Source organism: Pelodiscus sinensis, chromosome 1 (genome assembly GCF_052426305.1).
Source record: "Pelodiscus sinensis isolate ZL-2025 chromosome 1, ASM5242630v1, whole genome shotgun sequence".
NCBI classification, from domain to species: Eukaryota; Metazoa; Chordata; order Testudines; family Trionychidae; genus Pelodiscus; species Pelodiscus sinensis.
Genome location: NC_143052.1, coordinates 346085924 through 346339207, shown reverse-complemented (window position 1 = coordinate 346339207; position 253284 = coordinate 346085924). Strand labels below are relative to the sequence as shown.

Here is a 253284-nt window from a genome sequence, read left to right as displayed (position 1 = left end):
GATGAAAATGCCCTTGTTCTGCACTGTTCTCCAAATTTCAAAGTCAGGCAATGAGTGCACAATCACTTCCAGTTCTAACCCACACAATATTTTCTCTCTCAGCTGGCCTCCTACTTTCCCATATATGCTTTGCTCTCCCTCCTACTCCTTTTTGGCAGACTGTACTTTCCTGCTCACTCCCAACTATTGATTCCAATACTTCTCAGTTTCAACCTCCAGGTGCCAACCTTGCACACAGAATGGGCAAGACTGTACTCCCACCCTGCTCTGCCATACTTGATACTGAGTACTACCAAACGGTCAGCCCCCCATCACAGGTAGAACCTAATTCTTTCCCCCCCTTCTCTGCAACCCAATTTTCCCCTTATCAGGTGCCACTCCCTCCCTTCTCTGTGCTGACCCATCACACAAACCCTCTTGAGTGGACTCCCACTTACCAGTCACAAATCATTCCTTTGATTCCCCTTCCTTTCTGCTGCATTGTCTTAGGGGCCCTACAACTCCTCTGTGCCGTCTCCAGTGAACCTCCAGCTGTCCCTTATCTAATCTGCAACAGACTCTCAATGAGCCCTTCTTCTCACTCTGCTCTGTTTGCTCTTCAGCCCAGCTGGAGAAGAAGCATCCGATGGTTGCAGGCAAACTGAGCCCCAGTCCTAGACAGAGCAGCCCTATTCCTACCGGCTACTCAGGGACACGAGGCTGGCTGGTAAGTTACCTTACCTCTAAGCAACATCATTAACCCCAGAACCCTACCCAAGTGTGATAATGGCACTTCTCAGCTCAAGCCCCTGCTCCAGTCACGCAAACCCTGAATCATCCCCACACTGCTCCACAGAGTTTGCATTAACATGGCTGCCGCTTTTTTCCAGCTTGGAGATAAGCCGGAGAAAAGCGCCAGTCTAGATGTGATTCTCCGGAAAATAAAGCCTTTTCCGGAGGATCTCTTATTCCTACTTTCAAGTGTATGCCACTTAATAGCTAAACTGGACTCATACTGATTTAAGTTGGATTAATCTTCTCCCTCTCTCTCTGTCTCTCTCGCTCTCTAACACACACACACATGCACACACAAACACCCCTTTTATCATGCATCTCTCTTTTCTTTCCACCACACCATCAAGAATTCCTCATTTTTCTGTCCCTCCTTTCTCCCGGTTTGGATTCATTGTTCTTATACTGAGTCTCCAGCATATCAATATAGTTCTCCTGGATGTTGTTTGTATCTCTTCTCTACAAATACTTCCTGCCTAGGGCTATTTTCTGCCTCAGGTAACCTTTAGCAGCTGAGCAGGCTGTTAGCACAATGCTGCCTCAGTTTCCTCTTTGTTCAGCCAATCACTGTTTAGTTCCATGTCTTGCAGTTCTCCCTTATGACTCCCACCCTTGAGCTGGATTGTTAATACTCTCTCTACCTAGTAAAAAGCCTGGTCAGTCAGGAGACTGGTTACATTACAGAAGGCTCAAGAACCTCCAATCTCCAGCTTCTTGACGTTGAATCCCTGTAGTTCTTTAAAAGTGACGAGGAGTCCTGTGGCACCTTATAGACTAACTGAAGTGTAGGAGCATAAGCTTTCGTGGGCAAAGACCCACTTCGTCAGATGCATCTGATGAAGTGGGTCTTTGCCCATGAAAGCTTATGCTCCTACACTTCAGTTAGTCTATAAGGTGCCACAGGACTCCTCGTCGCTTTTGCAGATTCAGACTAACACGGCTACCCCTCTGATACTTGTAGTTCTTTACGTTTCTCTAACCCCTCTGGTGGGGATGGTAGTGCCAGCTACATGGGCAGCTTCTTTTCATCCTGTTGCTGAAGACTTCTGCTCTTCAGCAACAGGGTACCTCAACTTTTCCAACATTTCCACACCAGTTTTGGATCTAGTAGTCCTTTCATTACGTAGTAAATTGTTAGGAATAAGTAGCTCTTATTGAAGCTGACTATATAAGGTAATTAATATAATGTATTTTATGTGTCAATGTTTGTCTGATAAAATGTTTTATAATAATTTATGAACAACCTTTTAATTTGTTTCTACTGCATCATGGAAAAAATCATAAGTAAACTTTTACATTATTTTAATGGTAAACAGTTTCAAATGACATTGCACATTGCGGGGAATATTTAGCCCAGATATACCACAACTGCACATTTAATATGCTTTCGTTGGGATAGGTTCCCAGGTAATTGTGCATAAAAAAGGAGGAATAATTTCACTTCATCACCTAGATTGGTCTTCCATAAAGAGAAAATTGTTTCCACTTGTAGCTTTTCACTTCATTTATAGCCCTACATACAGAACAACTGTAAACCAAATTACAGAATATTAAGCCAAATACTTTTGGTACCTTTCAACAACCAGAAATTTTGTATTTTCAGAAATACCTGATAGCATCAGTACAATGAAAATCACCCCAAGGCAGAAGAACCTATGCAAGACAAACAATTTAAGTTCCACGTAACCCTCTACAGAGGAGTTGATGTGATGTATAGATTCACCATGAAGCTACTACGTTGGAGCTAAATTTTCCCCATCAGATTACATTTTGTTAGAAGGAGAAATGAGCTTTAGAAAAACAAACTTTTTTACTGCACATTTTACTTCCTTGTTTCGCAAAGTGTAAACGAGTGGATTTAACAAGGGGGTTAAAGTAGCAAAAACAACATTACCCATTATATGGATATCAATCGGCAGGTCTGCTCTGTAGGAAACATATGCCATGGCGATGGATGAATAGTAAGTGCCAACCACAATCAAATGGGAAGTGCAAGTAGAAAAAGCCTTACTGCGACCTATGTTAGAGTTGATCTTTAATATGGAGATAATGATGCAAATATATGACAGGGCGACGAGTATAAAAGGCACAGCTGAAACAGTCATGGCAAAGTAAAACCCCATGAGAGACTGAAAAGTGGCGATGAAATCTGAACATGCTGCCTGCACAACTGCCAAGTGATCACAAAAGCAATTATAAATTGTGGTTTTTTCACCAAATGTTAACAGAGAGACCTGGAAGGTAATAGGTATTGATATTGACAATGGAGTTACCCAGGCACATGCTGCCAGTAGAATGTTTGCTTTCTTTGTCATTTTAACAGGATAATGGAAAGGAGTGCATATCGCTACATAACGATCATAAGACATGACTACAAGAAATAGCGATTCAATCACTGTTAGACCATGAAAACAGTACATCTGCAGAAAGCAGAAGTGAAAAGAAATAGTTTTGGCATTGACCAGAAACATTGCCAACATTTTGGGAATGGTAGTAGTTGTAAATAGTATATCTAGCACAGAGAGATTAGTTAGGAAAAAGTACATGGGTTTGTGAAGTGTTTGATCAATCACAACTACAGCTATAATAATGGTATTACCAATTAGTATTATCAGATAACATAACAAAAATACAAAGAAAAGAGGGATTTGGAAATCTTGAAGTGCAGGAAATCCAGTGAGATAAAAGTCTTTAGCAGAAGAACTGCCATTGCAGTTGTTCATGGACTGATTGTTGAATACATCTAGAATGAAAAACACAAAGTGAGGAAACAACACGATTTATTTCATTAGTGTCAAAGATTGTAGGATTGTGAATGTAGTGTGTTTTTCTGAAGATCTTTGTTGCTAAAATAACATATTGGGCTTATTATTGTATATAATTGCTTCTCTCACAAATTTCTGTTCACTCTAAGAGCCTTTTACTCCAAACAATGTATTTAACCAGGTTGGGCAGGAATGTTGTACCTATCTTTAGTTTCTCAGAAGCTGGGAATGAATGATGGCATGGATCATTTGATTATTACCTGTTCTGTTCATTCCGTCTAGTACACCTGGCATTGGCCTCTGTTGACAGGATACTGGGATAGATTAGACTTTGGAATGAGCCAGTATGGCTCTTCTTATGTTCTTATTTATATATGAAGCCTCTGGAGAGAAAATGAGATGGTTTAAGTACTATGTTGATGACAATTAGCAATACATCTGTTTCCCAATGATGCAGTTACTCAGCATTCAGTCTGGATATATAATGAATAATGTTCTTAAATCTATCCATGTAGCTTAAAAAGGAGAAAAAAGGGAATGTTTCATAAGAATGGCTAAAACAAAAGGAAGAACTATGTAGCACTTTAAAGACTAACAAGATGGTTTAATAGGTGATGGGCTTTCGTGGGCCAGACCCACTTTCTCAGATCATATTCTGAAAGAGAATTGGCATGACCACACATTCCAAAGGAATACAAGGAAAAAAGTGAACACATTATTAAACTGACAAATCAGATTTAGAACAGAAGGTGGGGAGAGGGACAGAGAGGTTGGGAGGGAGGGAATAGCTGTTTATAAGTCAATGAATGGCTAATCAGGGGTGATAAGTGGGGAAGCTGTCTTTATAATGTGTAAGGTCATTAGCATCTTTGTTAAGTTCCATTCGTAAAGTGTCAAATTTAAGCATGGATGAAAGTTCTGAAGTTTCTCTCTGTAATCTGGTGTTAACGACCTTACTACATGCATCTTACTTCAAAGAGACTTTAGGACTATGTCCAGGTAGGTTAAAATGCAAACTGACAGGTTTTTCCCTGTGAAGCTATCTGATAAATAAAGATCATAAAGATGTCATTGATATAGTGTAAGGAGAGGAGGAGTAAAAGGGGACAGGATCTGAGGAAACATTGTTCTAAGTCAGCCATAATGCATGAGAACAATTGTCCTTCAAGCCCAGTATCCTATCTTCTGACAGTGGCCAGTGCCAGGTGCTTCAAAGAAAAAAACAGAATACACAACTAAGAAGTGCTCCATCCCCTGTCATCTACTCCCAGCTTCTGGAAATCAGAAGGTAGGAAGAAACAGAGCATCTTGAATAACAGTTCTTAAAAGCCCCACTCCAAGCACTCTGGCCGGCTTTGAGGGATGGCTCTGGATGGCCCTTTTAATGTCATTTTGAAATTATAAAAATCTGATTACAGTATACGTTTATTTTCTTAAAATTTTGGTGCTTTGAGAGTTATTGATAACTACAGTGTATAAACTGAATTAATAAATGCTGAGTTAGTCATAGAATAATAGTAAATAGAGAAGGATTTAAGGCATCGCCTCAACCAATCCACACTCATACACACATAAAAATATATATCTGCCACTGTCTTCTCCAGCTAATTTTGAAGAGATGGACTTCCACACTTTCTCCCGGGAGAGTATTCCACAGTCTCATAAATTGTATTTCTAGAAAGATTTTCATTTATTAACCCTATATATTCCTACTACCGCCGATATGATACAAAAGAGATCTGCAGAGCTTCCACAGAACACAGATGTCTACCAAATCATGGCAAAGCAGGGTGTGGGAAGTTTACATAGTTTATGCACATGTTTATGCACATGCACATGCACATGCATATGTGACAATAGTCAGCAACATTACTTTCATTACCAGATATTCATTTCTCCAGTTCCTGGCTGTAGCCTGCACCAGAAATAGAAATACCAGAATTCTGTGCAAAGAAAACCTTGTTTTTGTTATATTTGCAGCCTGCTTTTCACACTGTAAAGCATCAAATAAACACCTACATTTTATAAATGTGATACACTTAGGTACTACTACTAATTTCTGCTATCTGTGCTGTAGTTGTAGCTCTATCAGTCTGACACTAATAGAGAGATGATATTTTTCATTGGCAATGGAGAATCTCTCTTATGAGAGAAGACTAGAAGAGCTTGGTTTGTTTAGTTTAGCAAAACAAAGGTTGAGAGAGGACATATTTAAGCTAATACCATTAGCTCACAGACATCTAACTTTCCCCACCTCTAATATCATTAATTCACAGACACTTACCTTCCTTCCTTCCCCCCCGCCTCCTGTATCCCCCTTCTGTTCTGAAATGTGATTTGTCCTTTTCATATGTGTTCATTTTTTTAAATTGTATCCTTTGGTATATATGGTTGTGACTATTTTCTTCCACTATTTGATCTGAGGAAGTGGGTCTGGCCCACGAAAGCTCATCATCTAATAAACCATCTTGTTAGTCTTTAAAGTGCTACATAGTCCTGCATTTTGCTTCAGCTACACCAGACTAACACGGCTACATTTCTATTACTATATTTAAGCTAAAGGAATTTATTGGTACAAAAAATTGGTCATGTATAAATTAGAAAAATATTTCTAACCATCAGAGGTGTGAGGTTTCAGAACAGCCTCTTGCTTGGATAAAAGTGGAGGGAGGGGAGAAACAAAATACACTAGTTTAGGTTGGAACTTGACAAGTTTATGGATAGGATGATGTTGCTTACAATAGAAATAGACTAAATTTCATGATCCAAGAAGTCCCTTCCAGATCTATGTTAATCTATATTAAGCTTTAAAATCTTTTCCTCTGTCCTTAGTACAGAAAATAACTACAGGTTGAACCTCTAATCCAGCACCCTCTGGTTTGGGAACATCTGTGCTCTGGCAATACTTTAGTTAGCTGGATGTCCACTTATCATGGTTGTGGCCAAATTTCCTGTGATCTCATAAAGTTTGTTTACAGACACTAGTCCTGGATCTCAGTGTTCTATGCTGTTAGTTAGCTCTAATTTACCCCTAAATGTCATTTAAGATCCCAATAAGAGGTGGAAGTTTTGGTAATGTTGCTAGACAACGTTCACTTCCTGTGGTACGGTAAATTATCTGCTTTGGTACTGGCCAGGTCCCGAGGGTGCTAGACTAGAGAGGTTTAATCTGTATTGGAAGTTTCTATAATCTCAACTATTATATATTTATACCTCTTCCTTTTTCTCTTCCATTTGCTATTATTTTTTTCAGCTGTGAAAAGTTTTGAGGATACAATTTGAATGAGAAATGCTGAAATATAAAAATAAAATTGTACTATACTGAATGAAAATGTTCTCCATTTTATAATCTTAAAATTAGCATTGACTTGAAACTCAAATACATTCTATATCAAATAAAAGAATCTCATGGTGCCTGTACACAAATTGTATTATTTTTTTTGTTCTCTAGTTAGGATAAGATAAGCAAAATATTAAATCAAAAGGAATCTTTAGTCTGAAATTTATGGATATTAATGTGATGATATAAACTGTACCTGAAATGTCAGAATTCCAGAGTTTATAAGACCATTGTTTCCACTAGTGTTGCACTTAGTGGTAGACGGAAGGCTACGGCTATAAAGCCTCTGGTAAATGCATTGATTGAGGTTCTGTGTTTGATCTGAACAAACTGTGTAGTCATTTTATCTACCTTCATGTCCCCAAAGAGTAAATTACCATGGGTTTCTTGTCTACAATTAAGAGACTCATACACATAATTATTTTTCATGATAAACAATCCCAGCAGAATGTTAAATCTCAATTGCACTACAGAGTTTGTAATTTGTGTGAATTACATTGAACATTTGCCCAGACAAGAAAATTGCATCATGAGAAACTTTCATGAGGATGTGCCTTGTAGCCATTATTTTATATTAGATTCCATCCTGCTCCCACTGTCATTGGCTTCAATGGGAGACTGTTGGATCCAATTGGGGAATCCCAAACCCTTTGCATTACATGGCACTATTAAAGGCTACATCCATTAAAACTGCCAAATTATCTAGAAAGTCAACTAATCATGAAAAAAATGCTCAAGTCTTAAGTTTCTGAGGGATGGTCAGGGGAGCCCACATCCTCGCCAGGCTCCTGGGCATAGTGACGGGGTGCAGCTGCGTGAAACTGGAAGGAGGGAGCCTCATGTGGAAGAGGTGGGGCTGAAGACTGCCAGTCCTCTGCACCACCTGGACTATGACAACCCCCTATTCCTCAGCACTGCCTGGAGCACACCACACGGTGATCTAGTAATGATTTAAAGGGTGCAGGGCTCCAGCTGTCACCATTGCCTCAGTAGCAGGGGTAGTGGTGGGAGCCCTGGATCCTTTGAATTTTCTGTATCTCTGGAACCAAAGCATTCTTCAGCAGTGGGGATTGCATTCTCCATTTCTTACCTAAGAGCAAATAGCACAGAATCCCTTGGTATTAGCAATGAAACATCAGTTTCCTTGGTTCTAGAGTAGACATAAAAGCAAAGTGAATGTTTTGCCAGCCAGGAATCAAAGAGAGGCCTGATTTGCAATGTTTCTGATTCCTTACTCTAGGCAATGTCAAACCATATGAAGACCTACTCTACCACACGGAAACGAGGCCTGATCAGAGTACAAATCTCAAGATCTCACTTACAAGGCCGTTGTCATTAATACTTGATGCTAAGTGTACCTATCATTTGAGGGGAGAGGGGGGCCCGGGCTCACCCTCACTTCCGGGCCCCAGCCCAGGGCCCTGAAGGGCATGGACCAGTTTTGGTCCAGGTCCGCCTGACAGGGGTGTCTGGCCGAAACCTATCAAATTTGCGGGGTTTTGATATGGCCATTCCCTGGGCTACTTCCTCTCCGTTGCATCTCCCCTCCCCCGCTACTAGCTTATCCGGCCCGCCACGGGCCAGCCACTTGTCACTCCGGATGACATTCTGGACCCTGTTGCTCTCCGGATTTTCGCGATGTCTTGACTTCTGCGGCTGCTGGTGCTTGCCCTTGCCTGTCCTCCGGGGATGAAGGCTCCAATACCCGCCATTTGTCTTCCTCCACACCCCCTCCTCCTCACCCAGCCCGGGGCTGCATTTAAAACTCCCGCCGTGCCTGGCGCCGGAGGGTGATGTCATCCTGATATCACCAGCTAGCTCCGCCCCTCCCGCAGCGTCCATGCCGCAGCTGCCGCGCCTGAGGCTGTCAGCTGGTCCACGGCGCGGGTACACCCGGCACAATGCCAGTGCACTCTTCCCCGTCACCCGAATAGGGCTTTTGCCGCGGGGGTTTTAGTGCAGGGTTGTGGGGCCCTGTCACAGGGCAGTGCGTGGTATGTGTGTGTTATACACCCAAATCTTCAACTGCTAGAACCGGGGTCCCTTCGCAGCGGGCAGCCTGGAGAAGGCTGACAGGTGCCCCATGGATCTATCCCCTGGAGGCAACACAATCCAAACACCCACCTCTCACTGCGTCTGCCCCTATGACCAGCTGGAGTTCTTTTAATTATGCCTGGTTCTGTTACAGCAACAGGAGGAGTCAGGTCAAAGCTTAAACAGTTAGGCTACATCTACACTGGCCCCTTCTTTGGAAGGGGCATGCTAATTTTGAAAGTGGGAATAGGGAAATCCGCGGGGGATTTAAATATCCCCCGCGGGATTTAAATAATCATGGCTGCCGGTTTTTTTCGGGCTTGTGGAAAAGCCGGAAAAAAGCGTCTAGACTGGTGCGATCCTCCGGAATAAAGCCCTATTCCGGAGGATCTCTTATTCCTACTTCAAAGTAGGGCTTTATTCCGGAGGATCGTGCCAGTCTAGATGCTTTTTTCCGGCTTTTCCCCAAGCCAGAAAAAAGCGGCGGCCATGTTTATTTAAATCCCGCGGGGGATATTTAAATCCCCCGTGGATTTCCCTATTCCCACTTTCAAAATTAGCATGCCCCTTCCAAAGAAGGGGCCAGTGTAAACGTAGCCTTACAGGTTTATTAAAGAGGCTTATAAAGCATGTGGTTACAATGGCTATTGTTCTACTTCTTAACTGCTAGCAAATACTGATCTTAAAATGGTCACAAAGGAAAAAGGAAAAAAAAAAGGAAAAATAAAAATAAAAAACCCCCAAAGAAAACAGAAAAAAATAATGGTACCAAATGACAGCTTAATCTTTAAAGAGCTCTCATTCTAGGTGTGTGGGTTACACATGCACTAAGACAAAGGACACATACAGGTGCCATTTTTACCCCCTTCTGCATCCCTCGATTCCAGTGTGTCAGGCCAGGATCGGTCCCTCAATTCCTGGGAAAGACGAATACGAGGCTGGGTGTCCCCGTAGACCTCGGGAAGCAATCACCTCCCGAGGTAGATGGTAGATTGACGCTCAGAGTGAGTGTGCTGCTGAACCCACCTTTATACCCGTAGGGGCCCGTATCCTCTTTCTTATCTAAGATGCCAAATTGTGCTGGTTCGTCTTTGTGATGCCAGTTCTTACAAGGGAGTTGTAAACTTAATTTACACTTGTAAGAGAGATAACTAAATTGGAAGTACTGGGCATTCTTTTCTCAGCGGGAGATTTCCCTTTCAGGGACAGCCATGTGATTGTATCAATATAGGTGCTAGCCAAGACAGTTCTCGTCAGCTTATTGGCTTGATCACCCTCTCGTATCTGTGTTTACAGTTATCCAGGGTCACAGCAGCCAGCATATCCGGGCCTCTGTCAAGGCATCATAGACTATGCTGATTTTATTGCTCTGTGCACCCTGTGCGCTTTGAGACACCTGAGAGGGGCAAGCAAGATGGATGTGATGGGGGGGGGGGGGTTCCTGTCTGGCTACAACCCCCCCATCTCTCCTGCTAAAGGGCAATCATCCCCTCAAACACTCTGTTGTTTTCCTAAGCTGCAGCAGCAGATAAAGCATCTCAGTGTATCCCTGATTGCACAGATATACAGTAAGGCTATGTCTAGACTGCAGGGGGGGAGGGGGAAGATATGCAAATTGTGGTTCACAATTTGCGTATCTTTTTCCGCTTCTTTTTTCGGAAGAGGCTTTTCCAAAATTTGCCTTGTCTATGCGGGGCCAAATTTCGGAAAAACCTCCTCTTTCAGAACATCCCTTATTCCTCTCACCGAGAGGAGTACAGGGATGCTGAAAGAACACACCCACTTTTTTGGAAACTGTTCCGAAAAAGTGGACACGTTCCCTGGACATGGCAGAGTTTTTCCGGGACACCTCTGGTATCCTGGAAAAACTCTGCAGTCTAAACATAGCGTAAGTGATATTTTTTCTCTAAGCATCTGTCAGCAGGAATTCTACTGTAGGTATGCACAGCCTACATATGTAAAATTGGAAACATTTAGTTTGCAGAGTCAGTTAGGCTGTGAATGCCCACTTCATGCCCCCCCACCTATCATGCACAAATGCTGAATGGTATCCAATCACCCCTCAGTTCCTTCTTGACATCTGTGGCAGTGAAAGGGAGCCTCAGGGTGTGTCTAAACTACACCCCTCTGCCGACAGAGGGATGTAGATTAGGCACATCACTATTGCAAACGAAGCAGGGATTTAATATCCCTTGCTTCATTTGAATAGAAATGGCCACCGATTTTTGCCGCCACAGCACTTTGCTGGCAAAAAGCAGCAGTCTAGACGGGGATCAGTGGACAAGAAAACCCTTTTATGACCTATTCTGTAAACCTCGTTGCACGAGGCATAAGGGATCGGTCGGAAAAGGCTTTCCTTGTTGACCGATCCCCATCTAGACTGCTGCTTTTTGCCCGCAAAGTGCCACGTCGGCAAAAAGCAGCAGTCATTTCTGTTCAAATGAAGCACGGGATATTTAAATCCCCGCTTCATTTGCAATAGCGATGTGCCTAATCTACATCCCTCTGTTGGCAGAGGGGTGTAGTTTAGACACACCCTCCGGGTCCACAGTTCTTCTGCATAGTATCTGAGAAAGTGTTAAGAGATTTATTTTTACTTTGTTAGTGTTACTATTTTTTTCTAATTTTTATAGATTTTGTTTGTGCTCAGTGCTACAAAGAAAACAACAGCTAACTTTTGAGAGGCAAAATCATTTCAGCTTGAAGACAGATGAAGCACTTTATTATTTGAAGGACTCGACAGCAACAATTTATCTCTTGGCATCTGTACTCCATTAAAAAAAGAGGGAAGCAGTCTAATCCTCCGTAATTCTTGATGCAGAGGTCATCTGTGCCTTCATACCAATACCACTCAAGGTCTCATATATAAAAGAGACATCATCTCCAAAAAGAAAAGAGAGGATCTTTCTCATCTACTGACACCTCATACTTGACATCTGGCCAAAGGCTGTAGGTTTGATGCTGCATCCGAGGGTCAAGGATAAGCTTGTGAAGACCTATTCCTGTACTTCTCTCCTTTTAACAAATGCCTTTCTTTTTTGGGGGAGATGTGACTTTATCCAGTCAGAGTCTGTTAGAAGTTATCTGGAAGAATATTCAGTTCAATTCCAGTCTACACCATTTCTATATTCTCCCTCTCTGTTCATAAGTGTAGTAATATATCTTAAAGGTAGAAATGTAGCTGTGTTAGTCTGGTGTAGCTGAAACAAAAAACAGGACTACATAGTCCTGTTTTTTATATCTTAGAGGGATACCTTTCTCAAACATTCATAAGTCAGCTACATGGAACTCTGTTCATACATTTACCAGCCACTACTCGGTTGTGGCAAATTCTAGATTAGGTGCCCTGTACGGCTGTGTTGTCTTCCAGTCATTATTTAGAGAGACATCCTACAACCTACCTCATTGAAAAATATTGCTAGTCAATCAACATTCAGTAGGATCTGTGTAGACAAAGGTTCTAGGAAGACAGAGAGATTTCTCAGCTTCTGATAACTTGAATTCCTCAAGAAACTTTGTCTGTGAGTATTCTATGACCTCCACTCCTTTTTAACTGACACAGTGTCCTACTCTTGGATATCTGCATTAGTGAAGGAACTGAGTCATGGTTGGGGCTATTCTATCCTTTATGCCCTTGGGAGGATGGGTGCGAAGCTTACAAGGTGCATGCACTGCTCCAACAAACAATATACACTGAATGTTTTTAAACTATTGATTGGAGATTCAGTAAAAATAAAATGAGAAAACTTTGTGTCCACAATGCAAACAAAACTGATCCTTAAAACTGGTGTTTATTATTTCTGTTCTGATGAGAAGATAGAATGGATGGAGCACAAAAAGGATGTTGTTTCAATATTTCCAGCCAGGAAGAATCCAGAAATTTTCAGTAATTGTAGAGCTGCCTGATTGAACCAGACCATTGGTCTCAGATGAGTAAGATATCCTTGATAAAGTCACACTACTCATCGAAACCTATTCTTGTTTAATTGAATGCATACAAATGTTTAGTTTATCTATCAGAGTATTAATTAATTATGACTTTACAGACATTTGTATGATGATGCTGAACACCCAACGTAAGCCATGAGCAAGTCATATGGAGATAGAGAGGTAGCATAGGAAGGAGCCAAGAGAAGCAGCCACCAGCACTGATTCTGAGCATACCTATGTTGTTAGGAATAGGCCCACTGAGCTGGAAACTAGAGTAGTGGACAGGCCCAGTTTCCCCTAACAGATATGAGGAAAGTGGTCCAGGACCTGTAATTGGAACAGAAGACTGCCTGAAGCAGCATAAAGACTGTATATTTGGTGGGATTTTGTTCTCCTGAAAGAAAGAAAGAAGTGCCACAGTGCAAACAACTGATGGAAGGGAGTACCGGAGAGGGCAAGAACTAATATCCTGACCCTGACCTAGCCACGGGAAGGAGTTCCTGTACCAAGCATGGTTCTTTCACATGCAAAAATTATAGAATTTCACAATATGATAAAATAAGAGAATTCATGGCACTTTTCTATTGCATTGACATCAAACTGCATCATTCTCTACATCCTGCCTTTCAACTTCTTCACATTCTTTTTCTCTAGGGGTGTGTCTAGACTACATGGCTCCGTCGATGGAGCCATATAAATGAGTTTACTAGACATAGCAAAATGAAGCAGCGATTTAAATAATCGCTGCTTCATTTACATCAAAATGGCTGCTGCGCTGTGCCGATCAGTTGATTGTCGGCACAGCATGGTAGTCTAGATGGGGATCAGCTGACCCCAGAACCCTTTCTCATCAGATCCTTTATGCCTCATGAAACAAGGCTTACAGGATCTGATGTCAAAGGATTCCAGGGTTGGCTGATCCCCATCTAGACTACCGCACTGTGCTGACAATCAGCTGATCGGCACAGCGTGGCAGCCATTTTGATGTAAATGAAGCGGTGATTATTTAAATCGCTGCTTCATTTTGCTATGTCTAGTAAACTCATCTACATGGCTCCATCGATGGAGCCATGTAGTCTAGACACACCCTAAGGATGCATCTACACAGCACCTGAAACTCGAAATAAGTTACACAAATGAATTCCAGGATCACTGAGAGATCATAAACACAATGCACCATGAAACAATTGTATAAGTCAGTGTTCACAATATGGACACTTTTGAACATCAGTGCTCACAGTACAGTTTTATGGCACTTGTACACACTTTACCTGAGGAGATTTCTCAATCCATGTTCGGTGGAGCCCCCAGTTCAGATTTTTGCTACATTCAGATCTTTATATACACGAAAACTATAAAAACATCTTTTGTCCTTTTCAGAATAGAGAGGAAAAATTGCATGTTCAAAAATACTTGACATCAATAAGATGAAAATCACACCAATGCAGAGGAACCCAGATAAAAAAATCTTAATTAACACATTTTTAGGGGACTGATATAATGTATAGGTTCTGTGTGAAACTTCTGTGTTGAAATTAACTTTCCCCATGACATTACGGCTTTATAAAAGGAGGAAAGAGCTTCAGAAAAAGAAACTTGTTTACTGCACATTTTACTTCCTTGTTTCGCAAAGTGTAAATGAGTGGATTTAACAAAGGGGTTAAAATAGCAAAAACAACATTGCTCATAATGTGGACATCAATTGGCAAGTCTGTTCTGTAGGAAATATATGCCAGAGCAATGGATGAGTAGTAAGTGCAAACCACAATCAAATGGGAAGTGCAAGTAGAAAAAGCCTTACTGCGACCTACATTAGAGTTGATCTTTAATATGGAGATAATGATGTGAACATATGAAAGGGTGACAAGCACAAGTGGCAGGAATGAAACAGTCATGGCAATGGAGAAACCCAAGAAAGTCTGAAAAGCGACACTGACATCAGAACATGCTGCTTGCACAACTGCCAAATGATCACAAAAACAATTGTAAACTGTGTTTTTTTCACCAAATGTTAACAGAGTGGTCTGGAAGATGACAGGTATTGGTATTAACAATCCAGTTACCCAGGCACATGCTGCCAGTAGCAAGTTTACTTTTTTTGTCATTTTAACCGGGTAGTGCAAAGGATTACAAATTGCTTCATAACGATCATAAGACATGACTACAAGAAGCAGTGATTCAGTCACTGCTAAACCATGAAAACCGTACATCTGCAGGAAGCAGACGTGAAAAGAAATAGTTTTGGCATTGACCAGAAACATTGCCAACATTTTGGGAATCGTAGTAGTTGTAAGCAATATATCTAACACAGAGAGATTAGTTATGAAAAAGTACATGGGTTTGTGAAGTGTTTGATCGATCACAACTACAGCTATAATAATGGTATTACCAATTAGTATTATCAGATAGCATAACAAAAATACAAGGAAAAGAGGAATCTGGAAATCTTGAAGCGCAGGAAATCCAGTGAGATAAAAGTCTTTGGCAGAAGTATTGCTGTTGCAGTTGTTCATGGTCTGGTGGTTGAAAATATCTAGAGTGAAAAACATAGTAAAGAAGCAATCCTAATTATTTCAAGAAAGTCTGCAAGTTCATGAATAATTGTGTTTTGCAGAAGGTCTTTGTCAATAAACTAACATATTGCATGCAATTTTAGTTAATTTTCAGTGTCTTCCACTACAAATAATGTATTTATCCAGAATGGACAAGGATGGTGTCCCTAGACTTTGGTAGCAATTGGGAAAGGGTGATGGGATGGATAGCTTCATTCTTACCTGTTTTGTTCATTCCCTCTGAAACATCAGGCATTGACATCTTTTGACAGTATAGTGGGCTAGATGGGACTTTGGACTGACCCACTATGGCTGCTTCTATATTGTTATTTATATATGAAGCCCCTGGGAAGAAAATGAGATTAAGTACTATGTTGACAACAATTAGCAATACATCTGTTTCTAGGTGATGTAGCTACTCAGCTTTAAGCCTAGACATATAGGCATAGTCCACACTAGACAAGGCAGGTCAGTTTAAGGTATGCCATCCAAAGCCGAGTTATCAGAGTGTCTACTCTGCAGAAGGCTGATGAGAGCACACACTCCTGTTGGCTTCCCTTACTTCTCACAGAATGAGGAGTACAAAACGCCAGCAGGAGCTGCCCCCCATTTTCAATATGGGGGTCTACACTAGATCCACTAAATCGAACACTAGAGTCAATCTTCTCTCTAGTGTAGACAAGCCCATAGTGATTGAGACCTTTGAATCTATCTGTTTAGTTTAACAAAGAAAACATAAAAGTAGCCATACTGGGATAGACCAATGGTCCATCAAACCCAGTATCCTATCTGCCGACAGTGGCCCAAGAGGAATATACAGAATAGGCAACCAAGGCATGTTCCATTGCCTGGCATCAACTCCCAGCTTCTGGAGATGAGAAGCTAGGAAAAACCAGAGCCTCTTGAGTAATAGCCATTGATAGCCTTATCCTTCATGGACTTATCTGCCTTATTCACAGAGCTGACAATTTTATAGATGTATCTCTTATCCCCTTTAGTCATCTATTTTCTATGGTCTCATCTCCACTTGCCAGAGGATCAGTGCTCTGGTGACTGATCCTCTAGGGTTCAATTTAGCGGGTCTAGTAAAGACCCACTAAATCAAATGCTGAGGGGCACCCCCTTCAGCCTCCTACTGCAGGGCCGCCCCAGAAAACCAGTGCAATTCATGTAGCTGGAGTTGCATACCTTGCATTGATTTTATCCATTAGCATAGACATGGCCTAATTAGAAAAATCCCTGATTTTTAATTTTTCCATTGATAGAAGTTGTTCCATACCATTACGCATTTTGTTGCCCTTCTCTGTACTGATTCTAATACTTAGATATCACTTTTGAGATGGGATCATGAGAAATGCCCACTGTATTCCAAGTATGGGCATACCATAGATTTATACAGTGGCATTATAATATTTTCTCTGTTATTGTCTATCACTTTCTTAATGAGTCTTAATAGTCTGCTCTGGTGGGTTTTTTTAACTGCTGCTGCACATTCATCAGATGTTTTCAGCAAACTATCCACAATGATCTCAACATTCTTTTGTGGAGTATTAACAGCTAATTTAGACCCCATCATTTTGTATGTATCATTGACATTACATATTCCAGTGTCCAATATTTTGCTTTGCTTGACCAACCTTGAATTTTAACTGCCTTTTTATTGCTCAGTCACCTAGATTAGTGGAATTCCTTTGTAACTCTGCACAGTCTGCTTTGCACTTAACTATCATGAACAGTTTTCTCCCATTTGCAAATTTTGCCACCAGACTGTTTACCCTTTCATCATTTATGATTTTGTTGAGCAGTACTGGTTCCAGTCCCGATCCCTGGTGGAAAACATTATTTTTCTCTCTGCAATCTGAAAGCTGACTATTTATTCCCACCCCTTCTTTCCTCTGTTTTAATTATTTTCCTGTCCAGGAGAGGAACGCCCCTCTAATCTTATTACTGCTTATTTTGCTTCAGAGCCTTTGGTGAGGGATTGTGTCTTGTGTATGTTGAGCCTCTCAAACAACTCTAATAAATTAGTGAGGCATTATGTCCCTTTACAAAAGCCTCTGGACTTCTCCATTTTTTGAAGAACAGTTTTTGAATTGAGACTAAAATTGAACATATCATTCAAAGCAAGGACATCCAATAAATGTATGTAATGGCATTAGAATATATTCTATATTATCCTCTATTACTTCCCTAATAAGGCTAACATAGTGTTTGCTTTTTTGAGTGGTCCTTTGCTTTGAGGAAATATTTCTCTAAGTCAGCTGTGAACAACAAGAGGAAGATTTTTCTCCTGAGTCATTACAAGTTAAATGGAACTTAGAAATGTGCATGAGTAATTTCTGGTGTATTACCTTGCATTTCTGAATTCAAAGTATTCAGTTTCGACAGTTAAAGCCATTTATTATTTGGATCTTGGCAATTTTAAAGATTCCCTATTCCTAAGTGGCAAATCAACCATTGAGATCAGCTACACATTCAACCTGAAAATCTTTAGATTAAATTAAGGCTTTTATTCCCCGACAGAAAGGGAAGGTTTTAGTTTGTATGAAATATTTTATGTGGGATTGGGATTGCTTTTTAATGTCATTTTGATTTTTTTTCTGTTCCCCCTATTGTTTTTTTCAGTTCTGTAAAGATTTGAGGACACAATTTGAATGAGAAATGCTGTACTATAAAAATAAAATTGTTGTACTGTGCTAAATAAAACACCCACCATTAGTATGCTTAGTACTGACTTGAAACTCAGACATCATAAATCAATTTCAAAATCACATCCTTTGGTTCCTGTCAACAAATTGTATTAAAAATGTTTCTCTATGTGGAATGCCAAGTGGAAAAAACGTACATCAAAACAAAGAATTAGTCTAAAATGTAGAGATAATAATGTGATAATATAAACTCTACCTGACTTGTGAATTCCAGAGATTATAAGAGCATTGGTTTCACTCGTGTTGCACTTAGTGATAGATGGACAGCTCCTACAATAAAGCCTCCAGCAAATACAGTGATTGGGGCTCTGTGTTTCTTTTGAACAAATTCTGTAGTCCTTTTATCTGCCTTCATGTCCCCAAAGATTAAATTAACATGGGTTTCTTATCCACAATTAAGAGACCGATTCAGATATATAATCATTTTCATGATAAACAATCCCAGCAGAGTTTGGAATCTCAGTTGCACTGTAGAGCTCATAATTTGTGTGAATTTCATTGCACATTTGAACAGTCAAGAAAATGAAAGCAAGGTGTTTCAAATGCCAAGTATGCAGCACGAGAAACCTTCATGAGATGTGCCATTGTAGCCATTATTTTATATTTGATTCAGTCCTTTTCCCACTGACATTAGCTTCAATGGGAAACTGTTGAGTAATCCAATTGAGTAATCCCAATTTTTTTTCACTGCATGAAACAATTTAAGGCCACATTAATTAAAACTGCCAAAACATCCAGAAAGTCAATTAATCATCAAAAAATGCTTACTCTTACGTTTCTGAGGACCAATGTCAAGATTGATGTGCAAGTATTTCTGCTCTTTAAGTTGGATTAAAGCTATTCTTGACATCACAGTTGAGTGATCCTTCGTTCTGCATATTCTCTACCCCCATTATTGTTTGTGTAATATCCTCATGACTAGTATGGTCTTGAAAATGTGATCCTCCTGATGTAGGCTTCTTGTTTCTGAAGTCATCTATGATCTGTGAGATAACATGGGAAGACATGTCATCAACTGGCACCAATATGGACCATTACCAGCCAATACTTGCCCATCATACTTTGACGCTCATGAAATGATGTAGTCACACCTTGAGCTGCGGTCTCATGGCCTTGGCAGGATTTTGTTTCCATTCTTTTTAGTACAGAACCATCAACATGGATCATTTGTCTTTTTTGGGTGGCTGAACATCTATGGCAGGGCTGGATTGGGGGGCGGAGGCTTGCCAGGCAGCTGCCTGGGGCACCAACCTATGAGGGGCACCTGATTGAAGTGGTAAGGGGCGCTGCACACCTGGGGCCGGGCCGCGCATGCGCCCGCTGCCCAGGGCGCAACTATGGTTAGGTCTGGCACTAATCTGTGGTAACATCTATGGTAAATCTACGGTATATCTTGGAGGGGTACTTAACTCTAACATTCAGAAGGCATCTACTTGGAGTTCTGTTAATAAATTTACCAGCCACTACTCCATTGTGGCAAATTCTAGATAAGGTGCCTAGTACGACAGCATTGTCTTCTGGTCATTATTTAGAGAGATGTCTTGCAACCCATCTAGTTAAAAAATACTGGTAGGCAATTAACATTCAATAGGATCTGTTTGGACAAATGTTCAAAGAAGACAGAGAGATTACTCAGCTTCTGATAATTCCAAATCCTCAAGAAACCTTTGTCCATGTGGAGTCTATGACCTGCCCTTCTTTTTAACTGACACAGTGTCCTACTCTTGGAATCTACATCAGTGACGGAACTGAATGATGGTTGGGGCTGTTCTGTCCTTTATGACCTTAGATAGAAGGATTAGTATGAAACTTACAAGGTGAATGCACAGCTCCAAAAGACACTATGCACTGAATGTTTTTTTTAAAGTTATTGATGGGAGATTCCGTTAAAAAAAAAAATTAGAAAGACCAACATTTTGTGCCCACAATGCAAACTCAACTGTTCATAAAACCTTGAAATGAGCATTGGAAAAGTACAATGGTAACAGAAAGTATATTTATTTCTGTTCTGAAGAGAATATAAAATACAAGAAAAGGATCTTACTTCAATATTTCCAACCCAGAAGAATCCAGAAATTACCATTAATTATGGAGATGTCTGATTGCAATAGTCTGAGATGGATATGCTATGCTACAAAAATTCCAGCTAAGAATCTCCAACTAACCCTGTTCTTGCTGAATTGAATGCATGAACTTCTGAGATTTATCCCTCACAACATTTATCTTAATATGACTTTACATAAACTTGTGTGATTGAATGACCACTCAACACAAGCCCTGAACATGTAATATGGGACGGCAGGACACATTAATCTTACGTACTGCCTCTGAGGGAGTAGCCAAGGATTGATAATTTCTAGCTACAGATGAAACCCAATTGAAAGCCAGGAAGTAAAAGCCAGAAATGAGGTGCAGGGATGAAATCTGTCACCACTCCCCAGACAGAAAGTGAGTTGGTCGAGGTCTAGAAGGATATCCAGAGGAGAGAAAGACATTTTGTATTGTGACAAGGTGCTGAATGGCGTGAAGTATCCATGGAGGAGCAGAGGAATCCCTGGAAGTAAATCCAGAGTTAATCATGGAGATAGAGTTGGGCTACGTCTACACTGACGTGTTCTCATGCAAAAACTTTTTTGCGGAAGAGTTCTTGTGAAAAAACTCTTCCAGAAGAGAGCATCTGCACTGGCATGTGCTTTTGCACAAGATATGTGCTTTTGCGCAAGAGCATCCTTGCCAGTGTAGATGCTCTCTTGCGCAAGAAAGCTCTGACGGCCATTTTAACCATCGGGCTTTCTTGCGCAAGAAATTCATGTTGCCTGTCTACACTGGCCTCTTGTGCAAGAACAGTTGCGCAAAAGGGCTTATTCCTGAGTGGGAGCATCAGAGTTCTGGCGCAAGAAGCCCTGATTTCATACATTAGAACATCAGTTTACTTGCGCAAGAACACGCGGCCATTGACTGTAGATCATGCCGATGTAGACACAGCCTTGGAGTAGGAAAGAGCCCAGAGAAACAGCCTCCAGTACTAACTCTGAGCATACCTATATTCACAGCCATTACAGCCCCAAGGTGAATCTGGGCAGCTTCCCCAGACCCTGCTCTTTTGGGGGCCCCAGATGTCCTATGGATAGGAGGGACCCACGAGATTACTGAAGGTTGGTGAGGAGTGACTGAATGGGTTGCCCTCCTCTCCTTCCCCATACACTCACCATGTATGCAGTGGGAGCCAGAGCAGACTGGCAGCTTGCTTTGGCCAGCTTCTGTCTTCTCTGTGATAGCAGAAAGCAAAGTGCCTCAGCCTCAGTGTGCTCCAGTTCCCGTAACCACAGAGAAACAGGGTGCAGCAGGCCAGGAGAAGGCAGCATAGCAGGATAGAGAAAACTATCAGGCCACTTCAGGTCCTACTGTCCAAGTGGTAAGTGTGGGGAGGACCTATACTGCTGCCATGCTAGGCACCTGAAACCTTAGGGTGTGTCTAGACTACAGGGATTTTTTTAAAAAAGTAGCCTTTTTTCCAAAAATCTTTACCTTTGTCTAAACTGCCGCCACGTTCTGTCGACAGTACATCGACAGAACGCGGTGGTTTTGTTGACGGCTGTAAACCTTGTTTTATGAGGAATAACACTATTTTTGACAGAGATCTGTCGAAAAAAGGGAAGTGTGGACGTGGGGAAAATTTTTTGTCGAAAATAAAGGCCTCCAGGAAGAAGCCCCGGTGGACACTCCTGCCAGACCTTTCATCTCTATTGTTCTGCCTGTAGCCATCTTTTAAAGCCACAGGCACCCAGAAGTAGCATTGTGGCAGCAAGCCAACTCCAAACAGGACCCTGACTGCTCAGCTCTTCATGGTAGGGCCACTCAGAGCCATGTCCCAGAGACTCCCCTGGCCCCTCCAGGGACACATCCCCACAAGAAACGCCGGGCACCCTCCTGGTCTGGCCCCAAGATCAAAGTCCTCTTGGGGCTCTGGTCTGAGGAGGAGTCTCTTCAGGCACTGCAGTCCAAGAGGAGGAATGCGGACATTTATGCCAGAATGGCTGATGGCCTTGCCAAAAAAGGTCACCACCCCCACACACTCGAGCAGGTCACGGCAAAGGTCAAGGATCTGCGGCAGGGGTATGTTAGAGCCCATGAGTGCAGCTCCTGCTCTGGGAAGCACCACAGTATTGTGCCTATTATGAGGACTTGGACTGGATTCTGTGGGCAATGGAACTCCTGTCTCCCAAGAGAGTTGTGGAATCTGGGGTGAAGACCCCTGTGCAGCAGCGGCCACAGCTCCTGGGTGAGATCCCAGAGGACCAACAGCTCCAAGAAGAGGAGGGAGAGGAGGGCACCAGCAGGAGCACAGTGACCCTGACCCTGGAGCCAGACACCCAGACGCAGGAGGCCTCCCAGACAACTTCAGACACCAGGAAGGGAACATCAGATGAGTGCTGTGAGGGTCCAACACACACAGGGCAGGGGAGGTGGAAGCAAAGTGTATGGTGCAGTGCTGTGACATGTCATGCTGATCACAGCCTGGGGGGGCACACACATGACCAACCTCAGGGAGGGCCGTCCTACCCCTGTACCCGCACGGCTGTGAGGCACCACCTGCTCTTGCAGACACTGATGCCAGGTGCAGGCATGGGTTGGGGACCCTGGCATTGCCACACAGCTTCAGGCCTCTCAGCAACCTGTGGGAACCCCAACTGTGGCCTGACAATTGTCTGTGCTGCTTGGCCATGGGGGTGTGTATCTGTGTGGGGGGGGGGGGGGCAGGATGGTGGTCTGCATACTGTCTGGGCTTCAGGGAGGCCATCGCTGCTGCCCAGGCCACACCACGCCTTGCTGAGACCACATGAGCATCCCCTGACCCTAGTGGACAGGCACTGATTGATGAGAAGGAGGGCATGCCCTCTCAGGGAAAGTGTGAGCATGCATGACTGATGACTTCTCCCTCTTGTCCTCCACAACCGGACCAGCTATCCAGGAGGGGAGCGCCACACTTGACACACCATCCAGACAGCCGCAGGGAACCCGGCACTGGCGCACATATTTGGACCTGGTTTGCCAGCACATCTCAGTCCTGCAAGGGATGCACGAGACTTTTAATCAGAGGATCCAGGCAGAGGCACAGTGGTGCAGTCGCTTGCTGGATGAGTTTGTCCAGCAGCGCACTGCTATTTGCATTGCTATCTGGGAGGCCATGGCCTTCCCTGGTCCTGTGCCTGTTCCTGCTCCTCCAAGCTCAGCCTGCCCCATCCTCACCTCCTGCCCCGTCCTCACTCCCTGTCATCCCAGACCCAGGTACAGTCCACCTCCTGCCCAGCCCCCTACTGCCCCAGCCCGCACATGCAGCCGTCTCCAAGCAGGCCTCCACAATCAAGGTAGCAGGGGCTCATTATCCAGGTGGCACCCTCAGACCTGAGCCTCTCTCCCCCCTTCCAGGTTGACATCCCCTTTCCCACCTGTGAGAGTCAGTAAGGGAAGCACTTTACTTTGTTTAAAAAACTATGGAGTGACTTACCTCCATCAAGATGGCCCCAACCGTAGACCTCACCATGCCAAACTGGTGTCCCATGGAGTGGTAGCTGTCGGGGATAGCCAGCTTCCAGAGGGCAATAGCGACCCGCTTCTCCAGGGGGATGGTGGGCCGCAAGGGGGTGTCCTAGCATTGTAGGGCCGGGGCGAGCCAGTCACACAGCTCCTGGAAGGTGGACTTCTGCCTACGGAAGTTTCGGAGCCAAGCCTCATTGTCCCACTGCTCCAAAACAAGCCAGTCCCACCAGTCTGAACTGATGTCCAGCCTCCAACCTCGCCTCTTCAGGAATAAGTTCGGCGGCAAGGGCAGTGGGGCTGCAGCCCGAGTGAGGGGTCAAAGCTGGGCTCTGAATCCAGCTCTGCCACAAACATCATGATGGTCTCATGAAGATGCAGCAGAACTTCCAGCATCACAGCGTGGGGCCATCGCCTGCCCAGGGGCAGCTCAGGCTCCATGGCCAAAATCACAGTGAAAAGCAGAAAAAAAACCCTGAAAATAAACTGCTGTGGTGTCCGAGGAAGCAGGGCAACCAGAGCAAGCACTGCAGCAGCTTTGCTTTCCCTCCGGGAGGTAGGCAAGCCAGAAGCAGGAGCAGAGCAACAGCTGTGCAGGGGGATCCCTTTAAGCATGTCTCTCTGCAAAGGGCATGCAGCAGCACCTGAAAATAAAGGCTGCCCGCAAGCCCTGCCAGAAGCACTTCCAGGTGCCTTTTTTTTTTTTGAAAGAGCGTTTGGCAGTCTGGATGCTCTTTTTCAAAAAAGTGGATCGATTTTTCGATCCACGTCATGCAATCTAGACGCTCTTTTTCAACATAGGCTTTTTCGAAAAATACTTCCGAAAAATCCTCTTTCAAAAAAGGTGTGTAGTCTAGATGTACCCTTATAGTCAGTATTGCTCAGTGGAGGTGGCAAAGGGGCAAAGGAGGGTGGGGTGAAAGGCAGGGCTTGGGGAAGCTTTTGAGTGTGGCCAGGGTGGGGGCTACAGTGGGGAAATGCCCCGGACTCCGCACCTGGGGCACTGTGAGGGGTTCCTCCAGACCTCACACCCCCCTTGGCATGGGCCTGCCTATACTGCTAGGTATAAGTTCCCTGAGCTGGAACCTGGAATAACGGGTAGACCTGGATCCACCTACCAGAAACAGAAAAAGTGGTCCAGGACCTGTAGCTGAAATGGAACACTGCCTGAAGCAGAATATAGACAGTGTGTTTGGTGGAATTTTGTTATCCTGCAAGTGGAGACTACAAAATTATGCATCTGGATGGCCAACCCATGAATAGAGAATAATTCAAGTCAAAGAAAGAAAGAAAGAAAAATGGGCCACAGTGTGAACAACTGATGGAAGGGAGGACTGGATGGGGCAAGAACTAATTCCCTGACCTAGCCACAAGGATTAGAATTGCACAATACGATAAGAGAGTTGAGGGCACTTCCTATTGCATGGACATGAAATCACATCATTTTCTACATACTGCATTTCAAGTTCTTCGTATTTCTTTTCCCTAATTGAAGTGTACAGTATAATGTAATTTTGAAAGTGTACACTAGGAAAGTAACTGCTGGCATGTATGAATCTCTTAAATGGAGATAATAAAACATTGCTCAATTCAACCTAGTAGAATGTAAAGAGGGAAGATTAAAGAATAATGTTTAAGTTTTACCTATGTTGTGTAATTACTGGAAGTTTTAGTGCTAAAAATGCTTCCATTACTAAGCAAGATGTTAGCAAACAGGCAGGTCTTATGAGCAGCTGAAGATACAAGTTATTTACTATTACGCATATAATCAATTGATATTTTAATCTGATCAACTGCTTTCTAGTGATTTAAGAGCAAGCTTTTTACTTCTTTCCACTGCATCATGGATAAAAACCAGCATTAGACATTTAAAATACTTTAATAATATAGAGAGGTTAAAATTGCATTGCATGTTCTGGGGAAAGCCTAATTCAACTTTACCACAGTTACACCACTAATACACTTTAGCTGGCTCAGGTTCACAGGCAATTGTACAAAAGAAGGAAAGAAGAGTATTACTTCATCTCCCACAACTAAGCGTATAGTTTGCCTTTTAGAAAAAGAAAAACCTCTTTCTGCATGAAAATAGAAAAAAAATATTCCAGATTCAATGAGAGATAATAAAAACTTTGCACCATGACACCATTTTACAAAGTCAGTGCTCAGAGTGCACATGTTTTGTGGCACCAGCACACACTTTCATTGTAGCAGATATCTTGGTGCATGTGCAGTAGCATCCCTCAGTTCAGATTCTGGCTACATTTAAACCTCTGTATCACAGAGGTCTGTGTACAGGAAAAGTATAAACCAAATTGCAAAATTGTGAACAAAATACTTTTTGTCCCTTTCAGCCTATAGAAGAAAGTTAGTATGTTCAAAAATACTTGATATCAATAAGTTGAAAATCACACCAATGCAGAGGAACCATACTTCACCCATTTTTAGAAGGTATTATGATGTACAGGTTCTGTGTGAAATTCATGTATTGGTGCAAATGTTCCACATTAGATTACAGCTTTATAAAAGGAGAAAAGATCTTCAGAAGAAGAAACTTTTTTACTGCACATTTTACTTCCTTGTTTCGCAAAGTGTAAATGAGTGGATTTAACAAAGGGGTTAAAATAGCAAAAACAACATTGCTCATTATGTGGACATCAATCGGCAAGTCTGCTCTGTAGGAAATATATGCCACAGCAATGGATGAGTAGTAAGTGCAAACCACAATCAAATGGGAAGTGCAAGTAGAAAAAGCCTTACTGCGACCTACGTTAGAGTTAATCTTTAATATGGAGATAATGATGTGAACATATGAAAGGATGACAAGCACAAGTGGTATGAGTGAAATACTCATGGCAATGGAGAAACCCAAGAAAGTCTGAAAAGCAGCACTGAAATCAGAACAAGCTGCTTGCACAACTGCTAAGTGATCACAAAAACAATTGTAAACTATGGTTGTATCACCAAATGTTAACAGAGTGGTCTGGAAGATGACAGGTATTGGTATTAACAATGCAGTTAGCCAGGCACATGCCGCCAATAGCAGGTTTACTTTCTTTGTCATTTTAATTGGGTAGTGCAAAGGATTACAAATTGCTTCATAACGATCATAAGACATGACTACAAGAAGAAATGATTCAGTGACTGATAGACCATGAAAACCGTACATCTGCAGGAAGCAGACGTGAAAAGAAATAGTTTTGGCATTGACCAGAAACATTGCCAACATTTTGGGAATGGTAGTAGTTGTAAACAGTATATCTAACACAGAGAGATTAGTTAGGAAAAAGTACATGGGTTTGTGAAGTGTTTGATCGATCACAACTACTGCTATAATAATGGTATTACCAATTAGTATTAACAGGTAACATAACAAAAATACAAGAAAAAGAGGGATCTGGAAATCTTGAAGTGCAGGAAATCCAGTGAGATAAAAATCTTTACCAGAAGTATTGCTATTGCAGTTGTTCATGGTCTGATGGTTGAAAACATCTAGAGTGAAAAGCACAAAGTCAGGAAGCAATCATAATCATTTAAAGAAAGATTGTAGGGTCATGAATAAAGAGTGTTTTTTAGACACACTTTATTTTCAATCTTCGTTGAAAATTGGATGCAATATCAATTAACTTTCAGTGCCTTAAACCCCCAAATCATGTATGTAGCCAGAATGGGCAGAGTTGGTGTTATCGGGCTTTGTTTGAATGGGCTAGATCACTTGATTATTACCGGAAGGGCCAACAGAGTGTCAAGCCTCTAGAGAATGGGGCCTTCTGTGCTCCTGGAAGGGGTAGGGCTCAGCTGGAGGGAGTGGACTTGGACAGCCAGCCCTTAGCCCCACTTGGATCGCCCAACTTACTCTCTCTGCCAACCTTCACTGCCACCTGGCATGTGCTGCCTGGCACTCTGATGACTTAAAGGGCCCTGGCCACCATTGCTGTTCCACTAGCGGTGGCCGTTCCTGGGAGCTCTAGGACTTTTTTAAGTTGCCTCTTTTGCCTCCACTCCAATCAACAGGCTTGATTCTTACCTGTTCTGTTCATTCCCTCTGGAACACCTGGCATTGGCCTGTGTTGACAGGATCCCAGGAAGGCTAGATTTTACTTTGGACTGACCCACTATGGCTGCTCTTATGTTCTTATTTATATATGAAGCTCCTGGGGAGAAAATGATATGGTTATGTACTATGTTGGCGACAATTAGCAATACATCTGTTTCTAGGCCATGTCGTTACTCAGATTTAAGTCTGGACATACAGTGATTGATACCCTTGAATCTAACTATTTGGCTTAACAAGCAGAACAAAAGAACAGATCATAAGAATTTCAGAGGAGAGATCATGATGCCATACTGGGTCAGACCGATGGGCCATCTAGCCCAGTGTTCTGTCTTGTGCCAGTGGCCAATGCCAGAAGATTCAGAGTAATAAACAGAATAGGCCACCAAAGTGTACTGCATTCCCTGTCATCTACACCCTGTTTCTGGAAATCAGAAGCTAAGAATTCCCAAAGCATCTTGACTAATAGCCATTGATAAGCTTATCTTTCATGGAATTATCTAATTCTTTTTTGAATCACATTATACTTTTGGGCTTCACAGCATTTACTGGCAATGAGTTCCACCAGTGGACTTTGTGTTGTGTGAAGAAGTACAGGATTAACCTTCTAAATCCAGGACTCTCTGGTCTGGCAGCATCTGTGGCCTGGCAGAATCATGAATGTTGCTGGACCAGAAAGCCCCAGTGCCTGGGAATGCAAGCTGGTCGGGAGTCCAGCAGCAGGAGAGTCCCACCATTGGGACTAGTGAGTCCCATTCTGGAGAGCCCCAGCTGGGCACAGCTCAACAGGGTAGCTGTGGAGCCCTGACCCGGCGTGGCACTGCAGGGCAGCTGCAGAGCCATGACCCCGTGCGGTATCAGCAGGGCAGCCATGCAGCCCCTTCCATGGGAAGCCCCAGGTGGGTACAGAAGCAGTGGAAAAGCCACGGAATCCAGGCTGGGCATGGAAGCAGCCAGGCAGCCACGGAGATCTAACCCAGTGAGGCAGCCATGGAACACCGTCTCCAAGAAGCCCCCGCCAGGTGGGACAGAAGCAGGGCCATGGCATCTGGGGAGCTCCATCCCTGAAGAGCCCCATCCAGCTGGCAGAAGTGGGCCAGAGCCAAGCCCCAAGCCCTGTAGCAGCAGGGTTGGAGTGGAGCCAGCAGGAGGGAGGGGCAGTGTCTCTTCAGTTTCCAATTTAGGATTGGGGTGGCCTTTTAATGTATTGGGGTGGCCTTTTAATGTAATTTGGAATAACAAACATCTGATAAGGGTATAAGGGTTTTTACCTGCTTCATAATTATTAATAGTTACAGTGTATAAACGGAATGACTAAATGCTAATAGAATAATAGATTAATAGTAATTAGAAGTGGATCTAATGCATTACGTAAGCCAATCCATGATTGTTCCCTTTTCTCTCTCGATATACATATACACACACATACATATACAAAATTACATTCTTGTCTCTGTCTTATTCAGCTAATTTTCAGTTTTCAAAAGGTGGGCTTCCATGCTTTCTCCTGTGAGACCTTTCAACATTCTCCTAAATATTACTGTTAGCCAGAGTACAAGAAAATCTTCCTATTACTGCCAATGTGATGCAAAAGAGGTTTGGGGATCCTTTATAGAACACATATATGTGTTAAGTCATGGTAATGATGGGTGTGGGAAGTTTACAAATAGCTAATGCATAGAATATACGTGACTATAGTCAGTGACTTTACTTTCATGATCAGATATTTATTAATATGCTTACTGATTGCAGCTTGCACCAGAATTCTGTGCAAAAGCAGACTTCTTTTCATTAGATTTCCAGCCTGGTTTTCACACCGTAAAGATTCAGAGAAACTCTCATATGTTATGAAGGACATATTGTACATGTAGGTACAAAAAAGAATTTCTGCTATGTGTAGTGTAGCTGTGGCCATATCAGTCTTAGAATATTAGAGTGACAAGGAGAGTGAAGTAATATCTTTAATCAGTGATGAAGAACTTCTCTTATGAGAGAAAACTACAAGAGCTTGATTTGTTATGTCTAGTAAAGCAGAGGCTGAGGCTATGTCTAGACTGCGAGCTTCTTTCAGGAGAACCTTTTTTTTGGAAGAGATCTTCCAAAAAAACTTCTTCCAAAAGAGAGCATCCACACACACAAAAGTGCATAAAAAAAGCTATCTGCTTTTTCAAAAGATAGAGTCCACATTGAATGGACGCTATCTTGCATTTAAGCTGTGATTACTATGGACTGATTAGCCACCAGGGCACCTGTGCTTTTTCCTCTTTCTTTTGCTTTCGAAAGAACTCCCTCTTCCCCGTACACACATGTCTTTTTCCGAAAGAGCTTTTTCTGAAAAAGGCTTCTTCCTTGTAGAAAGAGAATTACCAACACTGGGGAAAGCCCTCTGTTCTTTCAATTTACTTTCGGAAGAATGCAATTGCAACAGCCGTTTTTCTGACAAAATTCTGTAGTGTAGACATTGAGAGAGGACATGATTGAGTTCTATAATATACATCAGGAAAATAAACAGTACAGAGGGAAAACAAATGGTACAAACAGGCCACGAATAAATGGCTGGAAATTGGAAAAAGATTTCTAGAGGTGTGAGGTTGTAGAATAGTCTCCTACTTGGAGAACAGTCAGGGGGAAAACAACCTATACTAGTTTACTCTGAAGCTTGACAAGTTCATAGATAAAACAACAGGATGAGATTGTCTCTGACTGCAGAAGATTCAGTCTGATAAACAGTGAAGTCCCTTCCAGTTTTATGTTAATCTGAATTTTTAATATGTTTTGATTCCTCCATCCTCAATACAAAAAATAAGCATTGGAAGTTCACTGTTATAATCTCAAGTATTTATCATAACAATTTGCCTCATAACTTTTCTCTTTTCCCTGTTACTATATTTTTTCAGTTCTATTAAGATTTGAAGATACAATTTGAATAAGAAACGCTGTAGTATTGTTGCACAGTACTCAATGAAAATGTTTTCCATTTAATATCCTTAGTATTGACTTGAAAGTCAGAAATAGCAAATCAAATCACATCCTTTGGTGTCTGTTAACAAATTACATTTTAAAAGGTTCTCTATATGAGATACATTGAGAAAAAATATATGAAAAGAAACATTAGTCTAAAATGTATAAACATTAATGTGATAATATGAACTGTACCTTATTTGTGACTTGCAGAGCTCATAAGAACACTGTTTGCACTGATCTTGCACTTAGTGAAAGATGGAAGGCTCCTACTATAAAGCATCTGGCAAATATATTGATTGAGGCTTTGTGTTTCTTTTGATCAAACTGTGTAGTCTTTTTATCCACCTTCATTTCCCCAAAGATTAAATTAGCATTGCTTTATTATTTACAGTTAAGAGACTCTTGCAGACATAATTATTTTCATAATACACAAGCCCAGCAGAGTGTTGAATCTCAATTGCACTGCAGAACTCATGATTTGTTTCAATTACATTGAAGATTTGCACAGTCAAGAAACCGAAAGCAAAGAGTTTCAAATACAGAATGTGCAGCTTTAGAAACAACCATGAGACGTGCCATTGTAGCCATTATTGTGTATTTGATTCAGGCCTGCTTCCATTGACATTGGCTTTAATGTGAGACATTTAAATCCAATTGAGTAAACCCAACCTTTTTTTCATAACATTAAGGCCACATTCATTAAAACTGCCAAAATATCCAGAGAATCGACAAATCATCAAAAATGCGAAGGGCCTTCAATTTCTGAGGGGTGGTCAGCAGGGACACAATATTTATTCTTTGTCCTGAGTTATGCAGAAGATCAGATTGATGGTCAGTGATTCTTTCTGGCTTTAGGATCTGTTCCAGCAGTGATAAGAACCCTGTGCTTCAAGGAACATGTGTGTGTACCAAAAAAAAAATTGTATCGCTCTACACTGTTCCATGGCTGTGAGGCCAGACATGGGAGTCCTGGTGTATATATATATGTAAGAGTCACAGATTCCAAAGCCAAAAGAGACCATTGTGATCATATAATCAGTCCTCCTGAATAACACAGCAGAGAACATCCCCCTCCAAAATTCTAAAGTAGATCTTTTAGAAAAATATCCATTTTTATTTGAAATATGTCAGGAATAGAGAATACACCACTGTCCCTACTAAATTGTTCCAATGGTTAAATACCGTCACTGTTAAAAATTTATGCCTCCTTGCCCATCTAAATGTGTCTTGCTTCAACTTCAAGCCATTATATCACATTACCCTTTTCTCTGCTAGACTGAAGAGCACCCTATTAATTATTTGTTCCTCATGTTGACACTAGACCTATGTCTACACAGCAGTGTTATTTTTGAATAACTGACATTTATAGAATCATCTAATTCTAGGGCTGGAAGAGACCTCAGTAGGTCATTGAGTCCAAACCCTCTGCCCAAAGCAGGACCAATCCCAACTAAACCATCCCAGTCAGGGCTTTGTCAAGCCAAGACTTAAAAACCTCTAGGGATGGAGATTCCGCCATCTCCCTAGGGAACCCATTCCAGTGGTTCACCACCCTCCTAGGGTAATAGTTTTTTTCTAATATCCAACCTAGACCTCGCCCACTGTAACTTGTTACCATTGCTCCTTGTTCTGCCATCTGTCACTACTGAGAACAGCCTCTCTCCATCCTCTTTGGAACCTCCCTTCAGGAAGTTGGAGGCTGCTATCAAATCCCCCCTCACTCTTCTCTTCTGCAGACTAAAGAAGTCTACACATCTACACTACAACCCTTTATCTCAAAATAATGGTGGGCTGGAGGATTTCTTAATCCGAGTCCTCTGGAGGAAGTGCTCTAACTCAGACTTCCTGCTCTGTAGGCAGCACCAAAAGCTAAAATAAGCTATTTCAGCTTAAGCTACACAACTGACGTAGCTCAAGTTGCTCCCTGCTGTGTACACGTGCCCTTACAGACTAATCAAATCATCTCTTCACCTTCTCTTTGTTAAGCTAAACACATAGGGCACGTCTGCAAAGCAGGCCTAAAGCTGAAATAAGCTACACAACTTGAGCTACGTCAATTGAGTAGCTTAAGTCGAAATAGCTTATTTTGGCTTTTGGCACTGTCTACAGAGCAGTAAGTCTGAGTTTGAGCACTCTTCGTCTGACTTCCCTTAGGCCTCCTACCTTCCTGGGCCTAGAGGCTGACTACCAGCCCCCTGCCGAGGAGGCTGAGGCCTGGCCTGGTGCGCCTACGTTTGCTGGCCGTGCGGGGTTCCAAGGGGGGCAGCCTGATTCCTTGTTCCAGACCCTACACAGGAACTGGGAGAAGCGGCTGCCGACCTCCTGACCAGAGGGCCAGCCCGGGACCCAGGCCAAACCTGACCCTGTGATCCGGCCCCAGCGCCTGACACCGCCTGCACTGGGAACCCAGCTGAGGCCCGCAGACCTACACCCTGTGGAGGACTGGACTGGACCGCCCCAGTGGGATGAGACCCTCCTGGACTCCCTGCCTATGCTGCCCAACACTCAGTTACCAGCTGAGGGAGAAAACGGAAGTGGCCCAGGGGCTAGCGAGGGCTGGTAAAGGCCCCAAGGCTGGCGCGTTTCTGGCTGGAGCCCCCGCTGAGCCATAGCAGCCTGCATTGCTGCTCCTAGGGCCCTGGGCCGGGGCGCAATGGAGTGGATGGGCCTGTGCCCCCCTGCCATCCTCCTGCTGGCACCCATTCCCTAGGGGACTTGTCTCCTCCTCGCCGTTGCCACAGGCGAATAGCCTGCACCCATCCTGAGCCAAGAGATCCACCCTGGGTGAAACTGTGTTTGTTGGTTGCCCCGCCCTGGGTGAGGGCCAGGGCCTTCCTAACTGACTGTGATAATGGCCGCCACGCCCTGAACTAAGGACCTGGCCTTCCCTATAACTGTGTTTGTTTGCTGCTTGCCCTGAACCATGGGCTGGGCCACTCCCCGGAACTGGGTTTGTTTGTTGCCCCGCCTAGAGTGAGGGCCTGGGCCTCCTAAATGGACTAAGCTACGGCCACCATGCCCTGAACCAAGGGCCTGGCCACTCTTCGTAGACACTAAGGCTATGTCTACACTCGCGGCTTCTTGGGCGAGTAATATGCAAATGAGGCTAAGCGTGGAATATCGCTGAGCCTCATTTGCATACCTAATGAGCCACCATTTTTTTCAGAAGGACGGCATTGCGCGAGAGGGTTTTTCTTGCACAAGAAGGGGCAGTGTAGATGCTCCTTCCTGCGCAAGAGCCTCTTCTTAAAAAAATGGTGGCTCATTAGATATGCAAATGAGGCTCCACGATATTCCACGCTTAGCCTCATTTGCATATTACTTGCACAAGAAGCAGTGAGTGTAGACATAGCGTAACTGTGTATGTTTGATGTCACACCATGAGCCAGGCTTGGCTGGAGCCCGAAATCGGGATTTAGGGGACTTGCTGTCCACCCTGAACCAGGGTTGGGCTTGTGTAAAGATGCAGACCATGTTTGGGCCGCCCACCTGAAAGAAGGCCGGGCATGGACGTGGGGCTTGCCTTAAAGGGGCAGTGTAGTGTGCCTGAGTGGCCACCCACTGACCTGGAGGAGGAGGAACCCCTCCGGGCAGGCAAGCCAACTACAGCCCATGAAAGCTCATGATACCATCTACATGTTTTGTTAGTCTCTAAGGTGCTGCAAGACTATTCAATGTTTTTTAAATTATTTTTGCATTATGTCAAAATAACAGCTTGTAGTGTAGATGTGGACTATGTTATTTTGGAATAACATCAGTTATTAACATGCCCATAGAGCTCCTGTGGTTTATCTCTGCAAGGCAGGCTTTTAATCTTTTAGCAATTCTGATTGAACTTTTCTGAAGCCTCTCCAAATTGTCAACATCCTTTCTGACTCCCAAATTGGGCATACTATTCCAACTGAGATTGCCTCAGTACCAAATACAGAGATAAAATAACCTCTGTGCTTCTAATCAATATTCCCATTTATGTATCCAAGGACCACATTAGCCAAAGCACTTGGTTAGTTTATGAGGCATTTGCCTACTACCAGCGGCAATTATTTAATTCTTCTTTCCAATCTTCTGTTGACCATGGGACAACACCCAGCACCTAAGATGATGCTTGAACAAGGCACTTCCTTCTACTTAGCTGCAAACCCTGTCTTTAGGTTACATTGTTATACTAGGGTGGTGGGGAGAAAGAAGAGCTCCCATATAACTGCCAGTAATGGCTAGCTATCATCTTTGGAAAATCATGGGAGACAGGAGAGATTCCAGAAGACTGGAAAGGGGCAAATATAGTGCCCCATTATAAAAAGAGAAACAAGAACAACCCAGTAAACTACAGACCAGTTAGTTTAACTTCTGTACCAGGGAAGATAATGGAGCAAGTAATTAAGGAAATCATCTGCAAACACTTGGAAGGTAGTAAAGTGATAGGGAACAGCCAGCATGGATTTGTAAAGAACATATCATGTCAAACCAATCTGATAGCTTTCTTTGATAGGATAATGAGTCTTGTGGATAAGGGAGAAGCAATGGATGTGGTATACCTAGACTTTAGTAAGGCATTTGGTACAATCTCACATGATATTCTTATCAATAAACTAGGCAAATACAACTTAGATGGGACTACTATAAGGTGGATGCATAACTGGCTGGATAACCATACTCAGAGAGTAGTTATTAGTGGTTCTCAATCCTTCTGGAAAGGTATAACAAGTGGGGTTCCACAGGGGTCTGTTTTGGGACTGGCTTTGTTCAATATCTTCATCAACAGATATTGGCATTGTAAGTATGCTTATTAAGTTTGCGGATAATACCAAGCTGGGAGGGGTTGCGACTGCTTTGGAGGATAGGGTCATAATTCAAAATGATCTGGACAAATTGAAGAAATGGTCTGAGGTAAACAGGAAGAAGTTTAATAAAGACAAATGCAAAGTGCTCCACTTAGGAAGGAACAATCAGTTTCACACAGACAGAATTGGAAGCGACTGTCTAGGAAGGAGTATGGCAGAAAGGGATCTAGGGGTTATAGTGGACCACAAGCTAAATATGGGTCAACAATGTGATGCTGTTGCAAAAGAAGCAGCCATGATTCTGGGATAAATTAACAGGTGTGTTGTGAGCAAGACACAAGAAGTCATTATTCCCCTCTACTCTGTGCTGGTTAGGCCTCAGTTGGAGTACTGTGGTCAGTTCTGGGCACCACATTTCAAGAAGGATGTGGAGGAATTGGAGAGGGTCCAAAGAAGAGCAACAAGAATGATTAAAGAACATGACCTATGAAGGAAGGCTGAAAGAATTAGGTTTGTTTAGTTTAGAAAAGAGAAGATTGAGGGGGGACATGATAGCAGTTTTCAGGTATCTAAAAGGGTGTCATAAGGAGGAGGGAGAGAATTTGTTCATCTTGGCTTCTGAGGACGGAACAATAAATAATGGGCTTAAACTGCAGCAAGGGAGGCTTAGGTTGGACATTAGGAAAAAGTTCCTAACTGTCACGGTAGTCCAACACTGGAATAAATTGCACAGGGAGGTTGTGGAATCTCCAACTCTGGAGATATTTAAGAGTAGGTCAGATAAATGTCAATCAGGGATGGTCTAGACAGTATTTGGTTCTGCCATGAGGGCAGGGGACTGGACTCGATGACCTCTCGAGGTCCCTTTCAGTCCTAGTATTCTAGAACAATTTACCCAGTACCTAGGATGTTATGGGAACCTCCTACTTCAAGTTCCCACAATACCTGAGAAGGAGAAAGGATTTGAACAAGGAATTGCTTCCCCATTAGGTGAATTCTTTCACTACTGAGCTATGGGTAGTTTGTGGTATTCCCTCTGTTTCTTCAGTTGAACCTGTACCACTGCCAGTAATAGTCATTAGAATGATTGGGGCAGGGTAGAGACACGAATTACCACAATAGATGAAAATTAAAAAGAGCTATCAAAAGAGTGATTAAATTGCCTGCTAGTAGAATGGAGACAATGTAACCGCCAATAAAGGCTGAGACTAAATGTATATCCTAAATCAGAAAAGACAGGAGGACTATAAAAATGCCACTATGTCTAAACAGCAGAGTAGTAGAGGCCATTAGAGACAAAAAGGCATCCTTTAATTCTTGGAAGTCACATTTTAATGAGATAAATCGGCAGGAGCACATTCTTTGGCATCATGGTGGATTATCAGCTGAATATGAGCTCCCAATATGACACTGTCCAGGACTAATGTGGTTCTTGGATGGATAAATGGGAATATTGATTAGGGACTCTGAGAGCAGCTTCGGTCCTGATGGATAATCAGTTGAACATGAGATCCCAGGGTAGTGCTGTACCCAAAGCAGCTGAAGAGATCCTTGCATGTGTAAAAACAATAATGTCACAGAGGAGTAGAGAATTTGGCCCTTCTTCTACCACCACTATAATACTGTGTTCAGTTCTAGCGTTCATACTTCCAGAAGGATGTTGATGAATTGGTGGGGGGGAGGTTCAGAAAAGAGCCACAGGAATGATTACGGGATTAGAAAACACACCTTAAAGGGAAAGAATTTAATGAATCCAACCAGTGTAATCATAGGTAGCAAGTTATATGGGCCACTGGCCCAGGCATCAGGAATATTTCTGGCCTGGGGGCCCTGCTCCACCAAAGTTTGGGGCTGCATTTCTCCTCAAGCTCTGCCTGCTACCCTGGACAATTGAAAACTTCCCTGTCACCACCAACAGCAGCACAGCGGGGCTAGAGCAGCCTCTGGAAGCTCACTGGCAGTGGCCAGCACATGTCCCTGCAGTTCCTCAGAGGGGGAAGTGTTTCCATGAGCTACTCCCCCACAACCAGGGGCAGCAGGACACACATACCAACAGTGGTGTGGAGTAAGAATGGGCCAGAAGCCACTCTCACCCCACTGCACTGACAATGGTGGCAGTAGAGGGTCCCGGGGCGTTTTAAATCACCCTGGGGAAGCAGGCAGAGCTGGGGGAGGCAGTGGGAGGGGAATGCCCCACTGGGACCCCCAATGTCCCAGAGCCACTGCCAATGGGGGATGCCCATGGTAAGAGCATCACACCCCATCCCCTCCCCACACACTGCATGACACACCTCACTTCCTCCCAGAGCCCACATTCTCTCCCCCAGCCTCCTTTTGCCACCAAACTCCCATACCCTCTCCAACCCTCAACTTCCCTTCCAGGGGCTGCACCCCTTACTCACTCCTACACCCCCTTTCCCTGCCCCAGCCCACAGTCTGCGCCCAAACGCCAACCCAGAGCCTGCAGCTGACATCCCAATCCTCTGCCCTAGCTTGGAGCCTGTACCCCAGGCTCCCTCCTGCATGGAAACTCCCTTCCAGAGCCCAACACCTCATCCATCCTGCACCAAACTACCACCCAGAGCCAGCGCCCTAATCTCTTGCTCCAGCCTAGAGCCTGCACCCAGCACCCAAACTCCCTTCCAGAGCCTGAAGTGGGTAAGGGGCAAGGGAAGTTGGGGGAAAGATGTCTGCTCAGGGCATTCTGGGTGCCACCAACATTTCTGGAAGCCTGCCACCCCTTAATGTAATGTATCAAAGAGACGGTTTGAGACTCTTATCAAGTCACCCATAAATATACCTATCAGGGAAACCAAATGTAGATAATGGTGGGTTCTTCAGTCTAATACAGAAAAGGTTGAACAAATTCCAATGGCTGGAAGTTGGAGCTAAAGAAAGTCAAACTCTGTCCTGGGAAGCATTTTCCATTTTTAACAGTGAAGCTAATGAGCCTATGGAACAGCTTAATATGGCTGGGGTTATTTTCAAACCCAGACTGACTATTTTGATGAAAAAATATATCTAATTCCTCCACAGCTTTTGGACTACATGCACTACTGGAATTAATTCATAGAATCACAGGTGCTGGCTTCTTCTGGTTCCTGGGGGTGCTTGTTGTATCGTGCAAGCAAGGTAGTAACAAACTTCAACAGGCCTTTATTAACCAAAGGTGAAACCTCTTTACAAAGCTGCTGCTGCTCCCCTCTGTAGCTCTCACTCAGGCCTGGCCCATCTCCTCCCCCCTCCTTCCTGTTTCCTGTGCGTCCAGATTCCCAACAGCCAGTGCTTCCAGTTCTAATAATTACAAGAAGCATCTAAAACATCACAGTGCTCAACCCCCAACCCCACTGCAGCCTCTCCCCTACTTTTGCCCCATCTCCCAAGCCCCACCCCCACGCCTGCCTGTGGAACACCCATGGAGTCCATGCCTGTGGTATGCAAGAGGGCAGGCTGGGTGGTCACAGTGGTCTCTCCTGTCCTTAAAATCTATGAAACACTCATTTTAAATGGAGCACATCTGTAAATTATTTGAAAAATCAGACCTCCATCTACAGATAAAAGGGTTTTTATTCCTTGACTTGTTCCCCAAACACAAGCCAATTTCCGGAGCAGGTCCCACCTCTCCTCCCTACTTCCCCCAGCTAATCTCCCTGCTTCATGCCCCAGAACCACCTTTCAAGGCAGGCAATGCACAGCCACTTCCTGCTCTAACCCCCACTATCTTCTCTCTCTCCAGAGGCCTCCTGCCTGCTCATCTTTGCTTTACTCTCCCTCCTACGCCTCTTTGGCAGACTGCTCAATACTGCTCTGCCCCTAACTCTTCCCCTCTCAGAAGCAACCCCCGCTTCAGTCTCTCTTTGAGAATTACACTGTTCTTGCTCCCCCTTATCTAGTCTGACAAACAGTAGCAGAATCAACAGCAATTGCACCAGTCCCAAGTCAATAGGTAGATTGTGGGAAGTGGGAGAGAGGCCCTTATCTTCATTTCCCCCACCACCACATGCCCACTCAACATGCCCTGCTCTCCCATCTACCCTTCCTGGAAATACCACAGCCATGCTTCAGCCACTTGCAAAACAATCCCTTAGTCTCTTCCTCCATCAACCTCTTCTTCCTGTGCCAGAGCAGATCCTGAAATTGGCTGCAGGAGGACAAGGAGTCTACACGAGAGGTGATGATGAATATACCCCATAACGTGGAACATTGGAGACCTGAGTCCATCCCCACCTGCTCCCTCACAACACTAGCAAGGTACCTGCCCTGAGAGATGTTGCCCTGATTTTCTCCTCCTCATTGGGCCCTGCTCCCCACTGTGGCACCACCAATTCTCCTCTCCTTCCCTGCCTGGGCGGGGGAGCAGAAGCAGAGCTTGTGCAGTAGCACGGAGCCCAACAGCCCCAGGCAGGGCAGACCCATCCCCACAGACTCCACACGGATGCACCAGCCTTGGGACAAATCACTCGCTGCTCCCTGCCCACACCAGCCCCTCCCACCCAGACTCCAACTGCCACCTTGCCCCGCCCCCCCCCATGCGCCAACTGCCACCGACCTCCAGCCTCCTTCCCAGCCAGTGCCCAGAGTCCCATCCCCTCCTATGCCTCGCCATGCCCCCTGCCCCTAGTTCCACTCACACTGCAGTGAGCCCTGGCCCATCTCTGTCCAATGTGGCTGTACTTGTTGGGGTCCATTCCCTGGAGGCCGCTGTGCAGGAGAAGCAAGTGACCATGTAGATCACATGAGCTGGTAAGTCCAAGTCAGAGGGGTTTCCCTCTAGTTCCTGCCTCCATGTGAGTCTGTGCAGTGGTTTTGTGCCCCTAAGTACCAGGCCAGGGTAGCAACTGGTGCTACAGAGCAGGGTCTGCCCTGGAGCATGTTGCCAGGAAGGGAGTCCTCACTTAAACCTGTAGGAGCCAGGCTTAGCTGTTAAGTTGGATTAATGGTTGGTCACACACACACACACACACACACACACACACACACACACACACACACACACACTTTCTGTGCCCCTTTCTCCACACCACCATGGGTGTGTCTAGACTACATGGCTCTGTCACCAGAGCCATGTAGATTAGTTTACTAGACATACCCAAATGAAGCCGCGATTTAAATAAAACAGCTTCATTTAAATTAAAATGGCTGCCGCATTGTGCCGATCAGCTGTTTGTCGGCTCAGCGCTGTAGTCTGGACGCTCTGCGGTCAACATCAAAGGCATTTGTTGACCTCCCCGGTATGCCTCGTGGGATGAGGTTTACTGGGGAGGTCAACAAATGCCTTTTATGTCGACCGCAGAGCATCCAGGCTACAGCGCTGAGCCAACAAACAGCTGATTGGCACAACACGTCAGCCATTTTAATTTAAATGAAGCCGCGATTATTTAAATCACAGCTTCATTTGGGTATGTCTAGTAAACTAATCTACATGGCTCTGGCGACAGAGCCATGTAGTCTAGACATACCCCAAGAGTCTCCCATTTTTCTATCCCTCTCATCTCCCAGTTTGAATTCCTTGTCCCCATACTGAGTCTGAAGCATGGCAATGGAATTACTTATATCTCTTTGCTCCCTGTTCTTCCTCTGCAGGGCTGCTTCCAATCACTGGGACCACTTGCAGCTGAGTTGGCAGGTGTCCTAATTCTGCCTCAGTTTCCCCTTTGTTCCACCAACCACCATTTAGTCCCTTTGTTTCTACCAATCACCATTTAGTCCCATGTCTTGCAATTCTTCAGTAGGGCTACAACCCTCGAGCTGGATTGATAATAGTCTTTTCCCACATAGTAAAAAGCCTGGTCAGTCAGGCGACTGATAACAGTACAGGACGCTCAACAGCCTCCAGTTTCTTGAGATCAAATCCCAGTAATTCTTTAAATTTTACTAATCTCTTTGCTGGGGATGGTAGGGCCAGCCACATGGGTGGCTTCTCTTCAGCCTGTTGCTTGAAGGATCCTGTTATCAGGGGTACCTCAGCCTTTCCAACAGCTGCCGCTCCCAATTGGAAGGACATTTTATCTTCCCAGCCATTGCAGGTCTATGAACCAGCAGTAGCAGTAGACAAAGTATCTCACTGCACCTATAACCACGATTGCACATATGTACAGTGAGTGATATTTCTTCTCTGAGCTTCTGTCAACAATAATTCTACTGAAGGTATGCACACCCTACACACGTGAGGCTGGAAACATTTAGCTCGCAGTGTCTGTGAGGACTGTGAATGCTCCCTGCATGCTCCCAACCTGGCATGCAGAAAGGTTAGACTGTCTCCACTCGCTGTTCAGTTCCTTCTCAACGCCCATTCTTCAAAGTATCTGAGACAGCATTAGAAGAGGGGTTTTTTAAAATTTGTTAGTGTTGCTATTTTTTAGTAGCTATTATAAATTTAAATCCCCCGCAGATTTCCCTATTCTGACTTGCCTGCTTTGCATGCCTATTCCATCTTATGTGGCTAGTCTAGACGTAGCCTTTCAGTTCCAGGAGCTGATAGGGCTTCTGGCTCCATGGACATGTGTACATATGGAGAAGATCGACCCTCCAGAGATTGATCTTCTAGCGTTCAATTTACTGGGTCTGCTGTAGAACCCCTCAAATCAAATGCTGAGAGCAGCCCCCTCCAATGTTCTGTATTCCTCATTCTGTGAGGAATAGGGGAAGCTGATAGAAGCATGTGCTCCTATCAACCTCCTGCAGTGTAGATGCTGCCACAGCTCTGCTTAATGTAACCCTTAATGGTATACCTTAAGCAGACCTGCCTGGTCCAGTGTAGACTTAGGCTAAGAAACCTAATGCTTTAAAAAACATGTGGATCTTTGCATTCTTTAACTCTTGGAAGCTTCAGGGGGTAGCCAAGTTAGTTTGCGTGTTTTGTTAGTCTATAAAGTGCTACCAGACCATTTGTTGTATAATTCTTTGGTAAGTCAGTGACCATTATTTTGAGATGACGATATTGTTATTATCAAGCCTGGTACCAAATCCATTGTTACCTATTTCTACTCTAGTGCAATCTACCTTTACTACTTCTGTGGACATAATAATTACTCCATGACTGGGTTCTCCTCTCTTGGCTATTTCTCCCATTTCTATTGACTTCAAGTCCACTCCAGAGTAATGATAGTGATTGTGAAAATCTCTGCATACTCAGCACGAATGGTGTTGGTGTCTTTTTTTCAGACACTGGAGTATTTCCTTGTTCTATTGTATCACCTCAGAAGTCTGCATTATCAATAGGGTTGTTCTTAGGTGCATCTTCATCCGTGAACAACAGTCAAAGCCCTTCTCCTAGATTTTTCACTTCATTCTTCCGGTCTGATTTCTGAAAGGAATTTAAAAAGGAGTCTACCTTGCCACAGATACCAAACATCTCAGAGGTCTGAAGCACTTTGATTTCCATCTTTGTAGGATCATATGCCTTTCTCCTACGGGAGTTGATCTTGGCTTACAAGTCAGGTAAATACAGGTCAAGAAACAGTCCTTCTACAGAGCCATTCATGGGATCAGCCAAGAGGTAGAGCATGAATCACACTCTGAGTAGGAATATCGTGGAGAAGAAAGATCGACCCACTCCCTTGACTTATCATCTTTATCAACACATAAAGTATAAACTATATATGCTCCTTCTACAGTCATAAGGATATGGCATACCCCGTGAGATTGTCTCTGTGCCTCAGTGGATGACAGCTGAAAATATCACATTCAGGACAAACTGATGAGAAACAGGGCAGACCCGTCCAAACTGGTGATATTTCTGCTATACCAAGACCAGTAAGACATGTAAAGTTCTGTCTCACCACACTGGTTAACAAGAAGTAAAAAATGAAGTCTCCTTAAGCATGTGTTTAGAATTTTACTGTCCCAAACAAAGCCCGATATTCATAACATACAGTGATGATGCATGGCTTAAAAACAATCATATTTAGTAAATCACAACTTATCCATTAACACCTTACATGACAGCATTTCTATAAGATCAGTTGCTGTTGTCTAACAGTGGCACTATCCGTGACATTCACGGTCATATTCTCAAGTTACAGTGGGGGAGGTCTAGGTTGGCTATTAGAAAAAACTATTTCACTGGGTGTATGGGGAAGGACTGGAATGGGTTACCTAGGGAGATGATGGAATCTCCATTCCTAAAGGTTTTTAAGTCTTGGCTTGACAATGCCCTGGCTGGGGTGATTTAGTTGGGATTGGTCCTGCTTTGGGCAGCTGGCTGGACTCGATGACCTCCTGTGGTCTCTTCCAGCCCTAGGATTCTATGATTGTATGATTCTATGATATTTCAATCATATAGCATCACAGAAGTCATTCAAGAAAGGTCTCAACTTACATACCATTTTTGTCTGGATTCACACAGTGAATTGGCCATGCCAACCAATGAGAGTATCCTCAGACGCAATAGAGATTTGTGGATGACCCCTCAGTTGATTTTGGCAACATCAAAAGAGCATGTGGGAAATACCAAACTGTGTGTAAGGGGTTGAGATATTTCTCTTTAAGCCTAACCCTTCGGTCTTTAGTTGTAGCAGTTGCTCATGGGAAATATATGCAGCTTGATCGTTCTTGGTCAACACCTGGGATAAGCACCCTCTGTTCCAAATATGGACTTTCTAGGGAAAATGGTATACTCTTTGTTAGCCTTCTGTTGCAGATAACAAACTATCAGGCTTTGTTGGGCTACATACAGCTTTCTCTAGTGGGACAGACTCTTATATGTGGTGAATAGCTTAGATGATATATTAAAGATGAGTTGAAGGCTGTGTTCTCAGAAGGCCAGTTGATGGCAAAGAATGCATTGCTGGCAATATTGAATGCTACTTATACTGCAGACAGGACATTGGCTGTAGCAGTATGTATGTATAGATACTGTAGCTGCAATAACCTAGAATTCCAAAAGAAGTCCACAGCATGGTCTGCAGTCACTCCTTGGATAGAAAGGGAGTCCACTAAGGTCAACAAATAAATCCAGAGAAGAGAAAGACTTGGGGGTGTGACAGACTGGGCTGGGTCTGGGCAGAGCTGAGGGCATCCGCTCAGGGGGAATTGCTCAAACTCGGGACTCCTTATAGCTCCAGACTGGAGACCTTCCTAAACAGGCCACAAACCAGTCACACCGAGCGCTTCAGCTGCCAATCTGGCCAGCCAGAAGCCTCACAAGCAAAACCCCTCTGACACTCCAGCTCTTCCTGTGCCCCAATCAGCCCCGGGCCTAGCACACAGGTGAGGGATTATAGAACCCAACCTCACCTACCCCAAACAGGTTCTTCTGGTCCCAAGAAACCAGCCACAGGTCGCAATCAATTTACACTCTGGATCTTACCCACAAGATCACGCTGAGCCAATCCTTTAGAATCTAAAATCTAAAGGTTTATTAATAAAATAAAGAAAAGCATGAGAGTAAGGTTGCTAGGGAGAATACATTACATGCATCAACTCACCAAGTTCTCAATGCAGGCTCTTAGCGGAGATGTTACCACTGCTATCTTAAAGTTTCTGGTGTACGTTCTATGTCAGGACGGATCCACGGTTCTTCCCAGCTCATTGTTCCCTTAAAGGCTGCATCTGGGATCAGGAGCTGAACTCAAGACAAGATGGAGGGTGCCACATGGCATATTCCAAGCTGTAGCAGGTCACATGGTCAGTGGCCTATCCTAGTGTCCCAAGCCAGCAATCATTATTCCAGCTGGTCTGCAGGCATCCAGATTCATTCCCCAGGTGTGTCTTTGGCATTTAGAGATCTATTGTCCCTGGAGCCTCGCTCATCAGCATAGCCATTGAACAAACATTCCTGGCACATTGCTCTGCCTCAGACAGAGAATTTTCCAGCATCAACACAGAGTACATATTTATAACTCCACATAGAGATATTATACAAGTACATGAATAGCATATACAGAATCAGTAGAACATAAGCTTTCATGTGACACCTCACATGGCCCCCTTTGCAGATCTAAAGGTAGCCATCCTGCAGCAAAAAAACTTCAAGACCAGACTTCAAAGAGAAACTGCTGAGCTACAGTTCATCTTCAAGTTTGACACAATCAACTCAGGATTAAACAAAGACTGTGAATGGCTTGCTAACTACAAAAAGCAGCTTCTCCTCTCTTGCAATTCACACCTCCAGATCAGCTACTAGAAGTGGGCCTCATCCTCCCTGATTGGATCCACCTCGTCATCTCTAGCTTGATTCTGGTCTGCATATTTATTCCTGCCTCTGGAAATTTCTACTACATGCATCTGACGAAGTGGGTCTTTGCCCACGAAAGCTTATGCTCCAACACTTCGGTTAGTCTATAAGGTGCCACAGGACTCCTCGACCCTTTTGCAGATTCAGACTAACACGGCTACCCCTCTGATACTATGTTTAGTAGGTCTGGTTACTCTGCAAGTGAAGACTGCAGAGTGATTGGTCTGGATGGCCAAGTCATGAAGAGGGACTAGCTCAAGTCACAGAAAGAAAGAAGGGCCACAGTGTGAGCAAATGATGGAACGGAGCACCAGATGGGACAAGAACTAACTCCCTGACTTCACCACAAGGAGGAGTTCCTGTGCTGAATAGGATTCCCTCCCATGCAGAAACAGTATGATAAAATAAGAGAGTTGATAGAATGTCCTGTTGCATACAGATGAAGTCACATTATTCCCAACATTCTGTATTTCAAGTTCTTCACATTCTTTCCCCCTAATTAAGTATGCAGTATAATGTAATTTGCAGATGATGCATTAGAAACTATCATCTGACATGTAAGAATCTCTTAAATGGAAATAATAAAACAATGTTCAATTCAAGCTAGTGTAATGCAGAGAGGAAAGGATAAAGAATCATGTTTTAATTTACTTTTATATGGTGGATTTACTGGACATTTTAGTGCTGGAAATGCTTCCATCACTAAGTAAATTGTTAGTCAACATGTAGCTCTTATCATCAGCAGAAGATGCAATTACTGTTATGCATATTATCAATTGATATTTCAATCTGAGCAAATGTTTTATAATTATTTAAGAGCAACCTTTTAGCCTTTTTCCATTTTGCCATGGATAAAAAACCCACCATTAGGTTTTAAAATATTTTAATGGTAAGCAGAGTTTACAATTACATTGCATGTTATGGGAAAAACCTAGCCTAGTTCCATCACAATTACACCTTTAATAGCTATAGTTGGTTCAGAGGTAATTGTAGAAAAGAAGGAAAAGAACAAGCTCATTTCATGTCCCAGGTTGGAGTGCAAGGGCTAGCATTTAGAAAAAGAAAAACCTCTTTTCACTTGTAAATAGAACAAATTTATACCAGAATCACTGAGGGTATGTCTACACTACAAAGTTAATTCGAACTAACGGACGTTAGTTCGAATTAACTTTGATAGGCGCTACACTAGCGCTCCGCTAGTTCGAAATTAATTCAAACTAGCGGAGCGCTTAGTTCGAACTAGGTAAACCTCATTCCACGAGGACTAAGCCTAGTTCGAACTTACTAGTTCAAATTAAGGGCTGTGTAGCCCCTTAATTCAAACTAGTGGGAGGCTAGTCCTCCCCAGCTTTCCCTGGTGGCCACTCTGGCCAACACCAGGGAAACTCTATTGCCCCGGACCTCCAAAGGGGCACGGGCTGGCTACGGTGCCCGTGCCAGGTGCATGCCTGCCAGCACCCAGCCAGCAGACCCTGCACCTGGCACGGCTCGAGCCAGCCACCCGATGCCCCCCAGCCCTCCCCCCTCTTCCCGGGACCAGGCTGGCGGCTCCCGGGAGCTTGCCCAGGACTGCAAGAGGCGGGCACCCGCCTGGTCCAGTGCAGACATCATGGATCTAGTCCACGACCTCCGCACTAGGCACAGGAAAGTGGCAGTCTAGGGCAAGAGAGCTGCCAGCCTGGCCACCCAGGAGCAGGTGTGCATGAAAATCAAGGTGGTCCACTGAGCCCCCCGACCCTGAGCCCTGAGCTTAGAATGGCCATACTGGGTGAGACCAAAGGTCCATCTAGCCCAGTAGCCTGTCTGCCGACAGCGGTCAACCCTAGGGATCCTGGAGGGGATGGACCGAAGACAGTGATCAAGCCATTTGTCTCGTGCCATCCCTCTCCAGCCTTCCACAAACTTCGGGCAGGGACACCACTCCTACCCCCTGACTAATACCACTCCATGGACCCAACCTCCATGAATTGATCGCACTTCTGTTTAAACTCTGTTCTAGTTCTTGCCTTCACAGCCTCCTGCAGCAAGGAGTTCCACAGGTTGACTATTTGCTTTGTGAAGAAGAACTTTCTGTTAGTAGTTTGAAGCCTGCTACCCATTCCTTTCCTTTGGTGTCCTCTAGTCCTTCTATTATGGGAACTAATGAAGAACTTTTCTGTATGCACCCTCTCTACCCTACTCATGCTTTTATAGACCTCTATCATATCCCCCCTCCATCTCCTCTTCTCTAAGCTGAAAAGTCCCAGTCTCTTTAACGTCTCTTCATATGGGACCTGTTCCAAACCCCTCATCATTGTAGTTGCCCTCCCCTCCCCCACCCTCTCTCTTCCCCTCTCCCACCTCCTTTTCCCAGTCTCCCCCAGTTTTGTTCAATAAAGAGACATTCTATTTTTGACCACACGTGTCCTTTATTTTGTACATCAGGAAGGGGGGCTAGGGAGGGGTAACTGGAAGGAGGTGAGGGAGGAATGGGGTACGAGCCCCCGATGGGGAGGACTGGGCTGGCTCTGCGGGCTTCTGGGGGTGGAAGCTCTCTTGCAGCCCCCCAATTGCCCTCTCTCCCTAGATGGCAGCCTGCGGCAAGTGCAGCCGGTCTGATGGACGAGTGGTGTGATGTGCCAAGTGTGGGCACTCAGAGCACTCCAAGCCAGGACTGCTTCGCAAGCAGGGCACCCCTGAGAACTGTCTGTCCGGGGTGGGGATCAGGTCCCTTTAAGCACAGCCCTCGGCTAGCCTGAGACAGCAGCTCCACACTCTAAGTCCTCCTCTGATGCCCTGCTGGCACTGCTTCCGGCCATCCTTAACCCTGGTTCAGGGTCCACTCTGTGTGGACATGCTAGTTTGAATTAGCAAAACGCTAATTCGAACTAGTTTTTTAGTCTGGATGCGTTAGTTCGAATTAGCTTAGTTCGAATTAACTAATTCGAACTAAGTTAGTTTGAAGTAGTGCTGTAGTGTAGACATACCCTGAGAGATAATAAGCCCAGTGCACCATGACAGTATTTTATGATGTCAGTGCTCACAATACACATTTGATGGCACTAGAACACACTTTGATTGTAGCCCCCAGTACAGATCTGACTATAGGTTGAACCTCCCTGGTCCAGCACCCTCAAAACAGGAGGGGTCCTAAACAAGGGAATTTGCTGGACCAGGGGAGGTCAGACATCCAGGATCTCTTGGGCTCCCCTCCTGGCTGCTGCCTCCAGAGATCCTGGAGTCCTGACCTCATTGAGCTCACCTGCCAGGCTCTGCTGCCCGCAGGGGCTCTGCTCCCTGCCCCCTGCCTTGTGCGGCAGCTGCTACTCCCGGAATTCCCAGGCCCTGTGTGCATGGCAGTGGCAGCAGCTGCTCCTGGGGTTCCCTGGCCCCACATGCGTGGCAGCAGTAGCCGCTCCCAGAGTTTCCCAGTCCAAAATGTCCTGGGCAATAGAGGTTCAACCTGTACATTCTGATCTCTATGTACAGGAAAACCAAACTGCAAATTTACAAACAAAATACTTTTTGTTCCTTTCAGCATAGAGAGGAAAGTTAGTATGATCAAAATACTTCATATTAAAAAGATACAAATCACACCAATGCAAAGGAACCTATGCAAGACAAAAGCATTTTAACCCTGCTAACCCATTTTTAGTGGCTGATATGGTATATAGGGTCTGTGTGAAACTTCTGTGTTGGAGCTAATTTTCCCCATCATATTACAATTTTGTAGAAAGAGGAAAATGATCTTTTTCTTCAGGAAATGATCTTCAGGAAAATGACCTTTTTTACTGCACATTTTACTTCCTTGTTTCGTAAAGTGTAAATGAGTGGATTTAACAAAGGAGTTAAAATAGCAAAAACAACATTGCTCATTATATGGATATCAATAGGCAAGTCTGCTCTATAGGATACATATGCCACAGCAATGGATGAGTAGTAAGTGCAAACCACAATCAAATGGGAAGTGCAAGTAGAAAAAGCCTTACTGCGACCTATGTTAGAGTTGATCTTTAATATGGAGATAATGATGTGAATATATGACAGGGTGACAAGCACAAGTGGTATGAGTGACACACTCATAGCAATGGAAAACCCCAAGAAAGTCTGAAAAGCAGCACTGAAGTCTGAACATGCTGCTTGCACAACTGCCAGATGATCACAAAAGCAATGGTAAACTGTGGTTGTTTCAGCAAATCTTAACTGAGCGGTCTGGAAGATGACAGGTATTGGTATTAACAATGCAGTTACCCAGGCACATGCTGCCAGTAGCAGGTTTACTTTCTTTGTCATTTTAACCGTGTAGTGCAGAGGATTACAAATTGCTTCATAACGATCGTAAGACATGACTACAAGAAGAAATGATTCAGTCACTGTTAGACCATGAAAACAATACATCTGCAGAAAGCAGATGTGAAAAGAAATAGTTTTGGCATTGACCAGAAACATTGCCAACATTTTGGGAATGGTAGTAGTTGTAAACAGTATATCTAACACAGAGAGATTAGTTAGGAAAAAGTACATGGGTTTGTGAAGTGTTTGATCGATCACAACTACTGCTATAATAATGGTATTACCAATTAATATTAACAGGTAAAATAGTAAAAATACAAGGAAAAGAGGGATCTGGAAATCTTGAAGTGCAGGAAATCCAGTGAGATAAAAGTCTTTACCAGAAGTATTGCTGTTGCAGTTGTTCATGGTCTAATGGTTGAAAACATCTAGAATGAAAAACACAGTCAGGAAACAATCTTAATGATCACAAGAAAGATTGTAGGGTCATGAGTGATGTGTGTTTTGCTGAAGAGGTTTGTATTGGATATGTTATCATAGACAAATCCCCCTCCTATAATTTCAGTTAACTTTGAATGCCTTCCATCCAAAGTGATGTATATGTGAAGCCACTGAGGAGAGAATGGGATGGTTGAAGTGCTATGTTGCTGAAAATGAGCAACACATCTGTATCATTAGATTGAAACAATGTAATTACTCAACTGTACATCTGGCTAAATGTGCTAGCTTAGGCTCCCTTTATTCAAATGTGGAGACTCAGATAATGATGGTGAATAGAGTTAAAGGAAGTGATGGAGATGTCTAAGAGACCTTGTCAAAGGTTTTCAGAACATCCAAGTGCAGAATATCTTCAGGGCCATTCTTTTGAGCAGGCATGATTTGTCTACATATTTCTTGATCCCCTTAAGGAATTCTTATTGATTGGTGAGGCATGATTTACCTCTGCAAAAGCCATGCTAACTCTTCTTCCCCAACAAATTGAGTTCGTCTAAGGGTGCATCTGCACAGCAGGGCTGCACTCGAAATAAGCTATGCAAATTGAGCTACATCAATTGCATAGCTTATTTTGAAATAGCTTATTTCGAAATTGGGAGCATCTATTCAGCACTTATTTCGAAATCGAGCACTCTTCCTCTGACTTCCCTTACTCCTCATACAATGAGGGTTACAGGAATCGGCATAAGAAGCCCTCCACCTTGACAATATTTTAACATTATTTTGAAATAACTGCCTGCTGTGTAGATGCAGACTAATGTTATTTTGAAATAATGAACATTATTTTGAAATAATGTTCCTGTGTAGATGTACCCTAGGGCTATGTCTACACCCGCGGCTTCTTGCGCAAGTATGGCCATTCTTGTGTAAGAATCTTCAGAGCGTCCACACTGCCCGCCCGCTCTTGCACAAGTAAATTTACAGTACGGTGTAGTAAGAGAGGGCTCCTTGCGCAAGAGCTATGCTCTTTTTTAACAGGTGTAAGTCCTCTTGCGCAAGAGGGCAGTGTGGACACTCGGCAGGGATTTCTTTCACAAGAAAGCCCTCTGGCTAAAATGGCCATCAGAGCTTTCTTGTGCAAGAGAGCGTCCACACTGCCATGGGTGCTCTTGTGCAAAAGCACAGCTTGCACGCGACAGTGTGGACATTTTCTTGCACAAGACTTCTTGCACAAGAACACTTGCGCAAGATGTTCTTGCGCAAGAAGCCACCAGTGTAGACATAGTCTAAGTGTCTGATAATTCTGTTCCTGACGATAGTTTCAACCAATTTGTCTCAAACTGAAGTTAAGCTTACTGTTTAAGTTATTACATTTCTTCCAAATCCTCCACTATTCACAACTTAATATTGGGCAGTTCATCGGATTTTCACTTAAAAAGAATGACCCTGGTGTGGGTATCTACCTCACTTTCTATGCAGTGAAGACTGATGAAAAGAATTCATTTAGCTTCTCTGCAGTCCTTTTCTTTCTTGAGTGCTTGGTTAGCACCTTGATTGGCCAGTGGTGCACTCATTATTTGGCAGGTTTCTTACTCCTGATGCTCTTAAAAATGTTTTTATGTTAATTTTTGTTTCTTTGGCTAGTTGCTATTCAGATTCTTTGTTGTTATTGTTGTTGTTGTTGTTCTGCATAATTATACTTTTACGCTTGATTTGCCAGACTTTGTGGTGCTTTCTATTTTCCTCAGTAGGCTATAACTTCTAATGTTCAAGGAATGACTTTTTGCATCTAACCACTTCTTTTACTTTGTGATTTAGCCATAGTGGCACTTTTTTTGGTCCTCTTATTATGTTTTTTAATGTGGGGTATGCATTTAAGTTGAGCCTCTATTACAGCGGCGAGGAACCTTTTTTCGGTTAGGAACCACTGACCCACAGAAGCACCAGTTGGGGACCACATAAAAGTGAAAAGCAAAAAGCAAAAAATAAAAAACAAAACAAAACTCACTGGCCTGGCACCCAACATGCAAAAAACCCTCAAAAACAGACAAACAAAACTCCTCGCAATCCCCCCGGCCCTCCTCCACAAATCACTGACCTGGCACCCAACAAGATTGGGGTGTTCCCTCTACAGCAGGATGAGCCACGTTCATGCTCCAGCCCAGCCGGGGCATCACGGCTCTGAGACTTGCCATGGGGCTGGTGTGGGAGCATTGGTTCAAACCCCAACCAAACCCCAAGCCTTGCTGCAAGCCAGATCCAAGTAAGCCAGCGACTAGATCTGTCCCGTTGGCCATAGGTTCTCTACCCCTGATTTTTAGTATGAAGAAACTAGATCTCTGCATCCTGTCCTGGAGTGACACGTACCAATAGTTACTACTGGAATATTTGAAATACCCCATTATTATTGAGTATTTTATTTTTATAGCCTCTCTAATCTACCACTGCATATCACAGTCACCATCATCAGCTTAGTTAGGTATAGTAGTATATTTCTAGTGCTCTATTCTTATTATTCAAGCATTCAATTTCCATTGAGATTTTGTAGTTGTCGTGGAGTAGGTCCTTTTGACCACGGCCTCGCGTGTATTGCCCATACTGCCATACTAAGGCCCCTCACAAGAAAAACAGAGGCCACTGAGACAGATCCAGAGACAGAACTTAAAGTCCCTTGGGTGCTCAGCACAATTCTCAGCAAACAGAACTTAACTTGGCAAGCACCCGGGCCAGGGGCCTTCAAGTGTTCAGCAAACGGAACTTAACTTGGCAAGCACCCGGGCCAGGGGCCTTCAAGTGTTCAGCAAACGGAACTTAACTTGGCAAGCACCCGGGCCAGGAAGATAAGAGTAGGGAAATGAGCTGTCACGTACACTAAATTAACGAGCACTAAAAACAGGACAAGATAGGAATAGGGAATGAGCTGTCATATACACCAGTTAACAAGCAGCAGGAAAAGGGAAAGAAAAAACATAGCTAGTTCTCATGTGTGTCAATCATGTCTGCATCAGGCACTGACCACAAGCTCCTAAGGCAGACGTCATGTCAAAAGGAAAGAACCCTAATACGGTACGGGCTATCAAAATTATAGTATAAACCCCCCTTGCCCTAAGCTCGGGGAGGTTCCATTTCAAGGTAGAAGGCACGTATTGTCCAGCCTAGCTGAGGAGCTGATCACCCTAGACATCCTCCCACCCACCAAATCAAGAAAAGGGGTGTACGAATCCTGAGCATGCTATACATTGTTTTTTGTCTGTGCATCGTAATCATTACTAGGTTTGTAAGTATTGCTTACTATATTGTATTAACCATTTCATATTTAGAAGTTGTCAAGTATAAGTAGACTAATGACTAACTCCACCAGCTGTTCAAAGATAACCGCAGTAGGATTGGCTGTAGGAGGGGTTTTTATTATTGCTGTATTGGTTTTATTTGTTATATTTTTTGTTTGCATTCTGCGTTGTTTAAGACGAATCAGAGACATCGATTTAATGTAATCAAACTGTAGGCAATAAGGTTGGGAACTGGTTAAGTGCATTTAAGTGCAGGCTTTCCTCCTTTGCAGCCTCAGTCTCTCGCCACATACGCCACCCTTAGGCAATCTTTCGAACCTCCTGGTTCGTCAATAGTATAGTTTGAGTCATTTAAGATTTTTACTCTGTTTGAATCTGTGCTTTCTTTTATATGTTGTGCCATTCTTACTCTTTCCACCAAGTATCTGTGATGCTCAATTCTGCTGTCTTTAGTACAGAAAGTAACTATTGGAAGTTTACTGTTATAATCACAAGCATTTGTCATATCTTTATCTTTTATTTTATCTTTTGCCTTTGCTATTAATTTTTTTAACTCTGTAAAGATATGAGGATATAATTTGAATGAGCAATTCTGTACTATAAAAATATTTTTTGTACTGTACTCGATGAAAACGTTCACCATTTAATAGTCTTAAAATTAGCATTGATGTGAAACTATCCTAAGAGATGGTGAATCAGATGGAAAAAATCACATCCTTTGGTGACTATTAACATAAATTAAATTAAAATGTTTTTTCTCTATGCAGGATAGTGTGAGACAAAATAAATAAAAATAATGCATTAATTTTAAATGTATGGATTTTTGCTATAATAAAATAAACTGTCACTCACTTGTGAATTCCAGAGATTACAAGGTCTTTTCTTTCACGGATGTTACTCTTAGCGATAGATAGACTTCTACAATAAAGTCCCTGGCAAATATGTTGATTGAGGGATTGCGTCTCTTTTGAACAAACTGTGTAGTCCCTTTCTCCGCCTTCCGTCCCCAAAGATGAAATTAACATTGTTTTCTTATCTACAATTAAGATAGTCACACACATGTAGTTATTATCATGATAAACAATCCCACCAGAGACTGGAACATCAAGTGCTCTGTGAGCTCATAATTTGTGTAAAGATTTGCACCGTAAAAAAAGGAAAGCAAGGTGCACAGCCTGATACAGCTTCATCAGGATGTGTCATTGCAGCCAATGTTTTATTTGTGATTCCATCCTGCTCCTGTTGAAAATTGGAGTTTTGCCATTGGCTTCAATGGAAGATTGTTGAATCCAAGTGTGCAAGTCCACCTTTTTTTTTCCACATCACATAAAGCAATTTAAGACCACATTCATTAAAACTGCCAAAACATCCATGGAGTCAACTAATCATCCAGAAATGCTAATGTCCTTAGTTTCCTGGCAGTAATGAGGATCTGAGGGACAGTCAGCATGGTCGGGATATTTATTTTGTATCCTGGGTTATGCAGGTGGTCAGACTAGATGATCAATGGTTCCTGCTGGCCTTAGAATCAATAAATCTGTTACAGAAGTGACACAAACCTTGGCCTTTGAGGAACACTAAAATATGATTCTGCTCTGTTTCATGCCTGCTAGGGAAATGACTATAGCCCTGTTTTCCTCAATTCTCCAGAAGGGTATCAGGTAGAGAAGAGGTGGATCTTCAAGAAAACCATGAGCCTATTCACCCTGGTCAGGGCTAAAAGAGTTCAGCTATCCCAAACTCTTAGCTCCTACATTAGCATCTCCTTTTGGCTTTTTCCTGTCACATGATTTACTGCAGCAAGGATAAGTTCTTAAGGGCATACCTAAAAAATACAGGGATCCTTATACAAGGTGATTCTCACTGTAATGCACTCGTATAAACATTCCACATCTGCCTTGTGTTATAAGGCGAGGAGTAAATGCAAGATTGGGTACAAGAAGGCCTTGAATCTGGCACAACTCAGCTGCTCTGGCAGTCGGCCTTGCCTTTGGGTAGATGTTTCTTTGCTTAAATCCATTGACACTTCACATATAAATGGAGTTAGTCCAGATTTACATGGGAATATCTAGGATTAGAATCTGTCTCCAGATGAGTACATGAACAACACCTCCGCAGAACTAATCTCTGAGGGGCCTCACTCCGTATGCCCTTCCAGCATGATCATGAACCACTCTTGGTGGGCTTTGTCATAGACTAGCCAAAGATGTTTGGTAGACAGTCTGGGAACCAGGCCAGAGTCATCATTGCAAATTGTTCTGGCATAACCCCAAACCACCCATAAGTGGAAGCTGTTAAGTGACAAGTAGAAGCGGCTAACTTCTTGCTGTCTTTTTGTAATACCCAGACAGACTTTTATGTGAAATATGCATTACCCATGTACAGTATAGAATCACGTTGTTACTGCCAGATCCAAATACAGAATTAACAGTTATTAAACACCATTCCCATATTTGTCAGACATGTACATAAAGATATAATAGAATTCCAAAGAAATAACACTTACATCCATACCAGTAAATCTGCTCTTGGACCTATATTAACTCTCCTATAGCACGACATGTGAGAATAGTCTAATCCAGTGTTTCCCAATTTTATTTGGCCATGGAATCCTTTTCAGCTTAAAAGAATTTCAAGGAACCCCTAGGGTTGCAAGGATAAAAATTTTTTGAGAGAAAAAAAAAGGACTAACCAGACTTAGTCGAGCAAAAAAAAACCCTTTCAAAATATACTCTGTCTCTTTAAGAGTGTGTGGGGGAGTGCCACATTCTCGTGGAACGGTTACTTTCACTTCACCAATTGGGAAACACTGGTCTAATCTGTCTACATTGTTATCTATGTCCTGCTCAGTGTCCTGTAGCATGTCTGTATAGGAGCCTGTGCTCTGACCTTCTGGCATATAAGTTCTTTCCAACATTAAAAGTTTTCCTCATTTGTTGCTTCATAGCTTCTTGATGAAGATCCTGCCACCATTTTTAGATCAGTGGCACAGAGAGATGAGCCTGAAATTTAGCTCTCATTATGCTCCATTATATATGAGATAAAAACTAAATTCATACCTTGCATTTATAACATTTGTCAGAAATATGACTGGATTCTGTCACAGTAATTTTTTTCTTTTGGATAAAATATTGGCTTTGCTAATGAAAAAAATGTATTATTTATTATGGTAGCATGTGGGAACCTCAGTCAAGGATCACTGCCTTAGATGCTGTGCACGCTAGTAACAATGGTAGTCACTGCCCCAGAGACCTTTCAGTCTAGGTTCAGAATGGAACAGGTTGAGAAAATGGACAAATGTGGTGGGGATAGGAGGAGGAGGCATCATGAAATAACCAGAGTTTGCCAGGAAAATGGACATTTCAGCTAGCCAAACCACATCTGGATGGCAGCAATGTGTAGCGAAGTTGGGTTTTAATAGCTTTTAGGAAAGATAAATGGTCAGCTTTACAGTCAGGACCAAGGGTAAAACCTCAGATTGAGAGTAGCAGAGGAGTTTTCGATCAAGTTCCAGGCCAAGGTCAATACCAAACATCAGAGTTACAGGATCCAGATGAGAAGGCAAGGTCCAAATCGAGCTGAGGTCAGACCTAAGTGTTAAGGGAAAAAGAAGGATCATGGCAGCTATGGGAGGTCCATGCTGCTACCTGGATACTTCCTGAACACCCATTGGTTTATATTGGGTGAGGAGCTAGTCAGGAGCCATGAGATTGATACTGTTAGACTCTTTGAGGTGGGACTTCCTGTAGTCTGTGTCCACAGTGGGTTGTGAGTAATACAGCCCAAGCTGGTTGCAGCTTCCCCTGGGTGGCAGTGTGCAGCTGTTTGCTGTCTGGTAGTTTCACAGACTCATGCACTAGACCATCTGGGCTTTCCACTAAGTCTCCCCTCTAGAAGTGCCCTCCACTGGCTCAAGTTTGTCTGTATAGGCCATCTGGATTTTGGATGCTGGCTCCCAAGATTGCTGTTCTAGGCCATAGCCCTCCCTGTCTACATGGTACCAGAGGGAGCCACATTTGATTTTTCAGGTGGGAGTGGCTGGGTCTGGTGAGCAAAGGGGTTGTTGGAGTAGTGTTATAGCGAGAATATGTAGATCCCTGGGTAGATTTTAAGGGATCTGGATAATTGAAATCTCATGGTCACTGGTTTGAATACCTGGCTGATGGTATATGACCTGAGGTATCAGTAATCTGGTTTACAGCATGTCTGGTCAATGCAGGGCTCTAGGGCTGGGTTTCCAGCTCTGTGCATTGTAATCTTCCCTGGCCTTGTACAGATGTGCTTGAGTTCTTGGATCTCATGGGTCTGGCTGACCTGGTCAGAGGTCACTGCATTGTTGGAAGTGACAGATGGAGATGGGGATGGAAGGCACAGTTTCTTTAGAATGGACTCTGCTGAGTGGGGACTTAATTAGCATCATTATAAGCAAGTTCTGCTTGTGGCAGGATGCTCCTGCATTTCTCCTGGTGGAAATTCATGAAAGAGCCCTGATACTGTTCCAACATTGGATTTGCTTGTTCAGACTGACAGTCAGTTTTTGGGTGATAGCTGGAATATATATAAGCACAGACACACACTCAGCATTACAGGTTTTTTGCACCAAAATTGTGATACAAATCATGGATCTCAGCCAGTTGTGACTTGCTCCAGCATTCCCTGGAGATGAATGATGTGACTCACCAGGAGTTGGGCCATTTCTTCTATGGAGGATGTGGCATGATGGGGATGAAGTGGGCCATTTTTGTCAATTGGTAGACTATGGTGAAGACATTAAATAGTATGCTTGTTAGACATGGGGAACTCAACTATAAGGTCCAGGGTAATGGCTGCCCAGGGTCTGGATGGGGTTTCAGAAAACACTGGGATGCTTATAGTTTTGAGCACAGTATGTTCAGGTGTGTATATGTCTCAGAGGAAGCAACATACACATGGATTATCATGTGCATTTGGGATCACTAGGAGGTTAGGCTAAAAATTACCTGTTCCTCTGCCTGCCTTCCCCTCCCCCGGACTGACTGTCTGCTCCAGTCTGGAGGTTTGGGCTCAAGATCACTTGTTCCCCAATCCCCACCAAGAATGCCAGGGCTTACAGATGACTAATTAACACTGGTTTTACTGACTGATACAAAGAGGCAGAGTGGATTTCCTCTGAGTATGACAGGGAGGGGCCACTACTAACCACTGCAATATAGCAATTTTTAAAAAATAAAAACAAAGTCTAACTAGCATACAAGGATCCATTAAGTAATTAAATTACTTACAACTTGAACATCCTTTAAGTCGAATAGTTCTTGTGCAATTCTTACTCAGGAAAGTATCTAAAGGTATGTCTACACTACAAAGTTCATTCGAACTAACGGCTGTTAGTTCGAATTAACTTTAATAGGCGCTACACATACAAACCGCTAGTTCGAACTTAATTCGAACTAGTGGAGCGCTTAATTCGAACTAGGTAAACCTCATTCTACGAGGACTAATGCCTAGTTTGAATTAAGTAGTTCGAATTAAGGGCTGTGTAGCCTCTTAATTCAAACTAGTAGGAGGCTAGCCCTCCCCAGCTTGCCCTGGTGGCCACTCTGGGCACCACCAGGGAAACTTGTCTGCCCCCTCCTGGCCCCGGAGCCCTTAAAGGGGCATGGTCTGGCTACGGTGCCCGTGCCAGGTGCAAGCCTGCCAGCACCCAGCCAGCAGACCCTGCACCTGGCATGGCACGAGCCAGCCACCTGCTGCCACCCAGCCCTCCGCCTCTTCCCGGGACCAGGCTGGCGGCTCCCAGGAGCCAGCCCGGGGTGGCAAGAGGCGGGCACCTGCCTTGTCTAGTGTGGACATCATGGACCTCATCGAGGTTTGGGGGGAAGCCTCCAACGTCCACGACCTCCGCACTAGGCACAGGAAAGTGGCCGTCTAGGGCAGGAGAGCTGCCAGCCTGGCCACCCAGGAGCAGGTGTGCATGAAAATCAAGGTGGTCCACTGAGCCCCCCGACCCTGAGCCCTGAGCTTAGAATGTAAAAACATAAGAATGGCCTTACTGGGTCAGACCAAAGGTCCATCTAGCCCAGTAGCCTGTCTGCCGACAGCGGCCAACACTAGGTACCCTGGAGGGGATGGACCAAAAATGTCTCGTGCCATCCAACTCCAGCCTTCCACGAACAGAGGCCAGGGACACCATTTCTACCCCCTGGCTAATACCACTCCATGGACCTAACCTCCATGAATTTATTTAACTTCTCTTTAAACTCTGTTCTAGTTCTAGCCTTCAGAGCCTCCTGCAGCAAGGAGTTCCACAGGTTGACTATTTGCTTTGTGAAGAAGAACTTTCTGTTAGTAGTTTGAAGCCTGCTACCCATTCATTTCATATGGTGTCCTCTAGTCCTTCTGTTATGGGAACTAATGAAGAACTTTTCTTTATGCACCCTCTCCACCCCACTCATGCTTTTATAGACCTCTATCATATCCCCCCTCAGTCTCCTCTTTTCTAAGCTGAAAAGTCCCAGTCTCTTTAGCCTCTCTTCATATGGGACCAGTTCCAAACCCCTGATCATTTTAGTTGCCCTTTTCTGAACCTTTTCCAAGGCCAAAATATATTTTCTGAGGTGAGGAGATCACATCTGTACACAGTACTGAAGGTATGGCGTACCATAGTTTGATACTTCCCTTCCTCCTTCTTCTCCTGGCTTCCCCCTTCCAGCTCCCTCCTCCAGGTTTCCTCCTCCCCTCTCCCACCCTCTCTCTTTCCTTCTCCCACCTCCTTTTCCCAGTCTCCCCAAGTTTTGTTCAATAAAGAGAGTTTCTATTTTTGAGCACACGTGTCCTTTATTTTGTACATCAGGAAGGGGGGCTAGGGAGGAGTAAGTGAAAGGAGATGAGGGAGGTATGGGGTACGAGCCCCCGATGGGGAGGACTGGGGCGGCTATGCGGGCTCCTCGGGGTGGAAGCTCTCCTGCAGCCCCCCGATTGACTCCCCCCTGGATGGCAGCCTGCGGCAAGTGCAGCCGGGTTGATGGCCGAGTGCTGTGATGTGCTGAGTGTGGGCATTCAGGGCACTCCAAGCCAGGACTGCTTTGCTGTCCCTCATCAAGTAAGACAAGCGAGCGGGGAACCCCTGAGAACTGTCTGTCCAGGGGTGGGGATCGGGTCCCTTTAAGCACTGCCCTCAGCTAGCCTGAGACAGCAGCTCCACGCTCTAAGTCCTAATCTGATGCCCTGCCGGCACTGCTTCCGGCCATCCTTAACCTCGGTTCAGGGTCCACTCAATGTGGACATGCTAGTTTGAATTAGCAAAACGGTAATTAGCAAAATGCTCATTCAAACTAGTTTTTAGGTCTAGATGCACTAATTTGAATTAGCTTAGTTCGAATTAACTAATTCGAATTAAGTTAGTTTGAATTAGTGCTGTAGTGTAGACATACCCTTATTGATTTTGGTGCTTTGGATTTGGCCCTCTACAAAGTTATGTGTTCATTGAACAAACCATTACTTAAAAAATATATGTTGTTCTTTTCATGAAAAAGTAGATTCTCTGAAACTTGAAATGTGTGTATTTCTTTAGGCAAGAGAGAGATTCCTGTATGCTTAAGAACACTGGTGCATTTCTGTCTGATTAAATATGTAAAATGGAGATTGCATATACATTTCTTTATTAGTCTTAAAATAATTTTTTGTTGAAAGGTACAGGTTTTTCAGTAGCTTTGTAGGTTTTGGAAAAATGTTGGTATCGTTAATGCCTTTTATCCATGGAACAAGTGCAGCATGGGCAGCAGGAATTCAAGGTTCTTTCTCAACGTCCCACCAATATTATCTCAGCCCAGTTCTGGAGCAAGTACTGAGGTGATGTGTTACCTCAGAAGGTACTCTGATGCATTCCTATACTACTGTTATATTCAGAGCTGAGCAAACTTCCTTGAACAAAGCTGTTTGCCTGAGATTACCTCAAATTGGTCATGAAGCTTGTTTGTTGTGGTACAAATGGGCACCGAATTCCTCCCTAGATGGAAAGTGCTCAACCCTCCCTTCTTCTCCAGACCCTGCCCCATTCCACTCCTTCCCCTAAGCCACACCCTTGCTCTGACCCCACACTGCCCCATTCTGTCTCTTATCCTGCACCCCAACCATGGTCTACCCTCATCCTGCCCCCATTCCACTCCTTCCCTGAAGCCCTAGACTCTGACCCACCTCCTCCTAATGAGGGGAAACTTGGCTGCCAGTCAGAGCTCAGCACCCACTAGTTTTTCTCATGGATGCTCCAGCAGCAGAGCACCCACGAAGTTGGCACCTATGATGGTGCAAGACTCACTCGTGTTCTATGGACACAATCTACTGCCCAAATATTGAACACTATCTTGTTTCAAGTAATTATGTTGGAAGACGGGGTGGAAAAACTGGACACTTGTATTTTGCTATGTCACAATAAGAATTTCAAAACACAGAATCATAGAACATTAGAACTGAAAGGGACCTCGAGAGGTCATCGAGTCCAGTCCCCTACCCTCATGGTACTGTCTAGACCATCCCAGATAGATGTCTATCTAACCTGCTCTTAAATATCTCCAGAGATGGAGATTCCACAACCTCCCTAGGCAACTTATTCCAGTGTTTAACCACCCTGACACTTAGGACCCTCTCTGGTCATCCAGTTCCAGACTCTGACAATCAGAGTCTAGGAACACCATTCCTACTCATGGTTAATAAGCGTTGATGGACCTATTCTCCATGAATTGATCTAGTTCTTTTTTGAAGCCTGTTAAAGCCCTGTCTTCACAACATCCTCTGCCAAGGAGTTCCACAGGTTGACTGTGATTTACATGAATAAATAGTTCCTTTAGTTTGTTTTAAACCTGCTACCAATTCATTTAATTTGTCAGAGGGGCAGCCGTGTTAGTCTGAATCTGCAAAAGTGGCAAGGAGTCCTGTGGCACCTTATAGACTAACCGAAGTGTAGGAGCATAAGCTTTCGTGGGCAAAGACCCACTTCGTCAGATGCATGTGTCTGACAAAGTGGGTCTTTGCCCATGAAAGCTTATGCTCCAACACTTCGGTTAGTCTATAAGGTGCCACAGGACTCCTTGCCACTTTTCCAAATTTCATTTGGTGACCCCTAGTTCTCATGTTATGGGAACATAAGTACATAACTTTTTCTTAAATAACTTAACTTTGCTCCAACACTTCGGTTAGTCTATAAGGTGTCACAGGACTCCTCACTGCTTTTGCAGATTCAGACTAACACGGCTACCCTTCTGATTCTTGACACCATGCAAGGCACTGCATTTAGCCGTATGGAGTGGAAATCTATAAACCTCATGAAGAAACTTGCACACGTACAAAGAGATATCATCTTTCTCTCCAAATGCAAACAGATGGACATCATACCAAATGGACTGAAGGTGAAAAATCCATTGTTATCTGCATACTGCACAGACTACAGTGAGAGATTATGCCATACACTATCCAAAAAACTGAGGAACCACCTGATCAGCATCCTGTACAGCAAACAGGAAAAGATAAAAAAAGAGCTCTCCAATCTGGAGTCTTTCATAAAAAACCAACCTTCCCCACAAATGGATTTACTAAAATAAGACAGGAGATCTACATTACACATTTCACTTCTCTACAGAGGAAAAAGGACTATAAGCTGTCTAAAATCCTACCTGCCACATGGGGCTACAACAGTGGTTCCCCAACTCACCCAGCAATATCGTCAATCTATCCAACTACACACTCATCCCGGCAGAAGAGTCTTTTCTATCTCGGGGACTCTCTTTCTGCCCCACCACCCCCACTAACATGATACAGTTCTGCGATGATCTGGAAGCCGACTTTCACCATCTCCGTCTCAAGGAATACTTCCAACACAACACTGAACAGTGAACTGACACACAGATACCTTCCCACCAACAGCACAAGAAGAAGAACTTCACATGGACTCCTCCTGAGGGCCAAAAATGACAGTCTGGACCTCTACACAGAATGCTTCCGCCGACGTGCACAGGCAGAAATTGTGGAAAAACAGCATTGCTTGCCTTGTAACCTCAGTCATGCAGAACGCAATGCCATCCACAGCCTCCGGAATAACTCTTCCATTATAATCAAAAAGGCTGATAAAGGAGGCGCTGTTGTCATCATGAATAGGCCTGACTACCTAAAGGAGGCTGCCAGACAACTCTCCAATACCAAATTCTACAGGCCACTTTCCTCAGATCCCACTAAGGAATACACTAAGAAACTGCACCATCTGCTCAGGACACTCCCTACACAAGCACAGGAACAAATCGACACACCCTTAGAGTCCCGACCAGGGTTGTTCTATCTACTACCCAAGATCCACAAACCTGGAAATCCTGGATGCCCCATCATCTCAGGCATTGGCACCCTCACTGAAGGACTGTCTGGATATGTGGACTCTCTACTCAGACCCTACGCCACCAGCACTCGCAGTTACCTCTGTGACACTACTGATTTCCTGAGAAAACTACAATGCATTGGTGATTTTCCAGAAAACACCATCCTAGCCACCATGGATGTAGAGGCTCTCTACATAAACATCCCACACATAGATGGAAAACAAGCTATCGAGAACAGTATCCCTGATGATGCCACATCACAAGTGGTGGCTGAGTTCTGCGACTTTATTCTCACACACAACTATTTCAGATTTGGTGACAAAATATACCTCTAGACCAGTGGCACTGCTATGGGCACCCGCATGGCCCCACAATACACCAACATTTTTATGGCTGACCTGGAACAACGCTTCCTCAGGTCTTGTCCACTTACGCCCCTTCTCTACCTATGCTACATCGATGACATCTTCATCATCTGGACCCATGGGAAGGAGACCCTGGAAGAATTCCACCACAAATTCAACAGCTTCCACCCCACCATCAACCTCAGCATGGACCAGTCTACACGGGAGGTCCATTTCCTGGACACCATGGTGCAAATAAATGATGGTCACATAAACACCACCCTATACCGAAAGCCTACTGACTGCTATGCTTACCTGCATGCCTCCAGCTTCCATCCCGGACACACCACACGATCCATTGTTTACAGCCAAGCACTGAGGTACAACCACATATGCTCCAACCCCGCAGACAGAGACCTACACCTACAAGATCTTCAACAAGCATTCTGTAAATTACGATACCCACATGAAGAAGTGAGGAGAGATTAACAGAGCCAGATGTGTACCCGGAAGCCTCCTGCCACGGGACAAGCCCAAGAAAGAAACCAACAGAACACCACTGGCCATCACCTACAGTCCTCAGCTAAAACCTCTCCAACGCATAATTAGTGATCTACAACCCATCCTGGACAATGATCCCTCACTTTCACAGGCCTTGGGAGGCAGGCCAGTCCTCACCCACAGACAACCCACCAACCTGAAGCATAGTCTCACCAGCAACTATACACCACACCATAATAACTCTAACTCAGGAACCAATCCATGCAACAAACCGCGGTGCCAACTCTGCCCACATATGTGCACCAGCAACACCAACACAGGACTTAACCAGATCAGCCACACCATCACTGGTTCATTCTCCTGCACATCCACTGACTTAATATATGCCATCATGTGCCAACAATGCTCCTCTGCTATATACATCGGCCAAACTGGACAGTCCCTACGTATAAGAATAAATGGACACAAATCAGATATTAGGAATGGCAATATACAAAAACCTGTAGGGGAACATTTCAATCTCCCTGGACACAAAATTGCAGATCTAAAGGTAGCCATCCTGCAGCAAAAAAAACCTTCAGGACCAGACTTCAAAGAGAAACTGCTGAGCTACAGTTCATCTTCAAGTTTGATACAATCAACTCAGGATTAGACAAAGACTGTGAATGGTTAGCTAACTACAAAAGCAGCTTCTCCACTCTTGGTATTCACACCTCCAGATCAGCTACTAGAAGTGGGCCTCATCCTCCCTGATTGGATCCACCTCGTCATCTCTAGCCTGATTCTGGCCTGCATATTTATACCTGCCTCTGGAAATTTCCACTACATGCATCTGACGAAGTGGGTCTTTGCCCACGAAAGCTTATGCTCCAACACTTTGGTTAGTCTATAAGGTGCCACAGGACTCCTCACCGCTTTAACTTTTCCTTATTCATTTTCTTCATACCTGTAATGATTTTATAGACTTCTATCAGCTGGTATCTTACCAACAACCACAGGACATGCTCCCCCGCCCCGCCTTCTGTTCTGAAATGTGATTTGTCCTTTTCATATGTGTTCATTTTTTTAAATTGTATCCTTTGGTATATATGGTTGTGACAATTTTCTTCCACTATTTGATCTGAGGAAGTGGGTCTGGCCCATGAAAGCTCATCACCTAATAAACCATCTTGTTAGTCTTTAAAGTGCTACATAGTCCTGTTTTTTGATACTGGTAGATTAGGAAGGCATGATTTCAATTTCCCTTTACAGAAACCACATTGACTTTTCTCCAACAATTTATATTCATCTACGTGCTTGAGATTTCTGTTCTTTACTATAGTTTCAACTTATATGCCCAGTACTGATGTTAGACTTACTGGTCTGTAATTGCTTGGATCACCTCTAGAGCTCTTTTTAAAAATTGGCATCACATTAGCTATCTTCCAATCATTTGGTACAGAAGAAAATTTAAAGGATAGGTTACAAACCACAGTTAATAGTTTCACAATTTCACATTTGAATTATTTCAGAAGAACTCTTGAGTGAATGCCATCTTTTCCTGGTGGCTTTATTATGGTTTAATTTATCAGTTTATTTCAAAACCTCCTTTAATGACAACTCAATCTGGGACAATTCCTCAGATTTGTCACCCAAAAAGAATGGCTCAGGTTTGGGAATCTCCCTAACATCCTCATCTGTGAAGACTGATGCAAAGAATTCATTTAGTTTCTGTGCAACGATGGAGAACTCCTTTAGCATCTCAATCATCCAGTGGCCCCACTGGTTGTTTAGCAAGCTTACTGCTTCTAATATACTTTTAAAAAGTTTTGCTATTATTTTTGAGTTTTGGCTAGCTGTTCTTCAAATTCATTTTTGGCCTTCCTAATATAGTTTTGACAGAACTTATGCTCCTTTCTATTTTCCTCACTAGGTTTTAACTTCCACTTTTTAAACAATGCTTTTTTTTTATCTCTCACTGCGTCTTTTACTTGGTTGTTAAGCAATGGTGGCACTTTTTCGGTTCTCTTAGGGTATGGCTAGACTATATGGGGTTTTTTTTCGGAAAAAGCTACGCAAAATACGCTCCACATTTTGCATAGCTTTTCCCAATTATTTTGTTGGAAGAGGCTTTTCCGACATCTGGCATATCTAGACTGGGCCAAATGTTGAAAAAAAACCCTCTTTCAGAAGCCCCCTTATTCCTTGTGAAACAAGGAATACAGGGGCTTCCAAAAGATCATGTTTGCTCTTCAGCAAAAAAAAGTGGAAGAACAAATGCATTCCCTGGGCATGGAACAGTTTCCCAGAAAAACTGTGCAGTCTAAACGTACCCCCACTGTGTTTTTTAATTTGGAGTACACATTGAAGCTGAGCTTCTATTATGGTGTCTTTGAAAAGTTTCCATGCAGCTTGCACGGATTTTACTTTTGGCACTGTACCATTTAATGTCTGTTTAACTAACCACCTCCTTTTTTGTAGTCTCCCTTTCTGAAATTAAATGTCACAGTGCTGGGCTGCTAAGGTGTTTTTCCCACCACAGGGATGTTATATTTTATTACATTAAGTTCACTATTTCCAAGAGGTGCAGCTATAGTCACCTCTTGGATGAGATCATGTTGGCCAGTGAGGACTAAATCAAGAATTTCCTCTCCTCTTGTAGGTTCAAAAACCAGCTGCTCCAAGAAGTAGTCATTTAAGGTTTCAAGAAATTTTATCTCTGCATCCCGCCATTAGGAGACGTGTACCCAATCAATATGAGGATAGTTTAAATCCCCCATTATTATTGAGTTTTTTTTTAATAGCCTCTCAAATCTCCCTTAGCACACTGTCACTATCCTGGTCAGGTGGTTGATAATATATCCCTACTGCCATATTCTTAGTATTAGAGCATGGAGTTACTATCCATAAAGATTCTATGGAACAGTTTGGTTCATTTAATATTTTTACTTTGTTTGATTCTACATTTTCTTTCACATATAGTGCCACTCCCCAACCAACACAACCAGTTCTTTCCCTCCAGTATGTTTTTTACTTTAGTATTAGTGTGTCCCATTGATTATCCTCATTGCACCAAGTTTCTATGGTGCTTATTTTATCAATATCCTCATTCAATAGAAGGCACTCAAGTTCACCCATCCTATTATTTAGACTTCTAGAACTTTAAAAACTTATCACTATTTAGCTGTCTGCTATTACCTGATATGATTGAATGGGACTCTTTTTCATTTGACCGTTTCTCATCTGATCTTACCCATATCTTATCTTCCATCCTCTCCTTTTACTAGGACATAGAGATTCTCTATTTATAGACCCTTGTCTGATGCCACTTAAAGATACACTGACAGCACCCAGAAACTATGGAATATAGTTTTCCTGGGCCTTGGATCTACCTGAATCACACAAATACAGGCATCTGAAACTTTGGAAAGTGCATTACCAAATTCAGAGAATAAAACACTTGCTGTTGGAAATCTCATTTCATGGCCACTGGATGTTGCTGTTGCACTCAGAAAATAGCAGCATGCTCTGAAATTCTTCCACAGAAACAAGTGAGAAAATGTCTTAGTGGGGTAGCAACGAGGCGTTTACTGTTGAATATAAACCATTGGGTCTGTTTTCATGTCTTGTCTTGTCAGCTAGAGTCCACACTTTAAAAACGGATTACTGCCAACTGTATATGATCCTGGGATTATCTGGGCTCAATTCATTCTCAACAAATCATTGTGAAAATATGCTAAAGAATGTCAATTACTTCCTCATACCAGCAAATTTCTCAACCTCTAGTGTTCTGGGACATATTACACACTATGGGCCTCAATCCTGCTTCCAGTTCAGGGATTTGGCATTTTGCCATTAACATCCATGGGAACAGCATTACGTCCTAAAGGACTAGACTGTTTTGAAGCAGATTGCTGTACTTGGAAGTTAAATTGCATGCCCTTGGTTGTGTATGTCTTTAAAGTGATAGCATTGGTGGTTTTCTTGTATAATTACCTTATGAACTTGGTAAAGTTGCTTGAAGGGGGCAAGTATTTGTTGGTTGATATTATGGATTCCATACTGCAGAGGGCAGAAGAATGCAAGAAGACTTTACCTCCTTCTCAAACCCTGCATTGGGATCACAATGTCTCCGCCTGCAATAGATTTTGAGATATAACCCACTGTGGCACAATCAGTAAATCTCCACTAGTGGGAGTAAGTGGAGGCTCTCTAGTATAGACAGGCCAGTCACTGCCATTGTGGCCACTGTATTGTCCAGAACTGTTCTCAAGAGCACAGCTAGAATTCTTCCACGGGTCCTGCTGCTGCAGCTCCACTCTGTACTTTCTCCTGGTGCCTAATTTGTACCACTGAAGTCAGTGAGAACAGCATCCTTGATTTCAGTGCCTGCAAGATCAAGCCCACAAAGCAGGACTGTGTCTTTCTTGATAACTGATAAAGAAACTGTTCATCATTACCTGCTGCCTCTGCTAATGTTCTATGATTGTTATCAATGAGAAACATCTCTTTCCAACTACTCCCATGATCTCTTCTTCCCTCCACCTCCAAACACATCAGAAAAGCTAACTTCCTCCCCTATCTCAAGTTCTTCTCCAGCTCCTCTCTGGGTCACCCCCAATTTGACGTCTGTTCCCTACACTCCGTTAAAACTGTTCTCTCCCACCTAACCCAATCTCAAGGCCTCTAGTCTATCTTCATGTTTCTAAATCTCTCAGCTGCTCATGACACTGTTCATCACTCCCTTCTCCTTGATACCTTGTGTTCCCTTGGCTTTTGTGACAGTTCTCCTCCGGTTCTTCTCTTATTACTGTGGTCACTTCTCAGGCCCATATGCAGGAATTTTTTTGGGGGTGTGCACTTTTTTTCTAAATAAATGTGGACCACAAGGGTATGAATGCACCTCCCATGGTCCTCCAAGTAAATGGGAAAATCAGCCCCAGACTTCTCCCAGCTAGTCAGAGCATGGCGGAAGGAGACTCAGGCAGTGCTCTGCTCTTGCCTTCCCCTGGCCGGCCAGAGCATGCTTATTTGGGGAACCAAGGGGGTGCTTTCACATCCTGCGCACCCCCTTCTGTGTACGGGCCTGCTTCTTCAGTGTCTTTTTTGGCATACCGGAGGAACTCACAGCAGGAAAAATAGTAGGTCTTTCTGCTTCTTTTCTGTGCCTATGGTGCAGAGGCAACAGGGTCAGGCCCAACATTGGGAGAGGTACGTTGGGAGAATAATGTAATGTCCTGGAACTAGAGCACTTAATGCTAATGATCAGTCAATGTCTACAGTCGAAACATTCACAGGCCATATCACTAACCTGTACAGCTATTTTAAAACAGAGTTTGCTAAAGCAATTTGTTGTTCAAGTTCTTTAGTCTGTTTAAATGGATGTGGCTTATTTCGTAGCAGAGCTTCTCTCATTTACGTGGGGGAAAAAAACTAACTTTAAACATTTCTTAATTGGAAAGTTTCATTTCAAAACATGTTGATTTTGATAGAGTAATTATTACACCTGGGGGTTCAACAGTAAAAAAACACTGCAAATTGGTCTCTCTGAGGTTGCCACTCTCCTGTGTGATACAAAATGTTTCTGCACAATAATTAATACCCAGGGATTGGGTGATTAGTGTTTGTACTAGTACTACTGGATTCTCCTATGGCATTATCACTATGATACACAGCAATACTCAATGAAGCCTGAGCCATGATTTAACTGGATGATCTATGAATTGTATTTGGCAAGATGTTGTGGGTTTAAAATGGCTGCAATGGTAGGGAATTGGGGGAGTCTCTGCCACAGTACAGTGGCTGACAGCATTCAGACTGGACAGGATGCTGGCAGGTAGATGATCTCAGGGGGAAATAGGGAAAGCCCATGGACAAGTAAAAATTAGTAAACACTTCAGTAAGATGCATTACGTGCTTCTCTGTCCAACGGGCCTCATGGGTTGGAGCCAGGCTGTGTCCTCTATGGCCAGCACAGATGGTGACACTAATATTCCTGCCATTTGCTTCTTCAGTAAAATAAACAGAATGAGTGAAGAATCACCTTTTATAAGTGCCTGATTAAACCACAAACACCTACGCCAGTGGTCCCCAACCTTTTGGGGCTGCTAGGCGCCCGGGGGCAGGGCCACTCATGGGCCGGGTGCCTGGGGGCGGGGCCACCCATATGCCGCGTGCCCGGTGCCGGTGCCACCCATGCGCCACATTCCTGGGGCCAGCGCTGCTCTTGTGCCATGCACCCAGGGGCGGGGTTGCCCATACGCCGTGCGCCCGGGGCCAGAACAGCCCATGCGCTGCATGCCCGGGGCCTGCGCCGCTCCTGTGCTGCGTGCCCAGGAGCCGGCAGCGCCCATGCATCATGCGCCTGGGACCGGCGCCGCTCCTGTGCCACGTGCCCAGGGGCGGGGATGCCCATACGCCACATGCCCGGGGGCGGGGCTGACCATGTGCTGTGCACCCGGGGCTGGCACCGCCTCTGTGCCGTGCGCCCAGCGGCGGAACCGGCCCCTATCACTCGGCGGGTGCACAGAAATGGCCCGGCGGCCGCCATGGCACCCACAAACACCACGTTGGGGACCACTGACCTACGCTCTTTCCATTGACCACAAAGGCCTTCTCCTTAGGCCGTCACTGCAAAAATGGCTGATGAAGAACTCCTGTTGTGTATTGTGGACCAGCAATGATTAAGAACTAAATTGAGGCTATCAATCTCCCTTTCCTTGTGACTCGGAGTACAATTTGCATAGAAATATATAGAGGTGCAGGATTAGAGAAACAGCGCAATTATGATAGGAGACCTGTATTCTGTTCCTTCCCTCTATCTAAACCAAAATTCCAGGAAGTTCTAGGTTCCAATCCTAGCTCTTGTTGTGTGAATTTCAGTCAATCTCATTCATATTTTACAAAACATTCAGTGCAAACACACATCTCAGGGTATGTTTACACTGCATGGCGTCTTAAAAAGCTGCCTGTTATTTTGAAATGTTTTTTTAAATAATGGGCGCATTCCACGAGAGTTAAGGGATGTCTCAAAATAGTGCTTTATTTTGAAATTTGGCATCGTGTAAATGTGCCAAATTTCTAAATAAGCTATTTTGAAATAGAGTCAAAATGAGATATGCAATTTGCGTAGCACAAATTATTGCGTATCTTATTTTGACTTTAGGGTGCAGTGTAGACACCCTCTGAGACTGACACTTAGGCTGTGTCTACATTGGCGCGATCTTGCGCAAAAGCAGTTGCTTTTGCGCAAAATCTTGCTGCCTGTCTACACTGACCACGAATTTTTGCACAAGTACACTGACGTTCTAATGTATGAAATCAGTGCTTCTTGTGCAAGAACACTGATGCTCCCACTCAGGAATAAGCCCTTTTGTGCAACTGTTCTTGCACAAGAGGCCAGTGTAGACAGGCAACATGAATTTCTTGCGCAAGAAAGCCCTAAGGTTAAAATGGCCATCAGAGCTTTCTTTCGCAAGAGAGCGTCTACACTAGCATGGATGCTCTTGCGCAAAAGCACATCTCTTGCGAAAACGCACATGCCAGTGTAGACGTGCTCTTCTGGAAGAGTTTTTGCACAAGAACTCTTCTGCAAAAGCATTCTTGCACAAGATCACGCCAGTCTAGATGTAGCCCCTTTGCGTGTCTACATTGCAATTACAAGCCTGCAGCTGACTCAGGCTTGTGGGGCTGAGGCTAAGATGCAGTTTCATTGAGGTGTGGACATTCATGCTGCAGCCCAAGCTCTGGGACCCTCACACCTTGCAAATGTGGTAACTGTCCCAGGGCTTGGTGAATCTAAAGGGCCCAGAGTTCCTGGCCCCTGCCATCATTTCTGTGGCAACAACAGCACCTGGAGCTGTCGGCCCTTTCAGTACCTGCCAGAGTGCCACATGGTGCGCTCCAAGGCACTCGAAGGGCTGAGGAGGGCCAGCATGGCGCACTTCCTGCAGCACTGAGGACTGGTTGTCTCCAACCCCGCCCCTTCCACCCAAGGTCCCGCCCCTTCCACCCAAGGTCCCGCCCCTTCCACCCAAGGTCCCACCCCTTCCGGGAGGGAACTGTCATCTCCCATGCTCAGGGTCCCAGCATTACTGTTGGCCCCCCCAATCAAATGTTTAATTTTTGTTAGTCTTTTCTTAAACTAGACATTGTTTTAGAGAACCTGATTTTTGGGTGGTGGGAATAACTGAATATTTCATGAAAAATATTACATTAATAGTGTTTAAACAGCGAGTCCCATCTTCTCCATGTTAAAATGGTTGTTTCTGACTATACACATTAATATTAAACTTTCAAACTCTCCAGGTGCTAGGATAATACCAGTGTCTAATTTAAAGTTTAAAAAATACCGGTCACTTTGGTTATCTGATTTTAGTCAAATCTCTGTGATCAGTTATTGTGACATCTCTTCTCAGTTATGAATCTCATAGAAGTTAATGAACAGATGATTTATGAATGAGCAAAGTAATTTGATTAATAAATTATACATATATACATTTCAGCTTCATAAAAATTACATCTAACATCTTAATTTTGGGATTATTTCTGTATGACAGACTGGTTACTAAAAAGAACACCTAGCGAGGAAGGGATGAGGTCTGTGGCAGGGTGAGGGTTAATCCTTCTTTAACCTCAAACAGCTGGCAAATTGTGCTCTCTTTGCATAAGTGCCAGTGCAAATGTTGAGAAAGATTAACCAAATGCCTATAAACTGGTCTCCAGATAATTTGCCCCAAGCTGATTTATGCTTTCTCTAGGACTTCGTCATATAACTGTGGTTCTGCCACTTTGAAGGTATTTCCAAGACATATTGAGAAACAATGGGTATGCAATGTAGGTGAAAGATAAATAGAACCATTAAGCCAACAAGGGGAAGAGATAACCATGAATTTCATGACAGAGAAAGGAGACTGTGAGAAAATAAGAATGGCCACACTGGGTCAGACCAACAGTCCATCTAGCCCAGTATCCTGTCTTGCTTTCTCAAGTGATCTATTCAAGTATTTGTCTTCACAATATTTACAAATGGATCCTGAGCCCAAACATGTTAAGAAACACTGATATAGAATTGCAGGATTGGAAGGGACCTCAAGACGTCATCCAGTCCAGTCCCCTACACTAATGGCTGGATAAAGTATTATCTACACCAGGGGTCAGCAACCTATGGCAAATTGCATAGCTTATTTCGAGCTGCACGCAACTGTGTAGACGTACCCTGAGTGTGTGTCTGCCTAGCCTGAGATGTCAGCTATCAAAGACACAGTGGCTGTGTCTACACTGGCATGAATTTCCGGAAATGCTTAAAACAGAATAGTTTTCGTTATAAGTATTTCCAGAAAAAAAGCGTCTACATTGGCAGGCTGCTTTTCCGGAAAAGCCCTTTTTCCGGAAAAGCATCTGTGGCCAATGTAGACGTGCTTTTCCGGAAAAAAGCCCCGATCATCATTTTCGTGATCGGGGCTTTTCTCCAGAAAAGATTACTGGGCTGTCTACACTGGCCCTTTTCCGGAACAGTGTTCCGGAATAAGGACTTATGTCCGAGCGGGAGCAGCGTAGCTTTTCCGTATTAGCGGCTGATTTTGTACAGTAGAGCGTCATTGCTTTTCCGGAAATTCAAGGGCCAGTGTAGACAGCTCGCAGCTTGTTCTGGAAAAGCAGCTGATTTTCCGGAATAAGTGGCCCAGTGTAGACACAGCCAGTTTGTTTTCTTTTATTTCTGTTTTCAAGCTCTCTTGTGGCAGAGGAGCTTGGGGTACCCCTGGGGAAGGAAGTCCACGTGCTTTCTGCCTGGGTTCAAAAAGAAAGGGGTTTGTTTCACTTGGTGGTGACACCTACTCCCCTTCCACTCCCCCCAAGCCAGTAACTCTGTGACTCTGGGGAGTTTTTGTAAGCCGTACCTATAGAGGCAAGGTATTTAAGGTCTCCTGTGGACCCCAAGTAGTAAAGGCATTTACTACTCCCCCATTTTCTTCATTCAGAGTGCCAGAGTTGGGAACTGCCCTGATAATTAGGACATTAGTATGTTGAGATACACTCAGCTAGTCAGGCCAGCTGAAATTCACTACCAGATACCAGTAAGCCCCTTTCCTTTGTCATTAGGATGCTGTTGTTAGAAGATCTCTGGAGTTCTGTTTAGTGATGGGCTATGTGTAGAGATCTCGTATGTACTGCATAGACAGTATGTGTCACTGTCTCAGAGCATATTCAGCAAATGATGAAAAATAGGGATTACGGCACATGGAGCATTGGGGAGACAGGGGTATTATAAATCTCTCCCTTTTCTATTCAGATATCTCCCACCTCCTTGGCTGTGTGAGAACCACCTACTGAATTATCAGTCCCTCTTCCTGAGTACACAGAGAACCTTGAGTTTTCTCATGCGTGTAATAACTAGAGCCCTGCAAATCCACCGATATCTGCTTTATATCTGTGGATATCTGCATCCGTGAATGTAGCTGCAGCTATCCATGGCTCATTTTTGTGGATACAGGTGCAGATGCAGATACAAAATTTTGAATCCATGCACGGCTCTAGTAATAACCTACCTAGATGTGACCTATTATGCAAAGCTGACAGGATCACAGCACGAAGATTTGTTCGGGAAGGACGAGATGAGCATGAACTCCCCTTGTGCACTTGATTTGATTTGTGCATTTTGAACCTAGCTCAACTCTTCTGAGTACTGGGCAAGTTCTCTTTTAATAGTATTGTAATTGTGCGGCATGGAGATCAGAAATAGAATGGGTCAGTGCTCCAGCTTTTCATCTTAGTTAATTAGTTACATATCATGCTGTTCTTTGAAGATGTAAATCCCTAAATACTGTTGTTATCTCTGCAGAACTGGTGCCACAACTTGGTTTTAGGCTTTGGAAGCTGAAGAACACTTGAAAATCAAGATAAAGTCTTAAGAAAACTTTCCAGAAAGCTAATTTTACTGTATTAGAAGACCTAGATCAACAGCTTGTTTCCAAAGAAAGGACATCCTAGTTTGATTAGTATCTATTAGGCACTGTATACACGATGGCTGCATCTAGACTGGCAAGTTTTTCCGCAAAAGCAGCTGCTTTTGTGGAAAAACTTGCCAGCTGTCTACACTGGCCGCTTGAATTTGCGCAAGAACACTGACGATCTAATGTAAGATTGTCAGTGTTCTTCTGCAAGCTGCTCCAGTTCGGGAAAAAGCCCTCTTGCGCAAATGTATTTGCTCAAGAGGGCCAGTGTAGACAGCTAAAAACTGTTTTGTGCAAAAAAGGCCTGATGGCGAAAATGGCTCAAAACGTCATCTAGATTGGCACGGATGCTTTTCCGCAAAAAGTGCTTTTGCGCAAAAGCGTCCGTGCTAATCTAGATGCTCTTTTCCGCAAATGCTTTTAACGGAAAAACTTTTCCGTTAAAAGCATTTGCGGAAAATCATGCCAGTCTAGATGTAGCCGATAACTTTGAGAAGAGTTGTAACCAATCAGTGGCATGGTTAGCTGTACACCATTTCACTGCTGGGCGTAGGCAAAGGAGGAGTAGGGAGAATCAAAACATGCAGATCACTGTGAAGACTGAGGAAAACAGTCTGACTTTTCTGTATCCCCACAGTAATTGCAAGTGTTGGTGATCATATTCACAATTCCTGCATTTAGTCCTAACACAGTTTGTGACCCACCACCAGCGAAGTTGATTACAATGCATAAAACACTGCCCCATCAGCTGACTACATTAACAAACCTAAACAAAGCAGGAGCAACTGTATTGACATCGACACACCCAGAGTCTCTCCCCACTTCCAGCTCACTCTACGGGACACGTTCCTTCAGATCCTGCTTACATATACACGACAAAATAAAGTTCTAGTGCAAGGGTGGGCAATAATTTTCATGGCAGAGGGGGGAGGGGACACTCCACAAATTGGCTCCAGGATGTGAGTGCTGGCTCCTGCTGGGGAACTTTCTGAGATATGCCATGGGCTGTCTCTTTAAGACAGGACAATCTGTCCTGCGCTGTGGAATGCCTGCTCTGCAGTGATGCGGTATATGGGGAGAAGTGAGAGTGATTGAGAAGGAGAGTGCAGCAGTACATGGCCTCTTAAGACAGGCACTCATCTCAGTCACGCACTATACGGGTCCCTCTCTGTCTGCTCCCTCTTCTGCGGAGATGGGGGGAGGGGGCAGGCACAGCAGGGACACTCTGACTTCAGCATTTCCCTCTCACTTCTCTTTGTCCCCCTTCCCCCCACAGCTGCTGCTGGACAGAGCAAGGTGGGGGTAGGGGCAGTTGAACACACGCTGCTGGCACATTCTGCTAATCAGCTGAGTGGGCCGGATAGAAATGCTGGGTGAGCTGGATCCGGTCCACAGTGTGTAATTTGCCCAGCCCTGTTCCAGTGTATGCACACACCGTCCTGTATGCTCCTCTTCTTTAAGTTGGGAAGGCTAGTCTTGCGGCTAAGGCAACGGGAAAGGAATCAGGAGATCTGGCTGGGTTCTGGTTCATAGGTTTCAGTGTTATGAATTCAGATTTAAACGATGGTAATGTAGAAATACACGTGCACTCCGGGTGTTGGTCAGTAAACCCTTCCTTTTGCAGAGCAGAAGCCAGTGATTTAGAAGGAGATCCTAAAACAAAAAACCTACCTGAGATTAACCAAACCACAAAATTTGGATCCAGATTTCAAAACACCTGCAACTATTTGAGAGTGGAGCTAGGGTTTGGGGCAGGTTTGGCATATATATAGGCTTGGAAAGATTCGATTTTTATGGATAAATGCTGTAAAATTAAGATCCTAATACTGATGTCCCATCTCTGACCGTAAATAGACACTGTTTACACTACAGCGTATTTGCTAATTGAAACATTTGGACATACATGAGTTTTATACACAGACTGGGGAATTGGTTCTGTACATAACCAGAGGAGTGGACAGCCTCCTCTGGTCCCTGGGCAAGGTGTATGTGGGGGGGACGGCTCCATGCTCCCAAAGGGGCAGGGCCTTGAGTGGAAGGGGAGGGGACAGGACAGCCAGCTGTCCACACTGCCTGGACGGTAGTGCCCTCCCCTCCGACAGAGCCACAGGAAGCACGTAACATGGCACCGCAGTGGTGATTTAAAGGGCCCTTTGAATTGCTGATTCCCAAGGCAACTGTCCCCTTTAGCCCCCTCCTGTCCGTGGGCCTGTGCCTAACTGAAAATAAAGTTGCTCCTGCAAATAAACCATATGATCCACTGCAAAATATAGAGTCGTGTAACACATTTTGTTGTGGTGCTGACATGCTGTCCTTGTGAAATAAGTAGAAATTTTCAAACCTCATTAAATCTCTGATCAGGGCAGCCCATGTGCATTGTTTGCATCTGTGATATTAGTACAGGCTTAACTTTTCAAGGCGCCGCCTTATGTTCATTGTGTCTCTTTAGGATTGGGAGAGGATAATCCTCTCCTTGCATATGTTTGCAAAAGATGCCCTCCAAGCTCTTGCACTGTTTACTGAGGAGTACACTGACTGATGCTTTGGAAAATGGAAGAAGCTGACAGGGAAGTTACTAGAAAAAATAAATGGGATCCCACAGCATAGTGTTATAATTTCTCCTTAAAACCTACATGATTCTTGTAAAGAGATCATAGCAAAAGAGGGTTGTGCCCTGGGCCATGGTGGGATTGTTCTCTGCAAGATAGTATTTACTAGACTGCAAGCATCAAAATTCAGGGCAAGTGCAGCTGTGTTCCCCGTCTATGGTGCCTTAAGGGCACCTATTCCAGGCTCCTGGTTTCTTTGCAGTCACCTCTCTCGGGTGACACCCAAATCTCTCTCCCTCCTGACCATAGATTTTCTCAGACTGCACAGTTCCTGGCCTAGTGTGTGATATCCGAAGCAAGCCAGACTGCCTAAACAAGTCAGCATCTGTGCATTGCTTTCTTTTGAAAGATTATGTGAAAAGCTATATTTATCATCTGTCACAAGTTACATCAGACAACTCTTCGTGGGTGATGTTGAACTGGGACAGGTTGCAAGTGCTTTGGAGGATAGGGTCATAATTCCAAACAATCTGGACAAACTGGAGAAATGGACTGAGGTAAATAGGATGAAATTATTCAATAAGGATAGATGCAAAGTACTCTGCTTAGGAAGGAACACTCAGCTGCACACATACAAAATGGGAAATGCCTATCTAGGAAGGAGTACTGCAGAAAAGGATCTAGGAGTCATAGTGAACCACAAGCTAAATATGAGTCAACAAGGTAACATTGTTGAAAAAAAAAAGCAAACATCATTTTGGGATATATTAGTGGGAGTGCTGTGAGCAAGAAACAAGTAGTAATTCTTCCACTCTACTCTGCTCTGATTAGGCCTCTAGTGAAGTATTGCATCCAGTTTTGGGTGCTACATTTCAGGAAAGATGTGGACAAATTAATAATATAATATATGGAGATATACCTATCTCATAGAACTGGGAGAGACCTTGAGAGGTTATCAAGTCCACTCCCCTGCCCTCATAGCAGGACCAAGTATCATCCCTGACAGATCTGCCCCAGATCCCTAAGTGCCCCCCGCCTCGAGGATTGAGTTCACAACCCTGGGTTTAGCAGGCCAATGCTCAAACCACTGAACAATCCCTCCCTCATACATCATGTTTTCTAGCATATAGTCATTTCTGTTGCTCTTCTCTGAGGGAAGTCTGAAAAAAACACCCCAGCTACGTCTACACTGGCATCCTTTTCCGGAAATGCTTAAAATGGAACAGTTTTCCGTTATAAGTATTTTCGGAAAAAGCGCGTCTACATTGGCAGGATGCTTTTCCGGAAAAGCACTTTTTCCGGAAAAGCGTCCATGGCCAATGTAGAAGTGCTTTTCTGGAAAAAAGCCCCGATAGTCATTTTCGCGATCGGGGCTTTTTTGCGGAAGAGAAATCTGTGCTGTCTACAGTGGCCCTTTTCCAGAATAGTTTTTCTGAGGGTGCTTTTCCGGAATAAGTGGCCCAGTGTAGACACAGCCTCCTGGTTTGTTTAGTCACTCCCATGTCCAATATTTCTTACAAGCATGGTAATCTTGAGTCCTGCATCTGCTCTCTCCAGACCCTTTCTTAGAAAAATCTCCACAAAGGAAGAGCAGACCTGGTATCTATATCCAATTCAAATTTCAGCACTGTATCCCCATTGGTTCTTTTGGCCCCCTGCTGACACCCTTGCTAGCTGCCTGAGTTTAAGCCCTTAGTCACCAGGTGCTGGCCAGCACTCCTCCTATTCATCACACCATCATTGGTGACTTTTAAGAGCAGGTTAGACAGTCACCTGTTAGGAATGGTCTAAATGGTGCTTCGTCCTACCAGAGGACTAGACTTGATAACCTCTTGACATTCCTTCCAATCCTATGATACGATGATTATTCTATGATTTATAAACAAGCATATTCATTCTTAATATGAAAGTATCATAGAAAAAATATATAAAAAGAATACAGGAGTCTATGTGTATGCTAACAAGCTTACAAGGGTCACCCTGACTCCAGCCTTGGGCTCAGCCCTTCAAACCCCCACAACTGGGTTTTCCCTATAGTCACACATTCATTACTGTCCCGTATTAAAGTGACCCCCACACTCCACAAAGAAAAAAAAACACGGTCTCTGTAAATCTGACCTTGGGGAAAATTCTTTCCTGAATCCAAATATAGTGACGAGTGAGCCCCTGAGCACAGGGGTAAATATCACAAATCAGATATCTGGGAAAGAATTCAGTGCAGAAGCCCAGAGCCCTCCCCATCTGTCCCATCTCCTGCCATGGGGAATATTTACTACTAAAAGTCTCAGATGGGCTGCAAGTCATTGTAGGCAATCTCATCATGCCATTCCCTCCATAAATGTATTAAGATCAGACCCGAAACCACCTGGAATTTCCCTCTCTGCTCCCCTTGGAAAGTTGTTCCAGGACATCCCTCCTCTGGTGGTTAGAAATCTTTGTCTAATTTGAATTCTAAACCTGCTAATGGAGAGTTTATATCTATATGACAAAATCCCTCATCAAAGGCTCATAAGTAAAGTAAGTTGTAATGGGATAAGAGGGAAGGTCCTTTCATGGATTGATAACTGGTTAAAAGACAGGAAACAAAGGGTAGGAATAAATGGTCAGTTTTCACAGTGGAGAGAGGTAACAAGTGGGGTTCCCCAAGGGTCTGTCCTGGGACCAATCCTATTCAATTTATTTATATACGATCTAGAGAAAGGGGTAAACAGTGAGGTGGCAAAATTTGCAGATGATGCCAAACTGCTCAAGATAGTTAAGACAAAGCAGACTGTGAAGAGCTTCAAAAAGATCTCACCAAACTAAGTGATTGGGCAACAAAATGGCAAATTAAATTTAATGTTAATAAATATAAACTAATGCACATTGGAAAAAATAATCCCAACTATACATACAATATGATGGGGACTAATTTGGCTATAACTACCCAAGAGAGAGCTCTTGGCGGCATTGTGGATAGTTCTCTGAAAACATCCACTCAGTGTGCAGCGGCAGTCAAAAAAGCAAATAGAATGTTAGGAATCATTTAAAAAGGGATGGAGAATAAGACAGAAAATATCTTATTGCCCCTATATAAAACCATAATATGCCAACATCTTGAATATTGCATACAGATGTGGTCGCCTCATCTCAAAAAAGATATATTGGCATGGAAAAAAGTTCAGAAAAGGGCAACAAAAATGATTGGGGTTTGGAATGGGTCCCATATGAAGAGAGATTTAAAAAGACTTGGACTTTTCAGCTTAGAAAAGAGGAGACTAAGGGGGGATATGATAGAGGTCTATAAAATCATGACTGGTGTGGAAAAAGTGAATAAGGAAAAGTTATTTATTTACGTTCCCATAACATAAGAACTACGGGTCACCAAATGAAATTAATAGGCAGCAGGTTCAAAACAGTCAACCTGTGGGATTCCTTGCCAGAGGATATGGTGAAGGCTAGGACTTTAACAGGGTTCAAAAAAGAGCTAGATAGTTTCATGGAGGTTAGGTCCATCAATGGCTATTAGCCAGGATGGGTAGGAATGGTGTCCTTGGCCTCTGTTTGTATGGAAAAGGGTGACAGGGGAGGGATCGCGTGATGATTACCTGTTGTGTTCCCTCCCTCTGGGGCATCTGGTATTGGCCATTGTTGGTAGACAGGATATGGGCTACACGGACCGTTGGTCTGAGCCAGTATGGCCGTTCATATGTTCTTGTGCCAACAATGTCATTTAATTTAAATAAGTCCCTTCTCTCAATGGTAATTATTCCCTTCATGTATTTACAGAACACAGTCATATTTCATGATAGCAGTTGTCAAGTACCTAAAAGGGTGTTAAAAGGAGGAGGGAGAAAAAATGTTCTTATTGGCCTCTGAGGATAGGACAAGAAGCAATGGGCTTAAACTACAGCAAAGGAGGCTTAGGTTTGACATTAAAAAAACTTTGTAAATGTCAGGGTTGTTAAAACAGTGGAATAAATTGCCTAAGGAGGTTGTGGAATCTCCATCACTGGAGATATTTAAGCATAGGTTGAATAGACATCCATCAGGGATGATGTAGATGATGCTTGGTCCTGCTGTGAGGGCAGGGGACTGAACTTGATGATCTTTTGAGGTCCCTTCCAGTTCTAGTGTTCTATGACATTATGTGATTCTATGATTCCCTCAACCTTCATTTTCTGAGGCTAAACAAGCCTCGCTCCTTGAGTCTGCTCTCATAAGACAGGTTTTTCATTCCTCACATCATCCTAGCAGCCTTTCTCTGTGTTAGTTCCAGTTTGGATTTATTGTTCGTAAACATGGGGAACCAGAGCTGCACACAATACTCCAGATAAGTTCTCACTAGGACCATGTATAATGGCAATAACACTTTCCCGTCTCTATTGAAAATATCGCTGCAGATGCATTTTAGGATTGCTTTAGCCTTTTTCATGCTTGCATCACACTAGTGGCTAATAGTCAGCCTGTGAATAACCAATATGCCCAGGTCTGTCTCCCTCTCTGTTACTTTCAACTGAAAAATCCCCCGATTATAGCAAAAATTCTTGCTCTTAGCCCCTAAATTAATGACCTCGCACTTTGCGCTATTAAAATTCATTCCATTTCTATAATTCCAGTTTTCAAGGCCATACAGCTCTTCTTGTATGCTATTCTGAGCCTCCTCAATATTGTGAGCCTGAACTCACTGCTGCATGGCTACACACGGCAGTGAACTGTTAATTCGAACTAAGTCCTACTGTTACTCCTCATTCCACAAGGAATGAGCCGCGCGGCAGTGAGTTCGGGCTAGTGAAATTTCAAAATGGCGACTGGACAGGAACATGCAAATAAAGCCCGGGATATGTAAATCCCGGGCTTCATTTGCAACTCCAGTCGTCTCATTTGCCTACCTAGCTCGAATTAATGAGCTAGTGTAGACATACCCAAAGAGATTAAGCTGTTGTAGCACGATCTACCTTTTGTAATATCATGTTGCATTTTTCCCAATTACCATTTACCTCTGTTGCCTTGTTTACTTTCTCTTTCAAAATGTGTTCCAAAACTTTGCACAGAACTGAAGTCAAACTAACAGAATTCTAGTTTCCTGGCTCACTTTCTCCTTCCTTTTCTTAAAAACAGGAACTATATTAGCAGTTCTCCAGTCATAACATATGGCCCCCCAGTTTACAGATTCATTAAAAATCTTTCCTAGTGGACTTTCAATTTCATGTGCCTGTTGCTTTAATATTCTTGGATGAAAATTGTCCAGGCTCTGGTTTTAGTCTCCTTAAACTGGTTTGAGTTGGACTTCCACTTCAGATGTGGCCATTTCTACTTCCACATCCTCATTGTCCACCCTGCCACCATCCTTAAGATCCTTATTACCCTTATTCACAATTGACATAATATTCCAGTAGGTGCTGGGCCATGCCTAAATTATCTTTAATCTCCACCCCATTTTACTGGGCCCACTTCTTTCCTTGTTTTCTTTTTATTTATATGGCTAAAAAATCTGCTGTAATCCAAACAGGAATTAATTCAGGAAAGTCCAATGGCTTGCATTATAAAGAAAGTCAGTCTGGGATCACACTTAGCTTTATGAAACAAAAAACAGGACTATGTAGCACTTTAAAGACTAACAAGATGGTTTATTAGGTGATGAGCTTTCGTGGGCCAGACCCACTTCCTCAGATCAAATAGTGGAAGAAAATTGGCATGACCATATATACCAAAGGATACAATCAAAAAAATGAACACATATGAAAAGGACAAATCAAATTTCAGAACAGAAGAGGGATGGGGGTGGGGGAGGCAAATGTCTGTGAGCTAATGATATTAGAGGTGATAATTGGGGAAGCTATCTTTGTAAAGGTTACGATAATTAATATCTTTGTTCAGACCTAAGCGTAAAGTGTCAAATTTAAGCATGAATGACAGTTCAGTGGATTCTCTTTCAAGTTTGGTGTTAAAATGTCTTTGAAGCAGGATGCAGGTAATCAAGTCGTTGAGACAATGCCCTTTCTGGTTGAAATGGCAAGAAACTGTTTTTTCATTGTGAAAGAGCTTTATGACCTCTTATGAAAGAATGATGCTTCTATCACTTCTTTTGGAAGATTAAACACTTGAAATCTCCCTGTAAGGAACAATAACACTGTTAGGACGTAAATATGAATACTTTTTATTACAAGCATTTAATGTCTATAAACATGAAGGCTGTGTCTAGACTGGTAAGTTTTTCCAGAAAATCATCTGCTTTTCCGGAAAAACTTTCCAGCTGTCTACACTGGCCTCTTGAATTTCCAGAAAAGCACTGACGAGCTCATGTAAAATCATCAGTGCTTTTCCGGAAAAACTATACTGCTCCCGTTTGGGCAAAAGTCTTTTTCCGAAAGACTTTTGCGCAAAAGGGCCAGTGTAGACAGCATAGTACTGTTTTCCGCAAAAAAGCCCCTATCGTGAAAAAGGCGATCGGGGCTTTTTTGCAGAAAACCGCGTCTAGATTGGCCACGGATGCTTTTCCGCAAAAAGTGCTTTTGCGGAAAAGCATCCTGCCGATCTAGACGCGCTTTTCCGAAAATGCTTTTAGCGGAAAACTTTTCCGTTAAAAGCATTTTCGGAAATTCATGCCAGTGTAGACATAGCCTAAGTGAAAGCTCACAAGACTCAGGTATTTCAAACTTCCCATATTCATCAATCTTCATTAGATCTACTAGGATAATTTTAAAAAAAATGCTTGATTTTTAAAAAGGAGTAATTTCTGTGGATGTCAGTGGGACTAACTTACAGTACATAAAGTCAACTACATGCACATATGTGCACATCTCTTTTGAAGATCAGGGCCTGCTATTATTGAACAGAGGTCATTGAAATGAATTGCTGCAGAAATGAACCTTTGTCGCTAGGTGGCAGTATTGGTGAAGAAATAAAGCACCAGAGTGCAGGCATTCAGTATGCTTCCTTCCTTGAGGATTGTGCTTACCGTCAGAATAGGACACTTCACTCAACTTCACATTTAACTTAGCTGGCTACCCTACCTCTTCTCATGATCCAAAGCATTTAGGGCTTTATTGAAAAACCCCCCACATCTTAAACTTCACACTGAAACAAGTTTCCTTGTCCTTAATAAGAATATAGGACTCTTAGTAGAGTCTAGACTACATGGCTCCGTCGACGGAGCCATGTAAAATAGTTTACTCAGCATAGTCAAAGAAGTGGGGATTTCAATAATTTCCGCTTCATTAAAATAAAAATGGCCACCGCGCTGTGCCGACAATCAGCTGATCCGGCACAGCGTGGCAGTCTAGATGTGGCGTGGTTGACAAGGGAAGCCTTTGTCGACTGCTCCGGTATGCCTCGTGAACTGGAGCAGTCGACAAAGGCTTCCCTTGTCAACCACGCCGTGTCTAGACTGCCGCGCTGTGCCTGATCAGCTGATCGTTGGCACAGCGCGGTGGCCATTTTTATTTTAATGAAGCGGGGATTATTTAAATCCCCGCTTCTTTGTCAATGGAGCCATGTAGTCTAGATGTACCTCTAGTGTTTCACTGTCTTTGTTTTTCTAGAATTTAGAAACCAAAGTCCTTGAATCAGTGGAATGATAGCTATATAATGGTAGGTGTTTAATGGTGTTTAATATTAGGTCCAAAATGAGACAGGCAGTCAGGTGATGGGCTGCCAGATAAGAGCCCAAATACAAAGAGAAGTGGATCCAGCCCCACTTCCCCTCAATGTAATGTTTGGGTACTGCTGGATCTGGATTAGTATTTCTGACCAGTGTTGTGTGTAAGCTGAGTGGTTGAGCTGCCGCACAAGAAAGATTCAAATGATACCCACATGAGGAGCAGAATGCATGCAGCACTGTCAGCCAACAGCATGTGTTTTGACTGGTGGTGCACATCTGCATATGCTACAGTGCACATAACATTTATTCTGCACATGGGTGAAAAAAATTTGAGGGAAAATTATCTGTGACTATGTCCCTAAACTTTAGGAAAGTTCACACTTGTATCCAAATCTAGATCTAGATCCAAACTCTGCATGGTGCTCATTTCTAATCACAGCAGAAAATCTATGTGCCTACAATTTGAGAGAGCCCACTCCCCTCTCTCCTCCCACTGTCTCTACTATTGCAGTTCTGTGTAGAATATTTTAACATGATTAGATATTTCTAAGTTCAAAAAGCACACACACACAAATCTCCTCAGGAGGCCATGGACATGAATTCCAACAGCAGGTACAGCAGTGGCAATGGGGCAACCAACCACTCATGCACCCCGTGGGCACCTTCAAAATACATGTGGCTGAAGCAGTGTGCCCATGGGTTTCGATGTCCTAGAAAGAACAACAGGCAACTCAGGGATCGCACTGCGAAAGTATCTGAGATCATCCACAGAAACCCTTATTGTGTGCTTCAAGGAGTCAGACACAAAGCATCTTGAATACACTGCTATTAGGGTTGCCAGGTGTCCGGTTTTTGCCCAGACAGTCTGTTATTTCTGACCCCTGTCTGGTAAAAAAGAAAAAATTGGGCATGTAAAATGTCCGGGATTTTCTGTTTTTCTTGGGTGGAAGGCCGGCGGGGACATTGTTCTCCTGCTGCATCTGGAGTTGGCGGAGGGCGGGGAGGGGAAGGGAGTGAGGAACAGGGGGATTCTTAAAGATGCATTGACCTTTTTTTGTTCTCCCGAGTTTTTAGGGGTTTTTTTTTGCTCAACAACTTTCATCTCCTGATTTGTTTGTTTTTTCCAACAAGTTTGGTCTCCTGTTTTTTGTTTTTTGTTTTGGTTTTTTGGGAGGTTTTTTTGCTCAACCCAGTTCTTTTCCTGCCATGTTCAGGAGTTTTGGTGAAAGCATCTGGCAAGCCTAACTACTACTGAAATGGGGATGGTTTGGATTTTGCAGAATCAAAACTATGGGCTTGTTCATTTGTGGCCCACCAAACCCGGGGAGATGATAACATGGTTCTGACTGACCCATTTCGAAACCTCAACCAATATTTTACATCTGTAGCTTCCAAAGTAACTAGGCCCCCATTGTTCCAAACAGAAATAAAAAGTGTGCATCAGGAAAAAGATAAGCAGAAAAAGCAGCACCTACTGTGAATCTGTTCTTTTCCTCCCACACAAGGAACCTAATTAGCTCAGTGCACACATGGCAAATCAGTATCAGCTACTGCTCAGACTGCCACTGTCTGGTGGCATTTGCTCTGAGTTTAGCAGAAAGGACTTGGATAAGTACCCAGATATATGGATACTTATCTGAACCAAAACTGCCACTCAGCTAAGCCTCAGGACCAAAATGCATAAAGTCATAGCTATGCCTGGAGTAGGCATGTGCAACTCCTTGGGGCTAAATTCACCACTGGCATAACCAAGTGTAATTATATTGAATGGAAGGAATGACCTTGTCCCACTAATTTCATTGGTATTATTCCCACTCACACTAGGTCTGAATTTGTCACCTAAGACCAATATTAATATGCTGCATTTCACTAGCACTTTCCTAAGAAAGTGAAACTTTGCATTACTCTGGGAAGTGTTAACTCCATTTTACAGGTGAGGTTAAATGACTTGGCCAAGGCCAAGCAAAAAGTCAGTGACAGAGCAGGGAACAGAGACCGGAATTCCTGAATCCCAGGTTTTAACTTTTAGAATAGGGTCTCTCCTTATTTAGAAGGTAAAATGAGGCATGGAAGTAGTATATTCTCTCTGTAAGAGGAGCCATCTCTGCATGGAAAAATATGATATACAGCATGGCATTGGAGTGTCCTTGAGATATAAGAAAAAAAAGTGAGAAGACTGCTAATTCCAGAGGATCAGTGTGTACTCAAACATCGTAAACATTTTTTTTAAATGACAAACTAGAAAAGAGAAATCCCTGTTGTCCCTTGACAGTGTTAGCGGGTGTTGTCTGTACTTTAATTTCTCTTTCCTTATCTCAGAATGTTATAAGTGATTAGTTATATAAACAAACGTTCTAAATCACAAATCCATAACCAACACTGCAGTTTAGAAAGCCAGAAGTAACAAATTAGAATAATAAGACAAACAAAGCATGAGATGGATCCTGGGAGTACATGTGGGGTAGGGGTTGAGAAGAGAAATTTTGCAATAGACAGAATAAGACAGAAAATAAAATAAAAGCAAAGATTGCTGGTTTTGATAGGATTTATTTTTAAATCAAGAGCTATGCAATTTTAAAGGCTTTTGGCTACAAATTCACATGAATGGCAGTATCTATAATTTTGGTTCCAAAAATGTGCAAATGAAAGACTTAAAGCTCAACAAAAATAACAGAAAATCCTAGTGCAGACAGACATTGCAAAAGTGAAGATTAGAAAAAGACCTTTGGCAACTTTGGATCAGAATCATAGGCTAAGTCCCTCCCCTTCACACACTCACACACACACACACACACACACACACACCTCCAACCCCAAGCTGAAAACTAAAGTGTTCCATGGTTAGAAAACACATTGGCTGAGGAATGTGATTGCTACAAGAACCTTGAGACTCTGACCGGGGGCACCTAGAAATTGTGAGTATCCCCAGTGCTTTGTTGTACGAAAGAAGGTTGTTGAGCTGCTTGTTGCTTAACTTGTTCCAGGTTTTCCTCCAGATTCAAATCTCAGCACAGCTCATGTGTCTATAAATCTATAGCTGCCTGAACTGTTTTCCCCAGTGAGTAACTTTTATACAACTTCCTAGACTATACAGGACTTGGATTTCTAGCAGCTCAAAAAGAGAGAGTGAGCACAAATGTTCTGTTCTGTGAGGAGGTCTCTCTTCTTGTTTATTTCTCTTGTTCTAACAAAACAGATGTATTTTGACACTGCAGCCATGGTCATAACCCACTTGCAGTGAAATCACCTAGTGAACTAGAATGAAATGTTCCACAAATACATGCAAGAAAATCACCTCACTCCTGGAAATTTCACTAACCCGGACTGTGTTTTCTGATGCCTTGCATTTATTTTAGTCTCAGAGGGGTAGCTGTGCTAGTCTGTCACTTTAAAAAAAAATAGTCCTGGAGCACCTTAGAGAGGATCAGAAATATTTATAGTATCACAGGCTTTCGTGGGCAAAACCCACTTCATCAGATGAGCGGGAGAGGAATAACGTAAACCCAGAATTTATAACAGAAAAAGAAGGGGGGAGAAGTACCTGTCAATTGTAAGACTGGTGCTAATGGGGCTAATTAAGTGGGCTGGAAGTGTCCCATATTTAGCTTTTGATGTAAAAAGGAGGTGTTAAATTCAGGGAAGGCTGGTTTTATTTTAGTACAGGGTCTAAAGAGTTATAAACCATTTCCTGGACATGTATCCCTTAGGTTGCAGTTGGGGACATTGAGAAAGTGCTCTGTATTGCAATGAGAGGGACTTTGGTTGGATTCCTGACCAGAGACTCATCTGGTCAATTAAGCAGCATGTGGCTGTTTGATCTCCTTGGCTAGATGGAGAATGAGTGTGACAAGGAGCTGGTAGGTGTTAAAGTAATAGAAAAAAATCAAGCATTAAGCTAGCAGTGTTGCAGCTCTACACAGACGGTGTGATGACAATATCGCAAGCAGTGCCAGTGGCTGCTTTGCAGACATTCATAGTGAACATCATGCTATGTTACAGCACTTTTATTCATTGCATGACCGGCCTGTCAGTGAATGGGGTGGGATTATTAGTCTTGGAGAGCGGAGTCATGAATTCTCAGAATAAGCCCCAGTGCAGCAATTTCAGTGCAGACTCCCCTGTGGTCCAGCAATCTCTCTCAGCCTTGACTTAGCTGGATCAACTCTAGGAATGAGAGAATGCTTCACTCTCCACAATTCATCCAGTCCTTGGCCATAGAAACATAGGAATCGTCACGCTGGTTCAGACCGAGCTCCAGCTACGGAGTTTGGTACCCACTCTCTGGCAGCACTTCAATGCTCCTAAAGGCAAGTAAGAACCACATCATGACAGGTTCCCTCTGGGCTCCCTCTCACACTCTGATGCTGTGACAAGCTGCAAATCTCTCCAGATCCTGCATGTACACAGACATCCCCTGGTGGGGACACACCTAGCTCAGGTACATGAATGCATCTTCTTGCCACTTGTGAACTAACAATAGAGACACTGCAGCCACTTCACCCATCTGCCTAGCCTAGAACCCCAGGCTTTGACCATCCTGCCCTGGTGAGAAGCCTGACCAGTGGAAGTTTATAACCCAGTCTGCCTCACCCTCAGTGTGGAGGGGACATGTTCTATGAGTCTACTAGAACAGGACGGGACCTTGAGAGGTCATCAAATCCAGTCCCCTGCCCTCACGGCAGGACCAAGCACTGTCTAGATCATCTCTGATAGATGTCTATCTAACCTGCTCTTAAATATCTCCAGTGATGGAGATTCCACAACCTCCCTAGGCAATTTATTCCAGTATTCAACCACCCTGCCAGCTAGGAAGTTTTTTGCAGTGTCCAACCTAAATCTCCCTTGCTACAATTTAAAAGCCCATTGCTTCTTGTCCTATCATCAGAGGTCAAGGAGAACATTTTTTCTCCCTCCTCCTTGTAACACCGTTTTAGATACTTAAAAGCTGCTATCCTGTCCCCTCCCAGTCTTCTTTTCCAAACTAAACAAACCAGATTCTTCAGTCTTCCCCCATAGCTCATGTTTTCTAGACTTTTAATAATTTTCTTCTCTGGACCGTCTCCAATTTCTCCACATCTTTCCTGAAACGTGCTGTCCAGAACTGGACACAATATTCCAGCTGAGGCCAAATCAGTGCAGCTCTTATTCTTGAGCAGATTTCCTAACCACGTCAACCAAAACCTACTGTTTAAGGTAAGATATAAAACAGATTTATTAAGAGAGAGAGAGATTTTAAGTGACTATAAGTAATAAGTACAGATCAAAGTTGGTTACCTAAAAAATAAAAGTAAAATCACTATCTGTGTTCCATGAACTAGAGTGTATTTGAATCAAGCAGGGTCTCTCCCTCACAGTATAGTTCCTTTATAACCAAGCTGGGATTGTCCTTTCCATTCCAAATGTTTGGTCCTCCCAACAGGCTTCCAGATGTTGAATTGCTGGGGGAAGGGATGCCAAGTGATGATGTCACTTGCTCTTTTTTACAGTTTCTTCCAGCTTGCTGGAAACATCCATTGAATTGTTTACTATGCATTATCTCTAAAAAGCATCCATTGTATAGGTTCCTGGGACAGCCCTTGTGAATGTATATTCTCTTTAATGGGCCATTAGCACATGTGGTGCCTCCACTATTGCATTTGTAAGGCTGGCTGTGAGTGTTTCTAACCTCACAACATATGTCAGTAACACACACACAGCAAAACTTCATAACTCCACTGACAGTGATAGCAAATACAACCCACCAGGGTATTAATATTCAGCAGATCAAGGCTCTTAGAATGATCTCTCACATGGCCTGTGTTATAGAAAGCATGTCATACTCTTATTATCATGGTAAATATGGGGGTACCAAGTGTAACACTCACAGTTGGCAGATGTGGGATAATCGGCTCCTCATGAAGATCTCCTCAAATCATTAAAGGTTAGAGATTGGTTTAAATCCAGATACACAAAATTTTATCTCCTGGTCTATTCTCCTTTGTTACCAGTAATTGAGAGCACTTTCAATATTTTTGTTTTCCACATCAACATTTCAGCTGAAATTTCCTTTCAGGATGAAGAAAACAATTATGTCAGTTGTGATCATGGTTTTTATGAGGTGAGGTCAGTCGACTAGGGACAGAGCTAAGTCATCCAATTCTTTTCAGAAAGGCCACGGAGCAGCCATTAACTGATAATGTCTTTCAGTCACTGCCCCACTAGGCCACATTTGATCCATTGAGCATTCTGTACTGCAGCATTAATTGAAAACACTTTACATTCGCCTCAGTTCCATTTTTATTTACTATCTTCAAGTGAGAGGAATGGTGACCCTCATAATTCCTTGCCTTCCACAGCCAGCCTGCGTGGCTTACGGCAAGTTACATAGGTGCCTCCTTCCCAGTTTTAGGCATCACTGCAACCCACAAAACAACCTCTTCGATGTCACCTATTCCTGAGGGTGATTAAAGAATCTTTGGAGAAGAGGGACTGGATCCTGGGTCTCCTACCTATCAATTGGGTCCCCTAGCCATTGTCTCTCTCTGACCAATGACTCTATTTATGCAGAGTAGACCAATTTCTGCAGGTGAGACCGAGGGACACTCCCACCAGACTATCCCACTTTGAGAGGAGTGGGAAGCCCTATTCAAATTCTCTCCACCTCAGGCACAGAGGGGAACTGAATCTGACCTTCTACATCCCAGGTGAATACTTTAATCGCTGAGCTAAAATTTATATGGTGCGGGATGGCACCAGCTCCTCCACTGGCTATTTTGCATGGCTGTAAGTGCCTGCCACACTCCTCACAAGAAATAACTTGTATTTCTTAGAATTGTCCCCAAGCCAGGTTTTGCTTCTCTCAGACTCCTAATATGCAGGCAGGTATGTGTGTGGGCATTTGCCCTCAGTTGGATAGAATCAGAATTGATAAAAGATTTTGTGTGTCTGTTGTCTTCCAGTAGCAGCAAACTAGAGACACTATAACGCAGGGGTGGGCAAGATACGGCCCTCAGGTTTGTTCTGGCCCACCGAGCCTTTGGATCCAGCCCACAGTCTGCCCCACCGAGACCCTCAAGAAGCTCCCTGCCTGCTGCAGTTCCAGGCTGCTCCATGTTCCCCTTTGTGCTATGTACCGGGGCAGGAGAAGACTTCACATGCTACCCACTCCCCCGTTGCCCCCAGCACAATCATGACAGCTCCTGCAATGATTGTGCTAGTGGCGGGGGTAGTGTGCAAGTTCCATGCCCCTGGTACGCAGCGCAGGGAGCCATATGGAGCAACCAGCCGCTTTGAGCAGCCTGGGACTGCAGCAGGCAGGGAGCCTGCCTGAGGGTACCTCTGGACTGCTGGCTGGGAGCCGCCTAAGTAAGTGCCTCCTGGCCACAGCCTGCATCTGGCACCCTATGCCCTCCTATATCCCAACTCCCTGCTCGAGGTTACTACACCCTCTGGCCCGGGTCACTACCAAAACCCTCTGCACCCTCCCTCCACCAGATCACAATGCCCTCCTAGGCCCTGCACCCCCTCCTTCACCTCTACCTGAGGCCAAACTCTTCTCCTCCACCCATACTCCCTCCCCAACCCTACACCTCTCCCTCAGGTCAGAATCCTTTCCTGCACCCATACTCCCTCCCAGACTCTGCACCCCAATATCGTGCCCCAGGTCACAGCCTACTCCTTCACCCAAACTCTCTCAGACCTCACACCCTCTCCTGCACCCCAGTCCCGTACTTTGAGCTGTCTTCTGCACCCAGCCCCTGTTCTGGACCCCACACCTGCCCCATAGAAAAGTGTGGCCCTTGTTACCAAAATCTTGGCATGGCTCTCCAATAGAAATTATTGCCCACCCTGCTACAAAACCTAGACTTATTACAGCTAACAAAGATTCTCCTTTAACCCAAGGGGGTTTTGGAAACTACAAACCCTAGATGCACCCACACTCAAAAATCCAAATTAGTAGGAGGAGTGGGTTTGAATCAAAGGCATATTGACTTCCACCCTGTGCCATGCCCGTGAGTTCCTTCAGCCCAGGAGCACATACAGTTCCGATATTAATTAAAACCTGTTTGTTGCCTCCTCCTTTAGCAGAGTGCTAGGACAGGGCTTTGGCTGGGCACAGCAGGGCATTTTTGGAGCAGAATGGTAAACACAGTAAGGCAGGCAGAGGGACTCTCTGAGTCCTTGCTTAAGAATTAAAGGTATGAGCGAGGAATGCAGAGTTACTGCACTAATTGCTCATCCTTGGGGGCATGGGTCCAAATGCTGCCTTACGGTTGCTACTGAAATAATTTGTTTGGTGGCTGTTATTGAATGTGGCTACCCTATAACACAGCAGGATGCAGCTGGCATTCCCCTCCTCCGATTCCATCCATGAAGTTGGTCTCCTCAGATCTCCAGCCACCGGTCTGTGCTGGAGTTATGGCTCAGCCCTTACAAGCAAGTGACAAATCCAACCCTTTCTGGGGCAGCAAAAGTCCAACAAAAAATCCCAAAGTGTCCCTTTGTTCTTCGGGGATTTTCTGCAGCCTGCCTTCTGGGCCTGGTTCCTACTCCCAGTTCCTAGTCCTGGTTGCTAGGCTGCCTTAAAGAGGACCTCACTGATCTAGTGTAGAGGACTCGTTCCACAGGCTGGTTCCCCCTGGAGTAGCCAGCCTGTTGCAGAACCTGGCTCAGAGACTTCCACATGAGCCCTCCCACTTCTTGTGGATCATCCCTGGCTGATCTCTCTCAGTCCTTTTTATAAGACCCAGGTGACCATTAAGGGATCACATGATCTTTTGTAGTCCTGTTTTCTCCGTCTGGGAAGCAGCCAATTAATTATAACACAAGTGAGGTTGGCCCTGTATCTGGACTTGATGGAAAGCCTATACTTGAGAAGAACGTAGGCCTTGAAACAGGCATTGACAGAGCTGTATGTCTGGAATGGAGTTTCTGCAGGCAAGGAGTGAAGTGTATTAGCAGTTTGCCTGGTTTCCGCCTGTCATGTGGCTGACTTCAGCTAGAAGTAGCTGTGCATTCTGACTCCTACAAAAAGAAAACAGAAGACAACCACTAAACCAGCAGTGGCCATCAAAGTGGATTAAACCTCAGAACAAACATCAGCTGGCAAAAGGCCACGCGTTTTATATCCTGAGGCTGCAACGGGAATGCTGCATGTCAGCACAAGGCACGCTGCATTGGGACTTTGCAAATCTCTCTGGTAGAGCCAAGCTGTAGACACTCCACTCTGAAAATCCTATAAAAGAATCCCAGTTACAAAGGCAGGAGTATTCAAGTCTGCTGCAGAATAATCCACACAGTGGGGAAGCATTGTCTTGAGAAATTATTTGAACAGGTTGTTATTGTGCAATCTCCGTCTTCTCCGTTTATGTAACATGCCACGATTTCAAGTGTCAGCACAAAAATCTCTCTTCTGCCTTGCATGCAACCTCTTCATTTCCTTCCCTCTGCTATTTTTGATTGTGTATCTTTGGATATGATTTGTGTATCAACTCCATGAGCTTCTGGGGACTGAGTTTGTATGACAGACATAAAAACAAAACTGCAGTGTGTTGAGCGGCCTAAGCAAGTGCGGGTATCACTGCCCTCTCCTACATGCATTCAATATTGTCCTATACTATATACATCCCTGTCAGGGATGATCTACATGGTGCTTGTCCTATTGTGCAGGCAAAGGGGCTGGACTTGATGACCTCTTGAGGTCCCTTCTAGTTCTACTGTTCTATGATTCTAAACCATAGGTGGTTCTCCTGTAGCCCACATAATCGTATTTGCATCAGGAGTTTTATTCCCTAGGGTACGTCTACACTACATGCCTCTGTCGGCAGAGGCATGTAGATTTGTTTGTTCAGCAAAGGTAAATGAAGCCGTGATTTAAATGATCGCGGCTTCATTTACATTTACATGGCTGCCACGCTGAGCCGACAAACAGCTGATCAGCTGTTTGTCGGCTCGCCGCTAGTCTGGACGTTCCCCCTGTCGACATCAAAGCACTTTGTCGGCAGCCCCTTTAAACCTCATTCCACGAAGAATAACGGGGCTGCCGACAAAGGGCTTTGATGTCGACAGGGGGAACGTCCAGACTAGCGGCGAGCCGACAAACAGCTGATCAGCTGTTTGTCGGCTCAGCGCGGCAGCCATGTAAATGTAAATGAAGCCGCGATCATTTAAATCGCGGCTTCATTTGCCTTTGCTGATCTGTCTAATCTACATGCCTCTGCCGACAGAGGCATGTAGTCTAGACACAGCCTTAGAGTCCCCATGAAGAGATGAGTATCTAAAGTGTATAGTGACAACCACAGAATACCTTGAAAGTGAACTGTCAGTGCACTTTACTGTGGCTATGTTGCTCTGATCCATACTGCCTGAGGAAACCAGTGCTTAGGATATTACTGTATATTGCATTCTCCTGAATCATAGAATCTTAGAATCATAGGACAGGAAGGGACCTCGAGAGGTCATCGAGTCCAGCCCCCTGCCCTCAAGGCAGGACCAAGCTCTGTCTACACCATCCCTGACAGATGTCTATCTAACTTGTTCTTAAATATCTCCAGAGAGGGAGATTCCACCACCTCCCTTGGCAATTTATTCCAATATTTGACCACCCTGACAGTTAGGATTTTTTTCCTAATGTCCAATCTAAACCTCCCCTGCTGCACTTTAAGCCCATTACTCCTTGTCCTGTCCTCAGAAACCAAGAGGAACAAATTTTCTCCTTCCTCCTTGTGACACCCTTTTGTATATTTGAAAACCGCTATCATGTCCCCCCTTAATCTTCTTTTTTCCAAACTAAACAAGCCCAGTTCATGAAGCCTGGCTTCATAGGTCATGTTCTCTAGACCTTTAATCATTCTTGTCGCTCTTCTCTGTACCCTTTCCAATTTCTCCACATCTTTCTTGAAATGTGGCGCCCAGAACTGGACACAGTACTCCAGCTGAGGCCTAACTAGTGCAGAGTAGAGCGGCAGAATGACTTCACGAGTTTTGCTTACAACACACCTGTTGATACAACCTAGAATCATATTTGCTTTTTTTGCAGCAGCGTCACACTGTTGACTCATATTCAACTTGTGGTCCACTATGACCCCTAGATCCCTTTCCGCCATGCTCCTTCCTAGACAGTCGCTTCCCATCTTGTATGTATGGAACTGATTGTTCCTTCCTCAGTGGAGCACTTTGCATTTTTCTTTATTAAACTTCATCCTGTTTACCTCTGACCATTTCTCTAACTTGCTAAGGTCATTTTGAATTATGTCCCTATCCTCCAAAGAAGTTGCAACCCCACCCAGTTTGGTATCATCTGCAAACTTAATAAGCGTACTCTCTATCCCAATATCTACATCATTGATGAAGATATTGAACAGTACGGGTCCCAAAACAGACCCTTGAGGAACTCCACTTGTTATTCCTTTCCAGCAGGATTTAGCACTATTAACAACAACTCTCTGACTACGGTTATCCAGCCAATTATGCACCCTCCTTATCGTGGCCCTATCTAAGTTAGATTTGCCTAGTTTATCAATAAGAATATCATGCGAAGAAGAAGAGGAAGTGAATGCTGGTCTCTATACTAGGTACTAGTTACAAAACCTAAGCTATTTCCTCTTCTACAAGTTTCTTTACATGGATAGCTGGCCAGTCTGGCCCCTACTGGTGTACACTAAAAAGTTGCTAGTAACCCTTAATGTAGTACTATTTGAAAGCAGGGTTCACATGAGCCCATTACCCTGTAACACTAGTGCTCGTGAGAATTTACACACCTCTAGTGGAGGTGCCCTTTGTCCATGGCACTGGGTGCAATGTATCCAAGTCTGCTGAGGGAGTTGGCTGATGTGATTTCAGAGCCTTTGGCCATTATTGTAGAAAACTCATGGGCTGTGTCTAGACTGCATCCCTTTTCCGTAAAAGGGATGCAGATTAGACACATCGCAATTGCAAATGAAGCAGGGATTTAAATCTCCCCCGCTTCATTTGCATGAGCATGGCTGCCGCTTTTTTCTGGCTCGGGGCTTTGCCAGAAAAAAGCGCCAGTCTAGACTGGGATCTTTCAGAAAATAAAGCCTTTTCTGAAAGATCCCTTAGCGGCAGCCACGTTCAAGCAAATGAAGCGGGAGAGATTTAAATCCCCGCTTCATTTGCAATTGCGATGTGTCTAATCTGCATCCCTTTTATGGAAAAGGGATGCTGTCTAGACACAGCCATGGTGATCAGGAGTTGCCCCAGATGACTGGAGAAAGACAAATGCAGTGCCCATCTTTAAAAATAGGAAAAAAGAAACTCTGGGGTGCTACAGTCTGGCCAGCCTCATCTCAGTTCCCAGAGAAATCATGGAGGGGATCCTCAAGGAATCCATTCTGAAGCATTTGGAAGAGAGGAAGGGGATCAGGAACAGTCAGCATGGATTCACCAAAATTAAGTCATGCCGGACCAACCTGATGGCTTCTATGATGAGATAGCTGGCTCTGTAGATAGGGGGGAGGTGACAGATATACCTTGACTTTAGCTTTAGCAAAGTTTTTGATACGGTTTCACACAGTATTCTTGCCAGCAAGTTAAAGAAGTACAGCTTGGGTGAATGGATTACAAGATGGATAGAAAGCTGGCTAGATCGTTGGACTCAATGGCTAGTGATCAATGGCAGCCTTCATCTACCTGAAGGGACACAGAGTCGATGTCAATGTAGTTAGGTCAATGCAGTGGCAGTGTAGACACTGTTGCTTACATTGACTGTTGCTGGCTTTCAGAAGCTGTCCCACTATGCACCACACTGACAGTTCAAGTGGTGCAAACACTCCTGGTGAGGATGCAATCCATGGACACCAGGAGCAAAGTGCAGTAAGAACAAGTGATGTCATTACTGCAGTAGGTTGAGTTAACTGTGTAGTGTAGATGTGCCCTAACTTAATATTGTGTTTGAAAACTAGTGATTTACATTGATTTGGACATAAATATATGTTTCTAGTATAATATAGTGACACTCAGTCAATGGCTTTTGCCACATATTTCCTTCTCTTCTTGGGGTTAGGAACTGTGTGGTACTTTAATCTCAACACAAAGAAATAATTGCACAGCCAATCAGCTGCTAGGATTAGAAGTAAGGAAAAGTTTGGCAGGGCAGGCAGACCTAATAGGCACAGTGGGTAGCAGATGGGAGGGCACCCTGGGAAGATATGTGTATATTTTTGATATATAATTGCCTTAAACACAACCAAATCATTTTAAATTGGCATTACTGTTGCATTCAAATCACATCAGGCTCTGACCTAGTTAAATCTCCCTAACTAACCTAGTATGAGCCAATAGTATTTGGACAGGAGACCACCAAAGAAAATCAAAAGGTGCTGAAGGTGTATGATGGCACATAAAAATGAAGGTCAATTGTTAAATGTGAAATGGGTTCTAAATTGCCTGACCCCAGAGTATTATTTTAGGCCCATATTTATTGACAACACAAGTCAACAGCAGTGAACACTTTCCTCTTTCTTTTAGATAAGTTATTTCCCACAAGGGTTTACAAATAATAAAAAAGTTGAGGTGCTAGCCTTTGGATATTTGTTTAAATCAATTTTCTTTCTTATTGCAAGAGGATGTCATGCATTGCATGTCTTCTATATTGGTATTGGCAGCTTATCCTCATCATTGAAAATTTTCCACTCTCAACATTCAATTTAATACACAAATTAAATGTAATACACAAATTTAAATATTCCATATTTATAGCAAGCAAATTATAGATTATCTGGAAATTTAGTAAAAGAAAGCAAAGCTAAGTAGATATTTGAAGATGCGTGTGTCCCTTGCTGAATTTAATTTGCTCCATTCATTTCTCCATTTATCCAGGCTCCACTAAACTCAAGGACTAACAGAAGGGTTTCCTTTTTCCAGTTCTTAGCTAATAAGAGCCATGCTGCTACTAATAAAAGTACTGTATTATTAAAGATTTATGTTCTTGAAAGGCCACACCATTAATTGGGAGACCTGAACACATTTCTAATCAGTCTTTCACTGTTATTGTATGATTGATATTAATGATTATGGTGCTTTTGGATCAAGACTTGTATATTAGAAGATAGAGATGGAAAAAACCCAGGTAATTTATCATACTACCACTGGAGAATTGTTCCCAACGGTACCTTTGTTGTGTGGTTCTTCAGGGTGAGCTTCAAGGATTCCTCCCAAGTGCAACATTTCAGAGCGTTAGGCAAGGAAAACATTCAAATCCCTGGTAGTCAGACTTTACATCACTAAGATTTTGCAATTTAACAATAACTGGAGCAGACTGGCCTTGTGTGAAATCTTCGGTCGAATTCTAGGCTCAGTGCCTTGCCCACCTCAAAAGGTTTGGAGTACTGTTCCCAAGCAACACGTGCATTGTATACTCAAGGATCTTCTTGGCCACACTTGTGAGGGAACCACATTCAGCTCTCCCCGGCTAAAAGAACGTGTTACTGAGGCTCAGGGCTCCTGAGGATAGAGAAATAAAGAGGAGAAAATAGCACCTGGGAGAAGTCCTCATCCCCAAAGCTAATGGGATAAATTCTCAACTGGTGTCCATTGCTGTGATTATAGTTTTCAGCTGCTACCTCAGTGCCACTAAAATCCTAAAACTAGTGAGAGAAGTCCATGTGCATAATATGCTGTTGGCAGAGGAGGATGAGCAAACCTTCAGTGTCTTGACTAGCAGTTGGACTGTTCCCACATCTCCCCATGGCTTGGCTCACTTCAACACTGCACCTTCTAGGAAGCATACAGACTGGGTGCTTGTCTCAGTGCTTTATATCTACGACTCTTAAACCTTAAACAAATGGGACCTTTGCCGGAGCCCCCTGCAGTGTCAATATTGGTATGAAGCTTTGACTGCGATTGTGTGCACTGAAATCTGGCTGCCCTTGCATCTGATTGTACTCTCTTAACCCGAGTCAGATGTGGAAAGTCCCGGCAAGTTTTATGGGAGCAGCACTTTTCCTTTGAGAGCTTAAAAATGTACTTCAAGCATATAAGTAAACAGTTTTCTGCTTCGCTAGGAGCAATGCTGCATTACAAAGATCTTTGTACCACGGTCAATGATGCTATATAAAATTATTGATTGGCCACCTTTGCCTGCAGCCCTTGAAATACTGCCCAGGGCTGCAGTTTTTCCATTGATTTTCTCTTTGTAGAAAATCAGTAGGGAAATGAAATAGTGTCTGATCTTATTTGGGGAAGGGGGCAGAGAGGAGGAGGAGGACAATGACCCATATCGAAAGCTTCACGATTACAGCTGGGAGTAGAACACGCAATGCTGGAAATAGCTGCTAGAATAAGATAATAATTCTGTGGACAGGAGATGTGTATAATGATTAAAACTGAAACCCTTCAATACCAGCCAAGAAAGATCATGCAGTTGTTAAGCCTTTGGGAAATAATGTTAACACTTTCCATTGATTTGTAGTCTTATTGCGATGTGTCAGCTGTGTAGCTAGGGCTCATCTAATCCATTGCAGAGATGCAGCCTCCTTGGGCGGGCCACTGGAGCTGGATAACAGCAAAAATTTACACTTCACAACAAGTTAGGACAGGAAGAGAAGAGTAAGGCTAGGTTTACACTAGAAAGCTTAGAGCAGTGGAGCTGCGTTAGTGCAACTGGTCCTGTAAGATCTCTTGGGTAGACACCCTGGGCACATCTGCACAGCAGGGCAGAAGTCGAATTAAGCTACGCAATTTGAGCTATGTCAAGCGTAGCTTAAGTTGAAATAGCTTAACTCGGCTTTTGACACTGTCTACACAGCAGGAAGTCGAAGGAAGGATACTCTTCCTTCGACTTCCCTTACTCCTTGTGAAATGAGTGACACAGGAGTCAGATTAAGAAGTCCTCTAGCTCGGCATTATTTCAAAACAATGGCTTGCAGTGTAGAAACACTCTTTGTTATTTTGGAATAATGTCAGTTATTCCAAAATAATGCTGCTGTGTAGATGTACCCTCTATGCTCATGGGCAAGAGCTCTCCTATTGACATAATTAATCCACCTCCAACGAGTGGGAATAGTGATGTCGGCAACAGAAGTTCTACCGATGCAGCTTTGTGCACATCGGCATGTAGGCTGGCACTTGGGTGTGTGTGTGTGTGTGTAATATTCACACCATTCAGAGACATATGTTCACCAATATAAGGGATTGTGCAGACATAGCCTAATTCTATTGTGTATTAAAATTAAAATCGAGGGGATGATTTTAGTGAAGCAGAACACTCTCCCAACTATGCTTGTAAAAAGTGCTCTACTATCTTGAACAACAGTGAGTGATCAGGACCCCAATGTGACTTCTCATGGGAAAGACAGAACCCCTGCAAATACAGTGCCTATTGATACCATAGGAAAACAGTTCAGAATTAAGAAGGCCACATACCGAATTACCAAAACCATGTGCTGCAGCACCTGCAGGTTGCTCAGAGTTCTCCCATCTTGTACGGACCCAGCTCAATGCCAGCTGGTGCACTGCCATGGGATCTCCACCCAAAGTAGAACCGTTACAGATAATCCATGTTTTATAATGGTTATAAAACAAAGGCTGAAAACTGTTGCACTACTATAGTCAGCATCTCAGAAGGAGAAAGGGAAAGCACTCCTAGTCTGAGCTTTTTCTTGTCTTACGCAGCTATTGTAGCACTTTTGGGCCACTGAAAAATAGCACCCACTTCATAAAAACACACCCATCTGCAGCACAATGAGCCCCAGGTATAGACTAAAGTGCAGAAAGGGGAAAAAACATGTAATTAGTCGTCATCTGAATAGGGCTACTAGGGAAACTCTTGAGCCCATTGTAAAAATTCTACTATGAAACTCTTGGGAGGGCTGGGGAAGTTTTCCTGTTTCTAACAGATCTCATCTACCCCTGTCTGGAAAATACTGCTGAATCGTCTCGATCAGAGACTATAAAGGGTTTGTCTTTTTAGTGCACCAGGTGTCAGGTATGTTCAACAGAATCTGCCAGGGAAGGATTCCCCCAATAGTCTCCTATATTAACAGCCCTGATCAGGCTAAGCTAATTAAACAGTGTACAAACATGTCCAATTGTAGAAACATACCTAATTACTCCCTTTAAGCTGATTAAGGCAGGTGAGCTTTTCACAGGGAATGGCAAAGCTTACTTGCTGAGTGTTTGTAAATCACATTAGGATCCTCATAAAGAATCCTCCATACGACACTGTAACTGCAAAGCCTCTTCATTTGGAATGTGATCTTTGACCTCTCCCCCAGAACCCTGAGTGCAAATCTGAATTGTATTGATGCAGAGTGCATAAGAACCACTTCCTACACAGACAGGGCTATTTCCAGTGAGCTACTGGATCCTGCAAAAGACCTTGCAGAATTGTATTGTCATGGGACTACCCTACAGCATGGGTAACTCTGTTTGGCATTGAAACCTTTGATGGTCCTAGTAGGTATTCTTGAAAATGACAAAAGAGTCTTTGGCTCCTCTGGGTTTATAACAGATCCTGGTCCAGTATATAACACTGAATTAATGGCTGTGTACAACGTGCAGTTTTACAATCGAGTCAAACTAATTTCTAAGCAGTGGAGACTGGCTTGGTGAATTGTGAGCATTCAGTTGGACTGTCCCAGAGAGGAGATTAGATAGGTCAGACTGTATATTTTAGAAGCGCTGTTATTTTGGTCTTCTTAGCATATGCACAGTGTGCTTTAGATGGCATGTGACTAGCACTCATCAGGGAATTTGGTAAGCTGGTTGGATCTTTAGCTTCCCCAGGCCAGGTTAGGTACTGACTGAGAGTGCAGCTTGAATGCTGATCCAAGCTCCCCCATCCAGGTATTTTGTTTATTACCTATGATGAGGTGCCTCTATAGTCCAGAGCTTGCTCTAGAATGCAAGCATGTAGTAAAGCAATAAACACCCTTCGTTTGAAATTCGTCCCGGTGTTTCTTCCAATGAAAGAACGTGGCATAGTGGGCCCAATCCATCCCTGTGCAATTTACACCTAGCTCTTATATAATGCTTTTCATCTGGGGATCTCCAAACATTTACACAGAAGGTGAGTACCGTTACCCTCACTTTACACTGGAGAAACTGAGGCACAGAAACTCAGGGATTTGCCCAGGATCACTGAGGAGGGCAGTGGCAGAACCAGGAAGAGAGCCTAGAGCTCCTAGTCTAGTATTGTATCCATTGTGCTGCAGTGGAAATGAATTAGGCCCAATGTTTGTTGGCTTTCACATTTCAATTAAAGGAAACTATTCCACTTCTTAACCGGTGTGTTTATTTTACATCTCCTCCCTTAGTGGCAAGAGGGACAGTACAGCCGTGTGGGGAGGGGAAACACACTGTTGTGCAGTTGGGGGTCAGGAACACAGTTCTGGGAACACAGGCCTCCACTGGGATAGAGGGAACTGCAGGTTGCTGACCCCTCCAGCTCTGACCAGAAAAGCAGCTAAAGAGGCACCGAGTCCCACCCAGAGCAAGAAAAAAAGGACCCCCCCCTACTTTTCTTTCCCTCCCCTCTTCTCCATTATTCAAACTTTGGAAAGGGTCGCCTAGACACATGATTCCATCCTTCATCATCTCTTTCCTTCAGTCTCTTCTTTGTTCCCTTTCCCCTATCAACAAGAGCTGCCTCTATTTCAGGAAAGAAGAAATTCCCTCTTTCCTCACCTGGAAACCCCATTAACATAAATTGATGCTTTTGTACATTCAGATCTATTTGTAAGGAGAAGGGGTACAAAATGAAGGACAATGCTTTTGTACAGAAAGCCCACCCACCCCCACAGAGGGGTTATGATAAACTGGTGGAGTGTTTTAGGCTTATATACACAGTTCTGGTGTGACAAAAATCTCAGAGGGGTTACCGTGTTAGTCTGTAACTTTAAAAATAACGATCGGTCATGCAGCACCTTAGCCCTGGTCTACATTAGGCAGTTATTTTGAAATAACTCCCATTATTTCCAAATAACAAGTGGAACGTCCACACTACTTCAAAATAATGGGCTGGTTATTTTGAAATAACTCCTGCTTTTCACAAGGAATAACACTAATTTTGAAATAAGAACGTAAGAACATCCACACTGATCAAAGCTCAAAGCTCCATCTAGCCCAGTTATCATGTCTGCCAACAGTGATCAATGCCAGATGCCCCAAAGGGAGGGAACACAACAGGTAATCCTCACCTGATCCCTTTCCTGTCACCCATTTCCAGACAAACAGAAGCTGAAAAGTCCACATTTTTTTAAATCTCTCCTCATATGGGACCCATTTCAAACCCCTTATCATTTTGTTGACTTTTTCTGAACCTTTGCCAATACCAATATATCCTTTTTGAGATGAGGCGACCACATCTGTACACAGTATTCAACACGTGGGCGTACTATGGTTTTATATAGAGGCATTAAGATATTTTCTGTCTAATTCTCAGTCCCTTTTTAAATTCTATTTGCTTTTTGACTGCTGTTGCACACGAAGTGGATGTTTTCAAAGAACTATCCACAATGCCTTCGAGATCTCTCTCTTGAGTAGCGATAGCTAAATTAGTCCCCATCATATTGTATGTATAGGTGGGATTTTTTTTCCCCAATGTGCATTACTTTACATTTATCAACATTACATTTCATTTGCCATTTTGTTGCACAATCACCTAGTCTGGTGAAGTCTTTTTGAAGCTCTTCACAGTCTGCTTTGGTCTTAACTATCTTGAGCAGTTTGGTATCATCTGCAAATTTTGCATGGAGGTGCTGCATGGGGAGCGTGGGGCCCAAACGGCTGCTTGTGCTGCTTGCTCCCGTGTGGCAGCCCAGCTGAGTGGCACAGGAGTCAGCCGAGCACCACGGCGGGAGTCAACAGCGCTGCCCAGAGGGAACAGCCAGGGGGCAGAGCCTGGACGAGTGTGTGTCTCTGACATCAGGAAAGGGCACTAGATTCAAAAGGAGGAAAGGGGAGTGGACGCGGAGGAGACAAAAAGGAGAACGGAGGAGGTGGAGAGGAGGTGAAGGACAGCGAAAGAGAGAGTGAGAGAGACGCAGCAGGAGGAGGAGAAGAGAAACACAGAGTGAGAGGCGGGAGGGGGAGAAAAGAAAAAGAGAGAGACGGAGAGAGAGGCAGGAGGCGGACGAGAGCTGAGAGAGAGAGAGAGAGGGCAAGGCAGTAGGAGGAGAAGAGAGAGAGAGAGATGGAGCGAGAGACCAGAGACTCAGGAGAGAAGACCGACGCGGAGGAGAGAATCTGAAAATCCTGTGTTATGGCGGGCTAATTGGCTAGTTTTGAAATAACTACTCTCCAGAGTCACTCAGAGTAATTACTCTCCAGTGTTTCTTGGGGCTCTAAGTTGAGGTAGCACATCCACATTAAGGGTGCCTGCCTCAGACTATTTTCAAGGCTTCTCTGTACTGTGCACATGCTATTTTGAAATTATTATTTTGGGAGTTATTATTTTTCAGAAAGATATTTCGAAATAATTACCTAGTATAAACATGCCCCTCGAGATTAACCAAAATATATAGAATCATGACCTTTTGTGGGCAAAACCCACTTCATCAGATGTGTTGGTGTGGAAAAAACAGAAACCAAGAGATAAATATCGCAGCAGAAGAAGTAGAAGTTCTGGTGTAGATAGCCTGGGTTAATTTTTGAAGAAGTGAAGATCTAATGATGCTGTGTCTGATGTTTCCATAGCCTGGTTAAAGCTTTCTCCTATTTTATTATATCTATCTACCTATCTAATCTCATCTATGAAATTATCTAAGTTGGTTACTAGCCTTGCCTGGTTGACACAAATATTCTTTCTGTTCAATTTCATTCATTGGGTATTCTCTTCATTCTTAAAAGGAGATCCTGGTTAAAAATAATATTAAAATCTACAGACTAACTTCTTTACTCTTTATTAACTGTCAGAGCATTTACATTAACAGAATTCTAAAATATCTAATTAATGTTTCACTGCTTCCACTGTTTGTCTACTTTCATATTTTGAGTCATGCACTAGTTCACTGATACAATGTTGATTTGCAAGCATTGCAAAGAAATTTATCATCCAAATAAAAAACACCACCACTATATTGTAACGAACACACCAGAGTGTATGAATCAGTGCCCTTGGCTGGATGGAACCAGAACTGCTTAACTGAGCCAATATAAATTCTCCTTTAAATCAAGTGATAATAGACTTTGCGGGAGGTGGAGCTCTATCCTTTGTCCAAGACTCCCATGGATTTCTTTGAATATTTTATGCCTGTTTTTCATACTATAATGAAAATACATCTCTGTAGTCCTCCTATAGAGGACTAAGGAGAATTTTTACACAGGGAGCCTAAAGGGCTTAGCAGTCAATTTCCCAGTAAACATGCACAGCCCTGAACATTGCACCATAAAAATATTTGTGCTGGACCCTTATTTCTCCCCATTCCCATATATTTTGACACCCATCCTGTCCCAAAACTAAGGGACAGTCCTATCACACTAAAACAAACATACAACAACAACTCCACACCACAACAAAACACATGAAGGTAGAGGACCAAAGAAGCTTCTCTAAATTAAAGCTTCTAAATTCAATCTTGGGTGCTTTAATTTATTACTGTCGAAACTTTTTAATCCCATGCTATTGTTTGGTATGGCACGACCTGTTCTTTTAGAACAGGGCTGAGAGCAGCAAGGCCAGTATAGAACATGTAGATACATGTAATACAGTTCATGTTCTCAGATTTATATCTGCTATGAAATACCTTTCAGAGTTGTACAAACATTACCATTAAACCAATCTTTGAGTTGACTTGAGATTGTCAATCTTTACAATAAACAGTAAAACTAGTCATTGGATGTAGATTGCATTAGCTGCTCAATTTTCTATCATGAGAGGAAAATAAAATTATACAAAAATGAAACAATTTAAAGGATCTCCTTCTCTCTTTACACTAGAGTTTATGGCACCTAGTCCTCCAAATATGAAATGATGTCCAGGAATTTAGATTAAAAGGATTGGTTGATCCGAAGGAAAAAATAATGAAGAGATGCATAAGATTCATAGATTCTAACATCAGAAGGGACCATTGTATTAATCAAATCTGACCTCTTGCATAACACATGTAAAGCCAACAGACCATGGTCATGGTCAGGAGGGACTGAACCGGCAAACTTAGGGGTTAAATTTATGTGCTTCTACAGCAGAGGTGGGCAATAAAACAGTTACGGTTAACTAGAATTAGCCCCTGGCAGGCCACTGCTGCTATATTTACCTGTGCTTCCAGAGGTACCAGCAATCGCAGTTCCCATTGGCCATGGATCAGCATTCTCAGCCAATGGGAGCAGCAGGAAGCAGTGCAGACTGGGACACTGCTTTCTGCAGTTCCCATTGGCTGGGAATGGCAATCTGTGGCTAATGGGAGCTGCGATCACCCCATACCTGTGGAAGCACAGGTAAATAGAGAGGTGGAGACCCACCAAGGGCTAACCCTGGAGGACCACATCTGGCCTGTAGGCCATTTGCCCACCTCAGTTCTACAGCATGAGCTTAAAGCCAACTGGCTGTCAGCTAACACTGTAGAGCAGATTGCACTTTCCCTTGTCAGTGATCTCAGTGCTTCTGGGTTACACATAAGGCATAGGAATTATTTTGGGGAAATTCTAGGGCAGTTCTTTTAGAAAACCATCCAATCTTGATTTTAAAATTGCCAGTGATACTGAATCCACAGTTCCCCTTGGCAAACTGTTCCGAAAGATAATTACTTTAATGGTTAAAATATACATCTTATTTCCAGTCTGAATTTGCTTAGCTTCAACTTACAGCCATTGGACTGTGTTATACCTTCTCTCTGCTAGATTTCAGAGGCCATTTTAAAATATTTGTTCCCCACATAGGTACGTATAGACTGTAATTAAGTTATCTTCACTTTTTTCACATAAATATTTGCAGGTCCTCCATTCTGTCACTGTAGGGCACGTTTTCTAATCCTGTAATCCTTCTTGGGGCTCTTTGGTGAACTCTTCACATTTAATAACAGCCTTCTTGAATTGTGAATGTCACGCCAAGAGGCAGAACTGAACCTGCGGCATGAGCCGCTACGACTTGAGCTAAAAGCAACCTGGTTCTCAGCAAAGGTTGTAGAGGAAACTCATTCTTTCTCTGCCTAAGTGCAATACATGGGACAGAGAAGTACATGTGGTAGGTGTGTGGGCTGCATACATCCCATAGCTGAGGAAGCCCATCCCAAGATTCAGAGACATCTCAGTTGAAATCCTACACAAGCCCCCACTTGTAATGTCACGAGGTGGAAGTGAACCTGTGACCTCTGGAGCTTAGTGCATGAGCTTCTATAGCTTAAGCAAAAAAGCCAGTTGGCTCTCAGCTAAGGCTGTAGAGGAAACTTATTATTTCACTCTGTAAGTGGTCTAAGTGCCACTGCATGGGACAGTGACCCCCACTCAGCAGGGTGTGGGTTACATGAGCATCAGAACAAGACACAACAGTCCAGCAGCAGTTGCACTTGTACCAAACAAATAGGTAAACTAACTTCTCTTGCCTGTTTAAGGTTCCCCTGTTTAATGTGTCCCAAGATTGCATTAGCTCTTTTGGCCAGAATGGCACACAGAAATCTCGTGCTCAATTAATTATCCGCCACAGCCCCCAAAACTTTTTCAGAGCCACTGCTTCCCAAAAGAGTTGCCCATCCTACGAATATGGCCTACCAGCATTGTTCTGGATGTATATGTTAAAATTTAGCCACATTAAAACACCTGGTCTATGTCTACACTGGTGGGTTCTGGTGGTCCCTCAAAGTGTCCACACTGCCCACCCGCTCTTGCGCAAGAAGATTTACAGTACCGTGTCGGAAGACAGGGCCTTCTTGTGCAAGAGCTATGCTCTTTTCTAACAAGTGTAAGCCCTCTTGCACGAGAGGGCACTGTGGACGTGCGGCAGGGGTTTCTTTCACAAGAAAGCCCTATGGCTAAAATGGCCATCAGAACTTTCTTGCACAAGAGAGCATTCACACTGCCATGGATGCTCTTGTGCAAAAGCACATGGCAGTTTGGACCTGTTCTTGTGCAAGAATTCTTGCACAAGAACCCACCAGTGTAGACATAGCCCTAATGTTTGCTTGCACCCTCTGAATTGGTGACCTGTCCTCTTCATTATTTACCACTCTCTCAATGTTTGTGTCAACTGCAACCTTTATCAGATGATTTTGTTTCCCTCCTAGTTTTGATAAAGCTGTGTATAGTGTAGGGCCGAGAACTGATTCTTGCTGGATGCCACAGACTGACCTACAAGAGGTTAATGTCTCTGAACATGACAATTTGCCAAACAGGAAGTCTGGATACTGAAAGCAGAACAAAGAAATTCGTCTTTCTGCACATCATGCAATTTGCAGATTGAGCCAAAAGGAAAATATGGAACACAGCACATCAGAGGAAGGCTGCGGTACAGTGGGAGAACTTCTATGGGTTTGTGTTACATAAGTTGCTTACATTAGTATTCAACTCCATTTTGCATAGCGCTTTCACACACCCTGTCCCCAGAGGTCTTTACAGGTTAAAATGCACTTTCAAGGCTAAAATAAAACATGAAAGCAGAGAGAGACGGGTTGGATTTGAAAATGCTGCAGACAGAAAGGAGAATGAGGCTCTTGCACCCGCACTGAGGAGTGTGTGTGTGAAGAGAAGAACTTGCTTTCCTTCACCCCACTTAAATCAGGAATAGGCATCGCTTCCTCTGAATCTGCAGCCACCTCGGGGGCTAAAGGAGAACCATTTCCTTCTCCACATCCTGCCCACCAACTCAAAGGAAAGTAATTCTGTGTCCATTCCTAATTAGTTTAGGGGAAAACATCTTCACGAGCATTCCAACTTGCTCAAGGGAAGGAATCCAATGTCCATTCACTCAGAAGCATCATCACAAACTGCTCAGGGAAAATACTTGATCCGAGGTAAGAGATCTGCACATGCACCACTATCTGCCTCAGACACCTCTCTCTGGCTTGTCGTAGCTCAGATCTTTTTGATTCTGTCCTCTCAGAGGAGAAACTGAAATAGACTGATACCTTCCACAAACACTTTAGCAGCAGCTATGTACTGAGTCACAGGTTTTCCCAGGTACCATAAAAAATGATAGAACCATCCTTGAAGCTGGAATATTTTGTGGAATGGATGGAGGTGTTTGGTCAATACTAAGATGCCATCCAAGGTGAGTGGTAAGATATGGAGGAAAACCCCGAGTGGTTGAAAAAAGGGAGCGATGAGGAGTGAAACTTGGATAGACTGGCAGGAGCAGTAGAGTTTGTAAAAATAAATGAGGGCAGAGTTAGGAAATCATTATATTATTCATATAATTGAGAGGTAGGAACTCCAGACCTTTGATTCTAGCTCTGCTTCTGAGTCACTGGGAGATCTGGAGCAAGTTATTTAAGCTCTCTTGAGTTTTAAAAATTTCCCCAACTCCAAAATGGGGACAAAAAGTCTTAACCTCTCCCTCCCTCTGTTGATTAGATTGTTCAAATTTTGTATCATGCTTTGCAGGTGTAACACATTATGTAGTTAATAATAGATAACATTAACTTATAATGACCATGTTGTTATGTAAAAGCATTAGCAATGTGTTGAATAATTTCTTTTTTTTTGCAGGCATCTAAAGTGTAACTGACAGAATGACAGCCACTGTGTCAGAAAAGAGCCCTGAGGATCAATCTAAAAGAATATGCTGCAAGAATCCATTTCTCAATATCAAGGTAAATACTCAAGCATGCTATAATTCCCTCCCCCACTCCCTCTCCAGGAGAGAAAAGGAAGTGTTTGGTTTCTGCAGAAGTCATCTCTGTTTATTTCTTTTTATTAAATGATTGTTAAAGCTCAGATGTGGTTCTCCCTACTTGCAGAAGTTCAACGAGAAAAAAAGTACCTTTACTCTAAAAAGCGAAGCCTGCAAAAATAATGTTATAGAACAAGTTTTACTTACCATGGTTGCAGTATTTAAATTCCCACAATTAAATGCTTGGTGACCACAACTGGAGCCAGATTTTCAAAAGAATTTCGCTCCCATTTAGTCAGGGGGGCTGACAGACTCACTGGGCCCCTGGACAAGATGAGGGGAGGACAACCTCTTCCAGGAAAGATGCAAGGGGGCAGCTCCATGTCTCTGGAAAGGGTAAGGCCTCAGTCAGAAGGGCAGGCGAGGGCTACCCTGTTCCAGTCAGCCTTCAGTGCTGCCTGGAGTATACCATGTTGGGCTCTGGTGGCGATTTAAAGGGTCTGGGGTTGAAGAGTGGCAGCTGGGAACTCTGGGCTCTTTTGAATCACCAGCTCCCCATGCATTTGCCCCATTTACTTCCCCTGCCATCATCAGACCTGCATTTAGGCAACTATCTATAGGCCAGATTTTCAAAAGTGCTCAGCTCCCAAAATTCAGCTTCTTTTTCTTATCATATCACAAGAGTGAGCAAAGTATTATGAGCCATTTTCATTGAAAAGAGATAGCTTTGTGTTCGGAAAAGAAGGGAAGGACTCTGGGTTCCCTGCTCCGTTTTCTGTCATCTGCCAAATCGCTGGGCAAGTTGGGGCAAGTCATTGAGACCCCAATTCTGCAGAGATTTATGTGTGCGCTTAACTGTAATGCGACTCAGTAGCCCTGCCGAACTCAGTGGAACTACTCATGCACTTAAAGCTGAGCATTGGCGTAACTGTGGAGGATCAGGTGGCCTTGGAGCTTTTGTGCCTCTTCATCCATCGGTGAAGTGTATCAAATTCTGGGTGCAACCCAGCTCAGTGAGAGGTTGTCACCCTGGTCTACACCCTCACAAAGTCTTGCTCCCATGCTGGACCACTCACAAACAGCCCAACAGCACACAGGTCACACCCTGAGTGGCTGTGTGTAACTGCTTTCCTGGTTCTAGCAACTCCCACCCCAGCAGTCTGCCAACGACATACCAGCCATGCTCTGACTTCCTGCAGTGTTGTTTAGTACTTGCAAGGAGATCCCAACTCATATCCAGGCCTGATTTTTTTTTCCCCAAAAAACATGTGTTCTGCATGTCCAGTGCTCTCCTGACCAGTTCAGATGTCACTGGTCTGTTCCCTCTGTGAGTAGGCAATATAGCACAGTTTGCAACTTTAATTGGAATTAACGAACAAGTCAAATAAACACTACACTGGATTGGTTTTGTATCACAGAATAAAACATTTATTTAACTATAACAGGCCTGTATGCAGAAACAGACTCGTACACAGAGGGGGTGCAAAGAGTGCGAATTTAACACCCTCCCCCCAATTCCTCCAAGTAAGTGCATTGCCCTAGCCTCCCTCCCCGTGCTCCAGCTGGCTAGGGTAAAGCTGGGGCTGATTTGCCCCCCTCTCCACCCAGGAAAAAGACCAGGGGCAAAGTTACGCCACAGTAGTGGGGCAGCCACCACCCCCTCCCACACCTGGCACCTCCTTCCCCAGAAATGCCTGTATATAGGCCTGTATAAAGAGAGATATTTTAAGTGTGTGACAGTATAAGGGGTTAAAGTCAGAAATTGCTTCAAGAGAGATCAAGACGTAACCCTTTCTTGTGCTGACCCCTAACCAACTAGACTTGGTTCAAAGTAAGATTCTTAACACTTGTTCCCAGCAACAAGACTGACCCAAATGTCAACTCAGGACCTGCCTTGAAAATCCAAAGGGTTGGTTCCTTTTTCTTTTTGGATGAAAGTGTGAGTAAGCAGGAAATACTTGGGATGGATTTGCTCTTAGCTTTTGTAGTTCAGTCACCCTTTGCTGTGAATTCCTTAGACAATTATCCCTTCTGACAAATTTTATTCAAACACTAAGTAAGTAGAGGAGTCTGTGGGTAAACATGCTCCATGCTCTTTCTTCTTTGTCTAAAATGCAGATTTGCCTTGTCTCCCTTTCACTGTCTCAAGGACCTTCTTTACTACTTATAGGTAAATCCAGAAAAACAGTCTCCTTTGTTTAAGACTGACTTGCTTAAGGCTCCTGTCAAATCAGGACCACATGGCTCTGAACATGGGCTAACAACATCACAAACTCTATGGCAACGTCTACACTGGCCCCAAATTATGGAAAAGGGATGCAAAGCAGGTAAGTCAGAATAGGAAAATCCGCGGGGGATTTAAATATCCCCCGTGGATTTAAATAAACATGTCCGCCGCTTTTTTTCTGGCTTGGGGAAAAGCCGGTAAAAAGCGTCTAGACTGGCGCGATCCTCCGGAATAAAGCCCTTTTCCGGAGGATCTCTTATTCCTACCTGAAAGCCTCTGAAAGTAGGAATAAGAGATCCTCCGGAAAAGGGCTTTATTCCGGAGGATCGCGCCAGTCTAGACGCTTTTTTCCGGCTTTTCCCCAAGCCGGAAAAAAAGCGGCGGACATGTTTATTTAAATCCGCGGGGGATATTTAAATCCCCCACGGATTTCCCTATTCTGACTTACCTGCTTTGCATCCCTTTTCCGGAATTTGGGGCCAGTGTAGACGTAGCCTGTGTCTACACTAGAGAGTTATTTTGAAATAATAACTCCTGAAATAACTATTTTGAAATAAGCTATTCTTCTTCACAGGCAGGCGTCATTACTTCAAAATAATGGGCTTAGTAGGGTGGACACTCGCCTTGTTATTTCGAAATAAGGGGAGCTATTTTGAAATTGCTCCCCAGTGTAGACATGCCCACAGTGAACATCATATTTTGCATACAGTTTATTACAGTAGTGCAGAGGGTGCAAATATAGGGGTGCATCCAGGCACACCGTGATTTTAATGCGACTTACTGTCTGATAGGTTGTGAGGTTTGGTTCATTAATATTTGAAAAGTGATTTCAGATTCTGGAACAAACAACACTGTGTAATTAGAGCATGAAGTTGATCACCTGCCTGAAGTAAAACAGGCATTGCTCTGCCTAACAATAAGGCCGTTCAAAGTGTTTTACAAACATTCATGAAATTTGCCTTATAGCCTCTTGCACTGGGGTCGACAAGGTAGCAAGGTGGAAGAGCTTGCTCTGTGCTTCTGGAAGGGGCGGGGCCTTGGGCAGAAGGGGCAGGTTTGGGGCAGCCAGCCCCCAGTGCCACCCAAATTGCGGTGTGCACTCCACCCCACCTCCCACCCCTCAGTGATGTCCAGAGCACATTAAGCTGCTCTCCACGAGAGATGTAAAGGGCCCGGAGTTCCAGCCTCTGCCACAGTAGTGGTGGCAGAAGCCAGGATCTCTGGGATCTTTCGTATTGCTAGGCCTCAGAGTAGTTGCCCCCTTCCCTCCCACCCCATTGGTGGGGCTGGCCCCCTGCACGGTAAGAGTATCATTATCCTTGTTCTGCAGATGGAGGAGCCAAGACATGTGATGTACCCACAGTCACACAGGGAGTTTGTGAGAGAGACAGGAACGTAACCCACATTACTTGACATAGTCCTGCAAGTTAGCCACAAAACCACTGTTCCCACCAATTTTGTTTTGTTCTCATGGATGTCCACGTGAAAATAAGACAAAGCTAAGGTCTTTCTGTGGTGCTGCATACAAAGTGACATGCACTGTAACCAATTAGTGATCCCAAAGCAGCAAACTGCAGCAAGAGTGCAAAGGATGTGTGGCACAAGGGAGCGCTGAAATCAGCCATTAGTCTGGCACAATCAGTTGTTTTCTGAGATGAGACACGAAAATCTTTCTTACAAATGTTGCACCCCAAAATACCTGATAACAGACTGTGCAGTTGTGGAAGGTTCAGAGAATTGGTTATTGACTTCTGAGTCTTTGCTGGGACGCTGTTGTGAAACCAGCCTTTGCTAATGATGGAAAATGGTTATTTTTTGGTGGCTTACTTTTTGTGATGAGTTAACGGGCTCAATCCAGCTCCCAGTGCATCGATCACAGGTGACCTCTGAGTTGGTAGACTCAGCAGAGAGACTGATTGATTTGATATGGACACTGGCCACTCTTTTTGGTCCTAGAAGGGGTCCTTTCGGATCAGAATTGAAGCACATGCGGGGGAAATTTACACTGCTGTTGCCCATCTGCCATTGCTAACCCAACACTTTCCCAGCACCAAGCTCACTTGCAAATCTCTGAGAGAAAATAGAATTGAGCAGCCTGAGAGGGTCCCTGTTCTGTTTCGCATCCTCATGTTCAGCATAAAATACCTGCATATAAGAACATAAGAACGGCCGTACTGGGTCAGACCAAAGGTCCATCTAGCCCAGTATCCTGTCTACCGACAGTGGCCAGCACCAGGTGCCCCGGAGAGAGTTGACCGAAGACAATGATCAAGCGATTTGTCTCCTGCCATCTCTCTCCAGCCTCTGACAAAAAGAGGCCAAGGACACCATTTTATCCCCTGGCTAATAGCCTTTTATGGACCTAACCTCCATGAAATTATCTAGCTTCTCTTTAAACTCTATTATAGTTCTAGCCTTCACATCCTCCTCTGGCAAGGAGTTCCACAGGTTGACTATTTGCTTTGTGAAGAAGAACTTTCTTTTATTAGTTTTAAACCTGCTACCCATTAATTTCATTTGGTGTCCTCTAGTTCTTCTATTTAGGGAACTAATAAATAATTTTTCTTTATCGGCCCTCTCCATACCACTCATGATTTTATATACCTCTATAATATCCCCCCTCAGTTTCCTCTTTTCTAAACTGAAAAGTCTCAGTCGCTTTAACCTCTCCTCATATGGACCTGTTCCAAACCCCAAATCATTTTAGTTGCCCTTTTCTGAACCCTTTCCAAGGCCAAAATACCTGCCCAACAGTCTTGATCCCTGAACAACTCTCTTGCTAATAAATCTAGAATTTGCTTCTAGGAGCTTGGCAAGGCCTTAAAGGCATTTGCCACCTGACCCACCACTTAGCTTCCCCTGGAACAAAGAGAAATCTATGGGTACGTCTACACTGTGGGGATTTTCCAGAAACACTCCACCATGTCCAAGGAATGCATTTGCTCTTCCACTTTTTTTTGCGGAAGAGCAAACGCGCTCTTTCGGGGAACCCTGTCTTCCTCGTTCTGTGAGGGATTAGGGCTCTGTCGAAAGAGGAGGCTTTTCCACCATTTGGCCCCGTCCAGACCAGCGGTGTGCAACCCGTGGGTTGGGTCGCAGCTGTCTTCCTGGGGGGGTCGCAGTGGTTGGCCAACATTTTCTTTTAGCTCGGAGTACACGTGGCGGGGGCAAGGGGAGTGGCAGGGTAGTGGACCAGCACTTTAAATTAAAGGGGCTGCAACAAAATGTTCCCGTAGAGGGGTTGTTGGTTTTTTGGGGGGGGGTGTTGTTCAACAAAAATTTTCCCGGCTCTGGGGGGTTGTGAATGAAAAAAGGTTGAGCACTACTGGTCTAGACTGGGCCAAATAATGGAAAAGCGATCTGGAAAAGCGATTCTGAAAAGCAATTGGAAAAAGCTACGGAAAAGCGATCGGAAAAAGCTACGCAAAATGCGAAGGGCATTTTGCGTAGCTTTTTCTGGGGGAAAAAACCTATCGTGTAGACCTAGCCTAAGTGTCAGAAGCCACAGGAAAGAGAATCCTATGTTTTGTGTGTGGAAGTGTCTCGGGCTGCAGCTCACTGTGAGTTTGAATAATGCAAAAACAAGTTCTCTGAGCTGTCGTGTGCATTTGTACATGTGCCCGGAGAGCCGAGACACAGGAATTCACTCCTAAAGCTTTTTGAATACTCTGTAGAGAATCTCCCCACTACGCTTCCCTGACCCACCCCACCCACCCCCGCTTCATGTTGCCTTCATGAAGATAGGTCACATGCTCAGGTTTCACAATCAGTATCTAACTTCTTCCCATTCTGGGAGACAATTTTAATAGCAGGATTTGGACAATCCTTACAAGGAAACCAAAGGATTGCTTAACACACAGTACATACTTCCAACCAGCTGAATGGATCACAAATAACATTGTGGTAAATTCCAGACAGCAAAGGCACAAAAATGTGACTGAAGAACTTGGTGCAACCAGTCCTCCTAGAGAAGGCTGTACATAGAACACTCGAACTGGAAGGGACCTCGAGAAGTCATCAAGTCCAGTCCCTTGCCCTCCGGGCAGTGCTAAGCACCATCTAGATCGGAGGAAGGCAATAATTTGTGACTGGGGGGCCATTGCAGTAATTTTCAGGGACGGAGCCTCGGGCAGAAGGGGCAGGGCCAGGATACTTCCATGCTTTCCAGGCCACAGAACCTGATTGGCCTGGGGGTGGGGGGGGGCGTGACATCTTTGCTCTTCCCTCTTCCCCAGAGAGAACCACCAGCTGTTCAGAACAGCTGGTGGTTCCCTCTAGGTGCCCGTGCCTTTGGCAGTGGGAGGAGACTTCATGCACTCCCCCTCACCCTCTATCCCCAAGCCAATCAGGGCTTGAGGGTGGGAGGAAGCACACAAAGTCTCCTTCTGCCCTGCCCACACCCTGTAAGTGCCGCAGCGCTCTAATTGGCCTGGGGGAGGAGCACAAAGCCTCTCGCTCCCTGCCCTCCAGCGCTCGTTGCTTAGAGTTAACAGCCAGGGTTGACTGTTAGTGCCACAAGCTCCTCCCTCCCTAGGCCCTGATTGACCTGGGGGTGGGGGAGTGTCAGGGTCTCTGAAGACCAGATCAACTTGCTTGGTGGGCTGGATCCAACCCACGAAGGCCCATTTGCCCACCCCTGATCTAGAACATCCCTGAAAGGTGTCTATCTAACCTATTCTTAAATATCTCCAGTGATGGAGAGTCCACAACCTCCCGAGGCAATTTAACAGAAGGAAATCTCTACAGACCAGAAGGACCTTAAAACATGTAATGACACATGACACTAATTCCCACAATACCACAAACTGGACAAAATAAGGATTTGATGCCCATGACAAGACTTCATTGATTTCTGTGACAGCAAGATCTAGCCTTAATATAATGAACATCAGTGGACAAAACTCTTTCCCATAACTCCACTGAAGTGCTTGGGGTTTCACCAGTATTGGAGAGAGTAGAGTTTGGCTGTCAGAGTGTGTAGCAGAAGAGTACATCAAGCAAAATAGATAAGGGCTGCTGACAAAGCTGACGTTTAGGTTAGATTTATGAAGATAAGGAGGCAAATCCAGGAAGCCGGTGCTTGGTTGAAGCCCAGGACTGGGCACAATTTGTCAATATTTTCAAAAGTGACTCCTTATTTTGGGTGCCTGACCTGAGTCACTATATATGCTCCTGGTTTTCAGAGAGCAGGAACTCAGCACATTCTGACAATTAAGCCCTATTAAGGTGTCTCAGGTTGGGCACCCAAAATCACTAGTCACTTTTTAAAATCTTGGCAAAGTATTCTGGGTTCTGTATTTGGCTCTGCCACAGGGTACCTACCTGGGCCTGACTTTCCTCAGCTGTAAAATCCAAGCTCGTGTGAGGATGAATTTATGAGGGAGTTTGAGAGCCTCAGAAAAAAGGTGCCATGGATAGTGCAGTGTTACTATCCATTACTATGTGAGTCATGGCAGAAAGTCACCTGTCGATAAAAATAAAGTTATGAGTGTAATGTAGTCTGTTTAACAGCCAGGACATATAATTATGTGTTACAGGGCTCTGGCTGGACCTGGCCAGCTGCTATATAAAAAGAACTTGGGGTTGCAGGTATAGTATAGTATAGTATAGTATAGTATAGTATAGTATAGTATAGTATAGTATAGTATAGTATGCTTAGCTATTTTGTCCTAATTTATATTCAGAGTGTATGTGTTTTCAGTCACTTCCTACCTGCCAACACCCCTAGCTGGAATCAGACCACAGGCTGCACTTCCTTGGAATCACTCAGAATGTTAACCTGCATGGGTATGTCTACACTAGCCCCCTAGTTCGAACTAGGGCGGCTAATGTAGGCATTTGAATGTGCAAATGAAGCCCGAGATTTAAATATCCCGGGCTTCATTTGCATGTTCCCAGGCGGGCACCATTTTTAAATCCTCTTAGTTCGAACTGACTGCCCGCAGCTACACGCAGCAGTCAGAAGTTAATCCATACTAAATCCTTAGTTTGGATTAACTGTTACACCTCATTGCACATCTGAAAAGGAATATTTCCCTCTGATATGCACCAGATTGCATCATGTGTCAGGTAAAATCTTGGAGAAGGACACTCTTCTACAAGCCCCGTCTCCTCTCCCCATCGCAATTCAGGTTACACAAGCTGTACCCCCTCCCCCCAACCTATGCTTGCAACAAGCTGTGCATATTCGTTTAGGAACAAGCTAGAGACACTCCTTACACAGTGTCCTTAATACAAGTTTGTTTGTGCTGTGGTTTGACCTTGCTTATGGTTATGAATAAACAGATGGATTTAATGAGGGAAACAAATTCAGAATCCCGTCCCCTCCTTTCTGCAAAGACCTAAAGATACTGGCTTTTATCACCAGCTAAGGGGCAACATTTCTACGGGGGCCTAGAAGGGATGATGTGTGCTGTATAAGAACCTGAATAGAATGTATATAAACAGATGACCATTGTTGAGCTTTGAGGAACAAAGAAACAATGGGATCCTTGTTCTGATTCAGCTGTTTGATCTGGATTCAAGTAAATTATTAAATCACAAAGATTCTGCTTTGGTAGGACCTACAATATATGCTAAATTGTTACCCAGAGATAAGATAAGAAACCCCAGAAGTATTTCTAGATAGCAAGTGGCAATGCAATGTTAATTTCAAACTTCCAGGCTTCCAGAGCATAGTGATCCATGTCTGACAAATAAGTAGGGATAAGCTTGAAAATACAATTTCTCTCACTGTCAGTCTTCTATGAAGGTATTACAAATGAAAGAGAGTAGGAAGGTATTTCAATGCAATATTTTCTGGCATGATATTGCACTGACAGTGCACAGAGCTGTATTGGGATGGCAACCGATAATATCTTCCCTCAACTGTAGAAAACAGTGTATGTGTGTGTGTGACAGAAAAAGAAATGGGTGGGGGAAGGGTTTAGAGGCCAACTGTGCTAACCTTTTCTCTCTGCAGATGAAGGGGAGTTACTTCATGTTAGAACAATGGGATCTGGGCAGTTAGATTTCTAGATTCTCTTCTTGCCACTGATGCATTGCACAGTTGGTAAAATGGGTGCAATTTGCTTCCATTCTGGTGTTGTGAGGCTTATCAGTGTTTGAGAAGTGTGTTGAGACTGTTGCAGGAGATGTGCTATAGAAAGAAAAGCTTAGGCTATGTCTACACTGGCATGATCTTGTGCCAGAAATATGCAAATGAGGCTAAGCGTGGAATATCGCCGAGACTCATTTGCATATCTAATGAGCCGCCATTTTGCAGAAGAGGCTCTTGTGCAAGAAGGAGTGTCTACGCTGCCCCTTCTAGCACAAGAAAAATCCTCTTGCGCAATGCCGTTATTCCTGAAAATAATCAGCCAATGTAGACAAAGCCTTGATGTTTTCAAATTCTGGTTTAGATCAAGTCAGTAGAGTTAGGTGTTGTCATCTTTGGGCCATCACCATAAATTACATCCTCATTTGATAGTTCCTACCCCGGAGGGGACTGATGGAGCATGGGACATTTCAACACATTGGTTTGGAAATTGCAGTGCTGTAAGCCATGTGTACGAGGGGGCCAGCTGGAGTAATGCCTGGCTCCAGATGGTGCTATCTGCTTCCTTGTATCTCAGTATGTACAGCATCTTTTCTATCACAAACTCTCATGCAGGAAAACAACCTCTTAGACAGACTGTTGACTGAAACTTCAGCTTGTCCAGAGTGACATGACACTGTTTAAATGGGCCATCTGTGCTGCTGTACAAAGAGCAAGGCCGATGCACAGGGATTGGAGTGCTCTTCTGCTGCACAGCAATTCATTCAAGTAACCTCAGCAAGGAAGTTTTATTAAAAATTCAAATCTATCCTACATATGCACTGATTTAGAATAAGGAGCAGACTGGCCCCTTCATGCCATTGAAAAAGAGAATCAGTCTGATGGCTCTAGATAAGAGCACGCCACATCTGAAGTATTGCTTGACCTTTCCCTTTGTGAGGACACCACAAGGAACAGTCTCTGCAGATTGGGAAAAGGATCATAGAATCCATAGGGCTGGAAGAGAATCAGGAAGTCATTGAGTTCAGCCCCCTGCCCAAAGCAGGACCAATCCCAACTAAATCATCCCAGCCAGGGCTTTGTCAAGCCAAAACTTAAAAACCTCTAGGGATAGAGATTCCACCCCCTCCCTAGGTCACCCATTCCAGTGCTTCACCACCCTCCTAGGTAAATAGATTTTCCTAATATCCAACTTAGTTCTCCCTCCACTGCAACTTGAGACCATTGCTCCTCATTCTGTTATCTGTCACTACTGAGAACAGCCTCTCTCCATCCTCTTTGGAACCCCCTTCAAGGTGCTATCAACACCCTCCTCCTCCACCCACACTCACTCTTCTGGAGACTAAATAAGCCCAGATCCCTCAGCCTCTCCTAGGTCATGTGTTCCAGCCCCCTCATCATTTTTGTTGCCCTCTGCTGAACTTTCTCCAAAGCATCCACATCCTTTCTGTAATGGTGGCAGGGAGAGGGGCAGAACTGGATGTAATACTCCAGATGTGTCCTCACCAGTGCCAAATAAAGGAGAATAATCACTTCTCTAGACTTGTTGGCAATGCTCCTTTAATAACAATTATTTAATAATAATAATTTAATAAGAAGCCCAGTTTATGCTTAAACTTATTCATAAGAAAAATGGAGACAGAAGCCCAGCAGCAGAGTGGGGGCTATCCTGTTTATTGTGTCGAGTGTAACATGTACGATTATCTGCCCTGTAGGAGGGTGGTGTATGTGTGCACCCGTTGCAAGGATCTCCTGACCCTCAGAGACTGAGTTCAGGCTTTGGAGGCCAGGGTGGCTGAACTGGAGGAGCTAAGGGAGGTAGAGAGCTATGTTGATGAGACTTTCCGGGACACTGTAGTACTGTCCCACCTCCAGTCTGACAGCCCCAGTGCTCTTAAAGAGGATGAAAGTCTCAAGGGAGCAGAGCATTCAATGGGAACAGAAGGAAACCATCTGGTAGTTGGGACCCTCCCTCCAGAGGAAGTTGCGGTATCCTCTCGCACTGAGGATACCTCTAAGGGGGAAGGAACGCCAGTTGTTAGGAAGAGGTGGGTGTTAGTAGTGGGTGATTCGATTGTTAGAAGCATAGATAGTTGGGTTTGTGATGACTGGGAAAACCGTATGGTCACTTGCCTGCCTGGTGCGAAGGTTGCAGATCTCTCGAGGCATCTAGATAGACTTACGTGTAGTGCTGGGGAGGAGTCAGTGGTCGTGGTACATGTAGGTACCAGTGATGTAGGGAAGGATAGGAGAGAGGTCCTGGAGGCCAAATTTGGGTTGCTAGGAAAGAGACTGAAATCCAGGACCTCTATGGTGGCATTCTCGGAAATGCTTCTAGTTCCACGCGCAGGGCCAGGTAGACAGGCAGAGCTTCAGAGTCTCAATGCGTGGATGAGACGATGGTGTAGGGAAGAGGGGTTTGGATTTATTAGGAACTGGGGACACTTTTGGGAGAGGGGGAGCCTATACAGGAAGGATGGGTGGAACCAGACTGCTGGCACTAAACATTAAAAAGCCCGTAGAGAAGTTTTTAAACTAAGAGATAGGGGAAAGCCGATTGGTGTGGAGATGCACATAAATCGGAGGGAGACTTCTCTTAGAGGAGAATCCACTGATAGATATTCTCTAAGTTGTAGTCAGAAAGAGAGGAGGGGAGAGGACAAATCATGGGCCAGAGCGGACAAACAACTGCATACAAAGGAATCCAATGCACCAGGGAAGGGCAGACAAATAAGCAGTGGCAAATTTTCAAGTGCTTCTGCACAAATGCTAGGAGTCTGACTAATAAGATGTTTGAACTAGGGTACCTCATATTAAATGAGGAGATTGACATAATAGGCATCACTGAAACCTGGTGGAATGAGGAAAATCTGTGAAACACAATCATACCAGAATATAAAATATATCTGAAGGATAGAGCAGGCCGGGTGGGTGGTGGAGTGGTACTGTATGTGAAAGATAATATAGAATCAAATGAAATAAAAATATTAAATGAATCAACATGTTCAATAGAATCGCTATGGATAGTAATTCCATGCTCCAATAATAAGAAATTAGCAGTAGGGATATATTATCAACCACCTGACCAGGACAGTGATACTGACATTGAAATGCTGAGGGAGATTAGAGAGGCTACCAAAATAAAGAACTCTATAATAATGGGGGATTTTAATTACCCCCATATTGACTGGATAAATGTCACCTCAGGAAGAGAAGCAGAGATAACATTTCTCAATGGCTTAAATGACTGCTTCTTGGACCAGCTGGTACAAGAACCCACAAGGAGAGAGGCAATTTTTGATTTAGTCCTGAGTGGAGCGCAGGATCAGGTCCAGGAGATAACCGTTACAGGACCGCTTGGGAATAGTGACCATAATATAATAACATTTAACATTCCTGTGGTGGGAAGAACACTTCAGCAGTCCAGCACTCTGGCATTTAATTTCAAAAAGGGGAATTACACAAAAATGAAGAGGTTAGTTAAACAGAAATTAAAAGGCACAGTGACTAGAGCCAAATCCCTGAAAGCTGCATGGAAACTTTTTAAAGACACCATAATAGAGGCCCAACTTAAATGTATACCCCAAATTAAAAAACATAGCAAGAGACCTAAAAAAGAGTCACTGTGGCTTAACCACCATGTAAAAGAAGCAGTGAGGGACAAAAAGGCATCTTTTAAGAAGTGGAAGTCCAATCCTAGTGCAATAAATAGAAAGGAACACAAACACTGTCAAATCAAGTGTAAAAATGTAAGAAGAAAAGCAAAAATAAGATTTTGAGGATCAGCTAGTTAAAATTCAAAAAGAAATAAAATGATTTTTAAGTACATTAGAAGCAGGAAGCCTGCTAAAAAACCTGTGGGTCCCCTAGATGATTGAGTTATAAAAGGAGCAATCAAGGACGATAAAGCCATTGTGGAGAAACTAAATGATTTCTTTGTTTCAGTCTTCACGGCTGAGGATGTTAGGGAGATTCCCAAATCTGCAAAATCCTTTGTGGGTGATGAATTTGAGGAGCTGTCCCGGATTGAAGTGTCATTAGAGGAGAATTGGAACAGATAGAAAAACTTAATGTTAACAGATCACCAGGACCAGATGGCATTCATCCAAGGGTTCTAAAAGAACTCAAATGGGAAATTGCTGAGCTATTATATGTGGTTTGTAAACTATCCTTTAAATCGGCTCCCATACCTAATGACTGGAAGGTAGCTAACGTGACACCAATATTTAACATGGGCTCTAGAAGCGATCCTGGCAATTACAGACCGGTAAGTCTAACTTCAGTACCGGGCAAATTAGTCGAAACAATGGTAAAGAATAAAATTGTGAGGCATGTAGAAGAACATAATTTGTTGGACAAAAGTCAACATGGTTTCTGTAAAGGGAAATCATGTCTTACTAATCTGTTAGAGTTCTCTAAAGGGGTTAACAAACATGCAGAGAAGGGGGATCTAGAAGATATAGTATACTTAGATTTTTCAGAAAGCCTTTGACAAGGTCCCTCACCAAAGGCTCTTGTGTAAATTACATTGTCATGGGATAAGAGGGAAGGTCCTTTCATGGATTGATACCTGGTTAAAAGACAAGGCACAAAGGGTAGGAATAAATGGTAAATTTTCAGAATGGAGAGGGGTAAATAGTGGTGTCCCCCAAGGGTCAGTCCTGGGACCAATCCTTTTCAACTTATTCATAAATGATCTGGAGAAAGGGGTAAGCTGTGAGGTGGTAAAGTTTGTGGATGATACCAAACTTTTTAGGATAGTCAAGACAGAAGCAGACTGTGAGGGACTCCAAGAAGATCTCACCAAACTGAGTGATTGGGCAACAAAATGGCAAATGAAATGTAATGTGGATAAGTGTAAAGTAATGCACATCGGGAAAAATAACCCCAACTATACGTACAGTATGATGGGGGCTTATGATGGGGGCTAATTTGGCTATGACAAATCAGGAAAGAGATCTTGGAGTTATCGTGGATAGTTCTCTGAAAACTTTCACACAGTGTGCAGCGGTGGTTAAAAAGGCAAATAGGATGCTAGGAATTATTAAGAAAGGGATAGAAAATAAGACTCAGAATATCTTACTGCCCCTGTATAAAACTATGGTACGCCCATATCTTGAATACTGTGTACAAATGTGGTCTCCTCACCTCAAAAAAGTTATTTTGGCCTTGGAAATGGTTCAGAAAAGGGCAACTAAAATGATTTGGGGTTTGGAACAGGTGCCATATGAAGAGAGGTTAAAATGACTGAGACTTTTCAGTTTAGAAAAGAGGAGATTGAGGGGGGATATGATAGAGGTATAAAAATCATGAGTGGTGTGGAGAGGGCGAATAAAGAAAAGTTATTTATTAGTTTCCATAATAGAAGAACTAGAGGACACCAAATGAAGTTAATGGGTAGCAGGTTTAGAACTAATAAAAGAAAGCTCTTCTTCACATAGCGTGTAGTCAGCCTGTGGAACTCCTTGCCAGAGGAGGCTGTGAAGGCTAGGACTATAATAGAGTTTAAAGAGAAGCTAGATAATTTCATGGAGGTTAGGTCCATAAAAGGCTATTAGCCAGGGGATAGAAATGGTGTCCCTGGACTCTGTTTGTCAGAGGCTGAAGAAGGATGGCAAGAGACAAATCACTTGATCATTGTCTTCAGTCCACCCTCTCTGGGGCACCTGGTGCTGGCCACTGTTGGCAGACAGGCTACTGGACTAGATGGACCTTTGGTCTGACCCAGTATGGCCGTTTTTATGTTCTTATGCTCTCCTACCAATGCAACCTAATATGTCATTAGCCTTCTAGGCTACAAGAGCACACTGTTGACTCATATCCAGCTTCTTATTCACTGCAATCCCCAGGTCTTTTTCTGCAGAACTGCTGCTTAGACAGTCAGTCCCCAGCTTGTATCAGTGCTTGGGATTCTTCCATCCCAAGTGTAAGACTCTGTACTTGTCTTTGTTGAATCTCAGATTTTTTTTTGGCCCAATCCTCCAATTTCTCTAGATCACTCTGGACCCTATCCCTCCAGTGTATCTACCTCTCCCCCAGCTTAGTTTCATCTGTGATCTTGCTGAGAGTGCAATCCATCCCCTTATCCAGGTCATTAATAAAGATGTTGAACAAAACCAGTCCTTGGACCAACCCCTGGCGCACTCCACTGGACACTGTCTTCAAAACACAGGTCTCACTGTGAGCAGGATTTGAACCTGCACATGGAAACCTTGTTGGAGTTCAAGTCCAATGCCTTAACGTCCCAGCTATTGTGCAGTTGGAAATGCAGTAGAAAATGGTGCAAAAAAAGACAAATAGGCATCCTTGATCTCCCCAACTTTAAATTCAACATCCTTTTTTCTCTTTTATTCAAATAGCAGAGGCATTGGTATGGTTTGCTGGCTGGCACTCAGGACTTAAAGGAGCTGGGTTCTATTTTCAACTCTGTCACCCATTTATTATGACTGCTTGGGCAAGTCATTGAATCTGTCTGTGCCTCAGTTCCATGATATGTGCTAGTATTCGATAACCTGGGATGAAAAGATTTACAGAAATACCAAGTATCACTGAGAAGTCACTCAAGAGGGAGTAAAGGTAAACACATAAATGAAAATGGCATAGCTGATTTAAATGATAGATTACAGAATAATGTTAGGAGTTCTTTGTTCAGTGACCACCACACTTCTTATTTTAAGGGACTATTTTGTTTGTTGAAACAAGATGTTGTTTTACATTTCAACTTTCAATAGCAATAACTGTACTAAATATATTATCTTTTGTGTTTCTGCAGTTTTTTGTGTTCTGCCATGGGTTTCTCCAGCTCTCCCAGCTCCTGCTATCTGGCTATCTGAAAAGCTCAATTTCAACAATTGAGAAGAGGTTTGGCTTGTCCAGTCAGACATCTGGATTGCTCGCTTCCTTCAATGAGGTGACCTCTGCTTTATTCAAAATTCTCTCTTTTAATCTCCTGCCCATACAACTTTCCTGTGCTCCTGTCTATCCTCAGGAGGCCATTTACAAAGTGTTTCAGAGACTTTTTAATTTCTATCTCCCACTGCAGGTTGGGAACACACTGCTGATAGTCTTCGTAAGTTACTTTGGAAGCAGAGTGAACAGGCCCCGTTTCATTGGCTGTGGCGCTATTCTTGTATCCATAGCTGGGATTCTCATGTCTGTTCCTCACTTTATAACAGGGCGCTACGAATATGACCAGTCCATTGCCAGTAGGTACTCTAATCTATATCTATATCTATATCTATATCTATATCTATATGCTATGTTTTTTGAGATCGGGCAAAGGAGGAGACCTTTCCTTGAGGTATCATTAATGGCAGAGCATAGGGATATGGAATACAATGCCAGAGAAGTAGATATGAACTTTTGTTTTCCTAAATTAAAATTTACTGGCTCCAGGAGATAATATTGACTAAGGTGAAGTCAAGAGAGGAATAACAAGGAAACAGCTCCAGGCAGGAGTCAAGGCAAAAGAAAATGAGATCTAAAGCATTATTAGATGTGATACTGCTTTCACTTCTGGCTGCCTATTTCCTTATGTTTATTTGTTGCACCAAATGTACCCTATGTCTCTACCCCAAGCTGTCCTTACACAAGTAGTCCCACTGAGCACAGCCTAAATCAAGGAGAATACTTATGTGAGCCAGGGTTTTCAAGATGGGGCTTTAAACTATAGATGAAGGAAAGGGATTGGGGGCAGCCAGCAGCAGTGGTAGAGCACAGATCATGGACAAATGCTAGGGATTTAAATCTTCTATGCTTTGGGATTTCACTGATGCTTCTTTTGGAGAAGGACTAGTATTGGTGGGCCTGATTGAAGAAGTAACTTTCAGGGAGGAACTAGGGTTTTTTTTATTTCAAAAGGGCTAACTTTAATGAATTAAGGAAATTAGTTAGGGAAGTTGATTGGACTAAAGAAATTATGGATCTTGAGGTGGAGGAGGCCTGGGATTATTTTAAGTTAAAGTTGCAGAAGCTGTCAGAAGCCTGTATCCCAAGAAAAGGGAAAAAAATTATAGGCAGGTGTTTTAGACCAAGCTGGATGAGCAAGCATCTCAGAGAGGTGATTAAGAAAAAGCAGAAAGCATATAAGGAGTGGAAGATGGGAGGGATCAGTAAAGAAAGCTACCTTATTGAGGTTAGAGCATGTAGGGACAAAGTGAGAGAGGATAAAAGTCATTTAGAGTTGGACCTTGCAAAGGGAATTAAAACCAATAGTAAAAGGTTTTATAGCCATATAAATAGGAAAAAAACAAAAAAAAGAAGTAGGACCGCTAATTACTAAGGATGGAGTGGAGGTTAAGGATAATCTAGGAATGGCCCAATATCTAAACAAATACTTTGCTTCAGTCTTTAATGAGGCTAATGAAGATCTTAGGAATAATGGTAACATAACAAATGGGACTAAGGATATGGAGGTAGATATTACCATATACAAGGTAAAAGCTAAACTTGAACAGTTTAATGGGAGTAAATCGGGGGGAGCCAGATAATCTTCATCCAAGAATATTAAAGGAACTGGCACATAAAATTGCAAGTCCATTAGCAAAAATGTTTAATAAATCTCTAAACTCAGGAATTGTACCATTTGACTGGAGAATTGCTAATATAGTTCCTATTTTTAAGAAAGGGAAAAAAGTGACCCGGGTAACTATATGCCTGTTAGTTTGACATCTGTAGTATGCAAGATCTTGGAAAAAATGTTGAAGGAGAAAGTAGTTAGAGGCATTGAGGTTAATGGGACAAATTACAACATGGTTTTACAAAAGGTAGATTGTGCCAAACCAACCCGATCTCCTTTTTTGAGAAAGTAACAGATTTTTTACATAAAGGAAATGCAGTGGATCTAATCTACCTTGACTTTAGTAAGGCATTTGATACAGTACCACATGGGGAATTATTGGTTAAATTGGAAAAGATAGGGATTAATATGAAAGTTGATAGGTGGATAAGCAACTGGATAAAGGGGAGACTACAGCGGGTCATACTGAAAGGTGAACTGTCAGGTTGGAGGAAGGTTACTAGCGGAGTTCCTCAGGGATCAGTTTTGGGGCCAATTTTATTTAATCTTTTTATTGCTGACCTTGGCACCAAAAGTGGAAGTGTCCTGATAAAATTTGCGGATGACACAAAGTTGGGAGGTATTGCCAATTCAGAAAAGGATCAGGATATCATACAGAAAGATCTGGATGATCTTGTAAATTGGAGTGAAATTTAATAGTGAGAAGTGTAAGGTTATGCATTTAGGTATTAATAACAAGAATGTTAGTTATAAGCTGGGGACACATCAGTTAGAAGTAACGGAGGAGGAGAAGGACCTCGGAGTCCTGGTTGATTATAGGATAACTATGAGCCGCCATTGTGACATGGCCGTGAAAAAGGCTAATACGGTCTTGGGATGTATTAGGTGAGGTATTTCCAGTAGGGATAAGGAGGTGTTAGTGCCATTATACAAGGCATTGGTGAGACCCGATTTGGAATACTGTGTGCAGTTCTGGTCTCCCATGTTTAAGAAGGATGAATTCAAACTGGAACAGGTACAAAGAAGGGCCACTAGGATGATCCGAGGAATGGAAAACCTGTCTTATGAAAGGAGACTCAGGGAGCATGGCTTGTTTACCTTAACCAAAAGAAGGCTGAAGGGGGACATGATTGCTCTCTTTAAATATATTAGAGGGATAAATACCAGGAAGGGAGAGGAATTATTTAAGCTTAATACCAATGTGGACACAAGAACAAATAAGCTGGCTAGTAGGAAGTTTAGACTTGAGATTAGACGAAGGTTTCTAACCATTATAGGAGTGAGGTTCTGGAACAGCCTTCCAAGGGAAGTAGTAGGGGCAAAAGATCTATCTGGTTTCAAGATTAAACTAGATGGGTTTATGAAGGGGATGGTTTGATGAGATAACATGATCTTGGTAACTAATTGACTATTCATTATCAGTGGTAAATAGGTCAATGGAGGGATGATAGGAGTTACTACAGAGAACTGTCTAGGTGTCTGGCTAGTGAGTCTTGCCCACATGCTCAGGGTTTAGCTGATCGCCATATTTGGGTTTGGGAAGGAATTTTCCTCCAGGGTAGATTGGCAGAGGCTCTGGAGGTTTTTCGCTTTTCTCTGTAGCATGGGGCACAGATCACAGCTGGAGGATTCTCTGCATCTTGGGGTCCTCAAACTATTTGAAGACTTCAGTATCTGAGATATAGGCGAGAGGATTATTCCAGGAGGGGGTGGGTAAGATTCTGTCGCCTGCATTGTGCAGGGGTCAGACTAGATGATCATATGGTCCCTTCTGACCTTAAAGTCTATGAGTCTATGAAGAAGAGGGCAGTATATGGAGGACCAGGTCAGGGAGGGGATTTACAGGCACAGGGGGCTTCCTGGAAGAAGTGAGAAAATAAGAATGGAAGGAGAATACAGTGGTGGAGTTAGTCATCCTGCTCCTTGACTTCAACATCCCCAATCCCAAAAATAATAGAAATCCTACTATTATCAGAAAGTTTCCTTGGGTCACTACACCACTACAGCCCAGCCAGAACATAGCTGGCATCACAGATTGGGTCTCTGCTGTAATTTTCTATTCATATTTCTGCAATTATAGTCTCCAAAGGAAGATTTAAGGAGTGACTAATTGTAATGGGACATCACTCACCTCACGTGAGTGGCCCCTTTTGGCTGAGTGTCTGTGTCTGCACTCCTTGCTGTGACAGCCATCCTGCCACCCAGGTCTCCAGCCCTGTCTGAGCTTTTTGTGCTTTGAGGAGAAACTGCCTCACTCTGGACCAGCAGGTTCCTTTTAACAGGCTTGTTGGACCCTGATTGGTTAGGTCATTTTTGCCACTCTAGCTTTCTTGGAGAACTTCTTTATGGTTTGTTGGGTGGGATGTGGCAAGGCCACAAGCCTCCAGCAGGGGTCTTTGGGACTGGTCCCCCCATCACATGAATTCACAGCTTTATCCAGGGAACAGAGAGGAAGCATATGGAAACAAGTTAAACCATATACTTCACGATAGGTCCTTGACAGTGCAGATGCTTACTGAGTCAGGTGACTGAACTATAAAAGAGAGTGTCTGTTATGTCAAAAGCACTGAATGGTGCAAGAGCCGCTACTTTGGAGCCCGTCTTTCTCCATCTGCTCTGTTGTTGTTAGGACCGACAGGGAATCCCGCCCGCCCCTTCAGGTATTTTCTGTTTTCTACATTGGGGTTTTTCATCCTGTGGGTCCCCAAAATATTTCAAAGGGTTGAGCAGCAGCAGGGCTGTAACCAGGGTGAGACTGGCAGGGCACAAAGCTGAGGAGTGGGTGGGACAAAAACTGGTAGGGGATAGAGCCCTGCACAGGCATGGTATTGACTCCCTTATATCTGCACTGGCTTCAGAGCTGGATGCCCAGCCAGCATTTGTCACTCTTCAGTCGCCCAGCTCTGAAGGCCAAATTTGAGTCAGTTGCACTTTAACCCAAGAAGCCGGGTGACAACTCCAGTCAGGGACACATGGTCCAGTCAGGGGGCAGGGCCATGGCCAAACCTGAGTGGTGCTGCAACCCTTGACGTGGCAACACCCAGAGTGGAGAACCAAGCCCAGCCAGCCCCACAGCACTGAATCTGCCACTCAAGGGTTCTAAAAGAACTTAAATGGGAAATTGCTGAGCTATTATCTGTGGTTTGTAACCTATCCTTTAAATCGGCTTCCGTACCTAATGACTGGAAGGTAGCTAACGTGACACCAATATTTAACATGGGCTCTAGAAGCGATCCTGGCAATTACAGACCGGTAAGTCTAACTTCAGTACCGGGCAAATTAGTCGAAACAATAGTAAAGAATAAAATTGTGAAGCATGTAGAAGAACATAATTTGTTGGACAAAAGTCAACATGGTTTCTGTAAAGGGAAATCCTGTCTTACTAATCTATTAGAGTTCTTTGAAGGGGTTAACAAACATGCAGACAAGGGGGATCCAGTAGATATAGTATACTTGGATTTTCAGAAAGCCTTTGACAAGGTCCCTCACCAAAGGCTCTTGTGTAAATTACATTGTCATGGGATAAGAGGGAAGGTCCTTTCTTGGATTGAGAACTGGCTAAAAGACAGGAAACAAAGGGTAGGAATAAATGGTAAATTTTCAGATTGGAGAGGGGTAACTAGTGGTGTACCCCAAGGGTCAGTCCTGGGACCAATCCTTTTCAACTTATTCATAAATGATCTGGAGAAAGGGGTAAGCAGTGACGTAGCAAAGTTTGCAGATGATACCAAACTGTTTAGGATAGTCAAGACAGAAGCAGACTGTGAGGGACTCCAAGAAGATCTCACCAAACTGAGTGATTGGGCAACAAAATGGCAAATGAAATGTAATGTGGATAAGTGTAAAGTAATGCACATCGGGAAAAATAACCCCAACTATACGCACAGTATGATGGGGGCTAATTTGGCTATGACAAATCAGGAAAGAGATCTTGGAGTTATCGTGGACAGTTCTCTGAAAACTTCCACACAGTGCGCAGCGGCGGTCAAAAAGGCAAATAGGATGCTAGGAATTATTAGGAAAGGGATAGAAAATAAGACCCAGAATATCTTACTGCCCCTGTATAAAACTATGGTACGCCCACATCTTGAATACTGTGTACAGATGTGGTCTCCTCACCTCAAAAAAGATATTTTGGCCTTGGAAAGGGTTCAGAAAAGGGCAACTAAAATGATTAGGGGTTTGGAACGGGTCCCATATGAGGAGAGGCTCAAGAGACTGGGACTTTTCAGTTTAGAAAAGAGGAGACTGAGGGGGGATATGATAGAGGTCTATAAAATCATGAGTGGTGTGGAGAGGGCCGATAAAGAAAAGTTATTTATTAGTTCCCATAATAGAAGAAGCAGGTTTAAAACTAATAAAAGGAAGTTCTTCTTCATACAGCATGTTGTCAACCTGTGGAACTCCTTGCCAGAGGAGGCGGTGAAGGCTAGGACTATAAGGGTACGTCTACACTACCCCGCTAGTTCGAACTAGCGGGGTAATGTATGCATACCGAACGTGCAAATGAAGCCCGGGATTTGAATTTCCCGGGCTTCATTTGCATAAGCAGGAAGCCGCCATTTTTAAATCCCCGCTGGTTCGAACCCCGTGTAGCGCGGCTACACAGGGCTCGAACTAGGTAGTTCGGACTAGGATTCCTATTCCGAACTACCGGTACACCTCCACGAGAGCATGGGGAGGAATTAATCCTCAATCTGGGCTGTAGCCAACTGCTGCAACCTACCCTCAGAGAGACAAACTTCAGTTCTGTAGCTTATATCCTATCTTACAGAGGATGTTTCATGTCTAAGGGTAGGTATCCACTAACTTTCGTTTCTGGCACTTAGGGGTGTTGCATTTGTTTCCACAGGTGTTTTCAGCAATTCTACTGATCTCTGCCAACCTGACATATCAATATCCACCAGAAACCTGAATGACACAGACTGCACCCTACGTGCAGTGAAAGAAAGCCGCGAGGTCCTGCTGATCCTGTTCATTGGCCAGACTTTGCTAGGGGTCGGAGGGGTCCCCATCCAGCCCTTTGGGATCTCTTACATTGATGATTTTGCCAGTGAGCGAAACTCACCTCTCTATTTAGGTAAGACCAGAACTGAGCCCATCATGGTAAGAAAGGACAGCAGCACTTCTGCCAAGCTGGAGAGTCAGGCTGTGACTGCTCCACTCATGTCAAGAATTGATCCTTGGACAATAAAAAGTTTAAGTGTTTTTAGCTATGGCTGCTCCAGATTTTAATTCCTAAAAATGCCATAAACTCCTGAAACATATTTCATAAGGATTCAGTGTGATAAGGAATCAAACCTTATGAATGTTCATGCTTTTCAGTAGTAATTGTCATGAGGCCTTCCATGTAAAAGCTAAAGGAGATAAATTAAGGTACTACAAATATTTCAAAGATAATGGCAAAATTTTTAATCTGAATTATGCCAGTATATATCTTGAGTACTTTTAATGCAATGGAGTTTTTATACCATTAGTAACTGAAATCAGAATGTGTGACCCCTACTGTACTGTAGAAGCCATAAGGGATTCGGAGACATGTGACAAGAATGATTGAGGGCAATCTCCTATGAAAAGAGATTGGAAATACTGAGGCTATGTCTAAACTGCAGGGTTTTATCGGAAAAAGATACGCAAATTGTGAACCTTTTTCAGATTGTTCTTTTGGAAGATGCTTTTCTGACATTTGGGGCCAAATATTAGAAAAACCTCCCCTTTCGGAAGAGCCCTTATTCCTCATAAAGTGAGGAAGACAGGGCTTTCAAAAGAGCATGTCTAGTATCCCAGAAAAACTTACCTAGAAAGAAGGAATGGTAATCATATCCTTTATTTACCTCTTCTATATTAATGGTTTAGAAGAGGTAGATAAAAGATTTGACTTCTCTTATGCACTTAAAACAAAAGCAAGGGGATAGTCAAGTAAATGAAAAAGTGGAAAGTTCAAAACTGATAAAAGGAAATACTTTTGCACACAATGTGAGAACAGGACTTAGCAAAATTCAAAGAAAAGTTGAAGTGTATGGCTAACAAGATTAGTCACAGTTCTAATTAACAGGAACAATATTTTTGGAAGGAACAGTAGAACTTGTTCACTAGCCAATTTCTAATTATTAGATATAAGGATGATACCTAATATGGGGATAGATTAACTCACGTCTGCTACTGCCGGGTTCTTAAACCTTCCTCTGGTGCTGGCCCCATTCAGAGACAGGATACTGAGCCGGATGCACTTTGGGTCTTATCTCTTTTGTTCCTATTTTCCTGTGATTTTGAAACTCATATCCCCTGCATCCACTTCTCCCAAAGACTGAACCTTCCTCCAGAGTGGAAAATGCTGTTTCTTTTCCTAGGAATCCTGTTTGCTGTGACTATCATCGGACCTGGTGTGGCGTTCATGTTAGGATCCGCCATTTTGCGCTTTTATGTGGACATTGACAAAATTCCCCCAGGTGAGTTCACAGAACTTCTGAGGGCCATAGCCCATTCCTAATCTGGTGCACGGGAGCACGTGCGTGGCAGGAGAACTTTCCTGTTACCACAGGCAAAGCTCTTTTAGATCTGTGTGCTAGCATTGTGATGCCAAAAAGGTAAAAGAAATCTGAAGTGTACAGCGACGCTGCTGTTCATCTGCCATCAAATGAAGCAAAACCTGGCTTCCCTTAACTCTGCTGACATGCTTGGATATATCTGAGTGCATTTACAAAGCTTCCTGTCATCATTCTGCTAGAGGTTTGCATGGTTCCGGGGGGCAGTTAACCAGGTAGAGTAAGTGTGGTGATGGAACTCTCTGGCTGCGTCTATACTGGCAAGATTTTGCACAAAAGTGGCCGCTTTTGAGCAAAATCTTGCCGCCTCTCTACCCTGGCCGCGAGTATTTGCGCAAGAACACTGACTTTGTAATGTACAAAATCAGTGCTTCTTGCGCAAATACTATGATTCTCCCACTCAGGCATAAGCCCTCTTGCGCAAGAGGGCCAGTGTAGACAGGAATGTTAATTTCTTGTGCAAGAAAGACTGATGGCTAAAATGGCCATCAGAGCTTTCTTGCGCAAGAGAGCATCTACACTGGCACAGATGCTTTTGCGCAAAAGATGTCTTTTGCGCAAAAGCATCCATGCCAGCGTAGACGCTTTCTTGCGCAAATACTTTTAACAGATTTTTTTTTCCGTTAAAAGTATTGCGCAAAATCATGCCAGTCTAGACGTAACCTCTGAGTAATCAGATACGGCAAGGGAGTACTTCCCTTCTAACTCAGGGTCACACACAGATTTCGGGGGTAAGATCAAGCATGGCAGCTGCAGAAACTTCACATTTTCCTCCTGCTTTCTCCTTTCTCAATCATGGGGGTCACTCACACCTGTGCTGCAGCTCATTCCCAGTATGGCCAGCACAAGGGGAGTGGGGCCTGTCTGCTTATCTGCCTCATCACACTCCTCACTGTTGTAACCCCTCCAGTTGGCTAGCCCAGTGTGAGGTTATTCAGTGTAGGGGAAGCTTGTGACTTTACACCACTGGGGGGGGGGGGGGAGGGAGGCTAGGCCTGAGGCTGCTTGGTGTGCTCTGCATTGTGTATGTGTGAGTGCACCTCAGACCAGACCCACTCCGACAAGCCACCAGGAACAGGCTTTATTCTGTAAAAAACATAGAACAGGAAAACAGTTCAGCAGCCCCTTCTCTCAGCATGCAGCCTGTGTGCTGCTTCTAGCAAAGTCCTTGCTGAAACCCTGCTGGGGGCAGAGGGCACATCCTGGCAGGAACCAGGAGGTTCTCCCAACATGCCGCAGTTTGTAGTCCACAACTTGTAGTTCCCAGGGCTGATGCTGAAACACACTGGACCTTGGGCTACACTGTATTAGCTGGGTGACCACAAGGATTGCACCTCATTCATTGCATTTCTCTCGACAACGCTTCGGAGTAGCCCCTGCCCTAGTCATTGCAGCTACACTGTTGTGATGAGCTCGCAGGGTGGGTGTGTCGGAAGAGGAGAGTGAAAATGAAAGGAGAGGGAAGAAACACACAAAATGTAGTGGCAGAAAAAAAGAAAAGAACATGGGACATGCAAAGAGACAGGATAATTGGGGAGAGGCGGGTGGAGACCAAAGCAAGAAGAGACAAAAGGAGCAGGGAGAGAAAGGGGCAGTGTTTGCCCTTTGCATTTCCCATGTTCACTTGTACTGCACTTTTTTAGGAGAGCATATCTGGGATTCATGGGGCACGGGAAAGATCTCTAACACCCGGCAAGGTTAATGTGTCAGCAAACACAAAACTAGCGACCACCACAGAAAATGGAGAGGGAAGATGAAGAGCCACCCTGACAGAACAGCCCCATTTGCCAGTCAATACACAGCTGTAACTGGGATGGGCACTGTGGAAAAGCCCCAAAACAAGGCTGGCTCTGGCACCTGGGAGGGCAGTAGAACTCTGGTTTTGGACAATGTGGGTTCCTCAGTAAGAACTTGAGCCTGGCTTCTTTAGAAGCTCTCACTGCCTTGGGTATTTTGAAATCCTGGCCTGGCAAATGGAGCAAGATCTTTCCCGGAGATTATTTGTAATGTGGCAATAGATTGTTCTTGCTGCCATAGCACTGGTTGGCTTCATTGATTCTTGCACACCATCCTCTGAGTGGCCACTTCCTTAGCCGTGTGATAGACTGTCTCTGTCCGTGTCTTCCCCCAACCATCTCTACCTGGGCGTTCTGCAGCCTGGCCCTCCGGCCAAATCATACTGAAGTGCAGCCGCCTTCTGGGGTTGAAAAGTCCAACGATGAGTCCAAATGTTTTCTAGCTGGTAAACCTGAGCCTGCAGAGTTTCATCAAGCTCTTTCTTCTCCTGCAGCTTCTCTCCCCCACTGCCTCCCTTCCTCAGGCACTTTACATCAGGGACCTCCCTATTTCTTACAGGTCCTGTCTCATGGTGCCCTGTCCCCCATGCAAGTCTGAACTATTCTCTGCTGGTATCTTTCAGCCCAGCTTTGCCAGGTGTTTTCCAGAGAGGAATCTCCCCTCACGCCTCTCTCCTGGGTCTTCTTCTCCTGGACTGAGTCCACAGCTCTCTTTAAGGAGTCCTCCCTCTGATGCTCTGCGTTAAACTCCAGCACACCCGCAGGGGATCACTAATCAGGTCAGATTGCCAGTGAGCCTGAGGGACAGGTACACATTCCCTGGTAAGACTGAGCCCAGCTTGCCTTGAAGAGCCAGCCAGCCTGTGGCAAGACAGTGAGAGAACTTCTCCTGGACCGAGATCAAAAGGACTCAATAACAAGAGAGCCGGGAAACCGGTGGAATCTCCTACTGTAAACCCTACAGGTTCTGACCCTTCTGTTCTTTTCTGGCATGCCAGTTCATTGTTGAACAATGAACACAGTAAGAGGAACCAGCTGCAGTATCTTGTGAGGAATTGCAAGGGAAAAGGGCATGCCCTGTGTTGTTTTGTACATGCTTAACCCAGTTCTGCTGAGACCATCTCAGCCACAAAAGCCTGAAGTTTAAAGTCGAATTGGAAATGCAAAGGCTTGCAAAGTGCTGAAAGCTCTGCAGGGGGCAATAGGGTTTCTCTGTCACTAGTGATGGGCTAAACCGGTTGGAAATAAGTATACCGAGTCCATTCAAAAATGGAAATAAGTCTCCCAGTTCCTCTGTAAGGTATCATAAGCTTGACACGATTTGCCCAAGGCCACAGTATCATAGCAAAATTGCTTATTAAATCCAGTCTTAAACAGATATGCTCTTCCCAGCCCATGATCCAGGTGGTGTTGTCTGGGGATGGAGCTGCAAATTCCAGAACCTTGGAGGTTTACATATTGTCAGATTGCTTTGTTCTAGAAGCAGTAAACGTCTGCACATACTAAAAACCTGTGACCCTCCCTATCAGCGGGTATGGCTAGACTGCAGGGGGGTTTTGGGATATCAGAAGTATCCCAAAAAACCTCTGCCACATTCAGGGAATGCGTTTGCTCTTCCACTTTTTTTTTGCAAAAGAGCAAACACGCTCTTTCAGAAGTCCCTGTATTCCTCGTTCCATGAGGAAGAAGGGGGCTTTCGAAAGAGGGTGTTTTTCTGAAATTGGGGCCAGTCTAGTTGGGCCAAATTTCAGAAAAGCCTCTTCCAGCAAAAGTATCAGAAAAAGATACGCAAAATGCAGAGTGCATTTTGCATATCTTTTTCCGTTAGATCCTCACAGGCTAGCCGTACCCAGCATCAGCTGCATTCTGCCTCTTATGTGTCCCTTAGAGAGACTTCAAAAGGTGAATTCTGAAGGAACAGAATCAATTGTTCTTTTCAAGCACAGTTCTTTTTTTCTTGGTTCCATTTTCCTTGATCTTTGCCTTAAAAACCAGAGGGAATTGATTCTCTCTGAAATACTGATCCTACACTTAGAACTCTGCAAATCTGCAGATATCTGTTTAATATCTGAGGATATCCACAACTGCGGATATGGATGCTGTCATAACCATGAGGGCTGGCCAGCATCTGAGGACTAAGGGGTTAACTATGTCTCCTGTCTCTAGCCAGGTATCTGGTCAGCCAATAGTAATGCAGGTAGGGATTTCAAACTGGGACAAAATAATTTTTATTTTTTCCCTCCTTTGTCTGATTCAAAGTGGTTTCTTCCAGGTAACAGGGAGATGGGAGGCCATCTCTCTCTCCAAGAAAAGTCTTTTCACAATATGTAAGTAGGGCAAAGTTTAATTAGCCCATCAGGTTTTATTGTTTTATGGTTTTATGGTTTAGGAATTTGGAATTGATGTCCGAGCTGTTAAAAGTGTTTTTTTCTCTCTTGTTAACTTTTCTCTGAGTATATCAATTACCATCCTTACCATCTAGCCACCTTTACTATGCTTGCAATGTTAGTATTGTTCTGATACTAAAAGTTTGTTTTCTTTTTCTAATTAACGTGGTATTGGTTCATTTCTGTGTCCTGGAAAATCTGTCTGTGGGTATATGCATGCCTCTGACTAGGGGGCAGCTACCACACACTGTAGCTTGTTCTTTTTCAAGTTCTTTGGAGAAAAGATTTTGAGTTACCCCTGAGGATTTAGGGAGGAGGTTTCCCAAGTGATCTCTTCCCTGGTTTGCTTGGAATACTTGGGAGGTGTCAGTGGTTTTTTTATTCTCCAAAGTCCAGGTATTAGGCTTTGGGGGGAGGGCGGGGAGAGAGTTTTTGTACCAAAGCCTGTAGAGATCAGGATTTGCTGTGCTTTTGCTAGCCCCTACTTCTTCATTTGTCATGCCAGAGTGGGGAACAGCCTTGACAGATGCGAATATCTGCAGCTCCTTTTTGCAAATATAGATGTGGATGCCTTAAAAGAGAATGTTGTCTAACTGTTAGGCCAGGTCTTATCTACGGGAGAAATTTGACCTAAGTTATGCAACTCCAGCTACAAGAATAGCGTAGCTGGAGTCAATGGACTGTAGGTCGAATTTCTGTGGCATCCCCACAGCAGAAGGACAATGGGAGATTGACCTCCACAGCATTGATCTCAGGGTAAGTGAAGACAAGCCTTTAGACTAGCAGAGTGGGAGTCTGGTTTCCTGGGTTTCCAGTTTCCTGGTGTGGCCACTGAAAGGGGCCAAATTATTAAAGCCAAAAGGTTCAAACTTGGGTGCCTAAAGTCAGATACTTAAATTAACATTTAGCCAAGGTCAGAAAAGGATTTTTCCTTGTGTCATATCAGTATGTCTCATGTACCATCCTCTCAAGCAGGAATCTCACATCTGCCCATAACATGGATAGCATATCAATAGAGAGTTTGTCCATAGGTCCCTCCCTTCCCCTTTACAGCCACCTAACAGCCTTGTGGCAACAAGGAGGTGGAAACAAGGAAGAGACTCAGCTCTATATGATATGAAGAGACTCAGCATGGGCCACCGCAGATGATCTGTGGGCCTCTAATAATCTGCACCCCCTAGCTTGGGAGACCCTGCTCTGGAGCACCGAGCAAACTTCATTTGCTAGGGTCACATGGAGACATTTCCTGCGGCCTCAGGTGTAGAATCATTTCCTCCCACTGTCTATGATTCTATTTTGTATTTATTTTCTTGTATTTCAGAGGAAATTCAGCTCACTCATAAAGATCCTCGATGGGTTGGAGCCTGGTGGCTCGGATTCCTGGTTGCAGCCACTCTCACAGCCTTTTCCACCATCCCTTATTTCTTCTTCCCAAAAGAAATGCCAAAGGAGGTAAGAATGGGCAGAGAGGCAGACACGGTCAGCTGCACAAATCACTCAACTAAATCGGGGTACCCGAGGGGAGAGGGGCTGGTTGGTGGTGGGGTGATGCTGAAGTCAGACAAGATATAGATTATCAATGTGCTCTGGGGGATCTGTTATAAATGTGCTGTAGCACACATACCACCTCTCTCCCCCCTCTCTGCTTGCCTTGTGGGCCATGTGCCATCTACAGACAGAGACCTGCATGGATACAAATGTCTTCCTACGGACACGGCTATCTGCTAATCCACAGGACTCTATCCCCAGGAGGTGCTGTGGCCAAAAGAGAGGAATATGGTCCCACCAGAATACCAGAGTGGCCTATGCCAACAGCTTCTCCTAGCCATGTGGCTGTACCACCCACAGTCTGCCCCCAGGCACATCTCCTGTTTGGAGCCGTACAGCCTCTGCTGGTAGTGGGGTGTGGTGAGGTTCCAGCATGGGCTGCTGGCTCCTGGGGGAGGCAGGACCACATTCCTCTCCTTTGACTGCAGTGTCTCCTGGGAATGGTGCCCTTACAGATCAGTGGAGATCAGTATTTTCTGTAAGCTGAGCACTTGGGCTGCCACCCATGAGAGATTCAAATGCCACCCAGCTGATTAGCAGAGTTCCCACATCTGCCCACAGCTGGCAGCATGTTTTTCTACTGGTGGTGCACATCTGCATAGCCTGTGGTGCACATAAAATTTATTCTACACATGGATGGAAAAAATTAGAGGGAACATTGGTGGATATTTATGGCTATTCAGAGATATCCGCAACCACAGGTAAACATTTGTATCCATTTAGGGCTCTGTGTGGAGATGGCTGTGAAGCTTGTATCAAGATTCAAACTTCTTGAAAGTACAAAGGGCTTTTAATGTCTCTTCTGGTTTGAACTCATCTCTAGTGCCTGCAGGCCTTACCAGCTCAGCTCTGATAAGCTAAGCAGAGTCCAGTGCTTCTCTAAGGGTACAGCTATGCTGCAGGACAAAAGTTGAATTAAGCTATGCAACCTAGCTATGTCAATTGCATAGCTAAAGTTGAAATAGCTTAATTCAGCTTTTGGTGATGTCTACACAGCAGGAAGTCAAAGGAAGAACATGCTTCCTTCAACTTCCCTTACTCCTTGTCAAATGAGAGCTACAGGAGTCGGAGTATGAAGTCTTCCCTCTCAACATTATTTTAAAATAGTGGCTTGCTGTGTAGACACGCACTGTGTTATTTTGAAATAAAGTTAGTTGTTTTGAAATAATGCTGCTGTGTAGACATACCCTGAGAGACTATCAAGAAAAACCCAGAGTGCTGCTGACAATTTTAGTGGATGCTGTGTTCTTCCCTTTCCGGGGTGCAGTAAAATCCCTATTCTATTCTATTCTATTCTATTCTATTCTATTCTATTCTATTCTATTCTATTCTATTCAGATTATATATTATGAACCATTAGTACAATATGTCCACCACCGCAGTGCAGTCACTTGAATAACTTGCAGTAACCACTTGCAATGGTTACTCAGGCAACTATTCCTATGGAATTCAAAAGGGCTATTTAAATGAGTAAAGGTTGCAGAATTAGCTCCTTCAACAGGAAATGAAAAATTACTTTACCAGTTGAAATAAAATGTATATTGTTAAGTAGTAAAACATACTAATCCTTAGTAGAATTTGGGGAAGATTTATGAAAAGTACCATGGTGAGAGATGTGTCACCATGGTGGCTAACACACTACTGGAAGCCACTCAGACATACCAGACTGTGAATCACTGATGACTACTCTCTGGGAATGGTTATCCATACAGTTATGCACCTACCTTATAGTAGCTCCATCTAGGTTGTATTTTCCTAGTTAGTTAATGAGGAGGTCATGAGAAACTGTATCAAATGCCTTACTAAAATCTAGATATACCACATCTGCCACTTCCCTTTTATCCACAAGGCTTGTTTTCCTATCAAAGAAAGCTATTAAGTTGGTTTGAGATGATTTGTTCTTTACAAATTCATACTGACTGTTACTTGTAACCTTATTATTGTCTAGATGTTTGCAAATAGATTTATTAATTATTTGCTCCATTATCTTTCCTGATACAGAAGTTAAGATGACTGGTCTGTAATTCCTGGATTGTCCTTATTTCCCCTTTTATAGATGGGCACAATATTTGCCTTTTTCCAGTCCTCTGGAATCTCTCCCATCTTCCATGACTTTTCAAAGATGATAGCTAATGGCTCTCCTCAGTCATTTCCTTGGGTATTCTAAGACGCATTTCATCAGGTGCTGGTGACTTGAAGACATCTACTGTGTCTAAGTTATTTTTGCTCCTGGACCTACCCCATTTTCACTGGGATTCACCCAGTGTTGTCCAGTCACCACCAATCTTCGTGGTGAAAACCGAAACAAAGAAGTCATTAAGCACCTCTGTCAATTCCACATGTTCTGTTATTGTTTTTCCCTCTTCATTGAATAATGGGCCTACCCTGTCTTTGGTCTTCCTCTTCTAATCTATTTGTGGAATGTTTTCTTGTTACCCTTTGTATCTCTAGATAATTTGATCTTTCTTTGTGCCTTGGCCTTTCTAATTTTGCCCCTTACTTGTGTTATTTGCTTATATTAGTCCTTTGTTATTTGACCTAGTTTTCACTAGTTTCCTAGTTTTTGTAGGACTCCTTTTTGATTTTTTAGATCATTAAGATCTCATGATTTAACTAGGCTGGACTCTTGCCATACTTCCTATGTTTCCTGTGAAATGCAATAGGTTGCTCTTACCATCATCAATTGTTTTTCCACTTAGATTTGCTTCCCATGAGATCTTATCTACCAGCTCCCTGAATTTGCAAAAGTCTGCCTTCTTGAAATTTTTTGTCTTTATTTTACTGTTCTTCTTCCTAACATTCCTTAGAATCATGAACTCTGTCATTCCTTGATCACTTTCACCCAACCTGCCTTTCACTTTCAAATTCTCAACTCATGCCTCCCTATTTGTTAAAATCTAATGCAGAACAGTGCCCCTCCAGTGGCTTTCTCCACCTTCTGAAATAATTCCCTCCAAAACATTTCAATAACTTGTTGGCTAATCTGTGTCTTGCTGTGTTATTTTCCCAACAGATGGCTGGATAGTTAATGTCCCCCATCACCCCTAAGTCCTGTGCTTTGGGTGATTTTGTTAGTTGTTTGAGAAAAGACTGATTCCATGTTAGGTTGTGTGTAGTAGAACTCTACCATGATTTTATTCCTTTTATCTTTACACATTATTAGTGAGGATCAGAAATCAATGGATCATTTGCTGAAAAAATGACAAACTAAATGAACCCAAATACATTTTCTTCTGGTCAAGCTGGTTGGTTTTAATAAGTGTAAAGCAAGACTCGTTAAGTGTTACTGAAAAGACAAACAGAACTTTAACCTCCCTCTTCTCTGCTAACTGACATTTAAAAGGAACTTTTATTGGCTCAATGAAATGCTAACTTTGCTGCACCTGTTTATTTTATTTCAAGCTCTTCCCACTGAACCAAATTCATTTGGAAGCATAGGGGAAACAATTCACTTTAGAAAATGACAAGAAACAGACAATAAACCCAATCCAAGAGATGGAATTTTCCTGTAACTACATTCCAGACAGGGACATTTGGGGCTAGCAAAAGTGACGGCGCTGATTTGACAGCATTACCAGCAAGATAGCACTGGAAGATCTTGCTTTTAAAAGAGAATGTGAATAGTTTGGAAACAAGCCAGAGACTGCTGGATAAGATGTTTGATTGTCATTAGCAAACCTGAGAGATGTGAAGGAAGTCTGTTTTCACGCATGTTGGTTCTTGCAGAAATTGTAATAAAACCAGCATTTCTACATGCTTGCCCTGCCAGCAAATTAGTATTCCTGTAATAGCATAACACTGCTAGTTTTAATAAAAGGAAGAGCAATTCTTCTTTCTCAGTGAGTTGGGAGAAGTAGGGCTTTAAAAACACAAAGCTACCTCAGAAGTCATCACTCTTACTCTGGAAATGTTTAAACTCCCCGGCTACGTCTACACTGGCATGATTTTCCGGAAATGCTTTTAATGGAAAAGTTTTCCGTTAAAAGCATTTTCAGAAAAGCGCATCTAGATTAGCAGGATGCTTTTCCTCAAAAGCACTTTTTGCGGAAAAGCGTCCGTGGCCAAGCTAGACGCGCTTTTCCACAAAAAAGCCCCGAAAATTGCGAAAATGGCGATCGGGGCTTTTTTGCGGAAAACAAATCTCTGCTGTCTACACTGGCCCTTTTGCGGAAAAGTTTTTCGGAAAAAGACTTTTGCCCGAATGGGAGTAGCATAGTATTTCCGCAAAAGCACTGACAATCTTTCATGAGATCGTCAGTGCTTTTGCGGAAATTCAAGCGGCCAGTGTAGACAGCTGGCAAGTTTTTCCACAAAAGCAGATGATTTTGTGGAAAAACTTGCCAGTCTAGACACAGCCCCCTGGTATAGCAGGGTTGATGGTTTGTAAAATAGCAAGTACAGGATGAGCAGGTTTGAAACACGTGTGCCATAATGCAAACCAACCCTTGGGGCCCCAGAAATGCGGTCCAAGCTTCTCCAGTGTTCAGGGGTGTTCCCATCCAAAATTTTGCTCTGACCTTATTCTATTAGGCTCTTCCATGGCTGGAAGACGTCAAAGCATTAATTCCTCCATAAGCTTCCCTAAAATGATGAACCTTTTATATCCAGTTAAAATAAGTGTCAAGTTCTGCATTGTCATAGGCCGGCATAGTCAATGACCCCATGCAAAGTTAGTGCACACTGTGGGTGCGTCTACACTGCACCGTTATTTCAGAATAACTAGCATTATTTCGAAATAACAATGTGAGTATCTACACAGCAAGTCTGTTATTTTGAAATAATATCAAAATAATGGGCAGCTTATTCTGACTTCTGTAACCTCATTCCACAAGCAATAACTCCTCTTCCAAAGAGTTCCTTGCTCTAGGATAGCACCTGTCATCCAGAGATCACAGAGCATTATTTTATTTACCAAAATTTCCCAGTGCGTCTTCCACAAAGAGAACAAAGTATGAACATTAGTAATAGTCACATAAAATACCAACAAAAAAGATCAATTCAAATCCTATAATGTGATTATTGCCAATAAAAATCTTGACTAACTGGAACAAAGATTAAATAGACATACCGTAAATGAGGCCTGACTGTGGACTCACACTGGTTTTACACTGGAGTAACTCTGTGGCCCTCAGTGGAGCTGCTCCTGATTTACACCACTATAAAAGAGATCAAAGTTTAGATTGAATGACTTTGTATATAGATTAGTGTCTGTTACCATGGGTCTGACTAAATAGCTTCATAAACAACAAATATACAAGTGTAAGTTAGGTCTCTGAAAATAAACCTTTCATGTCATTCCTATCCTCAGAGCCTTCTACACCCTGTGAGACAAGAACATATTATTCTACCTTCAGGGAAAGTCAGGGCAGACAGGGGCCCGTGTTTTGGTGCTAATTCCAGTTAAAGCCAGTGATATCTATATGGGTGCTCAGCATGTCTAAAAATCTTTCCATTGGCACCCCTTCTTAGACACACAAAAATTAATGTCCTCTTCTGAAAATGGTGGCCTCAAGTCCTGAAAGCTGGGCCCTTGCCTCAAACAATGCTCCCTAGTTTGCTACAGGCTCCATTTGAATTTCCCCCTCTCATGAAAGCTCCCATAACATAGGAAGGGAGGAGGAAATGTTACTGGCAGAGAGATGAAAGAGGATGAGCAGTAGCAGAGGAGAAGCAAAGGAAGCAAAAGCCATCCAATAGTGCAGCTATTCTGAATGGAAAGAACTAGGATACATCCCAATTAGGAGCTGAGGGAAGCCATCTGGGATGGCTGTCTAGTAGCCTGTTCACCATCTGAAATCTGTCCTCCTCCACTCAGTCATCAGAGCACTTTCAGTTTCCTTTTAAGCAAATTTAGCATCAGTGAATGGTTTAGGATCCACAGCCCGATCAAAGAAAGCCAATCGACCCTTATTGCTTTAAAAAATGGGAGTAAAGTAATTATAAAAGAAACCAGGTAATGGGCCCAAAATAGTGTAATACATCAAGACACTGACATGTCCTCGGCATATCCACAGCATGGACAGAAACACCATGCCCCTCTGATACTGTGCTTCAATTCAGGGACCACTGCTCAGGTTGAGGAGGGATTTCAGGTTCAGGTCCTGTTCCAGTTGTTTGTATCCAATATAATAAATGAGCAGGAAGCATGTCTGTTACTCACACCAAGGGAGGAGATGAATAGCTAGGCCAGTGTTTCTTAAACTTTTTAAGACCAAGGAACACCAAACAATAATTTTTTTATGAAAACACCAAGGATTTTTTATTGAGAGAGAAAAAAAAAGGTCGGGATAAAGTTATTGAGCGCACAAAAAAAGGGTTGTGGGAAGTTGTTGAGAAAAAACAAAGGTCATCTGCCCCTTTAAGGGTGGCCATTTTGAACTCTGTTCTCTGTGGTACACCTCCGACTGCCTCATGGCACACCAGTGTACCGTGGAACACAGTTTAAGAAACACTGAGCTAGGCAGACTGAACATTCTGCTGATTTTAGGGACAGCAGAACGGCCAACAACATTAGCTGTTTTCCAGATGGTGACTGACCCTCTCCCAGAAGAGTTAGGGAGGGAAAGGGCTCCCCCCACTCCTTCTTCCCCTAGTAAACCCACAAGAAGTAGCATAATTTAGCCCAACATTTCTACAGATGAAAAAAACCAATTGCGACATCTTATATATCTCTATGGGTGTGTCTACACTAGCCCCCTAGTTCGAACTAGGGAGGCTAATGAGGGTGACCAAAATTGCAAATGAAGCGTGGGATTTAAATATGACGTGCTTCATTAGCATGTTCCCGGGTGGTCGCCATTTTGGAAATTGACTAGCCCAGAAGAACTGCCCGCTTCTACACGTGACAGAGAAGGGCAATTCCGAAATAAACCCCTTACTTTGAATTACCAGTTAAACCTCATGGAATGGTAAGTAAAGGGTCCCCATTCGTCATGGCTCACGTACAAGGAATATCTAGCCTACAACCACCTGTTAATTTATATTTAATTCTATGATATTTGAAACTACATGAAATAATTCCAGATGAGGAAGAAATGACATGTTAGAAGTACACCACAAACTTGTAAAACTTGATACCATAAAGGAATCAAATGTCACTTTCATTAAGCCAGTGCTGAATTAGCCTGTTTTCTTCAGTCTTTTCCTTTATTGATTGTTTGTGTTCATTGACTTACAAACCATTTCATAAATAAGCCCTTTAAAAATAATTGCTCTTTAAGGGCTTGAACACCTCTTGCAAAGTGCTAGGTTGAAGTTCATGAATGCTCATTGAGAGCCAATAGGTGCCAAGCATATGATAGGAATTGCTCAGCACCCTGTGGGATTGGGCCCTTGGCACCCCCAAATATTTGGTGCTTCCCCTTAATGGCAAGGAACTTGAGAAGGAATGGAAAACAAATGTGAATATACTAACTTGTGCTTTTAAGATATTCCATTGTGTCACAATACAGTAGTTGAAGGGAACCCAGAATTTTAGCAGGGCATTGCTGAATTTGCATTGTAATACACAATCTGTCTGGCTTGGAATATCCAGTACATTTATTTTATATGCAGTTCAGCTCTGCAGACCGTTGTGTTCAGAGATGGGTTTGGTAGCAGCTGTTGCACAGCATCTGCACGCTCAGTGCCCACTGGAAGATGAAAGAGGCAACTTAATCTTCTGTGAGATAGAACAGACAGAAAAGAAAATAAAATGCTTTGTTTTCAGCTTTGCTAACTGATCAGAGGGGCCGACAGACTTGACGGGCCCCTAGGCAAGGGGGGAGGACTGTCTCTGCTCTCCAGGAAGGGTGGAGGTCTCAGGTGGAAGGGGTAGGGCTGGGGGGGCAGCCAGGCCTTATCACCACCTGGACCATGCCACAACCTTTCCCTACAACCAGCCTTAGCACCACCTGGAGTGTGCTGAAGATTTAAAGGGTCCAGGACTTTAGCGGACAGCCTGCAACAGTAGCAGCAGCGTACTCTGGAGCCCCCGGCCCTCCACTCTCTGTCAGCAGGCCTGTAACTAATGCAACTCAAGACATATGTTTTCGAGGGTGTTTCAGAGCCAGAGGATCGGAAGTCTGGATAATAAATTGAGATCCAACTTGGGCAGTAGTGACCAAAAAGTATTACAGTACATTAGAGTGGCTTTTTCGTGGCCTATTAAAAATGCATTTGCTGGATCTTCCACCCACTTCTCAGTGGACAGGTGTCCATCAGGTTTGGTTCTAATTGGCCCCTTTGTGGGCAAGTCTGGACAGACAAGCCCAGACTAAATAGAACACAGAAGTTGACCTCACTCCACAGCACTTTGCTGGTCTTACGCTAGTACAGGAGGTAGGAAGCTCACATTGGGATTGAGCTGGTGTTTGTGTTTGGTGGATAAATAGAATCACCAGGAATATCAATTCTGAACCTTCCTTCAGCACTAAATTCACACAGGAGCCTTCTCCACACACACACTTTTTGACACCAAACTCGAGCACAGGTAGAGAACAACACCCTTTGAGGAAGCATCTTGGACCCTCTCGGCTCAAAATTGTGACATTTCCTCTTTTGCCATGTGGCATTCCATCAGCAGTGCCTGGCAACATCCCTTCCTAGTGACGCCTGGCAACATCCCTTCCTAGTGATGCCTGGCAACATCCCTTCCTAGTGATGCTTGGCAACATCCCTTCCTAGTGATGCTTGTCAACATCCCTTCCTAGTGATGCCTGGCAACATCCCTTCCTAGTGATGGCTCTCACATGCTCTGCCGTGTTCCATCAGCCTCACATTTCCTCTGTGAGGTGCCCTGACTCTGTTACAATGCACAAGGCTGCATTCGAAACATCACAGTGAGGCTCCTTGTCAATGTTGCAGTAGGGATAAAATCAACAGAAGTAACACAAGTGACTGGGCATGTGACTAGTAGATTAGATGGAACTTGCAGCAAAGCGCTGCAGTATGGGTTAAAGAAGGGTTACACTTGCCCTAAAGCTTAAGAGCTAGTGTTGCTCCCAGCTTCAGATAAGGTCAGTGGGAGCTTCTATTACTTATTATGATTATTCCCCTATATAGGTGTCTGATTGGCCTTCTCCTGACTGCCAAGACTAGCAAATGGCAATGTCTGGGAAGGTTTATTTTATTTACTTAAAGAAATCTGGATATAGAGCCCTGACCCTATGATATCCAACTGCTGAGCCCATGTGGTGTCCCACTGACATCTAGGGGGCTGCGATGCAGGTGCAGCAGTCTGTTGTCACGGAACCGGGTTGCAGGTTGAGTTGCTTGAACCCACAATGTGCTGAGTGACTCCTAGCCCCGCAACTCCTCCTGGCCTCAGTGCAAAGAGTGCAGGAGCCACTGAGGATACCAACAGGAGTCCAGGGTATTCAGCAGACCAGAGTCTGAGTAAATCCCAGCTTCACCCAGATGCTGCCTTGTCCATTCTGAGGAACCTGAATAGCCTTTACTGAGTGCCAAATGGGGATCATGCTGGAGGAGACACGTGTGACCCCTGTTCTGCACCAGCACCATTATTTTGCAGTAGTGCTCAGGAAGTGGGGTGAAGAGTAGCATCTTAACTATTTTGCTTGAAGCAGATTGGCATGTGGATAAGTAGCCTTTAAGGCTCTTTAACTGTTATGCAGCTATTTATCCTGCCCATTTTTTGTACTTCCAATAAACATGAACAGCAAAAAGGAAAACACTGAGGCAAAATTCTTGAGAGGCTGTTCTAAAACCACATCTAAATTGAGCTTTCCAGTAAGAGGGAAGGGTTATGTGGGTAAAGTGCATGACCAGCAATCAGAAATACCGCATTCTATTCCCTGCTTCCTCATTGGCTTCTGTCAAACCTTGGGTAACTCACTCAAGCTTTGTGCCTTCGTTTACCCATATATACAAAATACTGATGACAACACTGGCCTACCTCCTGGGTTTGGCATGTTGTGAGGATTCTTTCATTCATGTTTGTAAAGCACTTGCTGATGGTATTAGAAATGCTCTGTATTATTTGAGGAGCACCTGGAAGCAAAATGAACAGGGTGGGGCTTTTTTGGCACTCATGGGTGAGTGACTACGGAACAGGAGGGCAACAGGGAGGCATTTGTCTCTGTGTTAAGATTTTCAGCACAAAGTTTTAAAAAGAGAAGCAACCAATTACTAAAAATAATCAGTCAGTTTAATATAAATGAGTCCCCTGCAGTTTGGTTGCTTTAATAAGGCACACACAAAAATAAAATACAAAATTACTGATGTAGCAGGTATAATGAGCTGTTTGTTGGGAGCTTGGTCTACTCATTAAATGAGGAAATTAATTCAGAATTGATTTTTGTGGCCTGATGGTTTTTTATCCCTTATTTATTTAATATTAAAATAGTGCCTGTTGCCTTGTGTTTCACTAAGTCCCAAGGGCTGTGTTCTGCACGGCAGAAAAGCAGCTCTGCAGGTTAAGCAGAGAAAATCCCTTTCTTGCATCTGGTTATTTATATGTAATTTTTTCTGGTGAATCCCAAGTAAAATCAGGCTTGCAAGCCTGTGGGAGCTCTCCCTGCAGGTAAAATGCCACAGAAATACAGGTTGAGACATGAACCTAGCTAGACTCAGTTACACCTCATTAACTCAAACATATATAGGAAACCTGGGGCTTTCCCCCAGCTATTATCAACTCAGGTAGCCTCTCCCCTCCAAATAAGAATCAGAAAATACCTTCCAAGGTTTGACCACAAGTCCCCACATCACTGTTTGGCTTGGTGGGGTCTGTCCCTAGGGGCATAACTCCAAGCTGAATGCACCATGTCTGCAGAGCCCTAAGGAAGGTACCAAAGGGTCAGCATATCTACAACACTCCACTTACGTAGCATCACAAAGTGGCACAGCATGAGCCTCTCCGTTTGCTTAATATAAAGGATGTCCAGCCTGATAGAGGCTCCCTGAGACTTCCTGGTGGATCGCGCTGATACTCAGGAAGTGGTGGGGGTGGTTCAGTAGATGGTGATGTTCCCTCTGAGTAACTCACTGACTGGTAGAACCATAGAATCGTAGAACCGTAGGCTTAGACAGGCCCGCCGACAGTGGGTGACAAAGGGGGCAATTCCCTCAGGGCCTGGTGATTCAAAGGGGCTCAGGGCTCCTGGCTGCTGCCACTGCTACTGTGCAGCAGCAGCTGGAGTCCTGGGCCCTTTAAATTGCTGCCAGAGCCCTGCACAGCATGCTGCAGAGCCTGGGGCACCATGCTACAGATGGTGCAGGGGAGGGGCACGGTCTGGGCAGTGCTGAGGCCTGGCTTCTCTTCCACCTTAGGTCCCGCCCTTTCCAAGAGCACAGAGCCGGGCCCCACCCCACCTTGCCTAGGGGCCCAGCAAATCTATCAGCTCACCTGGGGCTAGAAGGGACCACAAAGTTCATCTCATCTAACCCCCTGTCAAACACTGTGGCTCTAGAGTACTGTGCTAATGTAAGTGCCACTACTTGTGCTCATTAAAGATCCCAGAGGACTTTTTGCAAAAAAATGATGTTGACTCTGGTGGCCTCACCAAATTCGACTCCAAGTGCCTGATTTTATTTCCCCCACAGATGCCTGCCCTTTCCTTCATTGTCACAGCATTTTATAAAGCTGCATTCGGTGTGACATCAATGCAGTTCCACGTATTCTAGAATTACACTGAGGTCACTGAGATTGCACCCGGGCCCTGGTTTAGAAGGTGCTTGGGAATGTGAAAAGTCAGCCACAGTTAGTTTGGAGGGCTCATTATTGTTAGCTCTCCTGGAGGTGCTGTGAGAAATACATTTTAACTTCTACCACCTAAATCAATCAGCCTAAAGCAGATGATAAGTGGTGTTTGTTGTTTTTTTAACAACAGTCATGGGAAACAGCTCTTTGAAGGAAGTGTGAGTAATTGAGTGGGGTGAGGATTCGTTTTCCTTGGGGAGTATTCCCAGAAAACATTAATTTTCAGGAATTTTGCAAGAGGAATCTCACATTTTTGGGAACATTGTTTGGGGAAAGCAAGGTGAAGTACACTTACAGCTTTAAACTTATCGGGACACTGCATACAACATCTCTCCTTAAATCCAAAAATCCACATTGTCAGGCTAGTTCTGCCTAGATCTACTGGCAGAGCACCTCAGTTCTGCTGGCTCCTGCTACTTTCCAGTGCTGCCTCCCTCAGTGCATCTCCACAGGACAGAGGGAGCCTTCTGAGGAAGGAGGCATGCTTTCCAGTACGGGAGACAATGGGGGAGATGGGGTTCTAGAGGGTGATGTTCATGAATTCATAGATTCCAGGACGAGACGAGGTAACAGAGATCTTCTAGTCCAATGGCAGGCAGTAAGACAGAGGCAGTTCACTAAGGTTAGCCCCTGGTGGACTGCCGCCTTTTATTTACCTGCACCTCTATAGGTACAAGTGCTTACTGCTCCTACTGGCAGCAGATTGCTGTTTCCAGTCAATGGGAGCTGTGGGAAGTGATGTGGACTGGGATACTACTTCCTGAAGCTTCCATTGGCTGGTTTGCATGTTCCAATGGTTAATTACTCTCACCATTTAAAAAACTGCCTTATTTCCAGTCTGAATTCATCAAGTTTCAACTTCCAGCCATTGGGTTGTGTTATACCTTTCTCTGCTAGACTGAACGGCCCATTATTAACCATTTGCCCCCCTGTAGATCTTTAACTTTCTCTTTCTTAAATGTGATTTTGTCACTACAAGGCATGTTTTTTCACCTTTTAATTTTTCTCATGCATCTGCTCTGAGTGTTTCCAGTCTATCAACAGCCTTCTTGAATTGGGCACCATGTTCACAGTTGCACCAGTGCCACTAAAATAAAATATTCCCTATACTGCTTGGGATTCCTGTTTATGTGTCGCAGGATCACATTTGCTCTTTTGGCCACAGCATTACACTGAGCACTCATCTTCAGCTGATTATCTATTACAATTCCAAAGTCTTTTGGCGTCACTGCTTCCCAGGACAGAGTCCCCCATCCTGTAAGCTTGGCCTACATTCTTTGTTCTTAGATGTTTGAATGTACCTTTAGTCATATTAAAATACAGTTTGCATGTATCCAGCTTACCAAGTGATCCAGATCACACTGAATCAGAAACCTGTACTCTTCACATGTGGGAGTTGGGTTTGGAGGGGCAAATGAAGTGGGGACAGTTCAAGAAGCCTGCTTCAGGCTTGGCTTTCCAGCACAACAGGCAGCAGCTTTATGAAGAACAGAGATGGGAAAAAGTTGACCAGGAAGGGAAAGGACCTTATGCTGAAGATCTGACGAGGGATCCACTATACTGTTTCATCACACTAGAACAGCCAGTGGAGAGACTGAAGACACGTTAGGGGTTGACACTGGGGATGTGCCAATGTTTTATTGCCCACCCCTGAGTTTCTGGGAAACTAGGTAGATACTTGGGACAGAATTCTCTGTAGTAACTTAAAGCTCTCCCCATCTCGTTCTGAAATGTTTGGTCTGTTACTGTTTCTCCATCCTCACTGAGCAGTGGGCCTACCCTGTCCTTGGTCTTCCTCTTGCTTCTAGTAGATTTATAGAATGTCTTCTTGTTTTCCTTTATGTCCGTAGCTAGTTTGAGCTCCTTTTGTGCCTTTGCCTTTCTAATCTTGCCCCTGCATACCTGTATTGTTTGCTTATATTCATCCTTTGTAATTTGTCCTAGTTTCCACTTTTTATATTACTCCTTTTTTATTTTGAGATCATGCAAGATCTCCTGGTTAAGCCAAGGCAGTCTTTTACTGTCCTTTCTATCTTTCCTATGCAGCAAAATAGCTTGCTTTTGGGCCCTTAATAATGTCCCTTTGAAAAACTGCCAACTTTCTTCAGTTGTTTTTTCCCTTAGCCTTGCTTCCCATGGGACCTTACCTACCAGCTCTCTGAGCTTACAAAAATCCGCTTTCCTGAAATCCATTGTCTCTATTTTGCTGTTCTCTCTTCTTCCGTTCCTTAGAATCATGAACTCTGTGATTTCATGATCACTTTCACTTTCACTTTCCACTTTCTTCTGTAGGTGTATCAGGGTGAATGAGTCTATTTCTGTTGGGCATCTCTATGGCTACTTTTTGTGGATTTCAATATTAATAGAAGCCTAGCACATATTGTACCATACATAGCCAATCACCCCATTTGTTATTTATAAGGTGTTATTCATGACCATTTGACAAATTAAAGTGAGGAAGGGAAATTCGGTTATTACCCCTTTCCTGAAAACCTCTGATTAATCCCTATTAACATGTGGGAGCCTGCAGCCATGGCATCTGAGCTTGTGATTTTCTGAGCTCTTACAAGCTAAGCAGGAAAGGGCGTAGGTGATCCTGTGAGCATCGTGTTCTGATTATTGAGGAATCATGAGATGTAAAACCAAGGTGTCCTGAACTTTTGTGCTCATTTAGTACCTCTAGACATTTTACACATGGTTAGGGGCTCATTCTTGGTACCCTGGTCAAGCTTAAAGCTAGGGAATTGCATTTTGCCTTCCTAAATTCCTCTTGAAGTTTCAACTGGATTCACTATTCTTCACTTAACTTCTGTAAATATTACTGTTAAAAAGCTGTCACATACCCTCCCAGAAGTGGCTGCCTTTCTCCCTAGTGGTTGAAAAGATTCTTACATAACTTGTAAACTGTTTGAGAGCCTTCTCAACTGAAATGTGGGTCATCCTCTCTGGCCCTCGGTGGATAGAATGCCAGCCACAAATTGGAAAGAATGTGTTTTCATTTCTTTAAATAACACAGCTGGGATTCAGCTGTGAGGGAGCAAGTTCACTAAAACCATGTCCCAAACTGACAGTCTTTTTCTTTTCTCAGGTGGTGAAAGGCAGTGAGAGTGAAGTTAAGAAGAGCAAAGACCTACTGAACGAGCTTAAATCCAAATCAGAAATAATGCGAAGTCTCTCCTTAACCAGCTTCATTAAAAGTAAGTTTGTGTTTCCCCTTCCTTGGAAAGTGACTCCTCTGCTTACTCAAATATATATCGGCTCCTGGCAATGAGGACCTTTGTGCTAATATGCATCCCCCAGGATAAAAAGGGGCTATTACTTGCTCCGTGTAACAGCTTAACTCTTAGATGCAGCTTTAGCACATAAGGATTCAATGTGCTAACGTTTGCTCTGTAGATCTCTTATTCATTGGACAATGCAGAACATTTACTAGCGGACCAAACAAAATATCTCATGCCTCCCCTGTATTAACTTAAACACCCTATTTCTGCTGATAGCTCAGCACTTTGTCACAGTGGGCTCTCAGTCCCACATTGCACTGTTAGGCAGGACTACATGCAAATCAGCAAGCCTCAAATCTAGCCACCCTCCCCTGATGCAGGGCCCAGCAGGGGGAGGGTGGGAGCTTGGACCTAGCCCTGGGCACAGGGGGAATTCTGGAAGCCAGCTGGAATTCCAGTGCAGGGACCAGAGGAAGTGGGAAATGCCCCTGGGGTCCCAGGTCATGGCCTGGAGGCCTCTGCAGTTGCTGTGTCCTGGCACAGGCCCCAGAGGAGTGGGAGGAGGTCAGTGGAACTCAACCCTGGTATGGGAGTTGATTCCTGCCACATTGCTGCTGTTGCTCAAAAGTACTCAGCTTCCACCACATGGCTCTGTCTCCCTGTCATTGCAAAAACCACGCCATGGAAGGGGTTACCTCCCTTGCTTCCTAGAATCCCTAAAGGGACCTGCATGTGAAGGACCATGAGAATGTGTAGGCTGGGAACAGTCGGCCCCTCCCAGTGCAACAAGCAAAATGGGCTCTGCTTGGAGACAGGATTTCTAGTGGTAAAATTCTGCTGTATGAAATGCCTGTGCCAGATTATCTTCATCTAGCACAGCTGGCTGGTGTAGAAATCAGATTTTGCTAATGGACTATTGTGATCGTATGAACACAACTAAGGTCAGTGTGTGCTGGGTCAGCCACTTTCATTCTTGGAGTCCATTCCAAGGGGGTTTTGAAGGAAATAATCCGAAATGTGGCTCTCTCTTACAAAAAAATGCCTCTCTGATGTTGGCCTCCTGTCTGCATCCTCCAGATTTCCTAAATCTCATCACTTTGATTTGCAGGACATTTATTATCCTCAATGCTGTGCAGGTCTAGTCATGGGAGAGCAAATTGTCATTTCTGGTCACACTATTCACTTGTTAGCTCTGTTCTTAATTAATCAAGCAAATGCTGGGGGGGGGAGTTGATCATCTGTTGCCCTTCTCACATTATCATTAAGGAATACCTTGCTACAGCTCATACACTAAGCTCTGGAAGCCCTTGTCAGGGAATGGATTCACAGCTTTTAGGCTCGTGTTTCTGTTTGGCTGCAAACAGACTTTAAATGCAAATACATTTCTTCTGCTCGCTAGAGGTGGGAACAAATCCACCTTTTCAACCCCTGGGATTATTTATTATTATTGCTGCAACCAGGACCACTGTGTACCAAGCAATCGCAGGGCCTCATGGTACTGGACTCGCTCAAAAAACATACAAGCCAAAGACCGAGTCCTGTTAATTCTTACACACCTGAGCAAGTGAAGGATGCGGACGCATTGGAGAGGATGCGGACGCATTGGAGAGGGTCCAGCGGAGGGCAACCAAAATGATTAGGGGTCTGGAGCATATGACCTATGAGGAGAGGCTGAGGGACTTGGGTCTGTTTAGTCTGCAGAAGCGAAGAGTAAGGGGGGACTTGATAGCAGCCTTCAACTTCCTGAAGGGAGGTTCCAAAGAGGATGGAGAGAGGCTGTTCTCAGTAGTGACAGATGGCAGAACAAGGAGCAATGGTCTCAAGTTGTGGTGGGAGAGGTCCAGATTGTATATTAGGAAAAACTATTTTACTAGGAGGGTAGTGAAGCATTGGAATGGGTTACCTAGGGAAGTAGTGGAGTCTCCATCCCTAGAGGTGTTTAAGTCTCGGCTTGACAAAACCCTGGCCGGGTTGATTTAGATGGGATTGGTCCTGCCTAGAGCGGAGGGCTGGACTTGACGACCTTCTGAGGTCTCTTCCAGTTCTATGATTCTATGATAAGGGGATGGTTGGATGAAATAACATGATCTTGGTAACTAATTGACCATTCATTATAGGGAACTTTCTGGGTGTCTGGCTGGTGAGTCTTACCCACATGCTCAGGGTTTAGCTGATCGCCATATTTGGGGTCAGGAAGGAATTTTCCTCCAGGGTAGATTGGCAGAGGCCCTGGAGGTTTTTCGCCTTCCTCTGTAGCATTGGGCACAGATCACAGCTGAAGGACTCTCTGCATGTTGGGGCCTTCAAAGTATTTGAAGGCTTCAATATCTGAGACATAGGTGAGAGGATTATTCTAAGAGGGGTGGGCGAGATTCTGTGGCCTGCGCTGTGCAGGGGGTCAGACTAGATGATCATAATGGTCCCTTCTGACCTTAAAGTCTATGAGTCTATTCAGCATGAATGTATCACTATTGTTATTTATTCTTAACCTCCCTTAACTCTCTGGTCCGGCAACAACCATGGTCAAGCAGGATCACAGATATTCTTGCACCACAGAGCCCAGTTACAGGGAGGTCTGATCATGGGGCAGGAGCATGGCGGGAGGGGGCGGGGGCTGTCGACTTAGCCGGGAGCCCTGTGTTAGGGGAGGGGGCACAGGCGGCACAGGAAGGAGTTCTGGCCCCAGCGGTTGGGCAGTAGCAGGGGGCCAGCAGCAGCCATGGTGCTCTGGCAGCTAGAGAGCTCCAGCCCAGGGAACAAGGAGGTGAGACTTTGCAGGATTAGGTCCTCATAATTCATGAGCATAATAAGCAAAAGGAGGATGAGGAAATATTAGTAAGATAAGACAGTTACCAAGGCCAGCTATGTGCAGCTAGACAGAGCCTCTGCCCGATTATTTTTACAACATTTGCCTTTTCTTTGGATGTATTCCATCCCCTGAGTATTTCTCCTGAAATTTCACAACTTCCCATCTCTGTTTGTTTCCAGTTCTTGGTTTAGCCTCCACATTCTCTCTGGCATGAGATGAGAGGCTAAGCTAGTCTAAGATATTCCAGGTAGAGCCCTAACTGTAAAATTGCTAGTGCTGCATAACTGAGATGTAATCACACTTCCTAGAAACTGCACTGGATGTGGCATTACAGAGCTGTGAGGCTGGCAATCAATACTGAATTGTAATATTGGTAAAGTGCTTTAGAGCAGGGGTAGCCTAGCTTGGCCTGAGAACCAAATTTGGGTTCAGAAAGTATATGGAGGCTGGGTAGGGAAGGTCGGAGAAGGCTGTGTCGCCCCAAAAAGACAGGTGTGGCTGGTCCTCACACCAACTGACTTCCTGCCTTCTGACCACTTCCCTGGGCCCTTTAATCTCCTATCCTATCCTGGATGTGGCCCACAGGACTGTAATTTGCCCCCCTCTGTTCTTGAAGTACAATTCGCATTTAACACTAATTTCTAAAAGCAGCGATCACAGCAGCATTCTGTTACAAAGATCTGACATTACTAGATCATGGCTAAATAAGCACCTTATGCTCTTTTATCTGAATTCAATGGCTATCTGCATTGTTTGCCTGCAGCTTTTTGTACGGTATTGTTCTTTTGTTCCAGTACAGAATGTCTAGCAGCAGCGGGTATCTCTCTAGGCTCAAGGTCCACTGGGATAGTAAGAAGGCAGACTACATGCAGGCAGATGTGGATGTGTAGGAGTGCTTGTATACAGTATATACAGAGAGATAAAATGTTGCTATCACTATTACTTTACATTGGTTAGTCACATTATATAACAAAAGTCCCATTGACTTCAGTGAAACCAGAATTCGATATAAATCTGGAATAACTCCGGTGAAGTCAGTGGTCTCATCCCATTTACCCCAATGTAATTGAGATTAGTATTTTGCCCACAGTTTCTTGTATTTTCCTTATTTTCTTCATCTTTCTGATGCTAAACTTTATTGTTTTATTAGCTTTAATAGTCTTTTGTGCAGAGACACTTATAAAAACACAGTATCTGGAGAGCCTCTCAGCCAAAGAATCAATACACTTTAATACTTGCTGAAACAGAGGCAGAGTGAACTTTATTTGATGGAGAAATGAAGGGGGAAAATCCAATTTTGACTCTACATTGCTGTTTTCTCATTGTGATGCCATAATATAGAAGTTTGGTGTGCTAATCAATCTCAAGGAAAGAATGGACATGTCACAAGAAGCAACATTCCGCTAAAATTTATGTCAGTACTGAAACTCTGAACACTGTGGACCACTTCTGCTTTCTTAGCTCAATTCTTACCAGTTCATTTAGCCTTGACAGGGAACTTGATGGTGGAATCAGCAAAACTTCTGTCACCTTTGGCCAACTTGCCTCACGTGTTTGGAACAAGGCTTGTGTCCTTAGTACCCTCTTTACAGTTGTGAAAACTGAGTCATATGCTCCAAGCAGGAACAGAGATTGGACAGCTTCCACCTTTGCTGTCTCAGCAAAACCCTTGGACTACATCTACGCTGCAGGCTTCTTTTCATTAACTATTATAAAAAGAGAATCTTTAAACAAAGTGTTTACTAGGACTGTCAAGTGATTAAAAATTAATCACAATTAAATCACACAAACAACATTAATCACAATTAACTGTGCTGTTAAATAATACTAGAATGACATTTATTTAAATATTGTGGGTATTTTCAACATTTTCAAATATAATTATTTCAATTACAGCCCAGAATACAAAGTATACAGTGCTCACTTTATATTTATTTCTGATTACAAATATTTACATTGTAAAAACACAAAAACAAAAGAGTAGTAGTTTTCAGTTCACCCAATACAAGTAGTGTAGTGCAATCTCTCTATCATGAAAGATAAACTTGCAAATATAGAATTATATTTATATGTACAAAAATTAATGGCCCCCAAAAACAAAACAATGTAGAACTTTAGAGCCTATGGTCTACTTTCTTATTTTTTTATTCAGCTAATCGCTCAAACAAGCTTGTTTACTTTTGCAGGAAATAATGCTGCATGAAAAATATTTGAGACTGAACTCCTTGGAGGGGGACTTCTCTGTTTTAACTCACATTCTGCAACATATTTCATGTTGTAGCAATCTTAGATGATGACCCAGCACATGTTGCTTTAAGAACACACAAAGAGGGTACCAATGTGAGATTTCTGAAAATAGCTAAAGCACTCAACCTGAGGATTTAAGAATCTGAAGTGCTTTCAAAAATCTAAGTGGGACAAGGTGTGGGGCATACTTTCAGAAACCTTAAAAGAACAATATTCTGATGCAGAAACTACAGAACCTGAACGACCAAAAGAGAAAATCAGTCTTCTGCTGGTAGAACCTGCCTCAGATTATGACAATGAACATGTGTTGGTCCATACTGATTTGGATCATTATCAGAGAGAACCTGTCATCAGCATGATTGCTTGTCCTCTGGAATGGTGGTTGAAGCATGAAGCATAAATGGTTAGTGAATCTGGCATGTAAATATCTTGCACCATTGACTACAACAGTGTCATGCGAATGCCTATTCTCACTTTCACGTGACACTATAAACAAGTAGCAGGAAACTATGTTTCTTTTAAATGTGAACAAACTTGTTTGAGAGATTGGCAGTACAAGAAGTAGCACTGAGTGGACTGTCTAGACTATAGTTTTACATTGTTTTATTTTTGAGTGTAGTTATGTAATAAAAGAATCTACATTTGCAAGGTGAACTTTCACAATAAAGAGATTGCACTTCGGTACAATCTATAAATTGCAAAATACATTTTTTTAATCATTTTACAAATCATTTGCTTGAGTAAATGCTTAGTAAACACTGGGTCAGGATGGTCTCCAAATCTGGCCCATAAATAATACATAGCATTTACATCTAGAACACTGTAAATATTTATAATAAACAAATAATATAAAGTGAATACTGTGCATTTTGTATTCTCTTTTGTGATTGAAACCAATATATTTCAAAATGCAGAAAAACATCCAAAATATTTAATACTTTTCAATTGCTATTTTAGTTTTAACAAACTGATTAATTTTGTTGAGTTAATTGAGTGAATTGACTCTGAGTAATAGACAGCCCTAGTGTTCACTCTTTCAATACTGAATGTTACATTATGTCATCTCTCTATAAAACCAATATGAATGGAAGGTGTATGGCAAGTCATCTGAATACAGGGCTGGGAACCTGGAACTTGGAGAATCATAGGAATTAGAGATGGACAAGACCTATTATGCCATCTACTCACTCTTCCCGTAACCACTATAAGATTGTTCCCTACACTGAATTAGCTCATGTGTTGTTATTATCACGCAGCCCAAAAAGGCCTAGAGGCTGACAAGTACTCACAAAGGAAAGTCGTCTCTCTAAATGTCAGTGCTGCTCAGTGTGAGTAGGGGTAGCAGCATGAATACCTGACTGCGTTTTTGACACAAGAAGATTTTCCCTATATTAATCCCTAATTTTCCCTTTTTAAATTAATTCCTTTGCTCGTAGTCAGGTCCCCGGATTCAATTCTTCTCCCTCGCTGCTGTTTGCACAAATAAATATTAATAAATCTAAAGTCTATAAACATGTTAAAGATCCAGTGTTCTAGATGTAAATGCTATGTATTATTTATGGGCCAGATTTGGAGACCATCCTGACCCAGTGTTTACTAAGCATTTACTCAAGCAAGCACTCATTGGCTTCAGTGAATTACCTCTCTATCTGGCTCATAATTGATATGAAAGCACTTGTCAAATAGGCTTACAGGCTTTTGCACTGGGCTCCCATAATGACAGGGCTGAGAGATGACCGTTTCCCAGCCTGAACTCATGGATGCCAGTTGTAATTAGAAATGTTTCTTTTGGAAAGGAAATATATATTTCACAGTGTATTTCCCAATGGAAAGTACTCTGCTGCCTGTTAGCTTTCACACTGCTGGGTTTACCAGAATGGGAATAGATTTCTTTTAAAACTGACGGCTTAGAAAAGCCTACTTGGAGCTGAGTCAGGCGTGGGGGAGATTCATGTGGTGGGCAGGTTTATGTAGCAGTTCACAAGAGGATGTGAGGACATGTTTTCGGTCGTTTGCTAATCAGCCAAACAGTTAAGTGCATGTGGAAAGCGCTGTCCTGCTTTGCCAAGTTGGGCCTTAAATTGCATACTTCAGCTGGAGCAGAAGGAAATATCCAGATGGACTGTTCCATAGTTTTAAAAGCTACAAAATGAAAATGACAAATTGTGTTGTAGCCTGCATGCATTCAACTCTATTGACTTCAATGAGGTTACGTGGGTGTATGGGAGAGCAGAATTTGTCCCAAAACATGTGATCTTATACAATTGAAGTCAATGGGATTTTGGTCATTGACTTCAGTGAGAGCAGCATTGGACTCCTCCTCCAAAACTGGATCCTGCATAGTGCTGAGCTCTCTCCGCTCCTCCATAAGTCCCTGGGAGCTGTAGGTGCTGTTATGCTTCCAGGATCAGACCCAATGGGAGAAGATTACTGTCGACAAGCATCTGTGGAGTGAATTTTAAGAGTGGGAAGAAGTGTGGCTAAAGCAGTTCAATGAGTAATAACTTGCAATAACAGGAAGAAGTGGTAGTTGGTGAAGAATGCAGCCAAGGCACTGGAGGCATTTTGAAATAATGGGATTTGTTACCCTAGAGATGTTACCAACTCTGGACTGACTCCCACCAGAGTACTACAGGGAGCAGTCTTGGTGCACAAATGTTCTGGATGACACTGGGATGCATCCTTTCAGATAGTACTTCTATTGTAAGCATGGAATTACATGTCTGACTCCAGGAAGCAGGAAAAACTTAGAAAACAACAAGTAGTCTGGTAGCACTTTAAAGACTAATAAAACATGTAGATGGGATCATGAGCTTTCATAGGCACAGCCTCCAGGAGGCAGGGTTTAGCTCCTATTAGGTCATTTCCAACTCTAAACATCTAGGGTACGTCTAGACTACAGGCTTCTGTCGACAGAAGTTTTGTCGACAGATACTGTCGACAAAATTTCTGTCGACAAAGCGCGTCCAGACTACATTGAGTTCTGTCGACAAAGCAAGCTGCTTTTGTCGACATGGTAGTCTGGACGCAAAGGACAGTTTCCATTCAATAACACCTTCTGTCGACAGAAACTCTGTCGACAGAAGGTGTTATTCTTCGTAAAATGAGGTTTACATACGTCGCCAAAACTGCTGAGTTCTGTCGACGTTATGTCGACAGAACTCAGCGGTAGTGTGGACGCAGGTATAGTTTTGTTGACAAAAGTCCACTTTTGTCGACAAAACTCTGTAGTCTAGACACACCCCTATAGAGATCAGGAAATAGGAAGGGGTACACAGCATCCCCAGCCCACCACCTTAACTCTGGCCTCCTTGAGAGTCACCCTAACCTGCGCCTGACAGATACCATAGCACTCTAACCTTCCAGATAATACTGTGCATAGTAGAAACAGAGAACAAGTGCTGTAGGAGAAACTACTACACCTTGTCTTCATTAAGGCAAACATTAGTCAAACTTCGGGTATGTCTCATTCATCATTCTTTGGCAATCCCTCAATACGAGGATGATCGCTACAACAGATTTACATATGAGGTGACTCAGGAGTCCAATCATGGAACCACAAGCCGGCCTGACGTAGGTACAGACATTTTGTGGCAGGCCAGCTGCCTGCTGGGAGAAAGTTGTTTATTTTTTCCTTCCTTCTCTCTCTCTTTTCAGCTGTGAGGGCAAAGCGCTTCTCCTTAAAATGGGCCACTGCCTGATAGAGGACATGGCACCATTGGGGTCAGTTAGTGGCTTGCTCTTTCCAGATTGTGATGTCCACATCAGTTTTCTTCAGAGATGCTTTCAGTGGGTCTTAGTAGCATTTCCACTGACCACTATGGAATCTCTGACCATGGGTGAGCTCAGAGCAGAGGTGAGATTCTGGTATCTGCATTCAATGTTCAGCCGCCCTGCAGAGTTGGTGCATGAGGATCATTGCTTCAGTGCCAGAGACATTAGCTTCATTGAGGATGCTGCTGTTAATGCTGCAAATTTGCCACTTGACATTAAGGATCTTTTGGAGCCATTGTTAGTGGTACCTTTCCACACTCCTGAGGCACTATCAATAGATCACCCAGGGTATGTCTAGACTACATGGCTCCATCGACAGAGCCATGTAGTCTAGATATACCCCCAGGTTTCACATCTATAAAGGAGTATGGCAGGAAATGTCTTGTAGACCTGGATCTTGGTGGCCTGCCATAGGCCACAGTCTATGAAAACATGTTAGAGCCATCCTAAAGGAAGCACTGGCACACCGGATCATGTGTTAGGCCTCACTGTCAGTGTTGTCATTTTGAGAAAGTTGGCTACTGAGGTAGCAAAAGTGCTCAACTATCTCCAAAGTCTGACCCTCAATGGCGATTTGTGGTGAGTCATGTGCCAGGCCTGAAGCAGGTTGATAGAACACTTTGGTCTTCCCAATATTGAGGGAGAGGTTACATCTGCACTGCCATTTAAAACCCATGGTGGGCCAACACAGCTTACTTGGGCTCACGGCGCTTGGGCTAAGGGGCTGTTTAATGGGATGCTTTATATGGGAGGGTCCCAGAGCTAATTCTGCTTTCCTGTATAACATAGGCCACAAGACTTTTCCTGAATGTATTCTTATTTGAACTAGAGCAGAGCTTTTAGGGGGGAAATCCCTACAATGAGTTAGGGGTGTAAATAAAAGCTTGCAAATGATGGGTCACAACCCAGAAAGTGGCATAGTCATCATCTCTGCTTATTGAGGAGCAGCCCATACTGACGCATGCTTAAAATTGATTCCTAGTGGCCATTACCAGCTTTAGGAGGTAGAGTTAAGATTATAGAGTGGGATCAGGTAGAAGGTCCGCTACAGCTAACATTTTGCATTTTGTGATGTCATGGGCTACGTCTACACTGGCCCCATGAAACGGAATAGTCATGCAAAGCAGGTAAGTCAGAATAGGGAAATCTGCGGGGGATTTAAATATCAAAATATTTAAATATCAAATATTCCTTTCAAGTAGGAATAAGAGATCCTCAGGTAAAGGGCTTTATACCGGAGGATCGCGCCAGTCTAGACGCTCTTTTCCGGCTTTTCCCCAAGCCGGAAAAAAAGCGGCGGACATGTTTATTTAAAACCGCGGGGGATATTTAAATCCCCCGCGGATTTCCCTATTCTGACTTACCTGCTTTGCATGACTATTCCGTTTTATGGGGCCAGTGTAGACGTAGCCATGGTGAGTTAGCTTTTCTAGGAAACAGATTTAGCTCCCAGACACCAACTGATGCAGGATGTTAGATCAAAGATTGCCTTTGTTTTGCAAAAGGTGCTAAGCATTTTCCTATCATTCAGAAGCTGCTCAGACTTCCAGAATTCACAGCTGTTTTCCAGTTGTTGTTAGCCCACACATTAATATCAGGCCTGTACACAGGAATTTCGGTGTGTGTGTGTGCTTTTTTATAAACATGGACCTCAAGGGTGGAAATGCAACTTCCATGGCCCCCCAAGAATCAGGGGAATCAACCCTAGCCTTCCCCCACTAGCCAGAGCACGGGGGAGGGAGAAGCCGCTCCTGCCTTCCCCCAGCTGGCCAGAGCATGCTTAATTGAGGGACCACCAGGGGTGCTTTCGCGCACTTTGCACCCTCCCTGCAAATGGGCTTGAATATGATCATGTTGAAATCAATAGAAGGAATTAGAGTTCACATCTTGGGAAGCCATTTATTATTTGTCTGGAAGAGATCTTTAACTCTGTGTTTTATTTAGTTGACACAAAGATAAACCAAAAGTAGCAAGGAATTTTACTGTTTATACTGGCTGGTAGAGGCATGGGTGGGATATGGGGTTCTTGCTCAGTCTGAAAAACAACTTCCAGAACTCAGTAGGAATTAAATAAGAACCTCAGATTGCAAGGGAAGGCCCCTAGATGGTAAGGGAAGATATCACCAATTCCCACCGTGATCTCACTAACAGCAGTATAAGTTCACAGTAAGTTCACTGAAGCCAGCGAAATGCTGCATTTGCAGTGGTTCAGTTGAGATCATGAACTGGCCCTTGACCATTCCTTTGAGTCATTAGGCACCAGGTAAATCTAATGTGCTAGATAAGTAATAAATCATCCATACACCATATAGCTAATGGTGAGGGTTCTGGGAGTCCAGACTGCTAGGTGATTTTCTCTTATGGTCTCACTGTGAGACCATGGGCAAGCCATGGATAAGACTGTGATTGGCACCTGCGTGGGTTCCCTTTCCTGTACTCAGCACAGTCCTTGTGTAATCCACACACTTGCTAGGTAGGATTCACTGTCCCATCTAGTGGCACTTAGTGCACTTACAGAGAGAAAGAATGAGTTTACTCCACAGCCTTAGCTGAGAGCCAGCTGGTTTTTAGTTCAAGAAGTAGAGACTCATGCACTAAACTCCAGAGTCCCAGGTTTGGTTCCTCCTGTCAACATTACATTTGCATTCCATATGGGCACAAACCATTCAAAAAGGGGGGGAGATCAGATTTTTGCCTCCCCACTCCATGAAACAGGCCATGCACACCCTGGGAGCATGAAAGCTGCACCATCCTAGTAGTTCCATGTCCAAACGTACACACCCAACTCTAAAGCAGGAAGCTCAGGAAGGAAGCTTCACCTCAATGCAGTGCTGCACAGAAATGGCACAGCCTTGCCTTTAACCTCCCTGGGCCAGAGTCTAGAGCCACTCAGAAAGGATAATGATACTTCACCACCTTTTGTAATGCACTTGGTTATCTTTGTGCAAAAAAAACTACAAAAATGCAAAGTATTTTTATTTTAATTTACATCCAGGATGGTCACATAACGAAAGACCTTATTGCAATCCACACATGTAAGAAGACACAGTAGGCATGCTTTAAGAACCTTAACTCTGACTGTCCTGACTCATGTACTTAAAAATCTGATGGGGCATTAACTCAGGTCTTTTCGACTGGGTGTTTAGAACTGTAGTAAATTCAGAGTCTTAATCCATGTGTGTTTCAGTAGCTGATAAATATGAGAAAGTCTTGCCCATCAAGTCTGTTCAATAGACATAGAGATGCCCCTTGCTTCCCCTCACTTCCAATTTCTGCCAGAGCTGTTAAAGATTTATTGGCATGGTATCTGGCTCAATATTTTTGTGTTTTTGCGCAGGCTGACCTTATTGTTGTGTCACTTATTTTGAGTCTTGTATAATTAGAAAAATCGTAGCTGTCCCTGGAAAATCAGAAGAGGAACTACAGGAGCTTAGAATTAATTTCCTGTATCTGTTTCACACACCTCCCTGCTAGTTGTCTCATAATATTACTGTTCCTATCACTGTATTATATCATAACAAGTATTATAATGCTAGTGGGATGCATGCTAACCTGCCAAGAGCTGGAAATTCAGGCAGCTGCCTTTTTTCAGGCATCTCTTCATATTCATATGTTTTTGGTTATTAAGTCTCCTTTTCATGTCAGTTTTTCCTAAGGTTTTATTGAGGAATCTCCGGCATCCAGTCTATCTGCTAGTGGTTTTGGCCCAAGTCAATCTATCTGCCATGGTTGCCGGTTTAGCAACGTTTATGGGCAAATTCCTAGAGAGGCAGTTCTCCCTCACAGCATCATTTGCCAACATGATCATAGGTAAGTATTGCCTGCTACTACCGGAGAAATTCCAGCTCTTACTGCAAATGCTAGGGAGCATTGAAATCCTTGTTTCCTGGTAGGCTAATCCCAAACTCGGTTGAATTTTACACGGGAGACAGCAAAACTCAAACAAAACACCATTCAAATGACAGCAACCAAATACGTGGAGACAGATCTGCCCAGAAGCAAAATAGGTAGCGCTGGAGATGAGTGGGACTCATTTGCAAAGTCAGTCAGGAACAGGTCTGCAAAAGGGTATAAAGGGTTCACTGACTGAACAACATACAGTTTTGCAGAGGGAGTTTTTCCTAGTGGTTATTTTGCAGGACTTGGACTCTTGAACTCATAGACTAGAATACTAGAACTGGAAGGGACCTAGAGAGATCATCAAGTCCAGTATGACCTCTGCTCCTTTTGCTTCCATTGAGCTAGTTATGTGGTTCTGGGCAAGTCACATAAGCCGTTTGTGCCTCAATGTCCCCTTTGGTAAATCGATATATGATGCCCCTAGCTATTTAAGAGCTATAACTCTGTTTCTGTGTACTGCACCTTTATCTCTCTGTGGACTCAGACCAACACAGTCTCCAGTACACCTTCAGATGCTGAGAGGAGGGAGTCCTCTTAAAGTAAAATGGAAATGAAATCATTACGACTAAAAGATATTTTATTATTTTCTAGCAGAAATACTCAGCGTCGCCCAGGGAAAATATAGTAAAAGGTTTGATGAATGAACTACGTCAATGACATTAACATAGCATATTTTATTGGAAATACTTTTCTCTCATATATTACTTTAAGAAATTAACATAGCTAGTGATGAGCTTACAAAACGACAAATCCCATAGGGTCTCTTTTGTCAATCCTCACAAATCAGGAAGGCCCATCTTCCCTTAAAGACTCTATGCAAACCAATGCCTGCAGCCCCCTTGCCAGAAGCCCTGAGAAATGGAGGGGATGTCTCCTGGGCTCTGCAGCAGCAGCAAATCACTGCTCCCCAAATAGCCACTTCCCCAGTGCCTTCAGTGCACACTCCATGGGGCAACCTGAATGGATTTCCTAGCGGCAGCTGAACCGGTTGCATTGATCAGAAAAAGCGAAAGACCTTCAGACCAGGTGCAATTAGTGATATCTAGATGATCAGAACATGCAGCACCTGAATATACCTGTTCTAATGAGAATAGGCTGTTCTGAGTGTACCTTGTCCTCCTCAAGCTCCACGGTGCTCAAAACCTTGTCCTACTACCCACCTCCTCTTTGTACTGTGAACTGAATCCTGCAAAGCCCATAAGGCCGTGGCACTTGCTGATAATGCACACAGCCCTGCCAGGAGAACGCAGCCCAAAGGAGGGTGAGTGGTGGGATGGCTCGTTTGGGTGTGGGAGGAGAGAAGCAACTTAATTTCCAGAAGGGGTTCAGTTGGAGCCAGGCTGCATGAAGCTGTTGAGAGACTGTGATAGCTGGAGGCCTCTCCTAGCCAGAATTAACCAGGCTAGACCCCAGCCAGCATCAGCCACATTTGGGTCTGTCTGGAGACCTGCTGGTGCCCTAGTATAGGGGAGGTTGCTGATTCTCTGCCCCACTGCAGCCTCTCCCCCATGGGCTTTCCCTTGATGGTGCTGCAGGTGCCCACATTCTTTGTCCTCTAGGATCTCGTAGTTGCAGTTTATGTGACACGCTTAACAGAAGAGTCCAGCAAATGCCTATGATCAGGCGCTACTAAAAGCTAATTATCAATGGGCCCAATTGGGGCTCTGGGGGAACCTCAGGAATGGATTTTGAGATCTAACCAATCTAGTTATTGAAGTTAGGAAATCAGTAGTATCCGTGCAAAATGTGGTGTTTCTAGCTCTTACCGTTTCGGAGATCTTTCCGGACAAACACACAAACAAACTTTCAGAAATATTTATAAAAAGATTTGTATCCTCATAGCACCCCATTGTCCTAGGTTGTGACCAAACACTGAATGAAAAGACGGTCCCATCCATTTGCTCTTCATAGGTGGAGAAACAAAAGGAAGATAATAAAGGCACCATTCAGGGCACCATTATATTCCCCCATCATAACCTAGCAAGAGCATCTACCTATGAACTTAAGACATTATATTAGGAATTATATCACAGGGCATGTTTCAGGACAGACGTCAGGGAAGAGTGTTAAATATACCAAGAGCCTACACCTCTGGGAAGGGTTGTGACTGAGAAGTAACTTAAATATTTTAAGCACTCTGAGATGCTCCCCAGATGATTCATGGATTTTAAGGTCCAAAAGAACTATTTTGATCTTTTAGGCTGTCCTCCTGCATAACACAGGCCTTAGGTTTCAAAGGGGTAGCTGTGTTAGTCTGTAACTTAAAAAACAATGAATAGCCCTGCCGCACCTTAGACACTGACAAAAATATATATGGTATCATGTCGTGGGCACAACCAACTTCTTCTTCAGGCCTTAAGGGTTCTCTATGTGAACACTGGTGTGTCTAGACTACAGTGTTTTGTCAACAAAAGCCCACTTTTGTCGACAAAGCTATACCTGCGTCTACACTACTGCCGAGTTCTGTCGACATAACATCGACAGAACTCGTCAGTTTTGTCGATGGCGATAAACCTCATTCTACGAGGAATAATGCCTTTTGTCAACAGAGTTCTGTTGGCAGAATGTGTTATTGCATCTACACTGTCCTTTGCGTCTACACTCTCATGTCGACAAAGCGGCTTGCTTTGTCGACAGAACTGGATGCAATCTAGACGCTCTGTGGACAAAGCCTCTGTCAACAAAAGCCTGTAGTCTAGACGTACCCTTGGTGCCCAACAAGCTGGAGTGTAAATCCACAGGGCTATAGATGTCAGGCACTCACTAGCCAGGGGACCCTGCCTCTGTGTTCTAAAAATTCAGCAGTAAACTTCAATCTACTGCATTTTCAAACAGAACATTCAGCAGAAGGTACAAGATCCATACGGCCAGTGAGTGTGCACACTCATTGTGTCACACTGGGAGATGTCAACTACCCAGACATCTATTGGGCATATTAATATGGAAGGGCCTGGATTATGCAACAACTTCTTGGAATGTGTTAGAGCTCTTTTACTTCAGAAAGTGGAGAAAGCTACTAGGGGAGAGGCTATTCTGGACTTGATTTTGATGAATGAGAAGGTATTGGTTGAGAATTTGAAAACAAAAGGCAGCTTGGGAGAAAGTGATCAAGTAACCTCTTAATTGTTGTTAAACTAAATATAAGAAAGAAATTCAGTCTCTCATTGTAGGGTTGGTTTTCCAGATCGAAAATCATTCTTACATTTTTTCTCACTCCTTTCCATTTTATCAACACACTTTTTATTTTAAAATTCAGATAAAAAAGACAGTTTCTGCCCCAAAAGTGCTTACAATCTAAGCATAAGACAAGAGACAGCTGATGGATGAAGACAGACTGATAGGGAAGTACAAAGAAATAACAACACAATATGGGGTTAACATGGCAGGCAGCACATCAGGAGCATAACCATAGTCAAGTTTTTGTAGGCAGCATGGGAAAGGAAAGCTTTACAGAGGGAGCTGAAGGAGAATAAAGAAGTTGCTTTGAGAATGCCACCCAAACATGTGGGGCAGGAGAAAGCATGAAGGAACTCATTTGAAAAATTAATTAACAAGTAGGCAGTGGAATCTGGCCTCATGGGGCTGATTGGATGGAGACGGCGACTTTCCCATACAGAATGAGAGATGACAGGGAGGGTGAAGATAGGCTGTGAAGGGCCTTGAGTGTTAAGATAAGTACTTATGTTTGATACACTAGAGAAGGAAGAGCCAGGTGGAGGGATGCAAAGAGAGAAGCAATATGGTCAAAGCAACAGACTAGGAAAATGATCTTTGCATCACTTTTCCGAATGGATACAAGCAGGGGAACCCAGCATTTGTCAAGATTAGAGAAAAAGCAGTTGCAGTAATTAAGACGTGAGATGAAGAGAGTTTTAGATGAGCAGATGGCTAGGAGAGGCAATATCTTAGAGCTATTATGCAGAAAGAGTCAGCAAGACTTAGACTTAGCCTGAATGTGAGGCCCTAGAGAAAGATACAAGTTGAAGATGACAGCTAGGTCATGGGTCTTAGTGACAGGTAAAATAGTAGTGTTGTGCACAGGAACTGAGCAAGGAAATCGGGCATGGGCTCAAGGGGGAAAGATTAAGATCATGAAGAGCTGGAGCCAAAGGTAAACACCAAATGGCTTAGTAAAACTGGCATGTCATTTTCCTTATTTATCGCTCCACCAATCTTTTATGTCATCTGCAAACTCTCCCAGCCATGATTTTATATTCTCTTCCAGGGCATGGCTAAATATAGCAAATAGCATAGGACCAAGAACACAGTCGGCTGGTAGAAATCTCCCCACTGGAAGATGATTTTCCATTCCCTCCAATGTCTAGTTTTGGCTCTGCCATGGGTCTGCTGGGAGAGGCTGAGCAAGTGACTTAATTTCTGAGCCCCCACTCTGTAAAATGGAGATGTGATGCTTATGTCCTTCATCAAGACCTTTGAGCTTTACCGATGAAAGATGAGAGAAGTATTAATCCCAGTTATTTTTGGAGATCCGTCAGTTAGCATTTAATCCATTTACTGTGTTCTGCTCTGACTGGAAGGTGTCAAAGTATTACCACTGACATTTGGATCTTAACTCTTTCTTGTTTCTGTCCCCAAGGTTCCGTGAACATCCCTGGGGCAATGGTCGGAATAGTGGTGGGTGGAGCCATCATGAAGAAGTTCCAGATGACTCTGAAACAGTGTGGCGGCATGTGTGTCCTCGGCATGCTCCTCTGTGTGATCTTTGCCCTTCCCCTCCTCTTTCTGGGCTGCCCTACGCAGAAAGTTGCTGGCCTTAACTACAGAAGAAGGTACCACTTGTAAATTTAGACCATAAGTTTGGCCCCTTTTCATTGAGTGATTTATGAAGTGTCCTCTTCCAGGTGCACTCCACAAAGCTTAGTCAGAAATTAACCCCTCCTTCAAATGGGTGTGATCATGTCTGGGAGATTGGAAAAGGGAAAAGTTATTCCCTTCCGTGAAGTGGTTGGTGGTCACTGAATAATGCTGAAAGTGACACTGACTATGTTTGTGAATAAAGACGGTGAATGATTCATTCATATGATTCATTCGTTTTCAGATGACTGGAAGTTTATCCATGAAAAGGTCACACAAATTTAATGAATTTTATCACAAATAATCCAGAATCAAAAATTTATACTGGAAAATGCTTAACTCATCATTCACTGGTCGAGAATGTATCAAGATGTTAAGAAAGAATATTTTTAAAATAATGACCACCTCTCTATATGTTGAAATGCAAACAGAACCTTACCCACTATAAATAAAAAGGGGGAAAATGTTGACCACGCAGGGTATGTCTACACAGCAGCATTATTTTAGAATAACTGATATTATTTTGAAATAACAAAGAGCGTGTCTACACTGCAAGCCATTATTTCGATATAATGTTGAGCTGGAGGACTTCTTACTCCAACTCCTGTAACCCTCATTTCACAAGGAGCAAGGGAAATTGGAGTAAGAGTGTTCTTTCTTTGACTTCCTGCTGTGTAGACAGCGCCAAAAGCCGAATTAAGCTATTTCGACTTCAGCTGCGCAATTGACATAGCTAGTTGCATAGCTTAATTCTATTTTTGCCCTGCTGTGTAGACGTACCCCAAGTGGGTGCACTGTAGTTTAGAGCAGGAATATGCTCATGTAACCCACACACCTTCTGGGTGTGCTGCACTGTCCCATCTAGTGGCACTGACACCACTTACAGAGAGAACAAGTGAGTCTGTTCAACAGCCTTAGCTCAGAGCCAGCTCACTTTTAACTCATGTGGTAGAGGTGCCTCCAGTTGGCCTATTGGCATTACAGTCAGCTACCCCAGACTAACACGGCTACATTTCTATCACTAGTCACATGTAATGACACTAAAGAAGCAAATATTAATTGTGAATTTGGAATCTTTTACATATTCCTAATGTGATATCATTAGTTCTCCTGAACCACTAAATTCCACTTGCATGGGGCAGTAGTAACTGGGACATGATTCGAGTGGCTGCATCTTTGACTGTTTATTGCCAGACTTTCAACTTTTGAGGGTTTTTTTCAGAGATACAAGAATTAATCTATGGAAATGATATTTTCTGAGGCTTTGGCACAGTCCACAGGTACAGACTTCCAGTGTTAAACAAGCAAGTTCTTGTTCACTAATATCTATCCACACATAGTACAGTACATAAACCCACAACGTATATATTAATATAGTCATATCTTTCCTTCTACTGTAGCTCTGATGCTGGACAACACACTTTTGAATGTAACAACAAATGCAACTGCCTTGAGAAGGCCTATAACCCTATTTGTGGGGTTGATGGCATTGAATACATCTCTCCATGTTTTGCTGGTTGTGAAGTTGTAATCTCCGATGTGGGTGAAAATAAAGTTCTGGTGAGTAAAGTTCTTTTATTCTTTGCTCAACACTAATGCACCGAGTTCATAATGCTAATGAGTAAGTCTAGACTGCAAGCCTCTTTTGAAAAAGGCTTTTTCAAAAGATACTTCAAAAAAGCCTCTTTCGAAAAAGAGCGTCTAGACAACAACCAGTACTTTCAAAAAAGCAAGCCGCTTTTTCAAAAGAGAGCACCCAAGCAGTCTGGATGCTCTCTTTCAAAAAAGCACAGTTTGCATTACATATCACATTTCTTCGAAAGAGCACTTTTGAAAAAACGAGGTTTTCCATGGTCAAAAAAACTGCCGTGTTCTTTTGATTTATTTTCAAAAGAACATGGCAGCAGTCTATACTCAGGGGAATTTTTTTCAAAAAAAGGCCACTTTTTTCGAAAAAAACCTGTAATCTGTGTAGAGTGTGCCAAATTTTGAAATAAGCTATTTCGAAATTACCTTGAAATAAGCTACACAATTTGGGTAGCGCAAATTGCTTAGCTTATTTCAAGGTAAGGATGCTCTGTAGACACACCCTCAGTAGCCTTAGTGGAAGATGGATCAGACGCAATGAGTCACTTCACTCTTAACTTGTACTACGTTGTTTTGCGGACATGTTTTTGGAGCAATGGTGGAAGATATTGCTTGGCACTACAATTATATGGTCCTTAGTAAAAACTAGACACAATTCATTCATGAGATAGAGTGGTGAGTGGTTTGATAGTTAAACATGCTTTCTCTCAACAACCTTCACAGCTGCAGCACCTAATTCTCACCCAATGGTTCTTGGATAATCAGGATTATCCTACTCACCGTTCAAAACCCGAACTCAGTGACTTATTGACTGGATTGGATTGCACTGAACAGAAAAGAAACAAATCTAAAACGTTTCCACACATACACACTGCTCACAGCAACCTCCTCTTTTCTCTAGTTTGGCAGCCTAAGCTATCCAAGATTATGATAGTGCACAGCACTTAAAACCCAATGGAACACTCCATGAACAATCCTGTTGCCCTTCTAGAGAGCCACAGTATATATTGGGGCCTTACAAATCAGTTTCTCATTAGACAAGAAATCAGTGTCAGTGAGTCAGAGCATTTTCTTAGTGTAACTTGTAAGAACTAGCTCCTTTAAAAACAAGTCAGTAGAGATCAAAAACGGAGAAACAGGAAAAATCTGTATCTCGTGCCCACAATCTGTTCTCATGGCTAACATCATGTTGGTAATTTTTTCCCTCTCTCAAAGGTGAAGCTTTACATTCCCCCTCCTCCGGCCAAACCAGAGCTTCCTAATTAATATTTCATTGAATCTGGGTGCAGTGAAAGCAAATGATTAAGAGCCATGGATAGAACTAGGCCTAGTGGGAATAGGCAGACAATTCTCTCAAAGTTCCCCACTTCAGTCCTGCCAGTGCTCTTCAGCCATGACCTGTGGTAATCTTGTTCACACCCCAGGCCTAAGCACAGGCTGACAGCTGTGCCCTATGAGGTGCTTTTGAGATGCATTTATCTTTTATTAGCTTGGCTTTGGTGCAAAAATACTCTAACCAGAAGGTGCCTGTGCATGATCTGGGAACATGGATAGAAATTGATCTGAACAAATTCATGCCATTGCCACATAATACAAACAAAAGACTTTGGATTCCATCCAAAATAAATAAATCAGTTGAGCCTTGCAGAGTAACCAGACAATTAACAAATCTAGCCTCTGGGCACCGAAAGGGAAAGCAGCAACTTCCAGGGGCTATGGCATGAGGAGAGAGGGACACCCAGATAACTAGTTCTTACACCATGGAGGGCTCTGAAGGTTAAAGTGAATGCCTTGAATTCCACCCAGAAGTTCACCAGTAGTCAGAGCAGCTCACAGACCGTGGGAGAAAATGTTCATGGCATTCTGCTCTATTCAACCACATTACAATCAGAATGGAGATCTCATTTTTATGCATAAAATGTTCACTTGAAAACTGCACTAGGTTCTACCAATTCAAATTCTCTTGTAATCTGATTCCTTAATGTTCAGATGGCCATCAAATTCATAGCTTCACTAGTTCCTCGAGGAGTTAAAGATATTTAACTTTGAAGAACGGGGTCCCTTAATTGAGTGACCCCCTCACCCACCAAAAAAACAAAAACAAAAACAAAAACAGAAAGCCCACCCCACTGAGATAAAAAGAGAAGTTATAGACATGCCTGCTAGCCAGATGGGTCTTTGCATAGAGCTTTCAGAGAGAGGAATATAGTTTGACAAAGCACAAATACTAAGGTGAATTCATGAAATAAATTAGCTACATAGGTTAATCAGATTAGATAGGGAGAAGTTAAAGGTCACACTGGAAACACAGAAATATATCATTAACAGCAAGCCATATAACTAACTGGTCCATAATTCAGTTACAGCACGCTGCTAAAGACACTGGTTCTTTGCTCAAGCTGTAAGAGCAAATTTTTCCACATATAGAAACCTATCAGTCAGTCCTTTTACCATTGAATTCAGCAGCAAAATTCTCAATTCACTGTAATTTCTGTTCCAGAGTCAGTTTCCCATTAGACAAGAAATCAGTCTCATGGGCTGTGTCCAGACTCAGGGGTTTTTTCGAAAAAAGTAGCCTTTTTTCTAAAAAACTTCACCTGCGTCTAGACTGCAGCCGCGTTCTTTCGAAATTAAATCGAAAGAACGCGGCTTTTCTTTCGACGGCGGTAAACCTAATTCCATGAGGAAGACCGCCTTTTTTCGAAAGTGCTCTTTCGAAAAAAGGCGTTCTTGAAAGCAAACAGGGCTTTTTAGAAAGAGAGCATCCAGACTCACTTGCTGCTTTCTTTCGAAAAAGCGGCTTGCTTTTTCGAAAGTTCCGCGTGCAGTCTAGATGCTCTCTTTCGAAAGAGGCTTGCAGTCTAGACATAGCCATGGAGTCTGGATATTTTCTTACTGTAACTTATTTAATGGTCATAATCAACACATAAGAAAATAACTCTGAAATCTCAGCCTAAACAACTGATGTCCATTTCCCAGAGAGGAACTCTTCCAAAGGGGGTTAAGACACAGTGAAAATTCTCCTGGTCTTTGCAATAGCTTCAACCAAAACAAATTACATTACAACACTAATCAGAGTGAAGCATTACTTCAAAGACCAAGGCATTGTTCAAATGCTAAGAAAAAGAGCTTGTAAACTATATGTAACAGTGCCATCTAAGGAATCCTACCATCACAATATAATTCCCCAACTGGAAACTAACTCTAAATATGTCTATTACTCAAGTACATAGGGTGCCAACATTTAACCTTATTATTGTCTCTGACAGAGTGCTACCTGCAGCACCCTGATCACTGATATTGCTACAGCACAGAAGAGGCTGCAGCAATAGCTAGAAGCAGTTAACCACTTTTCTAATGAAGAACAATGAGCATGTAGGTAGAAATGATTAAACTACGAATACAACTGGCAGTAATTGGGAGGAACAGGAATAAGGAGGAGGGTCTTAGCAGGTGCACTGTAAGAAGCAGAAAAGCTTTGTGGGACACTCTTGCTGCAGCAGACCTATATCATGTTCTGGTTGCAAACAAACAGTGGAATGAAACGAACACACAGTGAAAGGGAAACAGCCAGGGTGTGTTTATGATGGTGGAATGATGGAACCTGCCTAAGCCCCATGATACACTAGATAGCTAAGGGAGGTCCCTGTGACATTACTCTAAGACTTAGCCTAGCATCCACTCTGTCCTTACTAGCACTGAACATGATGGCCTCACAGTAGCGAGAGCGAGATTCTAATGGGATTAGAACATCTGCCAGTGGGTAGCTCACTGGTAGCTGCAGTGGTGCAGCAATGGCAGAAGAACGGTTATGAACCAACATTCGGAAAATGTGTCTAGCGCATTCTTTAGATATAGAATGTTTTTGGAGGCACTTCACTGGACCAGCAATTTACCCACCTACATACTTACAACCATACAACAGATATTGCCATATTTTGTTTGTAATTTTTCCTCTCTAATGTCTATTGTCAAGCTTGACACTGGTGAGAAAGCAGAGGTTAGTAGATGGGACACTGGGCTGGGAGCCAGGAGAAATGGGTTCTATTTCTGACTCTATTGCTACTCTGCCTTTGGGCAGGTCACTTCAGTTTGCTCTGCTTTTGTTTCTCTTCCTGTCCTTTATCTGTCAGGCTAATTAGATTCAGAGTCTACCTTTTACTATGTCTGTGTACAGTGCCTAACACAATGAGGGTGATTATCTTAACTGGGACTTCTGGATGTTATGTAATACAAATAAATCAGCATAATCATTACAACCTTTCAAAAACCAAATAAATAAATAATGTGAAACATTACAAGTTCATTGTAAAGAAATAGCATTTCCCCTCCTCCTTCCATAGTGTGTATACACACAGGCACAGAAGACAGGGGCTGAATTTACACCCTTTTTGAAGGCATTCCTTTTAACAATTAAACTTCCTGCATACTCCTGACTATATGGGGGTTTTTTGGGGTGAAGGGGAGTTAGGCTACTATTGGTGTCCTTCCCTAGCATCCTCTGCCCCAGAAAACAAACACTTTTGAGTTCTGGGTTGGTGCTCATAAGACCCACCCACTTATTAATATTATTGCAATAGAATCCAGATGCCCCAAACACAATCAAGGCCTCATTATACTGAAGCAAAATGCAGGACAATGTAGCACTTTAAAGACTAACAAGATGGTTTATTAGATGATGAGCTTTCGTGGGCCAGACCCACTTCCTCAGATCAAATAGTGGAAGAAAGTAGTCACAACCATATATACCAAAGGATACAATTTAAAAAAATGAACAAATATGAAAAGGACAAATCACATTGCAGAACAGAAGGAGGATGCGGGGGGGTGGGAAGGGGGAGGAAGGAAGGTAAGTGTCTGTGAATTGCTGATATTAAAGGTAGGGAGAGTGGGATGTTTGTGAGTTAATGGTATTACAGGTGATAATTGGGGAAACTGTCTTGATAATGGGTGAGAAAGTTCAAAGACTTGTTAAGTCCCTGGTGGTAAGTGTCGAATTTTAACATGAATGACAGTTCAGAGGATTCCCTTTCAAGTGCAGATGTAAAAGGTCTTTGTAGCAGAATGCAGGTGGCTAAGTCATTTAGAGAGTGTCCTTTCTGGTTAAAGTGGCAAGAAACTGTTTTCTCTTTGTGATCTTGTCTAATATCTGTTTTGTGGGCATTAATCCTTTGGCGAAGTGTCTGAGATGTTTGTCCAATGTACATAGCAGACGGACACTTTCGGCACATGATAGCGTAGATTATATTTCTGGATGCGCAGGAATATGTGTTCTTGATCTTATAACTCACTTGGTTAGGTCCAATAATGGTATCAGCAGAATGAATATGTGGACAAAGCTGGCAACGGGGTTTGTTGCAAGGGAAGGTACCAGGGTTGGTATTAGTGTGGTATGTCCTGTGGTGGTTGGTAAGAATCATCTTGAGGTTAGGTGGTTGTCTATAGGAGACTATGGGTCTGTCTCCCAGAGCCTCTTTGAGTATGGTATCCTGTTCCAATATAGGCTGTAGTTTCTTGATAATGTGTTGGACAGGTTTAAGTTGGGGGTTGTAGGTGATGACAAGTGGTGTTCTATTGTTGGTTTTCTTGGGTCTGTCTTGAAGTAGATGGTTTCTAGGTATTCGTCTGGCTCTTTCAATTTGCTTTTTTGTTTCTCTGGGTGGGTAGTTGAGATTTATAAATGCTTGGTAGAGATCCTGAAGCTTCTGGTCTCTGTCAGTGGGGTTAGAGCAGATGCGGTTGTATCGAAGGGCTTGGCTATAGACGATGGATCGTGTGGTGTGTTCTGGATGGGAGCTGGATGCATGTAGGTAACTGTATGAGTCAGTGGGTTTTCTGTAGAGAGTGGTGTCTAATTTTCCATTGTTGATTTGTACGGTGGTGTCCAGGAAGTGGATCTCTCGTGTAGAATGGTCCAGGCTGAGGTTGATGGTGGGGTGTAGGTTGTTGAAATCTCTGTGGAATATCTCCAGTGTTTCTTGGCCATGTGTCCAGATCATAAAGATGTCATCGATGTACCGTAGGTAGAGGAGGGGTGAAAGGGGACGGGAGTTGAGGAAACGTTGTTCTAGGTCAGCCATAAAGATGTTAGCATACTGTGGGGCCATGCGTGTACCCATGGCTGTGCCGCTGATCTGGAGGTATAAGTTGTTCTCAAACCGGAAATAATTGTGGGTGAGAACAAAGTTACATAGGTCTGCTATCAGGTTGGCAGTAGTGTCCTCTGGGATAGTGTTTCTAATTGCTTGTAATCCGTCTTCATGTGGGATGTTGGTATATAGAGCTTCTACATCCATGGTGGCAAGGATGGTATTATTGGGGAGGTTATCGATGTTTTGTAATTTCCTTAGGAAGTCAGTAGTGTCTCGGAGATAGCTGGGGGTATTGGTTACGAAGGGTTTGAGAAGAGTGTCTACATAGCTGGATAGACCAGTAGTGAGCGTGCCAATACCAGAGATGATGGGACGTCCGGGGTGCCCAGGTTTATGGATCTTGGGAAGTAGATAGAACAATCCTGGTCGGGGGTCAGAAGGTGATTCTGTGAGGATTTGTTCCCGAGTAGCTGTGGGGAGGCTTTTAAGGAGACAGTGTAGTTTCTTTTGGTAGTCCAAGGTGGGATCAGAGGGGAGAGGTTTGTAAAATGTGGTGTTCGAGAGTTGTCTGGTTGCCTCCTGGTTATAGTCGGCCTTATTCATAATGACCACAGCACCCCCTTTGTCAGCTGGTTTGATTACAATGTCCAGGTTGTTTTTGAGACTCTGGATGGCATGGTGTTCAGCGCGGCTAAGATTGTGTGTCGCTTGTTGTCGTTTGTGAATAATGTCAGTCTGTGCGTTGTTGCGGAAGCTGTGTATATAGAAATCCAGATTGTAATTCCGACCGTCAGGGGGAGTCCATATAGAATTATTTTTCCTTTGGTGTTGGTAGCACCATTATCAAGACAGTTTCCCCAATTATCACCTGTAATACCATTAACTCACAAACATCCCACTCTCCCTACCTTTAATATCAGCAATTCACAGACACTTACCTTCCTTCCTCCCCCTTCCCACCCCCCCGCATCCTCCTTCTGTTCTGCAATGTGATTTGTCCTTTTCATATTTGTTCATTTTTTTAAATTGTATCCTTTGGTATATATGGTTGTGACTACTTTCTTCCACTATTTGATCTGAGGAAGTGGGTCTGGCCCACGAAAGCTCATCATCTAATAAACCATCTTGTTAGTCTTTAAAGTGCTACATTGTCCTGCATTTTGCTTCAACTACCCCAGACTAACACGGCTACATTTCTATCATCATTATACTGAGTGCTGCATAAGCACATGAGCAAACACCGTTTGATAAAACCAGCAATAGCACTTCCTGCAGCTCATAGGTGTGTGGGTGGATGGGGGAGTTGGGCCTCCATCCAACCATGGATATGTCTTAACCCAGTTTATCTTGGGAGGTCCTCAGGTGATGGACTCTCTCTTATTGTGTGTTTGTCTAGTGCCCAGCACTATACCAACACACAGCACATTGGGCATTATACTGTAACTAATTGTGACGAGCTGAGTGCAAACAATGCCAAAGCTACCAAAACTGAACTATGTTCCTTACATGGCTTCTAAAGAGTTACTCCCACAGCTTTCCACAGAACAACTTCAGTCTTTTTAGTTTGGATTCACCCTAGTCCCTGCCAGCAGCTCCAGTTTCCTGAACATTAAAATGAAGCCCTGTCTGTCACACACAGAGAGTGGAAGCCACGGTCCTGCTGCTCATTAACCTAGATAACAGAGTTTGTTGTACTGCGACACAAAGTCACGTAGATAAAAGCTCAGAGAAAGCCGAACTTTACTATTCCCACATCCCGGCAGAACAATATAGTCATTGGTTCTAAATTCTCCGCATGGAGATATGGCTAAATTGCTTCAGGAAACAAAAGCAAGGTTATTACAGTTTATGGTATTCCCCAAGCACAAGCTTTCATGGCTGTAATTATGTTTTTTGTTAATGTTCCCGAAGCCAAACCTGCCATATATGTAGCTATAGCACTGTGATGCCTTTAATTTCCTGTTTTGTGCACCCATTTAAGAACTTCTCCTGTGTGCAGGGCCACTACCCATTCTCTTCACAGGGGGCAGATTACATTCTCATTTTTCACTTGGGGAGTACGCTGCAGGGAATACAGGCCCCATCATGCAGTATCCATCTTGAAATAAGAGAATGTTCTACTATGCCATACTGGAGCATTTTATGCTGGGTCCTATAGTTCCCCCAGGCTGCACTGCTCTAAGGAAAGATGAGAGAAAATGACCAACCTCCCCTCCCCATTATCACCTATGGACTATGTATTATGGGCTATGCAGAACATAAGTATTGTGGCAGACCAAGACCAGTGGGCTATGGTAGTCTAATGGAAGGTAGATATGGGTGAACAGTTTTCTCTTCCCTTAGGCTACGTCTACACTGCAGCTCTATTTTGGGATACTTCTGGTATCCTGAAATAGCTATTCGGTGTCTTTTGAGTACACCCGTTATTTTGAAATATAACGGACATGCTATTCTGACGTCCCTGTTAACCTCATTCCATGAGCAGTAAGGGATGTTTCAGAATAACGATTTACAGCCGGTCTCCAACTTACGACCACCTCCATTTACGACCATCTGCACTTAGGACCAAAGCGGTCGTAAATGCGATCCCCGAGTTACGAACGCGATCCGTGCTTACGAACAGTGCGGTCGCCATGTAACTCAATGGGATCCGAGTTACGAACACTTCGAGTTACGGCCAAGTGTTTGGTCCGTAACTTGTTCGTAACTCGGGGACCGGCTGTAATTTAAAAAAGGTGCTGGGTAGACAGCGCCAAATTTCAAAATAAGCTCTTTTGAAATAACATTGAAATAAAATACACAATTTGTGTAGCTCAAATTGCAAATCTTATTTTGACCTACGGTGCAGTGTAATAAGGGCACGGGCTGCTGAAGCACAGCCAGGAAGAAACTGGGGCCAATTAAGAATTTTCCAGAAGCAGCAGACTAATCAGTACACCTGCAGCCCATTGAGGACCTGCTGGGGCAAGTTTATAAAGCTTCCCTTTAGAATGGGCAAGCAGGCCAAGGACTGGGAGAGAAGAGGTGCTGGAGAAGAACAGAAGGATGTAATCAGGTACCAGGAGGAAGGTACTGGGATGAGTTGGTTGGGGAAGTGGCTCAGGGAAGAGCTGCAGTTCTGGGGATGGAACTTGAAGTAGAGGGTGGGCCTGGGTTCCCCCCAAAACTCTCCCGGGGTGGAGTTTGGGACTAAAGAGAGGTTAATCTCTAAACCCGTTTGACTGGCCTATGATGAGGATGACTCTGTAGGCTGAGCTGTGAGGCAAACACTTTCCACCTAGAAGCACAGCACCCCCAGGGCAAGGCTGAACTTTTAAGAGAGTTCCAGAGACCATAGGTTCTCTGAAGAAACCAGAGTGGTTTGTTCTTGGGAATGGGTGCTGATCATGGTAGCATTGATACTGCTTGGTATCTAGGTCTACATCTACACTGCAGTGCTATTTTGGGATACCAGAGGTATCCCAAAATAGCTATCCTGGGTCTTAACAGCAATCCCATTATTTCGTGATATACTTTGGTGTAGACAGCACCAAATTACGAAAGAAGCTATTTCAAAAATTGATTCAAAATAAGCTACGCAAGTTGCGAAGCTCAAATTGCGTAGCTTATTTCGAGCTACGGGTGCAGCATTGACGTACCCTAAAAGCTTCTCTGTGCTGAAGCTGTTGTTGGGTGAATGGAAACACCTCCTTATGGGACTCTGAGGTACAGTATTCAAGGCCCAAGCGGGTAGGGGCACTAGACTGGCCTTAAGCCATCCTTGCACTCTCCCAATCCTGGGCTGCTCCAGGAACCATCAGCAGAAATTAGGCAACCCTGAAGGCCAGCCTCCTGGAGCTGCCTGGTAGGCTGCACCACTGCCTGGAATTTCCCTGTTCAAATGTCCATCTTCTGCATGTCCCATACATCAAGGCTTGTGGGGGGCGGGGTCCTCAGAAGGTAGCCTTATGGTTGTCTTCTGCAGTCAGTCCCTGCACTGAAGGAATTCTGCACCTGCTCTCTATGGGACTTTTGGAGAATTTTATGTCATTTTGGCCCATGTCTGCGGGGATGGGATGCATGAAACCCTTGAGAGGTGCTTTTGTGGTGTGTGCTAGTGCCAGTGGGGACTTGAAAAAGAGACCTCCAAATACATTTCCACATTTAACTAAAGCATGTTCCTAGAGCTGGGAGGTTAGCGGGCCACCTCCCACTGTACTGCCTCACACACACTATATCCGAGTCTGACAGGGGCGAGGAAGATGTGTTTTGTCTGCTGAAAGAAAAAGCAACAAAACTTTAAATACCAGCAAGTCCCAGCTAGCAAAAAAAAGAACCCACAACATGCACGGTTTGATATGACCCACTTTCACATTTGAGAACACAATTACTAGATATTTCTGCTGGTTAATATTATTTGACATCCAGCGATGAAAGAATTTGTGGATGGCCACCTGCCAGAGTAGGAGCCTGGCTGCTACTCACTCCCACAACCTGCAGAGCTGGTTTCAGAGGTTTGTCTGGTTTCAGTCTTTTTTGAGTCATGACCGTGAAACTGGTTTCAGTCATTTTGAGCTCTGGTGGCAGGGATTTCTAACAAAGGGTTTATGTAATCTGACAAGGCTCCCAAAATCAGCTCTGCATGGTGTTAAAACACCTACATTTACAGATTGTGCATATTGGGTAGCATATGTATTTCACAACTTCTCCCTGTTAGACAGATTCAGACCTGCTCAGCTCTCAGTGGCTATGTGGTCCTTTAGTAATAGGAGGCTTTGAAATGAACCAGTAGTCACCCATGGCTGTGAAGTCGCAGTGGAAGGAAAGGAAGGGAGACTGGCCTTGTTTGGAACATATGCCTGGGACACAGGAAACTTTGCATTGTATTCCTGATGCTGCTCTGACTTTGGGCAAGTCATTTAAACTCTCTATGACCTCGCTTCCTTATAAAACAGACACAGTAATGTTAACCTCACTCAGAGGGTATGTCTACACTACCCTCCTATTTCGAAATAGGAGGGTAATGTAGGCATACCGCACTTGCAAATGAAGCCCGGGATTTGAATTTCCCGGGCTTCATTTGCATAAGCCGGGCGCCGCCATTTTTAAATCTTGGCTGGTTCGAACCCCGTGCCGCGCGGCTACACGCGGCACGAACTAGGTAGTTCGAACTAGGCTTCCTAGTTTGAACTACCGTTACCCCTTGTGGAATGAGGAGTAACGGTAGTTCAAACTAGGAAGCCTAGTTCGAACTACCTAGTTCGTGCCGCGTGTAGCCGCGCGGCGCGGGGTTCGAACCAGCCGGGATTTAAAAATGGCGGCGCCCAGCTTATGCAAATGAAGCCTGGGAAATTCAAATCCCGGGCTTCATTTGCAAGTGCGGTATGCCTACATTACCCTCCTATTTCGAAATAGGAGGGTAGGGTAGACATACCCAGAGTGGCTTTAATTAACCTTAGTTAATTATTGTTTATAGACATGCCTAGCGTTATCTTTTGAAAGCACATCACACAGTCCGCTGTCTGTGGAACATAACCTGAAAAGACTGCAGAGCTGAGATTAATACATATGGCCACAGGGAAGCAAGATATTTCAAACCTGGTGTTGACATAACACTTTCAGGTCATATAGAACACAGATATGTTTGCCTGATTAATCACACGCACACTTGGGGAGGCCACTTCCACTGTAGTTAAAGGAGCGTTTCCTTAGCTGGCTACTGATGTGGTATAAAATCGCCTGTTGTTCTAAGTTAACACAGGTAGAAAGACAGCCATGCTCCCAAAGAGTTTACAGTCTAATTTGACAAGAGGAACTGCCCACCCCGCCAGAAGTTCTCATCTCCCAATGGCCAGAGGACACGCACTGAAGCCAGATATGCCTGGAGGGGGAGTGTGGAAGTAGCCCAGAGACAGCCAACCTTTCTGTGGCTGAACCAAGGCCAATATGTCAGGGTACGTCTACACTACAGCGCTAATTCGAACTAACTTAGTTCGAATTAGTTAATTTGAACTAAGCTAATTCGAATTAGCGCATCCAGACTTAAAAACTAGTTCGAATTAGCATTTTGCTAATTCGAACTAGCATGTCCACACTGAGTGGACCCTGAACCAAGTTTGAGGATGGCCGGAAGCAGTGCCGGCAGGGCATCAGAGAAGGACTTAGACCATGGAGCAGCTGTCTCAGGCTAGCCGAGGGCTGTGCTTAAAGGGACCCGATCCCCACTCCGGACAGACAGTTCTCAGGGGTTCCCCGCTTGCAAAGCAGTCCTGGCTTGGAGTACCCTGAGTGCCCACACTCGGCACATCACAGCACTCGGCCATCAGCCTGGCTGCACTTGCCACAGGCTGCCATCCGGGGGGTCAATCGGGGGGCTGCAGGAGAGCTTCCACCCCGAGGAGCCCGCAGAGCCACCCCAGTCCTCCCCATCGGGGGCTCGTGCCCCATTCCTCCCTTACCTCCTTCCACTTACCCCTCCATAGCCCCCCTTCCTGACGTACAAAATAAAGGACACGTGTATTCAAAAATAGAAACTCTCTTTATTGAACAAAACTCGGGGAGACTGGGAAAAGGAGGTGGGAGAGGGGAGGGCAACTAAAATGATGAGGGGTTTGGAACAGGTCCCATATGAAGAGAGGCTAAAGAGACCGGGACTTTTCAGCTTAGAAAAGAGGAGACTGAGGGGGGATATGATAGAGGTCTATAAAAGCATGAGTGGCGTGGAGAGGGTGCATAAAGAAAAGTTCTTCATTAGTTGCCATAATAGAAGGACTAGACGACACCAAATGAAATGAATGGGCAGCAGGCTTCAAACTAATAACAGAAAGTTCTTTTTCACAAAGCAAATAGTCAACCTGTGGAACTCCTTGCTGCAGGAGGCTGTGAAGGATAGAACTATAACAGAGTTTAAAGAGAAGTGAGATAAAGTCATGGAGGTTGGGTTCATGGAGTGGTATTAGCCAAGGGTAGGAATGGTGTCCCTGGCCTCTGTTTGTGGAAGGCTGGAGATGGATGGCACGAGACAAATGGCTTGGTCATTGTCTTCGGTCCATCCCCTCTGGGGTACCTAGCGTTTGCCGCTGTCGGCAGACAGGCTACTGGGCTAGATGGACCTTTGGTCTGACCCAGTACGGCCATTCTAAGCTCAGGGCTCAGGGTCGGGGGTCTCAGTGGACCCCCTTGATTTTCATGCAAACCTGCTCCTGGGTGGCCAGGCTGGCAGCTCTCCTGCCTTAGACGGCCACTTTCCTGTGCCTAGTGCGGAGGTTGTGAATGAAGTCCACAATCTCCGCACTAGACCAGGTGGGCACCCGCCTCTTACGGACCTGGGCAGGCTCCCGGGAGCCGCCAGCCTGGTCCCAGGAAGAGGCAGAGGGCTGGGTGGCAGCAGGTGGCTGGCTCGTGCCGTGCCAGGTGCAGGGTTTTCTGGCTGGGTGCTGGCAGGCTTGCACCTGGCACGGGCACCGTAGCCAGCCCGTGCCCCTTTAAGGGCTCCGGGGCCGGGTGGGGGGCAGAAGAGTTTCCCTGGTGGTGCCCAGAGTGGCCACCAGGGAAAGCTGAGGAGGGCTAGCCTCCCACTAGTTCGAATTAAGTGGCTACACAGCCCTTAATTCGAACTAGTTAATTCGAACTAGGCGTTAGTCCTCGTAGAATGAGGTTTACCTAGTTCGAATTAAGAGCTCCGCTAGTTCGAATTAAGTTTGAACTAGCGGTTTGCATGTGTAGCGCTTATCAAAGTTAATTCGAACTAACGTCTGTTAGTTCGAATTAACTTTGTAGTGTAGACATACCCTCAGTGTGTTGCAGTCAGGATCCCTGCAGATGGAGTGGCAGACTGAGCTGCCACTGTTCAGGCCCTGGGCTGGGATGCCCCTGGGTTGTAGTCTTTCCTTCCCTCTGCAATTGTAGGCCAACTGTGTTTAACAGTTCTCCACCAGTGCTGGGAGATCCATCTGTTTGTTTGCTGCCCCACCCAGAACCAGGGCCTGGTCCTGAGACCCTGGGCTATATCTCGACTATGCCAAAGTTCCAAAAGAGGATATGCAAATTCTTCCAATCTCACTTTTTATAGCGGAGCTTTCTAAAGTGAAAGTAGTTGGGATGCATTTTTTTCCGCATTCCCCCTCCCCTTTTTCGAAAAGCCGCTCTTCCTCAAAAAATGAGGTTTACGCGGCTTTTTGAAAAAGGAAGGTGGGGGGTTGCCGAAAAAAACACGTCACAACTATTTTCACTTTCGAAAGTTCCACTTTCAAAAGTGAGATCGGAAGAAGATAGGCATATTCCCACGGAATTTGCATATCCTCTTTCAGAACTTTGGCGTAGTCTAAACAAGCCCCTGGACTATTGTAGCCCGTCCACAGTGAGGGTTTGGCATAATTAATGGCTCAGCCTAACCCTAAGCCCTTGGACTTACTGATTGTGGATGTAGACTTACCTAGGCCGGATCCTGAACTCATGGTACAGCTGATTCCCCAGAGATTGAGCAAGGGTGCAGTGGAGTGGCTGCCCACTGAACCCAGGGGAGGAGCCCCTCACAGAACCTTGGAGGGCTACAAACACCAGGTTAATTTTTGCAGTCTCTCCTCCCTGCCATGATAGTTAAGTGCTAACTGCCCCAGTCACTAGTTTGTGGGCTTGCCCACAAACCTTTTAAGTAAATGTACTTCCATTGTCTCTTTGTTCAATTTACATTGGTGACACATTCAAAGCAGGCAGGATCACATTCCTTTGTGTAGGGCAGGGTGACTTAATCTCTTCCTGCAGAACATATTTTAGGGACATATTTCTAGCCCATATTCATAATTTTTTATATAGCATCTGTATATACACCCACTTTTAGGTATAGGGAACCCCGTTACCCTCAGGCACAGGGGTGCTCTGAGGATCACAGAAGGTTTGTCATGTTTCTCTTTACTGCATTTCAAATGTGCAAATATGAGTCAACAGCGTAATGCCGTTCCAAAACCAGCAAGCATCGTTTGAGGATGTATTAGCAGGAAAACTGCAAGAAAGACATGAGTAGTAAGTCTTCCCCTCTATTCTACACTGATTAAACCTCAACTGGATTTCTGCATGCCACATTTCAGGAAAGATGTGGAAAAATTGGAAACATTTCAGGGCAGAGCAACAAAAATGATTAAAGCTTTAGAAAACATGCCCTATGAAGGAAGTTTAAAGAAGTGGGTTTGTTTAGTCTGGATCAGGCAAGACTGAGAGGGGACACGATAACAGCTTTCCAAGTAACTTAAAAAGTTGTTACAAGGAAGAGGAAGAAAAGTAATTCTCATTAACCTCTGAGAAGCAATCGTCTGAAATTGCAGCAAGGGAAGTTAAGGTTGGACATTAGGTTAAGCACTGAAATAAATTGCCTTGGGAGGTTTTGGAATCTCCATTATTGGAGATTTTTCAGAGCAGGTTAGACAAACACCTGTGAGGGATGGTCTGGATAATATTTATTCCTGCCAGGAGTGCAGGGGACTGGACTAGAGGATCTTTCGAGGTCCCTTCCACTCTTTTGATTCTGTGTCTTTACAAACCGCAGTGAGTGCACACAGCAGCTTTATTAAACATGCTTCCAAGCTGGTAGAAATAGTGAACATGTCACTTCTTGTTCAACATCCTCCCCTTGTGGACAGAGAGAGGAGCGAATATGCCACCTTGACTGACATATGGGCACCATGGGCATTTGGTTTCACAGCTACACTGTCAGCATCAGAAAGCAGCAGATAAAAATCTCACTGGACTAGACTGGAACTCATCCCATCTTTAGGTCAGTGCTCTTTTAAAACCTGGTGCATTAATAATTATGACCCCTGCTCTGTACAATAAGGAGGATGATCTTGCATTTGTATAGGGCCTTCCTTTTACCTGGGTCCCAAACTTCATTAAATCTACAAACTAGGAGGCATCCAGTATCACCATCATTAGTCAAACCCTGATTTAGGGCATGTGAGCAAAACTGCCTCTAATGGTAACCCCTTGCCACTAGCAAGTTGGCACTTGATCTATGGAGCTAAGGCATGCAGGACAGGTTTGACTTAGGCTGTGTCTACACTTGCATTTGCTCAATAAAGCTTGTGTTGTTCATGGGTGCCTAACTCCCTCTCTCCGGTGAACATCAAAGAATTTACTGCAGCAGATGCACATGTGAACACTGCTTTGTTGGCAGGCACACTGTCCTGCCGACGAAATGAAACCTGCTCATTGAGGGCAGAAGTATTTTTTTCAGTAAAAGTGCTGACAAACAGCTGCCTTTTAGCGAGAGGGCTGGGTTGACACAGTCTTGTCACTAAAAGCTGTGTAGTGCAGGTGAACCTTTAGTGAGGATCAAGTAATGCCATGTGTAATGAGGCATCCAAGCACCACACCGGCAAGAAGGAAATTAATGTGGGCCTGTGGGCCTAGCTGGCCCTGCCCAACTACACCCTTGGCAGATATCAGGAGTATAAAGTTTAAAGAAGACCAGCTCAGTTTGGGTCTGACCAGGAAGGGGAGCAGAGCTCTGCTTCTCCCTTGGGGATGGAATCCTGCTTTCAGCCAAGTGTCTGTAACAGTTTATTGCCCAGACAAGCCTCCCAGTGGACCAAAGGACTGGGCCCAAGAAGACTGGCTAAACTCACTGGCTGCATGAACACAAGCTCTGAACAGAAGGGAGCTGAAGCTGCCTCAGACAGGCCTGGTTTTGAGTCAAGAGCGTTCCTTAATTTTGGGATGTCAATTCTCTGGAAGGGTGGGACTCAAGAATGCTTTAGCTGGAAGGCTCAAGTATCACATCACTGGACCCTTAAGAAGTGACAACTGACCATTGGAAATCTGACAACAGGGGTTGTGTAATAGTGCACCACTGGGACACAAGGAGTCACCATAGAGGAAGATGCTGTCACACAGGCTACGTCCACACTGCAGGTTTCTTGCACAATAACTTTTTGCGCAAGAGTTCTTGTGCAAAAAGTTCTTGCGTAAGAGTATGCCCATACTGCCATGTGCTTTTGCGCAAAAATGTCCATGGCAGTGTGGATGCTCTCTTGAGCAAGAAAGCTCTGATGGCCATTTTAGAAACAGGTGTTTCTTATACAAGAAACCCCTATAGCCCGCCCACACATGCCTTTTTGTGCAAAAACTCTTGTGCAAAAAAGCTTATTCCCTGTAAAAAGAGGAATAACTCTTGTGCAAAAAGCCCTGTGTTCTTACAATTAACTACTTTTTCTTGCGCAAGAATGCGCTTGTAGTGTGAGCGCTCGGCAAGTTTTTGCACAAAAACGCTGCAGTGTAGACATAACCACAGTGATTTACAATCACCAGGCAAGAGTCTTGTCAGCGAGCAAGATCACAGCTGGTGGGGTTGTTCCTTTAGATCAAGTAATTGATACAGAGGTTGTGGTGTGGGTACTGCACAGCTGCTGCATGTGTTGTACCTATTTTGTGAATAAACATATCAGTCACAGGCTGTAAATCCAGCCCCTTTCTCAAGTCCTCTCTTCATTCTCTTTAACTGTCTATTTTAAAGAACAAGATCCTTGTAAAAACAAGTCAGCTAGAACTAAAAATGAAGAAATGGCAAAAATCTATATCCCATGCCCACAATCTGTTCTCTTTGCAAATAACACATTGGTTATTTTTATCCCTCTCTCAAAGGTGAGGCTTGGCATTCCTCTTGGCTCTTGCCCCCAAACAGAGCTTTCTCCTTTGATATTTCATTGAGCCTAGGCTTAGTGAAAGCAAGCAAATAAGGACCTTGGTTTGAACCAGGCCCAGTGAGACTAGGCAAACAAAATTCCCCACTCCAGTCCTACCCTTCATCCCTGACCTGTGAGAGTCTTGTTCACACTGGAGGTCCAATCACAGTCTGACAGCTATGCTGCATCAGGTGCTTTTGAGGTGCATGTATTTGTTATTGGTTTGGCTTAGATATAAGATAATCATCTAACCAAGAGGTGCCTGTTCATCCTCTGGAAACAAGAATAGAAATTATTATGAACAAATTCACATTCTTACCCAGTAAACCAAACAAAAGACTTTGCATTCCATCCATAATAAATGAATCAGTTGGGCCTTGCAGCGTGACCAGACAATTAATAAATCCAGCCTCTGGGCACCAAAAGGGAAAGCAGCAACTTTGGGGGGGATACATAGATGATGCCCTGACAGCATCTGGCAGGAGGAGAGAGGGATCGCTCTAAATAATCTGGTCCAATACCATGTAGGGCTCTGAAGTTTAAATTGAATCCCTTGAATTCCACCTAGAAATTCACCAATAGTTAGAGTAGCTCACATAGCTCTGGGAAAAAATGTTCCTGGCTTTCTGCTCTGTAGAGCGGTGCAGCCCCTCAGTCGGTATCTCCCTCATTCTGGCCCTGGGGCTTAGTCTTTATAGGCTCCTCTCTGGGGGATAAATACAGCCTTGCGGCATAGTCTGTATAGGCTCCCCTCTGGGGGGTAAATACAGCCTTGCGGCATAGTCTGTACAGGCTCCTCTCTGGGGGTAAATACAGCCTTGTGGGATAGTCTTTATAGGCTCCCCTCTGGGGGTAAATACAGCCTTGCGGCATAGTCTTTATAGGTTCCCCTCTGGGGGGTAAATACAGCCTTGAGGCATAGTCTGTATAGGCTCCCCTCTGGGGGTAAATACAGCCTTGAGGCATAGTCTGTATAGGCTCCCCTCTGGGGGGTAAATACAGCCTTGTGGCATAGTCTTTATAGGCTCCCCTCTGGGGGTAAATACAGCCTTGTGGGATTGTCTTTATAGGCTCCCCTCTGGGGGTAAATACAGCCTTGTGGGATTGTCTTTATAGGCTCCCCTCTGGGGGTAAATACAGCCTTGCGGCATAGTCTTGATAGGCTCCCCTCTGGGGGTAAATACAGCCTTGAGGCATAGTCTTTATAGGTTCCCCTCTGGGAGTAAATACAGCCTTGTGGCATAGTCTGTATAGGCTCCCCTCTGGGGGGTAAATACAGCCTTGTGGCATAGTCTTTATAGGCTCCCCTCTGGGGGTAAATACAGCCTTGCGGCATAATCTTTATAGGTTCCCCTCTGGGGGGTAAATACAGCCTTGTGGCATAGTCTGTATAGGCTCCCCTCTGGGGGTAAATACAGCCTTGTGGGATAGTCTTTATAGGCTCCCCTCTGGGGGTAAATACAGCCTTGTGGGATTGTCTTTCTAGGCTCCCCTCTGGGGGTAAATACAGCCTTGAGGCATAGTCTTTATAGGCTCCCCTCTGGGGGTAAATACAGCCTTGCGGCATAGTCTGTATAGGCTCCCCTCTGGGGGTAAATACAGCCTTGTGGGATAGTCTTTATAGGCTCCCCTCTGGGGGTAAATACAGCCTTGTGGGATTGTCTTTCTAGGCTCCCCTCTGGGGGTAAATACAGCCTTGAGGCATAGTCTTTATAGGCTCCCCTCTGGGGGTAAATACAGCCTTGAGGCATAGTCTTTATAGGCTCCCCTCTGGGGGTAAATACAGCCTTGCGGCATAGTCTGTATAGGCTCCCCTCTGGGGGTAAATACAGCCTTGTGGGATAGTCTTTATAGGCTCCCCTCTGGGAGTAAATACAGACTTGTGGGATTGTCTTTATAGGCTCCCCTCTGGGGGTAAATACAGCCTTGAGGCATAGTCTTTATAGGCTCCCCTCTGGGGGTAAATACAGACTTGTGGGATTGTCTTTATAGGCTCCCCTCTGGGGGTGAATACAGCCTTGTGGGATAGTCTTTATAGGCTCCCCTCTGGGGGTAAATACAGACTTGTGGGATTGTCTTTATAGGCTCCCCTCTGGGGGTAAATACAGCCTTGAGGCATAGTCTTTATAGGCTCCCCTCTGGGGGTAAATACAGCCTTGAGGCATAGTCTTTATAGGCTCCCCTCTGGGGGTAAATACAGACTTGTGGGATTGTCTTTATAGGCTCCCCTCTGGGGGTGAATACAGCCTTGTGGGATAGTCTTTATAGGCTCCCCTCTGGGGGTAAATACAGACTTGTGGGATTGTCTTTATAGGCTCCCCTCTGGGGGTAAATACAGCCTTGAAGCATAGTCTTTATAGGCTCCCCTCTGGGGGTAAATACAGACTTGTGGGATTGTCTTTATAGGCTCCCCTCTGGGGGTGAATACAGCCTTGTGGGATTGTCTTTATAGGCTCCCCTCTGGGGGTGAATACAGCCTTGTGGGATAGTCTTTATAGGCTCCCCTCTGGGGGTAAATACAGACTTGTGGGATTGTCTTTATAGGCTCCCCTCTGGGGGTAAATACAGCCTTGAGGCATAGTCTTTATAGGCTCCCCTCTGGGGGTAAATACAGACTTGTGGGATTGTCTTTATAGGCTCCCCTCTGGGGGTGAATACAGCCTTGTGGGATAGTCTTTATAGGCTCCCCTCTGGGGGTAAATACAGACTTGTGGGATTGTCTTTATAGGCTCCCCTCTGGGGGTGAATACAGCCTTGTGGGATAGTCTTTATAGGCTCCCCTCTGGGGGTAAATACAGACTTGTGGGATTGTCTTTATAGGCTCCCCTCTGGGGGTAAATACAGCCTTGAGGCATAGTCTTTATAGGCTCCCCTCTGGGGGTAAATACAGCCTTGAGGCATAGTCTTTATAGGTTCCCCTCTGGGAGTAAATACAGCCTTGTGGCATAGTCTGTATAGGCTCCCCTCTGGGGGGTAAATACAGCCTTGCGGCATAGTCTGCATAGGCTCCCCTCGGGGGGTAAATACAGCCTTGTGGGATAGTCTTTATAGGCTCCCCTCTGGGGGTAAATACAGCCTTGTGGGATAGTCTTTATAGGCTCCCCTCTGGGGGTAAATACAGCCTTGCGGCATAGTCTTTATAGGTTCCCCTCTGAGTATAAATACGGTCTTGTGGCACAGTCTTTGTACGCTCCCCTCTTGCGGCAAATACGGCCTTGGAGCCTAGTCCTACAGCTGTGGGACTTCCCCTGCAGCAGGGGAGCAGAGGATGGGGGACCCAGGCTCTCCCACTCCACTGGGTCCCAGCCCAGGGCCCTGCTGACAGTGGAGCGCTCCACTGCTTGCTCAGCAAGGGGCCTTTCCCCTCAATAGGCTGAGCTTGCCGGGAGCTATCACTCCCTGCCCTGGGCTGCTTCCTACCTTCCCACGGTTCTCCTGCGGTCGTACCTCTCCACTGTCTCTGGGGCCGGGGTCGTCGCGGCAGCTGGGGCTGCGGCAGTTCTGCTGAGATTGTAGGGGCTGTGGTGTTGGTTCCGGCTGCATGGACTCTTCTGAGTCAGGAGCCGGTTCGGCAGGTCCTTCCCCTTCGGCCATCAGCCCTGAGTGAGCTGGCTCAGGGCCTTTTATAGCACGGCTCACCAGGAAGCATACCCGGCAAGGCCGTGGGGGAGGGGTGCTCTGAGTCAGCTAGGCCCTGCCCACAGGTTGATTTATAGTGCGGGGCTGGGCTGCCCCGTCACACACTCCATTCAGCCAATTCGATGGGCTGTCATGTTCTAGACCAGCCTCAAAATCGTAGCGGTTCCACGTGTAGCCTCACACCTGGGCTCATCTGATCTGGAGGTGACAAAGATAAGCCTAAGGGGAGCCACATCCAAAAGCCAGTGGTGCTCACTACACCAAACACAGATGAGAAAATGCCTTCTTGGCCCATCCTTCAGCAGCTTTGGTTCTAACTATATCCTTAAGTTGCAAACCATAGTGATACATGGAAGACTCCTTTCATCGGGGTGCTGGCATGGCATTCATGAGCTCTTCCGCTTGATTTCATAACCTACAAACATTATCTCTGGCTTACCAGGACTAAGCCTCAGCCAGTGAGGCCTTATCAACGTCGCAGTCTGCAGCAAGTACGGGGGCTCCCCATTTACTGCCTTACTTATGAAGGGGGTATAGAACTGAGTATTATTTGCATGCTGAAGACAATTCTCCCCATATTTCCTTACTATCTTCTTAGCCATCTCTAACAGCATGAACCAGAAATGAGCAGAATAAAACCCACAAGAAAGACCTCTGTTTTGAAGGACAGTCACTTGTCATTGCTTCTCTGGGTGGAGGGGGGAGAAATCATTCCAAGCCACGGATTGCAGATATGCTGGGAATTCCTCATGGTCACTGGTGTCTAAGGAAGTTGATGGATCTAATACGATGAATATCTCATTCTTGTGTAAAGATGTTCACTTGTTGTGCTAGGATCTGCCAAATTCCCTTTTTACTTCAAGGTTTTTCCCACTCAGAATGGGAGAAAACCTCCTTTTTGGACAAAGATGTGGTCTCATTTAAGAAAGCACTGAGCTTTTGAAAGTAGCCGCCACATTAATTTCCTCCTCTCCACCAATAATATCTCAACTTTTATAGGACATAGTTAACTATTCTGTTTTACAAAGGTTTTTATAACTGAACTCCACCGCCTGAAATTCCATCTGTGGTATGATGAAAACAAACTGAACTCAAAATGCTGTCCATCACAGTGAATGCTAGAGACAGTAACTGTCATCCATTATGAGATAAGACCTTCCACATGCTTTTGAAAGTGAACGATAGGAGGCCACTACCATGCTTACAAATATTTAAATATGTAACCACAGCCTGTTTGTCTGAGTCACTCTGTTTTGTATGGTGCATGTGGCAGTTTTGGTAGATAATTAACTATTTTTAGGTATTTTAGGAAAAATGTAATTAAAAAGAGCCTGTAAAATGGACACCGAACTATTCCTTAATTGGTCCATGCTCTCACTTTTTCATCATTAAGGACTGCCAGATTTAGCCCAGATTTTAAATAGTAAGATGTTTTCCTATGGCGCTGTGATGTCAGAGAATAGGAGGGGAAGTGTGAAATCAGCATCTACCATTTAGGGGGAACCGGTTTCCTATGCATACTAGGGATTCAGTTGGTTCTGGCATCCCATCGTTACCATTAGTCATCCTATTGAGAAGAAGGAAGCAAAAAATGTATCCTTCCTCACTGGTGCAATCTAAGGCTGTGTCTACAATGGTGCGATCTTGTGCAAAAGCGGCCCCTTTTGTGCAAAAACTTGCTGCCTGTCTACACTGGCCGTGAGTTCTTGCGCAAGAACACTGACGTTCTAATGTATGAAATCAGGGCTTCTTGTGCAAGAACTATGATGCTCCTGCTCAGGAACTGTTCTTGCGCAAGAGGCCAGTGTAGACAGGCAACATGAATTTCTTGCACAAGAAAGCCCTATGGCTAAAGTGGCCATCAGAGCTTTCTTGCTTAAGAAAGCATCTACCCTGGCATGGATGCTCTTGCGCAAAAGCACATCTCTTGCGCAAAGGCACATGCCAGTGTAGACGTTCTCTTCTGGAAGAATTTTTGCACAAGAACTCTTCCGCAAAAGAGTTTTTGCGCAAAATCATGCCAGTGTAGACATAGCCTAAGGGAAATTCTCCATGCAATCTTCCCCAGATCTGTTCCCACAGCTGTTGCTGCAGGGAGGTTTAATTCCTGCAAATGATTTTTTATAATAAGCAATTGATGAGCTCTCTTGTAAGAGATGAACGATCCCAAGAACCGGAGTTTGTTTTGGGTGCCAAGTGAATCAGCTGCAGGGACAAATCATGTCATTACAAGAAATCAGTGCATAAATATCTCAAACACACAATACACATGAAAAAAAAGAACTGAAAGCACAAACTTGGAGGAATCACTACAAGAATGGGTGGGGAGGAGTGGCATGGCTGATAATAGAAAAGTCTCTGGGAAAGGAATATTACCAGGTGGTTTCTAAAAGTGAGGAGGGGCTGAACTGAGGCAGAGTCCAGGGGATAGTGAGTGCCGTACCCTGGAGCCACCCACTGCTCTAAAGTCTGATGGTGATCATGGCTTCTCAAGAATGACCCAGTCGCCCTCATGAAGTGTTCATGTCTTCAGAGGTGCCCCATGTGCATGAAAGGATGTGTCCAGGACAGACTCCTTTGTTGCCTTGCAGTCTAATAAAAAAGGTTGCAAATTTCATGCTTCAGGGCAGAAGCCATGGTCAGGAAGAGTGGGTTCTGGGGCCATCCTTACCCAGAAGCCTAATATGCAGCTGCATAGGGTACTCAAAAATTTGGGACTCCACTGGGTCTTAATATCCAACATTTTCCTATCCCTGTTCCTTGGCTTTCCTGCCTCTGGGAGGATCTAATTACCTTAACAGTGAAAAAACCTGCCAGACCTATTAGCAGAACACTGAACCTGTGAATGAGCCATTCAAGTGGTAATGAAGCCATTTCACAGGCATTTGCCAACCCCAGGTCTATGCTGTCAGTTGCTGCATGTACTGTGCTAGTTGTCAGGGCCTTAATTTAAAATTTGCTTTAAAACTATTTAATGAGTGTGTTGCTGAAGATTATAAAATCACATCTTCAAAAATCCTCCTCCACCCCCAGCTGCTGTCAGGGATAAGGGCAGCAGTTTAGCAGTACTGTATAGGGCTCCGCAAATCCTACAGATGGCCCTGGCAAGTTCCATAGGTTCTGACTCCATGGGTGCTGGAACACTCCTGGGAAGAGAAAAGTGGGTGCTTAGCACCCATCAGCGGTTCCATTGATCAGTTCCTCTCCTTCCCTCAGTACCTCCTTCAGCCACAATTATCTGTTCAGCACAGGCAGGAGGCATTATGCGAGAAGGGGTGCAGTGAAGGGTGGGGCACACTCCGGGGAGAGAGCAGAATAGGGTGGGACGAGTCAGGAGTCAAGCCCCACCCCTGGTGAAATGACAAAGTTGATGTCTATGGCATGTTCTCTTGTTTACAGCAGTCTGTCACTTGTCAGCTATAATAATAATGAATTCTTGGCCTTCATCAGAAGCCTCATATGCTGCTGGAGGCTGGATATGAGACTGCATAGACCTATGGTCTAATTTAGCTGAACAAATCCCAGGTTCTTATCTGTGTCTGTGTCTGTTTCTCCACTTACAGCTGGCTGCAGTGCCTTGTGTTTCCGATGTCTTCCCCCATATCAGCGTGGTCTTCATTCTCTTTTCAGAATTACACACACTGCAGATGCATCTCTGCAAACGGGGCTAACGGATCTGCCTCCCCTGGGACGTGTGGCACAAATTGCTCCCACCTCCTCTTACCCTTTGTTGTACTTTGCTGCCTGGCTGGAATCCTTGCAAGCACTTCACACACACCGTCCTTCATGCTCATCCTGAGGTAACCTAGGCGGGAACTTTACCACTCGCACAGTACGGGCTCTCCCCGGCATTTCCCCTGCTCTGTAGAATACTCTGACACTGGAAGGGGGAGGATGAGTTTTGAAAACCCAAAACCATGGGCAGTTCAGATCTGAAAGCAATTTTATCCAAACCACAAATGCTCCGGGAGTGGCAGGCATGAGGGTAAATTCAAAGCTCCTGTCTTGGCCCATCTCTTTTTTGTATCCACATTTAAAGATATATGTTATTTACAGTGTGTCCCAGCCTCGAAGTCCCAGTCAGGGGTCATGGCCCCTGCATTCTAGGCCCTTGTACAAGTGAGGAAATGGAGCCTCAGAGGGCAAAAGAGAGGGGAAACAAGACACTGAAGGTGGATAAGCAGCCCAACAGGGAGCGTGTGGGTTATAAGATAACAGCGAAAATGGGTATATCTGTGAATGGGCCTAATTCGGATCCCCAGCTGAATGTACCACAGTGTAACTGCACAGGGAATCTCTGCCTTGCACCTGATTTACCCCACCGCAAAGTAAGTGTAAAAGTGGGTATAAAATGCGACCAAGTCAGCGTCCCAGCATGCCCAGGTGTTAGTGCAGGCAGTGGAGAATCTGGCCCATAGACTTCTCTGGAGTTACTGCGGATGCCGTCCCAATCTAGGTCTTGCCATCCATCATCTGTAGCTATCTTTATCTAAATCTGCTTCTGTCTTTCTCCGTGTTTGTCTCTGCTTTTCTTAGTGTCTCCATCTTTACACTATAGCAAATCACCAAGAGAGAAGGGCAGGTAAGCAGCCTATGTAGTTTCACTGTCGGTGCTTGGCCTACTAGCTCACGAGTACGTGAAGCCCTCTTGCATGTCTGAGCAATGGTGCTGAAGTGTCAAAGCAGGTGAAATCATTGGGACTGATGTTTGCCACACGCTTACACCAGCTACGGAGCACCTCCCACAGCCGATTTGTAGTGCTCTTTGTCTATATGGGCTCTTCCCATCTCTCTTTTACCTAAGCACATAAATCCCTTGCAGAGTTTAAGAACAAAGTCAATAACACTGTCAATGTGATGTATCCTATGAGGGTGCCTTTACATGCTGAGCAGCTGTCAACATTTCAACACCAATAACCACCTAGGGACTGACATTCTTGGTTATAGCCCAAGGAAGTTGGCTGCTCACTCTTTGTGAGACCAGGTGTGACACCACCAACTTGCTGGAAGCCAGAGGTTTGTACCTCACTCCCCTATAGCTTTATAATGCACAACAAATGGACGCCTCTGTCATTTCAGTGATACAGCCTCATTCCTCAATGGTTCAGAGGATTTCAGGCCCAGAAGGGACCATTTATGATCATCTGTTCTGATTCCCTGCATAACATCGGCACAGAATTTCACCCACTGATCCCCTCAGAGTGGAGGGAGTTATTCTCCACAGAAACTGCCTGTTGTTGGAATCTACTTACTGACAGCTCCAGTTCTCAATGAATGCAATGGGAATCTTTTCATTGACTTAGTGAGAGCTGCATTGGGCATTTATTGTTGGAGTGGGAGGATAGTCTTGTACTTTAAATACACCCCTACCACAATCTGCCGGTAGTGCCAGTTAATTTCTCTGTGCCTATGTTTTTCCATTTGTAAAATGAAGAAACAATGATGTAAAAGGCTACTTTCCCTTCTCCGAGCTTCAGCATCAGCAGTGCTATAGAAAGGCAATACTACATATGTATTATTATTACGCCCCAATAAGAATCATCTGCCACTGACTGGCGTTCTTTGAATGTTTTAATCAAGGAAATCGCCTCCATGATCTTGCTGTGACTCAGCCTCAGTTCCATTTGCACAGTGAAAGAATATTTTGAAGTACAGGACTGGAAAAGACCTCAACAGGTCATCTAATCCAGTCCCCTGCACTCACTGGCAATGCATGGGGATGCACACAGGACCACAAGCACCCCCTAAGGCAGGAGGGGCCAGTGCCAGCAGCAGGAGTCAGTGCAGTGCAGCCCCCCATCTCCTCCCTCCATGCAGAGAAGATGCAAGGCACGTGGTTCCAGCCTGTGCAGTGCCACTCCTCAGTTATATCATTCCAGGAGGTGCTGGGAGGGGGGCAGAGCAGGAGGGGGTAGGGAGAGGCGGGGCCAGTGCCTCCCCCTCATTCGCCAGTTAGCAGTTGACGATGCCTACACTCATGGCAGGACTAAGTAATGACTAGATCCTTCCTGGCAAGAGTTTGTCTAACCTGTTCTTAAAAACCTCCAGTGATAGAGATTCCACAACCTCCCTTGGCAATTTGTTCCAGTGCTTAAACCACCCTGACAGTCAGGAAACTTTTCCTAATGTCCAACTTAAATCTCCATTGCAGCAATTTAAGCCCATTGCTTCTTGTCCTATCCTCAGAGATTAAGGAAAACTATCTTCACCTTTCTCCTTGTAACAGCCCTGTAAATGCTCAAAAACTTTTCAGTCCTCTCATCTCTAGACTAAACACAGTTATTTTAATAGGTCATGTTTTCAAAACACTCTGGCTGTGTCACAGAGTAGAGCAGGAGCATCACTTCTCATGTTCTGCTTACAGCACTCCTGTTAATGCATCCCAGATTGATGTTTGCTTTTTTTTTCAACAGTGTTATATTAACTCACATTTAGCTTTTGATCCACTATAATCCCCCGATCCCTTTCCAAATTGCTACTTCCTAAGAGGTCATTTCCCATTTTGCTTGTTTATAACTGATGGGTCCTTCCTGAGTGGAATACTCTGCATTTGTCTTGTTTGATCTTCATCCCATTTCCTTCAGAACAGGGACATAGCTCTGGGTGGGCCCAAGTGGGCAATGGCGTACCCATTTTCTATCCAGCTCCCCTCCCCCCACTCGCTCCCAGCCCACTCAGTGCTCCAGCTGGGGAGCAGGGCCGAGGCTTCCCTCCTCCGGTCTGGCACTCCAGCCAGGAAGTGGAGCCAAGGCTTCTCCCACTCCACTCCTGCGCTCTGGCTGGGGAGCAGGGACAGTGCACTGGGGCCCGGGTACTAAACAACTTTATAAGCATACTCTCTATGGGTATGTCTACACTTGCAGCCTATTTTGGAATAGGGCTGCAAATGTAGGCATTCAGAATTGCAAATCAAGCCCGGGATTTAAATATCCCGTGCTTGATTTACATCTTCCCGTCTGGGCGCCATTTTTGAAATTTACAAGCCCGGAATAACTGCCCGCGTCTACACGCGGCAGTGAAACGGGAGTTTGAAGTAAAGCCCTTAATTCGAATTAGATGTTAAACCTCATTCCAGGAGGAATAACAGCTAATTCAAGTCAGGGCTTTATTTCAAACTCCCGTTTCACTGCTGCATGTAGATGCGGGCAATTATTCTGGGCTAGTCAATTTCCAAAATGGCGACTGCCCGGGAACATGCTAATGAAGCACAGGATATTTAAATCCTGCACTTCATTTGCAATTTCGGTCACCCTCATTAGCCTCCCTAGTTCGAACTAGGGGGCTAGTATAGACATACCCTGAGATACATCCTTCCCACTTGATTGTGAACTTCTAACAATGATTTAAAAACCTGCCTCAGAGAGGAATTATGTATTGTTATGTTTGAGCACCCAAATATATGCTAGGTACAGAAGTGAACACCTAAATTTTTGGCCACCTGATACATAAGGAGCTGCCCAAAATCTTAGCCTTGCCCTCTACTAATAGAGTATGTTACGCAAATGAATGCTAGGAAACAACATTAATCCCTGAAAATGTGTTACAGTAAAGAGCAGTGAATTTTTGTGAAAACATAATGCAATATCGTAAAAGAATGGAAAGCTCATAAGAACTAAGCAAAACATTATGACTGTGTCTAGACTGGCAAGTTTTTCCGCAAAAGCAGCTGGCCGCTTTGAATTTGCGCAAGAACACTGACGATCTAATGTAAGATTGTCAGTGTTCTTCCGCAAATACAATGACTCTCCCATTCGGGAAAAAGCCCTCTTGCACAAATGCTTTTGCACAAGAGGGCCAATGTAGACAACTGAGAACCGTTTTGTGCAAAAAAGCCCCGATGGCAAAAATGGCAATCGGGGCTTTCTTGCACAAAACTGCGTCTAGATTGGCACGGACGCTTTTCTGCAAAAAGGGCTTTTGCGCAAAAGGGTCCATGCCAATCTAGATGCTCTTTACCGCAAATGCTTTTAACGGAAAAACTTTTCCGTTAAAAGCATTTGCGGAAAATCATGGCAGTCTAGACACAGCCTATGGCTGTGATACAGCTGATGGAGCAGTCTGCCCTCAGTGAGGCATCTAGAGAGGTTTTGCATGGCTGTAGTAAAGGGACATATTTGTTCTTAATTATGCATAGGGGAATGTACTAATTCTTCTTTTCTTTTTGCTTTTCAGGAGTGTTCAGCCCCAAGATAAATCATTTGCTATTGGGATCCAGTTTCTGCTGCTGAGAGTTTTGGGTAAATTCAGTTTTTGTTGGGATGTAGCACTGTAAAGTCATAAGAAATTCTGAGTTCATATTGATCAAATGGGACATCACCAGAGAACCTCATGTGCTGCAACAGATGAGTATAGTTAATTCAGCAGGTGTCACGTTTTCCCTCAGTCATTGCTGAACCACTGTTCCCTCCTATCGGATGCTGCATTGTGGGCAGAAGAGTCTTTCAGATAAGAAGTAAAACCAAAGTCCTGATCACCTGTAGTCATTAAAAATCCCACAACAATTTCTTCAAGAGATGGCATGTTGGGCCCTGGTGCCTTGGTCAAATTGCAGTCTGTGAACTCCATCTAAAGTTCCCCAGTAACACAGCTTTCAGGTATTCCTGGCACATACTGACTGCCCCATTTCACCTTGCAGAGGGGTGGAGAACAGACCTTTATACACAGCATTGCTAAAGCACTTCAGAATATTTCTCAAGAAATGACAGTGTCTAGGGGGAAGTTATTTATATTCTATGTGTCTTTGTTTGAGGGACATCTCAGAATGGCTGAAAATAGCCTTCAATTCAAATAATTGTTTTTCTTACATTGGAAATTATCTTTTTTTTTTTACCTGGGGAACACTGGTATGTGTCCCAGAAGTCCTGACAATGAACATTTTCACACACCACAGAATGGAGAGGAAGAAATGAGTCTGCCGTTACAATAATGCCTGGATTGTGTGAATGTCCCTTGTATAAAAAGGATACAGAAAAACTCCCTCACATCACACCAACCCCAGGCAATGCAGGATGGATCCCTAAAGTGGTATTTAGCAAACCTGTAGCAGCCTGTAACATTGTGGTTGTAGAGATGCTACAAACCATGGTTGTTCTGCAATGGCAGACTGGAAAGAATTAAGTCTGGGCTGGTAGAACTGCAGCTTTGGGACCTGGATGTCTCATTCCATTCTTAATTATAGTAACTTCTAGTAGAAAAGTACTTGAACAGCCCTTCCAGGCACTGGAGGAGGGTTCTGCTAACTGGTTAAGGTGTTTTCTATTGTCTGGCCATCACCAGGAAGCATAGGTGACTTTTCCCTCCTGATACTTGGGGAGATCAATGTAAAGGCAGTGGGGAGGACACATGACCTCCAGAAGTTGCCTCTGGGAGGAATTTCCAGCCTCGCTTCCCTGGCCCAGTGTCAGCCGACGGTCAGGGCAGTGTGTGCGTGTGTGTTACACCCAAGTCTTCAACTGCTGAGACACAGAGTCTCGTTGCAGCGGGCAGCCTAGGAGGCTGGAGGGCACCCTGAAAAGTAGTTTAACGTCCGTGACTTTACTGCTAGGACCGAGGTCCCGTCGCAGAGGGTAGCCAAACAGGCTAACAGACGCCCCAGTGTGTACAGGAAGAGCTTATTACGCTTCAGATTTTAACTGCTAGAATTTCATAATTCCTTCGCAGCGGGCAGCCTCGGGGAGACTGAGAAGCGCCCCAATTGAATTTTGCCACCTGGGTGTGACACAAATTCAAACGCCCAAGCTCTTCCTATACTATGTGTGTACTATACGCCTAAGACTTTAACTGCTGAGACCGGGGGTCCCTTGCAGTGGGCAACCTGGAAGAGGTTGAAAGGCGCCCCAATAAGTGTACAGGGAGAGCTTATTACGCTTCAGATTTCAGCTGCTAGAATTTCATAATTCCTTCGCAGCGGGCAGCCTCGGGGAGACTGAGAAGCGCCCCAACTGAATTTTGCCACCTGGGTGTGACACAAATTCAAACGCCCAAGCTCTCCCTATATCTGTCCCTTTATGACCGGCTGCAGTTCTTTTGTTTGTGTTCGGTTCGGGTACAGCAGCACGGGTTCAAGTCAGAAGCTTGACATGCACTGGCTTATTTATAGGAGAAAGAAAGAGAAAAGAAATAAAGAAACTTGGTTCAGTGTATATAGATATATATATTTTATAAGTGAATGAGGGCACCCCAGTTGTCCCCAAAGTTTATAGCTAAATCACCTTACCAAAGGTGATTTACAATAGAAATGAAGCAGTTTGACTTTAAGAAAACTATAATAAAGTAACTAACTTACAACAGAGAGACAATTAGAGTGTACACATAAAGAAAACACATTGCAGGTACAATTCTCACCCCTGCGTTCCAGACTTGGCGTGGCCAGCGTCTTTCTCTCAATCCCTCGGGAAGAAGTAGGGCGAGGTTGGGCGTCCCACGGACCTCGGGAGACAATCAATACCTGCCAGCAGGTGTAGGTGATTGGAGCTCAAATTGGGTGGGCAACTCAACCCTCTTTATACCCCTTGGGTCACATGGGCTTCTTCCTGGTCTCAAGTGGCCAATCAGGAAAAATGGCTTTGAATGCCAAGTTTCCCACGAAGGGTGCAAAGCATCATTCACACCTGGGAAGATGCAGACAATGGGCACCTCTGGTATGTGATGGGCGAAGATTCCTCTCCCGAGACAGTGCAGGCGTGTCAATTACTGATACTAGCCATCACGGCGACGGGAGGCCTCCCAGTCGTCAGCTAGCCCATTTACTGTCTGGTTTCTGTTTATGGTAGAATAAGGGACAGGCACCACACCTGCGTTCCCAGGGCATCAAAGGCTGACTGCCTTTCTCTTGCTCTCTGGGGGGGGGGGGAAAACAAGATGGGGCTCGTGGAAAAACAAGATGGGGTTTTGTGTCTGGCTACACCCAGGGCAGCCAATCCCATCAGCTCCTAGAACAGTGAGGCCACAGGACCAGGGACTACATGTATCTGGGCCTGGCTGGGGTCTGGGGAGACTCACAGCACCAGTGTCTCCCCAGAAGTCACAGACCCATCAGCAGGGGAGGCACAGGCACTGTCCCTGCCTCCAGTTGAGCAGGTAGTGAGGAACCTGCTTCTAGCCCTTTCTCCAGTGACCACTTGCCCTGCACCTACCCCAGGACCACCCTGCGCTCCAGCTCAGCCTGATTTACCTGCTGTCCTTCTGCCATAACACCTCTGCTCGGCACATTTCCGCCTCACTCACCCACTCTCCCTGGGCTGGGGCTGGGCCTGGGCGGGAACTGGAGCAGGCAGAACTGATGCTCTCCATTCCCCGCCCAGACCAGCTGCTTGGGACAGGGGCCGAGCGACCTGGAAATGTGCCGGGGGCAGGGGGTAGGGCATGGAGGTCCAGCTCGCTGGGCCCATCCCCAGCAGTGGAGCCTGAGCGGGGAGTAGAGAGCAGAGCACAGTGCACAGAGCAGTGACCTGCACAGAGCAGTGACCTGGAGCAGCCACTCTCAGCTGGTGTGAGAAGCGGCACCATTCACCCCTTCTACTCCCCACCTTCACCTGGGCCTGGCTGCAAGGGACAGGGACTGAACATGCCAGAGGCAAGAGAGAGGGGAGAAGGTCAGAGCCCCTCTCCGTCCCCATGCAGCAGGCCAAGGGGAAATCTGGGGGAGCACTTACCTGATATGCCCCCTAGGAAGACACAAACCATTCTGAAATTGGTTTGATATGGCTTTGAAAAAGAGTCAGATGGGGTCTGTCCTACAGAAAGCAATGGGTCTCATTTACAAAGTGCCCTGTGCATGTTTTCCAGCCTGGATGCCAGGACCAGTGCTGTACGGCAGTGCCATCGACACAACCTGCATCCTGTGGGAAAAGAAGTGCAAGAAGAACGCAGCTTGCAGATACTACAACAATGATCTCTTCAGACAAAGGTAGGGCTCCTGTGAGGCTCCAGCAGCTCCTGCCTGTTCTCCAGGTTTTGCTGCATTACAGGGGTGACAGTGGCACTGCTACCGAGCCATAACTGATCCACTATTATGCCCCTGGGTCATAATTGTCTACACAGGGGTGGGGTTGGTCTAACTATGTCACACAGCTGTGTGCATTTTTCACAGACCCCTAACACACCGCTGTTATGTTAAATTTCAGAGTAGACCGGGCCACGCTCATTATCATACACTGGTGACATGAAAAAAAGCAAACATGATTCTGGGATGCTTTAACAGGAGTGTCGTGAGAAAGACACAAGCAGTAATTCTTTCACTCTATTCTGCACTGATTAGGCCTCAATTGGAGTATTGTATCCAGTTCTGGGCACCACATATCAAGAAAAATACAGAGAAATTGGATACTGTCCAGAGAAGAGCAACAAAAATGCTTAATGGTCTAGAAAACATGGCCTATATAGGAACACTGAAACAACTGGGTTGGTTTAGTTTGGAATAGAGAAGACTGAGAGGGGACACAATAGCAGTTTTCAAGTACCAAAAGGGTGTTACAAGGAGGATGGAGAAAAATTGTTCTCTTTGGCCTCTGATGATAGGACAAATTGCAGCAAGGGTGGTTTAGGTTCAACATTAGGAAATATTTCCTAACTGTCAGGGTAGTTAAACACTGGAATAAGTTGCCTAGGGAGGTTGTGGAATCTCCATCTCTGGAGATATTTAAGATCAAGTTAGATAGGCATCTATCAGGGATGATCTAGATGGTGCTTGGTCCTACCGTGAGGGCAGAGGACTGGACTTGATGACCTCTCAAGGTCTCTTCCAGTGCTAGTATTCTATGACATCTTTAAAAGAAAACTGAAGAATCTGCTTGGATAACAAGGTGATGAACATGGGGCGGGCGGATGGATGGGCGGGTGAACTGGGAAATGGCATACTTCCTGCTCTGCTACAGTGATGTGTGATTAATGTTTTATTAAAGAGTTGCAACAAAAACATTCCCACCTTTCCTGTGATAACGCCATGTACACTGAGCTTCACATGCTGACAGAGATGTGGGATAAAGGGCGAGGGTGTATGGTCATTTGTTTCCAAATTTAAATAAAGACACTTTCTCCAAATGCTACCCAAAGCCAGGAGGCAGCATTGCCTGGCAAGCAGATTTCTAATCATCTGTACTTGCTGCAAAGTTTGTACAAGTTCCTCAAGAGAATGTATATGAGCCCTGGAAACCCGTTCTCTCTACCAGGGATAATAGAACAGTATCCAGAGACTCCCCCAGATGTAGGGAAATCACCCCAAACCTCTCTACAGTTTGACATGAGAATTAACACGGGGCACCCTGGAGAGCTACCTCCAGCACCTCCCTGAGGGTATGTCTACACTACCCCGCTAGTTCAAACTTGATTTGAATTTCCCGGGCTTCATTTGCATAAGCGGGGTGCCGCCATTTTTAAATCCCCACTCGTTCAAACCCCGTGCTGCATGGCTACACGCGGCACGAACTAGGTAGTTCAAACTAGGCTTCCTAGTTCGAACTACCGTTACTCCTCATTCCACGAGGAGTAACGGTAGTTTGAACTAGGAAGCCTAGTTTGAACTACCTAGTTCGTGCCGCGTGTAGCCACGCTGCACGGGGTTCGAACTGCCGGCATTTAAAAATGGCGCCGGCCTGCTTATGCAAATGAAGCCCGGGAAATTCAAATCCCGGGCTTCATTTGCAATTGCGGTATGCTTACATTACCCCGCTAGTTCGAACTAGCGGGGTAGTGTAGACATACCCTGATATATTATAGCGTTATCCTGTCAGTGACAGCCCTGGTGCAGCTCAGCTGAGGGAAGGCTGCAGAATCATTACGAGTTTGGAAGGCTCCTCTAACTGATTGTTTACTCTGAGGAGGATTTACTGTGGGCATGAGCAAATGTTACTCAGCCTGAGTGCAGGAGCACAGTCCATTTTATTTCCCAAACCTTTGCCCCAGTAAAGCTATCCCTGAAGTCAGTATTCAAAGGACATTTTCTTTTGCCCCAAAATGTGCTGATTTCCTACCTGTTGATGGTTGATATCTGCCTTCTCTCTTAATTGACTGAAAAAACTCTTGACCTAAACTCGATGCTCATTGGATGAATGTCCTATAGACGTTGTATCCTGAAACTTTGCTCCCTACCTTTATTACCTTATTCTTTTTTGATTCTGTACCTTAGATTCCTTGGGCTCCAGTTTTTCTTTGAAGTGGGAGCTTTTCTGTGCTTCTTGGCTGTGTTCATCATTCTCAGACGACAAGAGAGGGAAACCAGGAATGCTACAGAGCCAAACACAATCCCAGAGAAGGAGAAGCTGGCAGAAAAGTCAAGCAAAAACATAGACTCCAAAGTGTGACTCAGAGAATGTGAACCACATTTCATAGCTACTGCCCAGGAAAGTGCATGAATTGCCTTTCACTGTCACTGTGAAGGATGGATGCTTAGGATGAGCCTAAAAGAGGAGATAAGCTTATTTCCTGTTTTTCTCTTTGAGAGCTACAGCTTTTGTTCTTTTGTTGTTGCTGTTTTTTTATCTGCTAGTTTACATCCACCCAGGCCTGAGTGATGCCTCATGTGTTTGTTCAATTGGTCTAATCCTTTGGGACATTGCAGCCTTATATCTTTCTAAGCATTCATTCGGCTGGCAGTCTGGATGATGCCAGCCCTCTAAGCACTAATGCATACAGCTAAATTGTTTTGTACAAAGGTTTTTGCACAGTACACAAATGTCTCTATGTATCCATGGACAGTATTCTGTACCTGCTCATAAACACCAATTATCACAGCACTAGAGTACCTGCTTCTCTTCCTGTTACAAAATTAAATGGACTCAGGGCCTCTGAAAGCTTGGTCTTATTCCCACAGTTCTGCTGCGCTGGATATATAGTTGTATGGGCTGGCTGATATACTGAAGCTCTTGTGTTGGTGGAAAGAGAGATGACATATCCATGGGTTGGGAGAGAGAATAAATGGTATTCGGAGGGAGAAAGTAGCCAGACTGTACTATAATTGGGTGCAACAGCCCTTTAAGCTGAAGAGGGCCAAAAGACATTCCAGAGACGATGTTATGAGGACAGTCTTAAAAATCTGCTAATTCCAGATGAGAGGAAATGGTCCCAGGGAGCTAGCAGTGGGCTGGGAAGATCCCAGAACATTGTCATTAAGGTCCCAAGATCAAGAGCCAGGTGGGGCAGAGGTCCCCTCTCTTGTAGCCAATTGGAAGAAGTTTCCAGAGACAGGCTGGAATGTATACCACCTTCCCTCTCAGACCAGGGTGTACATGGACTCAGGAAGGGACACAGGGGTATACCTGGACACAGGAATAACGTAGCTAGAGTCAACGTACCTTAAGCCGAGCTTGGTGCCATCTTCACAGAGGGAGGCCAAAGGGAGCAAACATACTTATCAGTTTCCCTTACTCCTTGTGACTGCCAGGAGTATGGGCGCCAATCAGATCCTCCCTCAACATTCAGTTTAGCAGGTCTTAACTAGACCCACTAAATCAAACTCCAGATGATCTATCTCTAGTGTGGTGAATGAAGACGTGGCCTGAACCAAATGGCTGGGCTTCCATTGAGCAGAATAAGGTCTCCATAGAGGAGAGGAGTGTTGGAGATGAGTATGAACTAAGGGATTCCTAGAATGAACCTTGCATTTGGGACACTGAGGCAAATGGCAGCTCTGCTACATGGACCCTCAAACGAACTGCAGACTTGTCCCAGGAAAACAGGCTCTGAGGAGAAGGATAGCAACATGCTAAGAGTGTTGCATCCTGTTGCAATAATGATTTGTTATGATAAGTCAAAGCAATTAGCAGAGGCACATGAGTATTACTGCTCCTATTTTACAACTGGGGAGACCAGGCAGAGGGCAGTCAAGGAACAAGCTCAAGTTCACAAAGCCAGTCAGGGCCCTAAACAGGAGTAGAGCCCAGCTTCACAGAGTGCTAGATGTAGCCTGAGGCTAATCCACTAGGCCACAGTGCCAAGCTACCCCTCTTGTGCCACTTCAGTGGGGTGGAGAGACTAAAGTGTCAGATCTAGCTGTAGTTTTGGGATAAGGGTCAAACTGTAGCTAATCTGCACATCTTCACAGCAGTCTCTGCATTTTTTTCCACCATCTACACATGGGCGTTTCTGGGGCAATTGATGGAAAAGAACCAGTTGTGCCTTCCATGTCCATTCCCACTGCCCTTGTCAAGTGGGTCCCTAGACCAAAGTGCAGTATGCCATATGGTGATACCCTTGAAACAAACAGCTAAGGACCAGAGCTCGAGATATGATGCTGTGGTTTTGGGTGTTTCACTAAACTGCCTGCCTAGCATTATAAGAAGTCTAGAGAACATCTTACGATGAGCAACTAAAAAAACCTCAGTCTGTTTATTGAAGAGCAGATGAAGACATGATTTGATCGTGGGCTGCAAGTACCTACATGGAGAAAAGATTTCTGATACTAAAAAGCTCTTTAACCTAGCAGAAAGGGCCATAACAAGAGCCAATGGCAGGAAACAAAAGCTAGACAAATTCATTCTAGAATTAAAGCATTTTTTTTAAACAGCGAGAGTAATTAAACTTTGAAATAATTTATCAAGCATCGTAGTGGATTCTCCATTATTGCACTCTTTATGGACTGGGTGTCTTTCTAAAAGAGGTGCTATAGCCTAATAAATTATGGACTTATGATTTATGTGAAAAATGATTGAGATTCTCCAATCTGTGTTATGCAGGAGGTCAGATTATACATTTATAATGGTCTCATCTAAGACTTAATTAAGACTGGTTGGGCTTTTCCACATCATTTTAAGGAGAAGGCACACAGTGGCATAGGAAGGCGGGGCAGGGGGGCAGTTGCCCCCAGGCACAACACTGGGGGGCACCAATTTAGTCCCCCTTCGCTCCCCCTGTCACCCCTTAGCTCACCTGCTCTTCCATCGCCCACCACTGCCAGTTGGAGCCTCCTCGCTGCCTCTCCGCCCCCAGCCTAACCCTCTTCCATCTCCACTGGTGGGTTAGTGCATATGGGGCAGCCCCAAACTGGAGGGGGCAGGGGAAGATGCAGTACAAGCTCCCCTCCACCACTCCCAGGGTTGGGCTCAGCCGTGCGCCAGGTTCTGGGCCCCACCGCATGGCGGCGGCAGGGGGAGGCGCAAATTTTGCCTTTGTCCCTGGGCACATAACACCCTTGCTGTGCCTCTGAAGGCATGATCCTTGATGAGTTACTTCTATGAATGATTCTCAGCTCTACAAGCAATTCCTTGCCTCCCAATCAGCACAGGTGTGCCTGAATACATTCACAGGCATGGGCAGCGGGTTCTATGGGCTCCAGGTGTCCAGGCTCCAGGAATATTCAGAGCCAGGGGCCCTGCTCCACCAATATTGGGTCTCTCCCCCCCCCCCAGTGCCATCAGGACTGAGGCTAGGACAGCCTGTTCTTTCTGTTTGCTGTTTGTTCTTTGAATGAATGAATGAATGAATGAATGAATGAATGAATGAATGAATGAATGAATGAATGAATGAATGAATGGCAATAGACCAGAAGGAAAAGGCAATTAAGTAACAAGTCTGTGTGAAGAGACAATAGCCAGAGGCGAGAGAGAGAGAGATGAGTTCCCTCCTGTTGAAGAGAAACTGAAGGGGGGAGTTGGGTTGCCAATAAAGTGCCCCCTTTTTTTTTTGGAAGCAAGCATCAGAAAAAAGTAGTCTTTGTGTTTTAAAGTAGGCCTAACTGAAATAAAGATTATTGTACAAAGCCAACTTTGAACTTTTTATTAGTGAACTTAAAATCACAATAACTGAAGCTCTGGCTAACACCTTCACACTCAGAAATGTACATATTAAAGCCAATTATCAAACTGACACTAGGTGTAACCATTTGAGAGTGATTGCTTTATTACAAAATAGTCAGGGAGAAAGTTATGAGACTATTTAAAAACATTGAAAAATTTCTTATACATCACTAGAACAAAACCAAGCCAGTACATTATGATAAGATTGACCAATCCACTACATTACAAAATCACCTGACAATATTTTACAAAATCCTTGGTTTGAATATAGACATCATTATGGAACATCCATGCAGACACAATGGTATGGTGACATTATTTTCATGATCAATTAGACATCGATGTAAGCAGAAGAAAGTTGCTTTATTTCATGTAAAAGAACTTTGGGAGATCTAGTAAACAAAAGAGATTCTGTGAAAGAGAGTAAGGGACAAAACGAGATAGAAAGAGTCAATTATGGACAATATTTCTTTCTTGGATTCACTTAATATGTTAAAGAGTTCTCTCTTAAAAACCCAAGTAAGATGCAGGTAATGACTGAAAATGCTGTCTTTTTGTTTGTGTGTGAATTATGAAGGAATTCACTTGTAGGAGTTTTGATAAAAGAATTTTACAGACTTATCATTTTTACTTAGCAAATACTTAAGCTTTTCTTTTGATGGGAAGGTGGGATTGAAGGTTTAGAATACAGTGCATACTATGATAATGAGGAGTCATTAAAACATTAATTCTGTGAATTGTGATCTTCAAATTATGCAAAAGTAAAAAACAGACCACAGGTTGAACCTTTCTAATATGGGACTGACTGGTCTGGCAACATCTTGGGGACCCTGTGGTTGGAGCAATGTGTGTGTGTGTGTGTTGGGGGGGGGGGAATATGGCAACAGAATCATAGATGTTGCCAGACCAGAGAACCCCAGCAGCAGAGCCAGGCTGACAGCAGGGGCCAAAGGCCGAGGACCCAGCTGGGGTTGGGAGAGGAGCTGGGCCAAGTACCCTTGGGTCTTCATTGACCTCCCCTAGCAAACTCCCTGGTTTGGGACCAATCAAGTCCAGGGGTGCCGGAGCAGGGAGGTCCAACCTGTACCTGCAGATTAGGAGAGATGTTTTTGGTAATGTTTGAGAAATTAATGACTAATTAAACAACCCTGTCTTCTTAAACTCTGTGAAAATATCAGTTCAAATTTATAAAAATAAACCTTAAATATAAACACAGGGCAAAGTCCTGCTTATTTTAAATGAATGTATACATAGAGTAAATCTGCTGAAGACTCCAAATTATTTTGATTTATACTCATTAATTGAGCACAATTGATTAGATTTCCAAGGGGCGGGGGGCGGGAATCAGCTAATTGTTATTGTTAAAACAGAGTCAACTCTAGCCTCATGATTACTGAAAATGTTTCATCTCATTTTTTCTTCCAGATTCAAGAAACCATGTAATACAGTACGTACACATGCAAATAAGTTTATCTTAACTGACTGCATTCAGTTCCTCGTGGGCCAAAATTATGGATCTTTTAAGCTTGATTAGAATGGCAGTCTCAAAAGGGCAATTTTTCATGGTTACAATGGGCAAATATACACAGTATAACAGAACGTATTACATATCCAAAAACACCCATCCTAACATACCTGCAGAATGTACGCAAGAATACCTGAAACATGAGAACATCTGGAGTTACTATTGTCTGTCGTGGTTATCTCTTGGATAAAAACACTAGATAGTCACCCAAATAAAATATAAGCCTATACTGTGCAACAAGCATGCTAGCCACTTAACTAAAAAGTGATAACTATGAGGATGCAGTTTAGCAATAAAAAGATGGTCAAAATTAACCAACGCTGTTTCCACAATGTATGTTTGTTAACTGGAATTTTTAAACATATTTCTAGATAACTGAACTTTAAAAGGCCCTACATATTGGTTTCACATGCTCCAGGGCCATGGCTTCAGATGCTGTAGATAATATAAACAAACAACAGGACTATGTAGATAATATAATACACCCAACAGCAGAAAAATGGGAGGTCAAAGTATTTATGAAAAGTGAAAAAATGAACAAAGAGTTTCTAATAAATATTTCAATCTTATTCCAACATGCAATTTGATGGCAATCTACAAGCCATAGCAAAACTCTTATGAAAGAAAAAACGTGCCAAATTAGCTAATTTATACTCAGGGAGCGTTTTGTTGGGTTTTTTTTATAAAAAAAGGTATAGTTAAGAATCTCTGCACTCAGACCCCACTCAATCTTTGTCATTTATTGCAATAAAAAAAAAACTTAGTAACCAGTTTTCTCCAACAACTAAGTTATAAATTTTATACAAAATATTATTTCAAAATCTGTTATATATGGAAAAAACACCTCCTACAGCTCCCAGAAGGGTGGGGGCCTGAAGAACATTGCAAAAGAAGGGGCTATATTTGTTTTAATTTTAAAAAGTATTTGCTTTTGAGGGTTATTGGTCAAAGAGTGCTTAGTTGTTTTCATATTCAAAAGAATATCAATAACGTTGATATTCTTAGTTAAATAATTTTTTCTTACAATAGTGATATTGTGCAATAAAGAGAAACTGTTAAATGCTTACGGTTTTCAGTCCATTTTTACATTATTTAATAAAATATATATTGGCTTACAGGGCAGGCAGGTGGGTGGGAGGGGGGACTAGACCCTTTCTGGGCACGACCAAAAATTATACAAACCTGCCGCCCTTGTTCAGAGGCACAATCAAAACCTTAGCAAACTAATACAAACTCAATTTGTTCTTACTGGCAGGAAACACTTTTTTAAACCAGAGACTGTAGAGAGACCAACTGCCTGGAATATCACCAGCCTTGGAATCCCAGGTGAGACTCTACTGAAATACTGGCCCACAGTCTAAAGATGAAAGGGTCTGCTCCTGAAAACTCTTCCCTTGCTCAGTAGTGGCTTCATATGCAGGAGGGAATGAGTCAGGACTGTTCAAGTGAGCCACGGTTTGCAGTATCAAGCTCCTTGATAATAATAAATATCTATTATCAGTATTTATTAGTACTCATATTTCCACTCTTATAAGACCCTTCACAAGAGGATCTCAAAGCACTTTTTTGGAAGTTAATCAAATATGGCCTGCAAGATCTCTCCCAGAAACTATTTCTGCCTTATTTGAAACATTAAACAATTGAAGTTGATGGGAATTAACAGACGATCTCCCTGGGCTTCAGTTGCAAACAATGTTAGGAATTATTACAAAAGGGACAGAGAATAAGACAGAGAATGTCTTATTGTGTCTGTATAAATCCATAGTACATCCAAATCTTGAATCCTGCATACTGATGTGGTTACCTTATCTGAAAAAAGGTATCTTGACATTGGAAAAAATTCAGAAAAGGGCAACAAAAATTATTAGGAGTTCGGAACAACTGCCATATGAGAGATTAAAAAGGCTGGGACCTTTCATCTTAGAAAAGAGGAAACTAAGGGGGGGATATGATAGAGGTCTATAAAATCATGACTAGTGTGGAGGATGTACATAAGGAAACTTTATTTACTTGTCCCCATAACACAAGACCTAGAAGTCACCAAACAAAATTAATTACGTAGCAGGTGTAAAACAAATAGAAGGAAGTATTTCTCCACATGGCATCCCTGATGACTCTGGTTCTTCACTGTATTTAAAGAGAAAATTACCATGTGACTTTGGAATTCAGTATACATGAAATCAAGTGGCTTAGTGAGAGGGATGAGGAATGGCTTCTGTATGAGGCGAGTTAATAAAACTGGGACTTTTCAGCTTGTAAAAGAGACGACTAAGGGGGGGAATATGATAGAGGCCTATCAAGCATTATTTGTGTGGAGAAGTAAATAAGGAAATGTTATTTGCTTCTGCTGATAGCACAAGAACAATGTGTCACCCAATTAAATTAATAGGCAGCAGATTTAAAACAAACAAAAGGAATTATTTCCTCACACAATGCATAGTCAACCTGTGGAACTCCTTGCCAGAGAATATTGTGATGACAAGGACTTTAACAGAGTTCAAAAAATAACTGGATACTAGGGGGCTATTCCCCCTGCTCACTTTGCTTGCCACAGCTGGATCGTGGCCTCTCCTGCTACCTGTGCCGCAGCAGGAGGGGCGCTGCCACCAGCCCATTCTGTGGCCAGATGGGGTCAGACCATAGGGCCTGCCCCAGGATCGGGGCCAGGGACAGTACACTGTGGCCAGATGGGGACTGGGCCCCAAATGGGGCCTTGTTGGCCAGGCTTCATTTTAAATAAAGTAAAATATTTTGTCTAACATAAAAGGTTTCAACATTGTCTTTATTAATGTCAGTGGTGGGGAACGTTTCTTGGGTCGGGGGCCACTGACTAACAGAAAAATCAGTTGGGGACCACACAAGTGAGAAGGAAAAAAAGCCCCCCCAAAAAACACCCAACCTTCACTAACGTGGCCCCCAACTGAAACACTTCACTCCGGGGCGTGTTGAGAGTGGGGAGGACTGAGGTTCAATGCATCAGGCCAAGTTAACTCATCTGGGGTTCCAGGGTTAGTGGATTTAGTGGGGCCCCCTAGCCTCTGGGGTGGAGCAAAAAATGAGGGGTTCAGTATGTGAGACAGGGCTGCCAGTGGGACAGGGATGGGGGTGTAGTACTGGGCAGGAGATGGGGTGCAGGAGCAAGCTGGGGACAGGGTATCTGGCCCCTGGGGAGGGGGATAGGAGCAGGGGAGGGTGCAGGAGCAGGCTGGGGGCAGGATGTGTGGCCGGGGGAAAGAGGGACAGGAGCAGGCTGGGTGGGCAGAGGAAGTGGGGGGGCTTTTACTGGTCTTCGGGCCCCACGCAAGTCCCAGGCACAGCCTCCTGCTGCTCCCATTAGGCGGATTCTGGCCAATGAGAGTACAGGAAAAGGCTCCAGACACTGCGCTTGCAGGCTGCTGTTTCCCAGCCTGGGGGCGGGGGGCACTTCTTCCCCATGCAGTGAGGCTCAGGGCTTTCTCTCCTCCTCCCGCCCCGCAGTAGGAAGCCAGCGTTAGTGCTCCAACCACATGGGGGGGGGGGGGGGATGGCATGGCTGCAGCACCAGGCAAAGGGGGTCCGGGCTGCTCCGGTCAGTGCCGGACTCCTCCTCGCCTGCCTTGCAGAAGCACTGCTCACTGCTGCAGCCCCGCGTGTGGCTGGGTGGGAGGGAGCCGTGCGAGTGGGCTGTGTCCCGGGTCTTACATCAGTTGGGGGATGGGCCGCCCGAAAGGCTGCAGCCAGAGGTGGGCAGGCAGGACCCTTGGGAGATGGAAACTGCCCAGGTTGGGCTGCCAGGTGGTTTTGCCCGTCACTAGTGTCTGGGGCAGGGAGGCCCTGTGGGCACAGAGTGACAGAGAGGAAAAGTCTTTTTATAGAAGGAGAGAGAAATTCATGGAGTTTAGGCCCATCAATGGCTATTAGCCAGAATGGGAAGGAATGGTGTCCCTGGCCTCTGTTTGCCAGAACCTGAGAATTGGATGGATCATTTGATGATCACCTGTTTGGTTCTGTTCATTCCCTAGGGCACCTGGCATTGGCCACTGTCAGAGGATAGGATACTGGGTTAGAAGGACCTTTGGTCTGAGCCAGTATGGGCCGTTCTTATGTTCTTATCCAAGCCACCCAAATGAGTCAATATCAAAGCCAAGAACTGACCTTAAGGATCTTCATGCCTCCGCTGCCCTTCTAACCAATGGACTGTCTCCCCTCAAAATATTACTAAAAATGTTGCTTTTTGATGCACTCCCACAATCACTTGTCTCATGATAAATTTGGCTGGCAAGATCTCTTTGGCAGAGATCTTGTCCACTCTATATTCTGCACGTTGCTGGAGCTCCAAAAGTAATGATGGTCTTGCCATCCCTGAGGAAATCCTACAGGCTGAGAAAGAAAAGGAAACTAAGCAGAAGCAGGAAACTGTACTTTTAAACAAATAACTGGAGAAACTGCATGGACAATGCAGAAACTTGCATGACAGTTCCATGAGGAATGGGGGACAGCAGGAATCAGAAGATCTGCTCCCAGTTCTGACACAGACTTCCTCAGGGGCCTTTAGCAAGTCACTGGACATCTGGCTAGAGTTCACAGCCAAATGTCTCCTCTATTATAAAACACTGCAAGGTCCTTGGCAGTGTAAATGCAAAGTATTTATTTCTGAAAGTTCCCCTGATTGAGACAGCTGTTCTTTTAATCCTCCTGATTACCAGTCACTGAAAATGAGTCAGTTGTACTATTTGCAAAAAAATAAAAACCCAACAATGCACACAGCAATTTCTCTTGTGATATTCATTACAAATTGCACATGCACTAATAAAGAGGGAGCCTATTTGCACTCCCTAGAATCTGCCGGTCTATTTCTGACAACGGCTGGATTGAACAATCCTCCAGCCCATTCAGCAGGAACAATGGCAAATCTTTCTGGGCTTGTGAATGTGTTGAATGCAAACCACAGTAATGGCCTGACTCTTACGACATTCAAGCATTGGCTAATTTATCCTTAAGGGCTGGGCAGCTAGGGGAGTTTTTTCCAACCCAAGGCACAAACTGGCACAGCACAAACTCCTCTCTCACTCATTACCTCTCCATTAAAAGAAGGACCTCCTGCTGATAAGGAATCAGCCACAGTTGCAAAACAGCTGGGCTCAGCTCTGTAGTCAATATAAACAGCCATCATTATGGTTTTGCTATTGTAATATCCATGAGCTATAATGGCAGTTGCAATAAACATTAATAAAACCATCCGTGCTCCCAAATAAATCTACTGGGGGATTAACCTACTGTGAGCATAGGTGAAGAAAATGAAGCATGGAAGGATAGTACCACCAACTAGCAGAGAAGAGACAGATAACCAGCTGCAAATATCTGAGGGCAAATACACCAAGGGAAGAGGGAGGAACAGGATTAAATGAAGCAAAGGAAAATACAAGAGCAAGGAAAACTCCCTAGTGTTGAAGGCTATCAGTGCACAAGTGCCCTCTCTGAGATTATTTAAAAATAGCCTTTACAAACCCTTTGAGAATACAGCAAAAGGAACAGTTGTGAATTGCAAAGAGAGGGGTGATATGAAACCAACCCATTTCTGAGGTCACTCTACTGACTTCCATAAGCCTGGTCCCCTTTGTGTTCAAGGCAGGCTAAAGGAGACTCATGAGAGCAGGAATAATGTAGCAAAACTTCTTGGCAATGGGCTTCCCGCACAGAGTCCATTTTCTGTGCAGCGCTCTGCAGGAGCAGGGCCGGTGGCTTGCGAAGACAGGCAGCAGTGGTGGGGCCCATGAGGAACATACCAACTCCTCCAAGAAGAGAAAAGAGAATCATGACAGGAAGGGGAAACTACTTCCTGTTTAAAAGGGAAAGAATACCAGCAATTAGCAGCCAGTTACAAAATGGTTGCTTTAGGGCCACAGTGGCATGTCTCTGCCAAAGATAAAGGACCACCTCCAGAAAGGCATGCTGGGAAGGGGTTCCGCTTAGCACATCATATATATAGTAGCCCAATGTCTGTGAGTCTGTAACGCTGATGAACACGGCCCCGCCCCCTGGCCGTGTACGTCACTGCCCCGCCCCCCTTCCCCTCCCTCTGTGGCGGCTTGGCTGAATGCTGCGTCCCTCAGCTGGGCTACTGCGGGGGAGCCAGCGACGCAAGCGGCCATTTTGGCTTCCCCACAGCAGGAGGGGAACGGGGGGGGGGGGGCAGTGACGTACACTGCCCTGCCCCTCCTCTCCCGCGGTGACCCGGCTGAGCGTGCAGCACCCAGCTGAGCCGCCACAGAGGGAGGGGAAGGGGGCGGGGTGGTGACGTACACAGCCAGGAGTGGGGCCATGTACGTCACCGCCCCCCCTTCCCCTCCCGCCATGGTGCTCGGCTGAGAACTGCGCCCCCTCAGCTGGGCCACCGCAGGGGAGGAGGGGCGGGCTGGTGATGTACATGGCCCCACCCCCGGCCATGTACCTCACCACCCCGCCCCCCTCCCTCTTGGTGTCCTGGTTGAGCAGGCAGCACTCAGCCAAGCACCACAGCGGGAGGGAAAGGGGAAGGGGAGAGATGGAGCGAAGAGAGAGGCAGGAGGAGGAGGAGAAGAGAAAGGGAGAGTGAGAAGCAGGAGGGGGAGAAGAGAAAGAAAGAGATGGAGAGAGAGGCAGAAGGTGAGAGAGGCAGGAGACGAAGGAGAGCTGAGAGAGAGAGGAGGAGGCAGTAGGAGGAGAGAGAGAGAGAGAGATGGAGCTAGAGACCGGAGGCTCAGTAGAGAAGACCAAAGTGGAGGAGAGACCTGAAACTCCTGCCTTATGACGGGCTAATTGGCTATATTAATAAATAGCCCAATGTCTGTGAGTCTGTAACGCTGTAGCTTTACAGACTCACCTCTGGGGGGCGCTCTTGCCTCCCGCCACGGTGCTCAGCTGAGTTCTGCGCTATTCAGCTGGGCCATGGCAGGGGAGCAAGCGCTGGCAGCACTGCAAGGGGAGTGCTGACCCCAAACGGCCGCTTGCCACCGCTTGCTCCCTCGCCGCGGCCCAGCTGAGCAGCGCAGAACTCAGCTGAGCGCTGCAGCAGGAGGGGAAGGGGGGCGGGGCGTTGACGTACATGGCCCTGCCCCCAGGCCGTGTACATCACCGCTCCACTCCACTCCACTCCACTCCCCCGCGGCGGCCCGGCTGAGCGGCACAGCACTCAGCCGAGCACCACAGCGGAAGGGGAAAGGGGGCAGGGAGAGATGAAGCGGAGAGAGGCAGGAGGAGAAGAAGAAGAGAAAGGGAGAGTGAGAGGCAGGAGTTGGGAGAAGAGAAAGAAAGAGATGGAGAGAGAGGTAGAAGGTGAGAGAGGCACGCCTTCAGAAACGCACCATTTAGTGTGAATGTTAAAACTGATCGTACTGCTTGCTAAACAGCCACTGAATTTGCGTTGTGACTGTCTCATGGAGTCAGGAAGAAATCCAGGCATTTTTATACCTGGAATCCACTTTGATAGCTAAACATATTGTCTTTGCCTTGTGAGTCTGTTTATCTTCTGCTGCTTCTCTCTCCTGACAGTGCTCCGGACCACCTCCCTAGCTGAATGAAAGTCCCCCTGATTTTCTTGTTTATAAAAAGTTAAGTCATCCACTCATGGAAAACCAACAAAACCATGTGGCTTAGGTAACCAGTCACACAAGGCAAAAACAACTTATATCACTAATACTGAATATTTAAGGTGAAACTCCCTGCAAGTAGCTCATGAAAAACCCATCAGCTGAAGGTTGCTAGCGCAAAAGAGTCATCAAACAGTTATAAATAAGGAAGTAATATCGAAAAACATGAGCAATCTGTTCAGAGACAATTCATGAACAGGAAAAGGGCAAAATTTGCCAAATGCAGAGTAGTGTAAGAGGACCTTATAGAACAGGTATTACTGAAACATGGTGGGATATTGAAAATAAAGGAAATACTGTAATATCTAGCCACTGTGCAGACTGGAGCACAGTGGTGTATCATTCCATAGCGTCGATGAGATGACATTTCTGGAGAACAAGAATGGTAGATGAAATTAAAGGGAACCCATTAAAAACTGAGCAAAGGAAATCCTTCACAATACAATAGTTATCTTGTGGCAATGAGTTTCACATGTTATCTATGAGGCTAATATCTTAGGGTATGTCTACACTACAACGTAAATTCAAGTTAACTTAATTTGAAATAGTTAATTCGAATTAAGCTAATTTGAAATAACGCATCTATACACAAAAACTAGCGTTTTGCTATTTCTAAATAGCGCGTCAACATTGAGTGGACCCTGAACCGAAGTTAAGGCTGGCCGGAACCAGTGCCAGAAGGGCATCAGGTTAGGACTTAGTGTGTGGAGCTGCTGCCTGAGGCTAACTGAGCTCCATGCTTAAAGGAACCCTACCCCCACCCTGGACAGACAGTTCTCAGGGTTCCCCGCTTGCTTGTCTACCTCGATGAGGGACAGCAAAGCAGTCCTGTCTTGGAGTGCCCTGAGTGCCCACACTCGGGACACCACAGCACTCGGCCACATGGAGCCAAAGCTGCCCCTGGGCATGCCGGTGCGTCTCGTGGGGTCGTTGCCATCAGCCCGGCTGCACTTGCTGCAGGCTGCCATCCTGGGGGGTCCATCCAGGGCTGTCAGGATCCAGGAGGCCCTGTGGGAGAGCATCCACCCCGAGGAGCCCTCAGAGTCACCCTGGTCCTCCCCACTGGGGGCTCAAGCCCCATTCCTCCCTCACATCCTTCCACTTACCCCTCACTAACCCCCCTTAGAAACTGGGTTCATTGAACAAAACTGGGGGGAGGTGAACATCTGGGGAGACTGGGAAAAGGAAGTGGGAGAGGGGAAGGGGAAACCCGGGAGGAGGGAGCTGGAAGGGGGAAGCAAGGGGAAGAAGGGGGAGGGGAAGCTCAGGGCCTAGGGTCGGGGGTCTCGCTGAACCAACTTGATTTTCATGAAAACCTGCTCCTGGGTTCGCATGTGGCCTTTGGTGGCCAGGCTGGCAGCTATCCTGCCATAGACGGCCACATTCCTCCATCTAGTGTGGAGATCATGGACATTGGGGGCATCTCCTCCAAACCTCCACTCTGGACCAGGAAGGCATCCACCTTCACCAGCCCCTGTCATGCTCCTGGGAGCTGTCAGGATGCTCCTGGGGAGCAGTGGAGGGCTGGCTGCCAGTGGCTTGCTGGCTCATGTTTTGGGGCTACCGGGTCAGGGGCCCCGGTGGCCACTGCTGGCTCTGGGCTGGCAGTCTTGGAGCTGGCACAGGCACTGTGGCAAGGCTCTACCCCTTTAATGGCTCTGGGGAAGAAGAGAGTAAGTTTTCCTGGTTGTGCCCAGAGTGGCCACCAGGGCTCCCTGGAAGGGGCTGGAGACCCCCTATTTCAAATTAAGTGTCCACACAGCACTTAATTCAAAATAGCTATTTCGAATTTGGCGTTACTCCTTGTAGAACGAGGTTTACCAAATTTGAATTTGGTGCTCCGCTATTTCAAATTAAATTTGAAATAGTGGTTTGCATGTATAGATGCTATTGAAGTTAATTTGAAATAAGGGCTGTTATTTCAAATCAACTTTGCAGTGTAGACATACCCTTAGCTATCTTGAAAAAAGGAATGAGCATTTATATGGATAGAGTGAACACCGAGAGTCACATCAGAGAGAATTAAAAATTTAAAGGGGCATGAACCCTCCTGGTTTAGGGCATAAAGAAGCCTTAAACAGACAGGAATAGGAGGAGATTTCCCTTAGAGGCACAGTGTTTCTTAATTGGCCACTGCACTTTATTACATCTTCCTGTGGAACATCTGTTACTGACAACTGTCAGGATACTTGGCTAAGCAGAAGCTGAAGCTAGAGAAATTCAGCCTGTAAATAAGGAGTAATTTTTTTAACAGTGAGAGTAATTAAACATTGGATACTCTAGCACTGACATTTTTTAAATCAAGCTTGGAAGTTTTCCTAAAAGACCTGCTCTGGGAACTATGTTGGGGTATGTGCTGGGATAAAACTCACCTCTGCAGTGCTCCTGCTGACTGTCCCCAGGGAGTAGCCCTGCTAGCCAATGCACATTCTTCTGGGGGTGTCTCACCCATCATCTCTTCCCCAGGTCCTGTGTTGTTCCAAGGACCACAGCATCCTTTTCAGGACACAGCCCTCCAGCTCTGCCACACTCTGTGCTCCCTGCCTTCCAGGCTGTAATGGACAAGAGGAGTGCTGACCAGCACTTGGTGACTAAGGGGTTAAATTCAGGTAGCTAGCAAAGATGTTGGCCAGGGGACCAGGAGAACCAATCAAGAGAGAGGGAAGGAATTTGAATTGTATAAGGTTCCTTGCCTGCTTTCTTTGTGTGGGAGAGAAAAAACAGTTGAGAGACAGAGAATGATTAAACCCCAGGCAGGACTACCATGCCTCCAAGGAATTTGGGTCATGGAAGTGGACTGAATAAAAAGAAGATTGGAAGTAATTAAAGGGAAAAAGTGAATCTAGTCTCGTTCAGGGGTGGGTTTTTTTTTAATTTTGTGATTTGGTTTGAACTGCTCTGTGTGAATCTATGCCTCCCCTCCCCATTTACCATCCAGCATTGTGCCCAGAGACTTTTCTCTGTGTTTTAATTTGTTTTCCTTAGTTGCTCTGTAACATCCAGCAACCAAGGATGCTTTATCAAGTTTATCTTTTGTTTTGTATTAAACACCCCTTTTTTTAAGGTGATGATTTGATTCTTGTGTCCTGGAAGGTCTGTCTGTCTGTGTGTGTCTGAATGCCACAGACTGAGAGGCCAGCTACCAGAAACTACAGCTTGTTTTTCTCTCTTCTTTTTTCAAGCTCTTTTGGGGCAGAAGAGCTTGGGGTACCCCTGGGGGTGGGTTCAAGTGTTCACCCTTTGTTTTTTAGGGATAAAAATCACTTGATGGTGGCAATGATTCCCTAAAACCTGTGTACTGTGATTCAGGGGGGAAAGGCGGAGGGAACATTTTTTTGTAACCAGTGTCTATAGGGGTTTTCTTTTTCAGCTTTTTCAGCTTTGCGGAGTGTCAGAGTGGGGAACAGCCCTGACACAGGAGAGGGTACCACAGTCCAAAAATCCATCCACTTCCTCAGCAGGGAAAGAAGGGGGAGAACAGGGTCCATCACTACTCCAGGTTCCAGCCTAGGTACCCTGCAGATGGCAACCATATGCTGAACCCCCTCCCACTTCTAAGCCTACTTCCCTGAGCCCCTTCCCCACAGGCCTAGCACCTTCTTTGCCTTTGTCTCAGGGCCTCAGCATGCCTGTCTTATCAGTCAGCCAGGAATATGTGCTCAGGCTCCTGATCCTGCCCAGTACTGCTCTGTCCACGGTGCTAGCTTTCTTCCTCCTGCAAGGCAGCCAGTTTCTCCTTCCTCCAGCTCCAGGGAACACCTGAAGCTGCTCTTTCTTGCAATCCTTTGTATATGGGCCTGCTTAGCCCTGACTGACTACTTCTCACAACCCCTCTCTATTGGCTGCTTTCTGTGCAGCCTTCCTAGGGCCCATTAAACCCTTAGAGGCCAGTGTGGAGCAGACACACCTTCAGAGGGAAGTTCTGTGGCCTTTGTTATACAGATGGCCAGACCAGATGATCAGAATGGTCCCTTCTGACCTTGCAGCTTATGAATGGATGTACTACAGAGCTGGTTTGCCCTGGCAATTCCTATGTTCTTTTGTTGTGAATTGTTCTCCCAGTTGAAGGCTCAACTAGCAGCTGGCTAGATGAGATGAAACTAGGATCTCTCATGGAAAATGCAGTAGGAAAATGTGCATCTGTCATCTATTTCTCTGTGCCACACAGGGAAGCATGAAAGTGGTTTTCAGCACAACACTTGGATGTCACAGGCAGGCCTTGTTTAGTGAGCAGCAAGAACCCGTTTTAAAACTCCATTGGAAAATACTTGAAAATGTTCACAAATTGAGGGAAACCTGTGTGCAGCTGTATCATATTGGAGAACATTGCTAGTAGCAGGATGATTCTCTGATTGGACAGACTTCAAAGCAATAGGTCGTGCCTCTCACCAGCAGGCGGAGCTTAACGGTGGGGTCAGAATTCAGAACCTCCTTTTTCAAAACATAGGCTGGTAGAGTCTGAGCTAAGGCAGTATCTCCGTCAAGAAAGCAGTAATGTGATTCCCCAGCCATTAGAGGGTGATCTAACCATGTACCTGTGAGCAGATCAGACATTATTCTCTGGGTCCTACCTAGGGGCAGGTTGAGAATGTGAGGAAGGTCACAAACAAGCTGTCCTAGAAAACAAACAGAACAAAAACCAACCAACCAACAAACAAAAAACCCAAGGGTCTAAACATGGACTAAATGCCCAGAAGTGGCCGATCAGTCTGGCAAATTCAAGTGCTTCCAGCTCTTCAGCAGGATTGAGTCCCACTTTTGACCACAGGCTCATGTCTGTTTATTGAATCAAAAAGAAGATCATTCAGTCAGTTCCAACTGGCCCTTCTATAACCCAATTTCTCTCTTTGTCTCTTAGATTTCTTGGAAATATAATAAATTACAACATAACTCTGCAATACCCGCAGCCTCATATAAAAGCTAAGGGCTTAAAAAGTGGACAATTTTGCAATGGTTCTCTGGGTTGTCCTGCCAAAATCTGGAGCATCAGTCAGAACCAATAGAGCCCATTACCCCCTCACACACAGCCTCACTGGCTCCTAGGTTAATGCAAGCAACAAACTGGTAACTATAGCAACATTGGCAAGACTGTGTGTGTGTGTGTGTGTGTGTGTGTGTGTGTGTGTGTGTGTGTGTGTGTGTGTGTGAATGAATATGCTTTTTGCTTTGTATTCTTAATAAACATGGTGTATTGCCTTTTCCCTTAAAAAAATGTCATCTGCTGATAAGCATAAAAGCTTGAAATAGTATATGCAAACCATCCCAGGAGCGGTACTTCTCTAGAGCTGTTTACAGGGTCAGGGAGCTACTAATTTACCACCCTCCCCCCACTTCCTCCCACAAACATTGTTTCCCATTCCTTGGCAAGCTGTGTTAACCCTCCCCCCATGGAATAGAATACAAACCCTAGCCCACAGCATTCCACACAACAGTCATAAAGTTAACTACAATAATCTCAAGATATTCCTGTGTTTTTTCTAGCTATTGCACAAGCAACAAGGTGATGCCACCATTCAACCTTCCCCTAGTACTAGAGTAGTCTTGAATGGTTCCTAGTGCAGAAAAGGTTAAGCACTACTGTTTTGTTCTACAGAACACTGTAGTGAAACACGTAGAATCATAGAATCATAGAATAATAGGACTGGAAGGGTGTGTCTAGACTACATGCCTCCTTCGACGGAGGCATGTAGATTAGCCAGATCGGAAGAGGGAAATGAAGCCGCGATTAAAATAATCGCGGCTTCATTTAAATTTAAATGGCTGCCCCGATCTGCCGATCAGCTGTTTGTCGGCAGATCGGGGGAGTCTGGACGCGATGCCCCGACAAAGAAGCCTTTCTTCATCGACACAGGTAAGCCTCGTGAAACCAGGCTTACCTGTGTCGATGAAGAAAGGCTTCTTTGTCGGGGCATCGCGTCCAGACTCCCCCGATCTGCCGACAAACAGCTGATCGGCAGATCGGGGCAGCCATTTAAATTTAAATGAAGCCGCGATTATTTTAATCGCGGCTTCATTTCCCTCTTCCGATCTGGCTAATCTACATGCCTCCGTCGAAGGAGGCATGTAGTCTAGACACACCCCAAGGGACCTCGAGAGGTCATCGAGTCCAGCCCCCCGCCCTCAAGGCAGGACCAAGCTCCGTCTACACCATCCCTGACAGATGTCTATCTAACCTGTTCTTAAATATCTCCAGAGAGGGAGATTCCACCACCTCCCTTGGCAATTTATTCCAATATTTGACCACCCTGACAGTTAGGAATTTTTTCCTAATGTCCAATCTAAACCTCCCTTGCTGCACTTTAAGCCCATTACTCCTTGTCCTGTCCTCAGAAACCAAGAGGAACAAATTTTCGCCTTCCTCCTTGTGACACCCTTTTAGATATTTGAAAACCGCTATCATGTCCCCCCTTAATCTTCTTTTTTCCAAACTAAACAAGCCCAGTTCATTAAGCCTGGCTCCAGCAACGTGGTACATTGCACAATCAAAAAGCTATAATGTGTCAGATTTTATAACCAAGATTCCTACAAAAAATTAAACTTCTATGTAGTCTTTCAGGAGTAAAGCCCTCTCCAGCAACATTGATACTTTAGTACGAATGGCTTTGCAGCCGGAGTGTTGTTTTCTGCAATCTTGTGGGAGCTCACATGTTAAGCAGGGCGAGGCCAAGAGTGTCCATGTGCCACAGGAATTGGTGTTTGTGCCATAGCAGTCGGCATTCTTTCTTCTGTCTCAGCAGTGCTCCATCGGGATGCTAGGGGAGGAGATATGTGCAAATTCATTGGAGCTATTTTTCAGGTAATGTGAAAGAAAAACATCATGACTAAAAGTCTCACCACACTTTTTATAAAGGACATGGTGTTAGTCCCAGGGTCCTTGACAAATTTCATTTCCTGTAATTATATTCCAAATTACTATTATTCTACCTTAGAATACTTCAGGTATCATGTCATGTTTTTGTTGGTTTATATGCATATAAAATGTAGAAAGTAACTTTGCAGATAAGAAATGACTCTTCTAGGATAAACCAGGACAGAGAGAACCAACCTCTGCTCCACCAATGACAACAAGCATTTTTTCCACAACCAATTATCTATTCATTCAGTTACATAGAACTTGTAAGACTATCTGTAATATGTCAGCCAGTGACTCCCAATAATATTCTCCATTTCCTACCCTGACATTCTGTGGTGTTTTGCTGCCCTTTTAAAGAGATGCTTGCATTTCTGTGGCAGGCACTTGTGTTAACAGTCGCCTGCAGTGCTGTGATCCCAAAGAAAGCTGATACACTTACATTTACATACTTTCATTCAATTGCATCTTAAAACATACATGAAAAAACCCTGTATGGTGCACATAAGACAAACTCCCCCAGCAATGAAATGCAGCCAGCTCTGGAGTGAAAGGCAGCAGTTGTTAAATACCATACACAGAAATACTAAACAACAGTTTATAATAGGAAGTGCAAAGTATCATAGCTAACGTAAATAAAAAGGGGGAAGTTAGGTAGGCAGAGTACACTGTACTTCCCAGACTGGAATTTGGCCAAGCTGCTGGGTCTTTATTATAAAATAAAAGAGTTTTATGTTCTCCACATCCCTTTAAATTAAACTAACATTTAACAAAATTCACTTGCTATTTTAGGTGAAGAATACGAGACCTTGTGCACACAAAGCCGTTATATTTGGGAATATATCTTTGTCAACAGATGAATTATACACATTCTGCCCTTAATTTCTTGTCTTTTCTTTTTTTCCAAGCCGCGCCTTCTTGAAGGACCAAGGAAGCAGGGCAGCATAAATCAGCCTGTTCAGAGACAGGCTGAGTAATGATCACTCATGAAATATGAAATTCATCTCGCAGGTTTAATGTACTTATAATGAGTTTGGGAGAGAAGCGTGTTTTTGAAGGTCCTACAATTACAGTAGCAAAGGGATAGGATCCTTTAATCTCAGGATCTGATAAAAGATGATAGTATCTTCATTACCATTCCCTGTTTCAGCCTAATCGGTTGAATTAATGGCACTGAAGGCCAGGGAGTGCTTTCAAATGCTGCGGATAATGACTGTTATAATATTTTAATTCCTATCCCCTAGCTTTTCTAGTTTGAATAACTTTTTCTAAGGAGTCTGCTCAGTTAGGCTATGTCTACACTACAAAGATAAATTGGAAAAAGAAACACAATTTGCGCTACACAAATTGCATATCTTTTTCCGATTTACTTCCGAAATAGGTTTTTCCAACATTTGGCCCATCTATACGGGGACAAATTTATGTAAAAAAATCCTCTTTTGGAACATCCCTTCTTTCTCCTAAAACGAGGTTTACAGGGATGCTGAAAAAACTCATCCGCTTTTCCGACATTTTTTTCAGAAAAGCGGACAAGTTCCTTGGACGCGGCGGAACTTTTCCAGGATCCCTCCAGGATCCCGGAAAAGCTCTGCAGTCTAGACATAGTCTTAGATGGCGCCAAGTTGTGCCCCTAGTTATTATAACCATTAAAGTGGGAACATACAGTTCAGAATCAACTTGAGAAAACAGCCCATTCCTTCCTATGGCAAGCAGTTTCCTTGGCTGGACTTTTTGCTGAAACTCTTTTGCTATCTCAGTGTAGTTGAATGAGGTTGCTCCTTTTTTCAGCCCAGCTTTCCCTTCTCCTTCTTCTTGTGCTGACATTAGGAGCCAGTTTGGGTGTCCTAATTACGCACCAGACATGAATGGGATGAATGCAGACACCTTCATGCTCTGGATTCAGAGGCACAACCAAACTTAGAGCTCAGCTGTGTTTCTAATAGCATGAGCTACCAGACTATTAAAGCACTTCGCATCACTCCACTGCCTCCCTCTTCTCTACTGTAGCAGATAAACTACTTTTCTTCACTTTCAAGACCCTGCACAACTTATCCCCACTCTACCAATCATGTCTCATTGATAACAAAAGAGCAATCCTCCACCAGCTGGTCCCTAACGCCAGTCTCCACCGCCCTTTGGCGACATTTTCAAACAAGCAGCTTTGTGCTTTCTCCCATCCAGCCCCCCAAGTTTAGCAGGAGCTCTCCATAAATACCCACAAAACTAATTCATTGGCCTCCTTCGAAACCCTCCTCTGCCAGGATCCCTACAACATCTTGACAACAGTTCAGCTGCCGGTGTGTAGAGTCCACAGACTAGCACATGGACCAGAACTGTCTCACGGGATGCTCCCAACACTGGCCCAAGGGCATAAGTACCCAAAGGCAAACTCGTCAAGCATGCTAACCAGGGCCGGCCCTACCATGAGGCGAACTGAGGTGCCAGACTGTGTGTGTGTGTGTGGGGGGGGTGCCACTAGGACCCAAAGTATAGAAAATTGTGCATATGTATTCTCTCTGCTGCTGGTGCATATGTATTCTCTCTGCTCTAGATGCCCAGCGATGGTAGAGTGCTGTGCTGGAGGAAAGAGGGCACAAGAGACCTTTCAAAGTTTTGGCCCAAGCGAGGGGACATGAGGGCGTCATTTGAGCTCCCCGCCTCAGGTGCCAAAATATTGTGGGCTGGCCCTGATGCTAACACAGAGATTTCCCTTGCATTCTTTGTCTCACCAGGCCAATGAGCCAACCTTTCTGATAAATGATTCCTCTTCCCAAAAATTACAGCAATATTCACCTTACTTCCAGTCCCAAGGGACCACTTGCATAATAAACTATATGAAGCTTTATTAAATAGGGAAGGGAAACTAAAAAAACTACTTACAAAGTGAATATAGACACATGAATGTCTACAATCTTAGTCATTAAAAGATAATATAGGCTTCCCTGATTAGCAAGCTTCTTTGTCCTTTAGGGCTCACGCACTCTAAGCAACTGGCGATCTTTTGTTTAGGCCTCGGAAACTCCTTGAAAGCCATCCCGCTGATTAACAGGGTGTCCACAGCTAGTTTTTGTTTCTATTGGTGCTGCACACGCCTCAGTGCACATAAGAAAGTATTCCACACATGGATGGAAAAAATCCATACTTGGATTGAAAAGTTTAGAGGGAACATTGATGACAACATGGGAAATCAGATTATGAAGTAGCCAAGGGGAGTTAGGTATTCTCCATTGCAGAACTGGGGCGAAGTCAGTGTGGCAGACGGATCCCTGCTGCCTTATTGGTAAATATAGTAACCACCGACAGGGTCCTGGGCAGGGATCCAGAAGAGTAAGGAAGGCTCAGGTTCCTCTAAATTGGCCACCACCTACCCCAGCCACCACCTACCCCTGGGTGGAAGCCCACTTCTCCCACAGCCACTGGGCCAGATAACCCTGAATAGGAGGGCAGCTATATGGGCTCTGGTTATTAGGCTATACATACCTGAACAGGAAGGAGGTCATGTTGATTCTTGCCACTTGGCCATGCAGCCCTGAATAGGAAGGCAGCTCTTTTGACTCGGGCCATTAGGCCACTCTGCCCTGAGGATATGGGTGGCTATTTGAACATGGCCATGGAGCTATAACACCCCTTGCCCCTCCTCACAACACAAAGAGGTCTCAGTCCACGACTGGGATTTCTAGAAGCTCCAGGACTACAAATAATAATTGGGAAGGACCTTGAAAGTGAAGACAAGCAGCTTATGTTTGATGCGATGGATGCAGTAGCTCAGAAGGCAGTGCCCCCTACAGCTCCCAGCTGTTCCTCCTGCCTCTGCCTCTCCCTGCCTGGTTCCACTCACCGGCACAGCTGTCCGGCAAGGAGGGTGCCCAGCGAGACCATCTGACTGAGCACACATACCTCTGGAGGCAGGATTGTCTTTGTCCAGACCAGAGACAAGGACGCCGCAGTAACAGAGATACGATTATGGGAGCCTGCATGTGGGTTTTAGCTGTGTGGATGGGCAGGAAAGACCATATCTTGAAGATGTTAGGCACAAATAAACTGCAAGGTTTAGATGGAGCTTCGAAGTGAGGCACTAAAGAAAAGGCAGCGTAAAGATGATGCCTAGATTCTGAGCCAGGGACAATGGTGCAGGCTTCCGGGTAACTCCGTAAGGAGCAGGTCTTGGGGAAATGACTGAAACCTCTGATTTGGCCAAGGTGAGGTTAAGGTGGTGGCTGGACACCCACAAGGCAGCAGAGACAGGAGATTTTAATTTGGAGGAAAGATGGGAGCTCGCCCTTCTGTGCAGCTTTTAAAACGCCAGCATAAGTGGCTCACTCAGGGGCACGCAAAGCCTGAGACAGAGCAGGGAATTTAGCTCCTAGCACCTCAACAGCTGACCAGCCTTCTCCCCTTTTGGGTTAGATTATATGCTAAGCACAAACCTGGGGCAGGTTCCCTGGGGCATGTAAAACCTGCCACTAAGTGTGATTTCAGGTAGTGGGATGTCTGGTTGGAAGGTTTGAAATGTGCATGCTCCGTAGCCCCAGTGCAAAAGAGCAAGGCCCAGATGGTTTCCCTAGACCAACAGGGAAAAAGCTATAATTCAATCTGGGTCATATCAGTATAGGAATAATCCGGTGATGCACTATGAATGTGTCAGTTACAGCACAGAGGGACCCCACAGTAAAGTCCTGATTAGGCCCCAAACTTTCCCTCAGTTTAGTGCTGGATTTTCAGTTCAGTTTCATCTATGTAAACGCACCGACAAACAGCAAGACTCTAAAATAAACATTTTTTACATGTTTTTTGGACTCCTCTGTTTCCTCTCATCACACAATAAAAGCATCCTTTTCTCAGAAAAAGAATGTTTCTGTTTCCTTGTCAGGAGTTCTAAAGAACTGGAACACAATGAAGCTGACAAGCAGATGTGGCAATCATAAATCCTCCCCACTCAGCTGCTTCCACAAAACCGCCAGATTCCTTTTGGGGTTACGAGTCTGTTCCAGCGAAGATATTGCTCACTGGCAAAGTGCCCTCGGGGGATGTAGCAAGCTCGGTGGGTGCGTATGTTAGCGCAGTTCAAACCGTTTCTGACGGGAAAGCGAAGACAACAGACATGTGAACTGTACACTGCAAAATGTGAAAGCAGTTCTAACGGATCATTTAAACGAAACAATAACCACTCCCTATGTAAGCGGCTATAGTCCTCACCTCCACTATGACTGAGCATTTCACATAATACCCTAACAAACATCCCCCCCACAATCCCTTGGGGAGGCATGGATGTTATTACCCCCATTGTTCACATGGGAAACTGAGGCACAGAGAGACTGTGGCCTGAGTGTCTGCAGCCACGTGTGAGAGGGCTTTGCGTGAGGACTGGTTGGGGTGTGAATATGTCAGAGCCCAGGTACACTGTGCAACGTAGCTATACCCTGAGGGACTCACTCACAGTCCCCTGTGGCAGAACTAGGAGTCAACCCCACACTCCTGAATCTCAGTGCTGAACTCACGAACTCTTGCAGTGAAAATCTTGCCCCCAGGAGGACCAAGCCTTTCCATCGTTCCTGAGCCGCTTCATTCTCCAGCAGCCCTTTGCAGCCCAGCCTTGGGGACCCTGGACGTGGAAGTGAAATGAAACTCCTTTGACTTCCATTGGCCAAGTCAAAAAAATGCCAAGCCCTGGTTCCCGGCTGAACAGCTTGTTCCCAGTGCTCCCCGCTCTCCTGCTTGGCTGCCACTCCCTTCTGTTCTCTGGCCAGCTATTACATTTCCCTCTGCAGGGCCCACTTCAACCTCCCTTCCCCTGCCCACCCCCACCCCGCCCCGTCCCAAAGCTAGCACTGATTCCCCTGTGCTGTTATTATGCTAAAGGGTTGTCATTTAGCATGAGCTGCCTGGGGTGCCCATTTTCGAGGAGTCCCCCTGGCATGACCACCCTGCTCTCCCCATAACTCCTAGAAGCTGCATCAGCACCGTAGCAACTGCTACCCTTAAAAGGGTGCTCTCCTTACATTATGGAACTGGAGCCATTGCATTGCCAGTGCTTCTCCAGCCTGGACATCCTCCAGCACAGCTTGAGAAGGGCAGGGCAGTGGGGGATCCTTTCAAAGACAATACACATAGAAAGGCTCCCAGTCCGGTGACAACCCGCCCCGAAGCAAGCTCCCCAGCCTGGCAGCTCTAGCGTGGATCTCCTCTCCCCGGCCTCAAGAACCAGGGCCAAGGGGGATGCGTAGTCCAGGCCCTGATATGTTAAGTCAGGAAAGAAAAGAGTTGAACTCATGGGGTATGTCTACACTACAAAGTAAATTCGAACTAACAGCCGTTAGTTTGAATTAACTTTGATAGGCGCTACAGAGGCAAACCGCTAGTTCGGACTTAATTCGAACTAGCGGAGCGCTTAATTCATTCTACGAGGACTAACGCCTAGTTCGAATTAAGGGCTGTGTAGCCATTTAATTCGTACTAGTGGGAGGCTAGCCCTCCCCAGCTTGCCCTGGTGGCCACTCTGGGCACCACCAGGGAAACTCGTCTGCCCCCCTCCCAGCCCCAAGCCCTTAAAGGGGCACAGTCTGGCTACGGTGCCCGTGCCAGGTGCAAGCCAGCCAGCACCCAGCCATCAGACCCTGCACCTGGCACGGCACAAGCCAGCCACCCGCTGCCACCCAGCCCTCCGCCTCTTCCTGGGACCAGGCTGGCGGCTCCCAGGAGCCTGCCCGGGGCCGCAAGAGGTGGGCATCCACCTGGTCTAGTGTGGACATCGTGGACCTCATCGAGGTTTGGGGGGAAGCCTCCAACGTCCACAACCTCCGCACTAGGCACAGGAAAGTGGCCGTCTAGGGCAGGAGAGCTGCCAGCCTGGCCACCCAGGAGCAGGTTTGCATGAAAATCAAGGTAGTCGAGTGAGACCCTGACCCTGAGCCCTGAGCTTAGAACATAAGAACATAAGAACGGTTGTACTGGGTCAGACCAAAGGTCCATCTACCCCAGTAGCCTGTCTGCCAACAGCGGCCAACACTAGGTACCCTGGAGGGGATGTACTGAAGACAATGACCAAGCCATTTGTCTCGTGCCATCCATCTCCAGCCTTCCACAAACAGAGGCCAGGAACACCATTTCTACCCCCTGGCTAATAGCACTCCATGGACCCAACCTCCATGAATGTATCTAACTTCTCTTTAAACTCTGTTCTAGTTCTATCCTTCACAGCCTCCTGCAGCAAGGAGTTCCACAGGTTGACTATTTGCTTTGTGAAAAAGAACTTTCTGTTATTAGTTTGAAGCCTGCTACCCATTCATTTCATTTGGTGTCCTTTAATCCTTCTGTTATGGGAACTAATGAAGACCTTTTCTTTATGCACTCTCTCCTCACCACTCATGCTTTTATAGACCTCTATCATATCCCCCCTCAGTCTCCTCTTTTCAAAGCTGAAAAGTCCCAGTCTCTTTAGCCTCTCCTCATATGAGACCTATTCCATACCCCGATCATTTTAGTTGCCCTTTTCTGAACCTTTTCCAAGGCCAAAATATCTTTTCTGGGGTAAGGAGATCACATTTGTACACAGTACTGAAGGTATGGCGTACCATAGTTTGATACTTCCCCTCCTTCTTCTTCCCCTGGCTTCCCCCTTCCAGCTCCTTCTTCCCAGGTTTCCTCCTCCCCTCTCCCATCCTCTCTCTTCCCCTCTTCCACCTCCTTTTCCCAGTCTCCCCAAGTTTTTTCCAATAAAGAGGGTTTCTATTTTTGAACTCACGTGTCCTTTATTTTGTACTTCAGGAAGGGGGTCTAGGGAGAGGTAAGTGGAAGGAGGTGAGGGAGGAATGGGGCACGAGCCCCCGATGGGGAGGACTGGGGTGGCTCTGCAGACTCCTCAGGGTGGAAGGTCTCCTGCAGCCCCCTGATTGACACCCCCTCCCCGGATGGCAGCCTGAGGCAAGTGCAGCCGGGTTGATGGCCGAGTGCTGTGATGTGCCAAGTGTGGACATTCAGGGCACTCCAAGCCAGGACTGCTTTGCTGTCCCTCATCGAGTTAGACAAGCGAGCGGGGAACCTCTGAGAACTGTCTGTCCGGGGTGGGGGTCAGGTCCCTTTAAGCACAGCCCTCGGCTAGCCTGAGACAGCAGCTCCACGCTCTAAGTCCTAACCTGATGCCCTGCCGGCACTGCTTCCGGCCAGCCTTAATCTCGATTCAGGGTCCACTCAATGTGGTCATGCTAGTTCGAATTAGCAAAATGCTAATTGGAACTAGTTTTTAGGTCTAGATGCACTAGTTCGAATTAGCTTAGTTCGAATTAACTAATTCGAATTAAGTTAGTTCAAGTTAGTGCTGCAGTGTAGACATACCATGTTGAAGTTCAGGGGGAGAAATCTTCAGCCCTTTAAAGAGAAATCACCTCCCTCCCCCTTCTGTAAAGGGAAAGTGCTGCATTAGAGGCTGCTCCCTGAAACTGTTCTGACCCCGCGGATGGGAGTGGAAGGGGAACAAGGAGACTCACCCTTTAAGGACTGGATGTGTCCCATGCATGCAGAAACCAGCCATCAGGACGGGCTGTACAGCCCTACCCACAGCATGGGATACATACACTTTTCTTATAGGGAACAGCGCTCTGGCTTCCCAGGTTGGAAAAATGCACCTGAGCTGTTCTGCTCTGTAGCACAGCTTGAGGGACTTTCTGTCAGTTGGGGCTATTTCCATTGCTTTAAACTCCCCTTTAAAAAAGGATCCCAGCCTCCAGCTTGTGCATAAATATTCCACGTGGAATAGCCATGCTTGGCATAGCCTAGGGCCCGATAGTCAGAAGTGTGCAAAGCTGTTCCTGCTGGAAAGCTCGTTGGCAGGTTCTCAACGGGGCTCTCCCCCACAGCATGCTGAGAACATTTGAAGAATCTGGCTTTCGACAGTTGCATTAAGGGCCGGCTCCAAAACCCTGGACAGTAATGAGAGTCCTTCAATCAGGCCCTAATCTCATCCATATGCTGTGGAAAGGGGAACCAAAGACAACTTTTCTTTTCCAGCATTTTTCCTCCATGTGATCCCTGGGTGGCTGCCCCAGCTAGAGAAACACAGTTAGGGTACATCTACACTGCAGCGTTATTTCGGGATACTTCTGGTATCCCAAAATCGCTATTCCGTGTCTTTTGAACAAGCCCATTATTTCAAAATATCTTTTGAAATAATGGGCGCATTATTCTGACACCCCTGTAAACCCCATTCCAAAGGGATTATGGGATGTTTCGGAATAGTGGTTTATTTCAAAATTTGGGGCTGTGTAGACAGCGCCAAATTACAAAATAAGCTATTCAAAATTAATTTGAAATAAGCAATGAAGTTTGCACGGCTCAAATTGCATAGTATGACAGGGTGGACTACCCCCGCCCCACAGAAACAGATCTGCCCTGCACCGAGCCAGCGGTCGCATTCTCACTCCTGGGAGCTCACCAGGAGACGCGAGCTGCGTGCGGCCTCTGTACAGACGCCACCGCACAGCTGAGCGGAGGGGGAGAGGCGGGCAGAGCGAACGCCAGAGGGCATGACAGGGGCGTGACGGGGAGGCCAGTGACATCACGCTGACAAAACGCTGGCGCGGCATTTGAAAGGGAGGCGGCAGCAGCCGGGGAGAGAAGAAGGCAGGGAGCCGGCCCAGCAGCAAGGCGGACTGCTGCAGAGAAACGAGCCAGTCGGGGCTGCAACCAAACGGGGTGAGGATTGCGGGGTAGGAAGCAGCCCAGGATGGGGCGTGGAGCTGGTGAGCCGGCGAGTTTTGGGCGCTAGCCCCGCCGGCTGGACAGGGGCAACCGAACCTGTCCTTAGGGTCCTGGGCTGGGGCCCGTGAGAGAGGGCGGGCCTGGGCCCCCCTACCCCGCACTCCGGTGTCAGGCACGGAACCAGGCCGCGGGCATCAGGAAGGGGAACAGCGAGCGGGATGAGACACTGGGACAACAACTGGGGAGAGGACGCGTGCGGGCTGCTGAGAGGACGCCTGTGGGATGCTGAGCCCACGCACAATCAGAGCGTCTCAGTGCCCCACGCGTACACATAGCTTATTTCAAGCTAAGGGTGCAGTATAGACACACCCATAGAGTGAAACAATAACTAGGAAGAGAGACTTTAAACAGCAAACCTACATCAGCTGTATTCAAGAGGGATGAATTCAAAAGGGAAGAGATGCGGGAAAGAGCTACAGGGGTAAGCAAGGGACTGGAAGGCCTAGTTTGGGCCTGGGGGATATAGGCCTGAGTTAATCCCTGGACTTTTTTGTTTGTTTGTTTTGCTTCTGTGTATGGCCAACTGATTTTTCTGTGGGTCAGTGGCCCCTGACTGAAAAAAGGTTCCACACCCTTGGGCTAGTTCACAAGAGCTGACTGGAAGAGAACGGCTTCTTCAGTTTAGCAAAAAGCAGTCAGAGAGGGGAACACCAGGGAGGAGGGAGCCCTTTAAGATAACAGACAGAAAAATCAGTTGGCCACACACAGAAGCAAAACCAACCAACCCAGGGTATGTCTACACTAGAAAGTTAGTTCGAACTAACGGACGTTAGTTCGAACTAACTTTCCTATGCGCTACACTAGCGCTCCGCTAGTTCGAATTTGAATCGAACTAGCGGAGCGCTTAGTTCGAACTAGGAAAACCTCATTTTACGAGGACTAACGCCTAGTTCGAACTAGCTAGTTCGAACTAAGGGCTGTGTAGCCCTTTAGTTCGAACTAGTGGGAGGCTAGCCCTCCCCAGGTTTCCCTGGTGGCCACTCTGGCCAACACCAGGGAAACTCTATGCCCCCCTCCCGGCCCCGGACCCCTTAAAGGGGCACGGGCTGGCTACGGTGCCCGTGCCAGGTGCAAGCCTGCCAGCACCCAGCTAGCAGACCCTGCACCTGGCACGGCACAGAGCCACCCACCCGATGCCTCCCAGCCCACCCCCTCTTGCCGGGACCAGGCTGGCGGCTCCCGGGAGCTTGCCCTGGACCGCAAGAGGCGGGCACCTTCCTGGGCTAGTGCGGACATCGTGGACCTCGTCCACGATCTCCGCACTAGGCACAGGAAAGTGGCCGTCTAGGGCAGGAGAGCTGCCAGCCTGGCCACCCAGGAGCAGGTGTGCATGAAAATCAAGGGGGTCCACTGAGACCCCCGACCCTGAGCCCTGAGCTTACAATGGCCGTCCTGGGTCAGACCAAAGGTCCATCTAGCCCAGTAGCCTGTCTGCCAACAGCGGCCAACCCTAGGGACCCTGGAGGGGATGGACCGAAGACAATGACCAAGCCATTTGTCTCGTGCCATCCCTCTCCAGCCTTCCACAAACTTTGGGCAGGGACACCACTCCTACCCTCTGGCTAATAGGACTCCATGGACCCAACCTCCATCACTTGATCTCACTTCCCTTTAAACTCTGTTCTAGTTCTAGCCTTCACAGCCTCCTGCAGCAAGGAGTTCCACAGGTTAACTATTTGCTTTGGGAAGAAGAACAACTTTCTCTTACTAGTTTCAAGCCTGCTACCCATTCCTTTCCTTTGGTGTCCTCTAGTCCTTCTTTATGGGAACTCATGAAGAACTTTTCTGAATGCACCCTCTCCACCCAACCCCTGCTTTTAGAGACCTCTATCCTGTCCCCCCTCCGTCTCCTCTTTTCTAAGCTGAACAGTCCCAGTCTCTGTAGCCTCTCTTCATCTGGGACCTGTTCCCAACCCCTGATCATGTTAGTTGCCCTCCCCTCTCCCAGCCTTTCTCTTCCCCTCTCCCACCTCCTTTTCCCAGTCTCCCCCAGTTTTTTTCAATAAAGACAGAGTCAATGTTGGAAGAAACATTAGCTTTATTTTGTACATCAATAAGAAGGGGGGCTAGGGAAGGGCAAGTGGAAGAAGGTGAGGGAGGAATGGGGCACGAGCCCCCGATGGGGAGGACTGGGCTGGCTCTGCGGGCTTCTGGGGGTGGAAGCTCTCCTGCAGCCCCCCAATTACTCCCTCTCCCCAGATGGCAGCCTGCGGCAAGTGCAGCCGGGCTGATGGCCGAGTGGTGTGATGTGCCCAGTGTGGGCACTCAGGGCACTCCAAGCCAGAACTTCTTTGCAAGCGGGGCACCCCTTAGAACTGTGTGTCCGGGGTGGGGGTCGGGACCCTTTAAGCGCAGCCCTCGGCTAGCCTGAGACAGTATCTCCACGCTCTAAGTCCTCCTTTTATGCCCTGCCGGCACTGCTTCCGGCCATCATTAAGCCCTGTTCAGAGTCCACTCAATGTGGACTTACTAGTTCGAACTAGCAAAACGCTAGTTCGAACTAGTTTTTAGTTCTAGATGCGTTAGTTCGAACTAGCTTAGTTCGAATTAACTAATTCGAACTAAGTTAGTTCGAACTAGCGCTGTAGTGTAGACGTACCCCCAGGGATTAACTTGGGGGCTAGCAGATATTGTGGGCCCTCCCTAGGCTCTGGGTGGAGCCAAATATGAAGGAATCCATGTGAGGGAGTGGGCTTGGGGGGGGGTCTGGACAGGAGGTTGGGTGCGAGGGGAGGGGAATCTGAGAAGTAGGGAAGGGGCAATGAATTGGGGTGCTGGTGGTTCCGCGCCACTCCCCACTTGCAAGCATCACCTCCCACTGCTTCCTTTGGCCATGATGGGTAGGATAGGAGAAAAGCCTACAGGTGAGTCCTTTCCTGTGCTGTTCCCCCTGCTAGGGAGGAGGAGAAGGGGAAAGGTATTACGCAGAGCCTCTTCCTCTCCCCGGCTGGGCAAAGCCAGCCTCACAGAGGCCATAGTGTGGCTCCCACTGCTTTTACCTCATGGGCCAGATGAAGGGAAACTGAGGGTTGTATGTCCCCCAGCTCTGAACTAGGCCTTCCATTCCCAAGAACAAATGGACTGATGCTATTGCAGAGTTGACCTTCTCTAGAAAAACAAAACCGATGGGAGGGGAGACTGAGGCTGGGGCTCTAGGGGGAGAACAAAAACATCTTGTTATCACAGAGACACAGTCTTGTGGGGGAAGGGACTACCCTGCTTGCCCAGTCTCTGAGGGTATGTTTACACTGCATTCCTCTTTCGAGAGAAGAATGCAAATGCAGGCGAGCAAAATTGCAAATGAAGTGCGGATTTGAATTTCCCGTGCTTCATTTGCACAATCGCGTCCGACCACTATTTCAAAATACCCTATTTCAAGATAAAAACCATTGTGTGGATGCGGTTATTTCAAGAAAAAACCCTTCTTTCAAAATAACCCTTACTCCTTATAAAATTAGGTTTAAGGGGTATTTTGAAAGGAGGGTTTTTCCCAAAATAACTGTGTCCACACAGCGTTTTTTATCTCAAAATAGGGTATTTCGAAATAGCGACTGGACGCGATTATGCAAATGACGCGTGGGAAATTCAAATCCGCGCTTCATTTGCAATTTTGCTCACCTGCATTTTCATTCTTCTCTTGAAAGAGGAATGCAGTGTAGACATACCTTGAGGGAAGAATCCACAAGGCTTAAATAAAGCAGTTACTGCCCCCTGCTGGACACACGTTCCCTGGATTCCTAAGAAAGCCCCAGTGGAATTCACCCCAGGGAGAGAGCTGACCCAGCAGGAGCAAAGCTGGGGCCATTGGAGGAGGGTGCTATAAAATAGTCCTGGTCCTTTTACAGTCCCTTTAGCAAGGTGTCTGTCGACTCACAGCCCTGTTGTGAGTACACTCTTGTCAAAGATAGGGGGATAGATTTTCCTAGAACACAGCTCAGGTTGTGGAGGGGGGCCTTACAGCTCCTTTTCCTGCCTTTTAAGCCCAAATACCATTAAAGTCACGTGTGATCAAATACCATCCCATTTACCCATCAACCGTGCGGGTTTGTTAATTACACCCAGTGATCCACTTGCTTGTTTGTTCCATGTTCACCTTAGAAATCAAATTAAAGATCTCCCTCTTTGATTTGAAATTGAACACGCTCTGGTGAAGCCTGCCTGGCAAGGTGATTGGGGAGAAGAATGAATTGCACTTGTATGTACCACAGACCTGTCATAACAAGGCTAGAGGGAGTGGGCACCATTTATCTCATGCAGCCATATAAATCAAACCAAGGAGAAATGGGAGCCTTTTGGGATTTCCCAGAAGTAAGAAAGGTGGGGTACGTCTACACTACAGCGCTAGTTCGAACTAACTTAGTTCGAATTAGTTAATTCGAACTAAGCTAGTTCGAACTAACGCATCTAGAACTAAAAACTAGTTCGAACTAGCGTTTTGCTAGTTCGAACTAGTAAGTCCACATTGAGTGGACTCTGAACAGGGCTTAATGATGGCCGGAAGCAGTGCCGGCAGGGCATAAAAGGAGGACTTAGAGCATGGAGATACTGTCTCAGGCTAGCCGAGGGCTGCGCTTAAAGGGTCCCGACCCCCACCCCGGACACACAGTTCTAAGGGGTGCCCCGCTTGCAAAGAAGTTCTGGCTTGGAGTGCCCTGAGTGCCCACACTGGGCACATCACACCACTCGGCCATCAGCCCGGCTGCACTTGCCGCAGGCTGCCATCTGGGGAGAGGGAGTAATTGGGGGGCTGCAGGAGAGCTTCCACCCCCAGAAGCCCGCAGAGCCAGCCCAGTCCTCCCCATCGGGGGCTCGTACCCCATTCCTCCCTCACCTCCTTCCACTTGCCCTTCCCTAGCCCCCCTTCTTATTGATGTACAAAATAAAGATAACGTTTCTTCCAACATTGACTCTGTCTTTATTGAAAAAAACTGGGGGAGACTGGGAAAAGGAGGTGGGAGAGGGGAAGAGAAAGGCTGGGAGAGGGGAGGGCAACTAACATGATCAGGGGTTGGGAACAGGTCCCAGATGAAGAGAGGCTACAGAGACTGGGACTGTTCAGCTTAGAAAAGAGGAGACGGAGGGGGGACAGGATAGAGGTCTCTAAAAGCAGGGGTTGGGTGGAGAGGGTGCATTCAGAAAAGTTCTTCCTGAGTTCCCATAAAGAAGGACTAGAGGACACCAAAGGAAAGGAATGGGTAGCAGGCTTCAAACTAGTAAGAGAAAGTTGTTCTTGACAAAGCAAATAGTTAACCTGTGGAACTCCTTGCTGCAGGAGGCTGTGAAGGCTACAACTAGAACAGAGTTTAAAGGGAAGTGAGATCAAGTCATGGAGGTTGGGGCCATGGAGTCCTATTAGCCAGAGGGTAGGAGTGGTGTCCCTGCCCAAAGTTTGTGGAAGGCTGGAGAGGGATGGCACGAGACAAATGGCTTGGTCATTGTCTTCGGTCCATCCCCTCCAGGGTCCCTAGGGTTGGCCGCTGTTGGCAGACAGGCTACTGGGCTAGATGGACCTTTGGTCTGACCCAGTATGGCCATTGTAAGCTCAGGGCTCAGTGTCGGGGGTCTCAGTGGACCCCCTTGATTTTCATGCACACCTGGTCCTGGGTGGCCAGGCTGGCAGCTCTCCTGCCCTAGCCGGCCACTTTCCTGTGCTAGTGCGGAGATCGTGGACGAGGTCCACGATGTCCGCACTAGCCCAGGAAGGTGCCCGCCTCTTGCGGTCCAGGGCAAGCTCCCGGGAGCCGCCAGCCTGGTCCCGGCAAGAGGGGGTGGGCTGGGGGGCATCGGGTGGGTGGCTCTGTGCTGTACCAGGTGCAGGGTCTGCTAGCTGGGTGCTGGCAGGCTTGCACCTGGCACGGGCACCGTAGCCAGCCCGTGCCCCTTTAAGGGGTCCGGGGCCGGGAGGGGGGCATAGAGTTTCCCTGGTGTTGGCCAGAGTGGCCACCAGGGAAACCTGGGGAGGGCTAGCCTCCCACTAGTTCGAACTAAAGGGCTACACAGCCCTTAGTTCGAACTAGCTAGTTCGAACTAGGCGTTAGTCCTCGTAAAATGAGGTTTACCTAGTTCGAACTAAGCGCTCCGCTAGTTCGATTCAAATTCGAACTAGCGGAGCGCTAGTGTAGCGCATAGGAAAGTTAGTTCGAACTAACGTCCTTTAGTTCGAACTAACTTTCTAGTGTAGACATACCCATAAGGAAAAACATAGGGGTGCCATTTACCAAAGAGCTACTTTTTTCAAGGCAGGGCAGAGAAATAAAACTCAGAGGTGCCCAGAGGTACACACAAGCAAACAATTAATTGAGAATCAGAACACTGGGAAATGTAAACGCATGGGCTATGTCTAGACTGGCATGATTTTCCACAAATGCTTTTAACGGAAAAGTTTTTCCGTTAAAAGCATTTGCAGAAAAGAGCATCTAGATTGGCACGGACGCTTTTCTGCAAAAGCACTTTTTGCAGAAAAGCACCCGTGCCAATCTAGACACGGTTTTGCACAAGAAAGCCCCAATCGCCATTTTCGCAATTGGGGCTTTTTTGCGCAAAACAATACCGCATTGTCTACACTGGCCCTCTTGCGCAAAAGCATTTGTGCAAGAGGGCTTTTGCCCGAACGGGAGCAGCATAGCATTTCCACAAGAACACTGACAATCTTACATGAGATCGTCAGTGTTCTTGCGGAAATTCAAGAGGCCAGTGTAGACAGCTGGCAAGTTTTTCCGCAAAAGCAGCCGCTTTTGTGGAAAAACTTGCCAGTCTAGACGCAGCCATGTAGTCCCAAGACAGCATGAAGAGTTACTCTCCTCCAGAGGCGATTTACAATGGAGAGGGAATGCAGTTTGAAGAGGGAGTCACAGAGAGCGGGTGAGGAGGAAGCTGAGCGAAGGCATGTGCGTGTGATGACCCCCACCGGCAGTCATTTGCAGTGCGTGGACTTCATGCTTTGAGCTCTGCAGCACAGGCCCCTACAACTGGAGCTAAAGGAATAACCCCAGGAGGAAGCGGAAGTAAGAGGAAGTTCTGCCTCCAGCCCCCACAGCAGCCACCAAATCTGGGCACCTGCAGTCTGCCCAATTTAAACTTCCCCTGGAACGTCAGGGGAGGAATGTTTGCATTCACATCATCAGCAAGATTTTATTTATTTTAAATAGCCATCAACGAGGCTGCAGGGGGAGAACTGCAGTCTAGTCTCCTTTGAGTCATGCTGGCTTCCCACCCATGAAATATAATGGGTAACTCACAAGCTGTCAAGCTCCTAAGCCAGCTAAGTCTTTGGATCCAGCCTGCAGCCCACCGGGATCCTCAAGCAGGCTTCCTGCCTGCCACAGCCCCAGGTGCTCAAAGCTGGGCTGCTGCTTAGGAGCCTCCTAGGTAAGCGCCTCCCAGCTAGCACCTGCCTGTGGCACCTCCCCTCCTCCTGAATGTACCCCAACACCCTGCTGCAGGTCACTACCCTCTGCCCCCCCTACGCCTCCTGCCCCGGGTCACAACCGTCTCCCAGACACTGCACTCCTCCGTATACCCCTGCCCCAGGTCAGAATCCTCTCCTGTACCCATACTTCCTCCCAGGCCAGCAACTGGCGCAACTAGGCAAACCATACAATCGGCGCCCCCACCTCCAAACCCCTCAATGATATTGCGCCACCATTTGGTGCCCCATTTAACTTGGTGCCCTAGGTGACCTCCTAGTTCGCCTATATGGACAGGCCACCCCTGCCCCAGAGGGAAGTATCTACAGGTGAACTGAGCTACATACACCTCCTCTGCACTCCTGTTCTTACACACATGCACATGACAGGCAGATGGGGAACCCCCCACCTTCTGGGTCAAAACCCCTGGCTCAGAGCAGACACCCTGCTACACAGAATTAGTCTGGCTCCCCTGTGTGGGGTGGGGGGAAGAGTCTAGTGCACTGAGGAGCCTTCATTATTCAGTGAGACTTGTCACCTAATGAATGGTCAGTTGAGCTGTGGTTGGTCACATGGTGTTGCCTTCCCAGACTGGCTGATCCTAGCTCTTATGAGCAGGTTACTAGCTCAAACGTTTGTGGAGCAGCTGAGCATTTGGGCTGGAAAACCTCAGCTACAGTGGTGTTTGCAGGAATCAAATGGAAATGGCCAAGGAATGGCAAATGCAGACTTAGAACTGAACCAATATCCACAGAAAACGTTTTGCTCTATTGCCTCTGCGAATGGCTGAGAATTCCTCCTCTGACACAGTCCCCTCTGTTTTGTGGTGCTTTCTACACTTCCCTTTCCACTCTTTTTTATATGACAATAGCACCCGGAGGCTTCAGCGGCAATCTGCCCTGCATGGTGTTGGGTGCTGTACAAACACACAGCAAAGGGACAGTCCCTGCCGCAAAGAGCTTACAGTCACAATGGATAAGAAACAAAGGAAGAAGCCTTCACCACAATTTCACAGATCAGGAATTGAGGCCCAGAGGGATAAAGTGAAGTGATCAAGGTCACACTGTAAGTCTAAGGCAGGGTGAGACATGTAACGTAGGTCACATACCTTTCAGTCCAGAGCCTTAATCACACGGTCATTGTTGCTCTTCAGAGACACTGCTTAGGACCTAGCTAGGATGTTCTGTGACTCCCAGCATTACAGTAAATGCTTTTGATCACATATGTGCTGTCCCATCAGGGTCTCCTTCAACAGCTCTGAGCATCAGGTACACAAGCTGTCACATTATTGTTAGCGCCCTGCTGCGTTCCTTGTGTTGGGATGGACATGTTCCTCCCCATGCCAATCTGAACATGATGGCAGGCAAGAGATGTCACCGGAATGCTGGACTGGAAGCCAGGAGCTGACATTGACTTTATGCACGTGGGCAAGACACATTAAAAAAAAAATCCCTCTATGCCTCGGTTTCCCCATCTCAGGGATGGGGATGATTTCTATCTGTTTTGCAGTGGTGTTCTGAGTACCGATTAATGAATGCCTGCACAGCAGGAGGTGGACTAAAAGCAATATATATGTCAGCAGCAATTTCCCAAGGTGTCCTCTGGACTCAAAATTATCAAAAGCCATCCCTAGAACCAAATAAACTGAAGCTGCCTTTCTTGATCAAATTGAAATCAGCAGCTGCATGTGGATTCATGGACAACCCTTGCAAAGAAGTGAGGAATTGTAGGATCTCCAGGGTACGGCACATAAGATATGTTGGATCAATGTTGTCTTCAAAGAGCCGTTTTGCAGGGAGTCAGTGATAACTCCCTGTCCAGCTGCCTGGCCTTCGAGCATGGCACCTCCAAGGAGCCAGACAAGAAAGGGCTTGATGCATATATTTATGTCTCATAATTGCAGGCTGGAAGAGTACAAGGAGGGGTGCCCATGAATGGAGAATGTCAGAAAGAGAATCATGCTGCCAAGTCTGCAGTTGGGGCTTTGGCAGCTCCTCTTGGCATGAAGGGGTGAGATGGTTTCCAACCCTAAGACTAAACAAGTTGTTCTTTTTTGTGACTCCTACAGTCACGGTGTTCCCAGGTACGAAAGGGGGTGTAGGAACTCCCAAGAAAGTCAAGCTGCTCCCTGATTAAAGCAGCTTCATTTATTTTTCTGTGTGTTGGATGGAGAGCATTTTGACAGCTGACTGGTATTTCACCCCAAGCGGATGTCTGAAATGCCTAAGCAGCATCTCCAGCTCCTATCAGTGGGCACTACTCCTCTGAAGTCGGTGGAAACATGCTGATTTGTGTTGGCTGGGGATATGGGCCCATGTTTCTTTTTCTTTGGGGGAATCTGGGCAAGTCACTTAGGTTACACCTCCACTATAAAAAGAGAGTTGCGGCAGCAGGCCTCAGAGCCTGCTTCAAGTGACTCAAGCTTGTCAAGGCTCGCGTGTAGGGGCTAATAATAGCAGTGTAAATATTCAGGCTTGGGCTGCAACCTGCACTCTGAAACCTGGTGAGAGGAGCCGGTCGGCAAGCCCAGCCTCCAGCCTCCACTGCAATTGTAACCCTCTATCGGGAGCCCCATAAGTCCCAGTCAGGTGACCTAGGCTCTGACACTAGCTGTCACAGTGCAGATATAGCCTTAGATTCCCAACACGAGAATGACCATATAAGGCAGGGCTACTCAACTTTGGAAGCCCCGGGGGCCACAATGATACTCACAGCACATGCCGAGGGTCACAACTTATGTGTGGTTGCATATACATGCAAATATATATGCAAATAGCATCTTTCACACTGACAGAATACATGAATACAAAGATTAAGGCAAGACTACACAACATGTAGGCCCCATTTAAGTCAGTTCTACTGATATTAATAAAATGCAATATTTCCCCCATTTCCCCCCACATGACAGCCCTTTTAATGAGCAATGACAGTCCAGGAATTTAACTACTAAAACACATATCAGCAGAAGACCATTCTATTGACTCGCCGTTGTGGAGAGTGTTCCCAATGGAGGCCATGTCCAAAGGATCCCAACTGCAGGCTGCATGTTGAGCCCCACATAAACCCAAATCGCATCACAGGCTGCAAACAAACGGGCCCAAGGCTGCATGCGGCCCACGTGTTAAGTACCCCGATATAAGGTAAGATCAAAGGCCCACCTAGACCTGTGTCCTCTCTTACAACAGTGGTCAATGCCAGGTGCCCCAGAGGGAACAAACACAACAGGCAATCACCAAGTAATCCCCCCACTGTGACTCATTCCCATCTTCTGGCAAACAAGCAGAGGCCAGGGACACCATTCCTGCCCGTCCTGGCTAAAAGCCATTGATGGACCTGTCTTCCATGAATTGGTCTTCTTTTTTAACTCCCATTATAGTTTTGGCCTTTACAACATCCTCTGGCAGAGTTCCACTGTGTGTTTTGTGAAGAAATCCTTCCTTTTGTTTGTTTTAAATCTGCTTCCTTCTGCATTGGGTGATCCCTCCTACTTGTGTTACGGGAAGGAGTAAATAACATTTCTTTCTTTATTTTCTCCACACCAGTCATGATTTTATAGTTTTCAGTCATATCCCACCCTTCATTGTCTCTCGTCCGTACTGAAAAGTACCAATCTCATTAATTTTGCCTCAGACAGAAGCTGTTCCATATTCTTAATCATTTTTGTTGCCCTATTCTGCACCTTTTTCAATTCCAATGTCTCTTTTTTGAGTTGCAGTGGCCACATCTGTGTACAGCCTTCAAGATGTAGGCATGCCATAGGTTTGTATAGAGGCAATATACTTTCTGTTTCATTACCTATCCCTTTCTCAGTGATTCCATCATTCTGTTCATTTTTTGACTGCCACCGCATATTGAATAGATGTTTTTAGAGAATTATTCACAATGACTCCAAGATCTCTCTCTCTCTACTGGTAACAGCAAATTTAGATCCCATCTTTTTTTATGTATAGCTGGCACTATGTTTTCTAATGAGCATTACTATGCAATTATCAACACTAAATGTCATCTGCCATTTTGTTGCCCAGTCAGGCAGTTTTGTGAGATTCCCCAAGCTTAAACCCAGCCCCCAGGCTTGTTCCTGTCCTGAAACAATAAGTGAATGTAGAATATGAGGGAGGTTTAGGTTGGACATTAGGAAATAGTTCCTAACTGTCAGGGTGGTCAAACACTGGAATAAATTGCCCAGGGAGGTTGTGGAATCCCCATCCCCATCCCCAGGTTAGATAAATGTCTATCAGGGATGGTCTAGACAATATTTGGTCCTGCCATGAGGGCAGGGGACTGGACTCGATGACCTCTCGAGGTCCCTTCCAGTCCTAGTATTCTATGATTCTAAGAAATTAGAAATAAGTCACCAAAAGGAAAACACTGACAATGAAGAGTTTTAAAATTGTTTTGCTTGATTAAAGAGCACTGCAGGTTTTGCACATAAAATGTTTTAGATGCAGGCACACAGGCAAAGATTGATGGATAAGAAAAGACCAACAGGAACAAAAAAGAGATTAGAGGGGGGGGAGGGAAGAGTGAAGAAGATAAAACAGGAACAGAATCACTAACTTATTGCTACACCATGCCCTTCACAGATTGGTGTACAGAGATTTTCATCTGTGGCATATTAAAGCTGTTACGATTGTAGGTTGTCCTAAATTACAAGGGCTTTTTTCCTGGTCCTGCTTACACATTAGGAGGCTCTTTAGAGAAGTGTGTGAGCTGAAACCAGCAGCTGTCAGGTTGCAGGCTGCCAGCCTACAGTAAAGTTGGGTGAGTGGGGAGCAGCCTGCTTAGTCTCTCTCTGTTTGGGGGCGGGGTTATGTGTTTATTGGTCTGAATTCTCTGAAATAAAGTGGCCTTCCAGCAATATTTTTAGCTAACATCTCTGTGTGTTTGCTGTGAATGTAACATCAGCTGTCACTGTAATATAGCTACCTCTGGAGTGAAATGTGGCCGCTATTTAACAGTGTGAAGCAACACTGCATAGCAGATGAAGACAGGAATTGAAGAAAAATACCACGGCTAACACAAACTGCCAGACGAATTTCAGTAAGCAGCATTTAACCCCGTGGTTGGAAGTGCCATGGACTCTTTGATGTCTACAGTAAGAATTTTAGTTTTGTGGCTCATGGAAAAAGATGGTACCTTCCTGATCACATTGCTTCTGGGAACAGTCAATAATGAGGCCGAAGGATACTTGCCTTCTAATATGAGACCAGCATTCCTTGGTAGAGCCTCTCTGGTTTTTCTTGGGACTCATTTACCAAATAGCCACCTGGCTTAGTTTGTGAGATCTGGTAGTGAATAAGAAGTTACTGCCCAAGGCTGTCTTGCAGCTTGTGCAAACCAAATTGTGATCATAGTCAATTTCATTGTGAA

General features: G+C 44.7%; 5 protein-coding genes across 9 annotated transcripts; 1 reads left to right on the top strand and 4 right to left on the bottom strand.

The window, feature by feature from the left end:
• Positions 1 to 2433: 2433 nt before the first annotated feature.
• On the bottom strand, positions 2434 to 3494 carry LOC102463655 (olfactory receptor 2AT4-like). The gene has a single exon (XM_006127536.3). It carries the CDS (start codon positions 3492 to 3494, stop codon positions 2535 to 2537), a length of 960 nt encoding a protein of 319 aa, XP_006127598.3. The 3' UTR covers positions 2434 to 2534.
• Positions 3495 to 13904: 10410 nt separating this feature from the next.
• LOC102463904 (olfactory receptor 2AT4-like) lies at positions 13905 to 19802 on the bottom strand. The gene is made up of 3 exons (XM_075921283.2): positions 18875 to 19802; positions 15615 to 15737; positions 13905 to 15373 (listed from the first exon to the last, which is right to left on the bottom strand). Exons 1-3 carry the CDS (start codon positions 18948 to 18950, stop codon positions 14394 to 14396), a joined length of 1179 nt encoding a protein of 392 aa, XP_075777398.1. The 5' UTR covers positions 18951 to 19802; the 3' UTR covers positions 13905 to 14393.
• A 3879-nt stretch (positions 19803 to 23681) lies between these two features.
• LOC102443416 (olfactory receptor 2AT4-like) lies at positions 23682 to 28459 on the bottom strand. Its single transcript, XM_075921269.2, has one exon. The coding sequence runs from the start codon at positions 27105 to 27107 to the stop codon at positions 26148 to 26150; it is 960 nt and encodes a 319-aa protein (XP_075777384.2). The 5' UTR covers positions 27108 to 28459; the 3' UTR covers positions 23682 to 26147.
• An 11542-nt stretch (positions 28460 to 40001) lies between these two features.
• On the top strand, positions 40002 to 211785 carry SLCO2B1 (solute carrier organic anion transporter family member 2B1). 5 transcript variants are annotated; one of them, XM_025186940.3, is made up of 15 exons: positions 40002 to 40177; positions 111428 to 111531; positions 127587 to 127724; positions 127857 to 128019; positions 134185 to 134412; positions 135683 to 135781; positions 141382 to 141512; positions 156395 to 156503; positions 169003 to 169167; positions 173855 to 174047; positions 175473 to 175632; positions 200675 to 200844; positions 205217 to 205281; positions 208832 to 208952; positions 211170 to 211785. In XM_025186940.3, exons 2-15 carry the CDS (start codon positions 111451 to 111453, stop codon positions 211342 to 211344), a joined length of 1998 nt encoding a protein of 665 aa, XP_025042725.2. In that variant the 5' UTR covers positions 40002 to 40177; positions 111428 to 111450; the 3' UTR covers positions 211345 to 211785. The 5 variants fall into 5 exon arrangements, with proteins under 5 accessions (XP_025042725.2, XP_075775723.2, XP_006127568.2 ...); XM_075919608.2 differs by lacking the exon at positions 40002 to 40177 and adding an exon at positions 53571 to 53591; XM_006127506.5 differs by lacking the exon at positions 40002 to 40177 and adding an exon at positions 88613 to 88767.
• OR2AT4 (olfactory receptor family 2 subfamily AT member 4) lies at positions 48005 to 50368 on the bottom strand. The gene has a single exon (XM_089776603.1). It carries the CDS (start codon positions 50289 to 50291, stop codon positions 49347 to 49349), a length of 945 nt encoding a protein of 314 aa, XP_089632729.1. The 5' UTR covers positions 50292 to 50368; the 3' UTR covers positions 48005 to 49346.
• Positions 211786 to 253284: the final 41499 nt, after the last annotated feature.

Excerpts from the sequence above, each read along its gene's own strand:
- LOC102463655 (XM_006127536.3), bottom strand. The coding sequence starts at position 3,494 with ATGAACAACTGCAATGGCAGTTCTTCTGCTAAAGACTTTTATCTCACT.
- LOC102463904 (XM_075921283.2), bottom strand. The coding sequence starts at position 18,950 with ATGTCAAGAATAGCTTTAATCCAACTTAAAGAGCAGAAATACTTGCAC. Across the intron at positions 15,738-18,874 it reads TGACATTGGTCCTCAGAAAC|GGGCTTCATATATAAATAAC; the intron begins GTAAGAGTAAGC and ends TTTTCTTCCCAG. Across the intron at positions 15,374-15,614 it reads AGAGGGAATGAACAAAACAG|ATATTTTCAACCACCAGACC; the intron begins GTAAGAATGAAG and ends TTTTCACTCTAG.
- LOC102443416 (XM_075921269.2), bottom strand. The coding sequence starts at position 27,107 with ATGAACAACTGCAATAGCAATACTTCTGGTAAAGATTTTTATCTCACT.
- OR2AT4 (XM_089776603.1), bottom strand. The coding sequence starts at position 50,291 with ATGAACAACTGCAACAGCAATACTTCTGGTAAAGACTTTTATCTCACT.
- SLCO2B1 (XM_025186940.3), top strand. The coding sequence starts at position 111,451 with ATGACAGCCACTGTGTCAGAAAAGAGCCCTGAGGATCAATCTAAAAGA. Across the intron at positions 128,020-134,184 it reads ATATGACCAGTCCATTGCCA|GTGTTTTCAGCAATTCTACT; the intron begins GTAGGTACTCTA and ends TTGTTTCCACAG. Across the intron at positions 208,953-211,169 it reads AATGATCTCTTCAGACAAAG|ATTCCTTGGGCTCCAGTTTT; the intron begins GTAGGGCTCCTG and ends TCTGTACCTTAG.